The sequence below is a fragment of the Loxodonta africana genome, chromosome 26, assembly GCF_030014295.1.
Source record: "Loxodonta africana isolate mLoxAfr1 chromosome 26, mLoxAfr1.hap2, whole genome shotgun sequence".
Lineage (NCBI taxonomy): Eukaryota > Metazoa > Chordata > Mammalia > Proboscidea > Elephantidae > Loxodonta > Loxodonta africana.
The window spans coordinates 45158220-45446577 of NC_087367.1; the positions used below are offsets into that span (position 1 = coordinate 45158220).

Below are 288358 nucleotides of genomic sequence, written 5' to 3' on the forward strand. Positions count from 1 at the left end.
ACAGGTTAAATAGGTATGGTGAAAAGACACAACCCTGGCTCACACCTTTCCTGACCTTAAAACCATGCAGTATCCCCTTGTTCTGTTCGAATGACTGCCTCTTGGTCCATTTACAGATTCCTCATGAGCACAATTCAGTGTTCAGGAATTCCCATTCTCTGCAATGTTGTCCATAATTTTTTATGATCCACACAGTAGAATGCCTGGCATAGTTATTTCTGGTATTCTCTGCTTTCACCAAGGATCCATCTGACATCAGCAATGATATCCCTGGTTCCGTGTCCTCTTCAAAATCTGGCTTGAATTTCTGCTGCAGCCTCTTTTGAATGATTTTCAGCAAAATTTTGCTTGCATGTGATATTAATGATATTGTTCGATAATTTTCACTTTCAGTTGGATCACCTTTCTTGGGAATAGGCATAAATACAGATCTCTTCCAGTCGGCTGGCCAGGCAGTTGTCTTCCAATTTCTTGGCACAGAGGAATGAGCACTTCCAGAGCTGCATCCGTTTGTTGAAACATCTCAGTTGGTATTCTGTCAATTCCCAGAGCCTTGTTTTTTGCCAATGTCTTCAGTGCAGCTTGGACTTCTTCCTTCAGCACCATCAGTTCCTGATCATATGTTACCTCCTGAAATGGGTGAATGTCCACCAATTCTTTCTGGTATAGTGACTCTGTGTATTCCTTCCAACTCCTTTTGATGCTTCCTGCGCCATTTAATATTTTCCCTGTAGAATCCTTCAGTATTGCTACTCGAGGCTTGAACTTTTTCATCAGGTCTTTCAGCTTGAGAAATGCTGAGCATGTTCTTCCCTTTTGGTTTTCTATCTCCAGGTCTTTGCACATGTCGTCATAATACTTTACTTTGTCTTCTTGACCAGCCCTTTGAAATACTCTCTTCAGCTCTTTTAATTCAGTGTATTTTCCTTTTGCTCTAGCCACTCAACATTCAAAAGCAAGTTTCAGAGTCTCTTCTGACATCCAGTTAGGTCTTTTCTTTCTCCCCTGTATTATTATTATTATTTTTTTTACTATTTCTCAAGATCTTATAATAGTGGTCTTATACAAAATTTGTCCTTTTGCCCCCGACTAATTTCGCTCAGCATAATGCCTTCCAGGTTCCTCCATGTTATGAAACGTTTCACAGATTCGTCACTGTTCTTTATTGATGCGTAGTACTCCATTGTGTGAATATACCACAATTTATTTACCCATTCATCCGTTGATGGACACCTTGGTTGCTTCCAGCTTTTTGCTATCGTAAACAGAGCTGCAATAAACACGGGTGTGCATATATCTGTTTGTGTGAAGGCTCTTGTATCTCTAGGGTATATTCCAAGGAGTGGGATTTCTGGGTTGTATGGTAGTTCTATTTCTAACTGTTTAAGATAACGCCAGATAGATTTCCAAAGTGGTTGTACCATTTTACATTCCCACCAGCAGTGTATGAGAGTTCCAATCTCTCCGCAGCCTCTCCAACATTTATTATTTTGTGTTTTTTGGATTAATGCCAGCCTTGTTGGTGTGAGATGGAATCTCATCTTAGTTTTAATTTGCATTTCTCTAATGGCTAATGATCGAGAGCATTTTCTCATGTATCTGTTGGCTGCCTGAATATCTTCTTTAGTGAAATGTGTGTTCATATCCTTTGCCCACTTCTTGATTGGGTTGTTTGTCTTTTTGTGGTTGAGTTTTGACAGAATCATGTAGATTTTGGAGATCAGGCGCTGGTCTCAGATGTCATAGCTGAAAATTCTTTCCCAGTCTGTAGGTGGTCTTTTTACTCTTTTGGTGAAGTCTTTAGATGAGCATAGGTGTTTGATTTTTAGGAGCTCCCAGTTATCGGGTTTCTCTTCATCATTTTTGGTAATGTTTTGTATTCTGTTTATGCCTTGTATTAGGGCTCCTAGGGTTGTCCCTATTTTTTCTTCCATGATCTTTATCGTTTTAGTCTTTATGTTTAGGTCTTTGATCCACTTGGAGTTAGTTTTTGTGCATGGTGTGAGGTATGGGTCCTGTTTCATTCTTTTGCAAATGGGTATCCAGTTATGCCAGCACCATTTGTTAAAAAGACTATCTTTTCCCCAATTAACTGACACTGGGCCTTTGTCAAATATCAGCTGCTGATACGTGGAAGGATTTATATCTGGGTTCTCAATTCTGTTCCATTGGTCTATGTGCCTGTTGTTGTACCAGTACCAGGCTGTTTTGACTACTATGGCTGTATAATAGGTTCTGAAATCAGGTAGAGTGAGGCCTCCCACTTTCTTCTTCTTTTTCAGTAATGCTTTGCTTATCCGGGGTTTCTTTCCCTTCCATATGAAATTGGTGATTTGTTTCTCTATCCCCTTAAAATATGACATTGGAATTTGGATCGGAAGTGCGTTATATGTATAGATGGCTTTTGGTAGAATAGACATTTTTACTATGTTAAGTCTTCCTATCCATGAGCAAGGTATGTTTTTCCACTTAAGTATGTCCTTTTGAATTTCTTGTAGTAGAGCTTTGTAATTTTCTTCGTATAGGTCTTCTACATCCTTGGTAAGATTTATTCCTAAGTATTTTATCTTCTTGGGGGCTACTGTGAATGGTATTGATTTGGTTATTTCCTCTTCGGTGTTCTTTTTGTTGATGTAGAGGAATCCAAGTGATTTTTGTATGTTTATCTTATAACCTGAGACTCTGCCAAACTCTTCTATTAGTTTCAGTAGTTTTCTGGAGGATTCCTTAGGGTTTTCTGTGTATAAGATCATGTCATCTGCAAATAGAGATAACTTTACTTCCTCCTTGCCAATCCGGATACCCTTTATTTCTTTGTCTAGCCTAATTGCCCTGGCTAGGACTTCAAGTACGATGTTGAATAAGAGCGGTGATAAAGGGCATCCTTGTTTGGTTCCCGTTCTCAAGGGAAATGCTTTCAGGTTCTCTCCATTTAGAGTGATATTGGCTGTTGGCTTTGTATAGATGCCCTTTATTATGTTGAGGAATTTTCCTTCAATTCCTATTTTGGTAACAGTTTTTATCATGAATGGGTGTTGGACTTTGTCAAATGCCTTTTCTGCATCAATTGATAAGATCATGTGGTTTTTGTCTTTTGTTTTATTTATGTGATGGATTACATTAATGGTTTTTCTGATATTAAACCAGCCTTGCATACCTGGTATAAATCCCACTTGATCAGGGTGAATTATTTCTTTGATGTGTTGTTGGATTCTATTGGCTAGAATTTTGTTGAGGATTTTTGCATCTATGTTCATGAGGGATATAGGTCTATAATTTTCTTTTTTTGTAATGTCTTTACCTGGTTTTGGTATCAGGGAGATGGTGGCTTCATAGAATGAGTTGGGTAGTATTCCGTCATTTTCTATGCTTTGAAATACCTTCGGTAGTAGTGGTGTTAACTCTTCTCTGAAAGTTTGGTAGAACTCTGCAGTGAAGCCGTCCGGGCCAGGGCTTTTTTTTGTTGGAAGTTTTTTGATTACCGTTTTAATCTCTTTTTTTGTTATGGGTCTATTTAGTTGTTCTATTTCTGAATGTGTTAGTTTAGGTAGGTAGTGTTTTTCCAGGAATTCATCCATTTCTTCTAGGTTTGCAAATTTGTTAGAGTACAATTTTTCATAATAATCTGAAATGATTCTTTTAATTTCATTTGGTTCTGTTGTGATGTGGTCCTTCTCGTTTCTTATTCAGGTTATTTGTTTCCTTTCCTGTATTTCTTTAGTCAGTCTAGCCAATGGTTTATCGATTTTGTTAATTTATTCAAAGAACCAGCTTTTGGCTTTGTTAATTCTTTGAATTGTTTTTCTGTCCTCTAATTCATTTAGTTCAGCTCTAATTTTTATTATTTGTTTTCTTCTGGTGCCTGATGGATTCTTTTGTTGCTCACTTTCTATTTGTTCAAGTTGTAGGGACAGTTCTCTGCTTTTGGCTCTTTCTTCTTTTTGTATGTGTGCATTTATCGATATAAATTGGCCTCTGAGCACTGCTTTTGCTGTGTCCCAGAGGTTTTGATAGGAAGTATTTTCATTCTCATTGCATTCTATGAATTTCCTTATTCCCTCCTTGATGTCTTCTATAACCCAGTCTTTTTTCAGGAGGGTATTGTTCAGTTTCCAAGTATTTGATTTCTTTTCCCTAGTTTTTCTGTTATTGATTTCTAGTTTTATTGCCTTGTGGTCTGAGAAGATGCTTTGTAATATTTCGATGTTTTGGACTCTGCAAAGGTTTGTTTTATGACCTAATATGTGGTCTATTCTAGAGAATGTTCCATGTGCGCTAGAAAAAAAAGTATACTTTGCAGCAGTTGGGTGGAGAGTTCTGTGTAAGTCAATGAGGTCAAGTTGGTTGATTGTTTTAAGTAGGTCTTCCATGTCTCTATTGAGCTTCTTACTGGATGTCCTGTCCTTCTCCGAAAGTGGTGTGTTGAAGTCTCCTACTATAATTGTGGAGGTGTCTATCTCACTTTTCAATTCTGTTAAAATTTGATTTATGTATCTTGCAGCCCTGTCATTGGGTGCATAAATATTTAATATGGTTATGTCTTCCTGATCAATTGTCCCTTTTATCATTATGTAGTGTCCTTCTTTATCCTTTGTGGTGGATTTAAGTCTAAAGTCTATTTTGTCAGAAATTAATATTGCTACTCCTCTTCTTTTTTGCTTATTGTTTGCTTGATATATTTTTTTCCATCCTTTGAGTTTTAGTTTGTTTGTGTCTCTAAGTCTAAGGTGAGTCTCTTGTAGGCAGCATATAGATGGATCGTGTTTCTTTATCCAGTCCGTGACTCTCTGTCTCTTTATTGGTGCATTTAGTCCATTTACCTTCAGCGTAATTATAGATAAATAAGTTTTTAGTGTTGTCATTTTGATGCCTTTTCATGTGTGTTGTTGGCAATTTCATTTTTCCACATACTTTTTTGTGCTGAGACGTTTTTCTTAGTAAATTGTGAGATCCTCATTTTCATAGTGTTTGACTTTATGTTAGTTGAGTCGTTACGTTTTTCTTGGCTTTTATCTTGAGTTATGGAGTTGTTATACCTTTTTGTGGTTACCTTTTTATTTACCCCTATTTTTCTAAGTAAAAACCTAACTTGTATTGTTCTATATCGCCTTGTATCACTCTCCATCTGGCAGTTCAATGCCTCCTGTATTTAGTCCCTCTTTTTGATTATTGTGATCTTTTACCTATTGACTTCCATGATTCCCTGTTATGTGTATTATTTATTTATTTTTTAAATTAATCTTAATTTGTTTGTTTTTGTGATTTCCCTATTTGAGTTGATATCAGGACATTCAGTTTTGTGACCTTGTATTGTGCTGGTATCTGATATTATTGGTTTCTGACCAAACAATATCCTTTAGTATTTCTTGTAGCTTTGGTTTGGTTTTTGCAAATTCTCTAAACTTGTGTTTATCTGTAAATATCTTAATTTCGCCTTCATATTTCAGAGAGAGTTTTGCTGGATATATGATCCTTGGCTGGCAGTTTTTCTCCTTCAGTGTTCTGTATATGTCGTCCCATTCCCTTCTTGCCTGCATGGTTTCTGCTGAGTAGTCTGAACTTATTCTTATTGATTGTCCCTTGAAGGAGACCTTTCTTTTCTCCCTGGCTGCTTTTAAAATTTTCTCTTTATCTTTGGTTTTGGCGAGTTTGATGATAATATGTCTTGGTGTTTTTCTTTTTGGATCAGTCTTAAATGGGGTTCGATGAGCATCTTGGATAGATATCCTTTCGTCTTTCATGATGTCGGGGAAGTTTTGTGTCAGGAGTTCTTCAACTATTTTCTCTGTGTTTTCTGTCCCCTCTCCCTGTTCTGGGACTCCAATCACTCGCAAGTTATCCTTCTTGATAGAGTCCCACATGATTCTTAGGGTTTCTTCATTTTTTTTTAATTCTTTTATCTGATTTTTTTCCAGCTATGTTGGTGTTAATTCCCTGGTCCTCCAGATGTCCCAGTCTGCATTCTAATTGCTCGAGTCTGCTCCTCTGACTTCCTATTGCATTGTCTAGTTCTGTAATTTTATTGTTAATCTTTTGGATTTCTACATGGTGTCTGTCTAAGGATTCTTGCAACTTATTAATTTTTCCACTATGTTCTTGAATAATCTTTTTGAGTTCTTCAACAGTTTTATCGGTGTGTTCCTTGGCTTTTTCTGCAGTTTGCCTTATTTCATTTGTGATGTCTTGAAGCATTCTGTAAATTAGTTTTTTATATTCTGTATCTGATAATTCCAGGATTGTATCTTCATTTGGTAAAGATTTTGATTCTTTTGTTTGGGGGGTTGGAGAAGCTGTCATGGTCTGCTTCTTTATGTGGTTTGATATGGACTGCTGTCTCCGAGCCATCACTGGGAAACTAGTTTTTCCAGAAAATCCACTGACTGGTACACTGGCTCCAGGCTCTGAAAACAATCGCTGCCTCCCCGTATTTGTTCGTTCTCCGTCTCTAAATCTGTGTTTGTTGTTCAGGGTTCGTAGACTGTTATGTATGTGATCGATTCACTTGTTTTTCCGAGTCTTTGTTGCAAGAGGGATCCGCGGTAGCGTCCACCTAGTCCGCCATCTTGGCCCCGCCTCTCCTCCCCTGTATTTTTAATGATGTCTTGTTTTCTTCTTGTATATGTCCTTGATGTCGTGGCACAACTCGTCTGGTCTTTGGTCATTAGTGTTCAATGTGTCAAATCTATTCTTGAGATGGTCTCTAAATTCAGGTGGGTTTTTTTTTTATACTAAAGGTGGTATTTTAGCTCTTGTGGACTTGTTCTAATTTTTTCAGTTTCAACTTGAACTTGCATGAGAGTAATTGATGGTCTGATCCGCAGTCAGCCCCTAGCCTTGTTCTGGTGATGATATTGCACATTTCCATCATCTCTTTCCACAGATACAGTTGATTTGATTCCTGTGTATTCCATCTGGCAAGGTTCACGTGTATAGTTGCCGTTTATGTTGGTGAAAACAGGTATTTGCAATGAAGAAGTCGTTGGTCTTGCAAAATTCTATCATGTGATCTCTGGCATCCTTTCTATCACCAAGGCCATATTTTCCAACTACCGATCCTTCGTTTTCAACTTTCGCATTCCAATCACCAAGAATTATCAGTGCATCCTGACTGAATGTACAATTTCAGATTGCAGAAGTTGGTAAAAATCTTCAGTTTCTTCATTTTTGGCCTTAGTGGTTGGTGCATAAATTTGAATAATAATATTAACTTGTCTTTCTTGTATGTGTACGGAAATTATCCGATCACTGTCAGCATTGTACCTCAGGATAGATCTGGAAATGTTCTTTTTGACGATGAATGCAGTGCCATCCCTCTTCAAGTTGTCATTCCCGGCATAGTAGACCAAATGATTGTCTGATTCAAAATGACCAATACCGGTCCATTTCAGCTCACAAACACCTAGGATATCAATCTTTATGCATTTCATTTTATTTTTGATGATTTTTAATTTTCCTAGATTCATACTTTGTACATCCCAGGTTCTGATTATTAATGGATGTTTGCAGCTGTTTCCTCTCATTTTGAGTTGTGCCACATCAGCAAAGGAAGGTCCTGAAAGCTTGACTCCATCCACATCATTAAGGTCAACGCTACTTTGAGGAGGCGCTCTTCCCCAGTCGTATTTTGAGTGCCTTCCGAGGGCTCAGCTTCTGGCACTATATCCACCACACATTTATCAGTTTGTCGTAGCGTGGGGGTTGTACATTGCTGTGATGCTGGAAGCTATGCCACTGGTATTTGAATACCAGGAGGGTCACCCAAGCAGATGAGTTTCAGCTGAGTTTCTAGAGTAAGACAGACTAGGAAGAAGGACCCGTGGTCTACTTTTGAAAAGAATTAGCCAGTGAAAACCTTATGATTAGCAGCAGAATATTTAACCTAATATGTGTAAACTATCATCATTTCAACATGTAATCAGTATAAAGCTTTATTAATGCAATATTTTACGTACTTTTTTCATACTAAGTCTTCAAATTCTGGGGTATGTATTATACACAGCACATCTCAGTTCCGACTAGCCAATTTCAAGTGCTCGGTAGCCATATGTGGCTAGTGGATGCTGTACTAGACAGTGTAGACTAGAAGATCTCAACACGGAAGAGTATTTAAGGGAAGAGGAAAGTGAAAGCATGCTAAAGTTTTTGTTTTGTTGGAAGCTGGATACATCTACTAAAGTTCAATACTCAATAAATATAATAAACAGTGTTTGGGACAAATGGCTACATATGGAAAAAATAAAATTGTTGACATATGCCATCCATAAACCTAAATTCCAGATGGAGTAAACAGCTAATAATTTTAAAATGAAATTTTATAAACACCTATGAAAAATACAGAAATTGTTAATTATTGGGTCCTCTGAGCAAGACAATAAAAGCAGGAGACATAAAGGTAAAGATTGTCAGATTTATCTAAAATAAAAATCCAAAAGTTCAATTCAGCAAAGGGCATCCTAAGCAAAGGTAAATGACAAAGGATACAGCAAAAGAAAATATCTACAAACCAACATGAAGACAAATGACCCTACGGAAAAACAGGCAAAATGTGCGCGGTCTCATTAGAAATAAGTGTAATGTAGATTAAACAACGGGAAAATATTTTCTTTCAGCAGACTGTCAAAAATAAAATGAATAACCTGGTATTAAGCCAGTTGTCATCAAATCAATTCCAATTCATGGTGACCCCACGCGTGTCAGAGCAGAACTGTGCTCCACAGGGTCTCCAGTGGTTGATTTTTTTCCAAGTAGATCATGTCCTTTCTGCTGAAGTGCCTCTGGGTGAACTCAAACCTCCAACCTTCCCATTATCAGCCTATCCCATTAACTGTTTGCACCACCCATGGACCCCACCACTCATAGTAACTTGCCACTCATAGAAAGGCTTGGTCATCTGTTTCCATAAAGATTACGGCCAAGAAAACCCTGTGATACACGGCAATGCATTTAGGGTGAGCCAATAGTTTTTGTATGATCCCATTTCTGTAATAATAATTTAAAAAGACACAAAACAAAAACCCCACACATAACTGTGTTCCTAAATACATGTACATGTAGGTAGGTGTCTAGAGAAAGGGTTATGAGAACATACAAAAGTTGGGGTGTGGGGCTAGAGACGAGGGTGTGCGATGGGGATGTTTACACTTTACTAGGTATACTTCCGGGCTGCTTCACTCTTCTACGGTACAAGTGATTTACTGTATTACCTATGGAGGGAGAAGTTTTACAAAACTAAACTGCTCTATTGTAGTGTACCCAGGATCACTGTTCCCAACTCCTTTTTGAAAATTTTTCAGAACTTAGAGCCACCCCCTTCCCAGCCCCTCTTCCCCAGATGAGTGGGTGTGGTTGGTGTTGGGAAGCTGTTCTCAGGGCTGGGGAGCTCTGGGGTGGACTGTGTCTACCCTTGTGGGCATGAGCTGGTACTCTGATGAGCTGGTGCCAGACTCCACACTTGGGTCACCCTGTCATCTCCGTTATCCCGGCATCCTCAACCCCACTCCACCCCCGCCCGGGATGATGCACTTGGTTCCTCTGTGGCCCCAGTTCTTCCTCCCAGCCACCCAGCCACCCACCCCGTGGCAGCTCAAGCCTAAGGCTGGGATTTTTTGGGAGTAGTGAAGCGACAAGTTCTAATGATGGTATTTTCTGAATCTTCAGAAATTTAAGATCAACCACGGTGACAAACAAAACCGGGGGGGGGGGGTGCGGAATGTGGAGAGTGGTGGTGACTGTGGCCTTCGTTTCCCCTAGGCAAGGAAACCTCAGGAGACCCAGGGCAGTCTCCCGGCATTTTCACACTGAGGCTTTTTGGGAAATTTCAAATGCTGCCACCCACACCTTGGTGATCAGAGGGGGAGGAGGGTCCCTCTCCAGAGATGGGCTTGGGGCTCTGGGGAGGCCTTTGTCTGAGACCAAGCACCCTGCAGAGACAGGAAAGAAGAGACTGGGAACAAGTACCTTCTCTGTGGGTTTTTAGAGTATTGGGAAGCTTACGACTTCGATCCTACTTAAAAGTTAACATTTGGATATAGATTTGAATGAGGTGAGAAATAAAGCCATGTAAATGTCAGAGGGAAGAGGATTCCAGGCAGAGAAAATAGCTAGTGTGCAGGCCCTGAAGCAGGGTTGTGTCTGGTGTGTTCGAAGAACAGCAAGGAAACCATTGTGGCTGGAGCTGAGTGAGCAGAGGGAGAGTCGAACTGCCTTGACACCTTGTAAGGATTTAGGCTTTTATTCTAGATGAATTGGGGAGCCGCTGGACATTTCAGAGCCAGAGTGTGATATGATCGACTGAAGTTTAACAAGATGACCCTAGCTACTGTGTTGAGAAAGACTGAAGAAGTAAGGGCTAAAGCAGAGAAGCCGATGAGCCGGCTGCTCCCATAACCCAAAGAAGAGACGGTAGTGAGAGAGATGACCCTGCCGTGTTAGCCAGCAACTGCCAAACCAAAACCCATTGTTGTCGATTCCAGCTCATGGTGACCCTGTGTGTTACTGAGTGGAATTGCTCCGCAGAGTTTTCTTGGCTATACTCTTAATGGAAGCAGGCCTCTCTTCTGTGGTACTGCTGGGGGGGTGTGAACCGCTAACCTTTAGGTCAGCAGTGGAGTGTTAACAATTTTCACCACCTCTACCTGCAGGGCCTGTGGCAACACAGATTGTTAATCCTATAATTCTGGGGTGGGGTCCAGGAGTTTGCATTTCTTTACGTGAAAACTGATGCTGCTGGCCCTGGAGCCACACTTTGAACACCACTGACTTTTTCTACATACCACTGATGAAAACATGCAATAAACATTTTAAATAAAAATCTTCAAGGGTCACCTTGGTCACTGCTGTCCCCAAGGCTTAGCATACCTGGTATGCAGTAGGCATACTGTAAACATTTGTTTACTGAAAGGCACGAATGTTTATTGAGATCTGGCCCTGGGCCAGGCAAGGTACTCTTGATTGATGTCCTTGAGGGCACCCGGTTTGAACCGTTTTGAGGTAATGGGTGCTGGAAATGGGTGATGAAACTTTCACAGGAAGTGGTCATTAAAGGGATGGGATTCATCATAACAATAATAACAATGGGTGTGACACCTACCCATTGTCTTGCTAGGTCTTTTGCTTATATCTCTCTGATTAAATCCTGTAAAAAGCCCTGTGAGACACTCCCTTTTTATGAATGAGGAAACCCAGGCTCAGGGATTTTAGATGATTTTTCCCGAGGCCACACAATAAGTGCCAGGACCCAAGCCTAATTGGCAGCTCTGTGCTGTGTTTACATCACAGACTGCCTCAAGAAGTCACTCACAAAAGGAGATTAAGAAGTAGTAAAAAAAAAAAAAAAGAACCCCTAAAAAACAGGCGCTTCCTTACGTAAGGCAAACATTTTAGAAAGTGTAGGCAGTTCTGTACCCATTACCGAGAAGTCGATTCCAACTCATACTGACCCTATAAAAAAAATAAATAAATAAAACTGCCCCATAGGGTTTCCAAGAAGCGCACGGTGGATTCAAACTGCCGGCCTTTGGTTAGCAGTCATAGCACTTAACCACTACACCAGCAGGGTTTCCAGGGAATACTATGCCATCCTTTAAAAAATGCCTCCTGTCAGAATTGAGAACTCTGTTCACAAAGCATGTTCCCAGCCCAAAGCCTTTCCTAACAGAGCCCTGGCTTCATAGGTGGCAGTGGTTGCCTAAATGGAAGTTATTTTTGCTGGCTTTTGTGGTTTTTAATGCTCTCTAATGGAGTGCTTCTCAGTCCTCAGCCTTTTCCGGCAGGATGATGGAAACAGTGTCCCCGGGCTGAAGCTGGACAAATGGAGGCCACTCATCTCTAAATCGAATCCATCCCTGTCACTAAAACAGAAAAATCAAGTTCCAGGACTTCCGGCTTATGGGCTTCTCTTTCCCTACTATTCCCTAGCGCCTTCTAGGGCCTCACCGCCCGCCCACATGAGGGGAGCAACTGCGGCTGGAGTCGGGCCTGGCCCCGCAGCAACTAAGCCACCTAAGCGAGGGCCGAGCAAGCGGCCTGGGGACAGGCTGGGGCCTGCCCACAGTGGCAAGGTGACCCTGGCTGGGCAGGAACAGTTGGAAGTGTCACGGAAAGGGGGCCCCCGGAGCAAGTTTGCCCACGATGGTGAGCATCTCACATAAATCCAACATGAGGCGTGAAGTCAGTGCACTGGCTCTCTCTGCGCCTTTTAAAAAAAGACTAGGTGTATCTGTGATTCTTAACCTCTTTTGGGGACAGGGACTCCCTAGGATAAATGATAAAATTTACAACCACTTCTACGTATGTGCTCTAGTATACACACCCAGACACAAAATGGCAAGCACACACTGACACGGACACAGAGATACACAGGAACAGATACGGACACACACAAATACACAGATAGAGAAAGCGTGCACAAGTTCAGATGATTGGGAGGCCGTCGAAGGCAGGCACGGAGCACAGGTTAACACCACCAGATGCAGGTTTATTATAGTGACGCAGAAGGGTTCTGAAAAATAAAAATGAGTAACGCGTAAAAATAAGGTTACTAAAGTTTGCTGAGTAAGATCTTTTTGGAAATGTATAGCATATATTCATCAGAAAAGACACGGACATGTTAAACGTTGATACCCGAGTAGTGGGATAAAAGGAGATTTCTATTTGTCTTCATTTTCTGACAAAACAGAAAAGCACGCCTTTTTCCAACCAGAGCGTAGCATCCAGGCATTTCCGTGCATGTTGGGAGTCCACCCCGCAGCCTTTCTGGACTCTTTGTCAGGAAAGCAGAGACAATAGACAAGCAAACACAAGCCACAGTGACAACGTGGGGCGGGGACGGGCACTTTTAGAGAGGGCGGCCAGAGACCCCCTTCCCCCAGAAGGCACTTTAACATCACAGCACCGCTGCCGGCGAGGCCCCACTGCCTCGGCCCCACCGCCTCCGCCCTCCCGGAGGAGCCGTGCGTGGGTGCGTGCGCGCTCTCGAGGGCGGCGGCGGCGCGCGCGCGCTCCCGCGGACGAGAGCCCCGCCGTGGACGATGCCGCCCTGGAGGCGGCGGCGGCGGCGGCGCGCTCCGGCGGTCTGAAGCGGCGGCCAGCTGCCACGGGCCGGCGGCGCGATGAGCTGGGCGGCCGCCCCCGGCTCGGGGCTGTGAGGGGTGAGGGGCTCGGGGCCGGGGGTGGGCGGCGGCGGCGCAGCCGGTGGCCGACACTTCTCCTCCGCGGCGGCGGCGGTGGCGGCCATGCGCGGGAGAGCGCGGCTGGGGCCGCCGGGCCGGGGCCGCCTCCCGGGGACCCGCGGCCTGAGGGCCCCGCCGCCGCCGCTGCTGCTCCTGCTTGCGCTGCTGCCGCTGCTGCCCGCGCCCGCCGCCGCCCCGGCCCCGCGGCCGCCTGCGCTCACGCCCTCGGCCGCGGGGCCCAGCGTGAGCCTCTACCTGAGCGAGGACGAGGTGCGCCGGCTGATCGGTGAGTGAGGCGGCCGGGCCGGGGCGGCGGGGCGGGGCGGGCCGCGTCGGGCCGCGTCGGGCCGGGGCGGGCCCGCGCTGCTTCCGGCCTGCGCGCCCTGGAGCCGAGCGATCCCCCTGTCGCCTGCGCCCCGGTCGCGCGCGCTCCGGCCTGGCCTGCTGTGCTGGCGGGGAGGTGTGGCCCTGCCCGGCTCCCGCCCTGGCTCCGCCGCGGTCCTCCCGCCTTCGGCTGGCTGCCTGGCGCCGCGGGGAACCCCCGGCTGCCGCGAGGAGCTGCCGATCCAGGCCTTTGGCGCCCCGGGCAGCCTCTCCAGCCCGTCTTCACTCCCCGCACTCACGCGCCCAGCCAGCTCTTCCCCCGTGCGCGCGGGTTTCCGTGGACCCGTCCTTGTGCGTGTCACTCTAGGGCCCTGAGCTTTGGGTAGATGAAAACATTTTAGGCTGAACTTGCAACTCTTGACTGTAATTTTGATGCCCAGCAGAGGCCGCGCTACTGTGCTCATACTTTTCCGGTTATCACACTTAAAAAAAAAAAGGGAGAGAGGTTATAAAGACACCTAATACTCGTGGCAGCCTCTAAATCTTGGGACGGATAAGCCTGTTTGTAAACAGTGAATTCATAGGTAGCCAACCTTTTAGCTTCTTCGGTACCTTTCTGACTTTTGTCTTGAATGTGTTGGGGTATTTCGGGGCCATTCGCCTAATTTGAATACCTTGAAAGGACAGGAGACGTGCCTTTGAGTCGGTTGGTGGTTCTTCGTAATTAGCGTTGTCATTTGGGGAAAGATTTAAAAAATAATGGTGTCTTCATGTTGGAACTTTGGGGATTCCGGAAATGACCCCTGAGAGGAAGGTCTGACTGAAATGGCCCCCAAAGGGAAGTTTTTGGTAATTGCAGATACCTCGAAATTCTCTTTCTTTTGTATATTATCGTGATTCCTTTATTTCAGTTCAGGTAATGGTACATCTGCGTGTTTGAGGGGAAAGGAATCATTCTTAAGTATCCATTATGTCAGTCTTTTTTTTTTTAACTTAAAGGACTTTCTCGAGGCCTGTTGAGATTGACCCGATGTTGAAATGGAATTGCTTTTAGCAGACTGTTTAGACATTTTTACATATATAGCTTTGTGTTCTTTTACCAAAGAAGAATGCTGTGTTTTGTAGTGTCGTGCAGTTCTTCTCTTTTTAGTCTATTAGCTGAATTTTAAAACTGCAAATTGGCTTAGTACTTAAAACATAATGAATGCTTATAAATCGCCTCACATCACACATAATTTTAAAAAATGTAGTATGTATGGTTTTGTAAAGCTCTTTTGGTTAAAAGCCCTTATATAATTTGTGACTTTGTTTACATGTATTTCTCTTCCCTCTCCAGCCAGGAGTGGGGGTGGGGCACAGGGGACCCATAGGGACTGACACTAATTACCTGCAGTGTTGTTCGTGTTGTGTGCCTGGATTCCATTCTGACTCCTAGCGACCCTGTATGGCAAAGTAGAACCTGGCCCTGAGTGCTTTCCATGTGTTATTTCCTCTAATTTTTCTGTGACCCAATGGGGCAGGCTTCATCGTTCCATTTTAGAGATGAGGAAAGCAAGGCTTTAAAGTAACTTGCTCAAGGTAGTTCTACTCTGTCCTATAGGGTTGCTATGAGTTGAAATTGACTCGATGGCACTGGGTTTGGTTTTTGGTTTTTGCTCGAGGTAGCCTATTTCATAATCTTTTTTAGAAGTCAAACTTAGTGTTGACATAGATGACAATCAACTTTTTATTGAACGAATTGAAAATATTGTGTATGTGGAAGTTTGATTATGACATGGTGGGAAAGAAATTGCTAATTATTGCTCGAAATGATACATCTGTTACCTTATTCAAAGGCAGACTGAGAACTGACTTTCTTAGCGGTATTCCTAGCAGAAGAAGCCTTTGATTTATGACCATCTAGTTTTTTTTTTTTTTAGTTTAGTTTATACCCAGGAAGGGCTTCACTAAGCAGTGGCTTCGCTTTGGTTAGCGTCACCCAGTGTGGTAGTAACTCATGGTGTCCACCCCCCATTGACCTTCTGCACCAGACCATACAGAATCCTTAGTAATGTTTTTTGTATTGTTACTCCTAAATCATAATTCCTGTATGTTACTCCTTCTTTTCCTTTAATTGCTACTTCATTCTCAAAAAAGTTATTGGTATAGGTTTACAAAAAAAGTTTACCACAATATTGTAGCTGAAACACCAGAAAATTTGACAAAATCAGCAACTATGGAAACACTGGCAGCAATGAAGAGCAGGAGCGCAGGTGAAACCAGATGGTTTGAAGCATCGTTGTAATTGGGTAACAATGTCAGCTCTGAGCTGAGCACATCAGAAAGTTCAAAAAGTAAATTAGCATAGAGTTTTACCCTTGTGGGTATATTGATACATGTAAGCTGGGCTTTCAAAAAATGGTTTCGTTGTGTTGTTCTAACTAACTACCCAACAGGGATGTCTTCATAGAAAATAAATTTCTGCTGAAACACTGCACAAAAATTTTATAGACAGTCATTTTGGTGTCACCCCTCTGACAGTGTCACCTGGTATGGTCTGCACCCCCACCCCCCCCCCACCCCTCTAGGGTTGCCACTGGTTGGAGGGAGGGGAGAGAGGATCATCTCCAACCCCTAAGGCATGAGGGACCTCTAGCATTATTTTCCCTAATGCAGATAGACTTGACTTGTTAAGGATGCGTCTCTTGACTGTCTGTCCCTCCTCCTAGATCCGGGTTCTCTCCTTCCATCGTTTCCCATCTCCCCTGTACGTTCTACCTTTAAAGTATTCCTTGGCTGGCCCTGGTTGGGCAGGAGCAAGTGAACAGGGCTGAGATGTGTATCAGACATCCTGAATTCTCAAAATTCCGTTCCCCACAGAAATTGTTACAGTGTTGAAAAAGAGCACTTGAAATAGCACTTTTGTACCATATTTCTGTACCATCATAGGTTAAATGCCTTCTGAAAGCTGGTTTGGGAAACTAACCATTTTAAAGTGTTTGTACAAGAAAACACATTTGAAATTCCAAGCCAGAAACTTATACGTGAAATTGACAGCAACAGCCTCATAAAGTGAGCTGATTGCCCGTGATAGTAAGTTGTTGTTTTAATCAAATTAATACTTAAGCATAAAAAAAAAAAGCATAGTATTAAAAAAACACCGAATAGTGCTGTGAGGCTTGAAACGAAAAGGAGCAGTTTCCTGCCTTTGGCCTTTTTATCTGCCAAGCTCTTTCCAGAGACAGATACTGTTTCAACTATTTTTTTTTTTTTTTACTTTCATATTTCTAAATCAATGTAATCATTTGACTTCCTAGTAAAATAATTGAACTTGTACCCGTTTCTCTCGTGTATAGTTACATGTCAATTTTTGGTAACACAGGCGATGTTTATATTGTTATGTACATATTTATTGTTCACTTCTGAATTAGACAGTAACCTATGGTTAGGTTACCTTTCCTGTATATTTTCTCTTTTTCCCAGAGTAAATAATTACCTTTAAGTTTTTTTTTTTTTTAGTTTTCCATGCATTTACGGCTATATTCTCTCAGTAGTCCAACAGATAGATGTGTTATAACTCTCTTTCCATATTTTTTTCCAGGTGCTCAAACAGATCAAATTATCTGTCAGTTCCACTTGGTTTCCTCATGGAGACTCCCCACTGGAGCCTCCCTCCCATCCTTTTGCCCTAACCTGGACAGTAGCGTTATTTGTTCCGAAATTTATGTCATTTTTCTCCTGTCTCGGAGATTGTTTCCTGATCTCCTATCTTCCGTTTTCTTGGTTTGCTTCTTCATTTTGCTAAACTATGTCCTCGGTAGCTTCCTAAGAAGGAGTGGAATGGTAGATAAATTATTAAGGTCTTGCATGTCTGAAGGTATCTATCCTATTCTCAGACTCTACAGATGGTTTGGCTGGATTTAGAATATTAAGTTGAAAATAATTTTTTCTCACAATTTTGATGACATTTTCACACTGTTTTCTGGCTTTAAGGGTTTCTGATGAAAAATCCAAAGCTGTTCTGATTCATTTTTGTTAGTTCATTTGAAGCTTAGGACCCTTTCGGTGGGCAGTGGTAGTTTAGCGATCGAATTCTCCCTTATCACATGGGTAACCTGGATTCAGTTCTCAACAGATGCACCTCAGACACAACCACCAGTCGTCTGCCAGTGGACGCTTGTGTGTTGCAGTGATCCTGAACAGCCTTCAGAGGAGCTTCCAGACTAAGATAGACTAGGAAGAAAGGCCTGGTGATCTACTGCCAAAAAATCAGCCAGTGAAAACCCTGTAGAGTACAATGGGATGATCCTGTTGTGCATGGGGTTGGCATGAGTCTGGGTTGACTCAGTGTTGTTGTTGTTAGATGCTGTTGAGTCAGTTCGGACTGAGAGTGACCCTGTGCACAACAGAATGAAACACTGCCCAGTCCTGCACCACCCTTATGCCTGAGCCCATTGTTGCAGCCACTGTGTCAATCCACCACATTGAGGGTCTTCCTTTTTTCCGCTGACCCTGTACTTTACCAAGCATGATGTCCTTCTCCGGGAACTGATCCCTCCTGACAACATGTCCAAAGTATGTAAGATGTAGTCTTGCCGTTCTTGCTTTTAAGGAGCATCCTGGTTGTACTTCTTCCAAGACAGATTTGTTCATTTTTTTGGCAGTCCATGGTATATTCAATATTCTTTGCCAATGCCACAATTCAAAGGCGTCAGTTCTTCTTTAGTCTTCCTTATTCATTGTCCAGCTTTCGTATGCATATGATTCGATTGAAAATACCGTGGCTTGGGTCAGGCCCACCTTAGTCTTCAAGGTAACATGTTTGCTTTTCGACACTTTAAAGAGGTCCTTTGCAGCAGATTTTTTTTGTTTAAATAATTTTTATTGTGCTTTAAGTGAAAGTTTACAAATCAAGTCAGTCTCTCACACAAAAACCCATATACACCTTGCTACACACCCCCAATTACTCTTCCCCTGGTGACACAGCCTGCTCTCTCCCTCTACTCTCTCTTTTTGTGTCCATATCACCAGCTTCTAACCCCCTCTACCCTCTCATCTCCCCTCCAGGCAGGAGATGCAGACATAGTCTGAAGTGTCCACCTGATCCAAGAAGCTCACTCCTTACCAGCATCCCTCTCCAACCCATTGTCCAGTCCAGTCCATGTCTGAAGAGTTGGCTTCGGGAATGGTTCCTGTTCTGGGCCAACAGAAGGTCTGGGCCCATGACCATCGGGGTCCTTCCAGTCTTAGTCAGACCATTAAGTCTGGCCTTTTTTGAGAATTTGGGGTCTGCATCCCACTGCTTTCCTGCTCCCTCAGGGCTTCTCTGTTGTGTTCCCTGTCAGGGCAGTCATCGGTTGTAGCCGGGCACTATCTAGTTCTTCCGGTCTCAGGATGATGTAGTCTCTGGTTCATATGGTCCTTTCTGTCTCTTGGGCTTGTAATTGCCTTGTGTCCTTGGTGTTCTTCATTCTCCTTTGCTCCAGGTAAGTTGAGACCAATTGATGCATCTTAGATGGCTGCTTGCTAGCGTTTAAGACCCTAGACGCCACTCTTCAAAGCGGGGTGCAGAATGTTTTCTTAATAGATTTTATTATGCCAGTTGACTTAGATGTCCCCTGAAAGCATGGTCCCCAGACCCCTTTCCCTGCTACACCGGTCTTTGAAGCATTCAGTTTATTCAGGAAACTTCTTTGCTTTTGGTTTAGTCCAATTGTGCTGACTTCGCCTGTATTGTGTGCTGTCTTTCCCTTCACCTAAAGTAGTTCGTATCTACTATCTAATTAGCGAATGCCCCCTTCCACCCTCACTCCCACCCTCCCCCCTCTTGTAACCACAAAAGAATGTTTTTTTCTGAGTTTAAATTGTTTCTCAAGTTCTTACAATAGTGGTCTTATACAATATTTGTCCCTTTGCAACCGACTAATTTCACTTAGCATAATGCCTTCCAGGTTCCTCCATTTATGAAATGTTTCACAGATTCCTCATTGTTCTTTATTGATGCGTAGTATTCCATTGTGTGACTATACCATAATTTATTTATCTATTCATCTGTTGATGGGCACCTTGGTTGCTTCCATCTTTTTGCTATTGTAAACAGTGCTGCAGTAACCATGGGTGTGCATCTATCTGTTTGTGTAAAGGCTCTTATTTCTCTAGGATATTTTCCAAGGAGTGGGATTGCTCAATCGTATGGTAGTTCTGGGAAACCCTGGTGGTGTAGTGGTTAAGTGCAACGGCTGCTAACCAAAGGGTCGGCAGTTTGAATCTACCAGGTGTTCCTTGGAAACTCTGTGGGGCAGTTCTACTCTGTCCTGTAGGGTCGCTAAGAGTCGGAATCAACTTGACGGCACTGGATTTGGTTTTTGGTTTTGGATGGTAGTTCTATTTCTAGCTTTTTAAGGAAGCGCCAAATCGATTTCCAAAGCGGTCGTATCATTTGACATTCCCACCAGCAGTGTATAAGTGTTCCAGTCTCTCCACAGCCTCTCCAACATTTATTATTTTGTGTTTTTTGGATTAATGCCAGTGTTGTTGGAGTGAGATGAAATCTCATTGTAGTTTTGATCTGCATTTCTCTAATGGCTAATGATCGTGAACATTTCCTCATATATCTGTTAGCTGGAAACCCTCGTGGTGTAGTGGTTAAGTGCTATGGCTGCTAACCAAGAGGTTGGCAGTTTGAATCTGCCAGGCGCTCCTTGGAAACTCTATGGGGCAGTTCTACCCTGTCCTATAGGGTCGCTATGAGTCGGAATCGACTCGACGGCAGTGGGTGGGTTATGTTAGCTACCCAAATGTCTTCTTTAGTGAGGTGTCTCTTCATATCTTTTGCCCATTTTTTAATCGGGTTATTTGTCTTTTTGTAGTTGAGTTTTTGCAGTATCACATAGATTTTAGAGATCAGGCACTGACCTTTGCAGCAGATTTGCCCAGTGCAGTGCATCTTTTGATTTCTTGACTGCTGCTTCCAGGGATGTTGTTTGTGGATCAACAAGTAAAATGAAATTGTTGACAATGCCAATCTCTTTTCCATGTCATGATGTTGCTTATTCATCCAGCTGTGAGGATGTTTGTTTTCTTTATGTTGAGGTGTAATCCATACTAAAGGCTGTGGTCTTTGATCTTCATCAGTAAGCACTTCAAGCCCTCTTCACTTTCAGCAAGCAAGGTTGTGTCGTCTGCATAACGCAAGTTGTTAATGAGTCTTCCACCAATCCTGATGCCCTGTTCTTCTTCATGTAGTCCAGCTTCTCCGATTATTTGCTCAGCTTACGGATTGAATAGGTATGGTAAAAGGATACAACCCTGATGCACACCTTTCCTGACTTTAAACCGATCAGTATCCTTTGTTCTGCCCAAGCAACTGCCTCTTGGATCTATGTACAGGTTTCTCATGAGCACAATTAAGTGTTCTGGAATTTCCATTCTTCACAATGGTATCCATAATTTGTTACGATCCACACAGGTAAACATCCTTCTGGTATTCTCTGCTTTCGGCCAGGATCCATCTGACATCAGCAGTGATATCCCTGGTTCCACGTCCTCTTCTGAAACTGGCCTGAATTTCTGGCAGTTCTCTTTTGATATACTGCTGCAGCTGCTTTTGAATGATCTTCAGCAAAATTTTGCTTGCGTGATATTAATGATATTGTTTGATAATTTCCGCATTCTTTGGATCACCTTTCTTGGGAATAGGCATAAATATGGATCTCTTCCAGTCAGTTGGCCAGGAAGCTGCCTTCCATATTTCTTGGCATAGACGAGTGAGCACCTCCAGCGCTGCATCCGTTTGTTGAAACTTCTCAATTGATATTTTGTCAGTTCCTGGAGCCTTGTTTTTCCCCAGTGTCTTCAGTGCAGCTTGGACTTCTTCCTTCAGTACTGTGGGTTCCAGATCATATGCTACCTCTTGAAATGGTTGAACATTGACAAATTCTTTTTGGTATAATGACTCTGTATCCCTTCCATCTTCTTTCGATGCTTCCTGCGTCGTTTAATGTTTTCCCCGTAGAATCCTTCACTATTGCAATTTGAGGCTTGAACTTTTTCCTCAGTTCTTTCAGCTTGAGTATCGCTGCGCGTGTTCTTCCCTCTTGGACCTCTATCTCCAGCTCTTTACACATGTCATTATGATACTTGTCTTCTTGAGCCCCCGCTCGAAATCTACTGTTCAGTTCTTTTACTTCATCATTTTTTCTTTTTGCTTTAGCTCTCGATGTTAGAGAGCAAGTTTCAGAGTCTTCCCTGACATCCATCTTGGTCTTTTATTTCTTTCCTGTCTTTTCAGTGACCTCTTGGCTTTCTTCATGTATGATGTCCTTGAACAACTCATCCGATCTTCAGTCCTTAGTGTTCAACGCATCAAATCTATTCTTGAGATGGTCTCTAAATTCGGGTGGGATGTACTCAGGATCGTATTTTGGCTGTCATGGACTTGCTCTGATTTTCTTCAGTTTCAGCTTGAACTTGTATATGAGCAATTGGTGGTCTGTTCTGTTGTTGGCCCCGGCACTGTTCTGAGTGATGATATTGAGCTTTTCCATTGTTTCTTTCCACAGATGTAGTGGATTTGATTCCTGTGTGTTCCATCTGGTGAGGTCCATGTGTATAGATAGTTGCTGTTTATGTTGGTGAAAAAAGGTATTTGCATTGGAGAGGTCGTTGGTCTTGCCAAATTCTATCATTCGATCTCCGGCATTGTTTCTGTCACCAAGGCCATTTTTCGAACTACCCATCCTTCTTCCTTGTTTACAACTTTCACATTCCAATCACCAGTAATTTTCAGTGCATCCTGATTGCATGTTTGATCAATTTCAGACTGCAGAAGCTGTTAAAAATCTTCACTTTCTTCATCTTTGGCCTCAGTGGTTGTTCTGTAAACTTGAATAATAGTCTTATTAGCTGGTCTTCGTTGTAGGCGTATGGATATTATCCTATCACTGACAGTGTTGTACTTCAGGATAGATCTTGAAATGTTCTTTTTGACAGTGAATGCAATACCATTCCTCTTCAGGTTGTCATACCTGGCATAGTAGACTGCATGATTGTCCAATCCAAATGGCCAATACCAGTCCTTTTCAGCTCACTAATGCCTAGGATATTGATGTTTATGCGTTCCATTTCATTTTTGACGATTTTCAATTTTCCTAGGTTCATACTTCGTACATTCCATGTTTCGATTATTGATGGATGTTTGTAGCTGTTTTTTCATGTTTTGAGTTGTGCCACATGAGGAAATGAAGGTCCCGAAAGCTTGACTCCATCCACATCATTAAGGCTGACTATAGTTTGAGGAGGCAGCTCTTCCCCAGTCATCTTTTGAGTGCCTTCCAATCTGGGGGGCTCATCTCCCAGCGCTATATCAGACAGTGTTCTGCTGCTATTCGTGAGGTTTTCACTGGCTAATGCTTTTCAGAAGTAGACTGCCGGGTCCTTCTTTCTAGAAGGGTTGACTCAATAGCAGCTAACAACAACAGCAGTACTTTCGTTTTCTCTGGTTTTTGAAGTTTTATATGTCTTTTTTTTTTTCTTTTTCCTGATTTAGTCGGCTCATTCAGTCAAGAAACTCATATCATTCAGTTTCCAGAAATTCCAGTTATTTCTTTAATAATTTCCTACCTCTATTCTTTCTGAAACTTCTATTGGTTTGGTTATTGAATCTCCTGGGATTGATGTTTGGATTATCTCACCTGTCATTTATTTCTTTGTATTTTGGGGGGAGGGGGATGTTTTTCAGCTTCTTCCAGTCTTTCATTTAAAAAATTTTAGTTGTCATGTTTTTATATTTTAGAACCTATTTTTGTTCACTGTTTCCATTTCATAGCATCTTATTTTATGTATGTAATAATTTTGCTTATCTCTAGAATAAATGTGTGTGTATTTTTCCAATATTTTGAAATTTCTCCTGCATTGTCCAGTGTGCCTGTTCATTTGAGGATCCTTTTTTGTGCTTGTTTTGATCAAAAAGATCCAGTGATTCTTGACTTTCTATACTTAAGAATAAGGTGATGAAAGTTGATTGTGGATGGAAGCTAGTGACTTCCCTTAGAGTGACTTTGTGGACTTTTCATTGGGAGGTCTACCCCAAATATCAGGCCCTTTACATCTTCTTTGGGGGTAGTCAGTGTCTGCAGAGAAGAAACCTCCAATCGCCTGCCTCTGGTGTGCTGGTTAACACACTGGCTGCTAGAGTTTTTATTACCTCATTGGATGGGGATGGAACGTGCCACTATTCAAGCAGTTGACTCTGATTTCCCCTGTTGCCAGTTCTCCTGCCTCCTTGGTTCAGTTTTTTTTTTTTAAGTTTTTATTGTGCTTTAAGTGAAAGTTTTGATTTGCATTTCTCCGATGGCTAGAGACTGTGAGCATTTCCTTATGTGTCTGTTGGTCGCTCAAATGTTTTTTTTTTTGCTGAATTGTCTGTTCTTTTCCTTTGTCCATTTTTTAATTGCTTTATTTGTCTTTTTGTTGTAGAGGTCTTGGATTTTCTTGTACAGTTTAGAGAGTAGACCTTTGTCCAATTTGTAATAGCCAAAATTTTTTTCCCAGTCTGTAGGTTCTCTTTTTACTCTTTTGGTGAAGTCTTTTTTTTTTTTTTTAATTGTGCTTTAAGTAAAAGTTTACAAATCAAGTCAGTCTCTCACACAAAAACCCATATACACCTTGCTAGGTATTCCCAACTGCTCTCCCCCAGTGAGACAGCCCGCACCCTCCCTCTGCTCTCTCTTTTCTTGTCCATCCCGCCAGCCTCTAACCCCCGCTACCCTCTCATCTCCTGTCTAGACAGGAGATGCCAGCATAGTCTCAAGTGTCCACCTGATCCTTGGTTCAGTTTTTTCTCAGGAAAAACTTTAGGTCTCCTGTTGGACCTGGAGTCCAGTTGCTTTGAGTACACCCTTTCAGTGGCTCCTTCTTGTTAGATTTGAGCGTCAGGCCAGCCTTTGGTGGCCCTTGGTTTTTCCAAGGCTGACCCTCTCTAGTTCTGCGGGGTGGGCAGTGACCTGTGTTCTGCTCTGACTGCTTCTTGCCTTGTAAAAGTTTGTTGAAATATGTGATCTGTTGTTGTCTTCTTTCCTTTTCTGCTTGATAAATGGTTTAATGTCTTTGTGATGTCATTTTAGAGGAGTTTTGGGATGGAATGGGAATAAAGGCTTGTTTTTCCACAATGTGTAAATGACAGTCAAGATTGGGTTGTAACTATTGGAGAACTGCTGACATGTGGCAGTTTTCTGTAATAACAGTATTAAGAAGACTCCTAGTCGTGGTCATAGTAATAGTAGACAGTTTTAGAGTGCTGCTGCTGTGTGGCAGTCTTTTTCCTGTGTCAGGCACAAAGGTAATCCTTGTGTTAGGTAGGTTCTGTTATTTCTGTTTTACAGATAAGAAAATGCGTATTGGGAACAGGTATGTCACTAGCCCAACTTCTAGGTGGAGATGGCAACCTGATGGGACTCCGGATGGCAAGTCCACCTATCAGGAAGACTCCAAAAGCTTCCCCCTCCCGGTAAAAAACAAAAAACCAAACCCGCTGCTGAGGAGCTGATTCTGTGTGTCAGTAGGACTGCTCCATAGGGTTTTCAGGGCTGTGACCTTTTGGAAGCAGATTACCAGGACTTTCTTCTGAGGTACCTCTGAATAGCTTCGAATTGCCAGCCTTTTGGTTAGTAGCCAACCTCTTAACCATTAGAGCTACCCAGGGACTCCTTCAAAAGCTCCAGAAGCTTTTAATTTCTGTGGCTGCCCTGCCTCCCCAGGTCCTGTTTCATTGCTTCTGTTTACTCTTCTTAACAGGCTACAATGTTGACATCCATCCCCATTTTACTAATTTGGACCCTGATTTGGGGCCCTTTGGACAGTGAGTAGAAGGCCAGGTCTTGACGCAGCCCTGCCTGAGTCTGGAGTCCATAATGCCTCTGTGTCAGCCTTGGAGGAGCCGTGATTAACCGAAGTACTCCAGGAGTGCAGTCTGCAAGCCTGCCACCACATGTGCTTATTTGTGGTCTTGGTTATTATCTGCATCCACTCGTGTTCTCTATCTAATTGATAATTTCAATAGCATTGAACTCTGTGGAAGTCCAGAGCTTGTGAAAGTGGTTTGTGGCTGGGCAGTGCCCAAGCTTTGGGAATAAGATGCTGGTGGGTGGGGGATATGGTATAAACTGATCATGGTGGTGGTGGTTATGGAATCTCTAGGGGCCAGGGGAATTTATGAGAATAGATTCTCCCTCTTATTAGAAATTGAGTTTGGATAACTTGCTTCTGCTTTAAAATAAATACCCTCAGGAAGAGTTAAGCCTTATTGTCATTTCATTATTTCAGATCAGGCATGCTAGTTGAGATCATTGCTTCCCAAATTAATCCAGTAAAAAATTTTGAAGCCAAGTCAGGTGCCATATAGTGTGGTCAAAAAACCCAGTGCCGTCTAGTCGATTCCCACTCATAGCGACCCTATAGGACAGAGTAGAACTGCCCCATAGAGTTTCCAAGGAGAAAGTGGCAATTCCAAATTGATAGGTTCCCTTCTTGTGGAACTCAGAACCTTGTAGGGGAAATCAACTCATGTCTATGACTATAACACTAAGGTAAGAGTTACGTTACTAATTTTATGTAACTAGAGGTGATTACTTTTGACTTGGGTGGGAAGGAAAGAGAAGCTTGGAGAGTTTAGGGAAAGCATCCCAGAAAAAGAGACATTTGAGCCTTTTTTTTTTTATTATACTTTAAGTGAAAGTTTACATATCAAGTCAGTCTCTCATACAAAAATACATATACACCTTGCTATATACCCCTGGAAGCCCTGGTGGCGTAGTGGTTAAGTGCTATGGCTGCTAACCAAAGGGTCAGCAGTTTGAATCCGCCAGACACTCCTTGGAAACTCTGTGGGGCAGTTCTGCTCTATCCTACAGGGTCACTATGAGTCGGAATCGACTCAATGGCACTGGGTTTGGTTTGGTTTTAGTTATATACTCCTAGTTTCTCTCCCTCTAATGAGACAGCACATTCCTTCTCTCCACCCTGTATTCCTGTGTCCATTCACCCAGCTTCTGTCCCCTTCTGCCTTCTCATCTCCCCTCTAGACAGGAGCTGCCCACATGGTCTCATGTGTCTACTTGAGCTAAGAAGCTCACTCCTCATCAGGCTGAAGAGTTTTGGAAATGGTACCAGTCTTGGGCTAACAGAAGGTCTGGGGACCATAACATCCAGGGTCCTTCTAGTCTCAATTAGACCATGAAGTCTGGTCTTTTGATGAGAATTTGAGGTCTGCATCCCAGTACACTCCTGCTTCATTGGGAATTCTCTGTTATGTTCCCTGTCAGGGCAGTCATGTGTTGTAGCCAGGCTCCATCTAGTTCTTCTGGTCTCAGGATGATGTAGTCTCTGATTTATGTGGCTTTTTCTGTTGCTTGGGCTCATAATTACTTTGTGTCTTTGGTGTTCTTCATTGTCCTTTGCACCAGGTGGTTTGAGACCAATTGATGCATCTTAGATGGCCAGTTGCTAGCGTTGAAGACCTCAGATGCCACTCACCAAAGTGGTATGCAGAATGTTTTCTTAATAGATTTTATTATGCCAGTTGACCTAGATGTCCCTTGAAACCATGGTCCCCAGACCCCAGTCCCTGCTACTCTGGCTTTCAAAGTGTTCAGTTTATTCAGGAAACTTCTTTGCCTTTGTTTTAGTCCAGTTGTGCTGACCTCGCCTATATTGTTGTCTTTCCCCTCACCTAAAATAGTTCATGTCTACTGTCTAATTAGTGAATACCCCTCTCCCTACTCCCCACCCTTGTAACCATCAAAGAATTTTTTTTTCTCAGTTTAAACTATTTCTTGAGTTCTTATGATACTAGTATCATACAATATTTGTCCTTTTGCAACTGACTAATTTCACTCAGCATAATGCCTTCTAGATTCCTCCATGTTATGAGATGTTTCACGCATTCGTCATTGTTCTTTTTCGATGTGTAGTATTCCATTGTGTGAATATACCGTAATTTATTTATCTATTCATCCATTGATGGGCACCTTGGTTGCTTCCATCTTTTCGCTATTGTAAACAGTGCTGCAGTGAACATGGGTGTGCATATATCTGTTCGTGTAAAGGCTCTTATTTCACTAGGATACATTCCAAGGAGTGGGATTGCTGGCTTGTATGGTAGTTTTATTCTGGCTTTTTAAGGAAGTGCCAAATTGATTTCCAAAGCGGTTGTACCATTTGACATTCCCACCAGCAGTGTCTTAAGTGTCCCAGTCTCTCCACAACCTCTCCAACATTTATTATTTTGTGTGTTTTGGATTAATGCCAGCCTTGTTGGAGGGAGATGGTATCTCATTGTAGTTTTGATTTGCATTTCTGTACTGGCTAAGTCGGAATCGATTCAAGGGCAATAGGGTTTTTTTTAAGGGCTAATGATCGTGAGCCTTTCCTCATGTATCTATTAGTTGCCTCACTGTCTTCTTTGGTGAGGTGTCTGTTCATATCCTTTGCCTGTTTTTTTAATTGGGTTATTTTAGAGATCAGACGCTGATCAGAAATGTCAAAGCTAAAACTTTTTCCCAGTCTGTAGGTGGTCTTTTTTATCTTTTGGTGAAGGCTTTGGATGAGCATAGGTGTTTGATTTTAGGAGCTCCCAGTTACCTGGTTTTTCTTCTGCATTTTCAGTAATGTTTTGTATACTTTTTATGCCATGTGTTAGGACTCCTAGCGTTGTCCTATTTTTTCGTCCATGATCTTTGTCGTTTTAGATTTCATATTTAGGTCTTTGATCCATTTTGAGTTCGTTTTTGTGCATGGTGTGAGGTGGGTCTTGTTTCTTTTTTTTTGCAAATGGATATCCAGTTATGCCAGCACCATTTGTTAAAAAGACTGTCTTTTCCCCAATTAACTGACTTTGGGCCTTTGTGAAATATCAGCTGCTCATATGTGGATGGATTTATGTCTGTATTCTCAATTCTGTTCCATTGGTCTGTGTTTGTATTGTTGTACCAGTACCAGGCTGTTTTGACTACTGTGGCAGTATAATACGTTCTAAAATAAGGTAGTTTGAGGCCTCCTACTTTGTTCTTCTTTTTCAGTAATGCTTTGCTTACCCAGGGTCTCTTGCCCTTCCATATGAAGTTGGTGATTTGTTTCTCCATCTCATTAAAAAAGTGTCGGGATTTGGATCGGAATTGCATCGTTATCTGTAGATTGCTTTTGGTAGAATAGACATTTTTACAATGTTGAGTCATCCTATCCATGAACAAGGTATGTTTTTCCACTTAGGTAGGTCTCTTTTGGTTTCTTGTAGTAGTGTCTTGTAGTTTTCTTTGTATAGGTCTTTTACGTCTCTGGTTAGATTTATTTCTCAGTATTTTATCTTCTTTGGGACTACTGTAAATGTTATTGATTTGATGATTTCCTCTTCGATGTTCTTTTTGTTGGTTTAGAGCAATCGAACTGATTTTTGTATGTTTATCTTGTATCCTGAAATTCTGCTGAACTCTTGTATTAGTTTCAGTAGTTTTCTTTAGGATTCTTTAGGGTTTTCTGTGTATAAGATCATGTCATCTGCAAATAGAGATACTTCTACTTCTTCATTACCAATCTAGATGCCCTTTATTTCCTTATCTAGCCTAATTGCTCTGGCTAGGACCTCCAGAACAATGTTGAATAAGAGTGGTGATAAAGGGCATCCTTGACTGGTTACGGTTCTCAAGGGGAATGCTTTCAGACTCTCTCCATTTAGGATGATGTTGGCTGTTGGCTTTGTATAAATGCCCTTTATTATGTTGAGGAATTTCCCCTCTATTCGTATTTTGCTGAGAGTTTTTATCATGAATGGGTCTGGACATTGTCAGATGCCTTTTCTGCATCAATTGATAAAATCATGTGGGTGTTGTCTTTTGTTTTATTTTTATAATGGATTACATTGTTTTTCTAATGTTGAACCATCCCTGTATACCTGGTATGAATCTCACTTGGTTATGGTGGATTTTTTTTTGTTACATTGTTGAATTCTTTTGGCTAGAGTTTTGTTGAGGATTTTTGCATCTAAGTTCATGAGGGATATAGGTCTGTAATTTTCTTGTTTTGTGATGTCAGGGATATGCTGGCTTCATAGAATGAGTTTGGGAGTATTCTGTCCTTTCCTGTGCTCTGAAATACCTTTAGTAGTAATGTGTTAACTCTTCTCTGAAAGTTTGATAGAACTCTCCAGGGAAGCCATCTGGGCCAGGGCGTTTTTTGTTGTTGTTGTTGGGAGGTTTTTAATTACCTTTTCAATCTCTTTTTTTGTTATGGGTTTATTTAGTTCTACCTCGGTTTGTGTTAGTTTAGGTAGGTAGTATGTTTCTAGAAGTTCATCCATTTCCTCTAGGTTTTCAAATTTGTTAGACTACAATTTTTCATAATATTGTGATATGATTCTTTTAATTTCAGTTGGGTGTGTTGTGTTATCACCTATCTCATTTCTTATTCTGGCTGTTTGCTTCCGCTCCTGTTTTTCTTTTGTCAGTTTGGCCAGTGGTTTATCAATTTTGTTAATTTTTTCAAAGAACCAGCTTTTGGTCTTGTTAATTCTTTCAATTGTTTTTCTGTTTTCTATTTCATTTAATTCTACTGTAATTTTTATTATTTGCTTTCTTCTGGTGCCTGAGGATTTCTTTTGTTGTTCTCTTTCTATTTATTGAAGTTGTAGGGATAATTCTTTGATTTTGGCCCTTTCTTCTTTTTGTATGTGTGCATTTATTGCTATAAATTGATCTATGAGCACTGCTTTAGCTATGTTCAAAGGTTCTGATAGGAAGTGTTTTCATTCTCATTGGATTCCATGAAATTTCTTTGTTCCATCCTTAATTTCTTCTATAACCCAGTCATTTTTTTGAGCAGGGTATTGTTCAGTTTCCAGATATTTGATTTCGTGTTCTTGCTTTTTCTATTATTGATTTCTACTTTTATGGCTTTATGGTTAAGGCTCGCTTTATGACCTATATAGGTGGTTTGTTGTAGAGAATGTTCCATGTGCATTGGAAAAGAAAGTATACTTGGGCTGATGTTGAGTGGAGTGTTCTGTGTATATCTCTGAGGTCACGTTGGTTGATTGTGGAGTTTGTGATCTTCAGTGTCTTTTTAAAGCTTCTTTCTGGATGTTCTGTCCTTCACTGAAAGTGGTGTATGGAAGTTTCCTACTTTATGGTGGAGGTGTCTATCTCACTTTTCAGTGCTGTTAGAATTTTTTTTATGTATCTTGAAGCCCTGTCTTTGGGTGTGTTAATATTTAATATGTTTATATTCTCCTGGTATATTGTCACTTTAATCATTATATAGTGTCCTTCCTTGTCCTTTGTGGTAGATTTAACTTTAAAGTTTATTTTGTCAGAAATTAATCTTGCCACTTCTGCTTTTTTTTGATTGTTGTTTGCTTGATATATTTTTTTCCATGCTTTGAGTTTCAGCTTATTTGTGTGTTTAAATCTAAGGTGTGTCTCCTTTAGGCAGCATATAGACGGATCTTGTTTTTTTATCCATTGCACCACTCTCTGTCTCTTTATTGGTGCATTTAGTCCATTTACATTCAGCGTAATTATGGATTGGTAGAAGTTTAGTGCTGTCATTTCGATGTCTTTTTTGTGTGTTGTTGACAGTTTCTTTTTCTCACTTAATTTTTTGCGCTGAGTAGTTGATGTATCGTCTTTTCCACTTATTCGTTGTTGTTGACTTTGTTTTTGCTGAGTCTTTATGTTTCCCTTGTATTTTATTTTGATGCATAGGATTGTTAGTCTCCTTTGTGGTTACCTTAATATTTACCTCTATTTTTCTAAGTTTAAACATAACTTTGATTTCTTTATATTGCCTTAACTTCCTCTCTATATGAAAGATGTATGGCTACGTTTTTTTAGTTCCTCTTTGTTGTTTTAGTGTTGTCATCTTTTACATAATGACATCACTTTCCCTATTTTGAGCGTTTTTTAAATCTTGATTTATTTTTGTGATTTCCCTATCTGGGTAAAAAAAAAATTTTTTTTTTTTTTTTGGGTTAATATCTGATTGCTCTGTCCTGTGTTCCAGCCTTTGGTTGTTGTCTGATATTATTGATTTTCTAACCAGAGATCACCTTTTAGTAGTTCTTGTAGTTTTGGTTTGGTTTTTACAAATTCCCTAAACTTCAGTTTATCTGGAAATGTCCTAATTTCACCTTCATATTTGAGAGACAGTTTTACTGGATATATGATTATTGGGTAGGAATTTTTTTCCTTCCAGGCTTTATATAAGTCATCCCATTGCCTTCTTGCCTGCATGGTTTCTGCCGAGTAATCTGAGCTTATTCTTACTGACTCTCCTTTGTAGGTGACTTTTTGTTTATCCCTAGTCATTCTTAAAATCCTGTCTTTATCTTTGGTTTTGGCAAGTTTGATTATAATATGTCTTGGTGACTCTCTTTTGAGATCTACCTTATGTGGGTTTCAGTGAGCATCTTGGATAGACATCTTCTCATCTTTCATGATATCAGGGGAGTTTCCTCCCAAGAAATCTTCAATACTTTTTTGTATTTTCGGTTATCCCTCCTTGTTCTGGTACTCTAATCACTTGTGGGTTATTTCTCTTGATAGAGTCCCATGTGATTCATAAGGTTTCTTCATTTTTTAAAATTCTTTTATCTGATATTTCTTTGAATATATTGTTGCCAAGTGTTTTGTCTTCATTCTCACTATTCTGACTTCTACTTTCTCAATTCTGCTCCTCTTTCTTTTCTGTTGTCTAATTCTGCAATTTTATTGTTAATCTGAATTTCAGATTGCTGTCTTTGTATGGATTCTTGCAGCCTATTACATTTTTCATTATGTTCTTGAATAACCTTTTTAATTTCTTCAACTGCCTTTTGTTACTTGGCTTGTTTGCATTTTGCCTGATCTCCTTCCTGATCTCTTGAAGAGTTCTGTATATCGTTGTTGTCGCTAGGTGCCGTCGAGTCAGTTTTGACTCATAGCGACCCTATGCACAACAGAACAAAACACTGCCTGGTCCTGTGCCATTCTTACAATCGTTATTATGCTTGAGCTTGTTGTCGCAGCCACTGTGTCAATCCACCTTGTTGAGGGTCTTCCTCTTTTCCGCTGACCCTGTACTCTGCCAACCACGATGTCCTTCTCTGGGTACTGATCCCTCCTGACAACAAGTGCAAAGTACGTAAGATGCAGTCTCGCCATCCTTGCCTCTAAGGAGTATTCTGGCTGTACTTCTTCTAAGACAGATTTGTTCATTCTTTTGGCAGTCTATGGTATATTCAATATTCTTCGCCAACACCACAATTCGAAGGCGTCAGTTCTTCTTTGGTCTTCCTTATTCATTGTCCAGCTTTCACATGCATATGATGTGATTGAAAATACCATGGCTTAGGTCAGGCGCATCTTAGTCTTCAAGGTAACATGTTTGCTTTTCAACACTTTAAAGAGGTCCTTTGCAGCAGATTTGCCCAATGCAGTGCGTCCTTTGATTTCTTGTTTGCTGCTTCCATGGCTGTTGATTGTGGATCCAAGTAAAATGAAATCCTTGACAACTTCAATCTTTTCACTGTTTATCATGATGTTGCTTTTTTTGCTCATTCGTCCAGTTGTGAGGATTTTTGTTTTCTTTATGTTGAGGTGCAATCCATACTGAAGGCTGTGGTCTTTGATCTTCATTAGTAGGTGCTTCAAGTCTTCTTCACTTTCAGCAAGCCAGGTTGTGTCATCTGCATAACGCAGGCTGTTAATGAGTCTTCCTCCAATCCTGATGCCCCGTTCTTCTTCATATAGTCCAGCTTCTCGTATTGTTTGCTCAGCATACAGATTGAATAGGTATGGTGAAAGAATACAACCCTGACGCACTCCTTTCCTGACTTTAAACCAATCAGTATCCCCTTGGTCTGTCCGAACAACTGTCCCCGCCACGTGTCTGTGAGTTTTTCGTACTGTGGGGGCTTGTGTGTTGCTGTGGTGCCGGAAGCTATGCCACCGGTATTCAGATACCAGCAAGGTCACCCATGGAGGACAAGTTTCAGCTGCGCTTCCAGACTAAGACAGACTGGGAAGCAGGGCCTGGCAGTCTACTTCTGAAAAGCATTAGCCAGTGAAAATCTTATGAATAGCAACGGAGTTCTGTATATTAATCTTTTGTATTCTACATCTGGTAGTTCCAGGAAGACATCTTCATATGGAAGATTCCTTGAATCTTTGTTTTGAGAGCTTGTCAAAGTGATTGTGGTCTGCTTCTTTATGTATTTGATATTGACTGTTGTCTCCATGCCATCTATAAGTTATCGTATCTATTTATTTTATGTTTGCCTACGGTATTCTGGCTTCTTGCTTTGTTTTGTTTTGATATGCCCAAATAGGCTGCTTGAGTGAGCTAGCTTGATTATTTTTGTCTTTGAAGCTCTAATGTTTTGTCACCAGATGGCTAGAGCTATTACCAGACATACGAGCCTAGGAGTCCATTCACTTTTCTAGTATGGATTCAGCTCAGGTGTCCAGGTAGTTGGTCATCAAGTATGTGGTATAGGCTCTGTCCTACAGTCTTAGAGTGGTAGGGGTGATTGGTATCGGCACAGGTATCTGGTTGCAGTAGGGGTCAAGCTCTGATCAAGGCAGGGGGCTGACAGGTGTCCCCCAAGTGTGTGAGGAAAGCACTTCCCTGTTTCCTAGAGTGCACAGGTGGGTGGGTTCTGCAGCTGGACCATGGGCACTGAATGCTTTTGATTTTAAGCACTGGGAGGTACCACTTATCTTTGGACCCCTGTCACAGGTGGCTAAGTGACGTGGGTGGAGCCACCAGTCCTCAGGTCCCTGATGTGGGTAGGTGAGGACCATGTTTTATAGGCAAAGCAGTGTCAAATATCAAAAACCCACCTTTCCACCGCACAGGTGAAACAGTAGGATTCAGATCTCAACCACATACACCATTGCAGTCTGCCAGCAAGGGCCTATTTTCCTGAAAAGGGCCCTTACAGGTCTATGTAGGGGTGAAAGGTATTCAAAGTCTGTTGGCCATTTGTGCCTTGAGAGGAGCTACTTCTGTCCTGAGCTCCCCAGCTTAGTGGAGCCGGCAGATTATCTTTTCCCTGAATTGTTAATTTATTCCTTCGCCAAGGCTAGGAGAATGGCTCAGGGCACACAGCAGGACCTATCTCAGGCCCTGGGAAATCAACAGCCACTGATGGCAGCTTGGGGACTGGGGGTACAGTAAAATAAACGCAAGTAGTTAGCTTTTGCCAAAAGGGCTGTTCTTCTCTGTTTCTGGAGGTGTGAGTAGACTGTGCAGCTTGCCGTCTTCCTGAGAGGAAACTGCGTCCTGAATGCTATCACCAGCCCTGCTGTGGTTGTTCCAGGGAATTGTGCCTGAGGGTTCCCTCGCAGTCAGGTCTGGAGGCTCATGGCCACTAATCTGATTCCCTAACTTTGCTTTTGATGTTCAAGGCTCCTGGCTTGTCATATATATAATCGTTTTACATGTTTTTTGGGGTCTTTGTTGTATGAGGGATCACCGGAAGGATTTGATTACTCTGCCATCTTGGCTCTGCCTCCCTTGAGCCTCTTCTTGGAGGATGAGTTTGAAAGACAGAAAAAAAGAGAAGTTTATCAAGGCAGAGAAAATAGGGTGCACAAAGGCATAAAAGTATAGACGCAGATGTGTGTGAAATCAGGGAGTAGGAAAAGTCTAATGTGGCTGAAAAGAAAAAAAAAAAATGTGACTGAGATGAGAAAATTTGGCAAATCCAGAGAGTGACAGAATGTAAAGTGGGGGAGGTAGATTGAGGTTGGATTAGGAATTCAAATTTTATTTTATAGATAATGAAGAGCTGTTGAAAATTTTAGGACAGGAGGGGTTATAGAAAAGATAACTTGCTCCACTGGAAGGGGTGGCTTGGAGACTAAAAAGATGGGTTTGAAAAATGGGATAGAGAGTCAGGCTACAGAGGGATCAACTAGGGTAGTTAGGGGTGAGATGGTTTTGTGAGGAATTTGTAGGTAGTTTGGAGAAGACTTAGGCTTGAGGGTTAAAGAAAAGGGAGGAATCACAGAAGAATTCAGGGTCTCATATTTGGGCAGCTGAACCGAAGGAGCCTTTCTTTTTGGGAGAAGATGTTGAAAAAAAGGAAAATGAGATGAGCTGTGTTTTCCTCCCCTCCCAGCAGCAGTTCTCTTTCTTCTTAAATCTCAGAGCAAGTGCTTGGTGGTGAGGGTGGAGAGGGTGCCCTCTCTAACTAGCACAACCTGCCACAGTGGCCAGTTCCTGAGGGGGTAAGGTACTGGTGGAGGCAGTGTTAGCATTCAGCATCAAACCCTTACTCTAGGAGTTTCCGGTGGGGTTGGTGGTATTGCCGCAGCTTGAATTTACATCCATGTGTTCCTCATTGGGAGAGCAAGGCTGAGGCATTGCACAATTGTGGGTTTGAGTTTTTACCTTCATGCTGCACATGTGGCAGAACTCTATCCAATTATGGCTAAACCTGTCCCCTGTGAGTCACATCCTGCGTTGACTAATCAGTTCCGAAGGTGCTGCCTAAAATGATGTTTGGGTTTTAGGAGTAGCTTTAGAAACAGTTATAACATGGATATTTATTTGAGCACCCTAGGTTAAGCAGTCCCACACCATTATTTTGGGATTTTGATGCAGTTATCCTAGTGTTCTGAAAAAAAAAACTGCCAGCTATACTAAAATGAACAAAAAACTTGGACATGAAACAGAGCTATTGGCTGCTCTGATTTAAATGTATGCTTTTTTGGATGTTACTTTTGTTGATGTAACTCAGGTATGTTATCATCTGATCAGAATGTTACATTTTATTAAAAGTTTTCATTTGTGTAGGATCCTTTAAAATGTTATGTGTCAAAACACATGTGTAGTGGACCACAACTGTCACAGCCTCCACCAGGCTGAGTCCAGCACAACTAGATGATGCCTGGCTACCGTCACCAACTGCTCTGACAGGAATCACGATAGAAGGTCCCAGACAGAACTGGAGAAAAATGTAGAACAAAATTCAGAGTCACAAAAAAAGACCAGACTTACTGATCTGACAGACTGAAGAAACCCGAGAGTATGGCCCCTGGCCACTGTTTTAGCTCAGTACTGAAGTCACTCCTAAAGTTCGCCCTTCAGCCAAAGATTAGACAGACCCATAAAGCAAAACAAGACTAAATGTGCACACCAGCTCAAGCACAGGGACGAGAAGGCAGGAGGGGACAGGAAATCTGGTAATGTGTGTATATTGCTGAATTAAATAATAAATGTTTATTGAATGATTGTTTTTACTGTGCTAGCAAATGACAGTGCTGGACTGTTTCTGAAGAATAATTTCACAGGTTCTATTCTTGTTCTTACATAAAATTTAAGTTAGAATAGACAGCACACAGATCTCTAGTTATAGGTCACCTGTAGTTTAGGGAAAAGAAGGAGGACTAACACCTCTTGTTATAAGCCATGTAGTTCACATGTGCTGTCTTTTATTTTATCAACCATAGGAAGTAGGAGGCATTGACTATTTTTACAGAAAAAAACAGGCTCTGGGAAATGACAGAATTTGCTGGGGGTCACAGTGTGTGGAGCTCTGTGGCTCCAAAGCCCATGCTTTCTCTTAGCAGTTTACTTAATCTTTATTTAACCAGAATCATCTGAAGAATTTAAACAAAAACACAGGTTCCTACACCTATCTTGAGCAATTTGTGTAGTAGTTCTGAGATGCAGCCCAGCTAAATGAACTTACGAGTGTCACGTTTCATTGTTTATAAGGCGTACGGTTTTTCTGCATTTGAACATCTCTGAAATTGAATCATCTTAAAATCAATGGTGAGCCATCAGTTAATTGACAGCTTTTTTTTTTCTTTCTTAGTGGCGCATAAAACAATGGTTCACTTTAGATTAATGGAAATCTAGTATTGTAAAAAGGCGATACTGTAAAAGGGACCTAGACATAATTTGCCACCTTTCCTTTTTTTTTTTTTTTTTTGGTGCCTGTCATAGTTTTCGGAGTTGTAAAATTCTCTAGTGGTGTTTATTATTTGCTTGTGATGATGTCCTTTTCAGGAAAGCCATATAATGGCAGTGAAATATTGCCATTAGGCTAAGAACAGTAGCAATTCAGTTTTCAGCGAGGAAGTTTCTGGCAAGAAGAAATGTCAGTGGTTCTCAGCCTTTTTTTTATGAAAGCCTTAGGCCATTTCCTTAGACTGAGGCATGGATACTCATACATCCTAGGTTTTGCATACTGTGTCAGGGCTCTTAGACTTTTGTGGCCTTGCAGGGACCCCTGATGAAATCTTAGGAGTGCATCAGAATTCTAGATAAGATGATTCTGGAAGGGGGTTATTTATCACATTCTGTGTTGTATCTTGGGATTCCCTGAATTATTTGGGAAAAAAATTGCGTACATTAAAGTTCGCCTTGTGCTGTGAAGTTATATTGGTTTTAAAAAATGCATGTTGTCATGTATTTACCACAGTATCATACAGAAGAGTTGAAAAATCCCATGAAGGGGGCATTTATATTTCTAAATACCCTTCCCTCAATATCTTAAACAAGTATGCTTTTAAAAACATATTTATTGTATAAAATTTCAAACATTAGACAGAATCATCTAATGGACCACCATATTTACCCACCATCCAACTTCAGCAATTGTCAGTTCACGGCCAATCCTTGTTTCATTTAAACACCTGCATACGCTTACCCCTTCCACTCTGATTATTTTGAAGCAAACCCAGACATCATAGTATTTCAGTGTCTAACCCAAGCCATGGTATTTTCAGTCCCCTCATATGCATGCAAAAGCTGGACAATGAATAAGGAAGACTGAAGAATTGATGTCTTTGAATTATGATGTTGGTGAAGAATATTAAATATATCATGGACTGCCAGAGGAATGAACAGGTCTGTCTTGGAAGAAGTACAGCCAGAATGCTCTTCAGAAGTGAGGATGGTGAGATTTCGTTTCACATACTTTGGACTTGTTATCGGGAGTGACCAGTCCCTGGAGAAGGACATCACGTTTGGTAAACTAGAGGGTCAGTGAAAGAGAGGAAGACCCTCAACAAGGTGGAGTGACACAGTGCCTGCAACAGTGGGCTCAAAAGTAGCAACAATTGTAACGATGGCAAAGGACTGGGCAGTGTTTCATCCTGTTAAACCTAGGGTTGCTATGAGTCAGAACTCCATGGTACTTAACAACAGATGTGTCTAAAAGATAGGGGCTCTTAAAAAACTTAAGATAATCATTATCAAACCTAAGAAATGAACAATAATTCATAAATAACAAATGCCTAGGCTGTTCAGATTTTCCAGGTTTTTAAATAAATGTGTATGTAGAGACTTTTGCCTGCCATCTGGATCCTCTCTTATCCCTGTCACCTGCCATACCACCTATTTCATTCCTCTGGTGCCAAGCTCTTTCTCACCTTGTTGCTGTTTAGGTGCCCTGGAGTCGGTTCTGACTTAGATAGCAACCCTATGTACAATAGAATGAAACACTGCCCAGTCCTGCGCCATCCTCACAATCGTTGTAATGCTTGAGCCCATTGTTACAGCCATTGTAATTCTTTCTCACCCTAGGATTTGCTTTTTAGATGATTGCTTCACCTAGCGTGCTTTTCTGAGATTTTCACGTGGCTGGAGCAGTCATGTCTTCTAGATCTCAACTTAAATGTCACTTCCTCAGAGAGCCTTCCCTCCGTGTTTCTGACTCCCAATGCCTCTCTAGTCCATCACCTTGTTTTATTTTCGTTATAGCATCTGATACCTCTGGGTTATTTGTCTTGTCTTTCCATATAGGAAGGTTAGTTCTTTTTAGAGACTTCGTTTTTTCCATTTTAATGTCTTCAGTACCTAAAACAGTGCCTGTCATGTAGTAGGTGTTCAATAAAAGTTGAATAAATGAATACTGAATGAAACATACCTCTCTATTCTTTTTTGGATTCACTATCTTGTGCCTTACTGGGGTCATCGTTCTCATTGCCTACTAGGTTATTATGAAAAAGAGAAATTAGATTGAACTTCTATTTATGAATAGAAGTTTAAATAAATTTCTGATAGCTTATTTTCTTTCAAGTTGCCTAATTTTCCCAAGTCAGTATCTCTGTCCCACTGTGCTCACCTCTCTGCCGTGAAAAAGATGCCTCCCATCTTGGCTTCCATAGCTCCATACTTTGTGTAAGCAAATCTGTGTCACCGTACATATCACATTCTGTCTTTCCCTTACTGCACTGAGACCAGTTCAGGGCTTGGCACATAGCATTCTCTCAATGGATTGTTGGTCCACTGCAGTGGAAAGATGGGAAGTATTCAAGAAAGATTCTGGCAAAAGCCATTTTCCATTAATTGAAAGTTGGAAAATACAACTTCTAATCTTACTTCCTAAATGCGGTCTGCTGTTAATTCCATCCAGTGTATTTTTTATTTCACACATTGTAGTTTTCACTCTCTGGAAATTTGATTTGGGTCATTCTCATTTCCATTTTCAACATACAGAAAACAATTCTAATAATTGTTTTAATGTCCTTGTCTGCTAATTCTAACATCTGTGTTCTGGGTTAGTTACAATAGATTTATCTCCTCGTACGTATGTATATGTGTTGTATTTTCTTATTTCTTTGCATGCTTGGTAATTTTTGACTGGATGCCAGGCATTGGGAATTTTACCTTGTTGGGTGCTGGATATTTTGGCATTCCTATAAATACTCTTGGGTTTTGTTCTGGGATGCAGTTAAATTACTTGGAAATAGTTTGATACTTTCAAGTTTTGCTTTTAAGATTTGTTGGGACAAGAGCAGTGCTTAAGGTAGGGATAATTATTTCCTACTACTTTCATCCATGAATCATGAGGTTTTCCAGTCTGGCTGATGGGAACAGGTGATATTCTGGACCCTATAGGAGTGCTGGGCACTGTTACCTCTTACCCTTTTAGATAGGTGGTTCTTCCTCTGGCCTTGTGGAGTTTCCTTATACGCATACTCTGATCAGTAAAAAAAAATCAGTAGTCAGCTGAATATTCAAGGGAAACCCTCTGCAGATCTCAGAAACTTGTGCAGCTCTCCCCTCTCTAATACTTTCTCCTGTGTACTCTAGCTGCCTTTATATTCCTGGACTCTCCACTTTGTCTCTTCTACTCCCCTCCCTGTGCCACAATCATTAAGCTCACCTGGTTAGTTTTCCATCTCTTGGGGTTCACTGTTGTTATTTGCCTGATGTTTAGTGTCGTAATAACAGTTGTTTCATATATTTTTGTCTGTTCTTTGGTTCTTTCAGATGAGAGGGTTCATTTGGTCCCTGTTGTTCCATCTTGTCCAGAAGTGGAAATGACTGAGCAATGTATTTTTGATAGTTTACATCTTCCCTCTCTACGTTATTTGTTAAAGGAGAAACCTTAGTCTAATTTAAAGAAGAAAATAAGGTTTGTGTGTGTGTGCATGCACATATGTACCCGTGTGGGTATGCAGTGGAGGTGTGGCAGAGGTTTAGGGTTGGATCCTGTGTATTTGAATTTTAATTGCATACCCCTTAGCTGTATGTGGATAGGCAAGTAATTAATGTATCTTGGTGTTGGTTCCTCATATGTAAGATGAAACATTTTTTAATGTACAACAGAATTGCTGTTACCGTCTGTTAAAAAACAAAACAAAACACATTGCCATCGAGTCGATTTCGACTCATAGCAACCCTATGGGACAGAGTAGAACTGCTCCATAGCGTTTCCAAGGAGTGGCTGGTGGACTTGAACTGCCAACCTTTTGGTTAGCAGCCAAGCTCTTAACCATTATGCCACCAGGGATGCTGTAATTTACATGAACATGGATGGTACATAATTCTCAAAACAAGTTACTTTAGTCAAGGTGATGATTTGCATATAAGCGAATGTGAGTTTTTGATAAAAACTGTAATCACAGGATATTAGGGAGATCATTTAGATACTATCTGGTTGATTCATTGCCTTCAGTAGCAATAATTACTCATACACTCACTCATTGAGCAATTACTTACTGCGTGTACAGGCAGTCCCCAGGTTACAAATGTTTGACTTACGTACAACCTGTAGTTATGAACCATCCCCCCTGTAAAGCCTATTATATTAAAAATTCAAGGTACATACAATGGTTCGTAATAACAAACAGGCGCTACTTTGCTAAAGATGTTTTAGTGTATCTGGAAGTGTTTCTTTAATGTTTTTTATGCATAGAAAAGTACACTATATGCTGTAGAGTAAGCCCTGGTGATGTAGTGGTTGGGAACGCCACCACTGACCAAAGGTTCAGCAGTTCAGATCCACCAGCCGCTCCTTGGAAACCCTATGGGGCAGTCCTATGAGTTGAAGTCAACCTGACAGCACCTAACAACAACAAGACAAACATTTGACTAACTGATGTTAAATATGAACTATACTTAGCTGTTCTGACTTATATACAAATTTGACTTAAAGACAGATTTAGGGACAGAACTCATCTGTAGAATGGGGACTGCCTGAATACCAGGCCTTATTTTAGGGCTTAGGATATATTTTGGTGAATAAAATAAAGTGGTGCAAACAGTCACGCTCTTGATTGCTAGCTAAAAGGTTGGTGATTTGAACCCACCCGGTGGCGTAAGAGAATGACCTGGCAATCTGCTTCCGTAAAGATTGCAACCAAGAAAACCCTGTGGGGCAGTTCTGCCTGTCACATGGGGCCACCATGAGTTGGATTCGACTCCATGACACCTAACAAAAACAACAGCCATCAGGGAACGAACTTCTAACAGAGAGCTAAGTGAATTGCCTGCGCAAAGAATTCAGATAGTTTTGAAACTGGACTTAAAGTAGGTGCTTTGCAATGATCCTGTTGCTGGCAAGGAGAGATGATGTTTGTGAGTTCTCGTGCTTTGAGTCCCAGGACATAACAGCTAATTCTAAGTTAGTACTGGCCTCTAAGGCTGACTGAGGAAGAAAGTGTACTTCTGCTAGGAGCAGTCATTGTTGCAGTTTTGAGAACTTGACTTATGCAAACCAGACTTACAAGAAGCTAACGTGTTTATCAGACGCTCGAGCATACTGGAAGAATTAGGTTGAGCGACTGGCTTCTGCTTAGGAAACCTACCAGGAAGGCCAGCAAAATATATTATACTTATTAGTAAATGAATACTGTGTTGATATAAAGAAGTCGAATAATATTAAGGGATGATGATGTCAAACTGTGAGTAAATTATGCCATCTCTACCATAGGGCTGTACCTACAAAATACTTGACCTGGTCAGATAATTTGCTTCTTTAGACAGGACAGGAACCAATGACAAGTTATTTTCCAGAGTGTCTTTTTACCAAATGCTGGAACATTCTGGCACTGCGGCAGAGCACGCTTCGTATTTTATGTTGTAGCACTAGAGATGATGGGTTTTGTTTCTGTTAGTTTTTATCCTTGGATAGGATTTGGGAAGCACCTTTAACATCTTTGCAGTTGTGGTTACAAATCACGTCTTTGGGGGAATTCTTCTTTGAATTTATTTTATGTGATATATATTCATTGGACATGAATTCTTGTTCGTGGATTCTATATTTTAGTGTCTAGTTCACTTTGTAATTCCTTATCCATGTACTATAGTATAGATCAGATGGGGAATGTGACAGTGAAGCAGATATCCATTTGAAATCAGAATTGACCATACCTCCCCTTTATTCCACACAGATTTTCCTGAAGATGATATCCCAGGTGCTAGCAAGGCAGACCTGAGCATGGCTTTGTGATGGATAGCTTTGGGTTTCCGTGTTCAGGGATCAAAGAATTACAATGAAAATTAGGTGGTCAAACAGAAATCTTTGGAGGATGAAGGAGGGAAGACTTAGTAAGTGGATCTTTGCAACCTGTAGCCTAGCCCATGAAGACAGTAGTAATTAATAGCCACTCCACTGGATTGTTTTTCACTGGCTGCTTTGATATTGGACATATACCATGTTTTCTTCCTAAAGCAGGAAATTAGGAAAGGTGCTCAGTGACTGCTGTTGTTGCCTGGCTTTTTCTTGGGAGGTTCAGGACATTCCCTTCCACCTCTTCTTGACGTTGACCCCTAAGCACCTCAGGGACCAAAAAGGTGGACCCACCTGCCTTTGCTTAGAGAAGGCTAGTCTTATGTAGTAGATGAGGAGATAGCCGAGGAGGTGGAGAGTGAGGATATATTTATATTGTCTTCTGTTGTTGATCGTGTGTATCTTCTTTTCCCTTAAAAGCTCTCTCTGAGCCTTATACTTTGTGTGTATGTGTGTAAACATGATCAACCCAGTTGTAACAAGACACTTAAGGTTGCAGGAGAAATATAAGAGGAAAATGCTGAATGTGGCAGAGAATTACATGAAAAATCTTAATCAACAAGGTTATTGTTTGAACAGGTATGAGAATTAAAGATTTATATGCTTTTTCTTTTTTAATTATGAAGAAAGAATGCCTCTTTTAGCCATCTAACATTTGTTTCCTTGCCTTATGAAGTAGTTAAATATTAGGTTGGCAGGTAATTTTTTTGGTATAATCTCACTGTAGCTACATTAGGTTCTGATGAATAAACCATTATTTCATTGTGACTATATCAGTTTGTTAGCTTCCATAAATTAAGAAAATTTGAAATAAGAGCTCCATTTTTACAAAAAATTCTATTTCAAGATTTTCAGCAATTATTAGAAAACCAAACCTGTTGCTGTCGTGTCAATTCCAACTCATAGTGACTCTACAGGACAGAGTAGAACCTCCCTATAGGATTTCCAAGGAGTGGCTGGTGGATTTAACCGCCAACCTTTTGGTTAGCAGCCTGGGCTCTTACAGTATATTTAAAGGAAACAAATAGGAAAAGAAACAATTATTTAGATTCTAAAGATTTTGAAAATTGTCATCTTTATTTCTTTTAGCATCAATTAAAATACAGCGTATCCAGTGATTTAATAATTATTAAGTGATTTTGGCTTTTTTATTTAATTAATGATTTATATACCAGACCGTCCTCAGAACCTTAGATTATTTTGAATTTTATACTTGTCTTTTTTTTTTAGTTTCTCATTCAGAAATTTATATGCAGATTGTTTTGTGATATTGATTGTGATCCCTACAATGTGTCAGCACTCTCCCCCTTTCCCTTTATACCCTGCGTTACCTGTGACATTTTGTCCAGGTTTCCTATTCCTTACTGTTGTCTTTGCTTTTGGGCAGGTGTTCCCCATTTGGTCTCTTATACTGGAACTAAGAAGCACTTTCCTCACATGTGTTATTATTTTATCAAAAATGCATTGCTGTTAAGTTGATTCCGACACATAGCAACCCTGTAGGACAGAGTAGAACTGTTCCATAGGGCTTCCAAGGAGTGGCTGGTGGATTCTAACTGCAGACCTTTTGGTTAGCAGCCAGGCTCTTAACCACTGCACCACTAGGGCTCCGTTTATTTTATAATCCTGTCTAATCTTTGGCTGGACGGTGGACTTCGGGAGTGGCCTTAGTTCTGAGTTAGGATGGCCAAGCGCCATAGTCTTGGGGGTTCCTCCAGTCTGTCAGCCAGTAAGTCTGGTCTTTTTTTTTTTTTGTGAATTTGAATTTTGTTCTACATTTTTCTCCTGCTCTGTCTGGAACCTGCTGTTATGATCCTTGTCAGAGCAGTTGGTGGCGGTAGCTGGGCACCATCTAGTTGTTCTGGGCTCAGGCTGCTGGAGGCTGTGGTTCATGTGGTCCATTAGTCCTTTAGACTGCTATTTTATTGTGCTTGGTTTTCTTCATTCTCCTTTGCTCCAAATGTGATAGGACCATAAATGTATTTTAAGTGGCTGCTTGCAAGCGTTTAAGACCCCAGACATTGATGTAGAACATTCTCTCTGTGAACTATGTTATGCCAATTGACCTAGATGTCCCCTGACACCATGGTCCCCAGCCCTCAGCCCCTCAGGGTGTTTGGATGTGTCTACGAAGCCTCTATAACTTTGCTTTGGTCAAATTGTGATGACTTCCTCTATAGTGTGTGTTGTCTTTCCTTTCATCGAAGTTAACACTTGTCTATTATTTAGTTAGTGATTAATATTGCTTCCCTGATTTCCCTGTTGTAGTTCTATTTATTGGTGTCTAGGAATCTAGTTGATTTGTCTGTGTTGATGTTGTATCCTGCTAGTCTGCTGAATCTTTCTATTAGTTCTAGTAGTTCTCTTGTGGAATCTTTGAGGTTCTCTATCTATAGGATCATGCCATCTGTGAACAGGGATAGTTTGACTTCTTCCTTTCCGATTTGGATGCCCTTTATTTCTTTTTCTTGCCTTATTGCTCTAGCTAGGACTTCCAGCACAGTGTTAAATAGGAGTCATGATAAAGAGTGTCCTTGTCTTGTTCCTGTTCTCAGGGGTAGTGTTTTCAGCTTCTCTCCATTGAGAATGATGTTGGCTGTTGGTTTAGTATGGAACCTGTTGCTGTTAAGTCAATTCAATTCCCAAAAAAAAAAAAATTTTTTTTTTTTTTCAGAGTTTTAGTCAGGAATGGGTGTTGGACTTTATAAATGCCTTTTCTGCATTGATTGAGATGATCATGTGATTCTTTTGTTCTATTTATGTGATGGATTACATTGATTGGTTTTCTAATGTTGGATATCCTTACATACCTGGTAGGAATCCCACTTGGTCATGGTGTATTAGTTTTTATATATGATGCTGAATTCTATTGGCTAGAATTTTGTTGAGGAGTTTTGCATCTATAGTCATAAGAGATACTGATCTGCAGTTTTCTTTTTTCGTGATGTCTTTTCCTGTCTTTGGTATCAGGGTTATGCTGGCTTCATAGAATGAATTTGGGAGTATTTCTTTTCTATGCTCTGAAAAGTTTGAGTAGCACTGGTGTGAGCCTGTCTCTGAATGTTTGGTAAAATTCACCATTTAAGCCATCCAGGCCAGGGTTTTTTTGTTGTTGTTGGGAGGTTTTTTTTTCAAGTTACGCCTTCAATCTCTTCCCTTGTTATGGATCTGTTCAGATTTTCTGTCTCAGCTTGTGTTAGTTGAGGTAGGTTGTGTGTTTCTAGAAATTCGTCCATTTCTTCTAGTTCTCAAATTTGTTGGAGTACTTTTTTATAGTATTTGGTCATGATCCTGTTTATTTTCATTTGGGATTTTTGTAATGTCCCCTGTCTCATTTCTTATTTGGATTATTTGCTTCCTCTCCTGTTTTTATTTTGTCAATTTAGCCAATGGTTTGTCGATTTTATTGGTCTTTTCGAAGAACTAACTTTTGGTCTTGTTCATTCTTTCTGTTGTTTTTCTATTCTCTATTTCATTTATTTCCACTCTGATCTTTATTATTTACTTTCTTCTGGTGGTTGTGGTGGGCTGTTTTGCTGTTCTCTTTCTTTTTGTTTGAGTTGTAGGGTTAATGTTTTGATTTGGGCCCATCCTTTTTTTTTTTTTTTTTGAAATTTTACTATTTTTTATTGTACTGTAGATGAAGGTTTACAGAGCAAACTAGCTTCTCAGTAAACAATATACATCTGTTCTTTTTGGATGTGTGTAGTTATTGCTATACACTGACCTTTGAGCAGGGCCTTTGCTGTGTCCCAGAGGTTTTGGTATGATGTGTTTACATTCTCATTTAATTCTCTCTTTGATTTCTTCTGTTAACCAGTTGTTTTTAAGCAGTGTATCATTTAATTTCCATGTATCTGATTTTTTTTTCTTGCTCATCCTGTTAATTGACTTCTGTTTTTATGGCATTGTGATCAGAGGGGAATGCTTTGTATTATTTTTGATATTTTGGGTTTTATTGAGGGTTGTTTTGTGGCCTAAAATGTGGTCTATTCTGGAAACATTCAGTGTACTTTGGAAAAGGCTGTGTAGTTTGCTGGTGTTGGGTGGAGTGTTCTGTATATGTCTGTGAGGCCCAGTTTGTTGATTTTGGCCTTAAGAGCTGTAACTTCGTTGAGTTCTTTCTAGATATTCTGGTCCTTTACCAAGAGTGGCATGTTGAAGTTTCCTCCTGTTATTGTGAAACTGTGCGTTTGTCTTTTCAGTGCTGTTAGAGCTTGTTTTATGTATTTTGGAGGCTTGTCATTGGGTGCATAGATATTTATTAAGTTTATGTCTTCTTGATGGATTGTCCCTTTAATCATTATATAATGTTTTTCATTGTCTTTTATGGTTGATTTTGTCTTAAAATTCTATTTTGTCTGGGATTAGTGTTATCATTCCTGCCCTTTTTTGGTTACTGTCCTTGATATATTTTTTTCCATCCTTTGATTTTAGTATATTTATATCTCTGTGTCTAAGTTATATCTCTCGTAGACAGCATGTTTGTGGGTCATGTTTTCTTATTTATTTCACCACTGTCTCTCTCTTTACAGGGGCGTTTAAGCCATTTACATTCAGAGTGATTATTGATAGGTATGTGTTTATTGCTGACATCTTGTTGTGATATTTTTTTTGGTGCTGATGGTTTCTTTGTTCCTGTTATTTTCCTGTGCTGAGTTCCTTTTGTTTAAATTTTCTTTCCTTGTTATAGATTTTGTGTATGCTGAGACTTTATGCTTTTGTTTTTTTTTTTAATTCTGATGAATAGGTTTGTTAATTTTCTTTGTGGTTACCTTGAAATTTACCCTTATCTTCCTAAATTTGAACCAGTCTTTCATTACTGGGTAACCTTGACTTCCTCCCCATTTGAAAGTTCTGTATGTATACCGTTTAGTCCCGTTTTTATTGTTTTGATGTTGTCATTTACAGGTTGACATTTCTGGTCTCCCACTTTAAGTCTTTTAGCTTTGTTTTATTATTGAGAGCTCTTTATCTAGGTTGGTATCTGTCTAATGCTGTCCTGTGTCCTAGACTGGCTGGTTGTTGTCTGACGTCGTTTCTCTAACCAAAGGACTCCTTTTAATATTTTGGCTGGTTGTTGTCTGATGTCGTTTCTCTAACCAAAGGACTCCTTTTAATATTTTTGATAAGTTTGGTTTTTATGAATTCCCTTAACTCCTGTTTATCTAGAAATGTATTTGAGAGAGAGGATGTATTATTCTCGATTGGCAGTTTTTTTTCTTTCAAGGTTTTATATACGTTATCTCATTACTTTCTTACCTGATTAGTTTCTGCTGAGAAATTAGAATTTAGTATTATTGTTTCCCCTTTGTAAGTGACTTTTTATTTTACTTGAGCTACTCTCAGGATTCTTTCTTTGTGTTTTTGGTAAATGTGGTTATGATATATCTTGGTGACTTTCTTTCGGGGTCTGTCTTATATTGGGTTTGTTGAGCTTCTTGGATAGTAGTTGTTCATCTTCCATCATATTCGGGAAGTTTTCTGCCCACAAATCTTCAACAGTCTTCTCTGTGTTTTCCATTTTTTCCCCCATTTCTGGAACTCCTATCACATGTATTTTCGCTCTTGATTGTGTCCTGCGTATTTCTTAGGTTTTCTTCATTGTTTTCTCTGATTTTTCCTCAAATCAGCATCCATGGATTTGTCTTCAATCTTATTAATTCTGTCTTACTTTGTTTCAAATTTGCTCCTAAGACCTATTGAGCTGTCCATTTCTGAAATTTTGTTGTTTATTTTGGATTTCTAGTTGCTGTTTTTGCATGATTTCTAATCGTTTTATTTATTTTGACTTTTTGTCCCTGTATTCTTTTCCTGAATTCTCCTATTGCTTTGTCTGTGTTTTCCTTGATTTTGGCTATGTTTTTGTTGTTGCTTTCCATGATTTTCTCTATTTGTTCCTTGGTTTTGTCTGTGTTATCCTTGATCTCTTTCCTAATATCTTGGAGAGCCCTAAATGTTAGTCATTTGAATTCCATATCAGGTAGTTCCACTGCCTTTTTTTCTACCAAAAGGTCATCTGATTCTTTATTTTTGGCCTTACTCTGGTGCCATCTTGTCTTGCTTTTTTATATATTTGATATTGTCTGCAGTCTCCAAGAAATTAAGATATTATTTTCTTTCTTTATTGAGTGTTCATTTATTTCATCCTACTTCTTTGTTTTGATGTGTCGAGCAGGTGGGCCAGGCGTGCTTTGCCGCTTGCTTGTCTGTGAGCATGATAGCTCTCACTACCTTGTCCAGGTCGGCAGGGCAGCAGTAGACAGGGCAGGCCTGCTTTGTGGTACATTGGTTTGGTGTGATAGCTGAGGGCAGACTGGATGGGTTCTGTCAGCTTTCTGATGTTGGTCCCGTGGTGTGGGAGCATTCACAGCCCCTCGCCAGATATGTGAGGGTTTCAGAGGAGGAATGGTATGGACTCATTTTCCACTATTCAGCAGGTGGTCAAGAGGTGGGCGAGAAGGGGCAGTGCAGGCCTGGTGTGGTGGTGAGCCTGAGCTGGGGACACTGTAGCAGTGGTGGCTTGGTTAGGGCGGGTGGGACGGGGGAGGTGGTGTATGAGACTCGGTGGGAGGGAGAACAGAAAGAAAGGCAAAAAAAAAAATGGCATGGCAGGAGTTTGTGGGTTGGGGAGAGGTGGACCTGGGGTGGCTGTAGGCCGGTGACTCTCTAGCCACAGTGGTGTACTATGGCCTGGTGAGAAGGGGTAGAGGTGGTATATGGGTCTAGGTGGGAGGGAGAGAGAAAAGGAGGAAAGGGGAAACATAATAAAAAATTATGTGGTGGGAGCCAGCGGATGGGGGTGGGTGAGACCTGGGGTAGTGGTGGACTGGTAACTTTCTACCCATGGTGGTATGGCAAGTCCTGATGGGAAGGGGTAGAGGTGGCATACCGAGCTAGGTGGGATGGAGAAAGAAAAGGAAAAGAAAAAAAAAATCATGTGTCAGGAGCTGATGGGTGGGGGTGGGGTGGACCTGGCTGGTGGTGGGCTGGTAGTTGTGTAGCTGGGTGGTACAGCATGGCCCGTTGGGAAAAGGTCTGGGTGGCATATGGGATAGAAGGGTTGGGGTGGAAAGGCACATTTCTCTCGTTACTGGGTGCTGTGTCTCCTGTTTGGAGCGCTGTGAAATTGCCTTCCCGTACTCCCTGTCCATATTGTTGGTGGCTGTGCCCCGAGACTGCCATGCTGTGTCATGGTTGGCAGGGGACCTCCACTCCATATTCTCCTCATTCTCTGTTTTCCTTCAGTTTCTTCTGTGATTTGGTGTTTGATTGGCTCTTTATCCCTTCATATTCCAGGAGTGACATTTGTATCCGTTTTACTTAGTCAGGTCTTTGCGGCAAAGGGACAGCATGATGTATCTTTCCAGGGTGCTGTGATGGTTGTGTGTCAACTTGGCGGGGCCATGATACTCAGTGTTTCTGCAGTCGTATAATGTTATGCTTACTTCCCTGTTGAGATTTGATATGTGATCACCCCCATGATGGGATCTGCTGTGAATAGCCTATCAGTTGAAGGGGAGTTTCCTTGTTCGTGTGATATGTATCAAGTGTGGGCAGACGTTCAGGCAGGACTTTTGCTCATTCTGGATCCTGCAGCTGGCTCCTGTTCCTCTGACCTCTGGTTCCTGGTATGTGAGCTAGCAGTTTACCTGTGGTCTTGCCTGCCAATCTTGGGATTCATTGATCTTCACAGCCTGTGAGTAATAGCCCTGCCCTCCAGCCTGCCAATCTTGGGTTTGCGTCTGTGGCTGTGTGAATCAGGAGAAGCCTCTTTCCTCACCTACAGACTTGGCACATTACAGCCTCTACAACCACGTGAGCCGTTGCCTTGATATAAACCTCTCTCTCTCTCGATATATATATATTTATACACTTTACTGGTTTTGCTTCTCTAGAGAGCCAGCCTAAGACAGGCACCATGTTGTATAGTTCAGTTTTGACAGGCATTTGGAAACCATGAATTACATCATAGAGTAGTAGAGTTTTGGCTGACATTTGGAAACCATGGATGATATCATAGAATAGCCCTTTCATGAGTAATGGAATATATGGTCGCCCACATATAGTTTCTGCCTCTCAGTTTTCTCGGGAGGTAGCTTTCCCATTTTTAATGTGTGCTGCTGCTAGATGAGGACCTGTTTAATTGTTTGGAACTGAAGAAACGGCATGTGCTGCAAATTACTGTTTTTGCAGAGTGGTGGTACATCTTGGAGGTGTGATTGTGCAAAAACTTTTGTCTCTTTTGGCTTTTTACAGTGAGATAAGCTTTGTAAGTATATTTCCACATCCTGTGTGTTATTTGGAAGTTGTGTTTCTCATTCCACCATCTGGAGTCAAGAGGGATGTACGTGTCCCACTTAATTGCACATAATCCTACTCCCATAGTGCAGAGGGGCATATGTGTTCCTACATATTATTATTCAAAATTCGTATTACCTTCCAGCAATTCAGACACATTCAATGATTCAGCATGCATTCCATTAATGAAAAAAAAAAAATTACAAATGGAAAATAATTCATACTTGAAAAGGATAATAAATTTTGCTGCTGAGGAGAGACACTAATGTCATCTGGTCTTTTGTTGAGAAAATTGATGACTTGGAGAATTTGGCGAAGGAATTGGCTAGTTAGTAGCAAAGCCAAGAGAAGTCAGAACTGTGAACTCTGTATTCCGTCTTCATGACACTGTTTTTTGTTGTTGTCGCCTTAAAGAATTCCTGACTTTTTCTTTAAAATACCATCTCCCTTAAAAACCTATCTTTGATGTAGTTGATTTTTGTCAACAACCATCCATTCATGCATCTAAAATTCGAGTAGCTTCAAATACGCTAAAACTCCAGATCTGCACATGAGATGTGCAAGGTAGTGGGGAAGACAAATGTGAAAATTCCCTGAAATGTATTTTGTTAAGTGCTACGAAAGTATCTGTTTTTAAAGGGATATGAATTACTGATTTGACACTAATCAACCAGTGTTGTGACATTGGAAAACCAATAGTTAACTTTTAAAATCACTTGGAAAAAAATACTTGAACTATTAAATTTGAACTTGAGCTAGACAGGCCAGGTCATGTAGAATACAGATCTTGAATTCAGTTTGAACTTAAGATTGTTAGGGAAAAATGAATTTTTCTTGATGAATGTTGATAGTTTTGCACTAATAACTTTGGTTTTTAAGCTTGGCATTTGAGTTGTTTAAAAATAAAATTATGAACATGTCATTTTTTCTAAGAGAGTAATATTCTTACTTTGCTAGAATTGGCAGTGAGAAGTTTAGACATGGGTAATGTAATTGAACAACTGAAGTGTTTTTCATCCTAAGTTAGAATAGAAAAAAACATATATTTTAATGATAAAATGTTACTTCTTCAGTGTTTGGCTGTCCATCGTTCGCGTCTGCCCTCCGGCAGAGCCTGTCTCCACTCTCCACTCACTCTACTTGGCCTGCTTCATCTTCTTTTCTGCTGGCCCCTGTGGAGACCCAGTTTTGTTCTGAGGGCTCCTTTGACAGTTTTCATAGTGCTTCTGTATCTCTTACGCTTCACTGAAACCCAGTTTTCTCTTGTCAGTGGTTTGTTGTTAGGTGCCATTGAGTCGATTCTGACTCAAAGGGACCCCTATGGATAAGAGAACAAAAAGCTGACTGGCCATGTGCCATCCTCACAGTCATTGTTAACCTTGCGCCCATTGTTGCAGCTCTGTGTCACTCCATCTCATTGAGGGTCTTCCCCTTTTTCGCTGACACTCTACATTACCAAGCATGATGTCCTTCTCCAGGAACTGGTCCCTCCTGATAACATATCCAAAGTACATGACATGAAGTCTCACCATCTTTGCTTCTAAGGAGCATTGTGGCTGTGCTTCTTCCAACACAGATTTAGTCATTCTTTTGGCAGTCCATAGTTTATTCAGTATTCTTCGCCAACACCATGATTGAAAGGCATCAATTCTTCTTCGGTCCTCCTTGTTCATTGCCTAGCTTTCCACATGCATATGAGACTGTTGAAAATATGGTGGCTTGGGTCAGGTGCACCTTAGTACTTGAAGTGACATCTTTGTTTTTTAGCACTTTAAAGAGGTCTTTTGAGCAGATTTGCCCAATGAATATGTCCTTTGATTTCTTTTTTCTTTTTATTGTACTTTAGATGAAGGTTTACAGAACAAGCTAGTTTCTCATCGAACAGTTAGTACACACACTGTTCTATGATTTGGTTAACAACCCCACGATATGTCAGTACTCTCCCTTCTCAACCCTGGGTTCTTATTACTAGCTTTCCTGTTCCCTCCTGCCTTTGAGCCCCTGCCCCAGGGCTGGTGCCCCCCTTTAGTCTCATTTTGTTCCATGGGTCTGTTCAATCTTTGGCTGAACGGTGAACCTCAGGAGTGACCTCATTACTGATCTGAAAGGGTGTCTGGGGGCCATACTCTCAGAGTTTCTCCAGTCTCTGTCAGGTCAGGAAGCCTGGTCTTTCCTTTTGAGTTAGAATTTTGTTCTGCATTTTTCCCAGCTCTGTCCAGGACCCTATATTGTGATCGCTGTCAGAGCAGTCAGTGGTGTTAGCTGGGCACCATCTAGTTTTACTGGACTCAGTCTAGTGGAGGCTGTGGAACATGTGGTTCATGAGTCCTTTGGACCAATTTTTCCCTTGTACCTTTAGTTTTCTTCATTCTTCCTTGCTCATGAAGGAGTGAGACCAGTGGAGTACCCTAGACGGCTGCTCACAGGCTGTTAAGACCCCAGGTGCTACTCACCAAAGTAGAATGTAGAACATATTCTTTACGAACTATGCTATGCCAAATGAGCTAGATGTTCCCGGAGAACATGGTCCCCACAGCCCTCAGCCCAGAAATTCAGCCCTTCAGGGAGTTTGGATGTATCTATGGAGCTACCATGACCTTGCCTTGTACAGGTTGCGCTGGCTTTCACAGTATTGTGTGCTGTTTTCACCAAAGTTTCCACTTACCTATTGTCTATTAAGTGTTTTTCCATCCCCATCCCTTCCCTCCCTCATAACCATCAAAGATTGTTTCTTTTTGTATGTAAACCTTTTCATGTGTTTTTACACTAGTGGTCTCATACAATATTTGTCCTTTTGAGATTGACTTATTTCACTCAGGATAATGCCCTCTAGATTCCTCCATGTTATGAGATGCTTCACTGATTCATTGTTGTTTTTTATTGTTGTGTAACACTCCATGGGGTACCACAGTTTATCCGTCCATCTGTTGATGGGCATCTGGGTTGTTTCCATCTTTTTGCTGTTTTGAACAATGCTGCAGTGAACATGGGTGTGCGTATGTCTATTCATGTGACGACTCTTATTTCTCTAGTATATATTCCTAGGAGTGGGATTGCTGGATCATATGGTACTTCTGTTTCTAGCTTTCTAAGGAAGTGCAATATCCTTTTCCAAAATGGTTGTATCATTTTACATTCCCACCAGCAGTGCATAAGAGTTCCAGTCTCCCCACAGCCTTCTAGCATTTGTTATTTCCTGTTTTATTGATTCGTGCCAGTAGTGCCAGGGTGAGATGGTATCTCATTGTGGTTTTGATTTGCATTTCTCTAATAGCTAGAGATTGTGAGCATTCCCTCATGTGTTTGTTGGCCACTTGAATGTCTTCTTTGGTGAAGTGCCTGTTCATTTATTTTGCCCATTTTTTAATTGAATTCTTTTGTCTTTTTGTTGTAGAGGTGTTGGATTTTCTTGTAGATTTTAGAGATTAGATTTTTGTCTGATTTGTAATAGCCGAAATTTTTTTCCCAGTCCGTAGGTTCTCTTTTTACTCTTTTGGTGAAGTCTTTTGATGAGCGTGTTTAATTTTTAGAAGATCCCAGTTATCGAGCTTATCCTCTGGAGCTTGTGTGTCGTTGGTTATAGTTTGTATCCTGTTAATGCTGTGTATTAGGGCCTCTAGCATTGATCCTGTTTTTTCTTCTATGAACTTCATAGTTTTTGGCTTTATATTTAGGTCTTCGATCTATTTCAAGTTAGTTTTTGCATATGGTGTGAGGTATGGGTCCTGTTTCATTTTTTTTTTTTTTTGCAGATGGACATCCAGTTTTGCCAGCACCATTTGTTCAAAAGACTGTCTTTTCCCCATTTGATGGACTTTGGGTCCTTGTCAAAGATCAGGTGACCATAGGTGGATGGATTTACATCTGGGCTCTCAATTCAGTTCCATTGGTCAGTGTATCTGTCATTGTACTAGTACCAGGCTGTTTTGACTACTGTAGCTGTATAGTGGGTTCTGAGGTCAGGCAGTGTGAGTCCTCATACTTCATTCTTCTTTTTCAGTAGTGCTTTACTTTTTTTTTTTTTTACTTATCCAGGGCTTCTTCCCTTTCCATATAAAGTTAATGATAAGTTTTTCCATTTCTTTAAAGAATGTTGTTGGTATTTGGATCATTATTTTGTTGTATTTATAAATCGCTTAGGGCAGAATTGTCATTTTCATGATGTTGAGTCTACCTATCCATGAGCATGGTATGTTTTCCGTTTATGTAGATCTCTTGGGTTCTTGTAGTAGTGTTTTGTGGTTTTGTTTGTATGGGTCTTTTACATACCTGGTTAGATATATTCCCAGGATTGTATTTTTTACAGGCTACTATAAATGGTATAGTTTTCCAGATTCCTTTTTCATTGTTCTTTATTTTGGTGTATAGGAATCAAACTGATTTTTGTATGTTTACCTTGTCTTCTGCTACTCTGCTGAATCTTTCTATTAGTTCCAGTAGTTCTCCTGTGGAGTCTTTTGGGTTTTCTATGTATAGTATCATATCATCCACAAAGAGAGACAGTTTAACTTCATTACCAATTTGGATGTGCCTTATGTCTGTTTCTTGCCTTATTGCTCTAGCTAGGACTTCAAAGACAGTGTTAAATAGGAGTGGTGATAGAGGGTATCCTTGTCTTGTTCCTGTTCTCAAGGGGAATGTTTTCATCCTCTCTTCATTAAGAATGATGTTGGCCATTGGTTTGCATAGAGACCCGTTATTATGTTGAGAGATTTCCTGTCTATACATATTTTATTGAGAGTTTTTATTAGGAATGGGTGTTGGACTCTGTCGATTCTTTTTTCTGTGTTGATTGAGATGATGATGATTGTTTTCTTTCCTTTATTCATGTGGTGGATTACATTGATTGATTTTTCAAATGTTCAGTTGTCCTTGCATACCTGGTGTGAATCCTACTTGGTTGTGGTGTATTATTTTTTCGATATGATGCCGAATTCTGTTGGCTAGGATTTTGTTGAGAATTTTTGCATCTGTACTCATGAGAGGTATTTGTCTGTATTTTCTTTTTTTGTGGCGTATTTGCCTGGTTTGGGTATCAGGGTTATGCTGGCTTCATAAATGAATTAGGAGGTATCGCTTCATTCCCTATGTTCTGAAATAGTTTGAGTAGTACTGGTGTAAGCTCTTCTCTGAATGTTTGGTAGAATTCTGCAGTGAAGCCATCTGGGCCAGGGCTTGTTTTTGGGTCTCTTCAGATTTTTCGACATCATGTTGTGTTAGTTTGGGTAGGTAGTTTGTCTCTAGAAATTTGTCCATTTCCTCTATGTTTTCAAATTTGTTATATTTTTTCATAATACTCTGTTATGATCCTTTTTATTTCAGGTGGGTCTGTTGCAATGTCCCCCATTTCATTTCTTATTTGGGTTATTTGCATCCTCTCCTATTTTTTCTCTGTCATTTTGGCAAGTGGTGTGTCGATTTTGTTGATCCTTTCAAAGAACTGACTTTTGGTTTTGGTGATTCTTCTCTATTGTTTTTCTATTCTCTGTTTCGTTTATTTGTGCTCTGATCTTTATTATTTCCTTTCTTCTGATGGCTGTGGGCTTCTTTTGTGGTTCTCTGATCGTTCAAGTTGTGTAGCCAAAGTTTTGATTTTGTCCCTTTCTTCATTTTTGATGTGCACATCTATTGCTATAAATTGACTTCTGAGGACTGCCTTTGCTGTGTCCCAAAGATTTTGTTATGATGTGTTTTCATTCTCATTTGATTCCAGGGATTTTTTGATTCCATCTTTGATTTCTTTATTTCCCGGTAGTTTTTAAGCAGGGTGTTACTCAGTTTCCATGTAATTGATTTTTTTTCCTTATTTTTCCTATTGTTAATTTCTACTTTGATGGCGTTGTGGTCAGAGAAGATACTTTGTATTACCTCACTGTTTTGGATTTTGTTGAGGGTTGTTCTGCGGCCTAAGATGTTGTGTATTCTGGAGAATGTTCCATATGCGTTGGAAAAGAATGTGTACTTTGCAGCTGTTAGGTGGAGTGTTGTATACATGTCTGTGAGGCTAAGTTGGCTGATGGTGCTCTTTAGCTCTTCTGTATGTTTGTTGAGTTTCTTTCTAGATGTTCCGTTCTTTACTGAGAGTGGTGTGTTGACGTGTCCTATTATTATTGTGGATCTGTCAATTTCTCTTTTTAGTGGTGTTAGAGTTTTTTTTTTTTTTAATGTATTTTGGAGCCCTGCCATTGGGCGTGTAGATGTTTATTATGGTTAAGCCTTCACGATGGATCGTCCCTTTAATCATTATATAGTACTAGGCTGTAATCTTTACGGGAACAGATCGCCTGGTCTTTTCTCCCACGAATCAGCTGGTGGGTTCAAATCACCGACCTTTTGTTAGCAGCCAAGTGCTTAACCATTGTGCCACCAGGACTCCTTTGGAAAAATATATACACTTATGTAATTACCACTCCTTTGGAGTTATAGCATGTTTTCATCATCCCTGGAAGTTCCCTTGTGCTTCTTTGTAGTCAGTTCACCAGTATCCTCTGGCCTCTCCTTTCAGGCAACCAGTGATTTGATTTTTATCACCATAGATTATTTTTGTGTGTTCTAGAACATCATATAATTGGGATTATATAGTATGTACTCTTTTGGTATGGTCTACGGCCATATGACCCTGAACGTGCCCAATCTCGTCTGACCTCGGGAGCTAAGCAGGGTTGGGCTTGGTTAGTACTTGGATGGGAGACCGCCTGGGGATACTGGGTGCTGTAGGCTTTGGAAACCCTGGTGGCATAGTGGCTAAGTGCTACTACCACCTCTAACCAAAAGGTTGGCAGTTCGAATCCACCGGGCGCTCCTTGGAAACTCTACGGGGCAGTTCTATTCTGACCTATAGGGTCTCCATGAGTCGGGATCGACTCAACGGCAATGGGTTTGGTTTTTTTTGGTACTGTTTTGTGTCTGGCTTATTTCAGTCAATATTTGTCTGAGATTAGTCGTTGTTACAAAGTCTCACCAGTTAATTTTCATTGCTCAGTAGTATTCCATTGTATGAATGTATCACAGTTAGTTATCCATTCTTCTGTTGATGGACCTTTGTGTTGTTTCCAGTTTTGGCTATTATGAATAAGGCTGTTGTGACATTCATGTACAAGTCCTTTTTTGTGACGTGTGTTTTCATTTCTTTTGGATAATTACCTAGAAGTGGAATTGCTAGGTCATAGAGTAGGTGTGCATTTAGCTTATAAGAAATTGCCAATTTTCCAAAGAGTTGAACTTGTTTATACTCCCAGCAATGTGTGAGAGTTGCAGTTGTTCCTTATCCTTGCCAACATTTAATATTAGTCATTCTCTCGGATGGCATGGTATTACATTGTGGTTTTAATTTGTATCTCCCTGATGACTATGTTTATCACCTTTCCACATGCTTATTGGCTATTTATATATCTTGTAAAATGTATTCTCACATCTTTTGCCTATCTTATTTAACTGGGTTTTCTTTTTACTTTTGGATTGTAAGAGTTCTTTTTATATTCTAGAAACAGGTCCTTTATTAGATGTATGTTGTGAATATTTGCTTCCAATTTATGACTTGAATTTCATTTTCCTAACAATTTCTTTTGAGGATCAGAGGTTTTTTTTTTTTTTTTTTAATAAGACCAATTGTTTTCTTTCTGGGCTTTTTTTTTTTTGGTAAGCAAAGATGTGTTTACTTATCCCAGGTCACAAGGATATTCACCTACATTTTCTTCTAGAAGCCTTGTAGTTACAGCTTTTACATTTCAGTCTATAATTTATCTCAAATCATTTTTTGTTTGCTGTATAAGATAGAGGCCAAGGTTTTTTCTTTTCTATACATTTACCAGTTGTCTTAGCACCACTTATTGAAAATACTTTTCTATTGAACTGCCTAGTGCCTTTGTTAAAATTCCATTGGCTTTATATTTTTGGTCATATTTTTTCAAATCTATTCTGTTCCATTGATATGTCCATTCTTATATCAGTACGTTTTTTCCATACGTTGTAAAATCAGGTAATATGAGTTTTCCAACATTATTTTCATGATTGTTTAGGCATTTTAATTACATTTTAAAATCAATTTGTTTATTTCTTTAAGAAATTGGTGGAGATTTTGTTAGAAATACATTGAATCTATAGATCAATTTGGGAAGACTTGACATCTTAGCAGTATTAAGGCTTATCTAAGCATGGTATATCTATCTCCTCACTCCTTTAAGTCTTCTCTAATTTTTTTCTCAGCTATGTTTTGTGGTTTTCAGTGTAGCGGCCTCACATATCCTTAGTTTTAACATTATAGTATTTGTTTTAAAATCTTACTTATTGCATTTATTGCTAATATATAAACATACAATTAATTTTTGTATATTGACCTTGTAATCTAAGATTTTGCTGAATTTACTTACCGGTTTTAGTAGTATTTCCATAGATTTCTTAGTGTTTCTACACACACAATCATGTCATCTGTGAATAATGATAGTTTTACTTCATCCTTTGCAATCTTTATGCTTTTTATGTCTTGTTCTTGTCTGAATGCATTGGCCAGGACCTGCCAAGGTTGGATAGAAATGGTGAGAGTGGGCATACTTGCCTTGTTTCTGATCTTAGGAAAATTCACCCTTGGTATGATGCTAGTAGGGTTTTTGTAGATACCCTTTAGCAGACTGAGGAATTTTTCTGTCTATTCCTAGTTTGCTGACAGTTTTCTAAATCATTAAGGGGCTTTGAATTTTGCCCAGTGCTTTTTCTGCATCCACTGAAATGATCATATGGCTTTTATTCTTTATTCTGTTATTGTGGTGAATTATATTGATTTTTAAAGGCTAATCTTTCATATAGGAAACCCTGGTGGCATAGTGTTTAAGTGCTACAGCTGTTAACCAAAGGGTCAGCAGTTCGAATCCGCTAGGGGCTCCTTGGAAACTCTGTGGGGCAGTTCGACTCTGTCCTATAGGGTCACTATGAGTCGGAATCGACTCGATGGCACTGGGTTTTTTTTTTTTTTTTTAATCTTTCATATACAATTGGTCATGATATATTATCCTTTTTATATATTGCTGGATTCAATTTGCTAATCTTTTGTGGACAATGCCTGTGTCTATGTTCATGAGGGTTATTGGTCTGTAATCTTTTCTTATAATGTTTTCATCAGGCTTTGGTATCCATATGCTGCTGATGTCATAAGTTGGGAAGTGTTCTCTTTGACATTTTCTGAGTTTATATAAAATTAGTATCACATTCTCCTAAATGTTTGAAAGAGTTCACTAATGAAGCCTTCTGGAGCTGGAGTTTTTTTGGGGGGAAGGTTTTTTATTAGTCAGAATTTCTGTTTTTTTCTTGTGTTAATTTGGTAAATTGTGTTTTTCAAGGATTTTTTTCAATTTTGTCTAAGTTGTTGAATTTATCATCATAAAGTTGTTCATAATAGTCTTTTTGATATCTGTAGGATCTGTGATAATGTTCTCTTTTTCATTCCTGACACTGACAATTTGTATTTTTTCCTTTTTCTTGATCAGATTTAACTATTATATTAATCTTTTCGAAAGTCATCTTCTGGCTTTATCATTATAGTTAATTTCTTTATTATGGTATTTTGATCACAGAAGGTGGCTTGTATGATTTCTGGTTAGAATCTTATTTTTTAATGTGTGCTGTTATTCATGTTCATTCCACTTGTCCCCATACTCTTTCGTGTACCATAATTATGTTACTCAAATCATCTATGTATATACTAAATTTTTATCTGTTTGATTGCTTTTCACCCTGAGAGGATATTAGTTTCAACGGTGATTATGGATTGGTCTGTTTCTTCTTGATTTTTTCTGTCTATACTTTGAAGCTCGTTTGTTTATTGCACAGTTATGTTTTCTTGTGGTTTTTGTTTATATGCAATCCTTCTTAGTCCTGTGTCACACTTTTACCTTGAGTTCTGCTTTGTCTGATGTCAGTATATCACCTGCTTTTAATTTTTCCACTTACTTTGCATATATTTTAAAATTTTGTTCTAGGTGTGTCTCTTGTAAACAGCATCTGAGCTAAGACTCAGATTTTTTTTTTAAACAAGCGAACTTAAACTATTTACAGTTATTGTGATTGCTGATACGTTTCCTTTGTGCCCATCTTCTTGTTGCATTTCCCCCCTACCTTTCCCCTACCGCCTTGCCCCATTTCTCTTTCTTTCTTCCCCTTTTTTCTTCTTCTTCTTTCTCGCTTTTGTCCTCTTATCCCTTTTCACAGTTTCCTGCTTGTAGGGGGAGCCATTTACAGGAGGCTACTAACTTTCTCCTATTGCATTTGGTATCCTCTACAGGATAAATGAAGGGGCTCTGGTGGCACAGTGGTTAAAGTGCTTGGCTGATAGTCAGAGGTTGGTGGTTTGAACTCAACAGCCACTCTGCAGAAGAAAGATGTGGCAGTCTGCGTTTGTGAAGACTTACAGTCTTGGAAACCCTATGGGGCAATTCTACTCTGTCCTTTAGGGTTGTAGGAGTTGGAATTGACTCAGTGACAATAGGTTTTTGGCTGTAGGATAAATGGAGTTCCTGGGTGGTGCAGACAGTGTTGTACTTGGCTGCTAACCCAAAAGCTGGAGGTTTGAATTTGAATCTACCCAGAGATTCCTTGTAAGAAAGACCTGATGATTTACCTCCAAAAAATCAGTCATTGAAAACCCTGTGGAGCACAATTCTAATCTGACACACATGGAATCATCATGAGTTGGAATTGACTCCATGTCAACTGGTTATGATAAAAAAAAAAAAACCAAACCTGTTGGTGTTGGGGCGATTCTGACTCATAGTGACCCTATAGGACAGAGTAGAACTGCCCCATAGAGCTTCCAAGGAGCATCTGGCAGATTTGAACTGCCAACCTTGTGATTAGCAGCTTTAATTCTTAACACTACACCACCAGGTTTTCCCATCTAGTTACAGGATAAATAAAATAGTGCCACCTAGCCAGTGCAGCAGCTTTCCCCTATGTAAGCCTTAGATCTCATTCTGAATTAATGATTATATCAGATCCAGCCCAGAAATGAGAAAACTTATTCTGTTGGAAAAATTTCTTAGTAAAGTTGTTTCTGTGTCTTGTTTCCTTAGGAAGTATGACATCCCATCTTGACCTCTTTGTATATCATGTTTCAGACCTGTAATGCAGGATCAGTAAATGTTCTGAAATCAATAAATGGTTGTGAGATTTTACAGTTGGTCTCCCTTGTACCTTTTTTCCCCCCTTTCAACATTTAGAATACATAGATTCGGCACTACTATTAAAAAAAAAAAAAAAAAATTTTTTTTTTAAATCAGTTAGAAAGTTGTTTCCTGTTTTCTTTCAATTCTTTCTGGTTATCATGAGAGAAAATCTGTTTGATCTTTTCTTTATCTCTCTCAAATACTAGCTAATACTCCTTCCTTTTTGAAAACAATGAACTGGGGCAGGGGGCTCAAGCTCATTGTCTTGGAGGGCAGCAATATTTAGGTAGAATTTAGTAATGTTTTTGTTTTCCTTTTAATTGATTTTATGATTACCTTCTAGTTTGTCACAATAGCTACAGATTTTCCACTTAAGCTAGTGATTAAGTTTATCCTTAAAATTTTTGCTTTACCAAAAGACAGAAAGGGCCACATAAACTAGAGACTACATCAGCCTGAGACCAGAAGAACTAGATGGTACCCGGCTACAACAGATGACTGCCCTGACAGGGAACACAGCGGAGAACCCCAGAGGGAGCAGGAGAGCAGTGGGATGCAGACCCCAAATTCTCGTAAAAAGATCAGACTTAATGGTCTGACTGAGACTAGAAGTACCCCGGAGGCCATGTTCCCCAGACCTTCTTTTAGCCCAAGACAGGAACCATTCCCAAAGCCAACTGTTCAGACAGGGATTGGACTGGACTATGGGATAGAAAATGATACTGGTGAGGAGTGAAATTCTTGGATCAAGTAGGCACATGAGACTATGGGGGCAGCTCCTGTCCGGAGAGGATATAAGAGGGCAGAGGGGGTCAGAAGTTGGCCGAATGGATGTGAAAGTAGAGAGTGGAGGGAAGGAGTGTGCTGTCTCATTAGCGGGAGAGCAGCTAGGAGTATATAGCAAGGTGTGTATAAGCTTTTGTATGAGAGACTGACTTGGTTTGTAAACTTTCACTTAAAACACAATAAAAATTAAAAAAAAAATCTTTTTTGCTTTGAAAAGATATATTGATTTTAAAGAAAAACATTAAATACAGGTAGAATAGAAGAGTATGACAAAATTGGAGAATGTGGTATGTGTTGGAGGTTGGATGTGGCCCTGGTGGAGAAAATGGTATGGAAATGAGTGAAATTTAAGATTCACTTTTTCAGCATTTCTCAGGCTTTTCGATATTTTGTTTCATCTGCAGCACCAGCTTTGGTTTAACAAGTGTCTGAAAGGTCGGCAATTCGAACCCACCAGCAGCTCTGTGGGAGAAAGATATGGCAGCCTGCTTCAGTAAAGATTATAGCCTAGGAAACCCTATGGAGCAGTTCTCTGCCCTGGAGGGTCATTCTGAGTTGGAATCGACTCAACGGGTCTGGGTTTTATTGAGTATCTCCTTTGTGCAGGGAACTAGGTCCAAGGGACGTGATGAGAAGTACAGTGTTCCTCACCTTGTGGTCTAGGCAGGGAAGAGGGCAAGTGCACGCACGGCAGCTGCTGCAGACTGTAGCGTGGTAGATGTTGTCTCAGTGCCAAGGACATCGTGCTGACGGAGGAAGCAGAGGTCCTATTTGGCTGTGGGCCTGAGGCCTGGGCTCAAACTTAGGTTTCAGCCAAGGTGCCCTTCTCCCTTCTATGTTGAGCCTCTCTCCCTAAATCCACATCAATTTTTGGGGGGGGGGGGGGAGAAAGGGCATTTTTTTTTTTTTTGGTAAAAGTTACCATGAGAAGTGCTATCCAGGAGGAAGGGTATCAAATGGGCACTCAGAAGACAGAGTGGCCGTCAGATTTTAGCAGGGTAGTAACTTAATTGTTTTGAGTCCCAGTTTCTTCATCTTTGTTGATGCTGAGACCTACTGTTGATCCGGCTTCCTAAGCCAGCACATGGGAGAGCTGTTCGTGATGTCGGTTTGTGTATCACTGTCATCTTCACTGTAGTATCAGTTTCAGAATACTGATGGATAATGAGTTTACTAAAATACTGAGAGTATTTTAGTTGTTTATTTCTTTTCCTTCTCACCTTTTCTCCTATTTTTTTTTTCTAGGTCTTGATGCCGAACTTTATTATGTGAGAAACGACCTCATTAGTCATTATGCTCTCTCCTTTAACCTGTTAGTACCCAGTGAGACAAATTTTCTGCACTTCACTTGGCATGCAAAGTCCAAGGTAAGAGAGTGGTTAAGCACAGACACCAGGACAGGGTCACACAGGCCCCAGAGACGAAGGCAAGCAAGGGCTGATGTGAGGAGTGGGCTGCCACCTGTACAAAAGGGTCAGGGAGTGGGGGACTGTAATAGCACAGTCTTTTCAGGTTTATATTTTAAATCTTTAGCCTATTCCTTTCAAGTTTCTCAAACCCTTTAAAATGAGGGTGGCCATGATTTAGGCACTTATATCCTTCCAGGCTTTTCAAACAGAGATGCAGATTGAGTTTGAGAAGGGAACAGCCCCACAGAGATACTGACTGTGCTGTTACGGTGAAGAAGTGATATGAGGTGGGAGAGGGGTTAGTGAGAGAGTTGTTTTAAACACGTTTGATACAATGTATATAGTTCTCCCATTTATGGAGAAATACTGAAAAGTGGGTACAGCAGACACAGGCAACCTGAGCATACTGTGGCGAAGCTTCTTTAACTGTAAGGGGCTAAAAACCAAACGCTTAAGAACCCTATGTTTCTGAATTCTTCACATTTCGTCTGACTGCCTAAATTCCTTGAATGTGATGGATTTTGTCCTAAGTCAGAGTGGGAGGCCAAGCTAGGACCCCCCTGTCCCCGGCAACCAACTTCTTTTTAACTTTGTACATACTTTATACATAGGCTTCTGAGTAGGATTTTATTGGGAATTAAAAATAGTCTTGCTGCTAAAAACAAGTAAAAAAAAATTTTTTTTTTTTTTTTTTTTTTGCTTTAAGTGTTCTAAAGCGGTGTCTGGCTAGGTGTTCGTTGCAAGTTGTTTAGATCTGACAACTTTAATACAAATTTCCATGTCTTTATTTTTTTCTGCTTAGAAAATGACAGGTTGGGAAAATCTAGACATTACAGAAACAATATGTTGGGAAAATTCAGACATTACAGAAATTCTTTTTAATGGCATTATAATATAATATTGTATGGATATATGAAGTAGTGTTACTTATCCAGTCCCCCATTGATGGACATGTAGATTTTTAATAGCATTTTATTATTTCAGACAGTGCTTCCTTTCACTGTTACACACAGGTGCCTTCACTTCATTTCGCAGACAAAAGCTATGGTAAGAGGGTGATGAAAACTGATGGTAGTTCATCTTTTGTTGCGGTTTCTACCTTGTTATTGTTGAATATAAAAGCAAAAAGTATATAGACATATATGTATTTGTCTATATGTATGTATGTGTGTATATATGTATGTATAGATACATGCGTATGTATATATATACACAGATGTTAAGAATACCTTTGTTTAGAAATTTTTGTGCATTTGTAGGATTATTTCTGAATAGTGAAATATCACTAAGGAGTCTATATGGCTGGATCAAAGAGTGTGCATGTTTAAAATTTTGATAGTTATTGCCAAATTGTTCTCGCTTCCTTCTTCCAAAATAGTACCAACCAATCAACACATGCCTTACAAAGTGAATAAGAGTGCTTATTTTTTCTCTTTGCCCCTTAACCCTAAATATTTTGGGTGTATTTCTTTGTTATTTGTCAGATAAGTAAAAATTATTATATAAATATGTTGTTGTGTACCGTTGAGGCGATTCTGACTCATAGAAACCCCATGTGACGAGTAGAACTGCCCACAGGGTTTTCTTGGCTGTAATCTTTATGGAAGCAGATTGTCAGATCTTTATCCCCAGAGACCCTGGGTGGATTCAAACTGCCAACCTTTTGGTAAGCAGCTGAGGATTTAACCATTGTGCCACCAGGGCTCCCTTTTTGAAGCTTACAGGCCAGTTATTTTGTAGACTGTCCCTCACTTTGAGTTGTTGAAGGTTTCCTAATGATTAGACTCAAGAATGTCTCCTCGGCAGTAATACCACAGAAGTGCTGTCCTTCTAAGTGTACCTGGTGACAGTTTATCCCCTTACTGGTGATGTTAACTAGCTCACTAAGTTCACCACTGTAAAGTTTTCATTTTGTAACAATAAGCAATTTGTGGGAAGATAATTTGAGACTATATTAAAAAAATTGTGTTCCTCGTCACGCTTCCAACTGCACCCATTTCTCACTTATCTGCTATCTCATTAGCTGACATTTTGCATTTACGACAATAGTAAAAAACCTACTGTTCGATTATTTTGCACGTTAACAAGGCGCTGGGCAAGGCAGCAAAGGCTGCAGAGCATCCCCTCCTTGAGGAGGGTCTCTGGGTGGCCTCCAGGAAGCTGGGCTGCACTGCCTCATGCCCTCTGCTCCCTCCTGTTGGCAGGGATGTAGCATCCACCCGCTGCTCAGGGCCAGCCTGCTCCGTGCCACAGCCTCCAAGGGGTGCGCAGGCAGCACTGAGCCAGTGGGCTCCTGTTCTGGGTCCCAGCTCCTATGTGGCTTGGGGCCCTGCAGCTAAAAATTGCTGTGGGGTGGAAAGGGAGGAAAGAAAGAGGCATTGGAGAGGGTGTTTGGAAGAAATGTAGGATGTTTGGAAGAAATACATGAGAGCTTAATAACATTCAAAAGTGAACTGAACCTGGGCCTAAAGCCTCTGCCTTGTTGGGGCTGGGTGTGTGGCCAGGCTCCCAGCGCCCTCTACAGGAGGCCCAGAGCCTCAGTGACTCACCAGGCCCTGAGGGCAGAACAGGCTCTGGGATGAACTCAGGGTCTACAAGAGTGGAGTCCTGGAGGTGGGTCTGCAAGGGAAGCTCTCTGACCCAGCACAGGAGGAAGGTGAAGTGGTTAAACCGTGGGCCTTCCAGTCACGCAGTCTGGCTTTGTCCAGCTTTGTCTTCTTCAAGCTTCCTCTGAAGAAGAATAATCCATAACTGGACTCGTCACAGTTATGTGCACATCAGTAGATCTTAGTGGATATGTTTTCCGTGATCATATTTTCTTAAAAAAAAAAAAAAATCAGACAAATGGATAGTCTGAAAACAAAAAAAAAAGAAGTCCTCCATTTTTGTGTAACACCAATTTTCACATAATGACCTGGTCTTTGGAGCCTATGTCAATAAGTGAGGAGAGGGTGTACTAGTGTTAGCATCTGAATTTGGAATTAGGTTTCCCTTTTCAGCAAGTGCTGTCGTGGAGGGTAGCAGGTTCCCTTTCAATGTAAGAGGTTAGACCTGTGCTGGATAACCAGTCTCTCTGGAGATTTTAGAATAGTTGATTAATTCAAGTTCATTTATTTTAAAAGTTAATCTTTTGAGTAGGAGTATATACACATGGTATAAAATTTAAAAACCATAAAGGGTGTAGGTTCCTTATACCATTCTAGTATCATCTCCCAGCAATCCAGCCACCTAGTTACCCTTCCCTGAGGCAACCACTATTACCTAATTCTTGTCTCTCCTTCTAGAAATAGCCTGTATATATAAGCATGTATATATATTTTATGCAGTATGTATATATTCCTACACATGTGTGTGTATAAACCAAACCAGACTCGTTGCTGTTGAGTCCATTCTGACTCATAGCAACCCTATAGGACAGAATAGAACTGCCACAGAGGGTTTCCAAGGAGCAGCTGGTGAGTTTGAGCTGCCGACCTTTTGGTTAACAGCCAAGCTCTTAACCATTGCGTCACCAGGGCTGCGTGTGTGTGTGTGTGTCTGCATATCGGAAGGAGCCCGGGTGGTGCGACAGTTAAGGCCCCTTTTCCCCTCACACGGCTGTGTTATATATCATCGTGTGTGTTTGCGCTTTGGTTTATTGATGAGTTTCTAAGAGAGGAAACTAAGAGCCAGTTTGGGAAGAGACTCGCTTAAGGTAATAGTAGGGCCAGAGGAGGCAGGAAGCAGAGGTGACCCAAACTGGAAAGGCCACATAAGGGGCAGGGTAGATGTGGGCAAAGGGTTCTTCATCTGGTCGTGTTGTCTCAGGGATGCAGTCAACCTTTAGATGAGACCCATGACTCCCAGCTCTAACTCTTAGTCAGAAAGTCTCGGCTCTTGTTTTTTAAGATTTTGCCAGAAGATAAAATATTTGCTTCCAAAGACCCTCAGGCTCCCTGGTATTTTAGTTCAACATTGTAGATATTTTAGCATTAGTTTTTACACATCAAAACTCCTGTTAATAGTGTTGTTCTCCAGTGTTTACATGATTCTGTTTTGTCTTCTCAAATAAATTGTCGTCTCCTCAAAGGCTGAGGCTGTGTCTTATTCTTGACATGTATGTCACACATGCCTTAGTGAGTGGTCATTAAATACCATCGTGTTAATTGCATTTTGAGATGGAATGAGAACTCTGGTACCGGTTCTCTTTCACAAGGCCGCACACTCAAAAAGGCAGAGACGACTGGGTGGTTTTTACAGATAATTAGTTTCTTCTGTATTCTGGAACATTCTTCCATATCCAGAAAAAACATGCAGTTGCATCTATTAAGTATCAATAGATAGATAGCTGACAGGCAAAAATATAAGAAAATGTAGCAGGATTCCCACCCCCCCGTCCCAACCCCGTAGCTGTTCTCTGGTTTCAGGAATTCATCATTGTCAGAAGGCGCTACGGGGAATTTGTCTAGGGTTCCTACAGCAGCCTCTGGGGTCGCAGCCTGCTTGTGTCTCCTGCAGAGTGAGGTTTCTCTGAGAAAGTTAGTGCTTCTGGTAATTTCAGAGAAGTTTAAAAGCTATTTGGCTGCAGGCGAGTATTCATTTTAAATCCGTACTGTCCATGTTCCAGAAGGAAATGGCTTAACTCATCAGCTGGCTATTTGCAGTTGCAATTTGTTTCCAAGTAAGGGCAGATTACCAAAAATGTTTATTTTTTAGCTTATTCAAATATTTATATTTTCTCTAGTTCCTTTTCTGAAGTATTTTGGCTCATTCTATTTTTGGTAAACAACTGCTGTTCAGATTTCCTTGGTTTCTAGTAGATGGTAAGTGTTAGTTTTTGAACAGATTTGTTTCTTGAAGGAGTGATTGGCAAGTGAGATTCTTTATAGATCAATACATGCCAAAGTAGAGAAACTTGGGCTTTAATAATTTGTTATTTTTTCTCTGATCCCAGAAACGGCAGTTCTAAAATTTTTATCTTAAAGACTGCAGAGGGAGAAGGGACTGCCTTGTGAATGCCTCACACACATTTATATAGTCCCTCAAAAAGGGTAGGCTTCCATACTTTTGTACTTCTTATTCCTCCTGACTGCTGTTATGGCCACAGGGTTTGCCTTCTCAAGCTTCTTAATCAGCCACTTCATCACTTCTCCCCACGCACCCAGCTCTACCTGGCTCCACTCACAAGCTCATTTTCCTCGTTTCACCCGTCTCATCTCCCTCTTGCCATGCAAATACTTGGCTGCTAGTCTTGTCTCTCCTCCCCACAGCACTGCAGCTAGGGCCCTTCAGCCCATTGTATACAGACTCCCCACCCCCTTCCTTATGTCTCTCTGCCTTCCTAGGGCTTCTGCTCCCTGGTCAGCTCTGCCGCTGCGGGCCGTGTAGGGCTAGGCAGTTTTGGCTCTTCGGTTTGTTGTAGGAGAAATGTGAATATCCCTGGCTCTCCAGGCAGGCACTCTTATTTACCATTGTTCTCAGAGCCAGTTTATGAGTCACCATCAGAAAGTCAGCTTATTAATTTTATGGTTATATCTTGGTTTTGAGCATGCATTCACTCGTAGATTCATACATTCATTCAGAGGTCTTTGCCATGCTAGGTGCTGAGCACGTAAAAGGAAGAGATGTTGCCCATGGTATTTGCCATGGATTTGCTCAGTTTGGTGGGGCGGGGGGAGGCACTGTTAACAGATGAGGTGCGATACCATGGTCTTAGTGCGCTCGCTGAGATGGGAGTGAAAAGACAAGAACACTGAGGTGGGGACAGCCAGATCTGCCTGGACCACCTGGGATAGCTTCCTTGAAATGGGGATGGTTGATTTGGATCTTGAAGGATGAATAGAAGTTTGCCAGGGGGAAAAAAGAAGGAAGAATCAAGGGATTGTGTAAAGGAATAGTCACAGCAAGTCCTGAGCATAGAAACATGAGTTTAGGATATCAGGACTAGAGGAAGAAATGGGGGAAATAAAGAGAGATGACCTGAAATGATAGGTTGAGGTCAGGTATAATAATATATAATAATAATGATCTATAAAAGTAATTAGTTCTCGGGGGCGGAGCCAAGATGGCGAACTAGGCAGACGTTACCTCGGATCCCTCTTACAACAAAGACACGGAAAAACAAGTGAATTGATCACATACATAACAATCTACGAACCCTGAACAACAAACACAGATTTAGAGACGGAGAACGAACTATTACGGGGAAGCAGCGATTGTTTCCAGAGCCTGGAGCCAGCGTACCAGTCAGGTACGGCACAAGCACAGAGACCTGCTCCACCCCCCTGAACTAACCCCGGGAGGGGGACCAGCCGGTTCCACGGGCGGCGTGGGACGCAGCCGGTAGGAGAAATCCCCGGGAGGCAGTGACTGATCTTGGAGCAGAAAGAGCAGCATCCGAGCCGGGGAACCGTTTTGCAGGGATTTGGACTGCACGCAGGTACGCCATAAACACGGAGAGTTGCTCCACCCCCTGAACTAACCCCGGGAAGGGGACCAGCCGGGTCGCGCGGGCGGCGTGGGACGCAGCCGGTAGGAGAAGTCCCCGGGAGGCAGCGACTGGTATTGGAGTGGGGAGAACAGCGTTCCAGCCGGGACACTCGGTCGCGGCACAAGCACGGGGAGCTACTCCACCCATCTGAACTAACCCCGGGAGGGGGCCTACCTGGTTCAAGGGGGCGGCACGGCCACGCGGCTGGAGGGAAGAGAAGTCCCCGGGAGGCAGCGACTGATTTTGGAGTTGAGAGTGCACCGTCCCAGTAGGGGAGCCTTGACGCTGGGCGTGGGGCTGGAAGCGGAGGATCTGACCGTGACTCCAGCAGGCCAGACCCCCTGGGGGCAATCTCCACACAGTCAGCACACATAGGCAACGCGCCCGCGGGAATCTCAGATATAACAGTCATTCCAAGCAAGACAAGCAACTCTGGCTATATTCTGAGGTGCTACTCTCCTATCTCTCTGTTCCCTCCCGCACCCTCCCCAGGCGGCTTCATTAACATCTGAATAGCCTGAGCCAGAGGGAGAACTCTGATAGGGATCTGATCGCAGTTTTTTTTAGCGGATTTTCTGGAAAATCTAGTTTCCCAGTGATGGCTCGGAGACAACAATCCATATCAAACCACTTAAAGAAGCAGACCGTGACAGCTTCTCCAACCCCCCAAACAAAAGAATCAAAATCTTTTCCAAATGAAGATACAATTTTGGAATTATCAGATACAGAATATAAAAAACTAATTTACAGAATGCTTAATGATATCACAAATGAAATTAGGATATCTGCAGAAAAAGCCAAGGAACACACTGATAAAACTGTTGAAGAACTCAAAAAGATTATTCAAGAACATACTGGAAAAATTAATAAGTTGCAAGAATCTATAGAGAGACAACATATAGAAATCCAAAAGATTAACAATAAAATAACAGAATTAGACAACACACTAGGAAGTCAGAGGAGCAGACTCGAGCAATTAGAATGCAGACTGGGACATCTGGAGGACCAGGGAATCAACACCAACATAGCTGAAAAAAAATCAGATAAAAGAATTAAAAAAAATGAAGAAACCCTAAGAATCATGTGGGACTCTATCAAGAAGGATAACCTGCGGGTGATTGGAGTCCCAGAACAGGGAGAGGGGACAGAAAACACAGAGAAAATAGTTGAAGAACTCCTGACAGAAAACTTCCCTGACATCATGAAAGACGAAAGGATATCTATCCAAGATGCTCATCGAACCCCATTTAAGATTGATACAAAAAGAAAAACACCTAGACATATTATCATCAAACTCACCAAAACCAAAGATAAACAGAAAATTTTAAAAGCAGCCAGGGAGAAAAGAAAGGTTTCCTTCAAGGGAGAATCAATAAGAATATGTTCTGACTACTCAGCAGAAACCATGCAGGCAAGAAGGGAATGGGACGACATATACAGAACACTGAAGGAGAAAAACTGCCAACCAAGGATCATATATCCAGCAAAACTCTCTCTGAAATATGAAGGCGAAATTAAGATATTTACAGACAAACACAAGTTTAGAGAATTTGCAAAAACCAAACCAAAGCTACAAGAAATACTAAAGGATATTGTTTGGTCAGAGAACCAATAATATCAGATATCAGCACAACACAAGGTCACAAAACAGAACGTCCTGATATCAACTCAAATAGGGAAATCACAAAAACAAACAAATTAAGATTAATTAAAAAAAAAATACACATAACAGGGAATCATGGAAGTCAATAGGTAAAAGATCACAATAATCAAAAAGAGGGACTAAATACAGGAGGCATTGAACTGCCATATGGAGAGTGATACAAGGCGATATAGAACAATACAAGTTAGGTTTTTACTTAGAAAAATAGGGGTATATAATGAGGTAACCACAAAAAGGTATAACAACTCCATAACTCAAGACAAAAACCAAGAAAAACGTAACGACTCAACTAACATAAAGTCAAACACTATGAAAATGAGGATCTCACAATTTACTAAGAAAAACGCCTCAGCACAAAAAAGTATGTGGAAAAATGAAATTGTCAACAACACACATAAAAAGGCATCAAAATGACAGCACTAAAAACTTATTTATCTATAATTACCCTGAATGTAAATGGACTAAATGCACCAATAAAGAGACAGAGAGTCACAGACTGGATAAAGAAACACGATCCATCTATATGCTGCCTACAAGAGACACACCTTAGACTTAGAGACACAAACAAACTAAAACTCAAAGGATGGAAAAAAGTATATCAAGCAAACAATAAGCAAAAAAGAAGAGGAGTAGCAATATTAATTTCTGACAAAATAGACTTTAGACTTAAATCCACCACAAAGGATAAAGAAGGACACTATATAATGATAAAAGGGACAATTGATCAGGAAGACATAACCATATTAAGTATTTACGCACCCAATGACAGGGCTGCAAGATACATAAATCAAATTTTAACAGAACTGAAAAGCGAGATAGATACCTCCACAATTATAGTAGGAGACTTCAACACACCACTTTCGGAGAAGGACAGGACATCCAGTAAGAAGCTCAATAGAGACACGGAAGATCTAATTACAACAATCAACCAACTTGACCTCATTGACTTATACAGAACTCTCCACCCAACTGCTGCAAAATATACTTTTTTTTCCAGCGCACATGGAACATTCTCTAGAATAGACCACATATTAGGTCATAAAACAAACCTTTGCAGAGTCCAAAACATCGAAATATTACAAAGCATCTTCTCAGACCACAAGGCAATAAAACTAGAGATCAATAACAGAAAAACGAGGGAAAAGAAATCAAATACTTGGAAAATGAACAATACCCTCCTGAAAAAAGACTGGGTTATAGAAGACATCAAGGAGGGAATAAGGAAATTCATAGAAAGCAACGAGAATGAAAATACTTCCTATCAAAACCTCTGGGACACAGCAAAAGCAGTGCTCAGAGGCCAATTTATATCAATAAATGCACACATACAAAAAGAAGAAAGAGCCAAAATCAGAGAACTGTCCCTACAACTTGAACAAATAGAAAGTGAGCAACAAAAGAATCCATCAGGCACCAGAAGAAAACAAATAATAAAAATTAGAGCTGAACTAAATGAATTAGAGAACAGAAAAACAATCGAAAGAATTAACAAAGCCAAAAGCTGGTTCTTTGAAAAAATTCACAAAATTGATAAACCATTGGCTAGACTGACTAAAGAAATACAGGAAAGGAAACAAATAACCCGAATAAGAAATGAGAAGGACCACATCACAACAGAACCAAATGAAATTAAAAGAATCATTTCAGATTATTATGAAAAATTGTACTCTAACAAATTTGCAAACCTAGAAGAAATGGATGAATTCCTGGAAAAACACTACCTACCTAAACTAACACATTCAGAAGTAGAACAACTAAATAGACCCATAACAAAAAAAGAGATTGAAACGGTAATCAAAAAACTCCCAACAAAAAAAAGTCCTGGCCCGGACGGCTTCACTGCAGAGTTCTACCAAATTTTCAGAGAAGAGTTAACACCACTACTACTAAAGGTATTCCAAAGCATAGAAAATGACGGAATACTACCCAACTCATTCTATGAAGCCACCATCTCCCTGATACCAAAACCAGGTAAAGACATTACAAAAAAAGAAAATTATAGACCTATATCCCTCATGAACATTGATGCAAAAATCCTCAACAAAATTCTAGCCAATAGAATCCAACGACACATCAAAAAAATAATTCACCCTGATCAAGTGGGATTTATACCAAGTATGCAAGGCTGGTTTAATATCAGAAAAACCATTAATGTAATCCATCACATAAATAAAACAAAAGACAAAAACCACATGATCTTATCAATTGATGCAGAAAAGGCATTTGACAAAGTCCAACACCCATTCATGATAAAAACTCTTACCAAAATAGGAATTGAAGGAAAATTCCTCAACATAATAAAGGGCATCTATGCAAAGCCAAGAGCCAATATCACTCTAAATGGAGAGAACCTGAAAGCATTTCCCTTGAGAACGGGAACCAGACAAGGATGCCCTTTATCACCGCTCTTATTCAACATCGTGTTGGAAGTCTTAGCCAGGGCAATCAGGCTAGACAAAGAAATAAAAGGTATCCGGATTGGCAAGGAAGAAGTAAAGTTATCACTATTTGCAGATGACATGATTATATACACAGAAAACCCTAAGGAATCCTCCAGAAAACTACTGAAACTAATAGAAGAGTTTGGCAGAGTCTCAGGTTATAAAATAAACATACAAAAATCACTTGGATTCCTCTACATCAACAAAAAGAACACCGAAGAGGAAATAACCAAATCAATACCATTCACAGTAGTCCCCAAGAAGATAAGATACTTAGGAATAAATCTTACCAAGGATGTAAAAGACCTATACAAAGAAAACTACAAAGCTCTACTACAAGAAATTCAAAAGGACATACTTAAGTGGAAAAACATACCTTGCTCATGGATAGGAAGACTTAACATAGTAAAAATGTCTATTCTACCAAAAGCCATCTATACATTTAACGCACTTCCGATCCAAATTCCAATGTCATATTTTAAGGGGATAGAGAAACAAATCACCAATTTCATATGGAAGGGAAAGAAGCCCCGGATAAGCAAAGCACTACTGAAAAACAAGAAGAAAGTGGGAGGCCTCACCTTACCCGACTTCAGAACCTATTATACAGCCACAGTAGTCAAAACAGCCTGGTATTGGTACAACAACAGACACATAGACCAATGGAACAGAATTGAGAACCCAGACATAGATCCATCCATGTATGAGCAGCTGATATTTGACAAAGGACCAGTGTCAATTAACTGGGGAAAAGATAGACTTTTTAACAAATGGTGCTGGCATAACTGGATATCCATTTGCAAAAAAATGAAACAGGACCCATACCTCACACCATGCACAAGAACTAACTCCAAGTGGATCAAAGACCTAAACATAAAGACTAAAACGATAAAGATCATGGAAGAAAAAATTGGGACAACCCTAGGAGCCCTAATACAAGGTATAAACAGAATACAAAACATTACCAAAAATGATGAAGAGAAACCTGATAACTGGGAGCTCCTAAAAATCAAACACCTATGCTCATCTAAAGACTTCACCAAAAGAGTAAAAAGACCACCTACAGATTGGGAAAGAATTTTCAGCTATGACATCTCCGACCAGCGCCTGATCTCTAAAATCTACATGATTCTGTCCAAACTCAACCACAAAAAGACAAACAACCCAATCAAGAAGTGGGCAAAGGATATGAACACACATTTCTCTAAAGAAGATATTCAGGCAGCCAACAGATACATGAGAAAATGCTCTCGATCATTAGCCATTAGAGAAATGCAAATTAAAACTACGATGAGATTCCATCTCACACCAGCAAGGCTGGCATTAATCCAAAAAACACAAAATAATAAATGTTGGAGAGGCTGCGGAGAGATTGGAACTCTCATACACTGCTGGTGGGAATGTAAAATGGTACAACCACTTTGGAAATCTATCTGGCGTTATCTTAAACAGTTAGAAATAGAACTACCATACAACCCAGAAATCCCACTCCTAGGAATATATCCTAGAGATACAAGAGCCTTCATACAAACAGATATATGCACACCCATGTTTATTGCAGCTCTGTTTACAATAGCAAAAAGTTGGAAGCAACCAAGGTGTCCATCAACGGATGAATGGGTAAATAAATTGTGGTATATTCACACAATGGAATACTACGCATCGATAAAGAACAGTGACGAATCTCTGAAACATTTCATAACATGGAGGAACCTGGAAGGCATTATGCTGAGCGAAATGAGTCAGAGGCAAAAGGACAAATATTGTATAAGACCACTATTATAAGATCTTGAGAAATAGTAAACCTGAGAAGAACACATACTTTTGTGGTTACGAGGGGGGGAGGGAGGGAGGGTGGGAGAGGGTTTTTTTATTGATTAATCAGTAGATAAGAACTGCTTTAGGTGAAGGGAAAGACAACACTCAATACATGGAAGATCAGCTCAATTGGACTGGACCAAAAGCAAAGAAGTTTCCGGGATAAAATGAATGCTTCAAAGGTCAGCAGAGCAAGCGCGGGGGTCTGGGGAACATGGTTTGCGGGGACTTCTAAGTCAATTGGCAAAATAATTCTATTATGAAATCATTCTGCATCCCACTTTGAAATGTGGCGTCTGGGGTCTTAAATGCTAACAAGCAGCCATCTAAGATGCATCAATTGGTCTGAACCCACCTGGAGCAAAGGAAAATGAAGAACACCAAGGCCACATGACAACTAAGAGCCCAAGAGACAGAAAGGGCCACATGAACCAGAGACCTACATCATCCTGAGACCAGAAGAACTAGTTGGTGCCCGGCCACAATCGATGACTGCCCTGACAGGGAGCACAGCAGAGGACCCCTGAGGGAGCAGGAGATCAGTGGGATGCAGACCCCAAATTCTCATAAGAAGACCAAACTTAATGGTCTGACTGAGACTGGAGGAATCCCGGCGGCCATGCTCCCCAGACCTTCAGTTGACACAGGACAGGAACCATCCCCGAAGACAACTCATCAGAAATGAAAGGGACTGGTCAGCGGGTGGGAGAGAGATGCTGATGAAGAGTGAGCTAATTATATCAGGTGGACACTTGAGATTGTGTTGGCAACTCTTGTCTGGAGGGGGGATGGGAGGATAGAGAGAGAGGGAAGCCGGCAAAATTGTCAAGAAAGGAGAGACTGAAAGGGCTGACTCAAGACGGGGAGAGTAAGTGGGAGTAGGGAGTGATATGTATGTAAACTTATATGTGACAGACTGATTGGATTTGTAAACGTTCACTTGAAGCTTAATAAAAGTTATTAAAAAAAAAAAAAAAAAGTAGTTCTCTTGACAAACGGCAGCCACTTAGAGATTTTTAAGCTGCTTTGGCTTCTAGGAAGAGCCCGGGCGGCGCAGTGGTTGAGAGCTTGACTGGTAACCGAAAGGTCTGTGGTTTGAGTCCACCAGTCGCTTCTTGGAAATCCCACGAAGCAGTTCTACTCTGTTCCTTCTGTTCGTTGTGAGTCGGAATCAACTGGGCAGGGTTTCATTTTCGTTTTGCTTCTAGGAAGATAACTGTGGCTACAAGGAGGGAGCAGAGATGGGCTGAATGGGGTGAGACTGGAGGTAGGGAGAGTATAGGGATGCTATTAATGGCAGCCAGTGGGAGAACTAAAGGGCCTGGACTGGGACAGTGGTATTTAGTGAGCAGAGACCTTCTGAGGTAAAATTTCCAGTATTAATAAGTCATTTAGGAGCCCTGGTGGTGCAGTGGTTAAGAGCTACAGCTGCTAACCAGAGGGTCGGCAGTTTGAATCCACAGCCACTCCTTGGAAACCCTATGGGGCAGTTCTACTCTGTCCTTTCGGGCCACTATAAGTCGAAGTCAACTCGATGACAGTAGGTTTGTCTTTTTGGTTTTATTAGTCATTCGATGTGAGGGGAGGAAGGAGTTTGGGATAATTCCTAGGTGTCTGTTCTGGAAAATTGGGTAGATGACTTCACCAATAACTGAGACCTAAAACAAAGGAGGCAGAGCAAGTTTGGAGAAAGATAATCAGTTTGGCGTTGAATCTGTTAAATTTGAGGGCCATAACATCACTAGGTGGATGTGTCTAATAGGTAATTGGACATATGGGAGAGAGAGAGCGAGCAGCTGATCCCACGGATACAAAGTCCATGGTGAAATGGGCTAGAATCTAGTGTAGTATAGTAGAATTTGTCATTTGGAGAGTGGAATGGGCCTTTCCTTGGAACTGGAGTACAAAGGATGGATGCTGTGACAGATATGCCTGGTCCTTTAAAGGAAAGGTAGTAAAGGAAGTTCACATTTGCTAGCCAAAAGGTACAAGAACATTGTCTGAAAGGGAGGAGGTGGGGAGGGCATCGAATGGTGAAGGATGAGGTCCTGTGAAGACTGGAGTGAGAAGACTAGTGAGAAGGAGGGTCGGTGAGGAAGGAATTGCTGAGCAGGACTAAGGGCCTCGCTTTAGATTGGGGTCATCATTGTACAAGAGCATCCATCTCTTCCAGGATGTGATTTCCTCTAACAGTGCTAGACCACAGGAGCAGAGCAGGTGGCCATCAGGAGGCTGGGCTGACCTCCAAGGATGCACAGGAGGAAGGCAAAGAGTTGAGGGTGCTGATATAACTGTCAATAATGACTTTTGGGGGGCACAGACTGGGTAGTAGGTAAAAGTGAAATCAGGTGGTCATAGCTGGCCTTGGAAAGGAGCCAAGTGGCTTAATTGGCCATCGCATCCCTGCAGTGAACAGTCCTTGGCTCCTAGTAGTGCCTCATAGATGTTGGTTGAATTGAACTAGTGGAAACTGGTGGTTTTGTAAGAATCACAGAGGTGGGAGGTCAGAGGTAGTGGTGGAATTTTTGCATTTGTTTTGGTTATGAAGCAGTTCTTAACTGTGTGTAGGGATAGAGAATACTGAATATTGAAGCCACCAGGAAGACGGCAGGAGACAAGCCAAGGCCTATGCAAAGCGCTGTCTTTGATGTTGATGGAATGAGAAATAGCCAGTATGGGCGAAAGTTGTGAGTTTCAGAGTGTAGGGGATTTTGCATGAAGAAGGGACATTTGGAAAGGATCTTACAGTTCTGAAAGCATGCTGACTGCTTACTCTCCAGGCCCTGAGGGTCAGGTGTTGTAGGAACTGAAGGATAGGCAGGGGAAGGGATGATTAGATGACTTCTGAGGAAAGCCAGGTTGGGGGAGAAGGCGGGGAAGACCTTTGTGAAGAAAGTGAGAGTGTGGAAGTCTGTTTAGAAGAGCGGGGTTCCTGAGGTGGGGGACAAAACAGAAGGGCTGCAACAGTGTTCTTGGGAGGGCCCTGAAAGGGGCTCATGTCAGAATCACAGGGGTTGGCAGTGGGCTGGTGATTATGGGGATGTGTGTCGGGGCAATAGGGTCGTTGCTCTGGAATGACCTTGATGCTATTGGGGTTTGCATTTATCGGAAGGGACCTGTGCTAGGCTGACAGGTGTGTTGTATCATATTTGATCCTCATAACATGTTATGTTATCTTCATTTTACAAAAACTAAAAGCTCAGAAAAGTTAATAATTTACTAAGGGTCACACGCTGTTGTGAATAGCTTGGTTCCAAACTCAGTTCCTGCTGATTGTGCTAATTTCTTTTGTGGACTTTCCCTTCAAGTATTGTCCTGTTGAGAGATAGCATGCATGTGGGTAGTGAGTGCATTCTTTCAATGCTAATCAATTGAGTATTATTAAGAACCCCCTGCTCATTCCCAGACGAAGCTTCTTGGTTGTAGTTCTCTAGTACCCCCTGGTGGTAGTGATGGTATAGTGGCATTCTAAGATGAGAGTACTAAAAAGGTCCCTAAAAAAATAGGTCCCTAGATGGTGCAAATAGCTAGCTAACACGTTTGGCTGCTAACTGAAAGGTCAGCAGTTCAAGTCCACCCAAGTGCCTCAGAAGAAAGTCCTGGCCAACTGCTTCCAAAAATCAGCCATTGAAAACCCTATGGAGCACAGTTCTACTCTGATACATATGGGACTCGCCCTGAGTGGAAATCAACTTCACGGCACTTGGTTTTTTTAAGGTGGGAGTGAATTCATCCCCATTAAGGTACCACTAAGTCACTGAGTTGGAACCGACTTTGATGGCAGCAGGTTTTTTTTGTCACTGATGTCTTAAAACCAAAAAAAAAAAAAAAAAAAAAAAGCCCACTGTCGTCAAGTTGATTCTGACTCATAGTGAGCCTATAGGACAGAGTAGAACTGCCCCATAGAGTTTCCAAGGAGCGCCTGGCGAATTCAAAGTGCCGACCTTTTGGTTAACAGCCGTAGCACTTAACCAGTACCCCACCAGGGTTTCCACTGATGTCTTAGAGCAAGCCTTTATCTGTTGTGAATGTGGCACTTAGCAAATACGGTCTTTAACAGTTGTTTGTGTACCTAACTTAGCTGCACACCTGTATAGTGTTTAGCACAAGGACTTGCACATAGAGTATGAAAGGAGAAACCCAGAGGGGGAACTAAACTCACTGAGTTGAACCCTTCTTATTCACGGGTAATACCCCTGCTCAGCTGGTGGTCGAGGCCATCTTTCCCTCTTAGTCTTCGATGATATTCTTTTATCTTTAATCTATCCTGTTTCATTGGCTTTTGCCATTAGTATATAAACACATTTAAATCTCTCCCATTTAAAAAAAAAAGGAAAGGAAAAAAAAAAAAAAACCTGTGATTTGGTCTTCTTCCCCTCTTTCCCCATCTCAGCTACTGCCTGTCTTAGTCTTCCTAGTTAAACTTCTTAAAGAATGGTTTCTTGAACCTCTTCCCTCCCACTCCTTTCTCAAACCACTGCCCTGTGCCTCTGCCAATCCTAGCTCTCCACCAAAGCTGACCTGTGGCTACTAAATGGAAGAGTGGTACTATGCTTATCAAGATCCTGTGGGCAAGACAAAGAGTGACTTTAAATATGAGGCCTCATGCAAGGTCTCGAAGGTGCAGCCATTCTGAATTTCAGCTATTGCTTTGCAATTTGAGTTGCTTCTTCCATGAACATCTCTTTGTAGCAACAGGGCTATATTTATTGATGCAGATTGGTCCTATTAAGCCACATTGGGTTGGGCAGGTATTGATAGATAATATTGGTGTTTTAAAGCTGTCATGTTGGTTACTTCTTTTCCTTTCTGGATTCTGAATCTCTTGAGAAATAGACCCAGGGGTTAGGTAGAGACCCAAATGTAAACAAACTTTGTTAATGGTGAAAACTGGCGTAGAAGATGTGGCTTAGATGTTCTGTAAGAAATTTGTGCTTTGGAACCAAGTGGGTCTGCAGAACTGACCTTCACCCACCAGCCCCGTGGAGGCTCTGAGAGCTTGACTTTTATCAACCAGAGAAGACATGGATGACCAGTCATTGTCAGTAAATGACAAGTTTCAAGTCCTTGGTTCTTCATATGTGGCTGTCCAGCCCTCAGCAGGATTTCCACATCCTAACTTGGAGGTTTCACAGCAGAGTGGTGGTACTTTACGTAAAATTGAGCTGGCTCGCTGGATTGACTTTTTATCCAATTGAAAATTTCTAGGATTGTTGTGGCAATTTGGATTTTTTTTTTAATGGCTGGATTATTTGCATATAGGGCTTATTCATTAATTAATGATCTAATAAGTCAAGCTGTTAGTGTTCTTTCTGTTGCCACGGACCCAGTTTATTTCTCTTCATTTTACAGGTTGAGTATAAGCTGGGGTTTCAAGTAGACAATTTTGTGGCTATGGACATGCCCCAGGTCAACATTTCTGTTCAGGGGGAAGTTCCGCGAACTTTATCAGGTGAGTGTGGAGTCTTCAAAGGGAAGGTTAACATACCGCTCCCAACTGTGTTCCCCATACCACAAAAAGAATGTTTTAACTACTGATGTGCAGTGTGTCTTACTTAATAGGTATAGATGTGTCCACCGCTATGCCACCAGGGTTTCCATAGATATATAAGTACTTTGGAAATTAATTTTTGTAAATGCTAATTATTAGTACCATGTTCTTAAACCATTCCCTCTTCTCCATCCCCACTAGAACTGCCTGTGCTCAGTTCCTCCATGTCTCCGTTTCTGCACTGCTTGCACTGGCCTTCATACGGGTCCTTGTGTCTGGTTTTGTTCCCCTTTGATTAATCCCCACACTTGGCCTGGATGAGCACTGCACACACATATTTGACCGTGTCAAGCCTGCCAGTGCTCTCTGCCCCTGTCAACTAAATACATTCTAGATTCTCTAGCCTGTGTACTAGCTCCTTTACCGTCTATCCTCCTGCCTTTCTGACCTTCTCATTGCGCTTGCCTGGTCCGTCAGTGTCCCAGCAGTTCCATACTACATGCAGTTCTCATATCCAAACTTTTGCACATACTTTTGCACACTGCTCTCTATATTTGGAACCATTTTCGCTTTTTTCTGCTTGTGAACTCCCACTCATCCTGCTTGTTCTGCAAGACTCAAAATCGCTACTGCCCTTTTCCTGTCTCCTTCTTGCCCTCCAATTGATAACTCTTTCTGTTCTTGCTGCCCCATACCCCGGCCGGTTGCCGTTGAGCCGACTTCAACTCATGGCATTCCGTGTGTGTCAATAGAACTGTGCTCTATAGGGTTTTCAGGGGCTGATTTTTCGGAAATAGATAGCCAGGCCTTTTTCTTTGGAGGTGCCTCTGAGTGGACTCAAACCACCAGCCTTCCTTGAATTTAACTTTTAGAACTGGTGATATTATCTTGTAATTCTTTGTGTTTGTCTTGCCCTATTAGGGTGTGACCACTCGGAGAACAGGAGCTGTCTTTTTTTACTCTGTAACCTTAGTGCCAGGAGTCGCTGGGTGGTGCAAATGGTTAACACGCTTAGATGCTAACTGAAAGGTTGAAAGTTTGAGCCTGCCTTGCAGTCCACTTCGAAAAAAAACCAGTCATTGAAAACCCTTTGGAGCACAGTTCTACTCTGATACACATGGGGTTACCATGAAGTCAGGATCGATTAAACGGCAACTGGAAGATAGACGCTTAGTGCCTAGCATGGTAACTGGGAGGGGTAGGTACTCAGTACATGTCTCAGTAAGTGAATTAAGTGCCATAATTGCACCAGTATGACTACTTTTAAAACTAATCTTTTGAACAAGGTTCTTGAAGAAATAAGATTTTGAGAAAATGGATATTTTTAAAAATTGAAAGTATAAGCCACAATGGTTGTTCTGGAACTTTTTTGGGAGGTTTCATATAGTGTTATTAGTGACACGCATTAATCTAAGCTTTAAGAAAGTATAGGAAGTGTGGTTAATTTTTATGGGTCAGTAAAGAAATTCAGAAATGTCCATATCTCGCACATGCTCATACAGGTGATAGAATGATTTATTCTAAATTTGTAGAAAGAGAATCTGAAACCAAAAGATTGAAAAAATGTGTATAATGTGCCCTGTGGGGCAGCTCTACTCTGTCCTATAAGATCTCTGTGAGTCCAGATCAACTCAACGGCAGTGGGTTTTTTAAGGTCTGTTAAGGAGCCCTGGTGGCACAATAGTTAAGCGCTAGGCTCCTAATCCAGAGTTCAGGGTTCAAACTCACCAGCTGTCCTGTGGAAGAAAAGACCTGGTGATCTGCTCCTGTAATGATTACAGCCTAGGAAACCCTATGGGGCAGCTCTACTCCATCATATTAGAGTCACTGTGAGTCAGAATCAATTCAGCAACCACCACCACAACAAGGTCTGTTACCCCATCCCCACAGAAATTGGCAAACCCAGTTTCTGTTTAGGAAAGCATTGTTTTTGTATTCATAGTTGAGAATTTATTAAATTTGCTTACAGGTTTCTATTTAACCTCCTTGTTATGAGCAATATAAGGTAATTGTATTTTGGTAGTGAACTGTCTTTCCTTTTTGCCAAGTAATTTTTGTTCTTACTGTCACTCAAGTGGCTGGTAAGGTAAGCAGGTTTGCCTTATGATTCTGTAGTTTTAGGGAATTACAATAGCAGGACTTGGGAGGCGAAGTGATATATCAAAAATCATGAGCAAATATTAAAAATTAACTCTTCATATTTGTCTTGATTTGTCCTTTAGTTTCTGTACACTGTAATGAATGGAATAATGTCTGAAGTTGTGATAATCTGAAGATAAATTCTGTGAAATTTTCTGTTTAGTTATTTTATGTAAATATGTTTTTAGTTTTAATACAGCGGGAGTGAATCAAATGATTCTAAAATATTTAATAGAACTATTTTGTCCATTAATGTTTATTTTTAGAATATTAAACAAATTTTTTTTATTCTTTTTTTAAACAGTGTTTCGGGTCGAGCTGTCCTGCACTGGCAAAGTAGATTCTGAGGTTATGATACTAATGCAGCTCAACTTGACAGTAAATTCTTCGAAAAATTTTACAGTCTTAAATTTTAAACGAAGGAAAATGTGCTACAAAAGTAAGGAATTTATTTATCAAAATATGTGTTTTACACAGAGATGTGAGAAGATCACAATTAGATTTTGTTGTCTTTTTATAGATTTAATTATAATCAGATCTTGATTGCAGTTTCAAATGAGAAAAGAAAAAGCACTATCAGATGAAATTTCTAATCACCAGGTAGCTTGTAGCCGTGAATCTCACACACGCCCCACTCAGTTCCTGCTTTCTTAAAATCTGTTACCAGAATTGCTCGGATGTCTTCCATTAGGAATGTGAAATGTACCAGTAGCTGAAGAGGTGAAAAAATTAGGCAAGTCTGATAGGGGTCCCTGAGTAACTGAGTGTTAACTGCATTTCCTTTATAAAATTAACCTTCATGCAAGAGCATGGCCATGGGGCCAGGTAGGCCTGGGTGGTAATAACCATCTCTGCTCTTTGCAGGATGTTGGGGCAAGTTACTTAATCTCCGTAAATCTCAAATTTTCCATCTGTAAAATGGGCATATTCCTTGCTTCAGAGTTGTTGTTTTTTAAAGATTAATTGAATATAGCATAATGCTTGGAATGCCGTGTGTAGACACTTAATAAATATTGGTAGTTTTTGGTTTTGGATTATTTGTTACTCAAGAAATTACAGTGGATATGAAAGTATTCCAGCATATTGGGTAATGTATCAAAGAAATTCAGAGTTCTCCTTAAACCTCCTCTTTTTACCTCCTGAGAGGTAAAATAACCTGAATTATAAGTTCACAAAGGTAGAGCTGGTTAGTATCTAATGTAGGAAAAAAACCCTAAACCGGTTGGGTGCTTAATATGTTCTAAGGGCCTTGCATGCATTAAACCCATTTAATCCTTACATCAAGCCTAGGCGATAGGTTGTCTCATTATCTCCATTTTCAGATGAGGGAACTGAGGCTTGGAGAATCTGACTAACTTGCAAAGGTCAGAAAGCCAAGTGGTGCATCTGGGATGCAAAATCATGCTCTTAGCCTCTTTGTTAAACTGTCTTTCACCAGATTTCCTTATTGCAATTATTAATGAATATTGTGAAAATACATGAGTCCAGCAAGTGAGTAATAATGACTAATGTCCAGACACTTGCCAGTAAAGAAGCTATACTGCGTTAGAATAGGCATTTTAAAAATTAAGTTAGCTAAGGAGCCCTGGTGTACAATGGTTAAACAATAGGCAGCTAACTGAAAGTTTGGCAGTTCGAACCCACCCAGTGGCTCCGTGGGAGGAAGACCTGACGATCTCCTTCCGTAAAGATTACAGCCAAGAAAACCCTGTGGACAATTCTCTGTCACATGGGATTACCCTGAGTCAGAATCAACTTGATGGGCTGTCTGCAACGACAAGCTTTCGTGTTTTGATATAATTCCCGGTTATAGTGTATCCTGGTATATACCTGCTTTCGTGTAATTTTAAAGCCAGAGGGACCTTAGAGATTCTCTAGTCCAACCAGCTCATCATATAGTTGATGCGAGAAGACTGAGCCCTTGAGTGGCCACCCAAGCCTATATAGCCGGTCAGTGAGAGTGTAGAACACCTAGTTCCTGATCCCCAGAGACATGATGCTTTATCTGTTAATGTTTAATGGCAGAATGGTGGCCAGACATAGTGTGGTCTATGGATTCCTCCGGTGCTAATATCCAGAACGATCCCATACCTTCTTAGTTTTCATAAATACGTAGGCAGAAATTTACACTAAAATTCTATTGGTGTTACCTTCTATACTGTTTTATACTTAAGTTTAATAGAGTTACCATCATGTTTATTTGGTGGTCATACTTCTGGCCACCTGAGTCTTCCATTAAATATTTATGACCCTTTAATATATGATCCTAATGTATTTATTAGTCTGGTTTTCTAGCCCACTACATTTAAAGAATTTTAAGTTAGAAGGAATGTGCTTAGAGGTAGGTACACTGTCTGCAACTGAAGATATATCTGCACTGGAATGTAAATTGGTGTTACCAGCAAGAAAAGGTTCCTTTATCATATGAGTGTGGGGATTAATAGATGAGACAAGTTTTGTTACCCTAGAACTCCTGAGAGCGTTTACAGTCTGCTAATTTGTACTGTGAACCTCCAAACAAACAACGTAGTCGGTGCGTTTTCTCAGACTTCTGGGACCACAGAAACCCTTTTTAATGGAGCAGCTGTAAGCTAATACCCTTTGGTTAATGCTGATATAGACTGTTGAGTCGTGATTGTAGTGGTGATTACCAGAATGGTAACGTAGCTGTATTATCTTGCAACAAAAACTTTTTTACATCGTTCAGGCAGTGTTCCAAACTAACACAAACCTATGTTAGAGAAAATGCACAAAACGTAATTACAGTATTTAAGGATTTTCGCTGAAAAGAAACTAGAATTTCTAAAGGATCCTTTGTCTCCTCTTTAATCCAGAATTTGAAGAAGTGAAAACTTCAGCCTTGGATAAAAACACTAGCAGAACTATTTGTAAGTGTCGCTGTGTGATCTTACTCTGTTCTCAGTGGTGAAACGTGACTGGTTGCTCATGAACACAGTTGCACAAAGCCTGGAGGCTCTTGTGGTTTCCAGTTTGCCAAATGATAAATGATGCCATGCTATTTATTTCACTGATATTTTGTCGATTGCTTTATAGGTTATATGAAAGTATTAGAATATTGAGTATTTCAAGAAGTAAAATGCATATTTCGTAACAGCTGATCTGAAAAACTTTCATGAACAAAAATTTATATCACATCTTTTCTACTTATCTTGAAGTATGAATATGAAATATGCACAGGATTTTTATCTACTAGCAGATGGTTAGGAAATCTGTCTTGTGGCCTGGAACTAACTCTCAGCTAGTTTTATCCAGGTGAAAGTGCAAACTTAAAGATATGATGTTATTTAAACCTGCAGAGCAGAAACTCAACGTAGATTTTTATTTTTTGGTAATAGCTGTATTTAGATACTATAACATAGCTGCTGTTTTCCTTTTCTGACATGCACACGTCTCTGAGTTTTGTTCTTCCTGAGATTTAATGGCAGTATTTTAAAAAGTTACTAAATTCTCTTCATGGAAGTAGACTTAAAAATATTTTTGTTTGTTTTTGACTTTTCAAGCATACAGAGGTAGAAAGAATGCTCTGCTGTACCCCAATGTGCCCATTATTCAGCTTCAGTAATGATCAACATTTTACCAATCTTGTTTCATTGATTCTCTCTCTTTGGGGGCCCTGGTGATACAGTGGTTGCGAGCTCGGCTGCTAACCAAAAGGTCAACAGTTCAAATCCATCAGCCGCTCCTAGGAAACGCTATGGGGCAGTTCTCTGCTGCCCTCTAGGGTCGCTGTGAGTCAGAATCGACTCGTTGATAATAGGTTTTGGGTTGGAGGTGAGGTGGAGTATTTTAAAGCATGTCCCAGGCATCATATCATTTCATAAATATTTCAGCGTGGATCTCAAAAAAAAAAACCAAAACCCACTGCCGTTAAGTTGATTTCTACTCATAGTGACCCCACAGGGTTTCCAAGGCTATCAGTCTCTACAGAAGCAGACTGCCACATCTTTCTCCCATGGAGCCACTGGTGGTTTTGAACTGCCCACCTTTTGGTTAGCAGTTGATTGCTTTTAAAATTGCCCAACACCTATTCATCTTTTATTATACCTATCACATTTTTTTTTTATCACATATAACAATTAATAATTCCTTTCTAGTCTAAGTTCATATTTATCTGGTTATCTCAAAATGTCTTATAGTTTTCTTCTCCTAAATAAAGAAAAAAGGATCCAGATAAAGTCTGTGCTACTGTATTGGGTTGATGTATATTTTATCTTAATCTATCCTTTTATTAATGTCACTTATTTATTGAAGAAATTGGGTCATTTGTCCCATAGCATTTCCTACATTCTGCATTAGGCTGGCTGCATCCTTGTGGTGTCATTTAACATATTTTTCTCTCTCCTATAAACTGGCAGTTTGATTTCACACTTGGTTAGATTCAGGACCAAACCTTTTAGCAAAAGTAGTTCATAGGTGCTGCCATGTGTTCCTGTTTCATCATTTCAGGAGGTAGAGTTGTTCCAAGGTAGACCTTTTCTGAAGGTAAAATAATGTGATGAGACATTGCCTCCTTTTTAGAATAGCTCATTTGGATCTATCTCTGAAAAGAAAGGAAAAAAAAAAAAAACACTGCTCTCAAAGCTTACTTTAAAAATTCTACCCATTTCTCTTATCCTAGGACATTATTTCCCATTAAGAGCAGTAGTATTGCATACTCTTAGCGTCTGTCTACTTATTTCTCTTTTCCTAGCTATCCACCCATCCAGAATTTATTGAGAGCCTATGATGTGCCAGGTGGTATGACTTGAGGCAGAGGATTAAAATGTGAGCAAAACAGACCCTGCCCTCAAGGGGTTATAATGTAGTAAGGGAGATGGGCAAGGCAGTCGGTAGTAATCACAACGTAGTGGGAACAGTGTATATACATAAGCCTGGAATTCGGAGGTAATAGAGCAGGGTACATTTGGAGTCTGCCCCACAGGGTGATATCTTCTCTGCCTTGGAGAGTGCTTGAATGGGGACTATCAGCATTTGCCTCTGGGACTTTTCCTTTTCTGCCCTCCCAAGACTAAACAGCTCTCCCATGGTATACAAAAAAACAAAAACAAAAAACCATCGCCACTGAATCAGTTCTGACTCATAGTGACTCTACAGGACACGGTAGAAGTGCCCCATAGGGTTTCCAAGGAGCAGCGGGTGGACTCGAACTGCCGACCTTTTGGTTAGCAACTGAGCTCTTAACCACTGTGCCACCAGGGCTCATTCTTAAAAAAAAGTAATGCCTTTATTCAAGCCACAGTCAAGTCTAGCTGTCCTAGAAGCCGTTCAGTCTCTTTACATTAATCTGTTCTGGTATATTGTTTTGATTCGAAGCTTAATTTTGGAAAGCAGCCTTATTCTCTTAACTTCAGGTGTTTGAAAGCTATTTTCTTTTGTCCTAACCACTTCTCAGAACACCAGTCTTATACATTTAACTGTTTGACATCTCCACATGATGTATACTAAACCTGTTGCTGTCGAGTCGATTCCGACTCATAGTGACCCTATAGGACAGAGTAGAATTGACCCATACAGTTTCCAAGGACCTTTTTGGTTAGCAGCTGTAGCTCTTTACCACAACGCCACCAGGGTTTCCTGATGTATACCGGATCCTTCAAATTTAATTTTGATACAATAGAACTTGATTTTTCTCTTTCCGCAATCAGCTTTTTTTCTTTGTAAAGGTGCCATTATCCACCTAATCTCTTAAGCCAAAACTTTGATTCCTCGTTTTCTTTTACCCCAATGTAATTCATTAACAAGGCCTGTTAACTACTTTGCCTTCAAATCCGTTTACTTATCATCTTCACTCCAACACTTTTGTCCAAACCACTGCTAATCTCTTTCTTAGACTACAGCAGTAACTTTCTAGCTTATTCTGTTTCTACTTTTGCTACCCTACACAGCTTCCTTCACACAGCATCTATAGTAACCTTTTTTTTCCCCCTAAGCGTGATTATGTACATCCTTCTTTTGCTTGAAACCTTGCAATGATTTCTCATCCCAATTAGGATAAAACCCAAATTCCTTGGGTCTTATTCTAAGCAAAGGAAACTTGTCTTTTGAAAATGTTCACTTACCCTGTATTTTAAAACTCTGCTTGATCTGACCCTGCCTGATTCTCCAGCCTCATTTCAGACTGCTCTCCTTCTCTTCCGCTGTACTCCAGCCCCAATACAGTAGCTCTTTTCTGATACTTGAGCATGCCAGGCTCATTCCTACCATAGGTTCTTTGTACTGTGTGGTCCTTCAGGTAGGAATGCGCTCGCCCCACATCCTTGTCATTCAGATCTCAGCTGAAATAATTCCTTCTTACAGAGGTCTGCCCTGACCTTTCAATTTAAAAAAAAAAAAAAAGAAAAGTACAGTAAAATCTATGAAAGCTGGAACCTGTGTAAGGTGGAAACCTGTCAGAGAAGGAAAACTGAAATATTTTCCACCAAAACAAGCGATAGAAAAGTGACAAGGCTGCACTCTGACAAAGGCAGAAAACTTAAAAGACTCGGAAAAACAAGGCGATCCCTCCGAGTTCCGGCTCTCACAGGTTTCACCGTTGCTGCTTGTTTTTTCTCTAGCTCCTCATTTTCTTTTAAATAGCTGGGTAGCGCTTATCGCTGATTATTTTTCGTTCATTTATTTGCTAATTTGTTTATTCACTTATCATGCCACAAATATTTGAGTGCTTCTTATGGATGCACCAGGCACTACCGTATTCCAGATGCCGAGGATGCTGAGAACAGGTCTCAAGGAGCAGTGGCAGGAGGCAGACAAAAAACAAAGCACGTGTGAATATACAGCGGGTCAGATGGGGAGAAGTGTGGTGGTGAAAAATAAAGTAGGTGAAGGAATGGAAAGTAATGGTATGAGGAGAGGCTGTTTAGACAGGTAATCAGGGAAGGCCTCTCTGAGGAGGTGACCCTGGAGAGAGACCTGCATGAATTGGGGTTGGGGGCAAGTCTGGTGAAGATCTGGGGGTCAGGGGAGAATGACCTGGGTAGAAGCAGCAGCTGGCTGCTATTATTTTTATTTGTGCATGTATTTGCTGTATGTTTCCTACACTCCCCTACACACATGCATACATGGCAGTGCATAGCGGCAGTGCCTGTGACTTTCACTGCTAAATCCCCAGCATCAAGGCTAGGACCTGGTACAGAGCATGAGCTAACAAACCATTGTCGAATGATGAATAATCAGTAAATTCATGATGTGAGCACTCGTCACCAAAGCCTTCTTGAATTTCCAGTCATACCAATTCTTTCTCTGATTGTATGTCTTCTGCTCTGCTCAATCAGATCTTGTGTTTCTTTGTGTCTCTTTCTCAGTTTGCCTCTGCGTGTGTGTCTCTGTCATTGAGTTATTTTCACTATTGCTGGAGCTTTTTTCTTTGTCTCCCTTTTCTGAATAATGTAAGGCTGCATGTTATTTCATTTAATGAATAGAGTCTTGTTTTTCTGCTCTCATGTTTAAAAACAGGTAAAGTAATTTTGGTTATTCTCAAAAAAGATTTAAAAAAAGTTTTTTTTTTTTTTAACTTGTGGATTCCTCTGTTGTGAGCCAGTGATCCTTGGCAGTGAAAAGATGCGGGATCGCTCTAATCCAGGCATTGTTGTTGAGGATTCATGAAGAACCTATAGAGCTCCTCTTTCTCTTTACATGTGGTAACTACTAGCCACATGTGGCTAATTTTAACTTTAAATGAAATAAAATTAAAACTTCAGGTCCTCATTTGTAGTAGCTGCATTTTAAGGCCTAATAGCCACAGTGGCTAGTGGCTACTGTGTTGAATAGCACATGATAGACCACTTCTATCACTGCAGAAAGTTCCGTTGGACACCACTGCTATAGGTGGTTTATTTTGTGTATAGTACTTCTGAGTGACTATTAGCGTCATTGACCAAAAGTTTGATTAAAAGCATTTTTTAAAACTACAGTAAAAAACCCAGAAAATTTATGTGAACTTAACACTAACACTACTACCAGTAGCTGCTCAGTCTCTTGTCAAAGACTAAGCACATGCAATTGAAAATTTTTTTTAAGAGAAAATGATACTCATTGTGTGTTTTGAGTCACAAAACAATTGATGATCTTTGCCTAAAAGGCTTAACCTGCTTTTCCTTTTTATTGCAGATGATCCTGTACATGCCACTCCAACCACTTCTACACGTGTGTTTTATATCAGTGTAGGGGTTTGCTGTGCAGTAATATTTCTTGTAGCAATAATATTAGCTGTTTTGCACCTTCATAGTATGAAAAGGATTGAACTGGATGACAGGTATTGTACATATTTGAGGAAAGGAAAAATAAAAGCAGTTATTTGCATATACATGGGGGTCTATACATGCCCATGCACACAGGTGCACACTGGTGAAGGGGAAAGAGGGAGGATGATCAGACCAAAGGAAGAATAAGATTTCCTAATTGCTGGTTTGTGTGTCTCTGTTATCTGTATATATATTTTTTAATTTGTGAAGCCAGAAATTACGGTTTATTACAGTTGGTGAGAAGTAGAGATAAAGTTATGTTTTCCATCCCTTTGACATGACTCCGTTCTAGACTTCGACTCCCAAAACCCACTGCCATTGAGTCGATTCTGACTCGTAGTGACCCTATAGGACAGAGTAGAACTGCCCCACAGAGTTTCCAAGGAGCACCTGGTGGATTTGAACAGCCAACCTTTTGGTTAGCAGCCATAGCTCTTATCCACTATACCGCCGGGGTTTCCAGACTAGTACTGGCTTTTTAAATAGCCCCTTTTTTGTCTCCAGGTTCCTCCCTCTGTCATTCTCCAGCCAGCCAGCCAGCCAGTAAACATTTATTGAATACCTGCTGTGAGTTAAAAGAGTGGTTTTTAGCCTAGCTGCACGTTAGAGTCATGGTGGCAGCTTTTATAACATGTCAGCACTTGGATCCCACTTTCCAGAGATTTTGATATAATTGACCTTTGGTGGTATTTGGGTATCAGTATTTTCCTTAAAGCTTTCTGCATGATTCTGATGTACACCCATTTAAGATAAACTGGGTTGGGTATTATGCTAAGGGCTAGGAATAAAAAAATTAATGGTATACATTCATGGCTTCAAAGATTTAATCTTTGACATTAACACATAATTACTAAAGTTTGCAGATTTGTTGTCTGTGATATGTATAGTACAGTGTGGGAACACACAAGGTACTTGTCCCAGCCTGGGTGAGTCAGAGACCAGGAGAAAGACATGGTAGCCAGGATGGGTTTGAAAGGTAAAGGTGAAATGATTGACAGATTTATTTTCCCAGCACACAGTTCTCATTTTCTTCCTCAGTGATTCCCAATTGCTGATTAAAAATATTCCCAGCTTCATGATATGACCTTCAAAGCCCTTCTTATGTGGAGACATGTCTCCCATACTCTTTAAACCTTTTTTCTCTTTCTAACTGTATCCTTCGTTACGCTGCAGTCAAATGGTTAATCATTCCGTACTTTTGCCCCACACTTGGCCCTTCAGGACTTTTGTTCGTGCTTCACCTTTACCCACAGGACTCCTCTTAGTTTTCTCCAGTCCGTTCTTCCAAGTCCAACTCCATTGCCATCTCCCTCATGAAGTCCTTTCTAAGCCTCACAAGCATCCATTACCCCTCCTTTCCGTGTCCCTTTTCTGAGGAGCAATTGTTGTATTTTTCCTTTCTGCAATACTTTTTTGTAAACTTGTCTGATGCTTTTAGCTAGAATGAAGGCTCTTTTAGGTCAGGGACCCTGAAGTCCTAACTTCATCCTAAAAGCAGGGTTAAAAAAAGCTCCATAGCTAATCTTACTTGCTTATAGAAATCGAATGAGATAATTTATTTAGACTGGGTTTAAACTATTAAGTGCCAGCAAATGTACCTTTGATCTCATTTTCTACCTCCTGTGATGTAGTTGCTTAGGTACCTAGTTTAGTACATATGAGGGGCAGGTCACTGGCAGCCTCTCTGCTTCCAAAGAAAGTTTGTTCTGACCACTTAGCATATGCTTTGCTCCTTATAAACCAAAAACCAAACCCAGTGCCGTCGAGTCAATTCCGACTCGTAGCAACCCTACAGGACAGAGTAGAACTGCCCCATAGAGTCTCCAAGGAGCACCTGGCAGATTCAAACTGCCGACCCTTTGGTTAGCAGCCATAGCATTTAACCACTACGCCAAAGGGTATCCTTTGCTTCCAAGGAGCACCTGGCAGATTCAAACTGCCGACCCTTTGGTTAGCAGCCATAGCATTTAACCACTACGCCAAAGGGTTTCCTTTGCTCCTTATAAAGGGACCCCTAAATATCTGTTGAATGAGTGAAAAATTGACACAGATGTACCCATAGTAACTTTGTGTGCCCACAAATTTTCAAGATTTTTGAGGTGGTACAAGAGTGCCACCTGCTGTTCAGTTGCTGGAGAGAAACACAATGACTAGTACAGGCAGTCCCCGGATTATGAATGTCTGACTTAAGTACAATCCGTAATTAAGAACCAGTCCCATAAAACTTTATACAGGCATATCTTGTTTTATTGCGCTTCAATTTATTGCCCTTCACAGATACTGTGTTTTTGAACAAATTGAAGGTTTGCGGCAATACCGCGTCTAGCAAGTCTGTCGGCACCATTTTTCTAACAGCATTCGCTTCTTGTCTTTGTCACATTTTAGTAATTCTTGCAGTTTTTTGAACTTTTTCATTATCATTATTTTCTGTTATGGTGATCTGTGATCAGTGATCTTTGATGTTACTATTGTAATTTTTTTTTTTTTTTTGGAGAGCCATGATGGCGCAGTGGTTAAGAGCTCGGCTCTAACCAAAAGGTTGGTAGTTTGAATTCACCAGCCACCCCTTGGAATCTCTGTGGGGCTGTTCAACTCTGTCCTATAGGGTTGCTATGAGTTGGAATTGACTTGATGGCAGTGGATTTATTGTAATGTTTTGGGGCACCATGAGCCGTATCCATATAAGATGGTGAATTTAACTGATAGATGTTGTGTGTGTTCTTGCTGCTCCACTGACCAGCCGTTCCCCCTTCTCTCTCACTCTCCTTGGGCCTCCCGATTTCCTGAGGCACGACAATATTGAAATTAGGACAGTTAATCACCCTACAGTGGCCTCCAAGTGTTCCTCCAAGTGTTCAAGTGAATGAAAAAGTCATTCGTCTCTCACTTTAAATCAAACGTTAGGAATGATTAAGCTTAGTGAGAAAGGCATATTGAAAGCCGAGATAGGCCAAAAGCTAGGCTGCTTGCACCAGTTAGCCAAGTTGTAACTGAAAAGGAAAAGTTCTTGAAGGAAATTAAAAGTGGTACTCAGTGAGCACACACATGGTAAGAAAATGAAACAGCCTTATTGCTGATATGGAGAAAATTTTAGTGGTCTGGGTAGAAGAGCAAACCAGCCACAGCATTTCCTTAAGCCAGAGCCTAATCCAGAGCAAAGCCCTAATTCTCTTCAATTCGGTGAAGGCTGAAAAAGGTGAGGAAGCTTCAGAAGAAAAGTTTGAAGCCAGCAGAGGTTTGTTCATGAGATTTAAGGAAAAAATCTGTTTCTATAACATAAAAGTGCAAGGTGAAGTACCAAGTGCGGGTGTAGAAGCTGCAGCAAGTTATCCAGAAGATCTAGCTAAGAGAATTGATGAAGGTGGCTATACTAAACAACTGAACAATGTAGGCGAAACAGCCTTATATTGGGGGAAGATGCCATCTAGGACTTTCATAGCTAGAGAGGAGAAGTCAATGCCTGGCTTCAGAGGACAGACTCACTCTCTTGTTAGGGGCTAATGTAGCTGGTGACTTTAAGTTGAAGCCAGTGCTCACTTGCCATTTCAAAAATCCTAGAGCCCTTAAGAATTATGCTAAATCTACTCTGCCTTTGTTCTATAAATGGAACAACAAAGCTGGATGGCTGCACATCTGTTTACAACATGGTTACTGAATTGTTTAAGCCCACTGTTGAGACCTACTGCTCAGAAAAAAAGATTCGTTTCAAAACATTACTGCTCATTGACAATGCACCTGGTCACCCAAGGACTGTGATGGAAATATACAAAGAAATTAATTTTGTTTTCATGCCTGCTAACACAACATCCATTCTGCAGCCCGTGGATCAAGGTGTAACTTCGGCTTTCAAGTCTTATTAATTATGAAATACATTTTGTAAGGCTATAGCTGCTATAGATAGTGATTCCTTCGATGGATCTGGGCAAAGTAAATTGAAAACCTTCTGGAAAGGATTCACCATTCTAGATGCCATTAAAAACATTTGTGATTCACGGAAGTAAAAATAACAGCATTAACAGGGGTTTGGAAGGAGTTGATTCCAACCCTCGTGGATGACTTCAAGGGGCTCAAGACTTTAGCGGCGGAAGTAACTGCAGATGTGGTGGAAATAGCAAGATAAATAGACTTAGGAGTAAAACCTGAAGATATGATGGATTGCAGCAGCCTCATGATAAAACTGTAATGGATGAGGAATTGCCTCTTACGGATGAGCAAAGAAAGTTGTTTCTTGAGATGGAGTGTGCGCCTGGTGAAGATGCCGTGAACATTGTTGAAATGACAAAGGCTTTAGAATATTACATAAACTTGGTTGATAAAGCAGCAGCAAGGTCTGAAAGGATTGACTTCAATTTTGAAAGAAGTTCTACCATGGGTAAAATGCTGTCAAACAGTGTCACATGCTACAGAGAAATCTTTTGTGGAAGGAAGAGTCAGTGGATGCTAATTTCATTGTTGTGTTATTTTAAGAAATTGCCGTAGCCACCCCACCCTTCAGCAACCAGCACCCTGATTGGTCAGCAGCCATCAACATCAAGGCCAGACCCACCACCAGCAAAAGGATTATGACTCGTTGAAGGTTCAGATGATGGTTAGCATTTTTTTAGGAATAATATATTTTTTAATTAAGGTATGTACATTTTTTTTTTTAGACATTATGCCATTGCACATTTAATAGACTTACCAAATCAAAATCCTGTTGCCATCAAATTGATTGGCTGATAGTGACCCTGTAGGAGAGAATAGAATTGCACCATGGGGCTTCCAAGGAGTGGCTGGTGGATTTGAACTGCAACCTTTTTTGTTAGCAGCCAAGCTCTTAACCATGGCACCACCAGGGCCCTTTACAGACTACAGTATTGTGTAAACATAACTTTTATATGCACTGGGGAACCAAAAAATTCATGCAACTCGCTTTATTGTGGTATTTATTGTGGTAGTCTGGAACTGAACCTGCAATCTCTCTGAGGTTGTCTGTATATTAAAAATTCAAGGTACTTATACGTTGGTTCCTAATAACAAACAGGCATTATTTTGCAATGTACATCAAAACATTATTATTATTGCTGTATTGTTAAGTTAAAAATGTTTTCGTGTATCTGGAAGTATTTCTTTAATGTTTTTTAAGGTATGAAAAAAAGAAAAACCCAAATCCTTTGCTCTCGAGCTGATTCTGACTCATAGCCACCCTATAGGTCAGAGTAGAACTGCCCCATAGGGTTCCCAAGGAGCAGCTGGTGAATTCGAACAACCGACATTTTGGCTAGCAGCCAAGCTCTTAACCACAGCCCCACTACTACATACTGTATACTGACACAAACAGTTGACTTACTGACGTTAGATGCTGCTGTTGTTTGTTGTTAGGTGCTGTTGAGTCGGTTCCAACTCATAGCGACTCTATGCACAGCAGAATGAAACACTGCCCAGTCCTGTGCCATCCTCACAGTTGTTGCTATGCTTGAGCCCATTGTTGCAGCCACTGTGTCAGTCCATCTTGTTGAGGGTCTTTCTCTGTTTTTGCTGACCCTCACTTTACCAAACGTGATGTCCTTCTTCAGGGACTGATCCCACCTGATAACATGTCCAAAGTATGTGAGACGTAGACTCGCCATCCTTGTTTCTAAGGAGCATTCTGGTTGTACTTCTTCCAAGGCAGATTTGTTCATTCTTTTGGCAGTCTATGGTATATTCAGTATTCTTCGCCAACACCACAATTCAAAGGCATCAATTCTTCGGTTTTCCTTATTCTTTGTTCGGCTTTCACAGGCATATGAGGTGATTGAAAACGCCATGTTTTGGGTCAGGCACACCTTAGTCCTCAAGGTGACATCTTTGCTTTTCAGTACTTTAAAGTGGTCTTTTGGAGCCTATTTACCCTATGCAGTGTGTCTTTTGATTTCTTAAATGAAATCCTTGACAACCTCAGTGTTTTCTCCGTTTATCATGTTGTTTCTTATTGGACCAGTTGTGAGGATTTTTGTTTTCTATATGTTGAGGTGTAATCCGTACTGAAAGGTGTGGCCCTTGATCTTCATCAGTAAGTGCTTCAAGTCCTCTTCACTTGCAGCAGGCAAGGTTGTGTCATCTGCATAATGCAGGTTGTTAATGAGTCTTCCTCCAATCCTGATGCCCTGTTCTTCTTCTTAGAGTCCAGCTTCTTGAATTATTTGCTTAGCATATGGATTGAATAGGCATAGTGAAAGGATATAACCCTGATGTATACCTTTTGTCACTTTAAACCATGCAGTATCCCCTTGTTCTGTTCAAACGACTGCCTCTTGATCCACGTACAGATTCCTCATGAGCACAATTAAGTGTTCTGGAATTCCCGTTCTCCACAATGTTACCCATAATTTGTTATGATCCACACAGTCGAATGCCTTAGCATAGTCAGTAAAACACAGGTAAACATCCTTCTGGGATTTTCTGCTTTCAGCCAGAATCCATCTGACATCAGCAATGATATCCCCAGTTCCAAGTCCTCTTTTAAATCTGCCTTGAATTTCTGGCAGTTCCCTGTCGATATAGTGCTGCAACTGCTTTTGAATGATCTTCAGCAAAATTTTGCTTGGATATGATACTAATATTATTGTTCAATAATTTCTGCATTCAGTTGAATTGCCGTTCTTGGGCCTAGACATAAATATGGATTGCTTCCAGTCAGTTGGCCAGATAGCTGTCTTCCAAATTTCTTGGCATAGATGAGTGAGCACTTCCAGCGCTGCCTCCGTTTGTTGAAATATCTCAGTTGATACTCCTTCAATTCCCGGAGCCTTGTTTTTCACCAGGGCCTCCGTTGTAGCTTGGACTTCTTCCCTCAGTACCATCAGTTCCTGATCGTGTGTTACCTCCTGAAATGGTTGGACAGCAACCAGTTCTTTTTGTTATCTTGACTCTGTGTATTCCTTCCATCTTCTTTTTGATGCTTCCTGCATTGTTCAGTATTTTCCCCATAGAATCCTTCGTTATTGCAACTTGAAGCTTGAATTTTTTCTTCAGTTCTTTCAGCTTGAGAGATGCTGCGTGTGTTCTTACCTTTTGGTTTTCCATCTCCAGGTCTTTGCACATATCATCATAATACTTTGTCTTCTTGAGCGGCCCTTTGAAATCTTCTGTACAGCTCTTTTAATTCATCATTTTTTCCTTTTGCTTTAGCTACTCGACATTCAAGAGCAAGTTTCAGAGTCTCTTCTGACATCCAATTAGGTCTTTTCTTTCTCACCTGTATTTTTAATGACCTCTTGCTTTCTTCATGTATGATGTCCTTGATGTCACTCTACAACCTATCTGGTCTTGAGTCATTAGTGTTCAATGTGTCAAATCTATTCTTGAGATGGTCTCTAAATTCACATAGGATATACTCAAGTTCATACTTTGGCTCTCATCAACTTGTTCTAATTTTCTTCAGTTTCAATTTGAACTTGCATATGAGTAATTGATGGTCTGATCCACAGTCAGCCCCTGGCCTTGTTCTGACTGATGATCTTGAGCTTTTCCATCGTCTCTTTCCACGGACGTATTCAATTTGATTACTGTGTATTCCGTCTGGCAAGGTCCACATGTATAGTTGCTGTTTATGTTGTTGAAAAAAGGTATCTGCAGTGAAGAAGTTGTTGGTCTTGCAAAATTCAATTATGTGATCTCTGGCATCATTTCTATCCCCAAGGCCATATTTTTCAACTCCCAATCCTTCCTTGTTTCCAACTTTCACATTCCAATCACTAGTAATTATCGGTGCATCCTGATTGCATTTTCAGTCAGTTTCAAATTGCAGAAGTGGGTAAAAATCTTCAATTTCTTCATCTTTGGCCTTAGTGGTTGGTGCATAAATTTGAATAATAGTCGTATTAACTGGTCTTCCGTGTAGGTGTATGAGTATTATCCTATCACTGACAGCATTGTATTTCAGAATAGGTCTTGAAATGTTCTTTTTGATAATGAGTGCAATGCCATTCCTCTTCAAGTTGTCATTCCCGGCATAGTAGACTATATGATTGTCCGATTCAAAATGATCGATACCAGTCCACTTTAGCTCACTAATACCTAGGATATCAGTCTTTATGTGTTCCATTTCATTTCTGACGACTTCTAATTTTTCTAGATTCATACTTCATACATTCTAGGTTCCAGTTTTTAATGGATGTTTGTAGCAGTTACTTCTCATTTTGTGTCATGCCACATCAGCAAATGAAGGTCCCGCATGCTTGACTCCATCCACATCATTAGGGTCGACTCTACTTTGAGGAGGCAGCGCTTCCCCAGTCGTCTTTTGAGTGCCTTCCAATCTGAGGGGCTCATCTTCTGGCACTCTATCAGATAGTGTTCCACTGCTGTTTGTAAGGTTTTTACTGGCTGATTCTTTTCAAAAGTAGACCGCTAGGTCCTTCTTCCTAGTCTGTCTTAGTCTGGAAGCTCAGCTGAAACCTGTCCATCATGGGTGACTCTGCTGATATTTGAATACTGGTGACATAGCTTCCAGCATCACAGCAACACACAAGCTCCCACAGTACGACAAACTGACGGACGCATGGGGGACGTTAGATACGAACTGCAAACTGTACCTAACTGTTCTGACATACGTACAGATTTGACTTAAAGACAAATTTAGGAATGGAACTTGTTTGTAATCAGTAACTGCTTGTAATTAATTTGAGTTGTGATTTTTTTAATTCATCTGTTAGCGTATGTTCCTTTCAAGTAATATTTAAGTAGCACTTTCATATATGTCATATAATTTGAGCCTTAAAAAATCCTGAGAGGTGGGTTTTCATAATCCCATTCTTGGAGTCAGTAAACTAAAGTCCTTTATTTCTACCCTCTTTGAAGATGGTAACGCTTTTCTTCCCCTTCTTTATTGAACCCTGGACTTCTCTAACAATTTTGCTTTCTAGTCTGATCTTTGAGTGGTGGTCAAAACTACAAAAACAGCTGCCCTATGGCTCATCTTTCTGAGGTTAGAGATGTATCATAACAGTCATAATAAAAAAGAATAGGAATAGTAATTTATAAATCTATACTGAGACCAGACAATGTGCTAAATGCTTTACTTATATTTTGTCATGTAATCCTTTTAGCAACTTTCTCAGGAGGTGCTGCAGTAAAACCTACGAAAGGGGGAAACTCTGTAAGGTGGAAACCTGTTAGAGAAGGAAAACTAGAATGTTTTCCTAGTGAAGAGTGATAGAAAAGTGGTAAGATTGCACCCTGTCAAAGGCAGAAAACTTGTGAGAACCAGAAAAACAAGTTAGTTCAGGCTCTCACAAGTTTCTGTGTGTTATGCTCATTCTGTCTGTGAGGAATCTGAGACTCCAGAAAGGTTAAATAGTTTTCCCTAGTCAGTCACACAGCTCGTAAATGGTGCTGGTAGTTTTGATTTTAAGGTTTAAGCTCTTCATTTCTTCACCATATTGTCCCATGCCCACCATTTATGTAGACTTATGTAGATCAGTTCCTGAATAACCTCCAGCCTTAAATGATTTTCCAGAACTCTTGCTAGATGACAGACTGATGAGTCCTTGTTATATTCTCTGTGAACTGAAAAGCATCTTCAGGCAAAGTTGTTGGGGAGACAGGGCTCACTGTAGACACAGGAAGAAGTAGGTAACCTAAAATGATAATGAGGTCTTAAGGGAAGACACGCAGGAGGGCATTTTATCAGGCAAACATGAATCTTCAGAGCGGCTTGCATATAAGCAGTATTTTCCAAATGTTTGTTGCAGGAAGTTGCTATTATAATTATTACTATGACCTTTCAGAACTATTTTAATTACAGTAATAGATTGTATTATTAGGGATAAAGGGCTACATAGGGACTTATAGTGCTCATTGCCTGGGATGCTATATATATTTTTCGAATGTGTGTGTAGACTCTTGAAATTGGTAACATTCAAATTCATATATAAGTGTTGCTGTCTATATCACAGCCTTTTGTCGTTATATGTTTTCTCAATCATTTACAAAATGCAGTACTATCATGTGGAAAAAAGTCAGTTAAAAAAAACTTTGCATATTTAGAAAAGATGGCAGCCACTGATTAAGCTATACTGATGATGTAGCTAAGGGAGGAATGTAACACCTATCCTGAAGGGGATTGTATCCTGCCATCTGATTTCACTTTTGATGCTGAATTTCTCTGTTTCACTTCTCCACTGCTGAAAAATTACAACGGCTGGGGCAGTGAGGATGGAATGTTCCCAAGGATGACTTGAGTGAAAAAGGCAAGGTTGTTACCATTGAAGACACAGAAGTACACGTTGAGAGGCATTAATTTGTAGTAATCTTGAACACAGGGTTAGCAGTGATTTGAACCTACTACCATCTTCTGGGTCTCCTGTATTATTTAAAATATATGATGAATTAGAATGCCTCAAGTACTACAGATTTCTGAGAAGTTCCATAAATTCTAAAAAGGGTGGATTTGGAGAAGTAGAAGAAGCAAAGTGTATGTGATTAAACAAACTTGAATATGATGCAATACCCCTTGCCAAGCTTTGTGCGTGTTGGCACATTCAATTTGATTTGATAGTCTTCTGTCTTTTCTAAAAGTAATCTAGTTGAAGTAGCATGGACACTTTTCCTAAGAAATGATGCATTGTTCCCTAACAAATGGTTGTGTGAGGCTCAGGCCTGCTAGCTGTGGTTTCTTAGGACTAGTGCCTACATTTCTGGATGCCTTTGATAAAAGGAACCTGCTTGATGCCTCTGGAGATAGAAAGGAAAGGAAAGAAAAGATAGAACTCTACAATATGAAACGTTTGTGATGGGGAGGCCATGCATTATTATAACTCTGTCAGGATTTTAGGCTGGTTAAAATGGGTATATATATTTTGTATGTATAAAAAAGAAATTTTTCATTAAAACTAACTTGCCAAATACTTTTCTCTTAAAAATTGTTTGTAGCATCAGTGCCAGCAGTAGTTCCCAAGGGCTGTCTCAGCCATCCACCCAGACGACTCAGTATCTGAGAGCCGACACGCCCAACAATGCAACTCCCATCACCAGTAAGAGTTAATTTAATTCTAAAGCTGATTTACTGAAGCTGTCTGTGTTCAGCAGACCACAGTCTGTCGGTGGTCCTGCACGGCCAGTATATTGTGGGCCACGTGCATCATACTGTGTACCTAGTATCTAATATGTGCAAACATAGGCTTGATCTTCGACTTTTGTTTTCTAGGGTATGGAATGAGACATTATAAAATCGAGAGATTAAAAAATAATATAAATTGCTACAATTAGTCTTGACTTGGGGAGAGTTCCATAGATTAATTTTAAAAGGGCTACTGAACCACTTCTATAGAAATTCGGAAGGGAAGCTTTCAGGTAGTTAAATGAAACAAGCCATTGAGCTGTATACAAACAGAGACTGGAGTTTAATGAATTTTTTTCATGGTCTTGTGGGTCACGGTAAAGACTTTACATTGTTTTCTAACGATGATGAGAAGCTAGGTACCGTTGGAGAGTTCAGAGCATAGGATCTGATTTCCTTTTTTGGACAGGATTTTGAGTAAAGTTTACACAAGCTGTAACATGTAGATATTTAGGAGGAAAATAATCATTCTTAGGGTATAATTTAGACATAATGAGGAATCATTACCATAAAAATAAGAAACAAGATAATCATCAGGATAAACAGTGGGCCAGAGAGCCTAAGTCAGGGCTGGAGTCAGTGGTGCCATTGATTAATTAGGTTTTCTTAGGCAAGTGACTTACCTTCCCTGGGCTAGCTTTTAGTCTTTACTAAAATAAGATTATGACTATCTGCCCTCCATATAATGCCCTATGTGGTCTGTCAGTACTGGTTCCCATTAAAAAGAACCAGGATTCCTTGGAGAAATGCTGATGCCAGGTCTGGAGCAGGAAATGCACAAGGTAAACCTAGCATGTTACTGAGCCAGAAATCTAGGAAGCTGCCAAAGCCTTAAAGAGTTCCCACTGGCCAGCAATGGAATAATTTGAACATCAAAACGAATAAGGGCTACAACGGATTGAAACATAAAGTGTACAAACATTCACAAGTTTATAATGATAACTTTTTAAAAATTTGATCATTATCAGAGGTGACTAAGGCACTGATAATAGCTTATTCTGACAATTATCAATATGAACTACGTTTCAGATAACAAGATAGTCCTAGTTGATGCGGGAAAATATTTCTTCTTTCTTTTTTCCTCCTTCCCTCTTTTATTGTGGTAAAAATATATATAACACAACAATTGCCAATTCAACATTGTTTACTTACATAGTTCAGTGACGCTCATTACATTAATCATGTGTAACCATCACCAGTATCTGTTGCCAAATTTTCTATCATCATTAACAGATGTTCAGTGCTTCCTAAACAATGACTCCCCTTTCCTCTCCCCTCCCGTTCCTGGTAACCACTAATAAGCTTTAGTCTCTACACATGAGCCTATTCTAGATATTTCATGTAAGTAGTGTCATACGATATTTAGGGAATTTTTCTAAGGTGTGCCTGACCCAAGCCATGGTGTTTTCAGTCACCTTACATGTATGCGAAGCTGGCAGTGAATAAGGAAGACCAAAGAAGAAATGACGCCTTTGAATTATAGTGTTGACGAAGAATATTGACTATACCCTTGGACTGCCAAAAGAATGCACAAATCCGTCTTGGAAGAAGCAAAACCAGAATGCTCCTTAGAAGCAAGAATGATGACATTGTGTCTCACATACTTTGGACATCTCATCAGGAGGGACCAGTCCCTGGAGAAGGACATTGTGCTTGGTAAAGTAGAGGGTCAGCAAAAAAGAGGAAGACCCCCAGTGAGATGGATTGACACACTGGCTGCAATAATGGGCTCAAACATAGCAATGATTATGAGGATGGCCCGGGACCAGACAGTGGTTCTCGTTCTGTTGTACATAGGGTCACTATGAGTTGGAACCGACTCAACGGCACGTACCAACAACAACAATAAAATATTTTGTTCAGGAAAAGACCATCAATGATTAAAGCCCTAAAAAGAAAAGGTAACGGGGAAATCCACAGTGAAAGAATCAAGCTGTCATCACCTGAATCCACTGATGAAACTTAACATCGCTGAAAGTGGTACAATTAGATATTTTGTAGCCCTGGATATGATGAACCATCCATGAAGTATTCTTGCGTACCCCCCCGCCCCCCAAATGTTAACTTGAATTAATCAAAGCTGTAGAACAGACTTGCAGTTTACAGGAAATACAGGGGATAGAGGAATATGTTAAATGATACTCAAAGAAGTTGGTACCAGACTTTATGCCGGTTAATTGACCCAGTTTCTTCAGCAAGGTGGTGACAGAAAGAAAAGGGAAGGAGGGAACACTTCAGATTAAAAGAAATTTAAGAGACATCATAACAGCAACTACCATTACCACCAACAAAAGAAAAAACATATTTATCTCTGTCATCAGGGATTTTTATGATAGATATGAAAGGAGTTTAGACTGTTCAGAAAAGGTACGTCGTTGCTTTTAATTTTTGGATGCCAAGCTTTGCCAATTAGAGTCTATTCTTGATTGTGGATATGATCTTAAGAAAGTAGGTAATTCAATTAATATATATGCGAAAAAACCTGTTTTTAAAAAGTTGATGGAAACACGTTTATTTCTTAAAAAAATTTTTAGTTGCCATCAATAAGAAATTTACTTGTTTTCAGTGGTAAATATTACCGTAAGGAGATAATTCATTTATTGTACGTGCGAAAAACAAACTGCTTTTTAAAAACTCAATGCAAATGCATTTATTTATAGTTTTTTTGTTATCGTTAAGAAGAAATTTGCTTATTTTTAAAAAATTCAAATCTTGGCATTTCCAGAAATCTTAAACAGATTAATTTACAGTTGTTGTAAAGTTGAACTGGTGAACATTGATCACTAAAACATTTTTACTTATATTAATTACTTATGTTTCCACATTGACAATAAAAATTCACTCACAAATGAAAGTGGAAGAAAGTTGTCCCCTATTTTTTCCATTTGCAAGCATATTCTTAGGTACCTTTTGTCACTGGGTGAAAAAGATCCATGAATAACAGGAATAAAGAAATTTTTATTGTTTGAGAATGAAACATTTCTTAATGGGTCTTAGGTACATTCTCTAAGTACGTAGTGTCTTTAGGTATAATTGTTATATTTTTGACACACAGGTTGGTGTCTTTTGAACACGCAAACAGACTGTGCCTCGCTTACCACCTGCCAGTCTCCAACAGCAGCTCTTTTGAAGCACAGATCTATTTTTAAGTCCCGATTCTGGATGAGAAGTTTACAGATCAAAGGACTTCTAAGAATGTGATTTTGCAGAGTACAGAGCCTGCAGTGGTGACGTTTCTTCATGCCTCCAATATAGCATACGCGCTTGTCAGTGGCTTCTGTAACTAGTTGCGTCCAGAGTGATCTGCTACCAATGTGGAAACACTCTCCCACCAAGATTTCCGATAGATACAAGGCAGAGTTTGACAGCTGTGGGCTCAGAGGAGGGGGACATGAATACTGAGAAGGACTCATCCCTGAGATCCAGGTGCATAGGGCTTGCCCAGGATAACTGAGAAACCCCTGTCCTCACCGTGAACTTCACACTGAGGAACAAGCAGCAGCAATCTACCCTGGGGAGAGAGGCAAGAGCCTGGGGGCAGGACCCCTTAAGGGTACTGAAGGCAAGGACTTCTGAAAGCTGAAGGTGCAGTACAAACGTTGAGAAAAAGCCTTCCTCACCAGGCTCCACAGGGTAGCAGCAGTCCACAACTGGAGAAGTTTGAAGTCTGGTGTGCTAAATATAACTAACAGCAGCAAAACCCGAACTCAGCCCAGCTACTGACTAGAATGACTTAACCCCCAACACTGACAACTTGTCAGAAGAGGTGTCCTCATTTCTGGGTGTGAACACTGTTTGCCCTATTTTCTACTGTTCTTCTACCCTAAGTGTTCAGCATTCAATAACAAAAGACACACAAGAGCAAGGGGGAAAAAACAGTGCCATATATTTTGTTAGAAAAGTTAGTGTTTTTCAAATATCTCTTCATTAGAAAAATTGTATTGTTATGAGATTATATTAGACAATCTTTTTGAAGAACTGCCCATAAGAGGGATTTAATTAAATTTCATAATAGTTGGCTGAAAGCCAGTTGAGCTGTTTGTAATTATAATATTATTTTTTAGGATTTCTCATTTTAACTCCTCATTTTAATGTTTTGAGGTAAGATCGTGGGAGGCTGGAGAGTGTTTCTTTAAAATATTAGTATGAACTTCATAGGTAGCTCTCCTTAGTCATGTAAATGCCTTTTCCCTTTTATGATCCCCCATTCATTTATTTGTGTGACTTAAGCCATGAGGTTCTAATTGAATAGTTGACTCTGATGCCATAATAAGGGTATTTATATTGCTTGGTTTGGCTTTGTTGGCTCCTCAGGTTATCCTACCTTGCGGATAGAGAAGAACGACCTGAGAAGTGTCACTCTTTTGGAGGCCAAAGCCAAGGTGAAGGATATAGCAATATCCAGGGAGAGGATAACCCTAAAAGATGTACTCCAAGAAGGTATTATCCCAAAATTAGTTTTTCAAGGAAGATTTAATAATGTTACCACTCTATAAAAATTTTTTTGTTTGAAATATTTTTAAGAATTTCATCTCTTATTGTGTCTGTTCTAAGATAAGGATAGAAGATAAGATCCTGCTTGTGGAAAACACTGCACAGTTTATTTCATTTACAAAACTGATTTTTATTTTTCTTTTCTTTAGATCTTTAATTTGCCTTAACACAGCTTTGGCATAGTTCTTAACTTTCAAGTATATAAAAGCATATATATTAGCGTTTGTTAGCTTTAAAGTACATATTATGTTTAGTTTTTAGTTAAGCTTATCACTACCCAGCAAGTCTCTTTGAAATATTCTAAGTCATTTTCCCTCCGACAGTGTGGGAGTTTTAACAGGAGCATTGCATGGGTTTTGGAGTTGGACCCAAGTTCAAATCCCAATCCCGTGATTTATTGTTTGTGTGACCTTGGAGAAATCGCTAAATGTCTCGTCTTCAAGTTCTGGTTTCCTCTTGTGTGAATTTGGACTATAATGTCTGCTCTTAGATTAGTTATCAAGATCGAATGAAATGCTGTATATTAAGTGCACTCACACATAATAGGTGTTCAGTAAATATTAGTACCCTTCTTTTCCTTTTCCCTTTGGTCCTTGCTTTCTTTTTTGAGTTTCAGGGTATTGATTGAGGGGAAGCTGAAAGAAGAGAATGGAAATTAATAAAATATTTCATGGAACTCTCTAAATCGTTAAATAGAGAATTACTTTTTTACTCCTGCCATGATTCAGTTTGGAATGTTTTGGATGGACATGAGTTATGCTGTATTTTCAGGCCCAGAGTAGTTTATTTTAAAATTCTGTTGATTACAGAAAAGAAAACACAGTGGCCAATTAACATTTTTTTTTTAAGTGGTCCAGTTCATTTGGAGAGCTGATAGTTATGAGCATTTTTTCACTCAGATTGTCAGGATACGTAGCTCTGACTAGAGTGTTTAAAGATATTTACTTTTTGCAAGCATGTCTTTTAAATTGTGAAGGAAAGGAAGAAGTTTCCATTGAGAAAAAAATGGTAAAATGAGATTAATTTTCAATGATCATCTGCTCATTAGGGAGCGTTCTATTAGCCATTACAAAATAATACCAGTAAGGATTTTCATAGTTCACGTTTAGCTACTTTTCCCCCCAAAATGTCATAGCTTCTCTTCCTACTATATAAGGTTTAGGAACACGTATTGCCAATGTGGAAGCTGACCTGAGAGGCTAAACAGCTTGCCTGAGACCCTATAAGTAGTGAGTAGTAGAGCCAGGATCGGAACCCAGGATTGTCTGAATCTTGGACTTGTGCCCTTTGCCTTTCTCTTAAAGCTACCCTTTAAAGCTCTGCAACAACAGAGAGAAGAGTTCATTTTTCTTCTTTCACCATTGCTCAGGGATAATCCTAGAAACTCAGATACCCCGTTACTGAGCTCCAGTGCTCCTGGCTCTATCACTAGTTTATTTAGGATAATACAGAAAGAATTCTCATATAATTAGTTTGGATAAACCCAGTGCCGTCTACTCCATTCCGACTCATAGCGACCCTGTAGGACAGAGTAGAACTGCCCCATAGAGTTTCCAAGGAGCGCCTGGTGGATTCGAACTGCCGACCCTTTGGCTAGCAGCTGTAGCCCTTAACCACTACGCCACCAGGGTTTCCTTATATAGTTTAGATAAGGTATTTCTCAGAGCAAGTTAAGACATTTCACAGCAACAAAAAACTTCTAGCCATCATCATTAAAAACCAAGGATTTGGACTTTTTTATACTAGGTCTAGAGTAGTGTTGTTTATCACATATGCCCTTGTTATGTTTAAGTTATGTTGTACCAGAAAGTTTTATAATTTTACGATCTCTTTAATTTTTTTCCTAGGTACTTTTGGACGTATTTTCCATGGGATTTTACTAGATGAAAAAGATCCAAATAAAGAAAAACAAACATTTGTGAAAACAGTTAAAGGTAGGCTTTTACCTTTATGTTGTGTCTGTAATGCTTTCCTGCTAAGGTGGCGCAGGCCAGCGAGATTGTGTGTCAAATTCTCAGTGTGTGTGCCAGACCTTTGAACTAATTTAGGCCAATTCTTTAGAAAATTTCAGTTATTCTCATTAGGTATAGAAAATAAAGTCTGATAAATCAAGCATTTATTAGATATCATGGAGACTTCTAGTTAAATTATCCTTATTGTGTGTGTGTATAAATGTATGTGTGTGTGTATATATATGTATTATATTTATATGTATGTATATTTACATTTATTATATGTTTATATTTCTTGGTATCCTTTTGCAGGTATATCCATAGTTGGAACTGCTGGCCCATTTAAAATATTGATAGATATTGTCATATTGTTCTCTAAAAGGTAGCACTAATTTATATTTTCACATACTCTCCTTTTGGATCATCTTTTGAAATTTGATGCCAAATTTTCATTTATTGATTCATATCCATTAGAGATTCCCTATCAAAATATGTTAGGATTTTTTTTTATATGTGCCTTATTCTCTAGTACTGGACAATTAGACCTTTTAAAATATTAGAATTTTATTATTTCTAATTGATATTTGCAAAAACAAATAATCTTCAGTTAAGTCTTTATTCACTCATCTTGAGAGAAAGAAAAGTATGATGATCTATAGGGTGCTCAATGCCTCACAGGTCTGATGTAGGTTGGGATGACAAGAAGATACTTATTTCTGAAAAGCAAACTTAGCATCTTGAATCTGGAAATTGAAAGAAAAATTAAATTCAGTTTTTTGACTGGAAATGACAACATTTCATGGAGTTTACAAAGTTAATTTACAAGAACTGTGTTTCTGAATTTCCTTAAATGAATTCCTGGAGAATATGAAGAATTTATACTTACTGTTTCTAAAAGGCAGGGGTGTGTGAGTCTAACAAAAACTTTTTGGGGAACTCATTTAGCAAAATTGCCTGTTTAAGCATGCAACAGACACACACATGCCATTTTCTCTTTTCTAGACAAATGATTTAACTTCTGTATCTCTCAGTATGCATTTTGTTCACTCTCCCCCTTGCCAGCCCCTGAAACACTTTTAAAGGCTAATATTAAGTTAGGTCCTACTTGGTTTTTGGCCACTTTTGGAAGATATTTTACCTATTACTTTTTTTTTTTTTTTAATAATTTTTATTGTGCTTTAAGTGAAAGCCTACAAATCAAGTCAGTCTGTCACACATAAGCTTATATACACCTTACTCCATACTCCCATTTACTCTCCCCCTAATGAGTCAGCCCTTCCAGTCTCTCCTTTCGTGACCGTTTTGCCAGTTTCTAACCCTCTCTACCCTCCCATCTCCCCTCCAGACAGGAGATGCCAACACAGTCTCAAGTGTCCACCTGATACAAGTAGCTCACTCTTCATCAGCATCTCTCTCCAACCCATTGTCCAGTCCCTTCCATGTCTGATGAGTTGTCTTCGGGAATGGTTCCTGTCCTGAGCCAACAGAAGGTTTGGGGACCATGACCGCTGGGATTCCTCTAGTCTCAGTCAGACCATCAAGTCTGGTCTCTTTATGAGAATTTGGGGTCTGCATCCCTCTGTTCTCCTGCTCCCTCAGGGGTTCTCTGTTGTGCTCCCTGTCAGGGCAGGCATCGGTTGTGGCCGGGCACCATCTAGTTCTTCTGGTCTCAGGATGATGTAAGTCTCTAGTTCATGTGGCCCTTTCTGTCTCTTGGGCTCATAGTTATCATGTGACCTTGGTGCTCTTCATTCTCCTTTGATCCAGGTGGGTTGAGATCAATTGATGCATCTTAGATGGCCGCTTGTTAGCATTTAAGACCCCAGACGCCACCCTTCAAAGTGGGATGCAGAATGTTTTCTTGATAGAATTTATTTTGCCAATTGACTTAGAAGTCCCCTTAAGCCATAGTCCCCAAACCCCCGCCCTTGCTCCGCTGACCTTTGAAGCATTCAGTTTATCCCGGAAACTTCTTTTTGGTCCAGTCCAGTTGAGCTGACCTTCTCTGTATTGAGTATTGTCCTTCCCTTCACCTAAAGTAGTTCTTATCTACTATCTAATCAGTAAATAATCCTCTCCCACCCTCCCTCCCTCCCCCCTCTCGTAACCACAAAAGAATGTGTTCTCAGTTTTTACTGTTTCTCAAGATCTTATGATAGTGGTCTTATACAATATTTGTCATTTTGCATGTGACTAATTTCACTCAGCATAATGCCTTCCAGGTTCCTCCATGTTATGAAATGTTTCACAGATTCCTCACTGTTCTTTATCGATGCGTAGTATTCCATTGTGTGAATATACCATAATTTATTTAACCATTCATCTGTTGATGGACACCTTGGTTGCTTCCAGCTTTTTGCTATTGTAAACAGTGCTGCAGTAAACATGGGTGTGCATATATCTGTTCGTGTAAAGGCTCTTATTTCTCTAGGGTATATTCCGAGGAGCGGGATTTCTGGGTTGTATGGTAGTTCTATTTCTAACTTTTTAAGAAAATGCCAGATAGATTTCCAAAGTGGTTGTACCATTTTACATTCCCACCAGCAGTGTATAAGAGTTCCAATCTCTCCGCAGCCTCTCCAACATTTATTATTTTGTGTTTTTTGGATTACTGCCAGCCTTGTTGGAGTGAGATGGAATCTCATCGTAGTTTTAATTTGCATTTCTCTAATGGCTAATGATCGAGAGCATTTTCTCATGTATCTGTTAGCTGCCTGAATATCTTCTTTAGTGAAGTGCGTGTTCATATCCTTTGCCCACTTCTTGATTGGGTTGTTTGTCTTTTTCGTTGAGTTTTGACAGAATCATGTAGATTTTAGAGATCAGGCGCTGGTCAGAGATGTCATAGCTGAAAATTTTTTCCCAGTCTGTAGGTGGTCTTTTTACTCTTTTGGTGAAGTCTTTAGATGAGCATAGGTGTTTGATTTTTAGGAGCTCCCAGTTTCTCTTCATCATTTTTGGTAACGTTTTGTATTCTCTTTATGCCTTGTATTAGGGCTCCTAACGTTGTCGCTATTTTTTCTCCCATGATCTTTATCGTTTTAGTCTTTATGTTTAGGTCTTTGATCCACTTGGAGTTAGTTTTTGTGCATGGTGTGAGGTATGGGTCCTGTTTCATTTTTTTGCAAATGGATATCCAGTTATGCCAGCACCATTTGTTAAAAAGACTATCTTTTCCCCAATTAACTGACACCGGTCCTTTGTCAAATATCAGCCGCTCATATGTGGATGGATTTATATCTGGGTTCTCAATCCTGTTCCACTGGTCTATGTGCCTGTTGTTGTACCAGTACCAGGCTGTTTTGACTACTGTGGCTGTATAATATGTTCTAAAATCAAGTAGAGTGAGGCCTCCCACTTTCTTCTTCTTTTTCAGTAATGCTTTACTTATCTGGGGCTTCTTTCCCTTCCATGTGAAGTTGGTGATTTGTTTCTCCATCACATTAAAAAATGTCATTGGAATTTGGATCAGAAGTGCATTGTATGTATAGATGGCTTTTGGTGGAATAGACATTTTTATTATGTTAAGTCTTCCTATCCATGAGCAAAGTATGTTTTTCCACTTATGTAGGTCCCTTTTAGTTTCTTGCACTAGTACTTTGTAGTTTTCTTTGTATAGGTCTTTTACATCTTTGGTAAGATTTATTCCTAAGTATTTTATCTTCTTGGGGGCTACTGTGAATGGTATTGATTTGGTGATTTCCTCTTCGATGTTCTTTTTGTTGATGTAGAGGAATCCAAGTGATTTTTGTATGTTTATCTTGTAACCTGAGACTCTGCCGAACTCTTCTATTAGTTTCAGTAGTTTTCTGGAGGATTCCTTAGGGTTTTCTGTGTATAAGATCATGTCATCTGCAAATAGAGATAATTTTACTTCTTCCTTGCCAATCCAGATGACCTTTATTTCTTTGTCTAGCCTTACCTATTACTTTTTGTAAATGTAAAATTTGAACCATAAATTTAATAAAACCACAAACTAACTTTTCCTCCCCCTTCCATATTTTTTTTAAAGGAAATATTTTCCCCTTAATTCTAATATTTCTGGGGTCATAAATCTTGTGTGGTCAATTTAGAACTGGGCTAAAATTTGTTCTGAATGAATCTTGACTTAACAGAAGAGGTTTCTGTACTGCTTTGGGTTGATTTAGGGTTGGAGGGGAGGAAAAAAGGAAATACTGTTGATAAGAAAACACAATGCGGATACCAGGACTGTTTCACAAGATAAGATTCCTCTTTCCGTGTATACTTGAATTGTAGTCATTTAGCTGTTTCCACTCCTTACTGCTGGAATTATAATGTTCTCGCCGAGCTGGACGGAAGCAAGAGAAAGCACAGTGAGTCCTTAGGCAAGGTATGGAGACCAAGAGAAAGTGCGGTGACTACACTATAATGTACTTGCCTCAAAATTATTAGAGAGATTACTCCATATGATTGTCTCTTAGATTTATCCTTTGGAAAATTTTTTTTTTTTTTACATTGAAGCTACACAGAGCTGACAGACTTTTTTGATGACTCTATATGCATTGTTACATACTATGTGATTAGAAGGGAGGTTTAAAAACACAGAAAAATAAGTTTTTTGGAAACATTATTGTCTTTTGCCTTTAGACATAGAGAATTAGAGTTTGGCATTTTAAAAAATTCGTAATTTTTTACAGAGACTTAATGGATATTCTGTATAAATTTGCAGACATTGAAAATAAAAATCTAAGTTTCATACTTTAAAATATTGTGAAATTGAATTCCATAAAATAAGTGAATCAGTATGAGGTTATTGGTATTAAATTCTTATTTTCTTTTATAGGCGCTAAATTTTGTACAGTTTTAGAAATATAGAAGTGTTTGGTTCTTTAAATCATTTTGTACTTCCTTGCAATTTTCAGAATGTAAGTTATTTTATGATATCCTTCCCAATGTATACATCTTGAAAGTAGACCTTTCACGATTTAAAAGACTAGGACTAGACAAGGAAAGGAACTTAGGAAAGTGAATTTTTCTTATTAACTAGAGAAAATTATTTTTTTCTCCAGTTGAAAGCTTTCATAGATCACCATCTAACTGAGGTGTCCCTTTCTTAATAGAACATGCTTATCAAAGTTAAAACTTGAATATATTATATATAAAATGACATCCTGAAATTACCTTTTGGTATACACTGATTTCCCTACCAGTTGTGGAGAAGACACTCTTACTAATTGGCTGGGGACTTTTAAATATTACTAGTTTCCAATGCAAAAAAAGATTCTAGCAGCCCCCTGCTTATGTTATGAAAATTTAGGTTACAGAAGAGTAATAAAGGCACATTCTGCCATTTATTAAATATTCCCACATTTTAAACAATTTTTAGACAGCTAGAGTTTATTCCAGCAGACATTGGGGTGAAGCACCTTTTCCAAAGAGGCATGAAATGCCTCCAGTCCTTGGTGTTTTGTCCTCCCATTTTAGACTCCTACAAAGGTCTTAAACAGAAAAAGTTGTCTGAAAAGGGGACACTAAGAGCAAGTAATGGGAGAGGGAGTGAGAGGAGTGATTTGGTTAGACTTGGAAGTAAATGAAATTTGAGCTTTCTCAGCTTTGAGAGCACAACTTTTAAGGGGTGAGTGTGGCATGCCATGTCATAGTGCCAGAGTTCAGAGTACTGGGTTTTATTGTTGGTTCAGGGTTTTACTAGGTGGGGCTGAGATGTGGATCTTGGCTTTGCCAATCTTAATATCTCCCCCCCCCATGACATTGGTCAGAAGCTTCATAAGTTATTACCGTTTTTACTGTTGATATCAAAATTATTGTCAATTCATTTCTATTAAAAATGCTTTTAAGGATACATTACACTCAATTTTGTTTTACAATCTGAAAATCATTTTTAAAACATTAAAACTCATCTTTGCTTTTATAAAAAAAATTTTTTTTTGCTTTTATAGTGAAAATTAATTGAAGCATACTATTCGCTTAATGGAAATATTCCTTTGAAACAGTGGAGAAATTTCTCTATACTTTTTTATTAAGATAGTGGCCCCTGTGCAATGATGAATCCTTATGGATTTATGCAAATATTTAATAGCTGAAAGATTCTTTTGGAAGCGAAGATTAAAGATATTGGTAAATTGTATTATTATGTTTTTGTTTCAAAACCTTGAACTAAAAGCCAATTTTAGCTGACTTGTTCTTTTATTAATTATTAGTTCTTAACTACAAATAGGTAAAAAGAAGAAAACAGTAAGTGGGCCATAATATCCAGTCAGAACCCTTGTGGTTATTTTTTTCTCGTTGTACTTTTGTAAGGTTCGAAAGTATAAACAGGACAGAAAGGCACAAAACATAAATCCTCTTACCCCTAAAAGTAACCACCGCGAACAACTTCTTAATGATTCCCTCTCTGGGTAAGAAGGAAAACACACCTGCATGTATCTATTTTTTTTTTCTTTTTTGGATAATTTTAGTTTTAAAACATGACTGATCAAACTAAGCACGGAGTTTGCATCCTACTTCATAAATTTGATGTGTATCTTGGAGATCCTCCTCTTGCAGTACATATAGATCTAGCATATATGTATTTTTAAGTAGCTGCATAGTATTCTCATGTGCCAATTTAGCTACTTCTCTATTGATGAACTCTTTGATTAGTTTGAGTTTTGCTTTGATGGTGCAGTGGCTAAAGCGCTCAGTTGCCAAGCAAAAGGTCAGTGATTGGAACCCACTAGCTGCCCTGAGGGAGAAAGATGTAACAGTAAGCTTCTGTAAAGATGTATAGCCTTGGAAACCCTATGGGGCAATTCTGCTCTGTCCTACAAGGTCACTATGAGTGGGAATCAACGGCAATGGGTTTGGTATTTTTTGGTTCTGTTAATGGACTCTTTGGTTGAGTTTTGCTGTTACAATTAAAGGTCTTTGCTACATTATATGGAGCCCTGGTGGCACAGTGGTTAAGAACTCGGATGCTAACCAAAAGGTCGGCAGTTCGAATCCACCAGCTGCTCTTTGGAAACCCTATGGGGTAATTCTACTGTGTCCCATAGGGTCGCTATGAGTTGGAATTGACTTGCCGGTAATGGGTTTGGTTTTTGGTTTGGTTTGGTTACATTATGAAAATACCCATCGGGTAGAGTCTTAGCAGTGGAATTGATGAGGCAAAGGGTATGTGCATTTTAAAAATTTGTTAGATATTACTCAATTGTCCTGAAAGGCTGTACTAATTTGTACTGCCTTCCGCCCTCCCTCCCCCCTCCCCCCCCCTCCCCGCCCCATCCCCGTGCAAGTTGCTCTTGATGGATTTGTTCCCTCACACTCTTACCCAAACTGGCAGGTAGTTGAATTTTTCCAGGCATCTAATCTGACAGGGGAAAATGGTATCTCCTGATTTCATTTGCATTTCTTTACTTTGGAACAAGGCTGAGAATCAGTCATTTTGTAATTTTGTTAAATCCTTGTGGATTTTGCAAATGCTTTGGTCATTTTTGTTTCTTTTCTTAGTAAACTACATATTTACTTACATCCCTTACCTCTTTATTTTAAATTTTATCTTGCTTTAAATGAAAGTTTACAGCTCAAGTTAATTTCTCATCCAAAAATTTATACACATATTGTTTTGTGACGCTGGTTACAATCCCCACAATGTGGTAGCATGTTCCGCCTTTCTACCCTGTTTCCTCGTGTCCATTTGTCCAGTTCCTGTCTTCCTGATTCTTGTCTCGCTTTTGGACAGGAACTGCCCATTTGGTCTTGTATATTTGATTAAACTAAAAAGCATGTTTCCCACGTGTGTTATTTTTTGTTTTATATGACCGTCTAGTCTTTGTCTGAAAAGTGGACTTCGGGAGTGATTGCAGTTCTGAGTTAGCAGTGACGGGGGTCGATAGACCTGGGGCTTCCTCCAGTTTCTGTCAGACCATTAAGTCTGGTCTTTTTTCATGAATTTGGATTCTGTTCTACATTTTTGTCCTATCCTGTCTGGGACTTTATGTTGTGATCGCAGTCAGAGTGGTTGTTGGTGGTAGCCAGGCACCATCTAGTTCTTCTAGTCTCGGGCTGGTGGAGTCTCTGGTTCATGTGGTCCTTTAGTCCTTTGGGCTAATATTTTGTCTTTGGTTCCAGATGGGATAGGACCAATAGATGTGTCTTGGGTGACCACTCGCAAGCTTTTACGATCCCAGATGCTACTCATCCAGTGGGATATAGACCATTTTATTTTCTTTATTATGCCATTTGACATCTGGTTCCTGTTCTTAAGGGGTTTGCTTTCAGCCTGTCCATTTAGAATTGGTTGGCTGTTGGTTTTGTATAAATGGCCTTTATTACGCTGAGGAATTTCCCTTCTGCTCCTATTTTGCTGAGAGTTTTTTATCAGGAATGGGCATTGGAGACTTTGTCAAATGCCTTTTCTGTGTTGATTAATATGATCGTGTGATTCTTTTATTTATGTGGTGGATTACACTGATAAATCTTCTAATGTTGAACCATCCCTGCATACGTGGTATGAATCCCACTTGGTCGTGATGTATTATTTTTTTGATATGATGCTGAATTTCATTGGCTAGACTTTTGAGAATTTTTGTGTCTATGTCCATGAGGGTTATTGGTTTGTAGCTTTTTTTTTTTTTTTTTTTTTTTTGTGGTGTCTTTGCCTGCCTTTGGTATCAGGGTTATGCTGGCTTCATAGAATGAGTTTGGGAGTATTTCTTCTTTTTCTGTGCTCTGAAATAGCTTGAGTCATATTGGTGTTAGCTCTTCTCTGAAAGTTTGGTAGAATTCTCCAGTGAAGCCCTCCAGGCCAGGGAGTTTTTTTGTTACTGTTGGGTGGTCTTTTTTTTTATTATCTCTTCAGTCTCCTCTTTTGTTATGGATCTGTTTAGTTTTTCTACCTCAGTTTATGTTACTTTAGGTAGGTAGTGTGTTTCTAGAAATTTGTCAATTTCCTCTCGGTTTTCAAATTTGTTGGGGTACAATTTTTCATCATGTCCTGTTATGACCCTTTTTATTTCAGTTGCGTCTGTTGTAATATCACCTGTCACATTTCTTATTCGGGTGATTTGCTTCCTCTCCTGTTTTTCTTTTTTCAGCCTGGTCAGTGGTTTGTCGATTTTGTTGACCTTTTCAAAGAACCAACTTTTGATCGTGTTGATTTCCTTCTATTGTTTTTCTGTTCTCTATTTCATTTGCTCTAATTTTTATTATTTCCTTTCTTTTGGTACCCGAGGGCTTATTTTACTGTTGTCTTTCTGCTACCTGACGAGGGTCTGTGTCCTGGAACAGTCAAACCAATGAAACGTACTCCAAGTCAGAAAGAGAGAGAAAGTTTATTAGGAGGTGACACCATCGGGAAGTCTGGCAGCGGTGCAGGCTGTCTTTATGAAGTCGCAACAAGCAATTTCTACATCAGAGCTTATCTATTATTTTGGCAAGGATTGCCTAGAGTTTTCAAGCACGTAGCCCACAGACGGTTGTATATATCATAAAACAACTACAAAAAAATTCTTTATTAAACTAAAGATACACGTGCTGGACATCTGGACTCTAATCTTTATGTTTGTAATAGGCAAAAAAATCTTGCATAGAAATCTCTAGGCTAGTAGAACTGGCCTGCCAAGTTTATTCTGATCGAGATAAGGAGCAAGAAAGAAAGTTACAGACCAAAAGCGCCAGGCAGCCTTACTAGCTGCTGTCTTGCAGGCTGAAGGCCATCTCCCAAGAGGGAGACCAAGGCCACAAAAGCCGAGGAGGTCCCACAGCCCTTGGGAAAGAGACCAGTGCAGCTGGTACAGTTAAAAGAAAATTTACAGACACAACAGAGAGTCCGTGATGGAGCAGGAGAAAAGTAAGGTGCAGAACTCAAATTCTAGTAAAAAGAGCAGACTTAATGGTTTGGCTGAGATTGGAGGGACCCTGGAAGACATGGCCCCCAGACTCTCTGTTAGCCCAGAACTGAAACCATCCCCGAAGCCAACTCTTCAGACAAAGATTAGACTGGACTATAAGACATAAAATGATAGTTGTGGAGAGAATGCTTCTTAGCTCAAGTAGTTACATGGGACTAAATGGGCAGCTCCTGTCCAGAGGTGAGATGAGAAGGCAAAAAGGGACAGGAGCTGGTTGAATGGACACAGGAGGAGGAGTGTGCTGTCACATTTTAGGGAGAACAACTAAGGCCACATAACTATGTGTGTATAAATTTTTGTATGAGAAACTACCTTGAACTGTAAACTTTCACTTAAAGCACAATAAAAACGAACAAACTTACAGGTTACTTAGAGTATCATCATGGCATTAGTTATGTCAAGCTCTCAATCGCCCGTTTTGGAAAGGAGAAAACATGTTGCGAGGTATTAGGGTTACATTTCTATTTGTTTAAGTTGCAGGGCTAATGTTTTGATTTTGGCTGTTTCTTTTTGATGTGTTCGTTTATTGCTATCAGTTGACCCCTAAACACTGCTTTTGCTGTGTCCCAGAGGTTTTGGTAAGATGAGTTTTCATTCTTATTTGATTCTTTGAATTTTTTATTCCATCTTGATTTCTTTTATTACTCAGTAGTTTTTAAGCAAGGTGCTGTTCAGTTCCCACATATTTGATTGTTTTCCTTGCTGTTTCTGTTACTGATTTCTACTTTGATGGCATTATGATCAGAGAAGGTGCTTTGTATTATTTCGATGTTTTGGATTTTGTTAAGTCTTGCTTTGTCACCTAAAATGTGGTCTATTGTGAAGAATGTTTCATGTGCGTTAGAAAAGAATGTATACTTTGTTGCTTTTGGGTGTTTTTTGTTTTTATTCTGTATACATCTGTGAGATCTAGTTGGTGGATTGTGGCATTTAGATCTTCTGTGTCTTCAATGAGTTTCTTTCTAAATGTTCTGTCTTTCACTGAAAGTGGTGCGTTAAAGTCTCCTGCTATTATTGTGGGACTATTTCTCTTTTCAATGCTGTTAAAGTTTGTTTTATGTATTTTGGAGCCCTGTCATTGGATGCATATGTATTCACTATTGTTATGACCTCTTGGTGTATTGATCCTTTAATCATTATTTATTGTGCTTCTTATCCTTCATGATGGATTTTGCTTTAAGCCTGTTTTATTGGAGATTAATATTACCACTCCTGCTCTTTTTTGGTAATTGTTTGCTTGATAAATTTTTTTCCTGCCTTTGAGTTTTGTATCTAAGCTCTGTCTTTTTATAGACAGCATATATATGGATCATGTTTTTTTGTCCATACTGCCACTCCTGTCTCTTTTCTGGTTCATTTAGGCCATTTACATTCAGTGTAATTATTGATAAGTGTGAGTTTACTGCTGTCATTCTATTGTATTTTTGTGTGCATGTGTGTGATGTTGATAGTTTCTTTGTTCTGCTAAATTTTCTGTGCTGAGTTCTTTTTGTTTATGGATTTTCTTTTCATGTCTTTCATTATTGTTGATTGTGTGTTTGCGGAGTCTTTATGGTTTTCTTCTTTTTCTTAACTTTTTTTTTAAATTTATTGTGCTTTAAGTGAAAGTTTACAAGTCAAGCCAGTCTCTCATACAAAAATTAATACCCACCTTGCTATGTACTCCTAGCTGCTCTCCCCCTAATGAGACATCACAATCTTCCTCTCCACCCTGTATTCCCTGTGTCCATTCACCTAGCACCTGTCCCCCCCTGCCTTCTCATGTTGCCTCGAGGCAAGAGTTGCCCGCATAGTCTCGTGTCTGCTTGAGCCAAGAAGCTCACTCCTCACCAGTATTATTTCCTGTCTTATAGTTTAGTCCAATCCCTGTCTGAAGAGTTGGCTTCGGGAATGGTTCCAGTCTTGGGCTAACAAAGGGTCCAGGGACCATGATCCCTGGGGTCCCTCTAGCCTCAGTCAGACCACTAGGTCTGGTCTTTTTACGAGAATTTGAGGTATGTATCTCACTGTTCTTCTGCTCCATCAAGGATTCTCTGTTTTGTTCCCTGTCAGGACAGTCATCGGTGGTAGCTTGGCACCATCTAGTTCTTCTGGTCTCAGGCTGATGTAGTCCTTGGTTTATGTGGCCCTTTCTGTCTCTTGGGCTCATCTTTACCTTATGTTTTTGGTGTTCTTCAATCTCCTTTTGTCCAGGTGGGTTGACACCAATTGATGCACCTTAAATGGCCACTTGCTAACACTGAAGACCCCAGACGCCACTTACCAAAATGGGATGCAGAACGTTTTCTTAATGCATTTTGTTATGCCAGTTGACCTAGATTTCCCCTGAAACCTTGGTCCCCAGACCCCTGTCCCTGCTACTGTGGCCTTCAAAGCATTTGGTTGTACAGGAAACGTCTTTGCTTTTAGTTTAGTTGTGCTGACCTCTCCTGTATTGTGTGTTATCTTTCCCTTCACCTAAAAGAGTTCTTGTCTACTATCTAATTAGTGAATACCCCTCTGCCTCCATCTCCACCCTCATAACCCTTAAAGGATATTTTCTTCTCTGTTTAAACTTTTTCTTGAGTTCTTTTAATAGTAGTCTCATACAATATTTGTCCTTTGGCAACTGACTGATTTCACTCAGCGTAATGCCTTCCAGATTCCTCCATGTTATATGAGATGTTTCACAGATTCATTGTTGTTCTTAATTGTTGCGCACTATTCCATTATGTGAATATACCATAATTTATCTATTCATCCATCGATGGGCACCTCTGTTGCTTCCGTATTTTTGCTATTATAAACAGTGCTACAGTGAACGTGGGTGTGCATATATCTGTTTGGGTGAAGGCTCTTATTTCTCTAGGATATATTCCAAGGAATGGGATTGCTGAATTGTATGGTAGTCCTATTTCTAGCTTTTTAAGGAAGTGCCAAATCGATTTCCATTTTACATTCCCACCAGCAGTGTCTAAGTGTTCCAGTCTCTCCACAACCTCTCCAACATTTATTATTTTGTGTTTTTTGGATTAATGTCAGCCTTGTTGGGGTGAGATGGAATCTCATTGTAGTTTTGATTTGCATTTCTCTAATGGCTAATGATCGTGAGCATTTCCTCATGTATCTGTTAGCCACCTGAATGTCTTCTTTGTTGAAGTGCCTGTACATATCTTTTGCCCATTTTTTAATTGGATTATTTGTCTTTTTGTTGTTGAGTTTATGCAGTATCATATAGATTTTGGAGATTAGACACTGATTGGAAATGTCATAGCTAAAAACTTTTTCCCAGTCTGTAGGTAATCTTTGGATAAGCATTAAGTGTTTGGATAAGCATTAAGTCTTCAGGTAAACATTAAGTGTTTGATTTTTTAGGAGCTCCCCGTTATCTAGTTTCTCTTCTAGTGTTTGTGCATTGTTAGTAATGTTGTGTACACTATTTATGCCATGTATTAGGACTCCTAGCATTGTCCCTATTTTTTCTTCCATGATCTTTATCGTTTTAGATTTTACATTTAGGTCTTTGATCCATTTTGAGTTAGTTTTTGTGCATGATGTGAGGTATGGGTCTTGTTTTCATTTCTTTGCAGGTGGATATCCAGTTATGCCAGCACCATTTGTTAAAGAGACTGTCCTTTCCACATTTAATGGACTTTGGGCCTTTGTCAAATATCAGCTGCTCATATGTGGATGGATTTATGTCTGAATTCTCCATTCTGTTCCATTGGTGTATGTATCTGTTGTTGTATCAGTGCCAGGCTGTTTTGACTACTGTGGCGGTATAATATGTTCTAAAATCAGGTAGTGTGAGGTCTCCCACTTTGTTTTTCTTTTTTAGCAATGCTTTATCTTTTCAGGGCCTTTTTCCTTTCCATATGAAGTTGGTGACTTGTTTCTCTATCTAATTAAAAAATGTCATTGGTATTTGGATGGGGATTGCATTGTATGTATAGATCACTTTGGGTAGGATAGACATTTTTACTATGTTACATTTTACAATGAGCAAGGTTATGTTTTTCCACTTACCTTTTCTTCTTTTTTATTTTAATGGGTAGGTTTGTTAGCTTCCTTTGTGGTTACGTTGAAATTTACCTTTATTTTTCTAAGCATAAACCAGCCTTTTATTTCTTGATATTGCCTTGACTTCCTCTCCATATGGAAGTTCCAAGACTACACTGCTTATTTCCTCTTTTTTTGTTTTGACATTGTTGTTGTTGGCGTATTGACATCTCTGGTTTCCTATTTTCAGCCTTTTAACTTTGTTTTGTTTTTGTGAATTCCATATCTGAGTTGGTATCTTGTTGAACTGTCCTGTGTCCTCATCTTGGATTGTTGTCTGATGTTGTTGGTTCTCTAACTGGAGGACTCCCTTTAATATTTCTTGTAGTTTTGGTCTGTCTATTAATTTCTGTTAATCTGGAAATGACCTAATTTCACCATTGTGTTTGAGAAATAGTTTTGTTGTGTGTCTTTCTTGGCAGGCAATTTTTTTTCCTTCAGGGCTTTATATGTGTCATCCTGCGTGGTTTCTGCTGTGTAATCAGAGCCTAGTCTCACTGGTTCTCTTTTGTAGGTGACTTTTCATTTATTCCTAGCCACTCTCAGGATTCTTTCCTTGTCTTTGGTTTTGGCAAGTTTGATTATATGTCTTGGTGACTTTCTCTTGGGGTCTGTCCTGTATGGGGTTCATTGAGCTTCTTAGATAGATATCTCTCTGTGGTTTCTGTTATTCCCCCTGTTCTGACACTTGGATCACTGGTAGGTTTTTCCTGTTGATAGTTTCCCACATAATTCTTAGGCTTTCTTCATTCTTTTTTCTGATCTTTCCTCGAACAAATTGGTATCAGGTGATTTACCTTCAGTCTCATTAATTCTGACTTCCGTCGTCTCAGTTCTGCTCCTGTGACCTTCTAATGAGTTGTCTAATTCTGACATTTTATTGTTAATCTTTTGGGTTTCTAGTTTTGTTTTTTTGGTATGGTTTCTAGCAACCTATTTGTCATTTTGTTCTTGTATTATTTTCCTGAATTCTTCTATTCCTTTATGCATTCCTTGGTTTAATCTGTGTTTTGCCTGATCTCCTTAATCTCTTGGAAAGCCCTGTATATTAGTCTTTTGAATTCTTTATCAGGTAGTTCCATTGTCATATCTTCCCCCAGAATGTTTTCTGGTTCTTTATTTTGGTCGCTTGCTAGAGCCATCTTGTCCTGCTTATTTAGGTGATATGATATTGACTGTTGTCTCAGAGGCATCAATAAATTAATATATTTATTTATTTATTGTATTTTTGTTTACACGTCCTGAATTTTTGTTATGTTTTGATGTCCAAGTAGCCTGAGCATGTGTGCTACTCTGGTTGTTCATCTGGCCTTGTCGAAGCTCTCTCCTTCTGTCTCCAGATGGTCGTAGTAGCCACTAAGTGTGTGAGCCCGGAGTCTGTTCACTGTTCTTGTGGGGCTGCTGAAGATGTAGGAGACGTTTTTGGTGGGGTGATGAATCGGTCCTGCTGGTCACCTGGCCATGGGTGCAGGGAGTGTTCTCCCTGGTCGTTGGGTTGGGTGTTGTATGTGTGCTTCGCCGCTTACTGGCTGATTGTGGCACAGGTGCCCAGGTTGTCAGTCACCAAGTATGTGGTATGGAGACTTTCACTAACAGTCCTAAGCAGGCAGGGCTGTGTTGGGTTGTTAGGAGCAGAGACAGGTCTCCAGTTGCAGTAGGGTGGTGACCTGGGAGGTAAGGCAGGGAGCTGTCAGCTGCCCCCAGGTTTTCCAGATGGAGGGTGTGCCTGTCTGCTAGTGTGTATAGTTGGGGGAGGGGTAGTGCAACCAGTCCTTGGGTGTCCGCTGCCGTTGGTTGGGGATTAGGGAGTGCTACTCATTCTCAGGCACCTGTTGTAGGAGGCTAGGTGGAGTGGGTGGTACTGTCAGTCCTCTGGACCCTGCTGTCAGTGGGTGAGGCTCCTTCTAAGAGGTCAGGCTGGTGACAAATGCCACAGATCTGCAGTTCCCACTTGGCTGCTGTAGGTTAAAATGGGCTTATGCTGGAAGCCCTGCCCATTTTGTCAAAAGGGCACGCTATGCGGGGTCAACCAGCAAGACACTGGTGTGAGTGATCCGCAGAGTGAGGGGCGCTGCAAGTCTGTGGACCCCCTACGCCAGTGACTGGGCAAAAGGGCAAGTGCCCCTGGACCAGGCAGTGAGTTTGTGGTTTAGGGGGTGTGGCAGCATTGAATGCTGCTGGACTGGTGTCAGACCAGGGAGGAGGATGGATGAGGAGAAGGGAGAGGTCCTTGGCAATGGAGCTCTGATGGAGAAAGGGTTATGGTGCATGTGTGGTGGGTTTGGAGCTTGCCCATAGCTTTCGCAGGTCTGGAGCCCTGGTGGCGTAGTGGTTAAGAGTTCAGCTGCTAACCAAAAGGTCGGCAGGTCAAATCCACCAGCCATTCCTTAGAAACCCTGTAGGGATAGTTCTGCTCCGTCCTGTAGGGTCACTGTGAGTCAGAATCAACTAGACAACAAGTTTGGTTTGGTTTTTGGTTTGCACGTCTGGCATCGCTCCTGTTTGGTTTTGGAGAGGTGTTTGCAGATTCACTGTTGTTAAGCTGCACCACATGGGGGTGGGTTTCAGCTTGGGATGCTGCTGCTTGCCTCAGTCTGTGTGCGCCGTGCAGATTCAGCTACCAGGGCACCGGCAATCTGTAATTGCTTGTTTCCACTGTTTTTCAATCTACTCTCCTTCCACCTGTTGCTCAGTCCTATTCTTCAGCTTTGTCTTTGATGCTTCAGTTTCCTAGATTGTCATGTATATCCGATTCACTTGTTTTTTGAAGTGTTTGTTGTAAGAGGGACAACACGAAGTGTTTGACTATTCTACCATCTTGATCCTGCCTCTCCTCTTTTTAAAAAATTTTTTCCTTATTGGTTTATTCAAGCCCTTTGAAGAAGGAGAAGTTACATCAAGAAAAGAAATTATGTAGCCCTTCATGTGCTGTATTTGTTGCAGACATTTTTACAATCTGTTATTGCTTTCTCTACTTTCTATATGGAATTTTACTGAAATTCTAATTTTTATATAGTCAAATTTTTTCTTAATGACTTCTGTTAAAGTTGACCTATTCGGTGAGATTCTTTTGAAGTGGAACTTTAGGCTAAACCTTTTTTAGATTTACCACTCTGTAATTTATGAAGGAAATTTGCCATATAGTCCAAGATAATTATTTGCTTATAGCAGAAAATATTAATGTCACATATATAGTATTAAAGGAGCCCTGGTGGTGCAGTGGGTAAAGTGCTCAGCTGCAAACTGAAAGGTTCAAACCCTGCAGCTGCTCCTCAGGAGAAAGATGCGGCAGTCTGCTTCTGTAAGATTACAGTCTTGGAAATCCTATGGGTCAGTTTTACTGTGTCCTACGAGGTTGTTATGAGTCAGAATCAACTCTATGGCAACAGGTTTATATAGTGTTATCAATCATGACAATATCTTTTCTTTATGTAGATCAAGCTTCTGAAATTCAGGTGACAATGATGCTCACTGAAAGTTGTAAGCTACGAGGTCTTCATCACAGGTAAGAGGGGAGACCATGGTAACATTTTATGCTGCATTCTTATTTTAAGAACATTGTGATGAGTTCTGAATCGAAAGCATCTTGGAATAGTTTAATTTTTTTTCCTTAATATAAAAGTGAAATACATGTTCGTTGCATAAAATTTTAAAACATAGAAAAATACAAAGAAGAAAACAAAGGGCAGTGTGTAAGCCCACATGTGGATTACCATAGCTAAGCTTTCTAGAAATAGTTTATGGATATTTATGTGCATATTTCCTTTTTTTAAAAAATGGATTCCCGTATATACAAACATTAAAACAATTATTTTAATGAAAATTTTCAACATATAGAACACCAAAGACAAGAGTAATAAAGAACTTTTACTTATTTTTCAAATTTTATTTGTATTTTCATTTATATTCAAAAGAATTTGAGGGCCTAAAAGGCAGGCAACTACAGTAAGATCAATAAAATGAAAATGAAAGGTGTGTTTTAGGAGTGTGGTGGTAGAAAAGAAAACTAGTAAGCCAATGGTAAATCCAAATGTTTTTGCTGTCGTTGAACATAGACCAACTCTCAACTTCTAGGCAACAGAGGTTGAAGAAAACATTAAAAGTTGATAAATCTCAGTACCAGAAAGGAAAGAAACATAGTTGTTCCTTGGGGTGTGTTATGGTTTGAATTGTGCCCCCCCAAAAAAAAATATTGTAAATTCTAACCTCTATGCCTATGGCTATAATCCCCTTTGGGGATAGGTTCTTTGTTATGTTAATGTGACTGGATTAGTGTAGGGTATGTCTTAAGGCAATCCCTTTCGAGATATAAAAGATTAAACAAGCAAGCCATAGAAGCAGAGATGGGGGAAGAGAGATGCCAAGCCACATAAGGGTTTCCCAGGAGCAGAAGCTCAAAAGAAATAAAGGGTTTTCTCCAGAGCTGATGAGGGGGAAAGCTTTCCTCTAGAGCCAGCACCTTGAATTTGGACTTCTGGCCTCCTGAAACTGTGAGAAAATGAATTTCTGTTTGTTAAAACCAATCACTTGTGGTATTTCTGTTATAGGAGCACTAGATAGCTAAAAATTTGGTACCAGGAGTGGGGTGCTGCTCTAACAAATGTCTAAAATGTAGAAGTGGTTTTGGAATTGGGTAATGAGTAGAGGCTGGAAGAGTTTTAGGTGCCAAATAGTAAAAGCCTAGATTGCTTTGAAGAGACTGTTGGTAGAATTACGGATGTCAAAGGCAGCTCTGCTGAGGGCTCAGAAAGAAGCGAGGAGAGCTATAGAGAAAATCTCTGTCATCTTAGAGAATATATATGGCAGGAGCAGCAGAATTTGCTGGAAACATGCTTTTGGTGAGAGTAAAAGAACACGATGAACATGTGATTGGACAGTGGAGGAAGGGCAGTGCTTTTAATGCAGTGGCAAAGAACTTGTTTGAATTATTTTCAAATGTTTGGTGGAAGGTAGAGCTTGTAAGTGATGAACTTGGATATTTGGCTGATGAGATTTCGAAGCAGAATCTTAAAGGGGCTGCATAGTTTCTTCTGCTTATAGTAAAATGTGAGAAAAAAAGATGGACTTTAAAACGAACTGTGCAAAATGAAAACAGAAAAAGATTTGGAAAATTCTGTTGTACAAACTAAGGACACGTGTTCTAGAATGTTGAAGTATGTGTCTACACAATATTTTGTTAAAGAGATTACGCCAGTGACTGGTGGATCTAACCAACTACCAAAGCAGAAAACCCATCAACTTAGACTGAAGGGGACAGAGAAAGAATGAAAGGAAAGAACGCTGCATCTTGGAATTCTGCAGGCAGAAAACAGGCCAAAGGAGCTACATCTGTTGTCCTCTAAGAAAAGAAAAGGACCATTCCTGTAGCAGCTTGGAGATCAGCAGAACTGTTGCAAGGAGCACAGAAAGCAGGGCCTTCTCAGTTTCAAATGGTGGAGCCACAGCCTCTTAGGTTTCAAAGAGTCAAATCTTTACCAACTCTGTTCAGTTCCAGAGTATGGGGTTGCCTTTAAGGTGTGCCAGGGGATGGGGCCGCTGCCAAATGGCAGAGGCAGCAGGGCTGCCAGGCCCAAAGGGCAGATGGACAAGGGATGGAGTTGCCACTCAGATGAACTAGGAGAATGGGGCCACTTTTAGCTGAGGGAGCATATTGCCATTCCAGAGGGCCTGGAAGGTGCAGCTAAAGCCCAAGGCTAGGGGTCTCCACCTGGAATCCAGAGGTTGTGGCCGACACCCAGAGTCTGGAGGGTGGGGCCATTGCCCACATGTTCTCAGAGAAGAAAGGATTATTTTCAAGCCTTGTGAGCTAATATAATTTGTTGTGCTGGGTTTTGGATTTGCTTGGTGCCCATTATCCCTTCTTTTCCTCAAACTTCTCCCATTTGAAATGGAAATATCTACCTAGTGTGTGTTCCACCATTGTACTTTGAAAACAGATAACTTATAATCTAGATTTCACAGGTTCACAGATGAAGAGGAATTTTGCCCCAGGATGGAATATGCCTGAAGTCTCACCCATATTTGATTTAGATGATTCAAAAGATGAGATTTTGGACTTGGAGTTTAAGACTTTTGGGATGATGTAATGGGGTGAATGTGTTTTGTATGTGGGAAGGGCATGAATTTTGGAATGCTACGGATTGAATTGTGTCCCCCCGCCAAAAAAAAAAAAATTGTAAATCCTAACCTCTGTGCATATGGTTATAATCCCATTTGGGAATGGGTTGTCTTTGTTATATTAATCAGACTGGATTAATACAGGATGTAATTTAAGTCACTCTCTTTTGAGACATAAAAGAGGTGAAACAAACAAAAGAAACAGAGATGGGAGAGATGCCAAGCCACATGAAGATCGCCCAGGAGCAGAAGCTCAAAAGAGACACCTTCCTCCAGAGCCAACAGAGAAAGCTTCCCCTAGAGCTAGCACCCTGAATTTGGACTTCTAGTCTCCTAAACTGTGAAAAAATAAATTTCTGTTTGTTAAAGCCACTCACTTGTGGTATTCCCATTAATAGCAGCACTAGATAACTAAAATGGGGGTAGGGAGAGTTTTCCTAGTTTGAAACTTCAAGGCAGATGTTTCATTTGGTTTATTACATGCTGGGAACATTGATGAGTATAATGAACAGATATTTTTTTAGTAAATTTCATTGACAATAAAAAAGCCAAGTTAACTGGACCAAAAGCAAAGAAGTTTCTGGGATAAACTGAATGCTTCAAAGGTCAGTGGAGCAAGGTCGGGGGTTTGGGAACTATGGCTTAAGGGGACTTCTAAGTCAATTGGCAAAATAATTCTATTATGAAAACATTCTGCATCCCATTTTGTAATGTGGCGTGTGGGGTCTTAAATGCTAACAAGCGGCCATCTAAGATGCATCAATTGGTCTCAACCCACCAGGATCAAACGAGAATAAAGAACACCAAGGTCACACGATAACTACGAGCCCAAGAGACAGAAAGGGCCACATGAACCAGAGACCTACATCATCCTGAGACCGGAAGAACTAGATGGTGCCCAGCCACAACCGATGCCTGCCCTGACAGGGAGCACAACAGAGAACCCCTGAGGGAGCAGGAGAACAGAGGGATGCAGACCCCAAATTCTCACAAAAAGACCAGACTTAATGGTCTGACTGAGACTAGAGGAATCCCAGCGGTCATGGTCCCCAAACCTTCTGTTGGCTCAGGACAGGAACCATTCCCGAAGACAACTCATCAGACATGGAAGGGACTGGACAATGGGTTGGAGAGAGATGCTGACGAGGAGTGAGCTATTTGTATCAGGTGGACACTTGAGACTGTGTTGGCATCTCCTGTCTGGAGGGGAGATGGGAGGGTAGAGAGGGTTAGAAACTGGCAAAATTGTCACGAAAGGAGAGACTGGAAGGGCTGACTCATTAGGGGGAGAGTAAGTGGGAGTATGGAGTAAGGTGTATATAAGCTTATATATGACAGACTGACTTGATTTGTAAATGTTCACTTAAAGCTTAATAAAAATAATTAAAAAAAAAAAAAAAACAAGTTATTCCTACAGGGACCTTTGAAAAAAATGAATGAACAATAGTGAGGGATGGTGAAGATGTCCCTTTGAAAACAAAGAAAATCATGTGATTCAAGAAAGTTGCCTTACATTGGCCTGATTTAGTCACGAATAGAGCTCATGATTTGGAGAGGACTGGATAGATGACTCATCCGTTAGACTATTTTTCAAAGAAATTCATTTTATTTCCTCTGGGCTTTTTGATAAGAATTGGGTCATGATCAATTGGAAACGTCCTTTTTGTCAGTGTCTGGCGTGCTTGATGTTCTGTTATGCTGACTCTAGAGAGAAGAGGCAAAAGTTTTTAGTACTGGTATGTAATGGTAACTGTACTTGGATACCTAGCCAGTATTCTTAGCCTGGTGAAAGGTCTGCCCTACTTCTGCACCAGAAATGGGCTATAGGGATAAACATGGGCAAAGCTGAGATATTCCGAAGAAGCAGTTTTATATCCACTGTAGCCTTTGAAAGATACTTGGGGTGAAAAATGTTCAGAGCAAGCATTTGCAGTCATTCTCTCATGTAGCTTTAAGCTGTTGGGTTTTCCAGTATCTTAACCAGGATGGATTAGCAGCCCCAGGGTACCCTCAGGCGTTGGGATGGAATAACATACTGGACATTCATTGTTTGGGGACAGTCTTCTAGAGGTAGATTATTGCTTGGTCAGGTTTAATTGTTCTTCCTGGCACTAAAATAACACCAGGACTCCTGGTTTACACTGAGCAAAACATGTCAATGTGTAGAAAGTATAATGTTCTTTGCATTCATTCACTGTGGCAGTCCTTTACATTCCTTCACTGTGGCAGTCCTTTTCATTTTTAAGGGGTCCAAGGCCTACAACACATTTCTTTTTGACCTGTAATGTTTAGCCTGTTCATGGCTGTGTGTCTGCATTTGTTCATTCTGTCATTCTAATTTATTAAGTGCCTGTTTGTGCTGGGGACTCTGCCAGGCATGAGGGATAAAAACAAAATCACAATCTTTAGAAATGATATGAAATTTATCAAGCAAACACAATATACTCACCAAGAAATGACACCTGGTTTCAGGTTATGTTACATAACTTCTTATACTGGCTGTGGTATGTAATTCAGCATGTTTACTGCGTGTTTTATCATTCTGTGATTAAGGATTATAATGGTGTTGAAATGTTTTAAAGCATTTTGAAATCCTTTCTTTTCATTCTTTTTTCCCATTGGCATTTGTGAGAATAATTAATTTTTATTTCAAGTTAAAACTAATGCCAATCTATTTTAATTATGAGAATTGATTTTTATCAGCATATTCTATTGAGCTATGGCTACTTGTAGTTTGAGGCTTCCATTGGCCTGATGGTGGGCACTTCTTAGCTGAATGCTTCACAGCTCTTACCTGCAAGGGCACTCAGCAAGACCGAGAATTGGGTGCAGTTCTTGTTTCACGCCGCCACAGAACCTGCCCTTCCCCTACATTTTTCTTCCTCTACAGCACCTCCTTCTGCTCTTATTTGTTCTTCTTATAGATCACAGGCCTTCCTTTCTACCCTCCTTTCCTTTATAAAACGGGCAGAATGAAGAGCAGTCCTTTGTACTTTGAAACAGTTTCATGCAGCTTCTTAACCTCTCCCAGAGGATATTTAATCCTCAGGTGATAGAATAGACAATTTGATCTCATACAGCAAACTCATTGTGCCTGGATAAAATGCCTGTAATCCTGCTGTTATGCTTTGAATTGTGTCCCCCCAAAAATGTGTGTCAACTTGACTAGTCCATGTTTCCCAGTATTGTATGATTATCCATTTTGTCACCTGATGTGATTTTTCCTATGTGTTATAAATCCTGCCTCTGATGTTAGTGAGGCAGGATTAGAGGCATTTATTTTAATGAGGCAGGACTCAGTCTACAGGATTAGGTTGTGTCTTAAGTCAGTCTCTGTTGAGATATGAGAGAGAAGAGTGAGCAGAGACATGGGGACCTCATACCACCAAGAAATGAGCTGGAAGTGAGTACGTCCTTTGGACTCAGGGTCCCTGTGCTGAGAAGCTCCTGGATCAGGGGAAGATTGATGACAAGGACCTTCCCCCAGAACTGGCAGAGGAAGAAAGATGTCCCTTGGAGCTGGCACCCTGAGTTCAGACTTCTAGCCTCCTAGACTGTGAGAGAATAAATACCTGCTAAAGCCATCCACTTGTGGTATTTCTGTTATACCAGAACGAGATAACTAAGACACCTGCTAAATGAATTTCAGTCACGAGGAAAGGAACAGAGAAATAATTAATCTTTTGGAGTTGAAGAAATGGGCAACTCTTTATATTATTCCTGATATCATGGTATATTCAGGTTAAACCTGAATGTAAACCTGCTGTAAGTCTTGCCTCCCTGGGAGGGAATGACCATGTTAGTCCTTGGCAGATTACGTAACCTCTCTCTGCATGGATTTCCTTGCCTGTTAAGTGGGGCTCCTGATGCAAGCAGAAGCCTTACAGAGAAGTTACCTCTTACAGGTTTACTGATCCCTCATGTGTGTCCTCATTTTGTAGCTCGTAAGGGTCAGTGCTTTCCCTGTGTTAGTATAACCCGTGCATATCAGGAGGGGAGCTCTCAGCTTTGCCACTCGTTGAAATAGAAGAGAGATTGTCTACTGTGTGCTTAACTTCTGTATATCGTAGCGGGCTTTTACAGTTTGTCAGAGCTCCATGTTATAGTTATGGAAACTAAGACCAAGAAAGAGATGGTCATACAGATTGTAAAAGGCAAATCTAGCATTCAGAAATCTGATTCTAAATCCCATGTGAGCAGCTAAAGACTTCTTGGCTTTTGTGGCAATTTCAGCCTCTTAGAGACATTTCTGATGATCGTATTCTTGTCCACGGTCTTGATTGGGGCCTTGTTTTTGTTTTGTTTTTAAGTCTGATAATGGAATAAATGGGATTTTGTCGTAACAAGATTGTGGTCAAGTTACCTCTTAGTGCCTTCAGTTACCTTTTGGAGTAAGATTTAGTGTGGCCAGTGTGTGTCTTCAGAGAATTCAGTCCATAGGCAACAACTTTGAGTTCATAACTTTTCTTTATCAGGAAGGTACATATATGGGGAACCTTAAAGTCTGGTTTAAATTATAGAGTATATATGACTTTGCATTTTTAATAATAATTAAGTTTTTAAATATGTTTGGGTTTGTTTTGTTTTAGGGTATCTTTATTACTTTTTTATTGTAAATAAGCCCCTGAGGTTTTAAGTTTCACTTGTCTTTCTTCTGATTTCTTATTATTTCATAGAAATCTTCTTCCTATTACGCATGTGTGTATAGAAGAAGGAGAAAAGCCCATGGTGATATTGCCTTACATGAATTGGGGGAATCTTAAATTGTTCTTACGGCAGTGCAAATTAGTAGAGGCCAATAATCCTCAGGTGAGAAAAATTTGCCCAAATACCAATTTACCTGTAAATTCTGATAATATCTTTTAAAGTAGATGTTAACATTCTAATATATGAACTATTTAAAGGCCTGCAAAAAGGAACCAGAAGATGCTTGTAACCTATTGGTTTAGAGGCAAGCAAATGAAGATGGTTTATGATTGCTGTCTTGAAGCTTACATGTTGCAAATTCTGAAGTTTTTCCTTATATTTTAGTTGTGTTTCTTCATAATCACCCCTCAAGCCCTCTATAATATCATCTCAGTCATTTTCCTAATAACTCTTTGAAGGCGCTTGAACTAGATCTTCCTTCTAGGAAAGAGACTTTACAGAGCCATGTGATACATATTGTACCAAAAACTGGTAATGACTAGAGGTCTTGATTGTAGGGGATAATTGGGTATATTCTTAATATGCTTGGCTGTGAGGCTGCAGGCGTCTAAGAGGTTCTCTGCCATCACTGCTTGTGCACATAGCTGTGAAGCATTTGGTCAGCTTCCAGATGCTTTTATGATGGTAATGGTAGTAAATCCCAGTGGGTGTTTTGTTGCTAGCTGTATCTTACAGCCCCATTAAATTGATTGTAGGATTTATAATAATGTACTTATCGTAGTTGCCAGGAGAAAATACATTCAGAGAGCACGCATCGAGTGTTTGGCTTAGCATGTATGATATGCTTTGTATACTGACAGGGTGAAAGCTGGGCTTCCGGACAAGTGGTCTGAGGCTACGGTCACCTGGGGAAGAGTTGCATTCCTCAGCCCACAATACCGGCGTGCATCCAGTGGAGAGAGCTGTAGACGTGTATTAATTTGAAAATGGTCCCCAGGGGGCTCTCTCATAATAAGAACTACTGTTTTAAAAGAAAAGAACAAGTTATTCACTAATAAGCATTTGAAATATTATCTTGAGAATTCAACATTCACTGAACCAATATTTATTGAGCAGCTACTACATGCGCTGGATGCTGGGGGAGATAACACACCTAGCGGATAAGAGGAGACAGTCAAGTAAATGGTATATTATGTTACAGAATGACAGGGCTGTGGTAGATACAAGTATAGGAAGTTATGGGAACATATTCTTGGTCAAGAAGTAGTTTTTTAAAAATCAATGTGTAGATGTAAGGAAGTATTTTTCTATGGAGTAGGAATGTGGGATAAAGTAAGTAGCAGTCATCGTAATTTTTGCGTGAACTGTAAACATTGTCACCTTGTGTTTTCCACAGGCAATTTCTCAACAAGACCTGGTACACATGGCCATTCAGATTGCCTGCGGAATGAGCTATCTGGCCAGAAGGGAAGTCATCCACAAAGACCTGGCTGCTAGGAACTGTGTGTAGGTGCCATGAGCTCTTCATTGTTGAGTGATGTTTAGTGCTCCCTGGATTTGGGGTTCTTTTCAGGGAATCGTGCTGTATTCAAGGGTAACTTGTGTTCTATACTTTTTAATACTCTGATTACATTTATTGTTCATGTCTTTTCAGCATTGATGATACACTTCAAGTTAAGATTACAGACAATGCCCTCTCCAGAGACTTGTTCCCCATGGACTATCATTGTCTGGGGGACAATGAAAACAGACCAGTTCGGTGGATGGCTCTTGAAAGTCTTGTTAATAATGAGTTCTCCAGTGCCAGCGATGTGGTAAGTGCTGGGACCCCTGATATCAACTGAACGGAGAAAAGGCTTTCTGTTTTAAAATGGTTTTTTGTTTTTGGCATCTAGTAACTGTCCTTGAAATTTTTCATCCAGAAAGCAAGTATGATAAGCTCCCAGTAGCCAGTTTATGGAGAGAAGCTGTGACCCAGCTCATGGGCCAGCACTACGTGTGACCTCTTTTCATGCTGACAGTTACCCTGCACTGTTAACACTGTGCAGTAGGCCCCGTTATCCCAGTTTTAAAGATGATGCTTTTGAGGCTTTGGGAGATTACAGTATTTGACTATTTTTCTCTTCTTGTCTAAGTCTCAGAATAGCCAAGTGGTTGCCAGATCATAAAGATTTATTTTCCTCTTTTCAAAAATGTCTTCCTAGTATTATGGCCTGGAGCCCTGGTGGTGCAGTGGTTAAGAGCTTGGCTGCTAAGCAAAAGATCAGCTGTGTCTTGAAAACCCTATGGGGCAGTTCTGTTCTGTCCTGTAGGGTCACTGTGAGTCAGAATCGACTCAATGGCAACAGGTTTTGTTTTTGTTTTAGTATTATGGCCTGTGTATTTTATAATTCTCCACACATCGCTTTTTCCCTCTTGCCAGTTTCTGGGTAGTTCTGCCTACTTGGCCTGGTGGTATATTTGGATCCCGTATACTTTGTGGTGAATTTTTTATACTGCGTGGTGCACGTTTCAAAAGTCATAGCTCCTTGTGGATATCTTGCATGTGTGTTTAATTGCTCATAATTTCTGTCACCTGACTTTTTAGTCTGATTTGGAAGATAAAGCTTAATTTCTTTTCATATCTTTTGCCTTTGAACTCTGTATCATTGTAACTGAACGTTAGAGAATAGGTTAAACTTCAGCTCAGAAGGTTCCTCTTTTGTGGTCATTTGATGATGTCTGTCAGTGTTACACATAGAATAATTGGGCATGTTCTTAATATACATGCTTTGAGGATTACTATTTTAGTATACTCTTTTCCTCAGTGTACTAGTTTCCTGTGACTGCTGTAACAAATCACCACCATCTTGGTGGGTTAAAACAACAGAAATTACTCTCTGACTGTTCTAGAGGCAAGAAGTCTGAAATCAGGGGATAAGCAGGGCCATGCTTGCTTGGGAGGCTCTAGGGGAGAAACTTGCCTTCCCTCTTGCAGTTCCTGGTAGCTGTCTGCATTCCTTGGCTTGTGTCTTTATCACCTGCCCTGCCCTGTCTTCATGTCATCTCCTGTGTGTGTCCATCCTTCTATCAAAATTCTGTCACTCTCTTTTAAGGATACATGTGATTATATGGGGTTGCCATGAGTTGGAATTGACTCCAGACAACTGGTAAGTGGTAGAAAATCCAGGATAAACTCATCTTCTCAAAATCGTTAACTTAATCATATCTTTTGCCCTATAAGGTAATGGTCATAGATCCTGGATGTTAGGACATGGACGTGGCTTTGGGGCCACCATTCAGTCCACTCTACTCAGTAATTGAAATTACCTGAGACTTACTTACGAAAAACAGATAATCCAATTTAAAGTTCTTGAAATGAGAATAATTTGATAAGGGAAAAAAATCTAACTATAGGCTATTATATAGTTAATTTTTTTTTTCCATAAGCTAGGTTGTTATTTGATGTATTACTCCAGGTATCTTAATAAAATGTTCACTTGATGTGAATGAACAATTATGTATTTTTTAAGATTTTTTTCTGTAATTAAGGTCTCTCATGGGGGTATCTTCAAGATACTTTATTTTAGCATAATTTATATCAACTGCTGTCTGGGGGGAAGAAAAGCTTATCTGACACTTTTCAGATGGGTAGCATGAGTACGAGTGATACTGGGAAGGGATGTTAGTTGCTCCATGGAGCAGCTGCAGAGGTTAATAGTGAGACAGAAAACTGCTTCCTGTTGCCCACAGCCTTTCTCAGCCAGATTCATGGTGCGTACTAGGGGATGGGCAGTGGAGGTGGTCCAGTCTTCTAGATGCCGACCTCTAAAGGTTCAGTTTGTATAACAGTAGGCAGTTAAGCCTATTTTCCTCCCTCTTTTTTTTTCTCAAAAACTTTAATAATAAAACTCCTATCTCTAACATTAATGTCTAGGAGTTAAAATTCCAGTTAAAGCAATACATGCAAAGCAACTTACACAGTTTTAATGGTTTGCAAAAGAGAACTTAAGGAGACCTGGTAGTGTAGTAGTTAAGTGTTCAGTTGCCAACCGAAAGGTAAGCATTTCAAACCCCCTAGCCTCTCCATGGGAGTCCTGTGGGGCAGTTCTGCTCTATCCTATAGGTTCAATAGGAATTGGAGTTGACTCAATGGCAGCGGGTTTGGTTTGAGTTTAAAGAAAACTTGGGTGTTTTGGGGAGGGAGGAGTTGCTTTTTTGTTTTTGATTTTGATTCCTCTCAAATAATATATAAAAGGAAAGAAGGGTTTGATTTCCGGCCAGCAAACAGCCGCTATGTTGACAGTAAGGAGCAGTTGCGCTCTTTGATGAAGCTCTTGTTTTTAGAGCTGCCAAGTCTTTATTCAGAATTTCTGAATTGTAACCGGAATTCTTCTACCAGTTTCTACATTAAGCAAAGCTGCTTCCATGGAGGGAAAAGACATTTAACTTTGGTTTTAGAACATAGTTCTAAAATATATTAGTTGAATTATGCCTGTGTAGTTTTCAAATCCGCCCCTTTAAATAGAAAAGCGTGTATCTGAACATGGTTGAATGTAGAAAAGTAAACTTTCCTCAGTGTTTTTACTTTGAAAATCTCATTCCATAGTTGATTTAAAAAGTGAATTCACTCATCTTTTTGGAATGTTAAGATTTTTTTTAGTGGTTTATTTTGAAAATTTGTGATTTGTTACTTATCGAAACATAATATGGTTATAATAGCTGCCTTAGCCAGAATGAGGTGGCAGTTATGGTGAATATAAAAGTAGTTTGTGGGCATGAAATATAAGATACTCCTCAGATGACAATCAACTATTTCATATAAATTGTAGATATAACTTCAAGAGATTAGAGATTATCCTCTTAGAAGAAGGAGTATTGATAGCTAATATTGTAGAGGAGGATGCAGGATGTCCAGTAGTGCTGTTTGCTTGTATTGCATATGTCAATGTAGGTATTACATTCACATGGTTCAAAAATTCAAGATGCAGAAAGTTTTCATCCAGGTCCTGTTCTCTAGCTACCTGTCTTTGTTCTCTAGTGCAGCTATAAACAGAAATACTGCAAGTGAATGGCTTTAACAAGCAGAAATTTATTTTCTCACAGTTCAGGAGACTAGAAGTCCAAATTCAGGGTACCAGCTCCAGGGAAAGGTTTTCTCTCTCTGTCGGCTCTGGGGGAAGGTCCTTGTCATCAACCTTCCCCTGGCCTACGAGCTTCTTGGCACAGGGGCCCCAAGTCCAAAGGGTACACTCCACTCCTGGCACTTCTTTTTTGGTGGCACGAGGTCCCACTCCTCTCTGCTTGATTTTTTTATATCTCGAAAAAAAATTTGACTGAAAATACAATTTAATCCTGTAGATTGAGTTCTGTCTCATTAACATAACTGCCTCTAATCCTGGCTCATGTAACATCATAGAGGTTAGAATTTATAATATATGGGATAATCATATCAGATCACAAAATGGTAGACAGCCACAAAATACTGGGACTCGTGGCCTAGCCAAGTTGACATACATTTTTGGGGGACACAATTCAGTCCACAGCAGTACCCAAGGTAATCATTATTATCACTTCCAGATGTGTCCTTCCAGAGATAATGAGTGCATATATAAGCAAGTACTTATACCTATCCTCATTTTTCTCCCTCATATACACAAATGCTGGCATACTATATATGTTCAGATGTTGCTTTTCTCACTTGAAAAATACATCTTGAAGCTCTATCCATAGCATTACATAAATAATGTCGTTGTGTGCATACATGGGTACGTGTGTGTGAGTTTAACATCTGCAAAGTTGACCGTTGTATGTACTTAACCTGTGATAGGAGCTATATGTTATAACATTTATGATATTTTCCAGGAACTCCAGAGTAAAAATTAAATTACATGATACACTTTCAACCAATGAGACTAGAATTAATAATAAACCAAAAACCAAACCCAGTGCCATCGAGTCAATTCCGATTCATAGCGACCCTATAGGACAGAGTAGAACTGCCCCATAGAGTTTTCAAGGAGCGCCTGGCAGGTACATCTCTAAGTAATGTTATCAGCATCTCTTCAACTGAATATGTTAGCTGGTAAGTTTCATTTTGAGGGTATATGATATAGTTAAGCAGGACATTTCAGAATTGTACTTAGTTTTTTTTTTATGGTTATGATTTTTTTTTTTTTAATTTTCCAAGAGTTCGCATGTTTTATGTAAGAATCTGCCTTGTGTCAGAATGCAGTCATACCAGATGTCTTATTGCTGCTTGATCACTTGATGGTTTTATTTTAAAAAATCACCATGAACTTAATGGTGAGCAACTTAATGGAAGAATTACTTTAAAATCATAATTACTTTCAATATGTCTTGGTATAAACTTACGTGAAACGTTTATGTGATTCAGATTCTTCAGCGCCATACCCGGATGTGATGGTTAGGATACCCAGTGATTATATTTAACATGGTTAACTCCTAAAATGCTTAACGTTTCTGTTTTAGGTTTTTATAAATTCATTTTCTTTCTTTTTTTTAAATTATATATCCTTTAAATATCTTTTGGCTTCAGTAATTGAGATTGAGATTGATAGGAATAGGAGCACCCTTCCAATCCTGTGACTACGATATGTAACTGTTAGTGTAAAATCCCATCTTTCAGTGTGGTGGGATTGATATTTTTTGACTTGTAGTTGTTAGGTACCCTTGAGTTGATTCCAACTTATGGTGACCGTGTGCACAACAGAATGAAACACCTTCCGGTCCTGCACCATCTTCACGATCATTGTTATGCTTAAGCCCATTGCTGCAGCCACCGTGTCAGTCCCTTTCCATCAGAGTCTTCCTCTTTTTCACTGGCCCTCAACTTTACGAAACATGATGCCCTTCTTCAGGGACTGGTCCCCCCAATAACATGTCCAAAGTATGTGAGATGTAATCTCGCCATCGTTGCTTCTAAGGAACATTCTGGTCGTACTTCTTCCAAGACAGATATGTTCATTCTTTTGGCGGTCCATGGTATATTCAGTATTCTTCGCCAACACCACAGTCCAAAGGCATCAATTCTTCTTTGATCATCCTTATTCACCATCCAGCTGTCATGTGTATATGAGGCCATTGAAAAAACCATAGCTTCGGTCTGGCGCACCTTAGTCTTCAAGGTGACAGCTTTGCTTTTCAACACTTTAAAGATGTCTTTTGCAGCAGATTTGCCCAGTGCAATGCATCATTTGATTTCTTGACTGCTGCTTCCATGAGTGTTGATTGTGGGCCCAAGTAAAATGAAATCCTTGACAACTTCAATCTTTTCTCCGTTTATCATGATATGGCTTATTGTTTCAATTGTGAGGATTTTTGTTTTCTTTAAGTTGAGGTGTAACTCATACTGAAGGCTGTGGTCTTTGATCTTCATCACTGTTTCAAGTCCTCTTCACTTTCAGCAAACAAGATTGTGTCATCTGCATATCACAGGTTGTTAATGAGTCTTCCTCCAATCTTGATGCCCTCTTCTTCCTCATATAGTCCAGCTTCTCAGTTTATTTACTCAGCATACAGATTGAATAGGTTTGGAGAAAGGATACAATCCTGATGCACGCCTTTCCTGACTTTAAACCATGTAGTATCCCCTCATTCTGTTCAAATGACTGTCTCTTGATTTAAGTATAGGCTCTTCATGAGTACAATTAAGTGTTCTGAAATTCACATTCTTCAAAATGTTATCCATAATTTGTTATTATCTACACAGTCAAATGCCTTTGCATAGTCAGTAAAACATTAGGTAAACATCTTTCTGGTATTCTCTGCTTTCAGCCAGGATCCATCTGACATCAGCAATGATATCCCTTGTTCCATTTCCTCTTCTGAATCCAGCTTGAATTTCTGGCAGTTCATTGTCGATATACTGCTGCAGCCGCTTTTGAATGATCTTCAGCAAAATTTTACTTGCATGTGATGTTAATGATACTGTTTGATAATTTCCACATTCATTTGGATCACCTTTCTTGGGAATAGGCATAAATACAGATCTCTTCCAGTCAGTTGGCCAGGAAGCTTTCTTCCAGATTTCTTGGCATAGATGAGTGAGCATTTTCAGTGCTGCATCCATTTATTGAAACATTTCAGTTGATATTCCATCTATTCCTAGAGCCTTGTTTTTTGCGAATGCATTCAGTGCAGCTCGGACTTCTTCCTTCAGTACCATCAGTTCCTGATCATATGCTACCTCCTGAAATGGTTGAATATCAACTAATTCTTTTTGGTATAATGACTCTATGTATTCTTTCCATCTTTTTTTGATGTTTCCTGCATCGTTTAATATTTTCTCCATGAAACCAAAAAACCAAACCCATTGCCATGGAGTCGATTCCGACTCATAACCACCCTATGTAGCAGCCTTCAATATTACAACCGGAAGCTTGAGTTTTTTCTTTCAGTTCTTTTCCAGAACTATATCAGATGACGATGCACTGCTGTTCATAAGGTTTTCACTGGCTAATTCTTTTCAGAAGTAGACCACTGGGTCCTTCTTCCTAGTCTGTCTTAGTCTGGAAGCTCAGCTGAAACTTGTGTGCTGTGGGTGACCCTGCTGGTGTTTGAATACTGGTCGAATAATTTCCATCATCACAGCAACACGCAAGACCCCATAGTACAACAAACTGACTGTCATGGGAGTTAGATTTCTTAAAGTATATTAAAACAAAAACGTTCAAGATTGCTTTTTAATATTTGGACTGAAAACATATGCACATTATCATCATGCTTTGTGATCACTTTTCCATATGGTTGCAGTTGGAGTTTAAAACTACATGCCTGTTTTTAGGCTGAAAAACTTCATGCAGAGTCACATGTGGAACGAGTGATGTAGCCCCCACTCCCACCAGAGTCACTCTACATATTTTAGGTTGTAAATATAACATCCAACAAATTGAAAGGAGCGTTTTCTCTGTTCTTTAAAAGATGTTAAACTTTTTTTGTGTTTCTTTATAATTAATAATTTTATGTGATTTGTTTAGAAGTACATTAATGCTTTCCATCTTAAATAATACATTGTGTCTTTGGGTTGTTTTAACAACTTTTGACTGGAAGGGTTCAGTATTTCAATGTGTTTAGACTTCTGTAATGTTAATCTCAACTTTTAACTGCTGAAGGAAACATGCACAACTAGATTTGACTAGTCATAAATCTGTTTCTAATATTATTCCAAGATATGACATCATGGGCATTCTTGAGAATTTCTGAATATTGTTTTTATTCTGTTTTAATCAGATGTGGATACAACCATACATTTTTTTGTGACTGACTTTTCTTTTATTTCAGAATAGATTTGATTTATATCTTCTTTGAATTATTTAGCTAACTATAGTTGCTAACGTAATTCTGCTGTTAAGAGACTGCCTTCTGTTTGACTAAATGAAATTAGGAATTCACAGTTAGGAATCTCATTCATGGTGGTTTTCTTGTCTTTATGGCATTACATCGTATTTAAAATACATTTTCTTAGGAAAAACAAATGAAGGAAATGACTTTCATGCTAATCTCATTCGTGTGGTTTATGGCAATGAAGAGATCCTTTTTAAGGTATGTGAACAGTTCTTAGGGGACAGGGCAAATCAAAATGTAATTCCTTCTCCTTTTACATTATATATTTTGTGAACGTTAAAGATTACCTAGAAGATGCAAGGAAATCTGTAGTATCCAGAGATTGCATCTGCAGCAGAGTGCTGCTTATTATTCCTCTTTGCCCAGTGCTGTGGAAGGTCATTGATGTGCCCTAAGCCGAGCTTGAGCAGGTGAGCCTCACATTTGTAATACACTCATGAAGAGTGGACTTCTGACCCACTGTGGTATCAAAGAGAAATCTACAGTTATTATGAGAGGAAATTTACTGTTTTTTAAAGTATAGAAACCTTCATACTTTATGTTATGTCTTCATTACCCATTTTAGAGTAATGCTTAGATGCCCAGTAGTTATTTGTTTGCATTATGATTGTAGGTTTTACACATCAACAATTTTAGACCTACTATTTAAACATTAAATTCACATTAAAAGGAGTTAATAAAAAGACATTAAGAAAAATCTTAAGTGAAAGGATCATTTCAGACATTGATCTTTAAGAAATAAACTTAGATTTAAGATTTTGTATTACTGACAATAAGAAGATATTGTTTAATTTTATTTAATAGTATTATCTTAATACTTACATTTTCTGGGAATGAGGAATAATTGGATTTACTTTAAGAACAGTTCATGTATTTTCAAAGATGAGCAGTTGCTGTTCTTTGATCTCTCATTGCCCTGAGCATATCTTCTGTGTTTGTTCTCTCCCTCAGAATGAATATCTTCCTCAAGACAGCCTGTGGACATCTCCTTTCTTCCCATTCCTTTAGGCCTTTGTTCTTATCATTCTGTTTACTATCCCCTTCAGATAGCCCCATGTTCTAATGGAGCAATACCTAACATTGCTTCTGTTACAGTGGATGGATGGCCTGAGAGCCATCCAGTATTGACCCCCCTCCCTTTCCTAATCACAGATTCTTGGTTAAATTCATAGCAGAAGTGTATGACGCTCTGTCTAAAGATGGCAGCTTTTCTGAAGTTGAGTTTGCAGCACAAGCTAAATTTGATGCCTGATGCAGTCAATACATGCTATGTACAGTCATTGCACAGGGGTATATTTGTTTAGTTGGAATAAAAATATGTTGCTGCAGTTATAAATCTGGAGGAATATTAAGAGTTTTTTTTGAGTCAAACTGTTAAGTGCTCTACTACTGGTCCAAAGGTTTATGTTCAGGCCCACCTAGTGATGCCTCAGAAGACAGTCCTGGCTGTCTGCCTCTGAGAGGTCACAGCCTTGAAAACTGTATGGAGCAGTTGTGGTCTGCACACATGGGTTGCTGTGAGTCAGAATCGACTCAGTGGCAACCAATAACAATATAATTATGTTGGATCTTAAAATTTAAACAATATTGCTTTTTTAGGGTAACATAATCTTGTAGATGTATGTTTCAGTTATGGTTATTATTCCATGATATTTTGATCTTCAAAGTAGTTTATCAGAGAAAGTTGATAAAGATCCAGACTCCCTCCCCTGATTTTCAGAGCCTCTGTTCTTTACTCTATGCTTTAGAGCTTCATATTTTCCACTGTACACTTGCATATATTCTACATTTCAGCCAAACTGGGTCCAAACATACTAGGTACTTTCACACACCTTTAATTTGGTCTTCTTTGTATCCCAGAGAATCTTGTACCTACCTAATGGCAACTGTCACACTCTGCCTTATATTTTTATGCACACGTCTTTTTGTTCCCCAAATGGGAAATGGTGTCTCTGCCTGACTTATTTTCCTTTAGTAGATGCTCCATAGGTACTGATTTGAAGTTGATGTACATAAATATGCCTTTTGGATCATTTAAGAACGTTACTGTCAGCAGTGTTAATCTTGTCCCTGGAGAACTATGTAGTTGACTGTGTAAAAGAATCCTGAACAGCCCCATAGCCTCTTCTGTTTCTGTGCTGAATCCTCAGTTCTCCTTGTCTCACCCCACAGACTCCACTTCAGAGATCCTATCTGTCCTATTGGCAGCAGCTTTTACTTACGGGTAAATGGTTTATTAATTTACCTGTATAGCATGAGGCAGCTTTCCCACCATTAACTATCTACTGGAGATATCGCATAGATGTCTGCTCTGCTTTCTACCCAGCACCCACGTTTCTAACAGCTCCAGTGCTTTCTCTGATCTTCAATTTTTTCTCGTACTATTTTTTTTTTTTTTTTTTTGGTACTGTTGGAGTAAAGTACTGTGGGGATGCAACCATTGATACAATTTAGGTCAATAGGTGGAATATCTGGTTTTGAGAAAATATGGTTGATTTGATTTGGGACATATTGAATTCAGGATGCTGGTGTGATATTAAGGTGGAGATGGGAAGCGGGTGGGTGGAATGGGATTCTGGAAAGAGATAGGAGCAGGATATTAGAAGTTGAACATCAATTTCATAAAAGTGGTTGTTGAATCAATAAATGTTTGATCCCAGAGATGGGGACTATTCAAGAGAAAGACAACGGGAAAGGAGCCCACAGCCACCAGAAGAAAAAGTAAAGATCAGAGCAAAAATAAATGAAATAGATAATAGAAAAACAATAGAGAGGTGGGGCAAAGATGGTGGAGTAGTCAGACATTTCTGGTGATCCCTCTTACAATAAAGACCCCTAAAACAAGCAAAACAATTATATATGTGACAAGCTAGAAGCCCTGAACATCAAAGGCAAAGTTAGGAAATTGGACTGCGTGGCAGGGAGATGGAGAGACGGTTCAGAACCAGCAAGGAGTTGCCAGACCTGACTTGGCAGGGACCGGCGCCCCTCAGGCACAATACCCTGGCATGACCACGGTGGGCTGGCAGCCTTTGGGACGCAAATTCTCCTCAGGGAGAGACAGCAAGCTGCACAGTCTACTCACACCTCTGAAATCAGAGAAGAATAGTGCTCTCAGCAAAAGCTAAGTACTTGCATCTATTTTTACCATGCCCGCAGCCCCTAAGCCAGCTTCAGTGACTGTCGGTTTCCCTGGACCTGAGATAGGTCCTGCTATGCACCCTGAGCCATTTTCCTGGCCTTGGATAAGGAATAAATAATTGGGGGAAATGGTAATCTGCCAGCTCCCCTAAGCTGGGGAGCTCAGGAGAGAACAGTCACAAATGCTCCACCGATTTTGAAAACCTTTCACCCCTGCATTGACCTGTGTGAGCGCATTTCAGGAGCTTAGGTCCTTGTTGGCAGACTGTAACCAGTGTACGTACCTGAGATCTGACTTATGCTAGTTCAGCTGTATGGTGGAGAGGCAGGCTTTTGGTGTTTTGCCTATTAAACAGGATACTCACCTACCCACATCAGGGGCCTGAGGACTGGTGGCTGCACACATGTCACCTAGCCACCCACGACGGGGGGCCAAGGCTGAGTGGTGCCTCCAGGTCCTTACAGCCAAAAGCATTGGGTGCCCATGGTCTGGCTGCAGAACCTGCCAACCTGTGCACTGTAGGGAACACGGACACGTTTTCCTCACAGACACTTGGGATGGTTGTCAGCCCCCTGCCTTGTTCAGAGCGTGACCCCCTGCTGCAACCAGATACCTGTGCCTACACCAATCACCTCTGCCCCTCTAAGAGTGTAAGACAGAGCCTGCATCACACACTTGGTGACTGACTACCTGGACACCTGACCTGAATCCATACAAGGAAAGTGAATGGACTCCTAGGCTGACTTGCCTAGTAACAGCTCTAGCCATCTGGTGACAGGACGTTAGAGCTTCAAAGGCAAAAATAAGCTAGCTTACTCAAGGAGCCTCTTTGGGCATATCAAAACAAAGCAAAGCAAGAAGCTAGGATACAGTAAGCAAATATGAAATTAATACAGTAACTTATAGATGCCTCTGAGACAACAGTCAGTATCAAATCACATAAAGAAGCAGATCATGATTGCTTCAACAAGCTCTCAAAACAAAGAATCAAGGAATCTTGCAGAATTACCAGAGGTAGAATACAAAAAATGAATATACAGTACTCTTCAAGAGATGAGGAAGGAGATCAGGCAAAACGTGGAACAAGGCAAGGAACACACAGATAAAGTGGTTGAGGAAATTAGGAAGGTTATTCAAGAACCTAAGAATCACATGAGACTCTATCAAGAGAAATAACCTACAAGTGATTGGAGTACCAGAACAGGAAGGGATAACAGAAAATCCAGAGAGAATTGTGGAATATTTGTTAACAGAAAACTTCCCTGATATCATGAAAGATGAGATGATATCTATCCAAGATGCTCATTGAACCCCAAATAAGATACATCTTCAAAAGAAAGTCACCCAGACATAATCAAACTTGCCAAAACCAAAGATAAAGAGAGAATTTTAAGAGCAGCTCAGGATAAACGAAAAGTCACCTACAAAGGAGAGTCAGTAAGAATAAGCTTGGATTACTCGGCAGAAACCATGTAGGCAAGAAGGCAATGGGATCCCTTCTATAAAGCACTGAAGGAAAAAAAATGCCAGCCAAGGATCACATATGCAGCAGAACTGTCTCTCAAATATGAAGGTGAAATTAGGACATTTCCAGATAAACAGAAGTTTAGAAAATTTGTAAAAACAAAACCAAAACTACAAGAAATACTAAAGGGAGTTTTCTGGTTAGAAAATCAATAATATCAGATAACAACCCAAGACTAGAACACAGGACAGAGCAACCAGATAACAACCCAGATAGGGAAATCACAAAAATAAATCAAGATAAGAAATGCTCAAAACAGGAAACAGCAATGTCATTATGCAAAAGATGACAACATTAAATCAATAAAGAGGGACTAAAAGATGTAGTCATACATCTTTCTATATAAAGAAAAACTACTCAGCACAAAAAATTAAGTGGAAAAAAGAAACTGTCAACAACACACACACACAAAATCAAAATGACAGCACTAAACTCAACCTATCCGTAATCACACTGAATGTAAATGGACTAAATGCACCAGTAAAGAGACAGAGACTGGCCGAATGGATTAAAAAAAAAAAAAAAAGCACAATCTGTACGTGCTGCCTACAAGAGACACACCTTAGACTTCAAGACACAAACTAAAGCTCAAAGGATGGAAAATATATCAAGCAAACAGTCAAAAAGCAGGAGTGGCAATATTAATTTCTGACAACATAGACTTTAAAGTTAAATCCACTACAAAGGATAAAGAAGGACACTGAATTATGATTAAAGAGACAATATACCAGGAGGATATAACCATATTAAATATTTGTACACCAAACAACAGGGCTTCAAGATACGTACACTCTAACAGCATTGAAAAGTGAGATAGCTCCACAATAATAGTAGGAAACTTCAATACACTACTTTTGGTGAAGAACAGAACATCCAGAGGAAGCTTAATAAGGACATGGAAGATGTAAATGCCACAGTCAACCAACTTGACCTCATAGACATAAACAGAACACTCCAACCAACAGCAGTGCACATGGAACATTCTCTAGAATAGACCACATATTAGGTCATAAAGCAAGTCTTAGCAGAATCCAAAACACTGAAATATTACAAAGCATCTTCTCTGACCATAAGGCCATAAAAGTAGAAATCAATAACAGAAAAAGCAGGGAAAAGAAATCAAACACTTGGAAACTGAACAATACCCTGCTCAGAAAGACTGGATTATAGAAGACATTAAGGACGGAATAAAGAAATTCGTAGAATCCAATGAGAATGAAAAACACTTCCTATCAGAACCTTTGGGACACAGCAAAAGCAGTGCTCAGAGATCAATTTATAGCAATAAATGCACACATCCAAAAAGAAGGGCCAAAACCAAAGAATTATCCCTACAACTTGAACGAATAGAGAGCAACAAAAGAAACCTTCAGGCACCAGAAGAAAGCAAATAATAAAAATTAGAGCAGAACTAAATGAAATAGAAAACAGAAAAACAGTTGAGAGAATTAACAAGACGAAAAGCTGGTTCTTTGAAAAGATTAACAAAATTGAGAACCATTGGCCAACCTGACAAAAGAAAAACAGGAGAGGAAGCAAATAATCCGAATAAGAAATGAGATGGGCAGTATCACAACAGACCTAACTGAAATTAAAAGACTCATATCAGATTACTATGAAAAAACTGTACTCTAACAGATTTGAAAACCTAGAAGAAATGGATGAACTTCTAGAAACAATCTACCTAGATAAACTAACACAGAGGTAGAACAACTAAATAAACCCATAACAAAACAAGAAATCGAAAAGGTAATTTTAAAACTCCCAACAAAAAAAAAGCCCTGGCCTGGACAGCTTCATTGCAGGGTTCAACCAAACTTTCAGAGAAGAGTTAACATCACTACTACTAAAGGTATTTCAGAGCATAGAAAAGGATGGAATACTTCCAAACTCATTCTAGGAAGCCAGCATATCCATGATACCAAAACCAGGTTAAAAAGAAAAAAAAATTTTTTTTTTTTACACCACAGAAAAAGAAAATTACAGACCTATATCCCTCATGAGCTTAGTTGCAAAAATCCTCAACAAAATTCTACCTGATAGAATTGAACAACATGTTAAAAAAATAATTCACCATGACCAAGTGGGATTCATACTAGGTATGCAGGGGGATGGTTCAACGTTAGAAAAACAATTAATGTAGTCATAGAAATAAAACAAAAGACAAGAACCACATGATCTTATCAATTGATGGAGAAAAGGCATTTGACAGAATTCAACACCGATTCATGATAAAAACTCTCAGAAAGATAGGAATAGAAGGAAAATTCTTCAACATAATAAAGGGCATTTATACAAACCCGTCAGCCAATATCATCCTAAATGGAGAGAGTCTGAAAGCATTCCCCTTTAGAACGGGTACCAGACAAGGATGCCCTTTATCACCACTCTTCAACATTGTACTGGCAGTCCTAGCCAGAGCAATTAGGCTAAATAAAGATATAAAGGGAATTGAAATTGATAAGGAAAAAGTAAAAGTATTTCTGTTTGCAGATGACATGACATTTGTTGTTGTTAGGTGCCGTTGAGTCAGTTCTGACTCATACCGACCCTATGCACAACAGAACGAAACACTGCCCGGTCCTGTGCCATCCTTACAATCATTGTCATGCTTGCAGCCACTGTGTCAATCCACCTCATTGAGGGTCTTCCTCTTTTCCGCTGACCCTGTACTCTGCCAAGCATGATGTCCTTCTCCAGGGACTGATCCCTCCTGACAACATGTCCAAAGTATGTAAGACGCAGTCTCGCCATCCTTGCCTCTAAGGAGCATTCGGGCTGCACTTCTTCCAAGACAGATTTGCTTGTTCTTTTGGCAGTCCATGGTATATTCAATATTCTTTACCAACACCACAATTCAAAGGCGTCAGCTCTTCTTCGGTCTTCCTTATTCATTGTCCAGCTTTCGCATGCGTATGATGCGATTGAAAATACCATGGCTTGGGTCAGGCGCACCTTAGTCTTCAGGGAGACATCTTTGCTCTTCGACACTTTGAAGAGGTCCTTTGCAGCAGATTTGCCCAACGCAATGCATCTTTTGATTTCTTGACTCCTGCTTCCATGGCTGTTGATTGTGGATCTAAGTAAAATGAAATCCTTGACAACTTCAGTCCTTTCTCCATTTATCCTGATGTTGCTCATTGGTCCAGTCGTGAGGATTTTTGTTTTCTTTATGTCGAGGTGTAATCCATACTGAAGGCTGTGGTCTTTGATCTTCACTCGTAAGTGCTTCAAGTCCTCTTCACTTTCAGCAAGCAAGGTTGTGCCATCTGCATAATGCAGGTTGTTAATGAGTCTTCCTCCAATCCTGATGCCCCGTTCTTCTTCATATAGTCCAGCTTCTCGTATTATTTGTTCACCATACGGATTAAACAGGTATGGTGAAAGAATACAACCCTGATGCACACCTTTCCTGACTTTAAACCACTCAGTATCCCCTTGTTCTATCCGAACAGCTGCCTCTTGATCTATGTAAAGCTTCCTCATGAGCACAATTAAGTGTTCTGGAATTCCCATTCTTCGCAGTGTTATCCATAGTTTGTTATGATCCATAGTCGAATGCCTTTGCATAGTCAATAAAACACATGACGTTAGACACAGATAACCCTAACGAATCCTCAAGAAAACTACTGAAACTAATAGAAGAGTTCAGGAGAGTATCAGGATACAAGATAAACATACAAAAATCAGTTGGATTCTTCTACAGCAACAACGAGAACATCTAAGAGGAAATCACCAAATTGATACCATTTACAACAGCCCCCAAGAAGATAAAATACTTAGGAATAAATCTTACCAGAGACATAAAAGACCTATACAAAGAAAACTACAAGACACTACTGCGAGAAACCAAAAGAGACCTACATAAGTGGAAAACCATACCTTGCTCGTGGATAGGAAGACTCAACGTTGCAAAAATGTCTGTTCTACTGAAAATGATCTATAAATATGATGCAATTCTGATTCAAATTCCAACTTTTTTAAATAAGATGGAGAAACAAATCACCGACTTCATATGGAAGGGGAAGTGGCCTCAGATGAGTAAAGCTTTACTGAAAAAGAGGAACAAAGTGGGAGACCTCACACTACCTGATTTTAGAAACTGTTATACTGCCACAGTAGTCAAGACAGCCTGGTACTCGTACAACCACAGATACATATGCCAGTGGAACAGAATTGAGAATCCAAACATAAGCCTATCCACATATGAGAAGATGACATTTGACAAAGGCCCAAAGTCCATTAAATGGGGAAAAGACAGTTTCTTTAACAAATGGTGTTCACATAACTGGACCTCATACCATGCACAAAAACTAACTCAAAATGGATCAAAGACCTAAATATAAAATCTAAAACGATAAAGATCATGGAAGAAAAAATAGAGACAACACTAGGAGCCCTAATACATGGCACAAATAGTATACAGAAGATTACTAACCATGCACAAATACCAGAAGAGAAACTAGATAGCTGGGAGCTGCTAAAAATCAAACAGTTACACTCATCCAAAGACTTCACCAATAGAGTAAAAAGATTACCTACAGACTGGGAAAAAGTTTTTAACTGTGACATTTCCAAGCAGCATCTTATCTCTGATATCTACTTGATATTGCAAAAACTGAACAACAAAAAGAGAAATAGCCCAATTAAAAAATGGGCAGAGGGTATGAACAGGCACTTCACCAAAAAAGACGTTCAGGGAGCTAACAGATACATGAAGAAATGCTCACGATCATTAGCCATTAGAGAAATGCAAATCAAGACTACAATGAGATATGATATCAAGCCAACAAGTCTGGCATTAATCCAAAAAACACAAAATAATAAATGTTAGAGAGGTTGTGGAGAGACTAGAACACTTATACACTGCTGGTGGGATTGTAAAATGGTATAACCACTTTGGAAATCAATTTAACACTTCCTTAAAAAGCTAGAAATAGAACTACCATACGATCCAGCAATCCCAGTCCTTGAAATATATCCTAGAGAAATAAGAGCCTTTACACAAACAGATATATGCACACCCATGTTCATTGCAGCGCTCTTTACAATGGCAAAAAGATGGAAGCAACCAAGGTGCCCATTGATGGATGGATAAATTATGGTATATTTACACAGTGGAATACCATGCAACAATAATGAATCTGTGAAACATAACATGGAGGAATCCAGAAGGCATTATGCGGAGTGAAATTAATCAGTTGCAAAAGGACAAATATCATATGAGACCACTATTATAGGAACTCTAAAAACCCAAAAAAAATTATAAGAACTCTAGAAGTATTTTAAGCACAGAAGAAAATATTCTTTGATGGTTTCGAGGGTGGGGAGGGACGGAGGGAAAGTGGTATTCACTAATTAGATAATAGACAAGAGCTATTTTAGGTGAAGGGAAAGACAACACAGAGTACAGTAGAGGTCAGTACAACTGTACTAAAGCAAAAGCAGAGACGTTTCCTGAATACAGCTGAATGCTTTGAAGGCCAGAGTAGCAGGGGCGAGGGTCTGGGGAGCATGGTTTCAGGGGACATCTAGGTCACTTGGCATAACAATGTGTATTAAGAAAACATTCTGCATCCCACTATGGTTAGTGGCATCTTGGGTCTTCAGCGGTAGCAAGTGGCCATCTAAGATGCATCAATTGGTCTCAGTCTACCTGGAGCAAAGGAGAATGAATAACACCAAAGACACCAGGTAATTATGAACCCAGGAGACAGAAAGGGCCACATAAATCAGAGAGTACATTAGCCTGAGACAAGAAGAACTAGATGGAGCCCAGCTACAACCAGTGACGGCCATGTCAGGGGACACAGTGGAGAATCCCTGGTGGAGCGTAACAACGGGATGCAGACCTCAGATTCTTGTAAAAAGACCAGACTTAATGGTCTGACTGAGACTAGAAGGACCCCAGAGGTCACAATCCCCAGACCTTCTGTTAGCCCACGTCTGGACCTATTCCCAAAGCCAAGTCTTCAGACAGGGATTGGAATGGACTATAAGACAGAATGTGAATATGGTGAGGAGTGAGCTTCTTGACTCAAGTAGACACATGAGACAATGTGGGCATCTCCTGTCTGAAGGAGAGATGAGAAGGCAGAGGGGAACAAGAGCTGGCTGAGTGGTCACAGGGAATACCGGCTGGAGAGGAGCAGTGTGTTGTCTCTTTAGGGGGAGAGCAACTCGGAGTATATACCAAGGTGTATATAAATTTATGTATGAGAGACTGACTTGATTGTAAGCTTTCATTTAAAGCACAATCAAAAATAAAAACAGTAGGAAGAATCAAAAAACCAAAAGTCGGTTCTCTGATATGATCAACAAAATTGACTAACCATTGGCCAAACTGAAAACCAGAAGAGGGAGCAAGTAACCCAAAGAAGAAATGAAATGGAGGGGGAGGGCATTACCACAGGCTAAACTGAAATAAAAAGGATCATAATGGAGTACTATAAAAAACTATACTCCAACAAATTTGAAAACCTAGAGGAAACGGACAGATTCCTGGAATTCACTACCTACCTAAACTAACACAAACTGAGGTAGAGAATCTGAACAGATGGGTAAGAAGAGAAGAGATTGAAAAGGTAATTTAAAAAAAAAAAAAGTCGTGGCCCCATTGGCTTCACTGGAGAGTTCTTTCAAACATTCGGAAGACCTCACACCAGGACTGCTCAAATTTCAGAACATAGAAAAGGAAGGGATACTTCCAAATTCATCCTTTGAAGCCAGCATAACCATGATACTGAAACCAGGTAAAGACACCACAAAAAAAGAAAATTAGGAGACCAATACCTCTCATGAATATAGGTGTAAAAATTCTTAACAAAATTCTAGCCAATAGAATTCAGTATTATATAAGTATTAAAAAAAAAAAAAAAAGTATGCTGTGACCAAATGGGATTCACTCCAGGTACACAAGGGTAGTTCAGCATTAGAAAATTAATTAATGTAATCTACCACATAAACAGAAAACACGAATTACATGATCATCTCAGTCAACACAGAAAAGGCATTCACCAAAGTCCAACACCCATTCCTGATACAAACTCTCAATATAAGAGGAATAGAAGGAAAATTCCTCCACATTGGTAAGAAAGAAGTAAAACTATCCATATTCATAGATGATATGACGCTATACATAGAGAAGAACCAAAAAGACTGCACAGGAGAACTACTGGAACTAATAGATTCAGCAGAGTAGCAGGATACAAGATCAGTATACAAAAACCAGTTCTGTTCCTATACATCAATAAATTGAACTACAAAAGGGAAATGAGGAAAGCAATGTTATTTATAATAGCCCCTAAAAAAATCCAAAATATTTAGGAGTAAATCTAACTAGAGATGTAAAGGACCTAAACAAATAAAACTACAAGATAGCACTGCAAAAAACCAAACGATCTACATAAATGGAAAAACATACCATGCTCATGGATAGGTAGATTCAACAGTGTGAAACTGCCAGTTCTACCCAAAATAACTTACAAATACAGTGCAGTCCAAGTCAAAATACCAATAGCATTCTTTAATGAGATGGAAAAACTAATTATATGGAAAGGAAAGGGTCCAGATAAGTAAAGCATTATTGAAAAAGGAGAACAAAGTAGGAGGCCTCGCACTACCTGACCTCCGAACTTATACAGCTACGTTAGAACAGCCTGGTACTGTTACAGCAAAAGACGCGTTGACCATTGGAACAGAATCAAGAACACAGATGTAAATCCATCCACCTACAATCACCTGATGTTGGACAAAGGCCCAAAGTCCATTAAGTGGGGAAAAGACAGTCTTTTTAACAAATGGTGCTTGCAAAACTGAATGTCCATCTGTAAAAAAAATGAAACAGGACCCATGCCTCACACCATATACAAAAACTAATTCAAAACGGATCAAAGACCTAAATATAAAACCGGAAACTATAAAGATCATGTAAGAAAAAATAAGGTCAACGCTAGAGGCCCTAATATACAGCATCAATAGGATACAAACCATAGCTAACAATACACAAACACCAGAAGATATGCTAGATAACTGGGACATTCTAAAAATTAAATACTTCACTTATTAAAAGACTTCACCAAAAGAGTAATAAGAGAACTTGCAGTCTGGGAAAAAATTTTTGGCTATGTCATATCCGTCAAGGGTCTAATCTTTAAAATCAATAAGAAAATCCAACACCTTTACAACAACAACAAAAAAAATCCAGTTAAAAAATGGGCAAAGGATATGAATGGACCCTTTACCAAAGAAGACATTCAGGTGGCTAACAGACACATGAGGAACAGCTTGCCATCACTAGTCATTAGAGAAATGCGAATCAAAACTATATAATGAGATACCATCCCACTCTGACATTACTGGCATGAATCACAAAAACAGAAAATAACGTGTTGGAGAGGCTGCGGGGAGGTTGGAACTCTTACACACTGCTGGTGGAAATGCAAAATGATACAACGATTTTGGAAAACAATGTGGCACTTACTTAAAAAGCTAGAAATAGAAATACCATACAATCTAGCAGTCCCACTCCTAGGAACATATCCTAGAGAAGTAAGAGCCATCACAAGAATAGGCATATGTACACCCATGTTCATTGCAGCATTATTCACAATAGCAAAGGATAAGTGCCCATCAGCAGATGGATGGGTGAACAAACTATGAGACATACATACAATGTAATACTGTGCAATGATAAGGAACAGTGATGAATCTGCTAGACATCTCACAACATGGCTGAATCTGGAGGGCATTGTGCTGAGTGAAATAGGCCAATCACAAAAGGACAAACGCTGTATGAGACCACTATTATAAAATCTCATGAAAAGTTTTACACACAGAAAGAAACAATCTTTGATGGCCACGAGGGAAGGGAGTGGTGGAGAGGGAAAAACACTAACTAGACCACAGATAAATGGTAAATTTGGTGAAGGATAAAACAGTACACAATACCTGGGAAGCCAGCACAACTTTGACCAAGGCAAAGTCATAGAAGCTTCATAGACACATCCAGACTTGCTGAGGGACCAAATTACTGGGCTGACGGCTGGAGACCTTGGTCTCAGGGGACATCTAGCTCAGTGGCATGACATAGTTTATAAGGAAAACGTTCTACATCCCACTTTGGTGAGTAGCGTTTGGGATATTAAAAGCTTGTCAGCAGACATCTGAGATATGTCTACTGGTCCCCACCTGTCTGGAGTAGGAGAGAATGAAGAAAACCAAAGACATAAGGGAAAGATTAGTCTAAAAGATTCATGGACCATAACTACCATAGCATCCACCAGACTGAGTCCAGTACAACTAGATGGTGCCCAGCTACCACCTCTGACTGCTCTGACAGGGATCACAATAGAGGGTCCCAGACAGAGTGGGACAAAAATATAGAACAAAATTCAAACTCACAGAAAAAGACCAGGCTTACTCATCTGATGGAGACTGGAGAAACCCTGAGAGTCTGGCCCCTGGAAACGCTGTTAACTAAGTACTGAAGTGACTCCTGAGGTTCACCCTTTAGCCAAAGATTAAATGGGCGTATAGGACAAAACAATAACACACCTAACTCAACCATGTATACGAGATAAAATGGGCGCACCAGCCCAGAGGTAAGGATGAGAAGACAGGAGGGGACAGGAAAGCCGGAAAATTGGGAATAGAAAATCCCCGGGTCACGAAGGGAAGAGTTGACACATTGAGGGGTTGACAACCAGTGTCACAAAGCAATGCATATTAATTGTTCCATGAGAAACTCATTTGCTCTGTAAACTTTCATCTAAACTACAATTGAAAGAAAAAAAACAGAAACGAGAAGAGTAAATTAAACTCCCATGTAAATACATGAAAGAAAATAATAAAGGTCAAAGCCAAAGTCAATGAAATATAAAACAGAAAACAACAGAAGAAAAGCTCTTTGAGAAGATTACTAACATTGATAAATTTCTAGACAGACTCATCAGGACAAAAAGAGAGAAGACAAAATAAGAGCACCATGAATGAGAGGGGTGACATCATTACAGATTCCACAGATATTAAATTATAGAATATTATCAACAACTTTTTCCCTGTAAATTAAAAAAAAAAAAAAACTTAGGTGAAATTTACAAATTCTTTGGAAGACCTTCCTTTCAGAGCTCACTGTAAAAGAAACAAATAATCTGAATAGTCCTGTGTCTATTAAAGAAATTGAATTTTTGTTATAAACCCAAAAGAAAACTCTAGGTCCAGAGTAAACTGTAGGCTACTCATGAATACCGCCAAACATTTATGGAAGAAATACCAATTCTATACAATCTCTTCCAAAAAACTGAGGTGATAATAACATCTCAGTTTGTTTTAAGAGGTCAGCATTATTCTGAAACACCACCAAAGAGATCAAGAGAAAAAAAAATACAGATCATTATCAGTCATGATAATAGATTCCAAAATTCTAAACAAAAGTTGAGCAAATAAAATTTAACAATATATTTTTAAAAAGAGAGTTTTATGACCACATGGGCTTTATTCCAAGAATATAATGTTTAACATAAGAGAATCAAGCAATGCAATTCATTTTATTTACAGGATGAAAAAAAAAAAAAAGAAAAAACAGAATCATCTCAGTAGATGCAGAAAAAGCATTTAAAAAAAAAAATCCAAAATCCATTCCTAATAGAAATTCCCAGCAATCCAGGAATAGAAAAGAACTTTCTTAATCTGATAAAGGGCATCTACAAAAAACCTGTAGCTAACATCATAGTAAATGGTGAAAGACTGGATCCTTTTTACCTGAGATCAGAAACCGGCCTGATCTGCATCTGATCAGGGGGATGGTGTAGGACCTGGCAGCAGTTAGTTTCATTGTGCGTGGGGGGGCCAACCAGACAGCAGCTAACAACAAGATCAGGAATAAGACAAGGATGCTCACTCTCACCACTTCTATTCAACATTGTACTCAAGGTTCTAGCTGATGCACTGAGGGAAGAAAAGGAAATAAAAGGAAAGTAAAAATAGGAAAAAGTGAAATTTATTTAGAGATCATATGATCATCTATGTAAAAAATCTAATGTAATATACAAAAAAGCTACTGGAACTAATAAGCAGGTTTAGAAAGGTTGCAGGATACAAGGTGAATGTACAAATCAATTTCTGTATACTGGGAATGAAAGTTGGAAAAAAAATTTTATAAATGTCATTTATAATAGCATCAAAAATATTAAATTCTTAGGAATGAATCTAACAAAAATGTGGCAGGACTGTACAGTGAAAACTACAAAATATCACAGAGGGAAAGAAGGTATGCCTTGTTCATTGGTCAGAAGACTTAATATTGCTAAGGTGTTCTTTCTCCCAGGTTGTTCTGTAGATGAAACACGATCCTAATGAAAATCCCAGAGGGCTGCTTTGTTGTTGTTATAATTTGACAGACTGAGTCTAAAATTCATGTGGAAATGGAAATAACCTAGAATAGCCAAATAGCTTTGAAAAAGATCAAAGTTAAAGATCCAATGCTGTCTGTTCCAGGCCTGTGTTTACAGGAATCAAGACATTGGTGTTAAGGTGGACCAGTAGATCAATGGAACAGAATACCGTGTCTAAAAATAGACATACACACACTGATTTTTGACAAAGGTGCAAAGGCAATTCAGTGGAAAAAGATTATCTTTTTAAACAAATGATCCTGGAGCAGTTGAATATTGTTGTGGATTGAATCGTATGCCCCAAAAATGTGTGTCAGCTTGGCAAGGCCATGATTCTCAGTATTGTGTGATTGTCCATCATTTTGTCATCTGACGTGATTTTCCTATGTATTAATAAATCTACCTCTATGATGTTAATAAGGCAGGGTTAGAGGCAGTTAATGATGCAGAACTCAACCTACAGGATTAGGTTATATCTCAAGTCAGTCTCTTCTGAGATATAAAAGAGAGAAGCCAGCAGAGAAGAGGAGAGGGACCTCATACCCCCAAGAATGAAGAATCAGGAGGGGAGCAAGTCCTTTGGACTTGGAGTCCCTGTGCTGAGAAGCTCTTAGTCCAGGAGAGGATTGATGAAGAGGACCTTCCCCCAGAGCCAACAGAAAGAAGAAAAACCCTTCCTCTGGTGCTGACCCTGAATTTAGACTTCTAGCCTCCTAGAGTTTGAGAGAATAAATTTCCCTTTGTTAAAGCCATGCCCTTGTGGTATTTCTGTTATAGCAGTAGTAGATAGCTAAGACAGATACCCTGTTAAAAAAAAAAAAAGAACTTTGATCCATACCTTGCCCCATATGCAAAAATTAACTCGGAAATGGACCATAGACCTAAATTTAAAATCTCAACCTATAAAACTTCTAGAAGAATACATGGGAAAATCTTTGGGACTTTGGGTTAAGCAAAGATTTCCTGGATAAGACACCAAATCAAGATCCATAAAAGAACAAGTTGGACTTTATAAAAATTTAAAAATTGCACTCTTCTGAATACACTGTTAAGATATGGAAAAGACAAGTCATACCGGGAGAGAATATTTGTAAATCATATATTTGTTAAATGACATATATGCAGAACATGTAAAGAACTTTCAATCTTAATAATAAAAAAGCCAATATAAAAGTAGATAAAATATTTTGACACTTCATCAATGAAGATATGAAATGGTAAATAATAAGCACACAAAAGTATGGTTAAGATCATTTTTAGGGAAATAGAAATCAAAACCACAATGAAATACCGTTACATACCCATTAAAAAAAAAAAAACCCAAACCCATTGCCATCAAGTTGGTTCCAACTCATAGCAACCCAATAGGACAGAGCAGAACTGCCCCATAGGGTTTCCAAGGAGCAGCTGATGGATTCAAACCGCTGACCTTTTGGTTAGCGGCTGTGATGGTTAAGATTGTGTGTCAACTTGGCTGAGGTATGATTCTTAGTGTTTATATGTGACCACTCCCGTGATGGGATCTGCTGTGAGTAGCCAGTCAGTTGAAAGGGAGTGTCTTTGGGGGTGTGGCCTGCATCTGAATATAAGCAGAAGTTCTGGGTTTTTGCTCACTCTGAATCCTGTGGCTGCTTCCTGTTCCTCTGACCTCCTGTCTGTCCTGGGTTTGCCAGCCCCGGCGGCTCCGTGAATCAGGAGAAGCCTTTATGTTAATCCATGGATTTGGGACATTCCAGCCCCTATAATTGCGTGAGCCATTTCTTTGATATAAATCTCTATATATGTATATTTATATGCTTTACTGGTTTTACTTTTATAGAAACCCAACCAAAGACAGCAGGCCCTTAACCACTGCGCCACCAGAGCTCCATTAAAACCAAATGAAACCCATTGCCTTTGAGTTGATTCCAACTCATAGTGACCCTAGAGGACAGAGTAGAACTGCCCGTAGGGTTTCTATAGGTTAAAATTGAAAACACTGACCATGCCAAGTGTTAGGATATGGAGGAACTGGAGCTCTCATTCACTGCTGGTGGGATTGTAAAAGGGTATAACTACTTCGTAAAACAGTTTGGCAATTTCTTAGAAAGTTAAACATACATACTATATGGTCCAGTCATTCCTCTGCTCTATAACTGAAATCATATGCCCTTGCACATACTTTACATGGATGTTCATAGCAACTTCATTTTTAAACCAATCCTGGAAACAATCCAAACGTCCATCCGCAGGTGAACAGGTAACAAACTGATGGACGGATGTAAATATTTAGGATTCAACTATGTACTGCTGTGTGCTATTGCCTCAGCTTTTTAGTGCTGCTGTAACAGAAATGCCCCCAGTGGGTTTAAGACAGAAATTTATTTTCTTAGAGTTTAGGAGGCTACAAGTCTTAATTCAGGACATAAGCTCTATAGTGGAGGGCTGTCTCTCTGCTCTGGGGGAAAAACCTTGTCTCAGCTTTTTTAGCTTTCTCTGCATTCCTTTAAGATCTCTAGGTGTCATTTATCTTTCCCCCATTCCTGCTTCCTTGCTTTTGAGCCTTATCTGCTCTTGCTGTGTCTCCAAAGTGTTAGGCTTGAGACACAGCCTACACTGGCTGATATGGCTTCATTAACATAACAAAGAAAACCCTATTCCCAAATGGATTACATCTGCAGGTATTGGGGTTAGGATTTACAACACATATTTTGGGGGAACATAATTCAATCTATAACAACTATATACTACTTACTGTTCAAGAATAAAAAGGAAGGAATTGTTAGTACATGTTACTTCATGGATGAATCTCAGAATAGTAATGCTGAGTGAGAAAAACTAGGCAGAAAAAATATGGCTTTTGTAGTTCCATTTATATAAAATGCAAACTGATCTATAGTGGCAGAAGACAGATTGGTGGCTGCCTTGGCATGTTAGGAGTGGTGGCAGAGAGGGGTAGGAGGGAGGGATTACAGCAGGAGGAACCTTTTGCAGGTGGTAAATATGTTCATTATCATAATTGTGGTAGAAGTTTGAGGAGTATATGAATATGTCAAAACCTGTCAAACTGAACATGTTATATGCACTTTATTGTATGTCAGCCATACTACAATAAAAAATAAATAAAAACTGTCCTTGATATTTAACCATCATTGCTGACACATTATAGGCAAGTTTCTAAACTTCCTGGATTTTAAGACCCAGCTGGGACTCTTGTTAAAAATACTGAGTTCCAAGTTTCAGAATCAATAGGCTGGGACCAGGGACCTGTATTTTTAACAAGCATCCCAGATGATTCTTATCGTTATTGTGTGCCATTGAGTCAATTCTGACTCACAGCGACCCTAAAAGACAGAGTAGAACTACCCCATAGGGTTTCCAAGGCTGTAATCCTTATGGGAGCAGATTGCCAGGTCTTTTCTCCCAGAGTAGCTGGTGGTTTTGAACTGCCAACCTTTCAGTTAGTAGCCCAGCACTTAACCATTGCACCACTGGGGCTCCTTTTATCATTAGTCAAGCTTTGAAAGCACTTGACCTGATGAATTACATTAACGCATTTTATTGCTCTGAGCCCATGTTAGTGTGTGAGAAAGGGATTTTAGGTTTCTCGTATTAACAGAAAGGCTTAGGCATAGAACTTCAGATTATACTTTCAGTGGGGTCAGATGAGATAATTTAGAATTGGAAAGAATTCTTTTATCATCAGTATTTTTTATATAATATACTGAAGTATAAAGTTCTTTAAAAATTTTTTTAATAATTTTTATTGTGCTTTAAGTGAAAGTTTACAAATCAAGTCAGTCTCTCACATATAAACTTATATACACCTTACTACATACTCCCATTTACTCTCCAACTAATGAGTCAGCCCACTCCCTCCTTCCAGTCTCTCGTTTCGTGACCATTTTGCCAGTTTCTAACCCCCTCTACCCTCCCATCTCCCCTCTAGACAGGAGATACCAACACAGTCTCAAGTGTCCACCTGATACAAGTAGCTCACTGCCCATCAGCATCTCTCTCCAACCCGTTGTCCAGTCCCTTCCATGTCTGATGATTTGCCTTGGGGAATGGTTCCTGTCCTGAGCCAACAGAAGGTTTGGGGACCATGACCGCTGGGATTCTTCTAGTCTCAGTCAGACCATTAAGTCTGGTCTTTTTATGAGAATTTGGTGTCTGCATCCCACTGTTCTCCTGCTACCTTAGGGGTTCTCTCTTTAAACTTTTAAAATAAAAATTTTTGTGTTGATAACAGGCCAGGCTTTTATTATAATTTCCTGAAGCAACAGAATGGAAATCTCTTAATTCAGTAGCCCCAACTTTAGTTAACACTAAGTTAAAAAGAAAAAAAATTCACTAATGTACTTTTCGACAAACTGCATCAGTATGTGTTGTTACTGAAAAAATACGTTTTACGTACTATATATTAAGAAGCTATGAAAGAGCACGGGTTGGGGGAACAGGAATAAGATGAATAGAGAAACACTGTTATTCTCTAAATGTTCTTTAAATGGAAGCAGCAGCAGCATGCCATAAAACTCTGGAAAAAACAGCTTGACCTCCTTACTGCCCTCTTTCCAAAGACGTCAAACAAAAGGAAATTATAGAATAAGTCCATCTAAGTTTCAAAAGGTTTAGTTATCAGAAGACTAGAGAGCAAGTTTTCCACAAATCATCATTGTGCCATTTAGTCTTGGGTTTTTTTTTTAAGGGTTGGTGAGCCAACATGTAATTAATCACTTTTGTTGGCTTTTAAGGAAGTGAAACTGCAGGGTGTGCGTTGGCGTGATTGTTCTTTTTATGTGGTGTTTATCAGTGTTGCAATGTGTGCTACGCTGAATGCTTAATGATAATGGCGAATGCTTAGTGATAATGTGGACAAAACAGTGTTAAAGGAGTAATTTTTTAAAGTCACCTTATGTCTGTATTATTTCAGGTGCTAGTGTACTATTATAATAAAAACCAGTTGCCATTGAGTTGATTCCAGCTCATGGCAACCCTATGTGTGTCAGAGTAGAACTGTGCTCCATCGGGTTTTCAATGGCTAGTTTTTTTGGAAGTAGATCACCAGGATTTTCTTCCAGGGCACATCTGGGTGGACTTGAACCTCCAGCCTTTCAGTTAGCAGCAAAGTGTGTTAACCATTTGCACCCAAGGACTCCATTGTTTTGATACCCAGGTACAGCTTCACATCTTAGATACCAACAACACTACTGTCAAAATTTCCTTACAGTCAGATGTTGTTATATCTCCCTTGTCCATGGATGGGGTTATTCCTTTTGTACAAAGTGGTGGTATCCACCTGTTACCAATTCTCACTGTTCTTTCTCCAAAATCTAATTTGAATTGATTATTTCTTCCCACAGCTGCTGCCATAACCAGTGAATAAGAATAGGCCATCTCATCTCAGAAAGAGGGAATGGGAACAGGCTTCTAACCAGTTTCACCTCTTTGGACTCTCTTCTGTCTGTGCTGTGAATTACCATCTCTGGAAATTGGACACCATTTTTAAAAAAAAACCAAAACATCAAGTATTATATTTACTAATCACTATTATTATTATTAAAAGTTCGTTTAGAGCAAAATTTTATAATAGGCAAATACCTGGATGTGAACAGTCACCTCCTGTAACTTTTATTAATTTGAAACCACTTTTCCATTCTTGAACAGAGTAGAATGTTCTCCATAAACCAGTGATTCCAATAGGCTGTGAATCTCTCTGGAGACTATACATCCATCTCCACCTGTCCGTGCCTCTCTCCTCCCTCCAAAGCACAGACCCCACTTAATGTTCATTGTTAATGAAAAGGATATTTGTTCCCAAATGGCTGAATGCACCCTTGGTTTTTGTGCTTAGGGTAATGCTGGCCTCAAAATGAGTTAGAAAATGTTCCCTCCTCGTCTCTCTTTTCTGAAAAAGTTTGTGCATGATTGGCACTGTTTTTTCTTTCAGGTTTGATAGAATTCCTAAGTAAAGCTGTTGGGACTTGGAAAGATTTTTCATTACGAAGTCAGCTTCTTTAATAGACATAGGGCTATTAAAAATAGATGTAGAGCTATCTTATTCTTGTTTCCATTTTGGTAATTTGTGTCTTTCAAGGAATTTCATTTCATCTAAGTTATTGATTTTATTGGCATAACGTTCATAATATTTTCTGATGGCAGTAGGATCTGCAGAAACCCTGGTGGCATAGTGGTTAAGAGCTATGGCTGCTAATTTGAACCCACCAGGTGCTCCTTTGGAAACTCTATGGGGCAGTTCTCTGTCCTATAGGGTCGCTATGAGTCAGAATCGACTTAATGGCAACAGGTTTGGTTTTGGTTTGGTAGGATATGTAGTGATAGAACTTCTTTCATTCCTGATGGTGGTAATCTAAATCTTTTCATTTTGTGATCAGTCTAATTGAGTGGTTCTCGATTGGGGGCACTTTTGCCCCCAGTGGACATTTGGCAATGTCTGGAGACATTTTTTGTTTTCACAACTGGGGTGTGTATGTGTGTATGGGTGCATGTGCTACCGGCATCTAGTGTGTAGAGGCCAGGAATGCTGCTAAACATCGAACACTGCACAGGGCAGCTCCCAACAGCAAAGAATGATCTGGCCCATGATGTCAGTAGGAGGTTGAAAAATCTGCTCTAGAGCTTATGCTACATACCTTCCACTTTGAAGTAATGTTATATTACTTCATGTGTAATGTAAGTGCCTTGCAGCAGACTGTGTCCATTTCGACCTTTCCGTCTTTTATGCTATTGTGGGCAAACACATTACTACTCCGTATTTTATAAAATCCACAAAACATTGTTACTGTTTTTGCTTACTAACCTAGTAAGGAAGTTTAACAATGAGAAAAAGTATCTTTAATAGCTACCCATATTTTTTCAGTACTCTTCATTAGTTGTGTAAATATGTTTCTATCTGGCGTCATTTTCTTTCTACATGAGGAACTCCTTTAACGTGTCTTGCAGTACAGGTCCGTTGGTAATGTGGTCTCTCAGCTTTTTCGGAACGACTGTATTTTGCCTTCATTTTTAAAGCTTATTTAGGCTCAATATGTTCTTTTCCATTAACAGGGTTTTTTTTTTTAACATTTTAAAATATATTACTTTCTGGTTTGCATAGATTCTGATAAGTGTTAGAGCTATTGTTTATTTTTAGAGAGTATTTCTGGATTTTGTTATTATTGAAAAGCAAAAATGTCATTTTTAATACCTAAAATTTAAAGCATTGCTTTAGATTTTGTAAGCAGACAAACTTGTTTTTGAATTTTTTTTTCTCATTAGAAATGTATTTTGAGGTGGATTACTTCCCTGAACGTCAGTTTCCTCACCTATAAAATGAGGCTACCGATGATTCTCACAGGTTTGTTGTGAAAATTAAATGAGATAAAGAATGAAGAATGCCTAGAACTTATAGGCACTCATTAACATGATACTGGGGTACACAGGATTAGTTTCCTTCCTCCTCCTCATCCTGCTTCAGCTGTTCTGGCCTTGGGGCTCACATGTGGCAGCAGATCAGTGGGAGTCCAGACATGCGGCAGCACCTTTGTGTTGACACACTGCCTGCCTTCCACACACTTCTTGGAAGCCATTGCAGCCAGGGCTGGCCCATGGGGAGCCCTGGTTGGACCACAAGTAGACACTGTACACTGTTGCAACTATTTAGGATTCGTGCTCCTCCCAATAGTTCACATAGTGACCTTAAGAAAACCTGATCTTTTGCTCAAGCAAGGTTGGAAGGACTTTTTTTTTTTTTATTAACTTTTATTGAGCTTCAAGTGAACGTTTACAAATCAAGTCAGACTGTCACATATAAGTTTATATACACCTTACTCCGTACTCCCACTTGCTCTCCCCCTAATGAGTCAGCCCTCTCAGTCTCTACTTTTGTGACAATTTTGCCAGCTTCCAACTCTCTCTATCTTCCCATCCCCGCTCCAGACAGGAGATGCCAACACAGTCTCAAGAGTCCACCTGATATAATTAGCTCACTCTTCATCAGCATCTCTGTCCTACCCACTGTCCAGTCCCTTTCATGTCTGATGAGTTGTCTTCGGGAATGGTTCCTGTCCTGTGCCAACAGAAGGTTTGGGGACCATGACCGCTGGGATTCCTCTAGTCTCAGTCAGACCATTAAGTCTGGTCTTTTTATGAGAATTTGGTGTCTGCATCCCACTGATCTCCTGCTCCCTCAGGGGTTCATCTGTTGTGCTCCCTGTCAGGGCAGTCATCGATTATGGCCGGGCACCAACTAGTTCTTCTAGTCTCAGGATGATGTAGGTGTCTGCTTCATGTGGCCCTTTCTGTCTCTTGGGCTCTTAGTTGTCGTGTGACCTTGGTGTTCTTCATTCTCCTTTGCTCCAGGTGGGTTGAGACCAATTGATGCATCTTAGTTGGCAGCTTGTTAGCATTTAAGACCACAGACGCCACATTTCAAAGTGGGATGCAGAATGTTTTCATAATAGAATTATTTTGCCAATTGACTTAGAAGTCCCCTTAAACCATGGTCCCCAAACCCCCGCCCTTGCTCCGCTGACCTTTGAAGCATTCATTTTATCCCGGAAACTTCTTTGCTTTTGGTCCAGTCCAGTTGAGCTGACCTTCCATGTATTGAGTATTGTCCTTCCCTTCACCTAAAGCAGTTCTTAGCTACTAATTAATCAGTGAAAAACCCTCTCCCACCCTCCCTCCCTCCCCCCCTCATAACCACAAAAGTATGTGTTCTTCTCAGTTTATACTATTTCTCAAGATCTTATAATAGTGGTCTTATACAATATCTGTCCTTTTGCCTCTGACTAATTTCGCTCAGCATAATGCCTTCCAGGTTCCTCCATATTACGAAATGTTTCATAGATTCGTCATTGTTCTTTATCGACGCGTAGTATTCCATTGTGTGAATATACCACAATTTATTTACCCATTCATCCGTTGATGGACACCTTGGTTGCTTCCAGCTTTTTGCTATTGTAAACAGAGCTGCAATAAACACGGGTGTGCATATATCTGTTCACGTGAATGCTCTTATTTCTCTAGGGTATATTCCGAGGAGTGGGATTTCTGGGTTGTATGGTAGTTCTATTTTTAACTGTTTAAGATAACGCCAGATAGATTTCCAAAGTGGTTGTACCATTTTACATTCCCACCAGCAGTATATAAGAGTTCCAATCTCTCCGCAGCCTCTCCAACATTTATTATTTTGTGTTTTTTGGATTACTGCCAGCCTTGTTGGAGTGAGATGGAATCTCATCGTAGTTTTAATTTGCATTTCTCTAATGGCTAATGATCGAGAGCATTTTCTCATGTATCTGTTAGCTGCCTGAATATCTTCTTTAGTGAAGTGCGTGTTCATATCCTTTGCCCACTTCTTGATTGGGTTGTTTGTCTTTTTCGTTGAGTTTTGACAGAATCATATAGATTTTAGAGATCAGGCGCTGGTTGGAGATGTCATAGCTGAAAATTCTTTCCCAGTCTGTAGTGGTCTTTTAACTCTTTTGGTGAAGTCTTTAGATGAGCATAGGTGTTTGATTTTTAGGAGCTCCCAGTTATCTGGTTTCTCTTCGTCATTTTTGGTAATGTTTTGTATTCTGTTTATGCCTTGTATTAGGGCTCCTAAGCTTGTCCCTATTTTTTCTTCCAGGATCTTTATCGTTTTAGTCTTTGTGTTTAGGTCTTTGATCCACTTGGAGTTAGTTTTTGTGCATGGTGTGAGGTATGGGTCCTGTTTCATTTTTTTGCAAATGGATATCCAGTTATGCCAGCACCATTTGTTAAAAAGACTATCTTTTCCCCAATTAACTGACACTGGGCCTTTGTCAAATATCAGCTGCTCATATGTGGATGGATTTATATCTGGGTTCTCAGTTCTGTTCCATTGGTCTATGTGTCTGTTGTTGTACCAGTACCAGGCTGTTTTGACTACTGTGGCTGTATAATAGGTTCTGAAATCAGGTAGAGTGAGGCCTCCCACTTACTTCTTCTTTTTCAGTAATGCTTTGCTTATCCGAGGCTTCTTTCCCTTCCATATGAAGTTGGTGATTTGTTTCTCTATCGCCTTAAAAAATGGCATTGGAATTTGGATCGGAAGTGCATTGTATGTATAGATGGCTTTTGGTAGAATAGACATTTTTACTATGTTAAGTCTTCCTATCCATGAGCAAGGTATGTTTTTCCACTTAAATAGGACCTTTTTAATTTCTTGTAGTGGAGCTTTGTAGTTTTCTTTGTATAGGTCTTTTACATCCTTGGTAAGATTTATTCCCAAGTATTTTATCTTCTTGGGGACTACTGTGAATGGTATTGATTTGGTGATTTCCTCTTCAATGTTCTTTTTGTTGTTGTAGAGGAATCCAAGTGATTTTTGTATGTTTATCTTATAACCTGAGACTCTGCCAAACTCTTCTATTAGTTTCAGTAGTTTTCTGGAGGATTCCTTGGGGTTTTCTGCGTATAACATCATGTCATCTGCAAATAGAGATAATTTTACTTCCTCCTTGCCAATCCGGATGCCCTTTATTTCTTTGTCTAGCCTAATTGCTCTGGCTAGGACTTCTAGCACAATGTTGAATAAGAGTGGTGATAAAGGGCATCCTTGTCTGGTTCTGGTTCCCAAGGGAAGTGCTTTCAGGCTCTCTCCATTTAGAGTGATGTTGGCTGTTGGCTTTGCATAGATGCCCTTTATTATGTTGAGCAATTTTCCTTCAATTCCTATTTTGGTGAGAGTTTTTATCATGACTGGGTGTTGGACTTTGTCAAATGCCTTTTCTGCATCAATTGATAAGATCATGTGGTTTTTGTCTTTTGTTTTATTTATATGGTGGATTACATTAATGGTTTTTCTGATATTAAACCATCCTTGCATACCCGGTATAAATCCCACTTGGTCGTGGTGAATTATTTTTTTGATATGTTGTTGAATTCTATTGGCTAGAATTTTGTTGAGGATTTTTGCATCTATGTTCATGAGGGATATAGGTCTGTAATTTTCTTTTTTTGTGGTGTCTTTACCTGGTTTTGGTATCAGGGAGATGGTGGCTTCATAGAATGAGTTGGGCAGTATTCCGTCATTTTCTATGCTTGAAATACCTTTAGTAGTAGTGGTGTTATCTCTTCTCTGAAAGTTTGGTAGAACTCTGCAGTGAAGCCGTCCGGGCCAGGGCTTTTTTTTGTTGGGAGTTTTTTGATTACCGTTTCAATCTCTTTTTTTGTTATGGGTCTATTTAGTTGTTCTACTTCTGATTGTGTTAGTTTAGGTAGGTAGTGTTTTTCCAGGAATTCATCCATTTCTTCTAGGTTTGCAAATTTGTTAGAATACAATTTTTCGTACTAATCTGATATGATTCTTTTAATTTCAGTTGGTTCTGTTGTGATGTGGTCCTTCTCGTTTCTTATTCGGGTTATTTGTTTCCTTTCCTGTATTTCTTTAGTCAGTCTAGCCAATGGTTTATCGATTTTGTTAAGTTTTTCAAAGAACCAGCTTTTGGCTTTGTTAATTCTTTCAATTGTTTTTCTGTTCTCTAATTCATTTAGTTCAGCTCTAATTTTTATTACTTGTTTTCTTCTGGTGCCTGATGGATTCTTTTGTTGCTCACTTTCTATTTGTTCAAGTTGTAGGGACAGTTCTCTGATTTTGGCTCTTTTTTCTTTTTGTATGTGTGCATTTATTGATATAAATTGGCCTCTGAGCACTGCTTTTGCTGTGTCCCAGAGGTTTTGATAGGAAGTATTTTCATTCTTGTTGCATTCTATGAATTTCCTTATTCCCTCCTTGATGTCTTCTATAACCGAGTCTTTTTTCAGGAGGGTATTGTTCAGTTTCCAAGTATTTGATTTCTTTTCCCTAGTTTTTCTGTTATTGATTTCTAGTTTTATTGCCTTGTGGTCTGAGAAGATGCTTTGTAGTATTTCGATGTTTTGGATTCTGCAAAGGTTTGTTTTATGACCTAATATGTGGTCTATTCTAGAGAATGTTCCGTGTGCGCTAGAAAAAAAAGTATACTTTGCAGCAGTTGCGTGGAGAGTTCTGTATAAGTCAATGAGGTCAAGTTGGTTGATTGTTGTAATTAGGTCTTTTGTGTCTCTATTGAGCTTCTAACTGGATGTCCTGTCCTTCTCCGAAAGTGGTGTGTTGAAGTCTCCTACTATAATTGTGGAGGTGTCTGTCTCACTTTTCAGTTTTGTTAAAATTTGATTTATGTATCTTGCAGCCCTGTCATTGGGTGCATAAATATTTAATATGGTTATATCTTCCTGATCAGTTGTCCCTTTTATCATTATGTAGTGGAAGGACATTTTTTAAGGATACTTTAAGTTGTTAATTTAAATTATTTGAGTATAGTAAAAATCTTTGATTTTTTTGTATTTTAAATAATTTATTAAAAAAATATTTTTTTTATGTGTCACTAATTCAGTATGCTTTTCTCCCTAGTTAAGCTAAAGTTATGTTCGTTTTCCACTTCTCAGTTATGCAGAAAAGCTACAGTATTTAAAATTACAACTTTTCATTTTAGGAAAACCCTTGATATAGTTAATGGTTTCATGTGGTAGGGCTTGTAATCAGCTATTTCTTCCAACAGATGTAATTACCTTAAAATACACAGTACTAGTATTTACAGGAAAGGATCCCTTTATTGCAGTGCTATCTTTTCTGTCCCAGCAAGAGAAACTAACTGAGCATGAAAAAACAAAACTTACTATTATTTGTTTTTTAATTTCAAATTGTATTTAATGCTTTTATACATATCACAGCTCTCTATTGTGCCTTAGATAAAGGTTTACAGAGCAAATTAGTTTCTCATTAAACAGTTAATACACGTATTATTTTGTTTCATATTGCCAGCCCCGTGACATGTCAACACTCTCCCCTTTTTGACTTTGGGTTCCCCATTTCCATCATCCAGCTTTCCTGTCCCCTTCTGCCCTGTCGTCCTTGCTCCTGGGCTTGTGTGCCCATTTAGTCTCATATACATGGTTGAGCTACAATGTATATCGTATTATTGTTAGTTTTATGAGCCTGTCTAATCTTTGGATGAAGGGTGAGCCTCGGGAATGACTTCAGTACTGGGTTAAAAGGGTGTCCGGGAGCCATACTCTGAGGGTTTCTCCAGTTTCTGTCAGACCAGTAAGTCTGGTCTTTTTTTGCAAGTTTAAATTTTGTTCTACATTTTTCTTCCCCTCTGTCCAGGATCCTCCTTTGTGATCCCTCTCAGAGCAGTTGATGGTGGTAGCTGGGCACCATCTAGTTGTGCTGGACTCAGTCTTTTGGAGGCTGTGGTACTTGTGGTTCATTAGTCCTTTGGACTTATCTGTCCCTTGTGTCTTTGGTTTTCTTCATTATCCCTTGCTCCATACATCGTGGGACTGGTAGATATATCTTAGATGGCAGCTCACAAGCTTTTAAGACCCCAGACACTACTCACCAATGTAGGATATAGAACATTTTCTTTATAAACTATGTTATGCCAATTGAGCTGAATGTCCCTGAGACCACGGTAAAACTTATTTTTGTAGAAAATATTTTCCTTTCCTTAAAGGTTTGAGATATTTTAGACCCTTAGCCAGCCACAGGCGACAGCACACTGACAGCTGTTTTAAGTGTGCCCTTACTCTGCTGCTGCTGTTTTTCTCAGTGGGCCTTCGGAGTGACACTATGGGAGCTCATGACGCTGGGCCAGACGCCGTACGTGGACATCGACCCTTTTGAAATGGCTGCATACCTGAAAGACGGCTACCGAATAGCTCAGCCAATCAACTGTCCAGATGAATTGTGAGTTTGAATGAGTTTGATGACCTGGGTTTCATTCCATCTACTACACAGGGGAAAAAGAAGAGCAGGTTTTAGTATTCAAATACGGCCTTCCCTTTTGAGAATAATGAGTCTTTGGATATGAATTAGACTCTTGTAGAAAAGGAATCAACTCGATGGCAATGGGTTTGGTTTTTAGAGAACTACAAAGTCAGGTAGGCTCATTAATTCCTTCATGCAAGTGACATCAGGACTTCCTGTATCTTAAATTTATAGTGCTCAGTTTAATCTTAGAGACTAGTGTATACGGTGAGGAAACTGAAAACTGTGTAAGTTATTTTATGTAGATTGAGGATATGACTTTTGATTATACAGACTTAAGGAAATAGTTATTTTTAAAAAAGCCTTTCTCATTGTCTTCTTACCTTGCCAATTGGTGACAATTGATATATAAGGCAGACGTTCTGGGCTAGTGAGGGAGACAGTGGCTTCCCGCTTTGATCACCTGGCTGATCTTCCCATATAGTGAGACTGGGGCTATCTAGGGGTAGCTGCATGCAAGTTGAGTGTGGTCTCGGTCCCAGAGCCTCCAGAAGGTTTCTGTGCCATGGTGAGGTAGCAGCTTTTGCACTGAGTTTACTGTGGATCCAGGGTTCTTAGAACTTGGAAGCAGAAGTCTCCCTCCTTCTTCCAAGTTCTTACTCTGAGAACTGAAATACAGGATAATACAGCTCATTATTTTTTATTATGTTTTAAGTGTTTGCTGGGATATGTTTTGGTATAGGTCTCATGGAGAATTGAAATCCACATATATAATCCAGATAACTCATTTTATCTTTTCCAGAACTGCCAACAGATAGCAAAATTGATTGATTTTTAATTTCTCACCTTCTCCATGCCTATATTTAGACAGAAAAAAGTAAATGACCAAAAAGATCAGCAGCAATATATTCTGACTAGTCAAAGTTTTTATTTTTGTCACTCTGCAGATTTGCTGTGATGGCCTGTTGCTGGGCCTTAGATCCAGAGGAGAGGCCCAAGTTCCAGCAGCTGGTACAGTGTCTCACAGAGTTCCATGCAGCCCTGGGAGCCTATGTCTGACTCTCCTGTCACAGTCCCACACCATCAGCAGGGACATGCCTGTCGGAGGTCATTTGGAGCCAGTCAGGGACACTTGGTGTATAACACAGCGCCAGCAGAAGCACACTTGTCTTCCAGAACACCACGCCTTAGGATTACTTTAGGATCTGAACTTTTTAACACAGACTTAATAATGTGGAATATTTTCTAGATGTCACTTTTATTAGGTTGAACTGAAAGTTTTTTGTAATTTTCTTTTGGTCAAAAGATTTTTAAAACATAGTTATTTTGGACTATAGGTACATTCTTACAAAATAAATAAACAGTTTAAAAAATTTTTTAAACACATTTGAAATAGCTACTTCAGTGCCAACTGCTTTTTATTTTTTGACTTCATCAAGGTAATTGAGTGTCACCTTTAAAGTTTTTTTTTTTTTTAATCACCAGTCCTAGAAATGGCTTGTCTTCACGATGCAGTACTTAGGAAAGGAAAAGCAGCATAAAAAGATATTTGGTTTGTCTAGTACGAGAAAAGGCAATATTGGAGGAAGAAAACTTATAGAAAAGCTCGAATTAAATTTTTATAATTCTTACTAGAAACAGACTGCTCTTGTACGGAAAGTGGTTTATTTTTTATTTTCTTAATAATATGGAGTTCTCCTTTTTTCATATTGGGGAAAGCAGGATCTGGGTTCATTACATCTTAAACTGGTCAGAAATTAGCTTTTCCACGAGCCAGAAGTGGGTTTGGAGCAGGTCAGTAGTAACAGTGGCAATTTGATCTATTTTTACTCTCTGGAAAAGGAGATAATACAGTTCCAGAAAGCAAAGTCATATCTCTAAGGTTAAGGGTCCCTTACTTGCACCTAGAATAGTGCTGTGCACCGAGTGGGTGCTTGAGTTGTTATGGGTAAAAAAATGGAAACTGGTAAATTTTGTGCTTATTTTCAAGGCTAGCTTAAGTATAAAATTTGTTTTTTAAAACACTTGAAAAATTAAAGAATTTGTTTTATATTATAACAGTATCGAAAATATTGTTCATAGGGAACAATTGGTTGTTGTGTGTGGTAAGTCCTTGAATATGCAGAAACTAGACATTCATGTTTTATTTCATGAGTGTTTCAGCTCACACTTCAAAGCCCTGACAATTACGGCTGACTCTATTCTGCCTTCAGGTTATAATAAAAACTTGGAGTTACTGATATAAAGGATTTACTATGATACTGAGCCATTAAATAAAATGTATGTATGTATTTATGCTCAGTTTTAGTTGGCCTAGGACTGGGCCGAATGGGCCTCCGGAATAAGTAGGCTGCAGGTGTCCATCTCTACTCCCGTCCTCAGAGGTGTAATAAGGGAGTAGGTGTGGCAGCCAGAGAGTTTCTCTGTTTTTTAAAAAACTTTTCTTATCAGCATCTCACATGTCCTACCTTGAGCAGACCAAGAGCATGAGTTTTCTCTGTACCATTTGTTATTAATACTCATTCCTTGGTTAATGAACTACTCAGACCCCTGAATGGCTGGGCAAACACACACACACAAATGTTTTGAACAGTTTGTAAGTTACAGATGTTTTGCTCGTGTTTTGCTTTCTTGGAAGGCATTCAGTCAGATTTATTTAGCGCTTAGTGTGTATTAGGCACATAGAATGAACCAGCTCCAGCATACCTTCCAACATTCAGTGAATTCTTTGTGTTCAGGTGAGTGCATTGTTTAGAAGTTACAGTGCTATGTACAGGATTAGTTAAAAAGAAAAAGTACTGACTTCTGATTTCTGTCCCAAATTAGCAAGTAGTAAGAGGTGGTCTGGAAACCCTGGTGGCGTAGTGGTTAAGAGCTACAGCTGCTAACCAAGAGGTTGGCAGTTCGAGTCCAGCAGACACTCCTTGGAAACCCTATGGCAGTTCTACTCTGTCCTGTAGGGTCACTATGAGTCAGAATCGACTTCACGGCAACAGGTTTTTAGTTTTTTAAGAGGTGGTCTGGAGCCCAGGTGGCACAGTGGTTAAGTGTTTGGCTGCTAACCAAAGGTCAGCAGTTTGAATCTACCAGCTGCTCCCTGAAAACCCTATGGGGCAGTTCTGCTCTGTCTTATGGGGTCACAATGACTTGGAATCAACTTGACAGCAGTGGGTTTGGTTTTTCTGAAGAGTTTGTCTGGGTTTGCTGGGAAAATGTAACTTTCACCTTATCTTTTTGTGTTCCTAAGCTCTTTTGTTTTATGTCTATGTATTTGACTTAGTAGGTGGTTTAAGAATTTAAATAGATTTTTTTTGCTGAGCTACTGTAAATCATTGACATGGGAAGGAAAGAGCAGTTATAAGATTTCTATGACTGGTCTCCTTCTGATGGTTTTGTCATCGATCGTGACTATTATTGAAAAGGTTTTGCAAAAAATACATGATTATGAGAAAGAAGCAAATCAGAAAATTCCGACATGATATTATAAACTAGCTCTAGTGATCTAGAGCTCCATTGTATTGTCTTTTCTTGTAACATCCCTATTGGAAGCAATTTTTATTTGTAGAAGCTGGGGGGATTGTGTTATTCATTCGCCATGTACTTCTGAGTACCCACTGTGTGCCTCACTTTCAGAACATGTAGTGACCAAGACAGATTAGGGACCTCTTTCCTGGGTTTTACATTCTAGTTAGGTGAAGCAGTAATTAATATGAATAAGATTTTAAGTGCTATGATAAAATAGGAAACCCTGGTGGCGTAGTGGTTAAGTGATACAGCTGCAAATCTGCCAGGCGCTCCTCTGAAACTCTACAGGGCAGTTCTACTCTGTCCTGTAGGGTGGCTATGAGTCGGAATCGACTCGACGGCACTGGGTTTGGTTTTTTTGGTATGATAAAATAACTTTAGATACCATGGTTAGGCCTCTCTGAGCAGGGGGCATTTGACCTGAGGCCTGAATGACAAGAAGAAGGCAGCCATGAGAAGACCCAGGCAGAGGGGACAAAATTGCAAAAATCTAAAAGCAGGAAAAAGAGCAAGGAGGCCAGAATGTAGTTAGGGAAGAGAGTGGTACCAGATGAGGTCAGGGAGACCCAGGAACTAGGTAGCAAAGCCTTGTAAGCCATGGGAAACATTTATATGTTGTTCTAAATACAATAGAAATCCATTCAAGATTTTTCAAATAAGGAATTGACATGATTTGATTTGTCATTTATAAAAATTGTGTCAACTATTTATGAAGAATGTGTTATAGGGAGGCAAGGTTGGAAGTAATGAACTCTTAAAGAAGCTGTTGCAGTAGTCCATGAAACAAAAGATGGTAGGGGGACCAGCATGGGCAAGAGCTCTTGTGTAAATGGAGAGAAGCAGATCAAAGATATATTTCTGAAGGTAACAAATGAGTCCTGTTGGATGTTGGGGAGTAGAGTGGTGAAAGAAAGGAAGTGATCAAGAATGACTAGTTAGTTTGAGCATTTGGTTGTATGGCCAAACTAAATACTGAGATGGGAAAAACTAGAAGAGGAACAAGATTTTGCTCAGGCAGGGAGAATCAGTAATTTGATGTAGGCTATGTTTGAGATGCCAGTCAATCATCTAAGTGAGATTTCTAATAGGTAGGGGAGCTCAGCTGAGCTCATCAAGGTATATGTATATATGTAACAGAGAAGACACGTACAGCCGTGGTACTGAATGAGCTCAGAGTGTAGATGGACAACAGGTTCTAGGACTAAGTCCTGAGCACTCCAACATCTAGTGGTCTAGTGGAGGAAGAGGAGCTAGCAGAGACTTAGAAGAAGCCACTATAGTAGGAAAAAGCAACACCAAAAATAGGGAAATCAGGTGCTATGGAAGCCTAGGGAGCTAAGTGTTTCAAGATGGAGAGAGAAGTCTCCGTGGGGTTTGGTGACGTGGAGATACTAACAGTAGCAGTGGGGATCGGAGCAAGTGGCAGCATGAATAAAAGGCGGAGACCGGTGTAGTCAGTGCTGTTGAAGTTTTGCTGTGAAGGGAAATAGAGTTGTAACTAGGAGCATTCAGAGAAGTTTCTTTGGGTTTGGGGAATAGGGGTATAGGGAGGGGACCGTGTTTGTTTCCAGATGGAAGATACAGAGCCAGAAAATGTTTCACAGACTAGTGGGAATTACCCAGTGGGCAGTGAGAAAAATTCTTTAGGATATGGGCCACCCCTCTTTGTCATTTTGGCCAACAAGCACGAAAGTTGCTTTGCTTTGACCCCCAGTCCTTTTGAAATGGTTATGTTTTTACTGGTGGGGGGCGGTGACAAGGGAGAAGGAGGTGATACACAAAATTTTAAACATTCCCTGTAAAAATGGCATGGGGGAGGCATCTGACCTCCTCTAACTTCACAAGAGGGGAAGGAGAATCAAGATCAACAGCCCAAGGCTGATTCCTGTGAGATGGAGATCAGACATGGTCGTCTCTCTACCCTCTTTCCAGTTCTGACACTAAGTGTTCTTCCCTACTTCTCTGCTGAGTTGGATAATTCATTGCAATGGCCACACAGTACTCACAGACAGCACTCAAGGTTATGGGGTTTATTAGGGAAGTAGCAGGCTACAGTTCAAGTTCAGGAAGGCTCAGGATACAGTTCTTTGATCAGGACAGCCTCTTCTCAGCTGTACCTCCAGGCATGCCACTTTCTGGCATTTGGCCTCTGTCCTGCTCAGGCAAGTGCTGCAAAGCTCTTTTAGCTCTGCTAATAAGTGCCCAGAGGCACCCCACTCTGCCAGTAAGCCTCAGGAGGCACTCAGCTGTAGCTCCATGGGTCGGCAAACCTAGCTCCACCAAGTGCCCAGAGGCACCCTACTCCACCAGCAAGCCTCCTGCCCAAAGGCCCTCAGCTTTCTTGTTCGTGGGCCAGAAAGCCCACTGCGCCATCTCCTGCCAGTGTCTTCTGCTGCTCTTTCCCTGCCAGTGCTTCTCACCATCTTCAGTGTTACAGCTTTCTCTCTCTCTCTCAGGCACATGCTCCACTCCTGGCTCTTCTTCCTTGGTGGTGGTGAGATCCTCTCTTTCTGTCTCTGGGGTGGCTCATTTTAAGCCTAGTAGAATGACAAAACTGACGAATCCACTTGTTGTTAGGTGCTGTCAAGTCAGTTCCGACTCATAGCAACCCTATGCACAACAGAACAAAACAGCACCTAGTCCTACGCCACCCTCACAATTGTTACCATGCTTGAGTCCATTGTTGCAGCCACTGTGTCAGCCCATCTCATTGAGGGTCTTGCCCTTTTTCACTGACCTTCTATTCCACCAAGTATGATGTCCTTCTCCAGGGACTGGTCCCTCCTGATAACATGTCCAAAGTATTTGACATGTAGTCTTGCCATCCTTGCTTCTAATGAGCATTCTGGTTGTATTTCTTCCAAGACAGATTTGTTGGTTCTTTTGGCAGTCCATGGTACATTCCGTATTCTTTGCCAACACCACAGTTCAAAGACATCAATTCTTCTTCCGTCTTCCTTATTCTTTGTCCAGCTTTCACATGCGTACAAGGCGATTGAAAACACCGTGGCTTTGGGTTAGGTGCACCTTAGTCCTCAAGGTGACATCTTTACCTTTCAACACTTTAAAGAGGTCTTTTGCAGCCGATTTGCCCATTGCAAGCATATTTTTGTTTCTTGACTGCTGCTTCCATAGGTGTTTATTGTGGATCCAAGTACGATGAAATTCTTGACAACCTCAGTGTTTTCACTGTTTTTCATGATGTTGGTCCAGTTGTCAGGATTTTTGTTTTCTTTTTGTTGAGGAGTAATCCATACTGAAGGCTATGACCGTTTCGTCTTCACTTTCAGCAAGCAAGCAACCAATCCCCTTGGTAGGCCATAATTACCTTATTTGCATAGTCCCACCCAGTCACTTGGGTGGGAGTTACAAGACCATGGGGAGAAAGGCCATGTAAAATCGATCCATCACACTGCGTTGCCAGTATATGAAAATCTGCTTCTGTTGAGTTGGCTCCACTACGACTTCAGACCCTGTTCCTAGCTCCTGGCCATCATTCTCTCTTGCCTGGATTGCCTCAGTAGCCACTCATCTGGCCTCCAGGTTTGGCCCTTCTCATTCATCCTCCTGTTGCCAAAGTAATACTTCCTAATACTGAACACCTGTGCCCTGCTTAGAGCTCCAGCCATTTCCCAAAACCTTTAGGGTAGAGATTGGAACTTCACATGCATGCTGTGCGTTCCTCCACTTTCACCTGAGCATATGGTGGCGTCTCCGATGTCCCTTTTTTTTTTTTTTTTTTTTTTTGGTGTGTGCTGTTGCTCCTCCTAGAATGCCATGCTCCACTCCAGTTTGCCTGGTTGCCCAGAAGAATCCTCTGTCACCTTTCCCCTTCCCCCAGGCCTTGTAGTTGCATTTCAGCCTTCTTCCCTGGACGTACACTCTGACAAAGGTAGGAGGGGGGTTATTTTTACTACTTGACTAATTTCCTTTGAGAGTCTGTATTTCCGTTGCTTAAATAGCAATTGGCATATGGTAGGGTTGAATATTTAATGAGTGAATGTATAAAAGTATCTAAATTTGCATAAGAAAGCAAGTAGAGTGGCTTTTTTAAAAAATAAGTCGTCTAATTCCTTGAAAGCATAACTTATATTTAAAATACTGTCATCATATTTATATTCAGATTTGAAGAATTTAAGTTCCATGTAATACATAGCAATAAAACATGAAATGAAAAGACAGGTTGTCAGGGAAGACCATATTCGAGCCTCAGTCCTGGCTTAAGGCATGCCCACCCCCACCCCCCTTTCATCCTTTTAATTTTCTTTGGTCACAGGAGTAGTTAGCGTGATTGCAAACTCTTATTTCATACTGCGTACAAGGCCAACTTTATTTGGAGTTATACATGAAAATAATTATCCCAAATCAAGTGATTTATGACTTTAGTGGAAGATTGTTTTCCAGGTGTTATTTTCTTATGCTCCTCACTCCCACCGCGTATGATAAAAAAAAAAGAGGCAATTTAGTTTTGGGTGGCTAGAAAAGTAAAATAGAAACATTTGCTTGTTACGTTAATATTTTTGTTCATACATTCATTTTTCTTAATATTTCAGAATAGCATTGGATCTAATTTTCTGGGATACGTGATCATAGTATATAAGTGTATTGATTACGTACATTTTATAAATAAGTAAACTAAACCTCTGAGTCTGTATCTCCCTGAGAGTACTGTTCCTTAAGAAATTAACACTGCCTCCATGGTGCTTGAAGGTTACATCCGGAATCAACCTATCTGCATCCTTCTGAGTTTACTTCTTGGCCTTTTGCCTGTTCAGCTCCAAGAATAAGCACAGGCAGATATTAGGTGAGCGTTCATCATTAGGAGTAGTATTTGGCTGCAGATAACAGAAACTCACAACGATCATCTAACCAAATACATTTGGTTTGTATTTCTTCTACAACAAATCTAGATATAGATGAACCAGGGCTGGTGCAGAGACCCCAGGATATCATTCATTTCCCAGCCTCCTCCCTTTTCTATGCTCTGCTATCATAGGAGCCCTGGTGCCGCAGTGGTTAAGCACTCAGCTGCTAACCAAAAGGTCAGCAGTTCTGTGGGAGTAAAGACCTAGCAATCTACTTCCATAAAGACTACAGCCTGGGGAAACCTATGGAGCAGTTCAACTCTGTCATATACGGTCTCTATGACAACAACATCTTTAGCATACAACTTTTGTCCTTGTGGACCCCCAAGGCCTAGACTTTGTTCTAGGTAGGAAGATGAAAGAAGGGTAAAGGGCAAAAGCTGTAAGTCAGTTGAGTCCTTTTTATCAGGATACTACATACTAACTTTATCAGTATACTTGCACCAACTTCTTATTGACCAAAATGTATCAAATGGCTACTTGTAGCTTTTGAGCATTCCAGGAAATTTAGGTATTAGTTATTTGTTAGTAGCTTTATTGAGGTGTAAATCACATACCACCCATTTAAAATGCACAATTCAGTGATTTGTAGTGGTTCATAGAGTTGTACAGTCATCATAAAAATCAAATTTAGAGGATTTTCATTACCCCAAGAAGAAACCCTTTACCCATTACCTATTTCTTCCCCAGCTTTAGAAAACCGCTGATCTACTCTCTGTCTCTAGATTTCCCCGTTGAGGACATTTCATATAAATGGAGTCATACAATATGTGGTTGTCACTGGCGTCTTTCACTTAGCATAATGTTTTCAAGGTTTGTCCATGTTGTAGTATATATCAGTACTTCATTCCTTCTTACTACCAAATGCCTTAGGCTGGGTTCTCTAGAGAAGCAAAACCAGCCAAGCATGTGTATGTATGTGCGTGTGTGTGTGTGTGTGTGTAGAGAGAGAGAGAGATTTATCTCAAGGAAATGGCCTACTGGGTTGTAGAGGCCGGCAAGTCCCAAGTCCATGGGTCAGGGCTCAGGAGTCAGGCTGGAGGCTTCTCCTGACTCAGCTGCAAGGGTTGATGAACCCAAGATCCACAGGTCAGATGGCAAGCCACTGGCTCATGACTGCAAAGGCAACGAATACAAAATTGGCAGGTAAGATGGCAGGCTGCTGGCTCAAGTCTCAAGAACTGGAGGTCAGATGCTGACAAGCTGAATGCAGGATCCAGAGCAGAGCAAAAGCCAGTGAGCTTTGCCAGAAAGTCCGCATATGTGGGATGCAGGCCACACCCCCCAGGAAACTCCCTTTCAGGTGATGGCTGCTCACAGCAAAACCCATCATGGAGGTGATCACACTATATCAGATCTCATCACAGAGGTGATTACATCATTACATGCCTGCCAAACTATATAATAGCTGCCAAACCGCTGAGAATTATGGCCCAGCCGAGTTGACACACAGCCTTAACAATCGTACTGAATAATATTCAACTGTATGGATATAGGGAAACCCTGGTGGCATAGTGGTTAAGTGCTATGGCTGCTAATCAAAGGGTTGGTAGTTCGAATCCACCAGCCACTCCTTGGAAACTAGGGGGCAGTTCTACCCTGTCCTATAGGGTTGCTATGAGTCGGAATCAACTCAACGACACTGGGTTTGGTTTGGTGTTGGTTTTGTATGGATATAATACGTTTTGTTTATCAGTTGAACAGTGGAGGAAATTGAGGTTTTAGTTGAGCACATTCTCACCCTGAACGAAATCGGCTTCCACTGGTAAAGAAGGAGGGAGGCATAGTGTTGGTGACAACTGGCAATGTCCAGTTCTGTGCAGAAATGGGGTAATGGACTGCTATCTGGCCTCCTTCAGTAATATAAATGCTTCAAAAGTTCTGGCCAGTGTGAAGGGAAGTGCAGTGATAGTCATGTCTTAATGAATGGAGGGAGTGCCCCATAAGCTTGTTTTTAGGTTTGTGGGTACCACCATTATTTGAGGAGAAAGCCTGGTAGAGATGACTACCTAACCTTTTAGCCTCTAAGTCTTTATCCATAAAACCTTGCTATTTCATTGTGGTTGCTGTTATTTTGGCCTCTGAACCTGCTATTTCCCTCTAGTCCATAGTTCTGCCACCACTTTATAGTTGTGGGCTAAAAGGGATATTTACATTCTCAGTGTTTGGCCTTTGCTCTGGCTTCATGGTCTGACTACCTAGGCCTTTGGAGGTAAGTTGGCTATCTATCTATATATATATATATATACGTCTCTGTAAAAATTTTTATTAAAAGAGCTTAAATTATTTACTGTTAATAAATAATTACAGATAGTCTGATAATTTATTAGACAATTTAATATTTATTTAGACAATATTATGCATTGGCATAAAGTTTGTTAATTTTTGAACTAATAACTATTTGGTTCCATGTTTTACTACATCACTTAACATACATCCAAAGAACACCTCAGAAGTTTTCTGCTTAACTCAGGAAACTATGCTGGAGACTCTGGTGAACTCCAAGAGGAACTGGCCAAGGCTCCTGGCTTTAGAAAGGAACTGAAGTTAATATTCTAAATAGGGGTTTCCTAGCCCTGACTTAAGAGCCCTGGTGGCACGGTGGTTAAGTGGTCAGCTGCTGATTGAAAGGTTGGCCGTTCGAACCCACCGTCAGCCCTGGGGGAGAAAGATGTGGCAGTGTGCTTCAGTAAAGATTTATAGCCTATGTTTACAGTCCCTAGGTGACACAAATGGCTTGTTTTCAACTATTAGCTTGAAGGTTGGCAGTTCTAACCCACCCAGTTGTACTGTGGTAAAGAGGACTGGCAGTCTGCTTCCATTAAGATTACAGTGAGGAAAACCATATGGAGCAGTTCTGCTCTAGCACATGGGCTTGCTGTGAGTTGGAATCAGCTTGACAGCAGTGGTGTTTTTTGTTGTTTTTTTTGACTTTTTTCAGACCAGGATAGGTTTGCCTTAACTTTAATCTCTTTGCCAAGAGGTACAATGTCTCGATAAACCTATGCTAGGTTTTATATTGCCTCTTCTAGTCAGTGTCCCTCTGGCCTTTACCTTTTTTTTTAACCCCAGAACGACCCACCGTTGACTTAGCTGGAAGGAGACGGGCAGCTTTATTTGACCTGACAAGCATTCGCAGTCAGCTAAGCAGACTGTTGTTCTAGTAAGTACTCCCAAGGGCCCTTCTTGCCTCTTCTGGTAAGGCAGGAAAGGGAAGAGACAGGAGGCTGCAGTCTGGCACCGCCGGGCTTTGTGGAAACCTGGGACTGGCTCCACACTGAGGGGCTCCCCCTCTCCTTCCTCTGGGCCATGGTGGCCGCTTTCCGTTCTCTAGTGCCCTTTGTTGGGCCCTTCATGCATCAGATGCCCCTCTCAGAGCAACCTCGTTCCCTTTCCACAGGATGTGGTGTTTTAAATGCATTTAAGCCAAATGTTATAAGATTTAAAAGTAGATTTTTTTTTTCCCCTACAGCTCACATTGGTCAGCACAGCATCACATTTTAGGGCTGGAAGCAAAGTAACCTAACCCTTTTATTTTACAAATAAGGAGCCAAATTCACTATCACTTCCCAGACACAAGACAAAATAGACTTTTTCTCAGTTTGTCTGTTTTTAGGAGGTGTTTTCTTCTTCAGGAAGAATAGTTAATTTATTGGGGTAATCACTGACACAAGATGGATTGACGCAGTGGCTGCAATGATGGGCTCAAGTACAGCAACGATTGTGAGGATGGAGCAGGACCAGCAGTATTTAGTTCTGTTGTACATGGAGGTCCCTGTGAGTAAGAACCAACTCCACAGCTCCTAACAATAACAACAACACAATCACTGACGCTCCAAGAGCGGGCATTTAATATGAATCCATTGAATGAGTAAAAGTTTTTATTTTTTAATCTGTGGGCAGTTTGAAGCAGAGTGTTCAAAGCAGAAAATGGCAAGGGAAAAGACTCAGGAGATGGCCTAATGTATTGAGAAGTTTAGGACCTGTTTGGTAGGTGATAGAGGTTCAATAAAGCGTTTTTATCAGGTAATGATGTGGTAACATTTGTTTTAGCAACGTTTAGCGGCAGGTGGTCACTGCTTTCTCAGCCGCAGTGTGCTAATTATTTGTCTTTTCTCATCTTCACAGCAGTGTAGTGATGTTAGCATCTCCGTTTGGCAGTTGAGGAAATGGAGGTCGAGCTAAATCGCACAGGTAGTAAATCGTGGAGTTGGGATTTTAATCCAGGGTGTCTGTCTGACCAGAGCACAAAAAGGACATTACACAATTGTGCTTGGAAGGATTGCAGGCATGGGCAGCATGAGGAGAGGATCCCACCTGGCCATCTCACACTTTTTATGACATAAGAGACCGTGTTGTTGATGAGCATGAGAGGCTGGATAGGGGCATAATGAGCATCATAAGAGTTTGAAGCCTTTACTGAGGGAAATGTGAAAGGAAACTGACCAAAAATAAGTGAAGGTGGGACTCAGGTGAGTTTAGAGACAAGGATTTATAGTGGTACTGTATTGAATGGTTATGAGATTTTTCTCCATGAATTTGGCTGTAGTCAAATCTGCTATAGGAGCCCTGGTGGCACAGCAGTTAAGCACTCGGCTGCTAAGAACCCACCAGCCTTTCTGTGGGAGAACGATGTGGCAGTCTGCGTCTGTAAAGATTCCCGTTAAAAACTTATTGCCAGGGAGGAAGGGAGAGGGGTTTTCACTAATTAGTAGATAAGATCTTATTTTAGGTGAAGGGAAAGACAACACACAGTACAGGAGAGGTCAACACAACTGGACTAAACCAAAAGCAAAGAAGTTTCCTGAATGAACTGAAAACTTTGAAAGCCAGCATAGCAGGGGTGGGGGTTTGGGGACCACAGTTTCAGGGGACATCTAAGTCAATTGGCATAATAAAATCTATTAAGAAAACATTCTGTATCCCACTTTGGAGAGTTGTGTCTGGGGTCTTAAACACTAGCAAGCAGCCATCTAAGATGTATCAATTGGTCTCAACCCACCTGGAGCAAGGAAGAATGAAGAACACCAAAGACACAAGGTAATTATGAGCCTAAGAGACAGAAAGGACCACAGAAACCAGAGACTATATCAGCCTGAACCCAGAAGAACTAGATGGTGCCTGGCCACAACTGATGACTGCCCTGACAGGGAATACAACAGAGAACCCCTGAGGGAGCAGGAGAGCAGTGGGATGCAGATCCCAAATTCTTGTAAAAAGACCAGACTTAATGGTCAGACTGGGACTAGAAGGCCCCCGGTGGTCATGGTCCCCAGATCTTCTATAATGTCCCAAGACAGGAACCAACTCTTCAGACAGAGATTGGACTGGAATGTGGGATGGAAAATGATTCTGGTGAAGAACGAGACACATAAGACTGTGTTGGCACCTCCTGTCTGGAGGGGAGATGAGAGGGCAGAGGGGGCCAGAAGCTGCCTGAATGGACACGAGGAGAGAGAGTGGACGGAAGGAGTGTGCTGTCTCATTAGGGGGAGAGCAATTAAGAGTGTATAGCAAGGTGTGTATACATTTTTGTATGAAAGACTGACTTGGCTTATAAACTTTAAAGCACAATAAAAATTAATTAAAAAAACTATTGCCATAAAGTCAATTCCAACTCCTAGTTGACCCTATAGGACAGAGTAGTACTGCCCCATAAAGTTTCCAAGGAGCAGCTGATGGATTTGAACTACCAACCTTTCGGTTAACAGCCAAACTCTTAACCACTACACCACCAGGGCTTCTACGGCCTTAGAAACCCTATGGGGCAGTTCAACTCTGTCCTTAGGGTTGCTATGAGTTGGAATTGATTGGACAGCACACAACAGAATCTGCTATAACGAAGAGTGAGTTAAATAAGATGGAAGCTTATTTCTCTCTCACATTAGAGTTCAAAAGAAGGAAAGTGGCACAGGCTGGTGGGGTGGCTCATTTTTCAGAATCAGAGTCCCAGGTCCCTTCCATTTTGTTCTGCCACCCCAAGGCAGTGCTAATGTAGCAGCATGGCCAAAACAGCTCCACCACGTCAGCACTGCGGCTGCTGGAATGTAATACGAGCAAAAGTGGAAAGCAACTAATTCGCTTTTACACAAGTGACAGAGAAGTTGCACCCATCATTTCTGCTCAAATTGCATTGGCAAGAACTTAGGCACCTAGCTGGAAGGAAGACTGGGAAATGGGTGTACTGGGCATCCTTGTTCCCCACTAAACTTCATTACTATGGGAGAAGAGATAGTCTTGGGACACTGGCTGGCAGTCTACCACAGGAGAGAAGGCAGACTGTGGGGCTGATCCAGGATTGGGGTTTTCCTGGACAGGAGCGAGGGCAACAGCCCAATATAGGTTAGGGAGGTGGTGAGAGTTCAGTGGCCAGCCATGGGTTCCTGCTGTGCAGGTAGTTAGGCCAGAATAGGTCTGTAGAAAATGGATTGAGAGTCTGGCAGCCTTGAGTCTAGTAGCTTGCAGAATAGATGTGGGACAAAGGGAGAAAGCAACTGGAATAGGAGTTGGTGGATTGTGGTAAGGTAGGATTTGGAGTTTGAGTCCAGAGGTGGCTTAGTTCTGGGAGATGACGTGACCTCTGGTGGAGCCATGGACTTGGGAGGTTGATATGGTGAGGTAGAGGTTTCTAGAGTGGAAGTGGTCACAAAGTATGTTTGGTGTGCCTTGCACAGTGGTCAGACTTCCTACCTTAGCACACATCACCCTTCTCCGTCTGTCCCCTGGCTCTCTCCCTCACAGCCACCTTCCTCGCTACCAGCCATACTAAATCAGTCATTGTTACACTCAGCCCTTTGTGCTTTCACATGTGTTCTTTCCTCTTCCTATAATGTCCCACCATACCCCGCTTTCCATCAGTCTAGCTGACTCCTTACCTGCAAAAACTAGATCACATGTCATTTCCTCCAAGAGGTTCTTGATCCCCAGCTTCTTTAAAAGTTCTGTCTTTGTTTCTGTCTAGCTACCAGCTGACTTCCTTATTTATAGGTTGTAACTTAAGCTTACTTACATAGGCCATTTTAGGTCTTTCTAAACTCACTACATATCATAGTCTTTCAGTTGCAGTTTCTGCTCCTAACAGGACATTTCTTTGATATTTCCCAAGAGACAATCTGATGGGTGTGGCTCATTTAGTCTTTTCACACCTGATAATACTCAGCCTGTGGTCAGGTCAGGTCAGGCTGTGAAGCTCTGATCAAGTCTTGTGCAGGGGAATAGAAAAAGCAGGACCAGCTGTTCCCATTGCTCAGTTCAGGCTGAGGCAGGGGAAGGAATACAGCCCAATCATTGCTTTATCTTCTTGCCAGCCCTTGAGTGTAGAAGGAGTTTTTAGGGAATTGCAAGTGGCTGTTTCTTCTCACCACTCAAGAACTGTAGGTTTATACCTCACAGAAGGGATTTGATCATCTGGTTGAGGGTTTCGGTCATTAGTCTGCTCATTCAACTAGAAAAAATAGAAAGTTCTGCCGAGCCCAGGAATGGAGAGGTGAAGAGACTGTCCCTGCCTTCACAGTCTGGGGTGAGGGTGGGTGGAGGGTAGACTTGGGACACGTAACCAGCAAGTCATGGCACGATGTGTGGGAAAGAAGAGGCTCTGAAGCTGTGGTTCCAGCCCCAGAAAGCCTTCCTCATGGGCCTACTAAACATGCGGATCCTGAGCATGTGAGAAGGGCATCCGACATCTCCAGAGAGCCAGGGTGACCCCTGAAGAGGTAGTAGCCCCCTGCTCTAGGGAGGAACTGTGTGAGCCACCATCTGTGAGGGGGGGTGCTGTTAGGGTTTCTGTGGTACCTGGACATGCAAGGCCATCTATTTGTCTGAGGATCACTACTTCTGTCCTTGAGCTTGGTTTTCTAATTGGCCCCAACAGTGTGGTAAAAGACTGCACATCTCTGAACCTCAATCTTCTCCCCATACCCATCTAAACCTAGCGACTCAGAGCACCCTGGCCTCTGGGAGTGACTGCAGCTTTGTACACACCCCAGAGCTCAGCCTCATCCCAGGAGTAAGGAAACCACTGTGGCAGCCTTCTTCCCTCTGCCCCCTCCCTCTATTTTTATTAAAACTTCATCTCGCAAAATCCAGTCCTCTGTATCCTTTCTTGGAAAACAAATACTCCCATTTCCCAGAGATGAAACGAAAAAAATGTTCATCTTGTGGAAAGCTGTATCCCATTAGATCAAGGGGGATTTCTCTTCTCAGGATGGCGAGGGGGCCTGGCCAGGCCTGCAATCTCAAACTGCCTTGGTCAGGGGAGGCGCTGGGAGAAAGGCTGAGGGAGGAGGGGTGCTGCTGAGGTGGTCCTACGAGACTGGACCTCCCACAACCTCCCCAGAGCTGGGCTCTGAGTCTTTGGCCCTGAATCTCTCAGGGAAGTCCCTGCAGAGACTGGACCCGAGGTGTGGCCCCTCTCACGCTCCCATCCAGTCATTCAGATCCCCCACCCCCTCAGGAATACAGACATCTGCTCTCTTCCCTGAAGTTTCCCAGGCTTAGAGAAAACACACTCTGGGATGTCACATGCTCACCTAGTACATTTCTTATTCAGAAGTCTCCCGTTCAGATGATGACATTCTGTGCCATTGGGTGTGAGGGAATAGCATTGGTTCCTCTCTCTCACCCTCATAATCAAACTACTATTAGAATATGTCCCTGTGTCCCCCACTGCTCTTCACTCTAACACCACTCCTCTGGCTGAGCCTCCTTGCACCACTGCTGCCTGGGCGACTGCAGCCGCTTCATCACGGGCTCCTCTCCAGCCTCTTGCACTCCAGCCACTTCTCACCCTGTGATAAGGAGTCCTACCCACCAAGGGTCTGTCCGGTCCTCATAGTGGCCAAGTATGGTATATAGCTTCACTCTCCAGAACAGCTGGAGGCCCCACTGGCTGGGCAGAGATTCCAGAAGGAATTGTATGGGAGGCATCACCTCCCCCCTAAAAGCTGCAGATGAGGGGAGGAAGCTTCAGGAAATAAATCAAGGCTGCAGAGGTTAGACTTGACAGAAAGAGGGGTTGGGGTATTCCCAGAAGAGAAGCCCACCACTAGTGGGGTGGTCCGCTGTAGACCTCAAGGTTCCCAGGGCTCAGGAAAAAGGAGCGCTGGCCCCTGCATAGCTGTGGCTCATTTTCTGAGCAGCGGCCTGGGCCTGGGGCCCTCTCAGAAGCTCCACTGTTCATTTTTCCAGGTTGACTGCTATGGCCTGTGCAGCTGGTATCCCACAGACTGGCTTCGTTGTCCCCCTTCATGCTCCCTCTTTCCCCTGGCTCTACCTGTGCCTTTCATCCTCACCTCTATCCCTCAAGCTCTTCTGACTCTCCCCTCCCCTCCACCTTGGCCCTCTCCTGTCCAAGTACTAGTAAGTAGTGCTCTCTCTCAAGGACGTCCTCCTGGGCTCCAGGGACACCCCTCCTCTATTTCAGACCTTTCTCATCCCCTTTCAACATTCCTATCCCTTCCCTCCCTGATTTCCCAAGACATCATTCTATTTATGGTCTTCCATACCTCTCCGTCCTCAGCCTCTTTCCCTTGTAGCTTCACGTTAGTGGGCCTGTGCCTTCCCTCTACCCTCCACTCAGTGTCCCTTTGCCTGGAAGAGCTGAGGGCCCAACCACTCCTCGTTCACCCCTCAGGTTACTTGGGGTGTCAGAACGCCTTGACCCAGGACCAGTGTCCTTACTTTGTGGGGATGCTCCCTCTGCAGGTCCCAAGACCCCCACAGCTACCAGATTCAGTGGGCTTTTCTCAGCCCTCATCCTCCTGGCTCCGCTAACCACAGCACCCTCGTTGAAACCCTCTCTTCCCTCTACACTCCTCTCCTGGGTCTTATCTTCCTCTCAAGTCTTGCACAGGCTTCTCTCTCTCTCCCATTATCCAAAATGTGGGGGTTCCAAAGCTCCCTATCACAGTCCTCTTCTTTTTTCCCTGCATGCTTTGTCCCTTGGTGATACTTTTGCTCAAATACCTGCTCTGTGCCTGGTGCCCCCACACCTGGGTCTTGGGTCCAGTCCCACTGAATATCTCTTCCTGGACATCCCCACCTGGGTATCAGCCACACACCCATCTCAACACCAGTGTGGCCAACCATTAACTCATCCTCCCCCTTCCCTATACAGTCCTCCACCACGCCCGCACAGGAGTTACCTTCAATCCCTCTGTGTGGTTCTTTCTGAGTCCCATTGCTGTCGAGTCGATTCTGACACACAGTGACTCCATAGGACAGAGTAAAACTACCACGTAGGGTTCCCAAGGCTGTAAATCTTTATAGAAGTGGACTGCCCCATCTTGCATCTGTGGAGCAGTTGGTAGGATCTAACTGCCAACCTTTCGGTTATCAGCTGAGTGCTTAACAACCGCGCTACCAGGGCTCCTATCTCTGAGTCACCTAGGCAGGACCTCAGGTTTCTGACAAGTTCTCCTCAGTACCCACCCCTCACCCCGCTGGGGCCAGCACCTCCTTTCCCTCTGCTGCTTCCCCAGACTTTGGCAAAAACATCCTGTTTGGCCCTCCTGCCCCATGTTCTTCCCAGGGTTACACTGGCTGCCAGACTTACCTTATATTTCCTTTTTTTGAAAATCACACAAGCGTTTATTTCAAACATTCTGAAAACTTGTCAACATTCTGAAAACTTGTCATGAGAAAAATGTTTCCCTCCAACAAGTATGAATGTGTGGAACTGTGTGGATGTCAAAGATGAGTGTACTTTTTGGTGTTTCATGGGGGCTTCATGTATTCCTCCATTACATTGTAAGCTCCCCAAGCAAAGAAAGGACTATTCCATCCCTCCTCTGCAACTCCCTCTGGCATTCAGGGTTTATTAAATAGAATGATTTCTTGGAGAAAGAAGGTAAATTTACTGACCAAAAAAAGAGTAATCCTACCACTTTCCACTGAGAAACATATACATATGGAATTCATTATTCCAAGAGGTGTTACTGTATTCAATGTATTCAAAAGGCTCAGAGAATTGTAAGCCAAAGACTGGGCTGGATTCTAAGACACACGCACTCACACTCCAGAGAGGAAGGGAGGAAGAAGGGGGGTGGGTAATTAATCCCTAATGTTGCACTATGGGATGAGACGGCCATGCATGGGGAACATTTATGTGAACCTCACTGATGAGGTGTTTTTCCCACAGCGTTCCACAGTGTCTGGCTCATGATGTTCATTTAGTCACTCAACCTATGTTTATGTGTGTACATGATCCATGCAAAGTCCCCAGAGTTCCTCTTCTAGTAGTGGTGACAACTTTCCCAATGCCCCTGACTGCCACAACCCAAACCCAAGACCATAGAGTGGCTGTTTAGGTTGGGTTGCCACCTATGGCCTTGAGCCACTGAGGAAATGGTCCATGACCTAGATAAACCCAGGAAAAACTCAGTGCCGTCGAGTCAATTCCGACTCATAGCGACCCTATAGGATAGAGTAGAACTGCCCCATAGAGTTTCTATCACCAAATCCCTGCTCTAATTCACCAGCACAAACATCTAGAATGTCATTCTAAAGAGTTAACACCATTGGCTGGCCCGCCATGAAAGGGGGCACCGGCAACTGCCGAGGAGGCTTTATGATGAAAGACCTTCCCACCCAAGGAATTAGGTTCCTTGATTTTTTTTTTTTTTTGGCAGTGAAATTAGAAAGTACACAGTTTCTTCGTTATAAACACACTATGATCTAAGGTACAGGATACCAGGAAGTGGCCTTGTTGAAATTGTTTCTGAAGTCCCAAGAAAATTATATTTTTTAAACAAGTGTACTTGCCACAGGAAGCATTGATTCACTTCTTGTTGTCTGGGAGAAAATGCCAAGCAGTGGGTACAGGACCAGTTTATTATCGGGTTAATTAAACCCTAAACATAAAAAAAAAAAAAAAAGAAAAGAAAGAAAGAAACATTTCTGAAGGATAGTAATGCACCTTCCTGTTCTGTCATCCATGTCTCTTAACTTCTCCTTAATGTCTCCCTTTCTGCACATCATCCTGGGTAGTTTCTCCTCAGCCTCCTCCAGGTTCATTAATTCCTTTCTCAGCTGTGGCTGTTCTGCTGCACGTTCAATCCTGCGATCCGGAAGTTTGCATTGTGACCTCATGTTCTGCCTGGTTTGTTTATCAAATGCCTCCATGAGGGTTGGTTTGTTTATCATATGCCTCCAGATAGGTTTTGCATTTAACCAACTCAATACCACTTTTAATGATAATTATCAGCAGGTAACGTCCATGGACAAAGACCACGTGGTTGGTATAAATTCAAACTCCAACCCACGTGGCTACTGGCCTGGGATTATGAATTCTCAGGGGAGGCTTCGCGACCACCAGAGCCCAGGCCAGAACAGACAAGTTTCCTTGCCTCTTTTGCCAGGGGTTGATTATTTTTTTTTAGCCCCTCCTTTCAATGAGGATGTAACTCCTTTTGCAGTGACTTTAACTTGCACTTGGTTGTGTCTGGCCTTTTCCACATTACCCTTCTCAAGGAGCCCTGGTAGCGTGTGGTGTAGCGGTTAAGAGCTCAGCTGCTAACCAAAAGGTCAGCAGTTCAAATCCAGCAGGTGCTCCTTGGAAACCCTATGGGGCAGTTCTACTCTGTCATATACGATCCCACCGCTTTTCATTATCAATTTAGGCTTCTCTTATCATCTTTTCTGCCCACCTTGATTAACTTTAGCCCATTACAATATTCACTCCACTGCAAATACTCATGTCTCCATCAGTTATAAATACTCACCAGGCAAAATCCAAACCCTGGCAAGCCCAACTGACTGCCTTCTCTATACCAGCATGAGCAGATTAACATCATGGAGAAAATTACGTGCCTGGGATGCTGATTTCACTTTTAATTCAAGACAGCTGACTCCAAATTTTGTCAGGCAATTTCACTGCATTTTATATCTTCTCTTCCTCCAAACTTTCCTCACAACTCTCCTCCCTTCTCACTTTCAACCTCACCTTATTATTCTTGAGAGAGTGGAAGACATCAGAAACTTATTTTCTACCATCAGATCTACAAACTCATCTATATCTGTATTCATCACTGCTGTTGTAATTTCTCCTGTTACAATAGGAAGATATCCTTCGTCCTATAGAGGCCAATCCATCTACTTGTTCTCCACATCTCACTCCCTCTTGCTTTCTCAAGCATTTTGCTTTTTCCCTCTCTATTAGATCAGTGATCCTCAAGCTTAAGAGAGCATCAGAAGCCCCTTGGGCTTAAGACATAGACTACTGGGCCCTACTCTACCCCCAGAGTTTCTGATTCAGTAGGTCTGGGGTGGGGCTGATAATTTACATTTCTATTCAGTTACCAGGTGCTGGTGATGCTGTGATTCTGGGACCAGATCTTGAGAACAATTGCTTTAGTACGGTGGTTGTCAAACTTCACTGGACATTATTAGGATAAAAAAACTCTGAGTTTTTTAAAACTGAAAATGCCCTGGGCACACTCCAGAACAATTAAATATGAATCTCAGGAGTCAGTATTTTTTAAGTTTCCCAGGTAATTCCAATGTACTGCCAAGTTTGAGAACCAATGTAAACTTAAAAGAACTGTCAAACTTAAAAAAACAAAAAATAAAAAAAGAAAGAAAGATCAATGGCCAAGCTTCAACCCAGAGGATTAGATCAGAATCTTCAGAGGTGAGTTCAGGCATGGATATCCTTTAAAAGTTCCCCAGGAAATTAAAATACACAGCCAGTGTTGAGAAATCTTGTGCTAGTATTGCCCATTTTTTTTTTTTAAAGGCTTACCTTAACCTCTATGTCTCTGCGTATTTCTCTGTTTACCTAAAGAAAGTTTGATCAATTCAACAAAAGGCAAAGGATAAAATGAAACATAAAAAAAAAAAAAAATAGTGAATAGAAAATGTAAAATAAATTGGTTGGAATAAGACCAAGCATAACAGTAATCAAGGTAAATATGAATTAAATTTACATGTTAAAGGTACAAAATGTCAGCTTGGTTTAAAAATAAAGAAATCCAGCTATATGCTGTACATAGAAGACATAGCTAAAAACAACACAGGAAGACTAGTGTGAAAATATATATATATTGGTCAATGCTAATAAATGGCATGTATAGCAACATTAAGATCTTAGATAAAATGGTTTTCAAGATGAAAATCACATAAAGGTATGGAGAAGGTTAATTTTTTGTACCTGACAATCTACGTTTCAAATATAGACAAGAAAAAACTGACAGAAGTGTAGGGAGTAAATGACAAGCTTGCCTTAATGGAAGACATTAATACATGTTTCTCAAAAAATCGACAGATTAAGGGGAAAAAAAGGAAACATTTAGATGATTTGAATGATACAATTTACAAGTTTGATCATGTAATAAGAAGACACTTTCTTTTCAAAAACACATGGAACAGTCACAAATATAGGCTGTATATCAGGCCACAAATGAAATCATGAGGAATTTATACTGGTCACATTCACTGATTAAATGCTATAAAATTGGAAGTTATCAACAGAAAGCCAAAATAACTGGCAGGGAGAAGAAGGAACTACCTCCTAAGTAGCTTGTGAATTAAAGAGGAAATCAACAAAAATACAAGAAAAAAATTAAAATATCCTATATTAAATCATGGAATGGTGATAAAAGAGGACACTTATAACCTTAAAGAAAACAAGGAAAATGGTAATAAAACAAATGCTAAACTTTTATTCCAGTTATTTATATTGTATAACAAGCCACTTCAAAACATCGTGCCTTTAACAACAATTGATTTGTTCATGAATCTGATGTAGGATTTGGGCAGGGGTCAGCAGAGACAGTGTGTCTCTGTTTCATGTGACAACAACTGGGGCAGTTCACCTGGGCTGGAGGATCTACTGTCAGGGTGGCTCACATGGCTGGCAAGTTCATGTTAGCTCTTGGCTCAGAACTCAGTCAGAGTAATGTGTTGGGGACCTCAGTTCCTCTCCACATGGGCTTCGTCACAGGCTGGTTGAGGTTCCTCATGGCATGGTGGCTGGTTTCAAGAATAAATTTTCAAGAGAATCAGACAGTTTTTACTTTTATAACATGAAGAACATTAATAAAGTAATTTTTTTTTCTAAGATCATGCATACGTTTTTGGCCTAGACATTCTTGTACTGTTCCTTCATTATTCTAGACTGCTTGTTTTGTATTACCTCTTATGATCTACCTTCAGAAGTCACATAGCATCACTTCTGCCATAACCACAGGCCCACATAGGTCCAAAGTGAGGAGGAAAAAATCCCACCTCTCAATGGGAAGAAAGCCAAAGTCATATTGTAATAAAATTATGTGGAGTGGGAGATACTGTTGCCACTTTGTTTTATTTTTGAAAATGCAGTCTTCTGCAAGTTTCAACCTAAAAATCTAGAAAAACAACAGCAAAATAAGTTTAAAGAAAAAAAATAAGAAGCAAATTAATAAAGATTAAAAGAAGGAACAATGTAATAGGAAACAACAAGCAATAACCATTAGAGATGATCGATAAAACTAAAAGTGGATTAAGTGAAAAGGCCAATAAAAATAGACCGGTCTTTGATGAAGATAAACACAGAGGTTAACTTTAACAATGAAAAAGCAGATAGTACCATAAATACAAAAGAGATTAAAAATTATAGGAGACTACTATGTACAACTTTATACCAATAAATTTGAAAATTTAGACAAAAAGTGTTTTGTTTTTTATGGAAAATGTACATGCTGAAATTAACTCAAGAAATGGAAAACCAGAATAGACAGATAATTTATAGAAGAAATAAGAGGCAATCAAATGTCTGCTTTTAAAAAAGGCACTATGTTCAGATATTTTCAGGCAAGTTCTACCTAATGTTCAAAAACCTATTGCTGTGTAGTTGATTCCAGCTCATAGCAACCCTGTAGGACAGAATAGAACTGCCCCACAAAGGGCAGATTCTCCTGTTCTTTAAATGGTTCTAGAGCACAGAGAAAGATGGAAAGCTACTCAGTTAATTTTTTTGGGGGGGGGGGGTGCTGTAATCTTTTTTTTTGTACTTAGGTGAAAGTTTACAGAGCACATTAATTTTTTATTGAACAATTAATATATAAATTGTTTTGTGGCATTGGTTGCCAACCCCGTGACGTGTCAACACTCTCTTCTTCTTGACCTCGGGTTTCCTGTTTCCATTCCTCTAGTTTTCCTGTCCCTTCCTGCCTTCTGTCTTTGCTTTTGGGCTGGTGTGCCAATTTAGTCTTGTATACATGGTTGAACTATGTGTGTTATTGTTTGTTTTATAAGCTGTCAAATCTTTGGCTGAAGGGTGAACCTCAGGAGTGACTTCGGTACTGAGTTAAAAGGGTGTTCAGGAGCCATGCTTTCGGGGTTTCTGCAGTCTCCATCAGACCAGTAAGTCTGGCCTTTTTGTGTGAGTTAGAATTTTGTTCTGCATTTTTCTTCCACTCTGTCCAGGACCCTATATCGTGATCCCTGTCAGAGCAGAGGAGGGGCGATAGCTGGGCACCATTTAGTTGTGCTGGACTCAGTCTAGTGGAGGCTGTGGTAGTTGTGATCCATTAGTCCTTTGGACTAATCTTTATCTTGTGTCTTTGGTTTTCTTCATTCTCCCTTGCTCCAAATGAGGTGGGACCAGTAGATGTATCTTAGGTGGCCACTCAAAAGCTTTTAAGAGCCCAGACGCTACTCACCAAATTAGAATATAGAACATTTTCCTCATAAACTATGTTATGCTGATTGAGCTAGATGTCCCCCAAGACCACGGTCACCAGCCCTCAGCCCAGTAATTCGGTCCCTCTGAGAGTTTGGATGTATCTATGAAACTTATATGACTTTGCCTTTGTCAAGTTGTGCTGACTTCCCTAGTATTGTGAATTGTCTTACCCTTCACCAAAGTTACCACTTATCTACTGTCTAGTTAGTGTTTTTCCCTCCCCATCACTCCCTTCCCTTGTAACCATCAAAGGTTTTTTCTTTCTGTGTGTAAACCTTCTCAGGAGTTTTTACAATAGTGGTCTCATACAATATTTGTCCTACTGTGATTGACTTATTTCACTCATCACGATGCTGTCCAGATTCATCCGTGTTGTAAGATGTCTTGCAGATTCATCATTGTTCTTTATGTTGTATAGTACTCCATTGTGTGTATGTACCATAGTTTGTTTATCCATGCATCTGTTGATGGTCACTTAGGTTGTTTCCATCTTTTTGCTATTGTGAATAATGCTGCATATGTCTATTCATGTGACGGCTCTTATTTCGCTAGGATGTATTCCTAGGAGTGGGATTGCTGGTTCATATGATATTTCTATTTCTAGCTTTTTAAGGAAGCACCATATCATTTTCCAAAATGGTTGTACTGTTTTGCATTCCTACCAGAAGTGCATAGGACTTCCAATCTCCCCACAACCTCTCCAACATTTGTTATTTTGTTTTGTTTTGTTTTTATTCATGCCAGTAATGTTGGGGTGAAATCTAATCTCTAAAATCTATAGGAGTAGATTTTAGAGATTAGATCTTTGTCAGGTATGTCATAGCCAAAATTTTTTACCCAGTCTGTAGGTTCCCTTTTTACTCTTTTGGTGAAGTCTTTTGGTGAGCATAAGTGTTTAATTTTTAGAAGATCCCAGTTATCTAACTTATCTTCTGGTGTTTGTGTATTGTTAGTCATGGTTTGTATTCTATTTGTGCCATGTATTAGGGCCCATAGCATTGACCATAATTTTTTCTTCCATGATCTTTATAGTTTTTGGTTCTATATTTAGGTCTTTGATCCATTTTAAATTAGTTTTTGTGTATGGTGAGAGGTATGGGTCCTCTTTCTTTCTTTTTTTTTTTTTTTACAGATGGGCATCCAATTTTGTGAACACCATTTGTTAAAAAGACTGTCTTTTACCCATTTAATACACTGTGGGCCTTTGTCAAAATCAGTTGGCCATAAGTAGATGGATTTGCATTTGTTTCTCGATACTGTTCTGTTGATCAACGTGTCTGTCGTTGTAACAGTAGCAGGCTGTTTTGACTACCGTAGCTGTGTAGTAGGTCAGGTGGTGTGTGGCCTCCTACTTTGTTCTTCTTCAATAATGCCTTATTTATCTGGGGCCTATTTCCTTTCCATATAAAATTAATGATTAGTTTCTCCATCTCATTAAAGAATGCCGTTGGTATTTAGATTGGAATTGCATTGCATTTGTAGATTGCTTTGGGTAGAACTGACATTTTTACAATGTTGAGCCTACCTATCCAAGAGCATGGTATGTTTTTTCCATTTATGTAGGTACCTTGCAGTAGTGTTTTGCATTTTTCTTTTTATAGGTTTTTTACATCCTTGGTTAGATTTATTCCTTTTTTTTTTTTTTTAGGAGCTGTTATAAATAGTATTGCCTTCCTGATTTCCTTTTTGTAGTTCTTTTTATTGCTGTATAGGAATCCAACTGATTTTTGTATGTTGATCTTGTACCCTGCTACTCTGCTGAATCTTTCTATTAGTTCCAATAGTTTTCTTGTGGAATCTTTTGAGTTCTCCATGTGTAGTATCTGTGGTGTGATTGGTTACTAATTGATAATTTTTGCGTGGCCTTTCTAGCCATGGTCTTTTAACTCCCACCCAGGTGATGGTGGGGTAGGACTGTGTGATAGGGTAATCCAAGGGGATTGGTCAGTTTTGCCCTTAAAAGAGAGCCAATTCCAGATCAGAGAGGAGGAACCCACCACAACAAAGTCAGGAGAGACACAGCAGCAGGAGATTGTGCGGTGGTTGGTGTCCGAGTTGGTAGACGGTGGGGAGAGGAGGCATGTTTGACTTCTGCCTCATAGGAATCAGCTTTGGGCTGTTGATCTTGATTTTCCTTCCTCCTTGGGAAGATAGAGGAGGTCAGACACTACCCCAAACTGTTTTTACAGTTGGCATCAGAAATGGGATCCTTTGCAATGGCTCCAGACTCATGAAAGCATGGGACTTGTAAGAACAAAGGGGCTAGGGAAGTGAAACTTCATTCTTAGATGGTTACTCTGGTGGTTGTTACCTGTAAAGGCTAAAAAACTGCACCTGGAGAGGCCTAGGGCCAAAGTCAGGCCAGGTAAGATTATGCTGCAGCTGAAGGCAGAAAAGCTCCACCTGGAGTGGCCTGGAGCCCAAGCCAGGCCTGATGAGCAGGATGATTGATAGGGTGACCCTGGCCCCACCCATCCAGAGGCTCAAGGCCATATGCACATGAATGGGAGGATAATTAATGTGTAGAGAAGACTAAGCTGGAATGTTTTAAAAGGGTTATGTGTTTAGGATTATGCATTTATCTGAATGTACTATGGATACTGACTGTTTCTCTCACCTAATGTTGTAAAGCAGACCTAAATGTTTGCTAGAAATGAACATTGGGTATTATAGACTATAGTGAGTGTGTAACTCTGCCTTCGCCCAGTCCTTGACTGGATATGCTGAAAGGGGAACTAGGCTTTGCCCAAGGGAAACACCAGCTGCTGGTTTGAGTGCAGTAGCCCTGTGTAGAGAGTGGGGGCTTAGGTTGAAATCCTTACCCAGATTTTTGTTTGAAAAGATGTGCAGAACCACCCGGAACTGTTGAGAGAAGGGGTGATTTGCATTTGAAGGAAGAACTTACAGAAAAAAGTGACTGTTTTACTTTTTGAATTTCAAGCAAGCAGTTTGCTTTTGGATGCATCAAGACAGGAAAAGTCAGTGCCTATCATTTTTTATCAGGAGGAATTCTCTTCCAGGACTGGAAGGTAAAGGGAGCTGGTGAGCAGACAGCTTGGTCTGCTTACTCGTGGTGACCACCTTGTTCTACTCAATGAGTAGAAGTGGGGAAATGCAGCAATAAAGAGATGGGCTGAGTTTGGACATGTTCGCCCAGCCGACAGGAGCTAAAGATGAGAGAGGGAGAGAGGAAGGGCTGGCTGGTCAGAAGTAAAAGGAGTTGTTAGACTCCTGAAGTTTACAGATGGAACTCTTTGACCTAGCCCAAGGGGTCTAGAGTATGTGAAGGGGCTGTCTGAAGTGCTAGGAGGTGTGTGCGAACTCTTGGTCCTGAGGCTGTGACCCATTGTGACCTAGCTTGGCTGGCTAGGGATAAGCTGATCAGAACCCGATTGAATGAAGAGAAAGATGTTTGACACTGTGAGCTGGTATAGATGGCTGCAATTTGATGGCTGGCTCTGGACTGCACTTTGCTTACTCAAAGTTTCAACAAAAACTGAAGATTCTTCAAGACCAGAAAACGTGTTTGTCTCCTCAGAATACTGGTTTGATAGGGACAAGCAATTTAACCACTGGCTTTTTTTTTTTTTATCTAAAACGGGGGTGATAAAGGCATGAAGCGGCTGGCTTACACCTTTCGTGGGTGTGCTTACATTAAATGAGGGGGACCAGGGAGGATTTCCACTGAATAAATTTCTTTTACTGATGGGTTTGAGGAAGAGGGGATGGGAGATGTTGATAAGATTAAACACGGGGTTAATTGTGATTGTAGAAGCTGTAAGCATAAGAGTGGACAAAGAGGGAGGCACTGCTGGATTAGAGTACAATGACTGAACTTAAAGTCTCTTAAAGTTTTTGTTTGTGTTGATACCTCGTAAGGCTCAGAGCAAGGGAATAATCTTCTCTCAGTTAATTTTATTAGAGGCCAGAAAGGGTGAAACTGAGATGACTTTTGGAAAACCTGACCAAGTCAGATGAACACCTGCAGCAAATCTGAATGGCTGGTACCTGAGTAACCTCACCCTGTGGACTCTTTATCCTATTGACTAATTGTTAATGACTGTTTTGGACTGGTAAAATGATTGGGAGGGGGAAGCTATCTTCCAAATATGAAATAACTATGGCTAGAAAAGCCAGGGGATGGCCTGCGGTGTGACTGATTACTGATTATTTTTGTGTGGCCTTTCTAGCCGTGGTCTTGGAACTCCCACTCAGGTGGTGGGGGAGGCAGGGAGACTGTGTGATAGGGTAATCCAAGGGAATTGTGTCAGTTTTGCTTTAAAAGATAGCCAATTCCAGAGCAGAGAGGAGCCCACCACTACCAAGGACGGAGAGATCCAGAAGCAGATGGTGCAGTGACTGATGTCAGAGTTGGTAAAGATAGTGAAGAGAGGAGGCATGTTTGACCTCTGCCTCATAGGAATTCACCTTGGGCTGTTGATCTTGCTTCTCCTTTCCCCTTGGGAAGGTAGAGGTGGTCAGACACTGCCTCCAAGCTGTTTTTACAGTATCGTATCATCCTGTGACTAGGAATGGTTTTCTTTCTTTCTTTCCGATTGGGACACCCTTTATTTTTTTCCCTTGCTTTATTCCAGAAGCTAGGACTTCTAGCACAATGTTAAATATGAGTAGTGATAAAGGACATTCTTGTCTTGTTCCTGTTCTCATGGGGAATGTTTTCAGCCTCTTTCTCTGTCAAGAATGATGTTGGCTGTTTGTTTTTTATAAGAAAATCAAAAACCAAACCTGTTGCCGTCAGGTAGATTCCAACTCATAGTGACCCTATAGGAAGGTCAGGGTAGAACTGCCCCATAGAGTTTACAAGGAGCAGCTGGTAGATTTGAACTGCTGACCTTTAGATTATCAGCCTGATCTCTTAACCACTGTGTCATCATAGATTCCCTTTATTTTGTTGAGGAATTTCCCTTCTAATCCTATTTTATTGGGAGTTTTTATCAGAAATGGGTGTTGGACTTTATCCCATGCCTTTTCTGTGTCGATTGTGATGATCATGTGATTTGTTTCTTTTGTTTTATTTATGTGGTGAATTACACTGACTGACTTTCTAATGTTGAAACATCCTTGAATACCTGGCATGAATCCAACTTGGTTGTAGAGTTTTGTTTTGTTTTTAATAGGATGCTGAATTATAATGGCTAGAATTTTGTTGAGAATTTTTGCATCTATATTCATGAGAGATAATGGTCTGTAATTTTCTTTTTTTGTGGTGTCTTTGCCTGGTTTTGGTAGCAAGGTTATGCTGGCTTCATAGAATAAATTTGGAAGCATCCCCTCCTTGTTTTTGGTTCTGAGATAGTTTGAGTAGTATTGGTGCAAACTCTTCTCTGAATGTTTGGTAGAATTCTCCAGTGAAGCCATCTAGGCCAGGACTTTTTTTTTGTTGGGCATTTTTTTTTTTTTAATTACCCTTTCAATCCCTTCTCTTGTTATGGGTATGTTTAGTTTTTCTACCTCAGTTTGTGTTAGTTTATGTAGGTAGTGTGTTTCTAGAAATTTGTCCATTTCCTCTAGGTTTTCAAATTTCTTGGAGTAACAGTTTTTCATAGTACTCTGTTATGATCCTTTTTATTTCAGTTGGGTCTGTTGTAATGTCACCCATCTCATTTCTTATTAGATTATTTGCTTCCTCTCCTGTTTCCTTTTGTCAATTTGGCCAATAGTTTGTCAATTTTGTTGATCTTTTCAAAGAACCAACTTTTGGTTCTGTTGAGTCTTTCTATTGTTTTTCTAGTTCCTATTTCATTTATTTCTGCTCTGATCCTTGTTGTTTTCATTCTTCTGGTGGGTGTGGGCTTCTTTTGCTTTTCTCTATTTGTTTGAGTTGTAAAGCTAACATTTTGATTTTTGTCCCTTTCTTCTTTTACATCTATTGCTATACAATGACCTCTGACCTTTGCTCTGTCCCACAGATTTTGGCATGGTATGTTTTCATTCTTATTAGATTACAAGACTTTTTTTATTCCAACTTTGATTTCTCCTGTTACACGTGTTTCCAAGTATTTGAATTTTTTTCCTTTCTATTCCTGTTATTAAGTTCTACTTTTATGGCACTGTGAACAGAGAAGATGCTTTGTATTATCTCTGTGTTTTGGACTTTTTCGAGGGTTGCTTTGTGACCTAAGAAGCATTCTACTCTGGAGAACATTCCACGTGCACTGGAAAAGAATGTATACTTTGCTACTGTTGGGTTGAGTATTCTATATATATTTATGAGGTCAAGTTTGTTGATTGTGACCTTTAGACCTTCCTTGTCTTTGGTGAGTTTCCTTCTAGATGTTCTATCCTTAACCGAGAGTGATGTGTTGAAATCTCCTACTATTATTGTGGAACTGTCAACTTCTCTTTTCAGTGTTGTTTGAGTTTGTTTTATGTATTTTGGAGCCCTGTTGTTGGGTGCATAGATATTTATTATGGCTGTGTCATCATAGTGGATTCTCCCTTTAATCATTACATAATGTCATTAAAAAAAAAATTCTATAAGATTAACATCTCTGTTTCCATGTCAAAAATCTTTTAGTTTTTTTTAATACTTGAGAGTTCGTTACCTAGGATGGTACCTGGTTGATGCTGTCTTATTTCCTAGAATGTTGGATGTTGTTGGTTCTCTAACCAAAGGAATCTCTTTAATAATTCTTGTAAGTTTGGTTTTGTTTTTACACATTCTCTTAATTTCTGTTTATCTGAAAATGTCCTAATTTCGCCATCATATTTGAGTGAGAGTTCTGCAAGATACAGTATTCTTGATTGGCAATTTTTTTCTTTCAAAGTTTTATATATGCCATCCCATTGCCTTCTTGACTGCATAGTTTCTGTCAAGTAATTAGAGCTTAGACTTGTTTCCGCTTTCTATGTGACTTTCCATTTTTCTCAACCTGCTCTCAGGATTCTTTGTCTTTGGTTTTGGAGAGTGTAGTTTTATGTCTTTGTGAGTTTCTTTATCCTATATCGGGTTCCTTGAGCTTCTTGGATGGTCAACTTTTCATCTTTCATGATTTTACAGAAGTTTTCTCTCAGCAAATCTCCAATGATCCTCTCCGTGTTTTCCATTTCCCCTTCATTCTGGAACTCTGATAACATGCAAGTTTTTGCTCTTGATTGTATCCCACGTATTCTTGTTTTCTTCATTCTTTTCTCTGGTTTTTCCTCAAACAAGGTGGTATCCATGGATTAGTCTTCAATTTTGCTGATGTTGTCTTTCATTGTTTCCAATTTACTCCTAAAACCTTCTATTCTGTTGTTCATTTCTGAAATTTTATTATCTTTTGAATTTCTAATTGCTGTTTTGTATGATTTCTAATTGCTTATTTATTTTGACATTTTTGTCTTGTATTATTTTCCTGAATTCTTCCATTGCTTTGTCTGTGTTGTTTCTGATTTTTTCTGCATTTTCCATGATTTTGTCTATCTTTGCCTTAGTTCAGTCTGTGTTTTCCTTCATCTCTTTCTTAATCTCTTCAGAGTCCTGAATATTGGACTTTTGAATTCCCCATAAGGTAGTTCCAGTGACTTTTCTTCTACTGAAAGGTCATCTGGTGTTTTATTTTTGTCACTCCCCAGAGCCATCCTGTTCTGTTTTTTTTTTTTTAATATATTTTGATATTGTCTGCTGTCTCCGAAACATTCAGGAAGTATTTTCTTCATTTATTGATTGTAGGTTTGTTTGTTTCATCTTGCTTTTTTGTTTTATTTGGTTATGTTTGGGCAGCCAGACTGGGCGTGTTTCATTGCTTTCTTGTCTGTGGGCATGGTAGTTCTCACCACCTTGTCCAGGTTGGCAGGGCCAATCTATGTTGAAGCTGTGTTGAATCAAGGCAGGTCCAGTGGGGGAGGGACAGAGATGGGTTGTTTTCAGTACAAACTGGAGCCAGTGGGGAGGGTCAGAGGGAAGCATGGCAGGGCAGAATCTGGGGGTCTGCTCTGATCCCACTTGCATGACACTTGATGGCGTTGGGCTGGGGCAGTGCAAGGCAGAGTCTGAGGATCCAGGAGTTCTTGCTGGTCCCGTTCAGGGGCATGACACTTGGCTGGTTGTGGCTGGGGGCAGTACAGGTTGAGGTCTGGGGGTCCTGTGGTCCACACCAGTGCTGCTCAGGGATGCAGTGTTCAGCGGGGCAGGGCCTGAGTGGGGCAAACCAGAGGCCAGGAGTCCAGAGGTCCAAGCCGGTACTGCTCAGGGGCACAGTACTAAGTGGGGCAGGGCTGAGATGTGGCACAGGGCAGCATCGGGGGGTCTGAAGATCTGCACTAGTTCTGCTTGGAGGTACAGCGCTCAGTAGGGTGAGGCCAGCATGCAGCAGAGGATAGGGTCTGGGGGTCTACTGGTTCTTCTGGACCTGGCACCTGGCAGAGCAATGCTGGGAGATAGCACAGGGTGGAATCCAGAGGTTTGCATAGGTGTCACTCGAGAATGCAACACTTGGTGGGTTGTGCAGAGAGGCAGGAGTGAAGGGAAAGGACGTGATGTGCAGAGCTAGATGGAAGGAAGAAAGAAGAGAAAGAAACAAAACCAAAAAAATAACAGCATGGTGGGAGCTGGCGGGTGGGGTGGGGCAGACCCTGGGAGGCTGTGTGCTGGTGGCTCTCTACCCAAGTGGTGTGGTACAGCCCACTGAAAGGGAGTAGAGGCAGCACATGGGGCTAGGTGGCAGGAGAAAAGAATGAAGGAAGAGAAAGAGAGAGAAGAAACAAAACAACAACAACAAAAAAATGTGGCACTGAGGGAACCAGCTGGTGGGGGTGGGGTGGCCCCAGCTGTCTCTGTGGCTGAGTGACTGTGTCCCTTTATAAAGCAGTGGAGGAGCATACAGGGCATTAGCATGAGGAGTGGAAAAACATGTACCTCTGGTTACTGGGTGCTCTGTCTCCTGTTGGGAGCTCCATGAAGTTGCCTGCCTGTACTCCCTGTCTGGGCTCGTTCCTGGCTGTTCTCCAAGATGCCAAAGCTGTTCCACATCAGCTGGCAGGAGACTTTCACTTTGTAGCTTTCCTTTTTCTTTGTTCTCTGTCAGTTTCTTCTTCCACTCGGTGCTTGATCTACTTCTTTATCCCTTCATTTGATGCTTAGAGTTCCAGGATTGATGTTTGTATTTGTTTTACTTAGTTTTTCAGGTCTTTGCTGCCAAGGGATGGCATGGTGCTTCTGTCTATAGTGCCATGTTGAACTCGGCTCATTTCAGAGGCTGGCTTATCCACAATACCAAATCAGACAGTGATACTACCACTCACTCTGAATTGTGAATGAACATGCAAGTATCCTGAATAAGTATTACCAAATCCAGCAGTAAAGAATAAGACAGTATGTTAGCAAATGAAACATTCACCAAGATAGACCATATTCTGGACCATAAAACACACCTTGCCAAATTTAAAAGATTAGAGATCACACAAACTACGTTCTCAGACCACGATGGAATTGAACTAGAGATCAGTAACAGAAAGCTAGCTGGAAAATTTCGAAATAATTGCGAATTAAACAACATGTTTCTAAATAACCCATGGGCCAAAGAAGAAGTCTCAAGAGAAATTTAAAAATATTTTTCACTAAATAAAAATACCATTTATTTTTCCCCTAAAGCAGTGCTTAAAGCAATGCTATAGCATTGAATGCATATATTAGAAAAGAAAAATGCACTAAAATTAGTAACCCAATCTTCCCCATTGTTGTTGTTGTTAGGTGCCACCGAGTCAGTTCCAACTCATAGCGGCCCTATGCACGACAGAACGAAACACTGCCCAGTCCTGCGCCATCCTTACAATCGTTGTTATGCTTGAGCTCATTGTTGCAGCCACTGTGTCAATCCACCTCGTTGAGGGTCTTCCTCTTTCCCACTGACCCTGTACTCTGCCAAGCATGATGTCCTTCTCCAGGGATTGATCCCTCCTGACAACATGTCCAAAGTATGTAAGACGCAGTCTCACCATCCTTGCTTCTAAGGAGCATTCTGGTTGTACTTCTTCCAAGACAGATTTGTTCATTCTTTTGGCAGTCCCTGGTATATTCAATATTCTTCTCCAACACCACAATTCAAAGGCGTCAACTCTTCTTTGGTCTTCCTTATTCATTCTCCAGCTTTCACATGCATATGATGTGATCGAAAATACCATGGCTTGGGTCAGGCGCACCTTAGTCTTCAGGGTGACATCTTTGTTCTTCAACACTTTGAAGAGGTCCTTTGCAGCAGATTTGCCCAATGCAATGTGTCTTTTGATTTCTTGCCTGCTGCTTCCATGGCTGTTGATTGTGGATCCAAGTCAAATGAAATCCTTGACAACTTCAATCTTTTATCCATTTATCATGATGTTGCTCATTGGTCCAGTTGTGAGGATTTTTGTTTTCTTTATGTTAAGATGCAGTCCATTCTAAAGGCTGTGATCTTTGATCTTCATTAGTAAGTGCTTCAAGTCCTCTTCACTTTCAGCAAGCAAGGTTGTGCCATCTGCATAATGCAGGTTGTTATTGAGTCTTCCTCCAATCCTTATGCCCCATTCTTCTTTATATAGTCCAGCTTCTCATATTATTTTTTCAGCATACAGATTAAATAGGTATGGTGGAAGAATACAACCCTGACACACACCTTTCCTGACTTTAAACCAATCAGTATCCCCTTGTTCTATCCGAACAACTGCCTCTTGATCTATGTAAAGGCTCCTCATGAGCACAATTAAGTGTTCTGGAATTCCCATTCTTCTCAGTGTTATCCATAGTTTGTTATGATCCACACAGTCAAATGCCTTTACATAGTCAGTAAAACACAGGTAAACATCCTTCTGGTATTCTCTGCTTTCAGCCAGGATCCATCTGACATCAGCAATGATATCCCTGGTTCCACGTCCTCTCCTGAAACCAGCCTGAATTTCTGGCACTTCCCTGTCGATATACTGCTGCAGCCATTTTCGAATGATCTTCAGCAAAATTTTGCTTGCGTGTGGTACTGATGATATTGTTCTGTAATTTCCACATTCGGTTGGATCACCTTTCTTGGGAATAGGCATAAATATGGATCTCTTCCAGTCAGTTGGCCAGAAAGCTGTCTTCCATATTTCTTGGCATAGACAAGTGAGCACCTCCAGCGCTACATCTGTTTGTTGAAACATCTCAATTGATATTCCATCAATTCCTGGAGCCTTGTTTTTCGCCAATGCCTTCAGAGCAGCTTGGACTTCTTCCTTCAGTACAATCGGTTCCTGATCATATACCATCTCTTGAAATGGTTGAATATCAACTAATTCTTTTTGGTATAATGACTCTGTGTATTCCTTCCATCTTCTTTTGATGCTTCCTGCATCATTTAATATTTTCTCCATGAAATCCTTCACTATTGCAACTCAAGGCTTGAATTTTTTCTTCAGTTCTTTCAGCTTGAGAAACGCCAAGCATGTTCTTCCCTTTTGGTTTTCCATCTCCAGCTCTTTGCACTGTCGTTATAATACTTTACTTTGTCTTTTCGAGAGGCCCTTTGAAATCTTCTGTTCAGTTCTTTTACTTCATCAATTTTTCCTTTTGCTTTAGCTGCTCCACACTCAAGAGCAAGTTTCAGAGTCTCCTCTGACATCCATCTTGGTCTTTTCTTTCTTTTCTGTCTTTTCAGTGACCTCTTGCTTTCTTCATGGATGATGTCCTTGATGTCATTCCACAACTCGTCTGGTCTTCGGTCACTAGTGTTCAATGCATCAAATCTGTTCTTGAGGTGGTGTCTAAATTCAGGTAGGATATACTCAAGGTCATATTTTGGCTCTCGTGGACTTGCTCTGAGTTTCTTCAGTTTCAGCTTGAACTTGCGTATGAGCAATTGATGGTCTGTTCCACAGTCAGCCCCTGGCCTTGTTCTGACTGATGATATTGAGCTTTTCCATTGTCTTTTTCCACAGATGTAGTCAATTTGATTTCTGTATGTTCCATCTGGTGAGGTCCATGTGTATAGTCGCCGTTTATGTTGGTGAGAGAAGGGATTTGCAATGAAGACGTTGTTGGTCTTGTAAAATTCTATCATTCGGTCTCCAGAATTGTTTCTATCACCAAGGCCATATTTTCCAACTACTGATCCTTCTTCTTTGTTTCCAACTTTCGCATTCCAATCGGCAGTAATTATCAATGCATCTTGATTGCATGTTTGATCAATTTCAGACTGCAGCAGCTGATAAAAATCTTCTATTTCTTCATCTTTGGCCTTAGTGGTTGGTGCGTAAATTTGAATAATAGCCGTATTAACTGGTCTTCCTTGTAGGCGTATGGATATTATCCTATCACTGACAGCATTGTACTTCAGGATAGATCCTGAAATGTTCTTTTTGACAATGAATGCAACACCATTCTTCTTCAAGTTGTCATTCCCAGCATAGTAGACTATGTGGTTGTCTGACTCAAAATGGCCAATACCTGTTCATTTCAGCTCACTAATGCCTAGGATATCGATACTTATGCGTTCCATTTCATTTTTGATGATTTACAATTTTCCTAGATCCATACTTCGTACATTCCAGGTTCCGATTATTAATGGATGTTTGCAGCTGTTTTTTCTCATTTTAAGTCATGCCACATCAGCAAATGAAGGTCCCGAAAGCTTTACTCCATCCACGTCATTAATGTCTACTCTTCTTTGAGGAGGCAGCTCTTCCCCAGTCGTCTTTTGAGTGCCTTCCCACCTGGGGGGCTCATCTTCTAGCGCTATATCAGACAGCGTTCTGCTGCTATTCATAAGGTTCTCACTGGCTAATGCTTTTCAGAAGTAGACTGCCGGGTCCTTCTTCCTAGTCTGTCTTAGTCTGGAAGCTCAGCTGAAACCTGTCCTCCATGGGTGGCCCTGCTGGTATCTGAATACCAGAGGTGTGGTTTCCAGCATCACAGCAACACACAAGCCCCCTCAGTACGACAAACAGACAGACACGTGGGAGATCTTCCCCATTAAGAAACTGTAAAAAGAAAAGAAAATTAAGCCTAAAACAGGAAAGAAAATAATAAAAATTAGAGGAGAAACTGACAAAGTGAAAAACAGAAAAACAATAGAGAAAATCAATACAATTAAAAGCTGGTTCTTTGAAAAGATCAATATAATATAACCAAGAAGAGTTTAAACGCACACTTGCTTCAACATTAGAACATGTGTTTATGTAACTCACCACATTACCAGATTGATTCAGAAAATCATATGATTGCGTCAATGAATGCTAAAAACATTATTTGACAAATTCAGATTCTCAGGAAACTAGAAATAGAAAAATATTTAACTTGTTATGGATTGAAATTTGTCCCTCCAAAATATGTGTTGTAATCCCTAACCCCTATACCTGTGATTACAATCCCATTTGGAAATGGGTATTCTTTGTTATGTTAATGGATAGTATTAGTGTAAGGTGTATTTTAAGTCAGTCTCTTTTGAGATATAAAAAAGATTAAACAACCAAGTGAGAAGCAGAGGTGTGGGAAGATAGATGCTACACCACATGAAAATAGTCAAGGAACCAAGGAACAACAACCTTCCGCCAGAGCCTACAGAGAGCGAGAGCCTTCCCCTAGAGCTGGTGCCCTGAATTTGACTTCTAATCTCCTAAATTGTGAGATAAGTTTCTGTGTATTAAAGCTGCCTACTTGTGGTATATCTGTTATACCAGCACTAGATAACTAAGACATTTGCTAAAGAATATCTATCAGAAATCAACTGCAAACATGCTTAATAAGAACATTAAAAACACCCCCACTAAACCCAGGACATGGCAAGGATTCTGGGCACCATCTCTACTGTTCCATACTGGATTATTACTTGGTCTACAGTGAAATAGGGGTCCCTAGTTCACCATGAGTTGGAATCAACTTGACGGCAATGGATTGGGTGACACAAATGGTTAAGCGCTCAACTACTAGCTGAAAGATTGGCAGTTCAAACCCACCTAGAGGTACCTCAGATGACAGGCGTAGTGATCTGCTTCTGAGCAGTCATAGCCCTGAAAACCCTCTAAAGCAATTCTACTCTGCATACATGGGGTTGCCATGAGTCAGAATTGACTTGAAGGTAATTAATAACAACAATGACAATGAAGTAAGACATGAACAAGAAATAAGATATATAAATATAGGTGTGGGGGGAAGCTAACTTGTAACTGTTTACAAACGGTTTCATAATCTACCTAAAAAGTGCAGAAGATTCGACTGACAAACCATGAGAACTAATTAAAACCAAATAAGCAAAAGAAGAAAATAAGGAAAGAGATATGGCAAAGAGCAACTTACCAAAATCACTAACCTTCCAAAAAAAAAACCAATCAGGGTACTCTTTTTTGAAGAATTCTATAAAAGTAGCTTTGAAAACCACCATACAATGCATATAGAAATATAAACGAGTTGCCAAATGTGCAAGACTTAACATGAAAACCAATCAAACATTATAGAAGGACCTCAAAAGCAGCCCTGAATAAATGGCTGGATGTTCCTAGATGCAAAGATCTCAAATGATAAACATGTCAGTTCTTCCCAAATCAATGAATACATTCAAGGCAATTATAAGCAAGGATTTTGAAAATGAACTCTTCAATCTGAGTCTAAAATTTATGTGGAAGAGAAAGTGTACAAAAATAGCCAAGAAAATTTTGAAAAAGATGGTGATGGAGGGGTCAGTGGATTACTAAGGGACTGAAAAATATATCACTGGAACAGAAGAGGGGTCACAAATTGACACATTTACATGTGAAAAGATGAAGATGATTTGAATGGGAGTTTTTAAGATGGAAAATACTAGTAAAAAATCAGTGTTGGAAACCTTATTTGAGGAAAAAGTTAGAAACTTATCTTACAACTTTCTCAAAAATTAGTGTTAGATGGATTAAACGCCAAGTTAGCAATTAAAAATGTAAATGTATTAGAATAATTTATAGACTTGTTAAGACGCAAGTGCAAAAGCCTTAAGGGAAAAGAGATAAACTGGCTCCCGTACATTAAACAATCTTATGGTACAAAATGCTTTTTTTTTTTTTTTTTAACTAAGTTAAGACATAAATTACAGACTGGGAGGAAATATTTGTTATACATATGATGAGGCAAAAATTAGTTTCCTTACTATGTAAAGCACTATAGATCAATAAGAAACAAACTGATAGAAAAAAAAAAATGAGCAAAAGAGATAAAGAGAAAATTTACAGAAGAGGGCATACAAATGGTCAAACAAACATGTCAAAAGAGATAGCCCTACCAGAAATCAGGGAAATATGGTGAAACATAACGAGAAGGATCTTTCTTTTTTTTTTTTTTTACTTTTGCATAATATCTGTCAGGAGTTAAATTTATTTGTAATATCACTGGTTGATTAAGGAAATAGATACCTTCACACTCCCTGTCTTCCTCCTTTCTTTCTTCCCTTCTCTTCCTCTCTCCTTTCATCCTTCCTTTATTATTCAACAAACATACTTCTGAAAGGAATGGGGTGGTATATCCTGCAGGATGACAAGAAAGTATAAGCACAGTGTGGTCAGGCTCCCTGAGAGGGAAGCTGGAAAGGGGCTCCAGACTTGGCATGAGGACTCAGGAAGGCTTTCCAGGATGTGAGTTTTGAGGAACAGTAAAGTAGTTGGCCAGGGAAAGGGCCTTGGAGAGGAGTCTTTTGGCCAGAGAGAGCACTGTGTGCAAAGTTCTGGAGGCACACTGCAATTCTCACACATTTAGAGAATGATGTGCTCTGTCACTTTATCCCTTTATTTTATTTAGCAGTTCAGAAAGTAATACCTCTATGATACAGATCATGAAACTGAGGCTCAGAGAACCCATTCTATAAACACTTCTGTTGTTGTTGTTGTTAGGTGCCGTTGAGTTGGTTCCGACTCATAGTGACCCTATGCACAACAGAATGAAACACTGCCTGCTCCTGCGCCATCCTTACGATTGTTGTTATGCTTGAGCTCGTTGTTGCAGCCACCGTGTAAATCCACCTTGTTGAGGGTCTTCCTCTTTTCTGCTGACCCTGTACTCTGCCAAGCATGATGTCCTTCTCCAGGGATTGATCCCTCCTGACAACATGTCCAAAGTATGTAAGACGCAGTCTCACCATCCTTGCTTCTAAGGAGCATTCTGGTTGTACTTCTTCCAAGACAGATTTGTTCATTCTTTTGGCAGTCCCTGGTATATTCAGTATTCTTCTCCAACACCACAATTCAAAGGCGTCAACTCTTCTTTGGTCTTCCTTATTCATTCTCCAGCTTTCACGTGCATATGATGTGATCGAAAATACCATGGCTTGGGTCAGGCACACCTTAGTCTTCAGGGTGACATCTTTGTTCTTCAACACTTTGAAGAGGTCCTTTGCAGCAGATTTGCCCAATGCAATGTGTCTTTTGATTTCTTGACTGCTGCTTCCGTGGCTGTTGATTGTGGATCCAAGTCAAATGAAATCCTTGACAACTTCAATCCTTTCTCCGTTTATCATGATATTGCTCATTGGTCCAGTTGTGAGGATTTTTGTTTTCTTTATGTTGAGGTGCAATCCATACTGAAGGCTGTGATCTTTGATCTTCATTAGTAAGTGCTTCAAGTCCTCTTCACTTTCAGCAAGCAAGGTTGTGCCATCTGCATAATGCAGGTTGTTAATGAATCTTCCTCCAATCCTGAAGCCCTGTTCTTCTTCATATAGTCCAGCTTCTCGTATTATTTGTTCAGCATACAGATTAAATAGGTATGGTGAAACACTTCTAGAGCCCCACAACTTGCCAGGCACAGTAAAAGAAGCTGACAATAAAGAGAGAAGAAGCCAACCATGACCTATGCCCATTGTAGGCTCCCAGGCTGAAGAGGCTCTGGCAGGGAAGAGGACAACCTTTAACAGTGGTTGGAGTTTTGATTATTGCACCAGACTGGTCATCTTAATTGGAGCCCTGGTGGTGCAGTGGTTAAGAGCTTGACTGCTAACCGAAAGGTCAGCAGTTTGAATCCACCACCTGCTGCTTGAAAACCCTATAGGGCAGTTCTACTCTGTCCTATAGGGTCACTATGAGTTGGAATCAACTTGACAGCAATAGGATACAGATCATCTTAATTATAGATTTCTTGAGACTAGAAATGACTTTATTATTCAATGGTTACCAAAAAAAGCCATGGGGACTGCTGGAGATTCCATCTAAGGGCACGGAAAGAACCAGAAAAATGAGGAAGATTAAAGTGAGTAATTAAGTTTTCTGTTTGTACCCTCTGCCAAAAGTGTAAGCAATACTAATTCTGTATGGAGATAAATGACAGAGTTTTATTGAGGAATACAACTTGAGCAGCACTGAGTAAAATTACAAAGTGCTCTGACGTTCACAAAAGAATGCTGGGTTTTTATACAAGAAGGCTAGTGTGAATGTAGCCGCAAACAGACCTTCCTTCATATCTGTTAATCTATTTTTCAAACACATTCTTCCTGAGGGCAAGCATTTTTTTCTGAGAACAATCTGCACACAAATCCTGGAATCATAAGTCAAGTAAGCATAACCTCATTTGTTTGCAAAAGAAGACTTATTTACCTGAAAGTGATGCTCATACTTTACAAGCAGCAGCAGGGGTTTAAAACAAAATGGAATCTGATCCAGATCTGTGTTAGCCATTTTAATTATGCCAAGTGCCTCAGTTTTAGAGTGCCCTTTCACACTTCCCCCTTTTGATCAAGATTCTTCATGACGATTCTTTAATCACCATTATGAGAGTTTTCTTCTGCGTGGACTTTTTCATTGGATTGATCTTTTTCATAGGTTGGATTCTTCACCCACTTCTTTACCATGTCATAGCCCAGACACTCTGCTTTTGTGATTTGCTAGTTGGATATGTGTGGAGTGAGGCCACATTTGAAGGAATGACTCGACACCCTAAAAGACTAGCTCAAAGTGTGAAGTTACTCTCCTTTAAGGGCTTAGTTTTTTCGAGATACATAATTCTCTGCATAGCAGAGGGGCTGAAGTTTGATAACAGCATTAGATAGGCATTTCATACAACATTTAACAAGACCTTTTTTTTTTATAGCATCGCTATGAGTCAGAATCGACTCAAAGGCACTGGGTTTGGGTTTTTTTTTTTTTTTTTGGTAGTAATTATTACATCAATGAAGATGGTTAATCCAAAATTTGTAGGATAAAGCACAACCAGGAACAAATACAATTGAGTAGCCAACTAAAAATGTCTAAAAAATGGAGACTCTTGCATAAAAAAAAAAAAAAAAAGGAGGTATTAAATGTAGCCAAGTAGGTTTCAGGTAAATTTTTAAAAATATCTTGTTCTACTTCTTCTGTGGTATTTATCCAAGTGCAGCAGGAGGTGTTAGCAATGGCAGACTCCTCCTTGTTGCACTAGGAGGAAATCAAGAACCGTTATATCATCTATTATTACCTTAACAGGGGATTCTAAAGATTTCTGTTGGGCTACTACTCCATCTGCAATATAATCAGCAATTGAGCCCTTTGTAGAAGATAAATTGCAAATAGATCTTTGTAAAAATGGTATGGTGGTAGCGTCTGACTTCCTCTGACTTCACAAGAGGGAAGGAGAATCAAGATAACAGCCCAAGGCTGATTCCTATGAGGTGGAGACATGCCTCCTCTCTCTGCCATCTTTACCAATTCTGAAACCAACCATCCCTCCCATGGCACTCTCTACTTCTCTGCTGAGTTTGATAATTCATTGCAATGGCCACACAGTGCTCACAGACAATACTCACAATTACGTAGTTTATCAGAAATAACAGGTTACAATTTAGGTTCAGGAAAGCTCAGGATACAGCTCTTTAATCAGGACAGCCTCTTCTCAGCTGTGCCCACAGGCACGATTCTCTGGCCCTCATCCTCTGCTTGGTATGTGTTACAAAGCTTTTTTAGCTCTACCAATAAGTGCCCAGAGGCACCCCACTCCACCAGTAATCTTCAGCCTGAAGGAACTCAGCTTTCCCACTCTGTGGGCCAGGAAGCCCACCATGCCTTCTCCTGTCAGCCTCCTGGTTCTGCTGACATTTCTCTGCCACCACTTCTCTCCATCTTCAGCGTTACAGCTCTCCCTCTCTTGGTCTCCTTGTTCCAAGAGCTTTTCAGCACAGGAATCTGGGATTCAAAAGATGCGCTCCACTCTTGGCCCTTCTTCCTTGGTGGTGGTGAAATTCCCCCATGTCTTGCCTCTGGGGTGGCTTATTTTAAGCTTAGCAGAATGGCAACACTGACCAATCCCCTCATTAGGGTTTCATATACCTTATTAGCATGGTACCACCCAATCACTTGGTGGGAGTTACAAGACCATGGTGAGAAAGTCCACACAAAAGCAATTCATCACACTGCAATCTTTCAAGCTGGGGAATACCATCGTTGGGTAAGAGTGCTCAGAGGACTACCCATCCCATCCCAGGTTTATCAGCTACTGGATTATCTTGTCACATAGAGTCTCTCTTATTCCGAGCAAGGATTTTTATATCATTAGCCCAGTGTTTACTTTCATTATAGGTGTGGTTATCTAAGGAGATTCCTGAAGTCCCTAAGTTGTATAGACCCATTATGTTCCAAACATCTAAGCAAGGTAATGTTTAGGCATAAGGATGAGTATTTGAAGTAAGTTCTTTTATTGCAGGATAACCTGATCTTCCATATAAAAATACATTCCCATAAGGGGCACAAATCATTGTTTCTGGTAGTATTACGTGGAATGGTGATGGTTTGATTGGCCTTCTCAAGCCAATCTTCTACCAAAGAATTACTACAGGTGGACAATTGTTCCAACTTTAACCAGTTCCAAAGTTCATCCTCTCAAGCACGCTATTAAATTCACTGTATGGACAATTTCTCAGATTCTAGGGGATCTGTGATGTGAGATTAGAAATCATTTTAGCAATCAGAAAGGTCCCAAGCAGCTTCAGAGCAATAATTGCTTAAAATTTGGGTTAAATTAAAGCATGGTGCCTCAGGTTGAGTCTGCAATTCAGGTGGGCATCATAGTCTGTTTAATGGTGAGGTTGAAGTTAACAGTAGCATTGGGTACAAGACTGTCATTTAATATGGAAAACACTAATAGATCTGGATTTTCATGCACAGACTGTGGAGAGGGATGACAGATGCAACATTCGGTCAAATTACTGGCACTAGCTACTGATCGGGCTAATTTAACAAATGCGTTCTCTCTATGAGAGTTAGAAGAAACTTTTAGGAAGAAAAGAATAAGACTTACATGGGCTTTCATAGAGACTAAAACTACCAGGAAATAAGACCACAGGTATACAATAAAAATAAGCTATAGTCACAAAGCAAAGTCCATAAAATTCAGTTACATACTTGAGGTCTTGTTCCGTGGTCTTGAAATGAGCTATCTACTTCCATGGTTGTCTGCTTCTGAAAAAGGAATTTAAATGTAATTTTCAGATCTCCAGAGGGCTGACAAGTCCAAAGAGGTGTCTTAGCCCTTTTAAGTTGTGACGAATGGATCTAGGGTTTATCTCTTCCCAGCTTCGTCACACATGGGTTGGTGAGGAGAACTAAGTAGAGTTCCTCCCAGTGAGGTTCCAATGAGTCCTTTAATTGATGTCTCTTCCAATATACATATTGCCCAGGGACAATGTTAGGTGGATTCTGGGTGTTTAATTTCTTGCCATCAAATGATTCTCTAACCTGTGAAAGATATTTCTTAGAATATTGCATTAATGATTGACAGTATTTCAGTAGGTCAGGTTGTACAATGCTAGGGTCAGTGCAGGCAACACAGGGAAAGATCATGGGTCTCCTGTGGATCTCAAATTTAAAAGAACCGAGGGAAGGAAGTCCAAGGTAAATTTAAGATTTCACAAAGTTGCTAGTTGGGTTTTTATTATTACACTAGTTCTTCCTACTAGACCAGAAGACTGGGATGATAAAAGCAATGTGATCTTTGATAAATGGGAAAAAGTTGGAATAGTTTGTGAATAACTTGACCAGTGAGATGAGTTCCCCAATCACTGCAAAGAATTTTTGGTGCTCCCCAGGTGAGTATGATGTTTTCAAGAAGTTTCTTTGCTACAAAAGCGTCAGTGGAATTATGACAAGGAAAGTCTTCTACCCGGTGTAAAAAGCTACATTTTTGGTCTTTCTTATTCATTGTTCAGCTTTCATATGCATGTGAGGCAATTGAAAATACCATGGCTTATGTCAGGCACACCTTAGTCCTCAAATGACATCTTTGCTGTTTAACTTAATGTGTTTTTTTTAACTTAATGTGTTTTTAAGTTAATGTGTTTAACTTAATGTCTTTTGCAGCAGATTTGCCCAATGTAATACGTTGTTTGATTTCTTGACTACTGCTTCTATGGGAGTGGATTGTGAATCCAAGTAAAAGTAAATAGTTGACAACTTCAATCCTTTCTCCGTTTACCATGACGTTGCTTATTGGTCTGGTTGTGAGGATTTTTATTTTCTTTAAGTTGAGGTGTAATCCATACCGAAGGGTGTAGACTTTGATCTTCATCAGTAAGTGCTTCAAGTCCTCTTCAGTTTCAGCAAGTAAGGTTGTGTCATCTGCATATTACAGGTTGTTAATGAATCTTCCTCCATTCCTGACACCACATTCTTCTTCAAACAGTCCAGCTTCTCAGACACAATAAGCATGGTGAAAGGATGCAACCCCGACTCACACATTTCCTGATTTTAAACCACGCAGTATCCCCTTGTTCTGTTCAAATAACTAACTGCCTCTTGGTCTATGTACAGATTCCACACAAGCACAATTAAGTGTTCTGGAATTCCCATTCTTTGCAAGCAATGTTAACCATAATTTGTTATGACCCACACAGTTGAATGTCTCTGCATAGTCAATAGAACACAAGTAAACATCCTTCTAGTGTTCTGTGCTTTCAAACAAGATCCATCTGACATCAGCAATGATATCCCTCATTCCACATTCTCTTCTGAATCTGGCTTGAATATCTGGCAGTTCCCTGTCAATATACTGCTGCAACCATTTTTTAATTATCTTCAGCAAACTTTTACTTGCGTGAGATCTTAATAATGTTGTTCTGTAATTTCCACATTCTGTTGGATTGCCTTTCTTTGTAATGGGCAGATATGAATCCCTTCTAGTCATTTGGCCAGGGAGCTGTCTTCCAAATTTCTTGGCATGGAAGAGTGAGTATTGAATCCATTTGTTGAAACATTTCAATTGGTATTCTGTCAGTTCCTGGAGCCTTGTTTTTCACCAATGCCTTCAGTGCAGCTTGGACTTTTATCGATATCATCGGTTCTTGATCTTACGCTATTTCCTGAAATGATTGGATGTCCACCAATTCTTTTTGGTACAGTGACTCTGTATTCCTTCTATCTTCTTTTGATGCTTCCTGTTGTTGTTTTTAGGTGCCATCAAATTGGCTCTGACTCATAGTGACCCTATGCACAACAGAGCAAAATGCTACCAGGTCCTGAGCCATCCTCAAAATCATTGTTATGCCTGAGCCTGTTGCAGACACTGTGTCAAACCTTATCTTTGAGTATCTTCCTCTTTTTCACTGACCCTCTACCAAGCATGATGTCGTTCTCCAGGGACTGATCTGTCTTGATGACCTGTCCAAAGTATATGAGAAGTAGTTTCACCGTCCTTGCTTCTAAGGAGCATTCTGGCTGTACTTCTTCCAGGACAGATTTGCTCATTCTTTTGGCAGTCTGTGGTATATTCAATTGTCTTAGTCATCTAGCGCTAGCCAAATACCACAAGTGGGTGGCTTCAACAAAGAAAGATTTATTTTCTCACAGTCTAGTAGGCTAGAAGTCCAAATTCAGGGCATCACTGCCAGGGGAAGGCTTTCTCTTTCTGTTGGCTCTGGAGGAAGGTCTTTCTCGTCAATCTTCCCCTGGACTAGGAACTTTCTTCGTGCAGGAACTCTGGGTCTAAAGAACGTGCTGAGCTCCTGGTGCTTCTTTTTTGGTGGTATGAGGTCCCCCCTCTCTGCTCACTTCCCTTTCCTTTTTATCTCTAGAGAGATAAAAAGTGGTGCAGACCACACCCCAGGGAAACTCCCTTTACATTGGATCAAGGAAGTGACTTGGATAAGGGTGGTGTTAAAATCCCACCCTAATCTTCTTTAACATTAAAATTACAAACACAAAATGGAGGGCAGCCACCCGATACTGGGGATCATGGCCTAACCAAGTTGACACATATTTTGGGGGCACACAATTCAATCCATGACATCAATATTCTTTCCAAAACCACAATTCAAAGGCGTCAGTTCTTCTTCAGTCTTTCTTACTCATTGTCCAGTTTTCGCATGCATATGAGGCAATTGAAAACACCATGGCTTGGGTCAGGCTCACCTTAGTCCTCAAGGTGGCATCTTTGCTTTTCAACACTTTAAAGAGGTCTTTTGCAGCAGATTTGCCCAGTGCAATGCATCATTTGATTTCGTGACTGCTGCTTCCATGGGGGTTGATTGTGGGTCCAAGTAAAATGAAATCCTTGACAACTTCAATCCTTTCTCCTTTTATCATGATGTTGCTTATTGGCCCAGTTCTGAGGATTTTTGTTTTCTTTATGTTGAGTAGTAATCCATAGGGAAGGCTGTGGTCTTTCATCTTCATCAGTAAGTGCTTCAAGTCTTCTTCACTTTCAGCAAGCAAGGTGCGTCCTATGTCATTCAACATTTTCCCCATAGAATCCTTCAATATTGCAACTCAAGGCTTGAGGTTTTTCTTCAGCTCTTTCAGCTTGAGAAATGCAGAGAGTGTTCTTACCTTTTGGTTTTCCAACTCCAGGTCTTTCTCAAGCCACCATTTAAAATCTTCAGTTCTTTTACTTTATCTTTTCTTCCATTCCATTTAGCTACTCTGTGTTCAAAAGCAAGTTTCAGAGTCTTTTTCTGACATCCATTTTGGTCTTTTCTTTCTTTCCTGTCTTTTAATGACCTTTTACTTTCTTCATGTTTGATGACCTTGATGTCATCCCACAACTGATCTTGTCTTTGGTCATTAGTGTTCAATGCATAAGTCTGTTCTTGAGATGGTCACGAAATCCAGATGGAAAATATTCAAGGTCGTACTTTGGCTCTCCTGGACTTGTTTTAATTTTCTTTAGCTTCAACTTGAACTTGCACATAAGCAACTGATGGTCTGTTCTGCAGTCTCCCCTGGCCTTGTTCTGGCTGGTGATAGTGAGCTTCTCCATTTTCTCTTTCCACAGATGTAGTTGATTTGATTCCTGTGTATTCCATCTAGTGAGGTCCATGTGCATAGTCGGTATTTAATGTTGTTGAAAAAGTGTTTGCAATGAATAGGCCGTTGGTCTTGCAATATTCTACTATGCGATCAACAACGTCGGTTCTATCACCAAGCCCATATTTTCCAACTTCCAACTTTTGCATCCCAATCACCAGTAATTATCAATGCATCTTGATTACATGTTTAATCAATTTCAGACTGCAGAAGTTGGTAAAAATCTTCAATTTCTTCATCTTTTGCATTAGTGGTTGATGTGTAAATTTGAATAATATTCGTATTAACTGGTCTTTTTTGTAAGCACACGGACATTATCCTATCACCAACAGTGTTGTACTTTAGGATCGATCTTGAAATGTTCTTTTTGACAATGAATTCAGTGTCATTCTTCTTCAATTTGTGATTCAGTATAGTAGACCATATGACTATCTGATTTGAAATGGCCAATACCAGTCCATTTCAGCTCACTAGTGCCTAGGATATCTATCTTCAAGTGTTCATTTTTGACAACTTCCAATTTTCCTTGATTCATTGTTTGTACATTCCACATTCTGATTATTAATGAATGTTTGCAGCTGTTTCTTCTCATTTTGAGTCATGCAGAAATTAAGTGGCCTAAATATTTAACAGGAGGCTGGGCCAATTGTAATTTTTTTTCAAAACCTTATGTCTGCCAGCAGCCAGATATTTTAATAAGACTATACTGTCTTCAAGGCAAGCTTGCTGGGAGACTGAGCAGACAAACATATCATCAACATAACTGTAGTAATGCAGTTTCATTTATAAATTGTAAAGCCTTTAAATCAGCATTTGAAAACCTGAGAAAAATAAGTAGGTGGCTCAGTAGATACTTGGGGCATTACAGTCCAGTAAATTGTTGGTTTTACCAGGCAAAAGCAAATACTGTCTTAGGTATTGAGTGTTGTTATAACAAATACCACAGATAGATGGCTTTAACAAACAGAAATTCATTTTCTCACAATTTAGGAGCATAGAAGTCTGAATTCAGAGCACCGGCTTACAAGAAAGACTTTCTTTTTGTTGGCTCTGGAGGAGGTTCTGTGTCAATCAGGACGGCCTCTTCTCAGCTGTGTCCACGGACAGTCCTGTCTCTGGCCCTTGGCCCCTTGGACCCCCTGACCCTCAGCCTAACTTCTGCCCTGCTCTGGCAAGTGTTACAAAGCTCTTTTGCTCTCCCGATAAGTGCCCAGAGGCACCTCACACCACTAGGAAGCCTCTTTCCTGAAGGCATCCAGCTCTCTCCTCTCTTTTGCTCTGTGAGTTGGTTCCTATGCCATCTTGCACTGGTCTCGTGGTTCTGCTGCTGCCGCTCTTACTATCTTGTACCATCTCCTGTTTTACAGTTCTCTCTCTGTCTCCTGGTTCTAGGATGTTCTGAGTTCTGGGACCCCAGGTCAAAAGTACATGCTTTTCTCCTGTCTCTTCTTGGTGGTATTGAGGTCCCTCTCCCTGCTTGTTTCTCTCTCCTTTTATCTCTTGTAAGATTAAATGTGTGACTCAAGTAAGGGCATGAGTTGAATAAGGGTGGTAAGGGTGGTGACTGAGGTAAGAGTGGTGACTTGAGTCACACCTTCTAGTAAGGCAGTGACTCTAGACATATCCAACCCTAATCCTACCTCATTAATATAATAAACAACTCACTCCCAAATGGGACCATAACAACAGGCATAGAGCTAGGATTTACAACATATCACAAAATGGAAGATAATTATATCAGATCACAAAATTGAGGACAGCCACACAATACTGGGAATCATGGCCTAGCCAAGTTGACACATATTATGGGGGGACACAACTCAGTTCATAACATTCTACCGTTGCCAGAAAAAAGCTCATTGCCATCAAGTTGATTCTGACTCCTAGTGACCCTATAGGACAGAGTAGAACTGCCCCACAGGGTTTCCAAGGAGTGGCTGGTGGATCCAAACCGCCAACCTTGGTTGGCAGCCAAGCTCAAACACTGTGCCACCAAGGCTCCATTCTACCCTTAGGCCCCCCCCATTCATGTTCTTGCCACAAATTCATGTTCTTGCCACATTCTCCCCAGCATATCTCAAGAGTCTTAAACTGACTCCAAGTCCAAAACCTCACCTTCTGCAAAATTGATCTTCATCTGTGAAACTGTGAAATCTAGAATATGTTATTTGCTTTCAAAGTACAGTGGTAGAACAGGCACAAGGTAGATATTTCCATTACAAATGGAAAGAAGGGATAACAGGCACCAAGAAACTCCAAAACCTAGCAAAACAAATTACATTAGCTAAATCATCTAGGCAAAGGCTCTACCCTCCAGACTCTGAGTGTTGTCCATTCTGTCTGAATTCTGGGTGGAGACCCATTGGCCATGGGCTTAAGCTCCACCTTCCATGCCCACTGGGATGGGAACTCTGTTCCTTTGGCTTTGGTCAGCCCCATTCTTCAGGTCTCTCTGAGCAGTGAGAGACTTGGCCTCCGCAGGCCCTATTCTTCTTCCCCCTCTGCTTTGAGTGGTAATCCCATTCCCCTGGCAACAACAGCCCTGCAGTTCAGGACAAAATTGGCAAAGATCCTACTTTGAAACCTAGGAGACCATGGCCCCACCATTTGAAACCCACCAAAAATGGATGTAAATCTTTGGTGGGACCAAGGGATATCAGAACAGGCTGGGACTCAATTAATGTTTGTTCCTGGTTAGTAACCCCGCCACTAATTTAGAGGTTTTTGTATTCCAGGTCAGGGGCTTTTGTAAACAAGGGAGTTAATGCCAGGCAGGATGGCTCTGGTATGAATTAAAAATTGGAAGGTTCTCCATTAATGTACATTATAGCTTCCTCTTGTGAGTTGATTGCCACCATGGGAAAATTCTCTGTGTTGCCCCCAGGGCTCCTTCATCCCAGATAAGATTGAAGAACATCTGTTGAGTTTTCTGCTTACTTTTTAATTAGTAGCACTCATTTTTCCAGTGGCTAAGTTTTCTGCAATAGTGATAGGTGCCAGCTTTAGTACAATTGGAACGTTTTGTGTTTTTCTTTTGTCTGGGAGACTGTATCTGTTGCAACTGGAGGGCCATAGACTTATTACCCTTAGAAAGCTTTCAGCTTCTAAAGTCTGAGAAAGTTTGTAGGCCAGATTAGTTAGCTTGACAATAGGAACTGTCTCCCAGTTCAGTAAATGTCTCTTTACTAAGGCTGAAAGTTCAGGCCTGAGGCCAGATATAAAAATAACATTAAAAGCTCCAGTAGTGCCTGGGGCTGATAAAATAAGCTCAGAGTGTTTGGAAAATTTTGGGGGTAACTTGGTCTGGTAATCATAAACACGCTAATCTTTGTTTGCAAGAGTGAATTTTTATCCAATCAATTAGTGGAGGAAATGTTCTGGGGATTTTCTCCAACAACCTTTTGCACATGGCCTGAGAGTCTTCCAACAGTTTGGTTATTGTTTTATCTATATTTAAAGGCCAACTGCCTCTACAGTCCTTCCGCTCAGCTTTCTCCAGACATAATTGGGCTTCCCCAGGCCCAGTTATCATATGCACTAATTGATACAAATCAGGGTTGTCCAGCCTGATAATCCTCAATAAGAATCTTAAATTCTTCAAATTTATAAGGATTTTCATGCAGTTTCAGAAAATCCTTTGCAGCACTACACTGTTCTGACTGCATTCAAAGGGCAAAAGTAATATGGGGAAGGTCTTGACCCTTCAGACCAGATGGATTTTAAAGGGCATCTCAGGCAAAGGTTTATCGGTTGGTGTTTTAGGAAAGAGGGAGACTTCAGACAGTGTGTGTTGTCAGAGGAATAAGAGAGCAGAGAAGGATACACAAGAGCAACAGCCAGAAGTGGAACAGAAGATGTAGAAGAAGGATTTTGGTCCCATAATTCTTTGTTTTGATTAGTCGATTTAGAAACAATGCCCTGCAGGAAGGCAATTTTACTATCCTGATGTCTCTTAGACACCTCGAAATGCCAATCAAAATAGGCATCCTATTGAAGTTGTTTGATTTGGGAGCCTCAATTTTCTAATTTACTACGCAAAAAAAATAATGTAGAAAGTTTGAATGAACCCCAAAGTGGCCACTCATTCTCTGAACACTCTTTATTAATGTTATGCAGACAAGAAAGAGCACATTCCAATCAAAGAGACCTTTATTAAGCTTAAAAAAAAAAAGCTTTACCAAACCCATTGCCATCAAGTCGATTCCAACTCACAGCAACTTAAAAGACATGGTAGAACTGCCCCATAGGGTTTCCAGGGAGCGCCTGGTGGATTTGAATGCCAACCTTTTGGTTAACAGCCATAGCTCTTAGCCACTACACCAGCAGAGTTTCCTTATTAACCTAAGACAAAAAAAAAAAAAAAATCACTCCAATGAGGGAACTGTGAGCATGCATCAGGCACAAAGACAAACAGAATCCACTGAATCACAGTTATGGAGTCTCTAATATACTATTACAGAAGGAAGTAAAATTAAGAAAAAATTCTGCATTGTTTCACTGATACAGCATCGTCAAAGGCGTGACATTCAAAGTGGGATCTTAACAGTCGTTCGTGACCATAACATATGTGGGTTTACATGATTAGTTTAAAGAGTTTTGTTGATTAGTTACTCCTTAGCAACTGTGATGGTGCAACAGGTTCACAGGGTGGTCACAAGGCAGCTGCAAGCCATTCCCTTCTGGGAGCATCAGCCTTCTTGTTGATCAAGATCAAGTACCCTTCATGGAACATTCCTCTCCTGGGTTGGGGAAATAATGAGTTTCAGCGTGTACTCTCGCTTTTTCCTGGAACTTTTCATAAGAATTAAGTAACTTTTAACAAACTCTCACACAAAATGGATTATATCCATAGACCCTACTTTAGTCATATGTCTTTTGTCAAGAACCTTATGTGATTTTTAAGGTCTCCTACATCAGACTTTGCATTTCCCATTTTTCAAAGAGATAGTACAAACTACTTACTTGCAAGCACAAAAACAAATCCAACAGTAAAACTCAAAGAGCTACAAATGCAAAGAACAGAGGTCAGATTTGTGAGGTTATTTGCCTTTTTTTTTTTTTTTTTGCCTTAAGACAACTCCTCAGAATCCATGGAGGTGGAGAGCCTAAGCACCTCAGCTGGTACTGGAGCCTGAGTGCTTGTTGTCTCGGAGGTCACAGAAGATAATGCACCTTTGAACTCCCCACTTCTGACACCAGAGATGTTAAAAGTTAAAAGTGACAGTAACTCTGTATGAAGAGGAATGATAGAGTTTTATTGAGAAATACAACTCAAGTTGGGCAGCTCTGAGTAAAATTACAAAGTGTTCCAATATTCACAAAGGAATGCAGGGTTTTTGTACAAGAAGTCTAGCATGACTGCATCCACAAACAGACCTTTCTTTGTATCAGTTAATCTATTTTCAAATGCATCCTTCCTGAGAGCAAGCTTTTTTTCTGAGAACCATCTGCACAAAAATCCTGGAATCATAGTCAAGCAAGCATAACCACATTAGTTTGTAAGACAAGAATTGTTTACCTGGAAGTGGTGCTCATACTTTACAATCAGCACCAGGGATTTAAAACAAGATGGAGTCTGATTCAGACCTGTGTCAGCCATTTTAGTTATGCCAAACATCTCAGTTTTTGAGTGCTGTTTCATACCTCTGTAGTCCCACTTGTTCGAAGTAAGGGGTGGATTAATTACAATGGGTAATAATACCACTAAAAAGTATGCACTACTCTGAGGACAAAAAAAAAAAAAAAAAGAATGATCCCACCCATGTCTGTGCCAGAATGTCAGGGGCAGTATTCTGGGAGTATTCTGGGTGGAGAGGTGCTGATGATTGTCTTGAAGCTGGGCTTCCATGGCAGGCACACCGTTCTTCCTTTTATTGACCAGTGCGAGTAGCAGTTGCCCTCAAGTTGATTACAGCTCATGGCAACCCCATGCGTGTCAGAGTAGAATTGTGCTCCATAGGTTTCATTGGCTGATTTCTTAGAAGTAAATCAGTAGGCTTTTTTCCAAGTTGTCTTTGGGTGGACTTGAACCTCTAATAGTTTGGTTAGCATCTGAGTGCTTTTACTGTTGCACTACCCAGGGGCTCTGATTGAAGACCACCATAGGTGGATGAAAATAGTCACTTTTCAAAAGGTGTTTTGATTAATACTATATTGGTTTCCTCAGGCTGCTGTAACAAAGTGCCACAAACTGCATGTCTTAAAATGACAGGAAATTATTCTCTCAAAATTCTGGAGCCTAGAAGTCCAAATTTAGGGTGTCAACAGGGCCACACTCTTTCTGAAGACTTTAGGGGAAGGTCCTTCCTTCTCTCTTCCAGTTTCTAGTAGCCCCAGGTGTCACTTGGCTTGTAGCAACATAACTCTGCCTCTGTCTTCACGTGGCCATCTCCCCTCTGTGTCTGTCTCCTGTCTCTTCTCCTGTTCTCATGAGGACAACAGTTATATCGGATTAAGGCCTACCCCACTCCAATATTTCATCTAATTACATCCGCAAAGATGGTATTTCCAAATAAGGTTGCATTCACAGGTACTGTGGGTTAGGACTTGAACATACCTTTTGGGGGGACCACAAATAACATACAACTTACACAAGGATGTAAAAATCTCCATTGTCACATATGATCATTTTTATTTGGGGTGAACAGGGAGGGCTAACGGACATGGGAAACTTTTGGTCTTCTTGCTACACCTTGGCACTGCCATGGTCCAATCTTAACCTGGGGATGAGACCTTAGACAGGATGGTGGATGTGACAGCTCCCAAAATGGGTGAGAGACCGGCCATGGTGGGGCCCACTTGGCTGGAAAGAGGCTGGACTGCCAGGCAGATAGACTGACCATGACTCCCTGATAGCTCTGTGTCTTTGGGCAAATCCTGTGGCACCCCAAATGTCTTTATTGGGAGAGTGGATAGAGTGGTGCTGATTTTGTAGGCTATTGATAGGATTCAGTGTGATGGTGTCTTAACAGTAGCCCAAGAACCGAATGGAGTGAACACTGAGGACATGGAGGTGTGCTCCTAAGGGTCCCTAGTGTTAAAAATATAATCATGTATTAATTCAAAAGAATAACACAATATTTTCTTGCTCTATGATTTAATAAACAATTTGCAAATTAGAGAAATGCTCCCTCATGCAAAAGGAATCTGCTTCTAGAGAATGGAGAATATGCAGAGACCTAAACATTTGCTTAAAGAGTACAGGTTTTCATGGTGATGAAGTACTTAATGGTCACTGAGTTAATATAAAAAAGGTAACTTCATGAAAGGCTCACCCCTCATCTCACTTGCAGTCCAGAGACTGCAGAAACTCAAATTAAAGAAGCCCTGAGTCTTTCTTATTTAATCCTAGGTTAACAGTTTGATTGTGGTTTGCTCTTTGGAACAGCCATTTTGGGTGAGAAAAAAAAAAAAAAAAAAAAACTTTGATGGATTAATTTTGGGTCAGGAATTTTTACATTTGTGGATAAGAAAAGCCCTCTTTAAATAACAGTAAAATATTTATTTTTAATATAAATTTGATTTCACACTAGCAAGCATGTGTGAGCCTAATACTCCACAATATGTTTTCTCCTTTTCAAAATGGGTGGTTGAGAGCTTGACGTAATACCGTGATGAACCTGTAAGTTTTTTTCTGCCTGTCTTCTCCTTTCTGCATACTTTTGTCAATGACTTTGTTTTGTTCTGTCCAGCCACCTGTGACTTACAACCCCCCACATGAAGATTAGAGCCCAGATGTCTGGCATGTGTATCTTTAGCCTGATAAGGAGGATGTCCAGCATGTATCTCTTTAGTCTGGTAGAGTCTCTTGTAATGAATAACTCACTTGGCCATGCCATCTGCGGACTACGGGCTTCGTACCCCTTGCAACAGCAATATATAAGCTCTGTTTGGGTTAATGTGAAATTGCCTTTTGGGACTCCATAAAGACAGCCTGCATTGCTGCCAGACTTCCCGTCACCTTCTAAGTAAACTTTCTGTCTCTGTCTGCTCGACTGCTCCAGGGCACGGACCCTAATCAGGCAACATGTGAGAAATTCTCAGTCTCCTCTTTATCTAAGTGCAAGAACATTTGCCTTTTACTTCATATTCATTCTGTGTTTAACATAAAAATGTGACATTACTCAACTTTTCCTTCCTCCCGAATCTTCAAGCAAAACTGATGTCAAACAAAGCTAGGGCCAGGCACTGGGCCCTGGCAGTCCAGGAGCCAAATGATGGGGAAGGCCTTGGTGAGCCACAAAACACTACATGCACATTATCGAAGGTTTTATTGCTACAACACAAAAGAGATAAGGTGTGAGAGAGACACTTGCCAGGCTTTGCCTGAGAGGTAGACCAGGTGCCTGGACAGGCATGTCAGTAAGGCTTCCTGAGGAGGTGGGGCCAGGCCTGGTGGGATAGTGCAGAGAAAGATCTCATCTCCATCCCTCTCCCAAAGTGACAGGGCCTCAGCTGCAGGCCCAGCAACCCAAAGTGCTGGTAATGAGAATATTTTCACATTTGCTGGCCACAAGGGATACTTGGGACCTAACCCATGCTCTCCTTTAAGCTGCTGTGTGAGTTCCTCTGGAGTGCCCGTGGCTGGCTCCTGGCGGAGAAGTGGATTGGCTCTCTGTGGCCCCGGGGGGCTTGAGCTCTGTTCTCGTGAGCCCTGTATAGGGAGGTCAATTTCAGCTTAGCATCAGGGTGTACTTGCCCTTGCCTGAGCCAGCCCAGAGAAGCAGTAGCCTGTGGCTAAGGCCCAGGGAGGCCCTAGAATCATAGACTGGTGGGACTAGAATGGGGCTATCAAGTCTTGTGACCCTTGGTGGGACATAAGATACACCAGATGTTCTCGTTTCTTCCCCCTCCAAATGCTTGATGACTCCAGGGCAAGGGATCCCCTTCCCTTTCGTTGCTTAGACTAAATATCATCAAATCATATACCTTATATGAGTAAAATTTTTTGGTATATAAATTACACCTCAATAAAGCTATCGTTGAGAAATTAATTATATTTCTATATACTAGCAACAGTCAGAAAATTAAATTTTAAAAGATGATACACTTACAATAACATGGACAAATATCAAGCACCTAGGAAAAAATCTAGCAAAAGATGTGCAAGATCTATCTAGAGAAAATGATAAAAAGGAATGGAAGGCTACACCATGTTCACTGACTAGAAAACTCACATGAAAAGGGTGTCCTTTCTCTGGAATTCAATCTCTAGATTCATGTATTCCCAATCAAAATGTACAATAGGCTTTTTAAAAAAAATTTTGTAAAAGTGTATATAACACAACATTTACCAATTTAACATTTCAATAGTATATTGTATAAGTCCATTAGAAATAAGCTTCTTTTGCTTCCTCATTTTGTCAATATAAGCCAATCACTGCTGATACTCAGTGGAATACGTTTCCACATGTGGTTTGGTGGTACCCAAATCTCAAATCTTCTGTCCAAATAAACCTCATCTAATAGATTTTTTTTTTAATAGATTAATTTTATTATTGGTTCAGTTTCTTTTAACAGAAGATATGCAACCGAATGCTCCTTAGAAGCTGGTATGACAAGAGTTCGGTTCAGTTACTTTGGACATATAGTCAGGAAAGACCAATTGCTAGAAAAGGACATCATGTTTGGTAAAGTGGAGGGTTGGCAAAGGTGAGGGAGGCTCTTGGTAAGATGAATTGACACAGTGGTCGGAACAATGGTCTCAAACACAGCAATGATCATGAAGATAGCACAGGACCAGGCAACATTTTCTTCTGCTGTACTATAGGGTCCTTATGAGTCGGAACTGACTCGAGGGCACCTAACAGTAGCAACATAGATAAGGTTGCTATGAGTCAGAGCCAACTCAACAACAACTAACAACGACAACATAAGGCAGACAAATAACAGAAAAATAAGCAAAAGCAGTGAATGAGCACTTAAAAAAGGATATCCAAATGAACAATAAACAGACAAAAAAGTGTTCAAACTCATTAGTAATCGCCACAATGAGATACTACTATACTCCCACCTGATTGGTTGAAATTTAAAAGTTTGATAAGACCACTGAAATGGAAAGATTACCAATGCATAGCAGAATGTGAAAAGATCAAGTTGCATAACAGAAGACATAATACACAAATCAGAGTGATAACCTATGGAGGGAGGGGAGGGCCAAGGCCATGCTATAACAACACATTAGCTTGCAGCCAGTCTACCTAACTTCACATAACCACATTATCCCATGTGAATGTGAATTCCAGTGTAAACAGGACTTGAAGGAACTGACCCAGTTCCTGGAAACAGCATCTGAACGGCTAAGGTGGAAAAAAAAGGTGGAGAGCTCTGAAATTCCCTCCCACTGGTTTTCCCCATGAAGCCCTGGTGGTGCAGTGATTAAGCACTTGAAATGTCAGTGGTTTGAAACCACCAGCTGGTCCAAGGGCGAAAAATGTGGCAGTCTGCTACCATAAAGATGCACAGCCTTGGAAACTCTGTGGGGCAGTTCTACTCTGCCCCATAGAGTCGCTATGAGTTGGGATGGACTCCGTGGCAGTGGGTTTTGTTGGTTTTCCCTAGGGCCCTTGATTCAGCCTCCATGAAGACTGTGGAAATCCCTTCCACCCTCACAAGGGCACTCAGGAGTGTTTCCTTCTTTACCAAAGGCATTGAGATGGGCCCTTCACAGCGGGAGCCAGGTAGGTCAAGAAAGCCTTTTATTAACTGGTTAAAAACAATTTATTCTTTGGGCAAGACTCCGGCTCAAAATGTGTGATGAGTTAATGATTGTTACTAATTGAAATATAAAGAATGGCTGGCTCTGGTTCTTTTGGGTGTGTTGATTTGTAAAGAAACCAGTGAGAGCAGTTGTTTTGCATTTCAATCTAATCAAATAGGCAACTTGTCATATATAAGGGGAAGAGGAGCTAAATAATTTTGGAGGTTTCTTACTCTTGGCGGCAAGGGACATGCAGAGGCTTCCCGTCACGGATCTGGACCAAGACAAGGTAGAGACTTTGAGAATAGACGAAATAGCAGAGAAAAGCTAAATGAGGCAATGTTTGGAAAGTGCTCCCCATCAAGCATTCAACAGATGGTAGTGACGATGGGCATTTTGGTGATGATGGTAATGGTGGTGGTGTCATGATGGTGCTAGTGGTCCTGAGGGTGGTGAGGGTGGTGGAGGGGTGATTTGTAGAAATAATAGTGGTAATGGTTAATGGTGATAGTAGAGGTGACAATGTTGATGAAACAGGGGAGCAGGTTCTAGGAGTGGAGGCGGGTGAGGGTGGTGGTGGTGGTAGCAGTAGCAGTGATGGCGATGAGAAAGTTTTTGATCCCCTGGTAGAAGGAATGTGTGTAGGGCCATCAAGACCACACAGCTGGAGCCAAGGAACAAGTATAAAATGGGAAATTTGACTCCATGCAAAGGTACAAGTTGTACATTGTAAAGTTAATGATTTTGATCAGAGTCTTCTAAGAACATGAATGTGGAACTGAGTATGTAGTGTTGTTGGGATTACTGTGAAAATCCTCTCCCCGCTCATTCAATCAACCTCAAGTTCCACAGACCCACTCTCTTTGTGCCTCCTTTCCCTTCCCCTTTGGCTCTATCTCAGTTGGGCCCCACTTTTCCTCACACTGGCTCCCATATTTATTTATTTCACAGTTTTTCTACGTTCAATACCTTTGTTAATTTTCAGTCTTTCTTCTTTTCTAATCAATGCATTGCACTCTATATTTCTTCTAAATCTTGCTTTGGCTGCATCCCATGAGTTTTGCTCTTTACTGTTTTTATTATTTTTAGTTCAAACTATTTTCTAATCTCCATTATGATTATTTAACACATTGGTTATTTAGGAATGTGTTCATTAATTTCCAAATACATAAAAAATTTCTAGTTATCTCGTCGTTATATTCTAGCATAACTAGCAGAACTGCATTGCTGTTGTTATTAGGTGCCATTGAGTCAGTTTCAATTCATCACCATGAATCGACCCTATGTGCAAACACTGACCGATCCAGTGCAATCCTCACAATCATTGTTGCAGCTACTGTGTCAGTCCATCTCATGGAAAGTCTTCCTCTTTTTCACTGACCCTTTACTTTACCAAGCATGATGTCCTTCTCCAGGGACTGGTCCCTCCTGATAACATGTCCAAAGTATGTGAGACTTAGTTTCGCCATCCTTGCTTCTAAGGAGCATTCTGGCTGTACTTCTTCCGAGACAGATTTGTTCATTCTTTTGGCAGTCCATAGTATATCCAATATTCTTTGCCAAAACCATAACTTAAAGGCACCAATTCTTTGATTTTCCTTGTTCATTGTCCAGCTTTCACATGCATATGAGGCCATGGCTTGGGTCAGGTGCACCTTTGTCTTCAAGGTGACATTTTTTTTTTTTTTAACACTTTAAGAGAGGTCTTTTGCAGCAGATTTGCCCAATGCAATGCATCTTTTTGATTTCTTGAATGCTGCTTCCATGAGTGCTGATTGTGGATTCAAGTAAAGTGAAGTCATTGACAGCTTCAATATTTTCTCCGTTTAGCATGATGTTGCTTATTGGTCCAGTTGTAAGGATTTTTGTTTTCTTTATGTTGTAATCCATACTGAAGGCTGTGGTCTTTGATCTTCCTCAGTAAGTGCTTCAAGTTCTCTTCACTTTCAGCAAGCAAGGTGGCGTCATCTACACAACACACTCCAATCCTGATGCTCGTTCTTCTTCATGTAGTCCAGCTTCTCAGATTATTTGCTCAGCATACAGATTGAATAAATATGGTGAGAGAGTACAGCCATAACATACACCTTTCCTGACTTTAAACCATGCAGTATCACCTTGTTCCGTTCAAATGACTGCCTGTGACTACAATGAAGTGTTCTGGATTTCCCATTCTTCATAATGTTATCCATAATTTTGTCTTGATCCACAGAGTCGAATGTCTTCGCATAGTCAATAAAACACAGGTAAAGGTCTTTCTGGTATTCTGTTTTCACCCAAGATCCATCTGACATCAGCAATGATATCCCTGGCTCTACATCCTCTTCTGAATCCAGCTTGAATTTCTGGCAGTTTACTGTCCATGTGCTGCTATAGCTGCTTTTGAGTAATCTTCGGCAAAATTTTACTTCCTGTGATATTAATGGAAAACCTGGTGGTTAAGATCTGTGGCTGCTAACCAAAAGGTCAACAGATTGAATCCACAGGGCACTCCTTGGAAACCCCATGGGGCAGTTCTACTCTGTCCTATAGGGTCACTATGAGTTGGAATTGACTCAATGGCAACAGATTTGGTTGGTGATTTTAATGATATTGTTCAATAATTACCGCATTCTGTTGGATCACCTTTCTTTGGAATAGGTACAAATATGAATCTCTTTTGGTCAGTTGGCCAGGTAGCTGTCTTCCTAATTTCTTGGCATAGATGAGTGGGCACTTACAGCACTGTATCCTTTTGTTGAAACATCTCAATTTGTATTCCATCAATTCCTGGAGCCTTGTTTTCCACCGATACCTTCAGTGCAGCTTGGATCTCTTCCTTTAATACCATTGGTTCATAATCATATGCTATCTCCTGAAATGGTTGAATGTCAACCAATTCTTTTTCGTATAGTGACTCTGTGTATTCCTTCCATCTTCTTTTGATGCTTCTTGCATTGCTTAATATTTTGCCCATGGAATCCTTCAATATTGCAACTCAAGCCTTGAATTTTTTCTTCAGTTCTTTCAGCTTGAGAAGTGCTGAGCATGTTCTTCCATTTTGGTTTTCTAACTCCAGGTCTTTGCACATCTCATTGTAATACTTTACTTTCTCTTCTTGAGGCACCCTTTGAAATTTTCTGTTCAGATCTTGTACTTCATAATTTCTTCCATTTGCTTTAGCTATTCAATGTTCAAGAGCAAGTTTCAGAGTCTTTCCTGACATCCATTTTGGTCTTTTCTTTCTTTCCTGTCTTTTAATGACTACTTGCTTTCTTCACGTATGATGTCCTTGATGTCATTCCACAACTGATCTGATCTTTGGTCATTAGTGTTCAACGTGTCAAATCTATTCTTGAGATTGTTTGTAAATTCAGGTGGAATATGCTCAAGATTATACTTTGGCTCTCGTGGACTTTTTCTCCTTTTTTTTATTGTGTTTTAAGTGAAAGCTTACAGTTCAATTTAGTTTCTCATACAAAAATTTATACACACATTGCTATGTGACCCTAGTTGTTCTTCCTGTAATGTGATAGCACACTCTTCCTTTCCACCCCAGATTTCCTGTGTCCATTCAACCAGCTCCTGTGGCTTTCTGCCTTCTCATCTCGCCTCCAGACAGGAGCTGCCCATTTAGTCTCATGTATCTACTTGAGCTAAGAAGCACACTCCTCATGAGTATCATTTTATGTCTTATATTCCAGTCTAATCTTTGTCTGAAGAGTTGGACTGGGGAATGGTTTTAGTTTTAGGCTAACAGAGAGTCCAGGGGCCATGTCTTCTGGGGTCCCTCCAGTCGGACCATTAAATCTGGTCTTTTTACTAGAATTTGAGATCTACATCCCATTTTCTCCTGTTCCTTCAGGAACTGTCTGTTGTGTTCCCTGTCAGGGCTGTCATTGGTAGTATCCAGGCATCATCTAGTCCTTCTGGTCTCAGGCTGATGTAGTCTCTGGTTTTTGTGGCCCTTTCTGTCTCTTGGGCTCATATTTTCCTTGTGTCTTTGGTGTTCTTCATTCTCCTTTGCTCCAGGTGGGTTGAGAACAATTGATGCATCTTAGATGGCTGCTTGCTTGCTTTTAAGACTCCAAATGCCACTCACCAAAGGGGGATGCAGAACATTTTCTTAATAAACTTTTTATGCCAATTAATATAGATGTCCCCTGAAACCATGGTCCCCAGACCCCTATCCCTGCTACTCTGTCCCTCGAAGTATTGGTTGTATTCAGAGAACTTCTTAGCTCTTGGTTTAGTCCAGTTGTGTTGACTTCCCCAATCCATGGGCTTTTTCATTCTTCAGCTTCAACTTGAACTTGCATATGAGCAACTGATGGTCTGTTCCACAGTCAGCCCCTGGTCTAGTTCTGACTGAGAATTTTGAAATTTCCATTGTCTCTTTCCACAGATATAGTTGATTTGATTCTGTATATTCCATCTAGCGATCCCCATATGTACAATCGCCATATATGTTTTTGAGAAAAGTTGCCATTTTTGTCGTTGAAAAAAGGTATTTGCAATGAAGTTGTTGGTCTTTCAAATTCTATCATGGGATCTCCAGCATCGTTTCTATCTCTAAGGCCATATTTTCCAACTACCAATCTGTCTTCTTTGTTTCCAGTTTTCACATTCCAATCACCAGTATTTATGAATGCATCCTGATTGAATGTTCGATCAATTTCAAACTGCAAGAAGTTGATAAAAATCTCGAATTTCTTCATCTTTGGCCTTAGTGGTTGGTGTTTTTTTTTTTTTTAATTTGAATAATAGTTGTATTAAATGGTCTTCCTTGTAGGCATATGGATATTATCCAATCACTGACAGCATTATACTTCAGAGTAGATCCTGAAATGTTCTTTTTGACAATGAATGCAACACCTTTCCTCTTCAAGTTGTCATTCTCGGCATAGTAGGCCATTTGATTGTCCAATTCAAAACGGCCAGCACCAGTCCATTTCAGCTCACTAATGCCTAGGATATTGATGTTTATGTGCTTCTCTTCATTTTTGATGATTTCCAATTTTCCTAGATTCATACTTCATACATTACACTTTCTGATTATCAGTGGATGCTTGCAGCTGCTGCTTCTTATTTTGAGTCATGCCACATCAGCAAATGAAGGTCCTGAAAGCTTGACTCCATCCATGACATTAAGGTCAACACTACTTTGAGGAGGTAGCTCTTCCCCAGTCGTCTTTTGAGTGTCTTCCAATCTGAGGGACTCATCTTCTGGCACTGTATTAGACAATGTTCCACTGCTATTCCTAATGTTTTCACTGGCTAATACTTTTCAGAAGTAGATTACCAGTTCCTTCTTCCTAGTCTGTCTTAGTCTGGAAGCTCAGCTGAAACATGACTGTCATGGGTGACCCTGTTGGTATTTGAATACCAGTGGCACAGTTTCCAGCATTGCAACAACATGCAGGCCCCCACAGTATGACCAACTGACAGACACTTGGGGAAGCATAATTGTATAGTAGTTACAGAATGTGCTCTGTATGTTTTTATTCCTTTGATATTTGTTTAAAGTTTTTTTTTATAGGTTTGCAGTAAATTTTTGTAGATGGACCATGTGTGCTTGAAAAGAATGTGTGCCCTGCAGTTCTTGGGTACAACAAATATGTCCATTACATCAAGTTTGTTGTATTGCTCAAGTAGCCTAAAAAATCTTGCTGACTTTAGTCTATTTGCTGTACCAGTTACAAATACAAAAAACAAAACAAAACAAAACTAACCCTTTGCTCTTGAGTTGATTTCAAATCATAGTGACCCTATAGGACAGAGTAGAACTGCCCCTATAGGGTTTCCAAGGAGCAGCTGGTGGATTTGAACTGCTGATGTTTTGGTAAACAGCTAAGCTATGAACCAGTGTGCCACCAGGGCTCCCTCAGTTACAAATAGAGGTATGTTAACATGATATTTTTCTTCTTTTTACTTTCAACCTTTCTGTTTCTTTGTTTTTATGTGTTGTGTGGAGTAGACTCAATTTCAACTCATAGTGGCCCCATGTGACAAAGTAGAACTGCCCCATAGTTTTTTCTGGGTTGTAATCTTTACCAGAGCAGATCACCAGGTTTTTTCTCCAGTGGTGCAGCTGGTGGGTTTAAATCCCTGATCTTCTGGCTAGCAGCTGAGTACTTAACCATTGTGTCAGCAGGACTTCTTCTTTGTTATATTATAAACTAAGACCAAAACTGCACAGTCTACTCACACCTGGGGGACCAGAGAAGAACAGCACTCTCAGCAAAAGCTGAGTACTTGCACTTATTTTACCATGCCCCCAGCCCCTGAGCTGGCTTCAGTGGCTGTCAATTTTCCAGGGCCTGAGATAGGCCCTGCTGTGTGTCCTGAGCCATTCTCTGAGCCTTGGAGAAGGAATAAATTAACAACTGGGGGAAAAGATAATCTGCCAGCTCTGCTAAGCTGAGGAGCTCAGGACAGAAGCAGCTCCTGTCCAGGCACAAAACCAAACCTATTGTCACCAAGCCGATTCTTACTCACATATAGGACATGTTATTCCCCCCCCCCCCGCTTTTTTCTCTCCCATTCAAATCACTTTATTTTTGCACATTTTCTCTTCCAGATGAATTCTGGAATCACATAAAATTTCTTTAAAATTTTTATTATGATTTTAATTACATTTTGAAGAATTGATATGTTTATAAATTGAGTCATCTCATCCAGTATCACAGTATATTTTCCCATTATAATTAATTATTTTTTATGCCTGTCTCTAAAAATTTATAGTTTGTTTCATATAGGTCTTTTACAATTCCAAACTGTTATCACGATTATATTAATACATTATGAACCTAGAAATGGATGTTTTGTAGATTTTTGAAATAAATGAACAGGAATTTTCTATTACAGTATTAAAATTATTTCTGTTGGTATAAAAGGAAAATCACTGACTTTTGTTTGTTGTTTGATATTAGGCTCCCTTGCTATATTCTTTTATTTGTTCTGACAATTTATAAGTTGGTTTGATGGAATTTTCTGTGTATATAAATATATTGCCAACAAATAATAGACAATTTTATGTTATTTTTGGTCTGGGTTTATATATTATTTCTTTTTTCCCTCTTGGCAAAAGCCTCCAGGACAATCTTCAATATTAGCAATTATAACTTGTATCCTTGCCTTGTTCTTGTTATTAATGGGAATACTTCCAGTTTGTATCCACTTACTGTGATATTTTTTGTATCTTTCTGAGAGATGCCTTTTGTAATTTAAGCATTTCTGATACGATAATGTCTATGGAAGCAGCAGTCAAGAAATCAAAAGATGCATTGCATTGGGCAAATCTGCTGCAAAAGACCTCTTGAAAGTGTTAAAAAAAAAAAAAACAAAGATGTCACTTTGAGGACTAAGGTGCCCCTGACCCAAGCCATGGTATTTTCAATCACCTCATATGCATGAGAAAGCTGAACAATGAATAAGGAAGACTGAAGAAGAGTTGACACCTTTGAATTATGGTGTTAGCAAAGAATATTGCCAAAAGAACAGACGAATGGGTCTTGGAAGAAGTTCAACCAGAAAGTTCCTTAGAAGTGAGGATGGCAAAACTATGTCTCACATACTTTGGACATGTTATCAGAAGTGGCCAGTCCCTGGAGAAGGACACCATGCTTGGTAAAGCAGAAGGTCAGCAAAAAAGAGGAACACCCTCAACGAGACGGATTGACACAGTGGCTGCAACAAAGAGCTCAAGCATAACAATGATTGTGAGGATTGCATGGGACAGGTCAGTGTTTCATTCTGTTGTACATGAGGTTGCTATGACTTGATGGCACCTGATGACAACAAAAATATGATAAAGTTTCCATCAAAAACAGATTTTGAATTTTTTAAAATGCTTTTGCGTTGAGATGATCAGTTCTTTCTTTTTAAAATATAGAGTATTTTTAAATTATCTAATGTTGAATGTGGCACAGTGGTTAAGGGCTTGGCTGCTAACCAAAAGGTTGACAGTTCAAATCCACCAGCCACTTCTTGGAAATCCTATGGGGCAGTTCTGCTCTGTCGTATAGGGTCGCTATGAGTCAGAATCCATTTGACAGCAGTGGGTTAATGTTGAATCAACTGTGTATTTCTGCTCATGATGTATTATTCTTTTAAGATAATCCAGAATTTGATGTTCTAATATTTGAAAAAAAATAGGTCTAAGTTTATAAGTACAGTTACTTTATAGTCTTATTTTATTGTATTATATTTGCCTTTTTTGGTTTCAGGGTTGTGTTAGTCTCATAAAACTAGTTGAAAAATGTTCTATAAATTTTTAGGTTCTTGTTATTGTCATTTGTTCTTTGATTGTTTGTAAATTTTGTCTGCATAGCGTATGATCCTAGAGCTTTTTATAGAGGCAAATCTTTGAAAGATAATAAAATTTTTATTATTTATGTTTTTTAAATTAAGGTATAATTCATATGTAATAAGATGCACAGCTCTAAGATGTTTCATTTGATGAGTTTTGATAATTATATATGTTTGTGTAACCATTTTCCAAATATATTTTCCAAGAAACTCACCCATAGATTCAGATTTTCACATCGACAGGTACATGCCATAGTTAAAATTCTTTCACAATTAAAAAACATTCCTTTCCACCAATTATGTCCCATTTCTTGTTCTTAAAATTGTTTTTAACTCTATTCTCACTTTTCCTCCTTATCACATTTGCCAAAGATTTGTATTTTATTTATGTTTTTTCAAACACCTAATTTTTTGTTTTATTCATCATTTCTTTTTGTAAAGCTTTTCTTTTTTATTAGTTTCTGCATTTGTTGACTTTAACGTCTTCATTCTATTATCTTTGGGTTTATGTTACTATTTCTTTCAGCTTATTGAATTTAGAACTTAATTCTTTTTCATTCATCCTTTCTAGTAAATGCATTTAAGGTGACAACTTTTCCTCAGAGTGTACTTTTACTTACAAACCTCAGGTTGTGAAATATAGTGCTTTCATTATCATTTATTTTGAAATACTTTTAAGGTATGATTCAGGTGGGTTTTTTTGTAGAAAATTTCTTAATAAATTTTTTTCAGATGTGTGTGTATTTGCTAATTTCTAATTACACTAATGTGTCTGCCAGTTTGTCATAATCTGGTGGCTTGGTGTGTTGCTGTGATGGTGGAAGCTATGCCACTGGACAGGTTTCAGCAGAGCTTCCAGTTTAAGACATGCTAGGAAGAACCTGGTGCTCTACTTCTGAAGAAATTGGCCAGTGAAAACCTTATGGATAGAATCACAACATTATCTGATATAGGGCAGGAAGATAAGACCCTCAAGTTGGAAGGCACTCAAAATTCGGCTGGGAAAGAACTGCCTCCTCAAAGTAGAGTTGATCTTAATGATGTGGATGGAGTAAAACTTTCAGGATCTTCATTTACTGATGCAGCACAACTCAAAATGAGAAGAAACAGCTGCAAACATCCATTAATAATTGGAATATGGAATGTACAAAGTATGATCCTAGGAAAATTGGAAGTCCTCAAAAATGAAATGGAGGAGGCAGGGCCAAGATGGCAGAGTGGTCAGATATTCCAGTGATCCCTCTTATAACAAAGGCACTACTGCAAGAAACCAAAAGAGACCTACATAAGTGGAAAAACATACCTTGCTCATGGATAGGAAGACTCAAACATTGAAAAAACGTCTATTCTACCAAAAGCAATCTATAGATTCTGATCCAAATTCCAACAACATTTTTTAATAAGATGGAGAAACAAATCAACAACTTCATATGGAAGGAAAAGTGGCCCCAGATAAGTAAAGCATTACTAAAAAGGAAGAACAAAGTGGGAAGCCTCACACTACCTGATTTTAGAACATGTTATGCCGCCACAGTAGTCAAAACAGCCTGGTACTGGTACAATAGATATATAAACCAATGGAACAGAATTTAGAATCCAGACATAAATCCATCCACATATAAGCAAGTGATATTTGACAAAGGCCCAAAGTCAGTTAAATGGGGAAAAGACAGTCTCTTTAACAAATGGTGCTGGCATAACTGGATATCCATCTGCAAAAAAAAATGAAACAAGACCCATACCTCATATCATGCACAAAAACTAACTCAGAATGGATCAAAGACCTAAATATAAAATCTAAATTGATAAAGATCATGGAAGAAAAAGTAGGGACAATGCTAGGAGCCCTAACACATGGCATAAACAGTATACGAAACATGACTAACAATACACAAACACCAGAAGAGAAACTTGATAACTGGGAGCTCCTAAAAATCAAACACCTATGCTCATTCAAAGACTTCACCAAAAGAGTAAAAAGATTACCTACAGACTGTGAAAAAGTTTTAGCTATGACATTTCCAATCAGCGTCTGATCTCTAAAATCTACATGATACTGCAAAAACTCAACAACAAAAAGACAAATAACCCAATTAAAAAATGAGCAAAAGATATTAACAGGTATTTCACCGAAGAAGACATTCAGGCAGCTAACAGACACATGAGGAAATGTTCACGACCATCAGCCATTAGAGAAATGCAAATCAAAGCTACAGTGAGATAGCACCTTACCCCAACAAGGCTGGCATTAATCCAAAAAACACAAAATAATAAATGTAGGAGAGGTTGTGGGAAGACTTTAACACCTATACACTGCTGGTGGGAAAGTAAAACGGTACAACCACTTTGGAAATCCATTTGGCACTTCTTTAAAAAACTAGAAATAGAACTACCATATGATCCAGGAATCTCAGTCCTTGGAATATATCCTAGAGAAATAATAGCCTTTACAAGAACAGATATGCACACCCATGTTCATTTCAGCACTGTTTACAATAGCAAAGAGATGGAAGCAACCAAGGTGCCCATCAATGGATGAATGAATAAATAAATTATGGTATATTCACACAATGGAATACTATGTATTGATAAAGAACAATGATGAATCCGTGAAACATTTCATAACATGGAGGAATCTGGAAGGCATTATGCTGAGTGAAATTAGTCAGTTGCAAAAGGGCAAATATTGTATGAGACCACTATTATAAGAACTCAAGAAATAGTTTAAACAGAGAAGAAAATATTCTTCGATGTTACAAGGGTAGAGAGGGAGGGAGGGAAAGGGGTATTTGCTAACTGTATAGCAGACAAAAACTATTTCAGGTGAAACGAAAGACACCACACAATACTGACGAAGTCAGTGTAACTGGACTAAACCAAAAGCAAAGAAGTTTCCTGAATAAACAGAGCACTTTAAAGGCCAGAGTAGCAGGGGCAGGGTCTGGGGGTCATGGTTTCAGGGGATATCTAGGTCAGTTGACATAATAAAATCTATTAAGAAAACATTCTGCACCCCACTTTGGTGAGTGGTGTCTGTGGTCTTCAAAGGCAGTAAGTGGCCATCTAAGATGCATCAATTGTTCTCAACCCACCTGGAGCAAAGGAGAATGAAGAACACCAAAGACAGAAGGTAATTATGAGCTGAAGAGACAGAAAGGGCCACATAAATCAGAGACTACATCAACCTGAGACCAGAAGAACTAGATGGTCCCCAGCTACAACCAATGACGGCCCTGACAGGGAACACAACAGAGAATCCCTGAAGGAACAGGAAAGCAGTGGAATGCAGACCTTAAGTTCTCATAAAAAGACCAGACTTAATGGTCTGACTGAGACTAGCAGGACTCCAGAGGTCATGGTCCCCAGATAGTCCGTTAGCCCAAGACTGGAACCATTCCCAAAGCCAATTGTTCAGATGGATTGGACTGAACTATAAAATTGAAAATGATACTGGTGAGGAGCGAGATTCTCTGTTCAAGCAGGTACATTAGATTATGTGGGCAGCTCCTGTCTGGAGGGGAGATGAGAATGCAGAGGGGGACAGAAGCTGGCTGAATGGACACGGGAATACAGGGTGGAGAAAAGGAGTGTGTTGTCTCATTAAGGGGAGAGCAACTAGGAGGATATAGCAAGGTGTATATAAATTTTTGTATGAGAGAATGACATGATTTGTAGACTTTCACTTGAAGTACAATATAAAATAAATGAAATGGAATGCATAAAATCAATATTCTAGGCATTAGTGAGCTGAAATGGATTGATCTACTATGCCAGGAATGACAAAGAAGAGTGGAGTCACATTCATTGCCAAAAAAGAATATTTCAAGATCTATTCTGGAGTACAAGGCTGTCAATGATAGATTAATGTCCATACGCCTACAAGGAAGACCAATTAATACAACTATTATTCAAATTTATGCAACAAACAATAATGACAAAGTTGAGAAAATTGAAGATTTTTATCAACTTCCACAGTCTGAAGTTGATCAAGTGTGCAATCAAGATGCATTGGTAATTACTGGTGATTGAAATGTGGAAGTTGGAAACAGAGAAGAAGAATCAGTAGTTGGACGATATGGCCTCGGTGATAGAAACTACACCAGAGAGCAGATGATAGAATTTTGCAAGATCAATGACTCCTTCTTTGTAAATATCTTTTTTCAACAACATTAACAGTGGCTATACATGAAAAAAAAAAAAATTTTTTTTTTTTTTTTTTTATACATGTAGACCTTGTCAGATGGAAAACACAGGAATAAAATTGACTATATCTGTGGAAAGGGACTATGGGAAAGCTCAATATTATTAGTGAGAACAAGGCCGGGGCCAACTGTGGAACAGAAAATCAGTTGTTCCTATGCAAGTTCAAGTTGAAGCTGAAGAAAATTAACAAATCCACAAGAGCCAAAATACGGACTTGAATATATCCTATCTGAATTTGGAGACCGTGTCAAGAATAGATTTGATACCTTGAACACTAATGACCGAAGACCAGACAAGTTGTAGAATGATATCAAGAACATCACATGTGAAGAAAGCAAAAGGTCATTAAAAAGGCAAGAAAGAAAAGATCAAAATGAATGTCAGAAGACTGTGAAACTTGCTTTTGAACATAGAGTAGCGAAAGTGAATGGAAGAAATGATGAAGTAAAAGAGCTGAACAGATTTCAAAGGTTGACTGGAGAAGACAAAGTAAAGTATTGTAGTGAAAGGTGCAAAGACCTGGAGTTAGAAAACTGAAAGGGAAGAACACGCTTGGCATTTCTCAAGCTGAAAAAACTGAAGAAAAAATTCAGACCTCAACTTGCAATACTGAAAAATTCTGTGAGCAAAATATTGACGTAGGAAGCATTAAAAGAAGATGGGAGAGAGGGGGACAAGATGGCTGACAAGGCAGACGCTACCCCAGATCCCTCTTGCAACAAAGACTCGGAAAAACAAGTGAATCGATCACATACATGACAATCTACAAACCCTGACCATCAAACACAGATCTAAAGAGTTGACCTGAGTGACAGGTGAGCAAAAAGCTGCGTCCTGAACCAGCGACTGCTTCTGGAACCCGCCACCCACCCCACAGCCTTGAGCCCCGGTGGTTCCCTGGTGCCGAGTGGCAGGGCTGATTGTGGCTTGCTGGGGTGGCGCAGGCACAGGACACAGCCCTAACCCCTAGCCCCCTGGGGTAACCTCTGTATAGACTTAACCAGCGTAACCAGGCTGCACAGCGATGGGGCTAACGAGAGAACAAACAACCATGGGGAAGCAGAGACTTTTTGGAGCCTGGAGCCAGAGTCCCAGTCAGAAAACCTTGGCGCCAGGCTTTGGACTGGGCGCAGGGGAGCTGAGCATGGCATCCTGAGACGGCGCAAACATGGGACGCAGCCCTAGCCCCCAGAAGTGACCTCGGGGGAAGCCCAGCCAGTGCATGCAGGCAGCGCAGCGACGCGGCTGACAGGAGGGCAAGTCACCGGGAGGCAGCGGCTGATTTTGGAGCCTGGAGTGCGGCGTCCCAGCCAGGGAACCTTGGCCCTGGGCTTTGGACTGGGAGTGGAGGAATTAACCACGGCTTCTTTTTTTTTTTTTTTTTTTCTGAGACAGCACAAGCACACAACGTGGGCCTGACCCTTGGGGGCAATCTCTACCCAGCCAGCGCACACAGTCAACAGGCCCCTTAGGAAGGGAATCTCAGATAAAACAGTCATCCCAAGCAAGATAAGTAACTTTGTCTATATTCCTGGGTGCTACTCTCTCCTATCTATCTGATCCCTCCCCTCCCCTTCCCAGGCGGCTTCATTAATATTGGAATTTCCTGAGCCAGAGAGTGAAGTGCTCTGCGTTTTTTTTTTCTTCGTTTGTTTGTTTTGTCTTTTCCTAATCCATTCTCCTGGCTTGAGAGAAGCAGCTACAAAAAACCTAGGGACCAGGAATTCTTCCCAGATTTCCCCAAATTGGACTAAAAATACAGAACCAGCTCCAGCCAAGCATTTGAGATCCACAGTCTTGGGCTTTCATCCCTACAGGGAACAAGGTGGCTGTTATACTGCAAAGGCAATTCTGATAGGGATCTGACTGTAATTGTTTTAGTGGATTACTGGAAAGACTAGTTTCCCAGGTCTGATATCTCTACCTATTAAACAGAGGCCTCACTGACCCACAACGGGGAACTGAGGGCTGAAGCTCCACCCAAACCACCTAGCCTCCTGCCATAGGGGTCTGAGGATAGTGACATCTACCAATCTGTAGAGGTACATGCATTGGGTACCTAAGGTACAGCTGCAGAGGTCACCCACCAAAGTGTTTTAGGAATAGAGACACACCTACCTCACTAGCACTTGGGGGAAGCCTGTTAGCATCCTGCCCCCCCTGGAATGTGACCCCTTGCTGCTACTAGAATCTGGTGCACACAACTATCACCACTACTCCTCTAAGTGAATAGGTGACAGTCTACCCCACACACTTGGTGACCCAAAATCAGATTCTACTCAAGAATAGTGAATGGACTCTTAGGCTTATATTTCTGGTAACAGCCCAAACAAGCTGGTAAGAGGACATAAGTGATTCAAAGCCTACAGCAATCAAGACAGCACAATCTAGTAGCCCATCTACGTGCATTGAAAGAAAACAAAACAAGATAAGTCTCAGTAAGCAAATATAAAATAAACCATTACAATATCTTATAGATTGCTCAGAGACAACAGTCGATATCAAACCACATAAAGAAGCAGACCATGATTGCTTCTACAACTAAATCAAAGAATCAAAATCTTTCCCAAATGAAGATACAATCCTGGAATTGCCAGATGCAGAATAGAAAAAAACTAATTTACAGAATGCTTCAAGACATTAGGGATGACCTCATAAATGAAATCAGGCAATCTACACAAAAAGCCAAGGAACACACTAATAAAGCAGTTGAAGAAATCAAAAAGATTATTCAAGAACATAGTGGAAAAATTAATAAGCTGCAAGAATCCATAGAGAGACAGCATTCAGAAATCCAAAAGATTAACGTAAAATTACAGAATTAGACAACTCAATAGGAAGTCAGAGGAGCAGAATCAAGCGACTGGAATGCAGACTGGGGCAGTTGGAGGATAAAGCAATTGACACCAATATAGCTGAAGAAAAATCAGATAAAAGAATTAGAAAAAATGAAGAAACCCTAAGAATCATGTGGGACTCTATCAAGAAGAATAACTTGCATTTGATTGGTGTTCCAGAGCAAGGAGGGAGAACAGAAAATACAGAGAGAATAGTTGAAGATCTGTTGGCAGAAAACTTCCCTGACATCATGAAAGACAAAAAGATATCTATCCAAGATGCTCATCGAACCCCATATAAGACTGATCCAAAAAGAAAATCACCAAGACATATTATCATCAAACTTGCCAAAACCAAAGATAAAGAGAAAATTTTTAAAGCAGCCAGGAATAAAAGAAAGGTCTCCTACAAAGGAGAATCAATAAGAAGAAGTTCAGACTACTCAGCAGAAACCATGCAGTCAAGAAGGCAATGGGTTGACATATATAGAGCACTGAAGGAGAAAAACTGCCAGCCAAGGATCATTTATCCAGCAAAACTCTCTCTCAAATATGAAGGTGAAATTAAGATATTTACAGATAAACACAAGCTTAGAGAATTTGCAAAACCCAAACCAAAGCTACAAGAAATACAAAAGGAAATTGTTTGGTCAGAAAATCAATAACATCAGATAACAACACAATACAAGGTCACAGAACAGAACATCCTGATATCAACTCAAATAAGGAAATCACAAAAACAAATTAAGATTAATTTCAAAAAGAAAAAAACCCTCAAAACAGGGAATCATTGAAGTCATTATGTAAAAGACCACAATAATCAAAAAGAGGGACTAAACACAGAAGGCAAAGAACTGCCATATGATGAGGAAAACAAGGCGATATAGAACGATACAAGTTAGGTTTTTACTTAGAAAAATAGGGGCAAATATTAAGGTTACCACAAAGAGGTCTAACAATTCCATAACTCAAAATAAAAACCAAGAAAAACGTAACAACTCAGCAAACATAAATTCGACTACTATGAAAATGAGGAACACACAATTTACAAAGAAAAACGTCTCAGCACAAAAAAGTAAGTGGAAAAATGAAATTGTCAACAACACACACAAAAAGGCATCAAAATGACAGCACTAAACATATTCTTATCTATAATTACACTGAATGTAAATGGACTAAATGCACCAATAAAGAGACAGAGAGTCTCAGACTGGATAAAGAAACACGATCCGTCTATATGCTGCCTACAAGAGACACACCTTAGACTTAGAGACACAAACTAAAACTCAAAGGATGGAAAAAAATATATCAAGTAAACAACAATCAAAAAAGAGCAGGAGTAGCAATATTAATTTCTGACAAAATAGACTTCAAAGTTAAATCCACCACAAAGGATAAAGACGGACACTACATAATGATTAAAGGGACAATTGACCAGGAAGATATAACCATATTAAATATTTATGCACCCAATGACAAGGCTGCAAGATACATAAAACAAACTTTAACAGAACTGAAAAGTGAGATAGACATCTCCACAATTATAGTAGGAGACTTCAACATACCACTTTCGGAGAAGGACAGGACTTCCAGTAAGAAGCTCAATAGAGGCACGGAAGACCTAATTGCTACAATCAACCAACATGACCTCATAGACATATACAGAACACTCCACCCAACAGCTGTAAAATATACTTTTTTTTCTAGTGCACATGGAACATTCTCTAGAATAGATCACATATTAGGTCATAAAACAAACCTTTGCAGAATCCAAAACATCAAAATACTACAAAGCATCTTCTCAGACCACAAGGCCATAAAAGTGGAAATCAATAACAGAAAAATCAGGGAAAAGAAATCAAATACTTGGAAACTGAACAATACCCTCCTGAAAAAAGACTGGGTTATAGAAGACATAAAGGAGGGAATTAAGAGATTCATAGAATGCAACGAGAATGAAAACACTTCCTATCAAAACCTGTGGGACACAGCAAAAGCAGTGCTCAGAGGCCAATTTATGTTGATAAATGCACACATACAAAAAGAAGAAAGAGCCAAAATCAGAGAACTGTCCCTACAACTTGAACAAGTAGAAAGCGAGCAACAAAAGAATCCATCAGGCACCAGAAGAAAACAAATAATAAAAATTAGAGCTGAACTAAATGAAATAGAGAATAGAAAAACAATTGAAAGAATTAACAAAGTCAAAAGCTGGTTCTTTGAAAAAATAAACAAAATCGATAAACCATTGGCCAGACTGACCAAAGAAATACAGGCAAGGAAACAAATAACCCGAATAAGAGACGAGATGGGCCGTATCACAACAGACCCAACTGAAATTAAAAGAATCATATCAGATTATTACGAAAAATTGTACTCTAACAAATTTGAAAACCTAGAAGAAATGGATGAATTCCTGGAAAAACACTACCTTCCTAAACTGACACAATCAGAAGTAGAACAACTAAATAGACCCATAACAAAAAAAGAGATTGGAACGGTAATCAAAAAACTCCCCCCAAAAAAAGCCCTGGCCAGGACGGCTTCACTGCAGAGTTCTACCAAACTTTCAGAGAAGAGTTAACACCACTACTACTAGAGGTATTTCAAAGCATAGAAAATGACGGAATACTACCTAACTCATTCTATGAAGCCACCATATCCCTGATACCAAAACCAGGTAAAGACACCACAAAAAAAGAAAATTATAGACCTATATCCCTCATGAACATAGATGCAAAAATCCTCAACAAAATTCTAGCCAATAGAATCCAACAACATATCAGAAAAATAATCCACCACGACCAAGTGGGATTTATACCAGGTATGCAAGATTGGTTTAATATTAGAAAAACCATTAATGTAATCCACCATATAAATGAAAGAAAAGACAAAAACCACATGATCTTATGAATTGATGCAGAAAAGGCATTCGATAAAGTCCAACACCCATTCGTGATAAAAACTCTCAGCAAAATAGGAATTGAAGGAAAATTCCTCAACATAATAAAGGGCATCTATACAAAATTTTTTTTATATACAAAGCCAACAGCCAACATCATTCTAAATGGAGGGAGCCTGAAAGCATTTTCCTTGAGAACGGGAACCAGACAAGGATGCCCTTTATCACCGCTCTTATTCAACATTGTGCTAGAAGTCCTAGCCAGAGCAATTAGGCTAGACAAAGAAATAAAGGGCATCCGGATTGGCAAGGAAGAAGTAAAATTATCTCTATTTGCAGATGACATGATCTTATACACAGAAAACCCTAAGGAATCCTCCAGAAAACTACTGAAACTAATAGTTCGGCAGAGTCTCGGGTTTCAAGATAAAACATACAAAAATCACTTGGATTCCTCTACATCAACAAAAAGAACATCGAAGGGGAAATCACCAAATCAATACCATTCACAGTAGCCCCCAAGAAGATAAAATACTTAGGAATAAATCTTACCAGAGTTGTAAAAGACCTATACAAAGAAAACTACAAAGTAGTAGTGCAAGAAACTAAACAGGACCTACATAAGTGGAAACACATACCTTGCTCATGCATAGGAAGACTTAACATAGTAAAAATGTCTATTCTACCAAAAGCCATCTATACATACAAAGCACTTCTGATCCAAATTCCAGTGACATTTTTTAAAGTGATGGAGAAACAAATCACCAACTTCATATGGAAGGGAAAGAAGCCCCGGAGAAGTAAAGCATTACTGAAATAGAAGAAGAAAGTGGGAGGCCTCACTCTACCTGATTTTAGAACCTATTATACAGCCACAGTAGTCAAAACAACCTGGTATTGGTACAACAACCGGCACATAGACCAATGGAACAGAATTGAGAACCCAGATATAAATCCATCCACCTATGAGCAGCTGATATTTGACAAAGGCCCAGTGTCAGTTAATTGGGGAAAAGATAGTCTTTTTAACAAATGGTGCTGGCATAACTGGATATCCATTTGCAAAAAAATGAAACAGGACCCATACCTCACACCAAGCACAAAAACTAACTCCAAGTGGATCAAAGACCTAAACATAAAGACTAAAACGATAAAGATCATGGAAGAAAAAATAGGAACAACGTTAGGAGCCCTAATACAAGGCATAAACAGAATACAAAACATTACCAAAAATGACAAAGAGAAACCAGATAACTGGGAGCTCCTAAAAATCAAACACCTATGCTCATCTAAAGACTTCACCAAAAGAGTAAAAAGACCACTTACAGATTGGGAAAAAATTTTCAGCTATGACATCTCTGACCAGCACCTGATCTCTAAAATCTATGTGATTCTGTTATAACTCAACCACAAAAAGACAAACAACCCAATCAAAAAGTGGGCAAAGGATATGAACAGGCACTTCACTAAAGAAGATATTCAGGCGGCTAACAGACACATGAGAAAATGCTCTCGATCATTAGCCGTTAGAGAAATGCAAATTAAAACTACGATGAGATTCCATCTCACTCCACCAAGGCTGACATTAATCCAAAAAACACAAAATAATAAATGTTGGAGAGGCTGCGGAGAGATTGGAACTCTTATACACTGCTGGTGGGAATGTAAAATGGTACAACCACTTTGGAAATCTATCTGGCGTTTTCTTAAAAAGTTAGAAATAGAAGTACCATACAACCCAGAAATCCCACTCCTCGGAATATACCCTAGAGAAATGAGAGCCTTCACGTGAACAGATATATGCACACCCATGTTTATTGCAGCTCTGTTTACAATAGCAAAAAGCTGGAAGCAACCAAGGTGTCCATCAACGGATGAATGGTTAAATAAATTGTGGTATATTCACAGCATGGAATACTACGCGTCTATAAAGAACAGTGACGAATCTGTGAAACATTTCATAACATGGAGGAACCTGGAAGGCATTATGCTGAGTGAAATTAGTCAGATGCAAAAGAACAAATACAGTATTATAAGTTCTTGAGAAATAGTATAAACTGAGAAGAACACATACTTTTGTGGTTACGGGGGGGGGAGGGAGGGAGGGTGGGAGAGGGTTATTTACTGACTAGTTAGTAGATAAGAACTACTTTAGGTGAAGAAAAGGACAATGCTCAATACATGGAAGGTCAGCTCAACTGGACTGGACCAAAAGCAAAGAAGTTTCCGGAATAAACTGAATGCTTCAAAGGTCAGCGGAGCAAGGGCGGGGATTTTGGGACTATGGCTTAAGGGGACTTCTAAGTCAATAATTCTATTATGAAAACATTCTGCATCCCACTTTGAAAAGTGGCGTCTGGGGTCTTAAATGCTAACAAGCGGCCATCTAAGATGCATCAATTGATCTCAACCCACCAGGATCAAACAAGAATGAAGAACACCAAGGTCACACAATAACTACAAGCCCAAGAGACAGAAAGGGCCACATGAACCAGAGACTTACATTATCCTGAGACCAGAAGAACTAGATGGTGTCCGGCTACAACCGATGACTGCCCTGACAGGAAACACAACAGAGAATTCCTGAGGGAGCAGGAGAACAGTGGGATGCAGACCCCAAATTCTCATAAGACCAGTCTTAACGGTCTGACTGAGACTAGAAGAATCCTGGTGGTCACGGTCCCCAAACCTTCTGTTGGCCCAGGACAGGAACCATTCCCGAAGACTACTCATCAGACATGGAAGGGACTGGACAATGGGCTGGAGAGAGATGCTGATGAAGAGTGAGCTGCCTGTATCAGGTGGATACTTGGGACTGTATTGGCATCTCCTGTCTGGAGGGGAGATGGGAGGGTAGAGAGGGTTAGAAACTGGCAAAATGGTCATGAAAGGAGTGACTGGAAGAAGGGAGCGGGCTGACTCATTAGGGGGAGAGTAAATGGGAGTACGGAGTAATGTGTATATAAGCTTATATGTGACAGGCTGACTTGATCTGTAAACTTTCACTTAAAGCACAATAAAAATTATTTTAAAAAAAAAGGGAAATAAACAAGCATTTGTCTTGACTTTCCTGTATGAACTAAATGAACCGGTTAATGAGGCAGTTCTTCTTTACAGAAGTTAATAAATGTGGATGGAATGCTAGGATTAGGAAATCACTATTTTGCAACCCGTGATGAAATAATGGAGCCTTGGTTGGCCAGTGGTTAAGACTTTGGCTGCTAACCAAAAGGTCATCAGTTCAAATCTACCAGCCACACTTTGGAAACTCTATGGGGCAATTCTACTCTGTCCTATAGGGTCACTATGAGTCAGAATAAACTCGATGGCAATAGGTAATAAAGGTAGGAAATGAAGTAATGGATCTAAGCAACAATTATCAGTGGATGCCAAAATCATTAGGCAAAATGTGAATGAAGAACTTTATGATGGAAGAACAAGGCTGACATCTGAAGCACTGATCAATCTTAGCATCATTAAAAGTGGGAGAACCAGAGATCACCTTCAACTGTGATCAAGTCTCTAGATCTAATTGCCAGTTTACAGGAAATTGGGGCATATCAAATAACACTATGAGGAAGCAATCAATTAATCTAGATTGTGGCTTATTCCAAAGGGCAAATGGCCTGGTTTCATCAACAAATAAATAGTATGAAACAAAGAGTGGGGAGGGTAATGTTGTAGAATAAAAAAGACATGATAGATATCCACAAAAATGCAAAAAAAAAAAAAAAAAAAGATTGGTGGAAGACTCATTAACAACCTGCGATTGCAGATGACACAACCTCGTTTGCTGAATGCAAGGAGGACTTGAAGCACTTACTGATAAAGATCAAAGACTGCAGTCAGTATGATTTATACCTCAACATAAAGAAAAAAATCCTCGGAACTGGACCAATAAGCAACATCGTGCTAAATGGAGAAAATAATGAAGTTGTCGAGGACTTCGCTTTACTTGGATCCACAATCAACGCCCATGGAAGTAGCAGTGAAGAAATAGAATGATCTATTGCACTGGGCAAATCTACTGCAAAGACCTCTTTAAAATATTGAAAAGCAAAGATGTCACTTTGAGACTAAGGTGCACCTGGCCCAAGCCATGATATTTTCAATCACCTCATACACATATGAAAGCTGGGTAATAAATATGGAAGACCAAAGAAGAACTGATGCCTTTGAATTATGCTGTTGACTAAGAATATTGAATATACCATGGACTGCTGGAATAATGAACAAGTCCGTATTGGAAGAAATATAGCCAGAGTGCTCCTTGGAGGTGAGGGTGGCGAGACATTGTCTCACATACTTTGGACATGTTATCTGGAGGGACCAGTCCCTGAGCAGGACATCATGCTTGGTAGCTACAGGGTCAGTGAAAAAGAGGAAGACCTTCAACCAGATGGAATGACACAGTGGCTGCAACTGTTGGCTCAAACATAGCGATGATTGTGAGGATGACGCAGGACTGGGCAGTGTTTCGTCTTGTTGTACATAAGACTGCTAGGAGTTGGAACCAACTCCACGGTACCTAACAACCACAACAATTACACCGAAATATTGTTAGTGAAGATTGCATATGTCTTTCTTATTCTGGGAAATTTTGGATATTTACTTTGTGGCATATTACATGGTACGTTTTTGTGAAAGTACAGTGCATGTTTGAAAAATAATATACTCTCAGCTTGTTGCGTACAAAGTCTTAACTTTATCTTTTGGATCAAGCTCCTTAATTTTGTTTTTTACAGTCCTTATATCATGACTTCTTCTTTTAATCCACATTATTGTCAATTTCCGAGAGAAAGTTTTTAATATTTTTGGGAGTCAGATGTTTCCATGTATGATAATAGATATGTAAATTTAACCTTTTATATATGCCAGTTTTTATTTCACATATTGCAAAACATGGTGTTTCGTGCATAAGGATTCAGGACTACCATGTTTTCTAAACAATCCAAAAAAAACCCAAAAAACCCCAAACCCATTGCTGTCAAGCTGGTTCTGACTCATAGCAACCGTACAGAAGAGAGTAAACTGCCCCATAGGGTTTCCAAGGAGCTGCTGGTGGATTCAAACTGCCAACCTTTTGGTTAGCAGCTGAACTCTTAGCCACTATGCCACCAGAGCTCTTTCTTATCAATAAGAGGTATAATTCATTTATTACACCTGTTATTAAATACTTATTGTATCTCTTATCAAATATCTTTTTGTATTCCAGTTTGTGACTTTTACTTTGAATTCTATTTTGACCAATACCAATATTGCCATACCTGCTTTCTCTTTATTAGTATTTTCATGGTATATCTTTATCCATCCTTTTATTTTAAACTTCCTATATTGTCTTAGTATGCTGTTTTTTAAAACAGCATAATTTTTATTTTTAAAAATGAAATTTGACAGTCTTTTTAAAATAAGTAAATTATCTCAGTTACATTTATTTTAATTACTGACAGCACATCACAGCTGTTGATACATACCAGCCCAAAACCACCAGAAACACATCTGTAGTCAAACAAAGTTGGGTTTATTGATACTTGTTGTAACAAGGATAATGTCCCAGGGTTCTCCATGGTATATGCCCCTCCCTTTCAGTAAAGACCATTAACTTTGCTCAACTAGCAGTGTGTTCCTGGTGGGCTTTGACTTGCAAGCATTAACACAGTAAAGCCCCCTGTTTCTCTCCATCACTGCTACATATACATGCTATCTCTCCAAGTGTGTCTTGCTACCTATCTATCTTGGGTCTCTGTTTCCACTTATCTCTACAACCATAACTCTCTGTTTCTTTTTCTCACACACACACACACACACTCTCTCTTAACCTGACTCTAGCTTATTTAGTTCAGCCAGTTTTACTGGCCAGAACAATGCCTCTTACTGGAGTAGGGAGGTGTGGTGGTGGACAGTGGCTTGGCTGAGTGAAGCTGTTTCAACAATTTTCCTAACATGGAAGTCAAGAATGGCCATCTTGGCTATTCTATCTCCCATCTTGATTGTTCTTGATTGTTGATGGCCCTCATAAGCTTTGTTGTTACGGTATGAGCCTAATAATACTTTTATTGCTTGAATTTGATTAATCTGTGTGATTAGGATCAAAACAATACAATTTGTACTTTCTTTTCTATCTCCACTTCCTTCTACACCGTGGGACTGTGTGTGCTGTGAGAGCCGGCACCTTCTCTTCTAACCTTTGGAACAACTTTTGAGTGTTAGATAACCAGAGAGTGAGGCCGGAACAGAGACGGTGGGGACTAACAGGAGATGAGACTAAAGACTCAAACCAGAAGAAAAGCAGGAGCTTAATAAAGCTCCCTTACCCATACTCCAATAATCGTAATGTGCCTTCCATCTACACTGTATACTCACAGGTATTATCTCTTTTGATTATTGGAGCAACCCTGTGAGGTAGGTAGAGAAAATATCAATGCATCCATTTTTTTGAGTGGTGACAATATACACAAACAAACATACGGCAATTCAGTAATTGCTACATATATAACTCAGTGACATTGATACATTCTTCAAGTTCTACAACCATTCTTTGCTGTCTTTCTCCAAATTATCCCACTGCCAGGAAAGTATATTCAATGACCTCTAAGCAAAAACGTCCTCTTTCCCCCTTCCCTGCCACCGCTGGCACCCACTAATAATTTTTGGTTCCTTTATATTTGCTTAATTCATGTAAGTGAGACAATACAGTATTTGTCCTTTTGTGGCTGACTTGTCTCACTCAGTGTGATATTTTCGAGGTTCATCCACGCTGTGGCAAGCATTAGGACTTCATTCCTCTTTATGGCTGAATAATATTTCATTGTATGTATATACTACATTTTGATTATCCTTTCATCAGTTGATAGGTATTTTGGTTGTTTAATGTATATATTTTATTGATTAGGAAATTGGAGTTGTGATTGGATGCATGCTTTGTCCATTAATTACTACATGCGTCCCACATGCCTGGCTGTGTGCCAAGCCTGGGGCTCAAGGATGAGTTAAACATGCTGCTCTCTGGAAAGGCTAGGCGTGGGGAGGGAGACCAAATGCCAAAGGTCCAAATGTGATCAGAGCTCAGCACACAGAGCAGGGGATGTTGGGAGTAGGGGATGGTGGTAGTGGTTAGGGGATTGGGCAGGCAGAGTGAGCCCCTGGTGCTCCTTGAGGGATCAGGGAAAGCTGTGAATGTGGCCTTAAATGGTGAGATGGTGCTACAGGAGAAAAGGAAGATGGGGCAGCAAGGCATTTTAAGCAGAAGGAACAGCAAACGTGGTGTGCAGCAGGCTGGATCCAGGTACTTATGCACGGTGGTGGGAGACAAGGCACAAAGAGGCTGAGGCCACTGAATGAGGTGAGTCACAGCTGGTCCTGGAGCCCTGGGCCTCTGTTTCGCACCCCTGGTCAAGCTCCTTCCACCACGCTGTACAGTCTGGAGGTCTCGTTGGTCATCAGGTATGTTTGCAAAAACTCCCTCCTCAACTCTTCATTTCCTTTTTGAGTGTTTCCTTCCCCTAGTCCTGCTGTTGTCCCCTAATTCTAGGGCCAGTTCTACCTCTGGGCATTGTGGTTTGCTATCCAATAAAGTCCCTTTGATTATTTAAGCCAGATGAGTCAGAGTTTTTTTTTTTTTTCTTTTGTCACTTATAACCAAAAGAGTCCTGATCGAATCACTGGACAAGTACCTGATATCCACCAGGGCAAAGCCTTTTGAAAAAAAAATATAAAAACTGGTTGGAGAAGGAGGCTTAAGCCTCAAGGTCCTAATAAATCTAAGATGACTGGCCATGCAGAGCAGGCCCAGTCTTACTGCAGGTGTGGAGGAGGTGAAAAAGAGAGGCATGGCCAGCCCCACTCTGAGAAAGGAGGAAGTGTCCAGGTTTGAACAAGGTCATGGAGGAGAGAGAGTGCAGCCAAAGTAGACTGTTCAAGGCCAATGAATTGTCTACATTCTGACCAATCAGATTGGTAAGTTTATCTCTTTTTTTCTAGGGAGCTAAGTGTGCCTGGGTGGCACAAATGGTTAAGCAGTAAGCTACTAACCAAAAGGTTGGTGGTTCAAACCCACCCAGTGGTGCCTTGGAAGAAAGGCCTAGCAATCTGCTTCTGAAAGGTCATAGCCATGAAAATGCTATGGAGTGCAGTTTTACCCCAAAACACATGAAGTCGCCAGAGTCAGCATGGGCTGGTTTTTGTTTTTTTTGGGGGGGGGGTTATAATCAGTGAGGGGAGGCAGAAAGTAGAAAAATGGCTGGAGGCAACAGAAGTATTTCCCAACCATAATTTGTTTTCAGGTAGGGAAGTTTGCACCAGAAGAGGCTGAGGGGTGGTTATCAATAGAGAACTATGTTCTGTGAGCTCCAGGGCCAAGGCCCCCAGAAAACATCCCTCCAAATGGGGACCTCTGGCCCCTTTGCCGAGGATGTTGCCCACCTGTGATATCTGGCTAGCTCAGGGAAGGCCCTGTGCAGTCAGGTCTTTGCAGGGAGGCTATGCTGGGTTCCCAGCTGCTCACTGGGTTGTTCCTTAGGCTTCTTACTCCATGTGTGCTCTGCAGTCTGGCAGCATCTGCAAACCCTGGAAGTTGTTAAACATGCAGGCTCTCAGACCTTTTGTATCAGAATCTGCATTTTAACGAGAGCCCTGGGTGATTTTTTTGCACATTAAAAATGAATAAGCTCTGCCTCAGAGGGCCTTTGGGGCTTCTTGCTTGCAGCCTGTTTTTTTTTTGTTTTTTTTTTTTTTTTAAGCTCAGGACAGCTCCCATGGAAACCTTCCTCCACAGGCCATGATAGAGCCAGTGGTCTCATCTGGTGTGCAGGAGGGTATGTGCTTTCAGGCACCAGGGCTTTAAGCCTACCCTTTGGAAGGGAGCAGCTGATGCTTACACCAGAATGAGACTGGGGCTGAGAGAGGGAACAGAGGGGGCAGAGGATCAACGGTTGTGGGGAAAGGGCCATGGCCCCAGGAATGAGGTGGATGAGGCAACTTCCCAGCTACCACACATTCCCCAAGACCATCCCTCCTGGGGGCAAGTTCCCTGGGTCTCAGTCTGAGGTCAGTCCCATCAGGCCCCCCTGGGGCTTTTTCAAAGCCAGTTCTTTCACATGGGGGGGGGCGCTTATATATTAACCCTTACCCATACTTGAGACCTCAGCCAGGCTTTGGATGCCGTATAAGGAATGGAAGGCAGGGGTAAGTCCACCTCTGGGAACGTTAAGAGATTCAACTGATGCCCCAACACCCACCACATTACAGGAATAAAGCTATAAGTATCTCCTTCTCCTTTCAGAGAAGATCCAAAACTCAAAGGCTGATATACATTGCAAAAGCCTTCTTTCATTGAAACATTATAAAACCAGTCTCACCTCACCAGAGCCACCCTTATTCCGTGGGTTACCACTCGTATACCATGGTTCCATGGCTGATTTTTCAGAAGTAGATCTCCAGGACTTTCTCCCAAATTGCCTCTAGGTAGACTCGAACCTCCAACATTCCTGTTAATGCTTTAACTATTTGTACCACCCAGGGAAATGCTGTTTGGTCAGAGATGAATGAGCCGTGACTCCAAAAGCCAGAGGACAGGTGGGAGGCACCAAGCCTCCCTGTGGCCGCAGCCCCCAAGTTGGAGAAGTTTGTCTTCAGGTGGTTCTTGATGTCTTGTGATGCTACCCAAGCAATGAAAGGTTTCCAGACAGAGCTATTCTTGGCCCCAGGGGACTTCCTTGGGTCCTTCTGTTAGTCAGCATCAACAGGTCAGATGATAACACTATGCCTCTGGTGGCTCTTTGGCCCTGCCAACATTGGGAAATCAGAGATAAAAGGGAGTTTCCCTGGGGCGTGGCCTGTACCAACTTTTATCTCTCAAGAGCTAAAAGGAAAGGGAAGCAAGCAGAGAGTTGGGAACCTCATACCACCAAGAAAGCAGAACCAGGAGTAGAACTCGTCCTTTGGACCTGGGGTCCCTGCGCCTGAGAACCTCCTTGACCAGGGGAAGACTGAGGACAAAGACCTTCCTCCAGAGCTGACAGAGAAAGCCTTCCCCTGGAGCTCACACCCTGAATTTGGACTCGTAACCTACTACACTGTGAGAAAGTAAAATTCTTGTTAAAGCCACCCACTTGTGGTATTTCTGTTATGGTACCACGAGATGACTAAGACAGTACCCTAAGATGCTGCTGCCTTTGAAGCTCTCTGACCCGGAGACTCCCCACCTTGCTGCAGGAGGGGATCTTGGAATGTGAAGCTACTCCCCACCCCGCCCCCACCACCTTTTTCCTCTTCCCTGGGGATTTTCACACCCTCTCGCCTTCTGATGACTCCCTGTTCTGGCAAACCTCTGGAAGACCCTGCTCTGGGGGTCTGCCCACCGCACATGCCTGTCAAATGCGTTGGTCCCAATTAATAGCTTGTTGTATAATGATATCGCTATCTCATTGTCATGTCTCTTTTCTTGATCACTCAAACTCACTACAAGCCCTCCCTACATTCCCTTCAGGGCCCACCTTCTCATAGCCTTTTTGCACTAGCTGTCAGGTCACCAGATCCTTCAGATTTTCCCCTACGGAGCTCAAGAGGGGGTAGGGTGGTGAGGGGTGTGGTCTTGCCCAGATGAAGGAAAGCACCCCTCCCTGCACCAGGCTTGTCGAGATACATTCTCAAGAAAACAAACTTTATCTGCGGACTCCAACAGTCTCCTGTGGCAATACCTATGCACATTCCAGGTCTCTGCCTTGTTCCCTGTTGAGACAGATGACCTCATGGCACAGCTCTGAGTGCGCAACATGATAGTCTACACTCCCCTTTGCCCAACAGCGTTGACAAACAGGATTGATAAGTGGTGGGTATGTTTTTTTCCTCTTTATCCTAGTTTCTGTCTCTTCGCCCCACCTTACTCAAGAATGCTTCCTATTATCCCATTAGCCTAGCTTGGGAAGGGCCAGGGCCTCATCAGGGAAGTGGGTTTGATCTCTGCCCCAGGAAGGGGCAAAGAAAAGAACCTGCTTGTCCACATAAAAATCCTGCTTGTCACCAAGGATAAAGGTGAAGGTGAAATGTTATTGGATAGAGAACAGTGCAGGTTACTACGATTTACGCTGACAGGTCATTATTTGTTGGCCAATAAGCTTGAAGCCCATGAGGATAGGGTACATCGTAGGTGCTCAATAAATTTGACAATGGTTAAATAATTAAGGAACTGCTGGTGAGAGGAGGCTCTGCACCAGAGCACAAAGGGAGAAGTATTGATGAGACAGTTCTGTCTCCAGATACTTCTGCTTTGGCAGGGAGCCCATAAGGTTTCTCCCAATTTCAGCTTAAAACTCCCACCCCATAAGGGGCTTCACATCACTTAGCCCTGGGGAGCTGCCTCCCTTCTCCATATTGTCTTCTGCTCCTTGGGCATGCTCCACTCTCTCACAACCTTCAAGGGCAATAAATAAGTTCAATCAGATATGGAATACAGACCTTTCCTGAATGGGTGTCTTCATTCATCCATCCAATCACTGATTTTTTTCTTACAGCAATCATTTACTGAGCAAGTACCCAGTACCAGAAACTTTGCTAGGTGCCAGAGATGGAGAGACAAAAGAGACCTGTTCCTGCCCTTGAAGGTCTCAGAGACTGGAGAGTGAGATGGATGAGGAAGCTGGAGGCCATAGGACTGGGCAGCAGCACTCATGTTGCTCTGACAGGAGCTGGAGCACAATGAAGCTGACTCTACCAGTCTCCCGATGCTGTGCTGGTGAAGGGCCTGTTAACTTGTGCTGGATTAGGTGGGGAGGAAGGAGGCCTAGCCTCAGTTCTGGAGGCTGGACTCAAAACAGTGTGGACGTGAGACTTGGATAGGTCCAAGAGGATTCTAGTGGAGGCTTTCTTGGATACGGAGAGCACAGGCCCACTTGCATGGGAAAACCTGGCTATGGGCCTCTGCACGGGGGAGTGAATCCTAGCTTGGTCTCGGACAAGAGCAAGTACCTGGGAAGCCAAGGTTGGCACCTCTTTGCTCTGGCCCTCTGGCTCTAAACAACTCCCCTCCTCTCTGCTTTGCTCTGTATAGCTCTTTGTTCTCCCCTGTCTTGACATGATTCCGTCTCCCCAAAATCTCCACTCTCTTCTGCCTTTAACATGCATGTGGCTTTGTGACAGCTGCCCCAGCTCCCATTTTTTTTTTTTTTTTTTTTGGTGATCTTTCAGCTCTCATGTCCAGCATCGACTGGAACTTTTCTCCTGCTTCTTGATCTGAGAGAGAGTGCCAGGTTAGTTCACCTCTGTTTGGTCAGAGCCCTTCTTACCACACCATGTCGTATGTTACTAGTCAGTTGATCCCTCCTGGCCCAACCTGTGTGGCCAAGAAAGGAAAGGTCAAGGACTCTTCTGCTCCACAGCCCAGGGACTCTGGGTAGGGAAGGGAGCATGTCTAGTCCTGAGAAGCAGAACTGGGGCTGAAAGGCCTGGCCTCTGCCCCAGCTAGACAGTTCCTCACTAATGATGTGGGAGCCATAATTTTGGTCCCCATTTTCTCTGTAAAATGGGAAAAAGCCATGTGCACAACAGCAAGGAACACAGGGCAGGACGGTGTGGTGCAAGTGACAGGTGAGAGGGCGTCAAAAAGAGCCAGGGACTTGGAGGAGAGAGGAGCATGTCCCATTGGAGAATCATGAGGACTGCCTGACCACCACCCCAGCCCATCCGCTGAATGGTGGTAAGTGATCAGCGTGAGGATTGACAGTTGTATGGAGGTATATAAGTGGGTAGGTGGATAGGTGTAAAGGTAGGCAGTTTGACAGCCCTGGGTAGTCAGCAAACCATTTACTTTTTCTCCGCACACAGAAACGCTGCATTTCTCAGTGTCCCTTGCTTTTGAGTTGGGCCATGTGATTAGTTCTGGCCAATGGAATGTCACTTCCAGGCCCAGACCCTAGAGTCTCGCGTGAGATGCTCAGTTCCCTCTCTCTCTTTCTAGTAGAGAGGTGGTTGAACTCAGAGGGCCCAGCAGAGGAATGTTAGGGGATGGAAGAACCACAAGATAGAAGGGGCACCTAACCAGGAGCATTCACACTAGACTTTGTTGAAGTAAAAAACAAACAAAAAAACCTTTGTTATATTAAACCACTTAGAGTTGTTTGTGGTAGCTGTTAGTCTATCCTGACTGATAACAGAGATTGGTGAAGTCAATGGGGTCCTGTTATAACAAAATCCTAATATACATAATATTGGCTTAGCAGTAGGGTATGAGCAGGGAGGAAACTAATTTTGGAGGCTGAAGAAATAGAGACACATGTTATTTGAGAAAAACAATTGGGAAAACTAGAGCTTGCTGAAACGTGAGAGGAAGACCACATGCCTAGTGAGGCCTCAGTACCCAAGAAGAGCAGAGTGTAAATAATGCCTGTGGCTGTAATTGGCTGTGATGGCCAGGTATACTAAGAGTGATATGAATTTAGGACAGAATCTACCAGTTGACAAGTAGGTAAGAAATGAGGTTGAGAGAGTTGAGATATTTGGGATGTTTAACCAAAAAAAAACCCAAGCCAGTTGGCATCGAGTTGATCCCAGCTCTTAGCAATCCTATAGGTGGATTTGAACTGCCGACCTTTTGGTTAGCAGCCAAGCTCTTAATCACTGCACCACCAGTGCTCCTTGGGATGTTTAAAGGGATTAAAAAAAAAAAAAAAAAAAAGCCAGTACTCTGAAGCCCCCAAGTATTAAGAGATTTTTTTTTCAAGTTTTTCATGGTTTTAATTCTATTAGTACAATACTTTAAATTAAAGCAATTTTTTTTTTTTTTTTTTTGGTAAATCATATTGTTTTTAAGGCTACAAACCATGTATCCACAAAAAGTCTTCAATTGCTGATAAATTTTGGGGAAATAAGGTAGCATATAATTAAATAAAATTAAAATGTCTCCAATTATAAAAGTTCTAGTTAAATCTATCTTTTAGAGTTATAAGGGATTAAGCCATACCACTAACATATGAAGTAAGAAAATGGTAGTTTGATAACATTTATACATGTAAATATGTTCACAAACATTCAAAATATTCAGTATGTATATTTCAGGAGAAATTTAGTCTTAAGACATTGATTTTTATTACCTTAAGCCTACCATGTTTGGTACAATAACTATACTCATTGAAAAAATTAACGCAATACTGAAGTAATAGGTTCAAAAAAATTTACCAAAAAAACCAGTGTACTCTGACATATACATTAAATATCTGAACTTAACTTTTCTGGCATGGTCATGACATGTAAAAATGTTTCCATACTATTTTAATTTTAGGGCATAAGACAGCAATTTACTAAGGTTTTCATTATAAAAATTAATACATTGTAGCAACTCTGAAATACTGACAAACTTTTATGAAAACAATAACATCACAACGACTTATTTTCTTTCTTTTAGGACATATCTTAAAAGCATATTTTAATTATTAGCACTTATCTAAACATAGTAGTTTGAGTTTTGAATTTTCAGTCAATTTTCCATTATCTCCAAATTAAGATAATGGGGTGGAGGAAGGTAAAAGGAAACAGTTTTCCAATTAACCGGAGATAGAATTTTTTAAAGCTTTGAGCAACAAAGGATCAATAAAACTTCTCAGTTGAATAAATCACACAGGGAAAAAAATTAAAATCTTGGCCTTCCTATTCAAGCTGAATAGAATCAAGGTAGCTGCCTTTAAGAGAAAGGCAAGGGCAGGAGTGAAAAGGCACACTTTGAGATTTGAGGACATAACTAGGAAAGAACTTGGGCTGTGATTAATACATGGAACTGAAAGCAACTAGAGCAGCAACCCAGTAAGTCTGAGGGAATTAAATTTTGCAAGCTCTATGAGCCTAGACTAAAAACTGCTCTGACTGTTCAAGATTCAAAGCAATCAAGTGGCAGCAGAGGTGAAGTGGGAAGCAAGCGGGTACCCCATATACCTCCAAGCACAGAACATTCTGGGCTCTTATCTTTCAACAACCAACGAGTATGCAGAAAGTTCCAAGGAAACAGGCAACTCCCAATGGACTTAACATATGACTCCTCACAAGGCCTTGGATGCATAAAATCATGCGGTCTTCATCTCCATTTGTGTAACTAATAGCCATTTCAAACTGACAGTATCAAAAGTGAACAATAGAGACTTCTGATTCCTGACCAACATGGATTAACAAGAACCTGATTTAACCTCCACTTAAAACAACTAAAAATACGGGACAAAATATATAAAACAATATTAAGACTTTGAATAACAGACAAAGAAGGGCAGTAATTCCTGTGAGATGGAATGCAAATGAAGTGAGCCCTTCAGACGCCCTAGCTTATTGCCTGGGCAAGTTTCTAGGCTGTAGCACAGGGAGGGGAATCCAGGGAGAGCTTGGTAGTCTCCCTGAATCGAAGAGTGGCCTGAGTTTTCAGGGTAGCTCATCAGAGAGTAGAGAGGTGCTCTGTAGGAGAACTCCAAAATCTTCAGAAGTTCCCACTGGAGTATTCAACTGAGTACTATGAGTACTGATTACTGCATGAATATGAGGACACTTTACAATGGATGTCAATACCATGCTACTAGTAAAAAGAAGGCTGGAGTGATTATATTGTTAACAGAAAAAGTAGATTCCAAAGCCAAGAATACTACCATGGATAGAGTCATTTCATAATCATAAAGGGGTTAATTCATCAAGAAGATACAATTATCCTAAATATGTTTATGTACCTGACACTAGAGCTTCAAAATACATGAAGCAAAACTTGACAGAACTGAAAAGGAGAAATAGAAAAATCCACAATTATAGCTTGAGACTTAAACACCTCTCTTGTAATAATCCATAGAACAAGTAGACAGAAAATGAGGACAGTGTCATGGATTGAATTATGTCCTCCCAAAAATGTGTGTATCAGTTTGGCTGGGGCATGGTTCCTGGTATTGTGTGGTTTTCCTGTATGTTATAAATTATGCCTTTATGATGCTAATGAGAGAGGATGGGTGGCAGTTGTGTTAGTGAGGAAGGACTCAATCTATAAGATTGGATTGTGTCTTGAGGCAATCTCTTGAGATATAAAAGAAAGAAGTGAGCAGAGAGACGGGGGACTCATACCACCAAGAAAGCCGTCCTGGGAATGGAGTGCGTCCTTTGGACCTGGGGTCCCTGGTCAGAGAAGCTCCTAGTCTAGGGGAAGATTGATGAGAATGCCGACAGAGAGAGAAAGCCTTCCCCTGGAGTTGACACCCTGAATTTGGACTTTTAGCCTACTTTACTGTGAGAAAATTAATTTTGCTTTGTTAAAGGCAGCCACTTGTGATATTTCTGTTACAGCAGCACTAGATAACTACGATAGACAGAGAAGACTTGAACAACACTATCAACCAGCTTGACTTAATTGATATTTATAGAATACGCCATACAAGAACAGCAGAATGCACGTTCTTTTCTAGTGCACATGGAACATTTGCTGCAATACACTATATTCTAAGTCATAAAAAAAGTCTTATTAAATTTAATAGGACACAAGTCATAGAAATTACGTCCTCTGTCTGACCACAATGGAATTAAATTAGAAATGAGTAACAGAAAAATCTTTGGAAAAATCTTCCAAATACTTGGAGACTAAACAACACACTTATAAATACCTACAAATGAAATAAAAAAATTAAAAGAGGAATTGGAAAGTATTTTGAACTGAAGGAAAATGAAAACACAACATGTAAAAAGTTGTGAGGGCAACAAAAGCACTACTTAGAGGAAACATAGTCTGCTAAACACCTTTATTAGAAAAGAAGAACGATCTCAAGTCAACAATTTCAGCTTCCATTTTAAGAAGAAAAATAAGACTAAATGAAATGCAAAGTAAGCAGAAGAAAGGAAATAAGTAATATCAGAACAGAAATCAATAAAATACGAAGAAAAACTAAAGAGAAAATCAATAAAACCAAAAGCCAGTTCTTTGAGAAATGGCAATTAGCAAAACATAAGAGTTACAGCTCAACGTCAACATCTACCATAACTCAAAAGCCCAAAAGAGTCTACTTGGGAATAACCACACACTGAATCCTTTTTCAAAGCAATTTTTGGAAAATATAACCACCAAATTTTAAATTTATTGGACGGATGTCTTTTTTATTAAGCTGAATCCTCAAAACAAGAATGTAAAATATGATACAAGATTAAATTTAGCAAAGAAAGAAAAGATCAATTTTTCAACATGACCTCCAATAAGGCAGAGATTCCACCCACTGCTGTCGAGTCAATTCTGACTCATAGCAACCCTACAGGACAGAGTAGAACTGCCCCACAGAGTTTCCAAGGAGTGCCTGGTGGATTTGAACTGCCGACCCTTTGGTTAGCAGCCATAGCACTTAACCACTATGCCACCAGCGACCCTATAGGCAGAGATTAGGCTGAGTTCTTTGAGAAGATCACAATAATACTGATAAACCTTTGGTCATTCTGATCAGGAAAAAGGAAAGAAGACACAAATTACCACATAAAAATGAGAGCCGTGACATCACGAGAAACTCTATAGAAACTGAAATGATAGTAAGGGAATTTTATGAGCAACTTATGCAATTAGTAAATTTAATCTTTGGTGACTAGAAGGTTAGATTCTGGCAGTGAGACAATGCCATACATTTACCAAACCATTTCATTTTTTCCTGGGTACACAGGAAGGTGGCATTTCTCTGTCCCTCTTGCAACCAGGTGAGGCCACAAGACTAGTTCCAGTCAAGGGAATATGGACAGAGGTAAGAGGTGGTTGGCAGTTCAGTGATAGAATTCTTGCCTTCTTTGAGGGAGACCCTGGTTCAATTCCCTGCCAGTGCACGTTATGCATGGCCACTACCCATCTATCAACAGAGACGTATGTTATTATGATGCTGAACAGATGTCAGCAGAGCTTCTAGACTAAGATGGACTAGGAAGAAAGGCCTAGTACTCTACTTCTGAAAATCAGCCAGTGAAAACCCTATGGATCAAAATGGTCCGATCTCCAAGTGATCATCAGGAAGGTGCAAGACCATGCAGTATGTTATTCCATGAGCATGGGATCCCCATCAGTCAGGGGCTAACTCAATGGCAACTAACAATAATAATGTGTACTGCTTCCAGGTCTGGCCCTTAAAATCGCCCTAAGAATTTTTTTTTTTAAGATCCTCCACTGTTTGTCTTTTGTTGGCTGGAAGAATGCAGAGGACCCAGCTGAAGACTCTGAGGAGGCCCTAGAGGATAGCACAGCTACAAGACGGAGGGAGCTTGGAGGAGGATTGTCCTGCCAGGCCAGGTACATGTATATTGGACTTGGCCTGAGTAAGAATTAAACTTTTGTGATGTGCCTTTGAGCTATTGGCATTTTTGTTAGAGGAGATAGCCTACCCTGAATAATACAAGTGGATAAGTAGACAGGTGAGTGGGCATGTATGTAGATGACTTGGTGGTTGGGTAGCTAGGCACGTGGGTGGGTTTCTCAGTGACTGGGTGGGAAGGGGAAAGGCAGATGGGTGGGTTCATATTAGGTACTGGCTGGGTGAGCACGTAGGTAGGTGGACCCGTCTAGTTAGGCTTTGGGCCCTGCCTCTTGGTCCCCGTGTTCTGCCTAACTAATATCAGTGCAGCTCAATTTCTTCCCTAAAGAGCTTTACTGTAAAGGCTGGATAAAATTTAGGCACATAAAAAGGGAAGGGGATGTTGTTTCAGAACGTGATAGAGCATAAGCAAAGATGTACAGCCACAGAAATGTTTGTTCAGAGGCAACAAGGATACCAGTTAGGACAGAGTGAAGGTGAAAGGTGAGGAAGCTGTGAAAGCAAAAAAGCTGAATGTCTAACGTGATCAACAACTACTTCGGTGACCGTTATTACTGCTGACTTACTGAATGCATCTTATGCTCTGAGAGCTATACTAGAGGCATTACATATTTTATAACTACCCAATATTATAGGTGGGTAGATTGGTTCAGGAAGGTCAATTAATGTGACCAAGGACACAGAGTGGGTGAATAGCAGTTGGAATACAAACCCAGGCCGGAGCGACCCCAAGCTGGCCTTCTTTGCTGTCTTATAGAAATATGCGCTTCTCTCTGAGTGGGCCAGGCAGTTGTTTGTGAGATCTTACTCTCTTCAGTGACCCCCCTGACTATGATGCCTTTTTTAGGACTTGTGGCCCTTTAGAAGGTGAGCCCAGAGAACTGGAGATGGCCTGGGGTGGTACCCCAGGGTGCTGGACAGTAGACCTTCAAGCAGTACGGAGAGAGTACCTCAAAGTGGGCCCTGATTCTTTCTCCAGCTTGTGATCACCTCCTCTGAGCAAAGACACCAGTTTTTGGGGATCCTTGGCTGGCCCCACAGAGAGCCCCAATAGCAGCTGGGGCCCCATTCTCCCCAGGGATCTGAAGGTTGGGAGAAAACTTTCTGAACTAGGTGTTTAGAATCATAGATTTGAGTCTCGGGTCTCCCTTACTAAGGACTGGGGCCTCTCATGGATCAGGGCTGTGAGGCACCTGTGGGTTTGCCACGAATTATCTTCCCACCAAGACTTCTGAACAATCTTGGGGAGGCCTCAGTTTCCTAATATGGCAGATGGAGGGGGTTTGGTCTGTCAATATTCGTTTAATTGTATACGATTTGCTTAACTCTCTTCTTTAAAAAAGATCTATTCAAAGAAAACAAATACAATTACTTAAAAGGAAATTTCCTATGCCTCTGCTAAATGAAAAACTTGTAAATAGGAAGTGCCCGTAAAAACAAATACATAAGTTTACAGTAACACATGTGTAACCTGTACTGCCTACGGTCAGCTCACGTCCCACACTTAGAACATGCGGAGTCAGGCGAACAGCTCCTCTCAGCTGCATGCTTCTGTGGCCTCCTCATCACCTGCTTCCCAGGAACATGACCTAGACAGGGAACACACCCTGGGGTCATTTTCTTGCCCTGCTGTTATCTCCATGAACCAATAAACCGTCCTTGTGGTTTTGCAGGATAAGGAAGGAGGAGGCCTGGGGTCCTGCTTTCAGAGAGCCTCTGATGTTGGGACAAACGGTATATGTCACATTGGAGGAATCTCAGGCCTTCCTCGAGAAGAATAGCAGTGGCGATTACGTCAGAAGCCTGTCTGCCTCGCCTCCTCAGGCCCCACTAGACACTCCAGGCAGGAGCCCCCATCCCTGTCTGCTGGACAGCCACAGAGAGAGGCAGACAGTCTCTCTCTGGCAGGGGGTGGACTGCTGCTCTTGCCTTCTGTGGCCAGAGACTGTTGGAAAGACGGGGGCAGGAAAGCAGAAGACAGGTTGACGTGCAATAAAACTCATCAGAAAACTTCATGTGCCTATGGTAAATGGAAAAATTGACATAAATAGAAAGTGTCCATAAAAATGAATACATATATTTACAAATAACACCATCCAGAGGCAGTGATAAGGTCAGAGTGGAGTTAGTGGGCTTCTTTGTTGCTAATATAACAATATCTCATATGGATTGCCACCATGCATCTGTCAGTTTGTTATACCGTGGTGGCTTTCGTGTTGCTATGATGATAGAAGAAGCTATGCCACCAGTATTTCAAATACCAGCAGGGTCACCCAAGGTGGCCAGGTTTCAGCAGAGCTTCCAGACGAAGACAGGTGAGGAAGAAAGGCCTTGTGATCTACTTCCAAAAATCAGTCAACAAAATCTTTATGGGTCACAACAGAATATTGTCCAATATAGTGCTGGAAGATGAGCCCCCTAGGTTGGAAGGCACTCAAAATACATAGTAGCCCAAACAATGGACTCAAGCACACCAAAAATGGTGAAGATGGCACAAGACTGGGCAAGGTTTTGTTCTGTTGTACCTGGGGGTCACAATGACTTGCAGCCAACTCAACGGTAGCTGACAACAACAACAGTATGGATTGAGGCCTGGGTTGTGCTCAGCCCTCTTCATGAATTATCTCCCTTGGGCTTCATCTCAACCCTAAAGTCAGCCTACCAGCATTCCCTCTGTCACAGAGAGATTGGTTTGAAGGCAGAGAGCTGGTCAGTGGCAGAGGAGGGACACAGGGCTGCTGGAGTAGCCACAATGCTATCTTGCCTTCCTGAACACTGTGTCTTTGTGGAACCTATCGCCTTCCATCATTACTTCCTGTGCCCCTTGCCACCTCCATCTCTTCTATTTCTTCACTTATTAAAAAAATCGTTGATAATGTATTGTATGCCAAGCACTGGGCTCTGCACCAGCCACAAAGAACTTCCCCCATCCGATACTCATTGACTCCCGTTCTCTTCCTATTCTTTCTTAATTTTTTAAAAATAAACTTTAGGGAGGCGGGGCCAAGATGACGGACTAGGTAGACGCTACCTCGGATCCCTCTTGCAACAAAGACTCGGAAAAACAAGTGAATCGATCACATACATAACAAATCTATGAACTCTGAACAACAAACACAGATTTAGAGATGGAAAACGAACAAATACGGGGAAGCAACAATTGTTTTCGGAGCCTGGAGCCAGCGTCCCAGTCAGGTAACCTTTGGCGCCCGATTTAGGGCAGGGCCCAGGGGAGCTGACGGCGCAAACAAGGGGCTCAGCCCTACCCCCCTGAACTCACGCCGGGAGGGGGCCCAGCCGGTCAGCGCGGGCAGCGTGGCGACACAGCTGGTGGGAGAAGTCCCCGGGAGGCAGTGACTGGTATTGGAGCTGGGAGAGCAGCGTCCCAGCCGGGGAATCTTGCCGCCGGGCTTTTGACTGGGCGCTGTCAAGGCACAAGCACGGAGAGCTGTTCCACTCCCCTGAACTAACCCCGGGAGGAGGCCCAGTCGGTTCACGGAGGCGGCGCGGCAACACGGCTGGCGGGATGAGAAGTCCCCGGAAGGCAGTGACTGATTTTGGAGTCAGGAGTGCACCGTCCCAGCAGGGGAATCTTGACGCTGGGCGTGGGACTGGCAGTGGAGGATCTGACCGTGGCTTCAGTGGGCCAGATCCCTGGGGGCAATCTCCACACAGCCAGCACACATAGGCGACACGCCCCTCGGGAATCTCAGATAAAATAGTCATTCCAAGCAAGACAAGCAACTCTGGCTATATTCTGAGGTGGTACTCTCCTATCTCTCTGATCCCTCCCCCACCCTCCCCAGGCGGCTTCATTAACATTGGAATTTCCTGAGCCAGAGGGAGAACGGCTCCGGCTCTGCAGCGGCTTTGCTTCCCCCCCCCCCCTTTTTTTTTCTTTTGGTCTTTTCCTAACCCACTCTTCCGGCCTGAGAGAAGGAAACACAAAAAACCCAGGACCAAAAATCCACCCCTAATTGGACTAAAAACACAGAACCAGCTACAGCCAACATATATGATCCAAACCTCAGACTTTCATCCTTACAGGGAACAAGGCGGCAGTTATAATCCAAAGGCAGTTCTGATAGGAATCTGACTGCATTTCTTTTTTAGTGGATTTTCTGGAAAAACTAGTTTCCCAGTGATGGCTCGGAGACAGTAGTCCATATCAAACCACATAAAGAAACAGACCATGACAGCTTCTCCAACCCCACAAACAAAAGAATCAAAATCTTTCCCAAATGAAGATACAATTCTGGAATTATCAGATACAGAATATAAAAAACTAATTTACAGAATGCTTCAAGACATCAGAAACGAAATAAGGCAAACTGCAGAAAAAGCCAAGGAACACACTGATAAAACAGTTGAAGAACTCAAAAAGATTATTCAAGAACATAGTGGAAAAATTAATAAGTTGCAAGAATCCATAGAGAGACACCATGTAGAAATCCAAAAGATTAACAATAAAATTACAGAATTAGACAACGCAATAGGAAGTCAGAGGAGCAGACTCGAGCAATTAGAATGCAGACTGGGAAATCTGGAGGACCAGGGAATTAACACCAACATAGCTGAAAAAAAATCAGATAAAAGAATTTAAAAAAATGAAGAAACCCTAAGAATCATGTGGGACTCTATCAAGGAGGATAACTTGCGTGTGATTGGAGTCCCAGAACAGGGAGGGAGGACAGAAAACACAGAGAAAATAGTTGAAGATCTGCTGACAGAAAACTTCCCCGGCATCATGAAAGACGAAAGGATATCTATCCAAGATGCTCATCGAACCCCATTTAAGATTGATCCAAAACGAAAAACACCAAGACATATTATCATCAAACTCGCCAAAACCAAAGATAAAGAGAAAATTTTAAAAGCAGTCAGGGAGAAAAGAAAGGTCTCCTTCAAGGGACAATCAATAAGAATAAATTCAGACTACTCAGCAGAAACCATGCAGGCAAGAAGGGAATGGGACGACATATACAGAGCACTGAAGGAGAAAAACTGCCAGCCAAGGATCATATATCCAGCAAAACTCTCTCTGAAATATGAAGGCGAAATTAAGATATTTACAGATAAACACAAGTTTAGAGAATTTGCAAAAACCAAACCAAAGCTACAAGAAATACTAAAGGATATTGTTTGGTCAGAAAACCAATAACATCAGATACCAGCACAACACAAGGTCACAAAACAGAACATCCTGATATCAACTCAAATAGGGAAATCACAAAAACAAATTAAGATTAATTAAAAAAAATGCTCATAGCAGGGAATCACTGATGTCAATATGTAAAAGATCACAATAATCGAAAACAGTGACTAAATACAGGAGGCATAGAACTGCCATATGGAGAGTGATACAAGGCAATATAGAACAATACAAGTTAGGTTTTTACTTAGAAAAATAGGGGTAAATATTAAGGTAACCACAAAGAGGAATAACAACTCCATAACTCAAGATAAAAGCCAAGAAAAACGTAACGACTCAACTAACATAAAGTCAAACACTACGAAAATGAGGATCTCACAATTTACTAAGAAAAACGTCTCAGCACAAAAAAGTATGTGGAAAAATGAGATTGTCAACAACACACATAAAAAAGCATCAAAATGACAACACTAAACACTTATTTATCTATAATTACGCTGAATGTAAATGGACTAAATGCACCAATAAAGAGACAGAGAGTCTCGGACTGGATAAAGAAACACGATCCGTCTACATGCTGCCTACAAGAGACACACCTTAGACTTAGAGACACAAACAAACTAAAACTCAAACGATGGAAAAAATATATGAAGCAAACAATAAGCAAAAAAGAAGAGGAGTAGCAATATTAATTTCTGACAAAATAGACTTCAGACTTAAATCCACCACAAAGGATAAAGAAGGACACTACATAATGATAAAAGGGACAATTGATCAGGAAGACATAACCATATTAAATATTTATGCACCCAATGACAGGGCTGCAAGATACATAAATCAAATTTTAACAGAACTGAAAAGTGAGACAGACACCTCCACAATTATAGTAGGAGACTTCAACACACCACTTTCGGAGAAGGACAGGACATCCAGTAAGAAGCTCAACAGAGACACGGAAGACCTAATTACAACAGTCAACCAACCTGACCTCATTGACTTATACAGAACTCTCCACCCAACTGCTGCAAAGTATACTTTTTTTTCTAGCGCACATGGAACATTCTCTAGAATAGACCACATATTAGGTCATAAAACAAACCTTTGCAGAATCCAAAACATCGAAATATTACAAAGCATCTTCTCAGACCACAAGGCAATAAAACTAGAAATCAATAACAGAAAAACTAGGGAAAAGAAATCAAATACTTGGAATCTGAACAATACCCTCCTGAAAAAAGACTGGGTTATAGAAGACATCAAGGAGGGAATAAGGAAATTCACAGAATGCAACGAGAATGAAAATACTTCCTATCAAAACCTGTGGAACACAGCAAAAGCAGTGTTCAGAGGCCAATTTATATCGATAAATGCACACATACAAAAAGAAGAAAGAGCCAAAATCAGAGAACTGTCCCTACAACTTGAACAAATAGAAAGTGAACAACAAAAGAATCCATCAGGCACCAGAAGAAAACAAATAATAAAAATTAGAGCTGAACTAAATGAATTAGAGAACAGAAAAACATTTGAAAGAATTAACAAAGCCAAAAGCTGGTTCTTTGAAAAAATTAACAAAATTGATAAACCATTGGCTAGACTGACTAAAGAAATACAGGAAAGGAAACAAATAACCCAAATAAGAAACGAGAAGGACCACATCACAACAGAACCAAATGAAATTAAAAGAATTATTTCAGATTATTATGAAAAATTGTACTCTAACAAATTTGCAAACCTAGAAGAAATGGATGAATTCCTGGAAAAACACTACCTACCTAAACTAACACATTCAGAAGTAGAACAACTAAATAGACCCATAACAAAAAAAGAGATTGAAACGGTAATCAAAAAACTCCCAACAAAAAAAAGCCCTGGCCCGGACGGCTTCACTGCAGAGTTCTACCAAACTTTCAGAGAAGAGTTAACACCACTACTACTAAAGGTATTTCAAGCATAGAAAATGACGGAATACTACCCAACTCATTCCATGAAGCCACCATCTCCCTGATACCAAAACCAGGTAAAGACATTACAAAAAAAGAAAATTACAGACCTATATCCCTCATGAACATAGATGCAAAAATCCTCAACAAAATTCTAGCCAATAGAATTCAACAACATATCAAAAAAATAATTCACCACGATCAAGTGGGATTTATACCAGGTATGCAAGGCTGGTTTAATACCAGAAAAACCATTAATGTAATCCACCACATAAATAAAACAAAAGACAAAAACCACATGATCTTATCAATTGATGCAGAAAAGGCATTTGACAAAGTCCAACACCCATTTATGATAAAAACTCTCACCAAAATAGGAATTGAAGGAAAATTCCTCAACATAATAAAGGGCATCTATGCAAAGCCAACAGCCAACATCACTCTAAATGGAGAGAACCTGAAAGCATTTCCCTTGAGAACGGGAACCAGACAAGGATGCCCTTTATCACCGCTCTTATTCGACATCGTGCTAGAAGTCCTAGCCAGGGCAATTAAGCTAGACAAAGAAATAAAAGGCATCGGATTGGCAAGGAGGAAGTAAAATTATCTCTATTTGCCGATGACATGATCTTATACACAGAAAACCCTAAGGAATCCTCCAGAAAACTACTGAAACTAATAGAAGAGTTTGGCAGAGTCTCAGGTTATAAAATAAACATACAAAAATCACTTGGATTCCTCTACATCAACAAAAAGAACATCGAAGAGGAAATCACCAAATCAATACCATTCACAGTAGCCCCCAAGAAGATAAAATACTTAGGAATAAATCTTACCAAAGATGTAAAAGACCTATACAAAGAAAACTACAAAGCTCTACTACAAGAAATTCAAAAGGACATACTTAAGTGGAAAAACATACCTTGCTCATGGATAGGAAGACTTAACATAGTAAAAATGTCTATTCTACCAAAAGCCATCTATACATACAATGCACTTCCAATCCAAATTCCAATGTCATTTTTTAAGGTGATAGAGAAACAAATCACCAATTTCATATGGAAGGGAAAGAAGCCTCGGATAAGCAAAGCATTACTGAAAAAGAAGAAGAAAGTGGGAGGCCTCACTCTACCTGATTTCAGAAGCTATTACACAGCCACAGTAGTCAAAACAGCCTGGTACTGGTACAACAACAGGCACATAGACCAATGGAACAGAATTGAGAACCCAGATATAAATCCATCCACGTATGAGCAGCTGATATTTGACAAAGGCCCAGTGTCAGTTAATTGGGGAAAAGATAGTCTTTTTAACAAATGGTGCTGGCATAACTGGTTATCCATTTGCAAAAAAATGAAACAGGACCCATACCTCATGCCATGCACAAAAACTAACTCCAAGTGGATCAAAGACCTAAACATAAAGACTAAAACGATAAAGATCATGGAAGAAAAAATAGGGACAACCCTAGGAGCCCTAATACAAGGCATAAACAGAATACAAAACATTACCAAAAATGACGAAGAGAAACCAGATAACTGGGAGCTCCTAAAAATCAAACACCTATGCTCATCTAAAGACTTCTCCAAAAGAGTAAAAAGACCACCTACAGACTGGGAAAGAATTTTCAGCTATGACATCTCCGACCAGCGCCTGATCTCTAAAATCTACATGATTCTGTCAAAACTCAACCACAAAAAGACAAACAACCCAATCAAGAAGTGGGCAAAGGATATGAACACACATTTCACTAAAGAAGATATTCAGGCAGCTAACAGATACATGAGAAAATGTTCTCGATCATTAGCCATTAGAGAAATGCAGATTAAAACTACGGTGAGATTCCATCTCATTCCAACAAGGCTGGCATTAATCCAAAAAACACAAAATAATAAATGTTGGAGAGGCTGCGGAGAGATTGGAACTCTTATATACTGCTGGTGGGAATGTAAAATGGTACAACCACTTTGGAAATCTATCTGGCTTTATCTTAAACAGTTAGAAATAGAACTACCATACAACCCAGAAATCCCACTCCTCGGAATATACCCTAGAGAAACAAGAACCTTCACACAAACAGATATATGCACACCCATGTTTATTGCAGCTCTGTTTACAATAGCAAAAAGCTGGAAGCAACCAAGGTGTCCATCAACGGATGAATGGGTAAATAAATTGTGGTATATTCACACAATGGAATACTACGCATCGATAAAGAACAGTGACGAATCTGTGAAACGTTTCATAACATGGAGGAACCTGGAAGGCATTATGCTGAGCGAAATGAGTCAGAGGCAAAAGGACAAATATTGTATAAGACCACTATTATAAGATCTTGAGAAATAGCATAAACTGAGAAGAACACATACTTTTGTGGTTACGAGGTGGGGAGGGAGGGAGGGAGGGAGAGGGCTTTTTTACTGATTAATTAGCTGAAAAGAACGGCCTTAGGTGAAGGGAAGGACAACACTCAATACATGGAAGGTCAGCTCAGTTGGACTGGACCAAAAGCAAAGAAGTTTCCGGGATAAACTGAATGCTTCGAAGGTCAGCGGAACAAGGGCAGGGGTTTGGGAACCATGGTTTAAGGGACTTCTAAGTCAATTGGCAAAATAATTCTATTATGAAAACATTCTGCATCCCACTTCGAAATGTGGCGTCTGGGGTCTTAAAAGCTAACAAGCGGCCATCTAAGATGCATCAACTGGTCTCAACCCACCTGGAGCAAAGGAGAATGAAGAACACCAAGGTCACACGACAACTAAGAGCCCAAGAGACAGAGAGGGCCACATGAACCAGAGACCTACATTATCCTGAGAACAGAAGAATTAGTTGGTGCCTGGCCACAATCAGTGACTGCCCTCACAGGGAGCACAATAGAGAACTCCTGAGGGAGCAGGAGATCAGTGGAATGCAGACCCCAAATTCTCATAAAAAGACCATACTTAATGGTCTGGATGTGACTAGAGGAATCCTGGCGGTCATGGTCCCCAAACCTTCTGTTAGCACAGGACGGGAACCATTCCCGAGGACAATTCATCAGACATGAAAGGGACTGGACAGTGGGTGGGAGAGAGATGCTGATGAAGAGTGAGCTAATAATATCAGGTGGACACTTGAGACTGTGTTGGCATCTCCTGTCTGGAGGGGGGATGGGAGGATAGAGAGAGTTGGAGGCTGCCAAAGTTTTCACGAAAGGAGAGACTGGAAGGGCTGACTCATTAGGGGGAGAGCAAGTGGGAGTAAGCAGTAAGATGTATATTAACTTATATGTGACAGGCTGACTTGATTTGTAAACTTTCACTTGAATCTCAATAAAAGTTAATAAAAAAAATAAAATAAAAATAAACTTTATTGGGGCACTTTTATATACAATAAATTTACATATAATAACATGACTCATTTTCAGTGTACAGTCAGATGAATTTCAAAAAATATACATACCTGGGTAACCACAACTCAAATCAACATATAGAGCATTTGCATCAGCCCCAGAAATGTCCCTCCTGTCCCCTTGCAGTCAATTCCTCCCCCACCCCAGCCCCAGGCTGATCTGCTTTCTGTCACTACAGGTTAGTTTTGTCTTTTCTAGGATTCCACATAAATGAAATCATATGTTATGTAGTTTTTTGTGTTTGGCTTCTTTGTTTCAGCATGGTGTTTTAGAGATTTACTAGTTAGTTCATTTGGATAGCTGAGGAATCCTCCATGGTATGTTGTTAGGTGCCGTTGAGTCGGTTCCAACTTGTAGAGAACCTATGCACAACAGAACGAAACACTGCCTGGTCCTGAGCTATCCTCACAATTATTGCTACACTTGAGCTCATTGTTGCAGCCACTGTGTCAATCCACCTCGGGGATTACAACATGTCCAAAGCATGTAAGACGCAGTCTCGCCATCCTTGCTTCTAAGGAGCATCCTGGTTGTATTTCTTCCAAGACAGATTTGTTCGTTCTTTTGGCAGTCCGTGGTATATTCAATACTCCATGGTATGCATAGTACAATTTGTTTATTCATTCATCTATTGATGAGCGTCTAGGTCATTCCCAGTTTGGGGTGATTATGAATATATGTGTACAAGTCATTTGTGGTCATATGTTTTCACGTCTCTCAAAAATTATGAATGGAATTGCTGGATCATATAGTAAATAGATGTTTATAGGAAACTACCAAACCTTTTTACCACTTTATACTCCCATAATGTATGAGCAATGTATGAGAATTTCAGTTGCTCCACATTCTTACTAACATTTTGTATAGTCAGTTTAAAAATTTCAACCATTCCGTTAGATGTGTAGTGTTATCCAATTGTGGTTTTAATCCATATTCCACTGATTCCTAAAGATGTTGATCATCCTTTCACATGTGTCATGCATGTATTTTCTTTTGTAAAGTGTGTTTAAATCTTTTACCCTTTAAAAAATTGGGTTGTTCATTGTCTTATTATTGAATTTTAAGAGTTCTTTATGTCTTAAGGATACAAATCCTTTTTCTAATATATATATTGTGAATATTTTTCCTAGTCCACGGCTTATCTTTTAAGTTTCTCAATAGTGTCTTTTGCAGAGCAATAGTTTTTAATTTTGATGAGATCTGATTGATTTTTTTTTCTTTTATGCTTAGTGCTTTTTGTGCCCTGTCTCAGAAACTTTTTTTCTCTCAACTTTTAACATCTTTCCTTTTACTTTTATATTATTAATATCCATAATACTTATGTTCTTTTCTTTACCCATAATTAAGTCCTCAGTGATTTCTTTATAGCTTAAACTGTAAAGTTGACAACAAGGAAACAGTTTTTACGTTTTGATGACCATACACATATTGTTCACTGAAGAGCCAAGTGGTGTATTTTGATGATATATTTTTTCTTATATAGATATCTTAAAATTTCTACTGTTCTTTTTTTTCTTTCTTTCTTGCTTCACCTTTGTCACCTTCTTAAGTTCATCCAATGTCTTTAGGTCTCAAAGATAGCATCAAATCTATGTTTTTGTTTTTTTTTTGAAGCACGCCCCAACTGACTCCTTCCTCTGTTGCATCCCTCTGGGTTGATAGCCTTGAGTTGTCTGCACAACTGTCATCCCTGATGACCTTTCATTGCTTGTCTTGGCTGAACCCATAGGTTTTTTTCTTTTTTTCTTTTTTTTGAGCTTTAAGTGAAAGTTTAAAAATCAAGTTAGTCTTTCATACAAAAATTTATATACACCTTGCTCTATACTCTTAGTTGCTCTCCCCCTAGTGAGACAGCACACTTCTCTCCACCCTGTATTCCCCTTTCCATTCAGCCAGCTCCTCTCCCCCTCTGCTTCTTATCTCCCCTCCAGACAGCAGCTGCCCACATAGCTTCATGTGTCTACTTGAACCAGGAAGCTCACTCTTCACGAGTATCATTTTCTGTCTTATAGTCCTGTCCAGTCCCTGTCTGAAGAGTTGGCTTTGGGAATGGTTCCAGTCTTGGGCTAACAGACCATCTGGGGACCATGACCTCTGGGGTCCTTCTAGTCTCAGTAAGGCCATTAAGTCTGGACTTTTTATGAGAATTTAAGGCTGTATCCCACTGCTCTCCTGCTCCATCAGGGATTCTCTGTTGTGTTCCCTGTCAGGACAGTCATCAGTCGTAGCCAGGCACCTTCTAGTTCTTCTGGTCTTGGGCTGATGTAGCCTCTGATTTATGTGGCCCTTTCTACCTCTTGGGATCATAATTACCCTGTGTCTTTGGTGTTCTTCATGCTCCTTTGCTCCAGGTGGGTTGAGACCAATTGATGCATCTTAGATGGCCGCTTGCTAGATTTAAGACCCCAGACACCAATCACCAAAATGGGATGCAGAATGTTTTCTTAATAGATTTTATTATGCCTAGATGTCCCCTGAAACCATGGTCCCCAAACCCCTGCCCCTGCTACGCTGGCCTTTGAAGCGTTCAGCTATATTCAGGAAACTTCTTTGCTTTTGGTTTGGTCCAGTTGTGCTGATGTCCCCTGTATTGTGTGTTGTCTTTCCCTTCACCTAAAATAGTTCTTCTCTACTATCTAATTAGTGAATACCCCACCTCCCTATCATAAAAAAAAATAGTAACCATCAAAGAATATTTTCTTCTCCATTTATTGAGTTCTTGTAATAGTGGTCTTATACAGTATTCGTCCTTTTGCATCTGACTAATTTCACTCAGCATAATGCCTTCCAGGTTCCTCCATGTTATGAAATGTTTCACAGATTCATCGTTGTTCTTTATCGATGCGTAGTATTCCATTGTGTGAATGTACCATAATTTATTTAACCATTCATCTATTGATGGACACCTTGGTTGCTTCCAGCTTTTTGCTGTTGTAAACAGTGCTGCAATAAACACGGGTGTGCATGTATCTGTTTGTGTAAAGGCTCTTATTTCTCTAGGGTATATTCCGAGGAGTGGGATTTCTGGGTTGTATGGTAGTTCTATTTCTAACTGTTTAAGAAAACGCCAGATAGATTTCCAAAGTGTTTGTACCATTTTACATTCCCACCAGCAGTATATAAGAGTTCCAATCTCTCCGCAGCGTCTCCAACATTTATTATTTTGTGTGTTTTGGATTAATGCCAGCCTTGTTGGAGTGAGATGGAATCTCATCGGAGTTTTAATTTGCATTTCTCTAATGGCTAATGATCATGAACATTTCCTCATGTATCTGTTAGCTACCTGAATATCTTCTTTAGTGAAGTGCCTGTTCATATCCTTTGCCCATTTTTTAATTGTGTTATTTGCCTTTTTGTAGTTGAGTTTTTGCAGTATCATGTAGATTTTAGAGATCAGAAGCTGATCGGAAATGTCATACGTAAAAACTTTTTCCCAGTCTATAGGTTATCTTTTTACTCTTTTGGTGAAGTCTTTGAATGAGCATAGGTGTTTGATTTTTACGTGCTCCCAGTTATCTAGTTTCTCTTCTGGTGTTTGTGCATTGTTAGTAATGTTTTGTGTACTGTTTATGCTGTGTATTAGGACTCCTAGCATTGTCCCTATTTTTTCATTCATGATCTTTATCATTTTAGATTTTATGTTTAGGTCTTTGATCCCTCTTGAGCTAGTTTTTGTGCATGGTGTGAGGTATGGGTCTTGCTTCATTTTTTTGCAGACGGATATCCCCTTATCCCCCAAGTGTCTGTCAGTTTGTCATACCGTGGGAGCTTGTGCGTTGCTGTGATGCTGGAAGCTATGTCACCAGTATTCAAATATCAGCAGAGTCACTCATGGTGGACAGGTTTCAGCTGAGCTTCCAGACTAAGACAGACTAGGAAGGAGGATCCAGCAGTCTACTTCTGAAAAGAATCAGCCAGTGAAAACCTTATGAATAGCAGCAGAACATTGTCTGATATAGTGCTGGAAGATGAGCCCCCCAGATTGGAAGGCACTCAAAAGATGACTGGGGAAGAGCTGCCGGCTCAAAGTAGAGTCGACCATAATGACATGGATGGAGTAAAGCTTTCAGTACCTTCATTTGCTGATGTGGCACGACTCAAAATGAGAAGAAACAGCTGTAAACATCCATTAATAATCGTAATCTGAAATGTACGAAGTATGAATCTAGGAAAATTGGAAATCTTGAAAAATGAGATGGAATGCATAAACATCGATATCCTAGGCATTAGTGAGCTGAAATGGGCTGGTATTGGCCATTTTGAATGGGGCAATCATATAGTCTACTATGCTGGGAATGACAATTCGAAGAGGAATGGTGTTGCGTTCATTATCAAAAAGAACGTTTCAAGATCTATCCTGAAGTACAACACTGTCAGTGATAGGATAATATCCATACACCTACAAGGAAGACCAGTTAATACGACTATTAGTCAAATTTACACACCAACCACTAGGGCCAAAGATGAAGAAATAGAAGATTTTTATCAGCTGCTGCAGTCTGAAACTGATCAAACATACAATCAAGATGCACTGATAATTACTGGTGATTGGAATGCGAAAGTTGGAAACAAAGAAGGATTGGTAGTTGGAAAACATGGCCTTGGCGATAGAAACAATGCCAGAGATTGAATGGCAGAATTTTGCAAGACCAACGACTTCTTCATTGCAAATACCTTCTTTCACCAACATTAACGGCAACTATACACATGGACCTCACCAGACGGAACACACAGAAATCAGATTGACTGCATCTGTGGAAAGAGACAATGGAAAAGCTCAATATCATCAGTCAGAACAAGGCCAGGGGCTGACTATGGAACAGACCATCAATTGCTCATGTGCAAGTTCAAGCTGAAACTGAAGAAAATCAGAGCAAGTCCACAAGAGCCAAAATATGTCCTTGAGTATATCCCACCTGAATTTAGAGACCACCTCAAGAATAGATTTGACGCATTGAACACTAGTGACCAAAGACCGGACGAGTTGTGGAATGACATCAAGGACATCATCCATGAAGAAAGCAAGAAGTCACCGAAAAGACAGGGAAGAAAGAATGGATGTCAGAGGAGACTCTGAAACTTGCTCTTGAGTGTGGAGCAGCTAAAGCAAAAGGAAAAATTGATGAAGTAAAAGAACTGAACAGAAGATTTCAAAGGGCCTCTCGAAAAGACAAAGTAAAGTATTATAACGACATGTGCAAAGAGCTGGAGATGGAAAACCAAAAGGGACGAACAAGCTCAGCATTTCTCAAGCTGAAAGAACTGAAGAAAAAACTCAAGCCTTGAGTTGCAATAGTTAAGGATTCCATGGAGAAAATATTAAATGATGAAGGAAGCATCAAAAGAGGATGGAAGGAATACACAGAGTCACTATACCAAAAAGACTTAGTTGATATTCTACCATTTCAAGAGGTGGCATATGATCAGGAACCGATGGTACTGAAGGAGGAAATCCAAGCTGCTCTGAAGGCATTGGCAATAAACAAGGCTCCAGGAATTGACGGAATATCTATTGAGGTGTTTCAACAAACAGATGCAGCGCTGGAGGTTCTCACTCGTCTAAGTCAAGAAATATGGAAGACAGCTTCCTGGCCACCTGACTGGAAGAGATCCATATTTATGCCTATTCCCAAGAAAGGTGATCCAACCGAATGTGGAAATTTTAGAACAATGTCATTAATATCACAGGCAAGCAAAATTTTGCTGAAGATCATTAAAAAACGGCAGCAGCAGTATATCAACAGGGAAGTGCCACAAATTCAGGCCGGTTTCAGAAGAGGACGTGGAACCAGGGATATCATTGCTGATGTCAGATGGATCCTGGCTGAAAGCAGAGAATACCAGAAGGATGTTTACCTGTGTTTTATTGATTATGCAAAGGCATTTGACTGTGTGGATCATAACAAACTATGGATAACACTGCGAAGAATGGGAATTCTAGAACAGTTAATTGTGCTCATGAGGAAGCTTTACATAGATCAAGAGGCAGTTGTTCGGGCAGAACAAGGGGATACTGAGTGGTTTAAAGTCAGGAAAGGTGTGCATCAGGGTTGTATTCTTTCACCATACCTGTTTAATCCGTATGGTGAACAAATAATACGAGAAGCTGGACTATATGAAGAAGAACGGGGCATCAGGATTGGAGGAAGACTCATTAACAACCTGCATTATGCAGATGGCACAACCTTCCTTGCTGAAAGTGAAGAGGACTTGAAGCACTTACTAATGAAGATCAAAGATCACAGCCTTCAGTATGGATTGCACCTCAACATAAAGAAAACAAAAATCCTCAGAACTGGACCAATGAGCAACATCATGACAAACGGAGAAAGGATTGAAGTTGTCAAGGATTTCATTTTACTTGGATCCACAATCAACAGCCATGGAAGCAGCAGTCAAGAAATCAAAAGACGAATTGTATTAGGTAAATCTGCTGCAAAGGACCTCTTCAAAGTGTTGAAGAGCAAAGATGTCACCCTGAAGACTAAGGTGCCCCCGACCTAAGCCATGGTATTTTCAATCACATCATATGCATGTGAAAGCTGGAGAATGAATAAGGAAGACCGAAGAAGAGTTGACGCCTTTGAATTGTGGTGTTGGTGAAGAATATTGAATATACCATGGACTGCCAAAAGAACGAAGAAATCTGTCTTGGAAGAAGTGCAGCACAAATGCTCCTTAGAGGCAAAGATGGCAAGACTGTGTCTTACATACTTTGGATATGTTGTCAGGAGGGCTCAGTCCCTGGAGACGGACATCATGCTTGGCAGAGTACAGGGTCAGCAGAAAAGAGGAAGACCCTCGACAAGGTTGATTGACACAGTGGCTGCAACAGTGAGCTGAAGCATAACATCAATTGTGAGGATGGTGCAGGACTGGGCAGTGTTTCGTTCT

The 288358-nt window shown here is 40.3% G+C and overlaps 1 protein-coding gene and 1 pseudogene across 4 annotated transcripts; both read left to right on the forward strand.

Annotated features, from left to right (window-relative positions):
• The first annotated feature begins 13232 nt into the window (after positions 1-13232).
• RYK (receptor like tyrosine kinase) lies at positions 13233-175859 on the forward strand. 4 transcript variants are annotated; one of them, XM_064277290.1, is made up of 15 exons: positions 13233-13455; positions 64740-64861; positions 82647-82746; positions 85229-85363; positions 87759-87812; positions 93052-93196; positions 104082-104182; positions 108574-108708; positions 110610-110696; positions 128057-128126; positions 135415-135547; positions 136782-136891; positions 137040-137199; positions 174392-174528; positions 175497-175859. In XM_064277290.1, exons 1-15 carry the CDS (start codon positions 13233-13235, stop codon positions 175606-175608), a joined length of 1824 nt encoding a protein of 607 aa, XP_064133360.1. In that variant the 3' UTR covers positions 175609-175859. The 4 variants fall into 4 exon arrangements, with proteins under 4 accessions (XP_064133360.1, XP_064133361.1, XP_064133362.1 ...); XM_064277291.1 differs by having other exon boundaries at positions 108583-108708; XM_064277292.1 differs by lacking the exons at positions 174392-174528; positions 175497-175859 and adding exons at positions 144852-144928; positions 145682-162117.
• LOC111747640 (5S ribosomal RNA) lies at positions 58157-58275 on the forward strand (annotated as a pseudogene).
• Positions 175860-288358: the final 112499 nt, after the last annotated feature.

Coding starts and splice junctions, on each gene's coding strand:
- RYK (XM_064277290.1), top strand. CDS start 13,233: ATGCGCGGGAGAGCGCGGCTGGGGCCGCCGGGCCGGGGCCGCCTCCCG. Junction 135,548..136,781: donor TAGAGGCCAATAATCCTCAG/GTGAGAAAAATT, acceptor TGTTTTCCACAG/GCAATTTCTCAACAAGACCT. Junction 137,200..174,391: donor TCTCCAGTGCCAGCGATGTG/GTAAGTGCTGGG, acceptor TGTTTTTCTCAG/TGGGCCTTCGGAGTGACACT.